The sequence below is a fragment of the Syngnathus acus genome, chromosome 16, assembly GCF_901709675.1.
Source record: "Syngnathus acus chromosome 16, fSynAcu1.2, whole genome shotgun sequence".
In the NCBI taxonomy this organism is placed as follows: Eukaryota; Metazoa; Chordata; class Actinopteri; order Syngnathiformes; family Syngnathidae; genus Syngnathus; species Syngnathus acus.
In genome coordinates, this window is record NC_051101.1 from 427,930 (window position 1) to 681,564 (window position 253,635).

Consider the following 253,635-nt stretch of genomic DNA (forward strand, 5'->3'; position numbering starts at 1 on the left):
GAGACTCAATTTGCTGTCAATCATCTGTCCCACTTCCTTCTGACCAATTTGCTTCTCCCGAAACTGAAGAGCTCCGCCCCCAGCCGTGTGGTCACCGTGTCGTCCGTCGCCCACCGGGGAGGTACGATCTTTGAGCGCTTAGCTTCCCGAGTGGCTTTGCTGCCGTTTGAGCCCATGTTTGTTCCGCATGTTTGTGTTCAGGTCACATCGACTTTTCCGATCTGTTCTTCAGCTCTCGCCCGTACAGTCCGCTGCAGAGCTACCGGCAGAGCAAGCTTGCCAATGTGCTATTTAGCAGAGAGCTAGCACGCCGCCTCAGAGGTCACGCACGTGCACTTTCTCATGGCTTTCCACACCTGCCGAATAGTATCAGTGTTTGGCAACTCAAAGAAGGCCAAAGCCGTCAGCTCCGCGCAACCAGCAGAAGCTAATGGGTGCTGAGCAATGGTTTCAGAAGCTAGCAGCCAGCAAATGTCACGGCTGAACTGGGAAAAGTCAAGCCAACAGGTGTGCGCCACTTTGGCTTTGCCACCTCAGCATTTGTCCAATGCAGTTTGGATGCCCTTTCCGACAACATTTCTGTTGGAGCAACTCCTGGACAAATGCTTCAAGATTTTGGAGCCTCATTTTATCTCGTCAGAGATTTGTTTCTTAATACATTCAAATTTGGTGCAATTATTGACAAGGCACCTCTCTGTGCTGTCCAAATTTAAATGGCATTTTTATTTTCACTTCAACTTGAACAGAAGCTAACAGGCAATTGGCGTTAAGAGGCTAAAAAATAGCACACATGACATCATCAAAATGTTTCAAGCACGCCTACTGGACTTGACGGCTTAGCGCCACGTTAGCTGGCACGCTGTGACTTGGGGTGACGCTATGCGTTTGCTGCTCAGGTTCAGGAGTGAGTTCGTTTTGCGTGCACCCCGGTGTCATTTGGACCGAGCTGGGCCGTCACGTGGAGGGTCGGTTTCCCCTGATGGGGGCGCTGCTGAGGCTGCCGGCGATGCTGCTCATGAAGACGCCATGGCAAGGAAGCCAGACCAGTTTGTACTGTGCCGTCACCCCGAGGCTCGAGGATCAGTCAGGGAGCTACTTCAGGTACGGGGTGAGGGGCTTGTGACTGTACGTCATCAGCAATGTCAAAAAGCTTTGGCTGTAGTTCGGAATAGCAATAGTCATCGTAAGGGGATTTTGAGATTGTGGATCTGGGGTCATATTAGAGAAACGTCCTAACTTGAGAATCTTATTTTAGCTGTCTAGTTGCCGTGGCAACGGCACTTTAGGACTGTATTTAGGAAAAGCATATTACAGAACAGCACTTCCTAAATTGGTTTGCGCATCCTATCTCAAGATAAAGCATGCGTATTACACAAGCATCCTAACTTCGAAAAATCTGAAATAAATTGTCCTAACTTTCGGATAACCCCCTTTGCTGTCCTAAGTGGTGCTTTTGTCGGTTACTGTAACTTAGGCTACTTCGAAAATTATGGCACGGATTTTGTTAGTTCAACATCTCAGGGATAACAGAAATTTCTTCACAGAGAGGGCAATGATGGACTCCAGCAACGTTTGAAGGTGTAACGACCGAACATTAATTAGTCGGTACCGCTTGCCCCATCACGTTATACAGTCAAACCTCGGTTTTCGACCACAATCCGTTCCAGAAGGCGGTTCGAAACGTGAATCGGTCGAATTCCGAATCAATTTTTCCCATTACAAATAATGGAAAAAAATTTAATACGTACCAAGACCAAAAAAACCCGGCTTTTTTAAGTATTTTTTCATTTGCGCATTTTTGTACGATCGCGCAACTGCAGCGCATCGCCGAACGTGCAACCATAGCGTGCCGCCGACCGCGCAACTGCACCGCGCTGGTCGCATTATGGTGACAGAGCCGTCGCTGAAATTTAGAAAATATTTTTTAAAGTCCTGATGTACTTTCCAAAATTTAAGTGGACCTCAGTGCGCAGTGAGCTTAATTTGGTCCGATCGCGCAACCGCAGCGCGCTGGGCGCTCACTGTCGCATTGCTTTAAGAGCAACTTTGTGTTTTCGGATGGCTTTACTGCTCCCACTTGCTTTCTTTGGAGGCATGATTAGGGGTTTATACAATCCTCAATGTAACGAAAATACAATAACAACGGAGTCAGTCGGCATCTGGGCCGCGCGGTCAGGTTTTCTTGGGTCCTCTTGGCTCATCTCGCGAGGTTCGACCTCCGAAATTTGTTCGACAACCGAAGCGAAAAAATCTCGAATTTTTCGTTCGCATTCCGATTTGTTCGAGAACTGGGACGTTCGAAAACCGAGGTTTGACTGTACTATTAACCGAACAACTTTGGTCAGGTTTACAAAGGCTGACGCGGCGACATGGAGTCCTCCCGGCAATTTTACAAGTTACTAATGCGCCTTCGTCCCTTTCTCACCACTCCCAGCTGAAGTTTACTCAAAGAGAATTACAGTACATGCTTTTCAAACAAGCACACAGCTGTTTGCTAGCTTCATGCTAAAAGCTGATGGGGAAACACCATAGACACACATAGGCACAAATGGTGAGGAAAACACAATGAAGCCTTTTTTTTTTTTAAAGAATCACTGCCACCTGTAGCAAACCGAGTTGAGTCCCTGCCACCATACTGCACTCATTTCATGCGTCAAAGCAACAAAGTAGGCTGAATGACGGCTCGTGTCTTACAAAAAAAATGCTAAAAAAAAACTCCTCGTATCTCAAATATGAGTATAAAGTCAAGGTTACCTGCTCCCAATCTTCGAAATGCATTCTGTCCACCATATCGGAGCCAAGCCAAACCCACGAGTGCCATTTTGTTTTGATTGCTTTGTGTTCAGCGACTGTGCCGTGAAGGAGGCGGCGCCAGAGGGACAGGACGATGTGGCGGCCGGCAGGTTGTGGAGGGAGAGCGCGCGATTGGTTGGAATCAAAGAGACGTGCTGAGCTGACCCTCGTCGGAATGGTGTCACCTCGAGCGAGCAAGCTCATGCATTAGCCATGTCGCTAATGCAGTTGTCGATTGCAAGATCATAAATGAAGGTTAGAACTCAAGTTAAGTTTACAAGCTAAGATCCAAAATGAAGTTAAAACCTGCAGAGGTAATAAAAAAACATTTGAAGAACAATTGTGTCATGTGGCATCTGTTGCGGTTAAAAACTAATTGGTCAAACTCAGCTGTCAGCCATAGACGTCTATTAGACGTCTGGTCTCATAAAGACCTAATTTAGACGTCTAAAATTGGTTACGGTATAGACCTAAATTAGACGTCTAAATTAAAAACATTGAATATGATCATATTTCGAAATTTTAATGTCTGAACCAGCTGTAAGTTGTATAAATAATGAACAAAAGTTGTTTGGATTTGTGTTTAACAAGCATATTGATCCGTACATGTGAATTGGTTATTTCTGTAACCTGATATAGACGTCTATTTTAGGTTATTTTATAGACGTCTAAATTACGTCTGTATATAGACCTGAAATAGATGTCTATATTAGGTTATTTTAGGTTATTTTATAGACGTCTAAATTACGTCTATATATAGACCTAAACTAGACGTCTATATTAGGTTATTTTAGGGTATTTTATAGACGTCTAAATTACGTCTATATATGACCTAAAATAGACGTTTATATTAAGTCTATCTGTAGACCTAATTTAGATGTCTATAATAGGTCTACACATAGACTTAATTTAGACGTCTATATTAGGTCTATAGAATAACCTAAAATAGACGTCTATTTTAGGTCTACACATAGACTTAAAATAGGCGACAAAATTAAATGCATCAAATATGAAATATTAAACCCAAAACTAATCTGAAATTTGAATTGAATTGGATTGAATTCATTCGTTTCAAACAGGCAAACCACACGTAACCAATCAAATCAAGACAAATACACTCAAAAGCACAAGCAAGGTGAAAGTCATTCAAACTATGACTGTACACACAACAGATACAAACAGAAAAAAATCCACTGCACAAAATAGGCAGAGCCTACCTGTTTGAAAAGGAATGGGAAGTTGTATAAATTTATAAATTTATAAATTTAATATTCAATATTAATATTGTACAGAAGTTGTGATGCTCTGTTTTAAACAACCATTGATCCGTGTTAACTGTGGTTATTCCGGTAACCTGATATTAGGGCTATGGAATAACCTAAAATAAACGTCAAAATTAAATCCATCTAATAAGATCATATTAATAATAAGATCTCTCCTGGACCACCAACACTGCATCACTGGCGAAGAAAGCTCAGTGCCGCCTATACTTCCTGCGGAAACTCAGGCGGGCAAGTGCTCCGCCAGCCATCATGACCACATTCTACCGTGGCACCATTGAGAGCGTCCTCTCCAGTTGTATCACTGTGTGGGGTGGAAGCTGCACTGAATACAACATTAAGGCCCTGCAGCGCAAAGTGAACACAGCTGGTAGGATTATTGGTGCTTCACTCCCCTCCCTGAAGGACATTTACACCTCCCATCTCACACGCAAGGCGACCACGATTGTGAGTGATGTGAGTCACCCCGCTCACACTTCGTTTGATCTACTGCCCTCTGGGAAGAGGTACAGAAGCCTGCGGTCCCGCACCACCAGACTCACCAACAGCTTCATACTCCAGGCTGTTAGGATCCTGACCTCTCTCCCCCTCCACCCTCGGCTGCATAACGTCCTGGCCTTTTGGGCCACGTTGGCTGCCTTGCACTACTCCTCCTGTACTTTTGCGCTATATTCTGACTGTCTGCTGTATGCACAATTGCTCCATTTCAACCATCCATCCATCCATCCATCCATCTTCTTCCGCTTATCCGGGGTCGGGTCGCGGGGGCAGCAGCTTCAGGAGGGACTCCCAGACTTCCCTCTCCCCAGCCACTTCATCTAGCTCATCCCGGGGGATCCCAAGGCGTTCCCAGGCCAGCCGAGAGACATAGTCTCTCCAGCGCGTCCTGGGTCGTCCCCGGGGTCTCCTACCGGTGGGACATGCCCGGAACACCTCCCCAGGGAGGCGTCCAGGAGGCATCCTGATGAGATGCCCGAGCCACCTCATCTGGCTCCTCTCAACGTGGAGGAGTAGCGACTCTACTCCGAGTCTCTCCCGGATGACCGAACTCCTCACCCTATCTCTAAGGGAGAGCCCGGACATCCTGCGGAGAAAACTCATTTCGGCCGCTTGTATCCGGGATCTCGTTCTTTCGGTCACGACCCATAGCTCGTGACCATAGGTGAGGGTAGGAGCGTAAATCGACCGGTAAATTGAGAGCTTTGCCTTTTGGCTCAGCTCTCTCTTTACCACGACGGACCGGTACAGAGTCCGCATTACTGCCGACGCTGCACCGATCCGCCTGTCGATCTCGCGCTCCATCCTCCCCTCACTCGTGAACAAGACCCCAAGATACTTAAACTCCTCCACTTGGGGCAGGATCTCATCCCCGATCCGGAGAGGGCATTCCACCCTTTTCCGATCGAGGACCATGGACTCGGATTTGGAGGTGCTGACCCTCATCCCGACCGCTTCACACTCGGCTGCGAACCGCTCCAGTGAGAGCTGGAGATCACGGCCTGAAGAAGCCAACAGCACAACGTCGTCTGCAAAAAGCAGAGACGCGATGCTGAGGTCCCCAAACCGGACACCCTCAACGCCTCGGCTGCACCTAGAAATTCTGTCCATAAAAATTATGAACAGAATCGGTGACAAAGGGCAGCCTTGGCGGAGTCCAACCCTCACTGGGAACGAATCCGACTTACTGCCGGAAATGCGGACCACACTCTGGCATCGGTGATACAGGGACCGAACCGCCCTTATCAGTTGGCTCGGTACCCCGTACTCCCGAAGCACCCCCCACAGAACCTCCCGAGGGACACGGTCGAACGCCTTCTCCAAGTCCACAAAACACATGTGGACTGGTTGGGCGAACTCCCATGCACCCTCGAGGATCCTGTTGAGGGTGAAGAGCTGGTCCACTGTTCCACGGCCAGGACGAAAGCCACACTGTTCCTCCTGAATCCGAGGTTCGACCTCCCGACGGACCCTCCTCTCCAGCACCCCTGAATAGACCTTACCAGGGAGGCTGAGGAGTGTAATTCCCCTGTAATTGGAACACACCCTCCGGTCCCCCTTCTTAAAGAGGGGAACCACCACCCCAGTCTGCCAATCCAGAGGCACTGTCCCCGATGTCCACGCGATGCTGTAGAGACGTGTCAGCCATGACAGCCCCACAACATCCAGAGCCCTTAAGAAATCCGGGCGGATCTCATTGAGCATTGAAGTCACCCAGTAGAACGACGGAGTCCCCAGAAGGAGCGCTCTCCAGCACTTCCTCCAGGGACTCCAAGAAGGGTGGGTACTCTGAGCTGCCGTTTGGTGCATAGACACAAACAACAGTCAGGACCCGTCCCCCCACCCGAAGGCGGAGGGAGGCTACCCTCTCGTTCACCGGGGTGAACCCCAATGTGCAGGCGCCCAGCCGGGGGGCAATAAGTATACCCACACCTGCCCGACGCCTCTCACCGTGGGCAACTCCAGAGTGGAAGAGAGTCCAGCCCCTCTCGAGAGGGCTTGTACCGGAACCCAAACTGTGTGTGGAGGCAAGTCCGACTATATCTAGTCGGAACTTTTCTGCCTCGCACACCAGCTCGGGCTCCTTTCCAGCCAGAGAGGTGACATTCCATGTCCCAAGAGCCAGCTTCTGCAGCCGGGGATCAGACCGCCAAGGTCCCTGCCTTTGGCCGCCGCCCAGCTTGCAATGCACCCGACCCCTTTGGCCCCTCCCACAGGTGGTGAGCCCATGGGAAGGGGGACCCATGTTTCCTTTTCGGGCTGAGCCCGGCCGGGCCCCATGGGCGAAGGCCCGGCCACCAGACGCTCGCCTTCGAGCCCCGCCTCCAGGCCTGCCTCCAGAGGGGGGCCCCGGTGACCCGCGTCCGGGCGAGGGAAAACGTGATCCATTAATTGTTAGGATCCTGACCTCTCTCCCCCTCCACCCTCGGCTGCATAACGTCCTGGCCTTTTGGGCCACGTTGGCTGCCTTGCACTACTCCTCCTGTACTTTTGCGCTATATTCTGACTGTCTGCTGTATGCACAATTGCTCCATTTCAACCATGTTGCTCTTATTTATTTATCGCCCATATTCTAATAATCGCCCAGTGTGTGTTAGCGATGACATAAATAAAAAACATAGATACCTCTAATAATCGCCCATGCTGCTAAAAATTCCCCCCAAAACTTACGTTTTCCTCCGCGACCGCATGTCGACGTCATTGCGCAAGTTTAAATATGACTGATTTGACAGCACGTCGAATGTCCCTTTTAAATTGTTTTTCTTCATAAACTCAGATCAAAACAGCCGCTGTTCTAGTGTTAAGAACACCAGTGAGATGCAGGTATTGCATACTACATAAGGAAAATATACATATTATCGCCCATTTCAGTGCCCCTTGGGCGATAATTAGAATAAATACGGTATTTATTATTTATTCATTGCTCTTATTTATCCATTGTATGTGTCTTTGTCAGGTTTAATTCGCTGACTGAATAACTATTAAGAGAAGAGCATCAGCAAACAAACCACAAGTGAGACGGAATATTAGTTCTTTTCTCGCGAGGAGTGCAGTACAGATCGCTTACAACAATCTCACTACACTAAATATCTGTACGCACTCCTGCGCTTTTTATTTGGATTGGCCCTACCCACAAAATGAGATAAAGCCCCTAAAGGGGAGGGGAATAGCACGTGGGCTTTGTCTCGTAAGCAGAAAAATCACAAGGTGTTACATATTAAAAAAGGAACAGTGTGATGAGGAGTATGAGTGATCAGCAACCATTCTTTGTGTCTGTGATGAAATCAGGAAACATGAGTGATCACTTGCAGGTTCATTGGGGGGTGCAAGATAGCGATGAGGCATGTTGTTGATCAGATCAAAAGGGTCTTTGTTAAAAAGGAACTGTCTTGGTAGATGTCTTCATTTTGCTGAGTTGTCCGCTGCGGCCTGTCGGACCCAGCTGTAACCTCTCTCTTCTGTGGTACAGCAAGGCCAAACAGCAAGCATATATTGCAGTAATATTGCGGTAAAGCATCGATTAGAGAACGCATGATTACATATATATACATTTTTCTAACAATTCCCTCCTGTTTATCATAAGTTCTCAGAGACCATCTTATCACCTAAAAGCGGCCACTTCAAAAAGATTTTCGGCCGTAGGATCACAATTCATAAGAACAAATTTACACTCGGGAGGAGATTGAGCCTTAATATTCAATGTCAGAGTCGGGAAACAATTGGGACAAGTTTACCACAGACGCTTCAAAAATGGAGCCATTGCTAGAGAGACAACCCTCGTCAGTCACAAAGTCGTCCCCTTGGAGCAACGGAAAAGTCTCAGCTGCTGGAGAGATAGCAGTTGTAATTAATCTGTTAATTAGAGACCGGAGACACGGAATACAACAACATCCACACAAGGTCAAAACAGCAGAAAAAACGGCAAGGGAGACTAGGACCGAGGAAACCAGGGTACGGTATTTTCCGAACACATTTAGCCAGTTGTTCCAAACCTCTGTGTTCACTCCACTGTGTTCCTTCATTTTCCCATTCAAGGTCCTCAGGCCCTCAAGAGCCTGGGACAGGCTTCCATCAGCGGCAGTATTATTTGGAATAAACGTGCAGCATTGCTCCCCAAACATGGCGCAGACGCCGCCCTCTTTTGAGAGTAGCATGTCAAGGGCCATTCGGTTTTGGAAAGCCATGAGGGAAGTAGCGGCCAGTTGGGAGTGGACCGCCTTAAAACCCGCCTCGGTCCAATTTCCAAGCCTCTGCACGTTGTAATGGATGTAATTGATCCTGTCGACATTTTTGTTAAGAGTGCACCACCAACACAGGGCGGATTCAAAACCAGCTGCTATCTGATTCACCAGCTTATACTCATCCGGTACTCCTCTAGGAACACCAATGGCATCTATGTACGTTGGATCTGTCGCGCCCTGCCATTCAGCGCTTCGCTTCGTTCTTAACCAGAATTTGGGTACCATAGACTTAACAAAAGATCCCAGATCATAAGGAGTCATGGGTATCAATTGAACAGGAAGCAAAAGGGTCACCAAAGCGCAAACTCCAGAGCTATTCAAAGGCAACCCATCATAAAGTTTGTTACTATTACACCAAAACCAAATATCACTACGAGCAATGGGCAAAAAAGGGGCGGTAACATCTATCAGGGAAGCACACATCGGTGCAGCTAGAGCACCCAGCTTCACACCGGTACCAGGCAGCTTGATGCACGTGTAAGTACCCTTAGCTACAGTGGAAGAAAAAAGGGGTTTATTTCTCGTCATGGGAGTAACTGGATAAATCCTATCCCATATAAAACAATCATGAGTAGGTGGTATGGATGAGTTCAACATTAAAACAACAGCACACTTTGGAACAACGTTTGCAGGTATAATTTTTAAAAGGGGTCTTGGTCCCATACACACGACGCAACTGGTGTTAGCCATCTTTGCGGCTTGTTCAGTCATAAGAAGCCAGTTGTTCGTCTGACCACTTATTCCTGTGGAGGCCATGAAATAGCTATCTATATCAGTGAGGAGCACACTCGTGATCCTCACTCCAGCTGTTTTAGTATAATTATTCATACCGGGACGGTCGGCCACCCTAGCGGGCAATTGGACAGCGTCCAAAAGTTGAGGCAGCAACGTAGAATGGGTGACGGGCTTGCCCGTAGAAGTTATCATACCGCGGTTGCTCCATTGTTGAGCAAAAACGTGCACCGTAGCAAAAGCATACTGGCTATCAGTCCAAATAGTGACAGATTCGTTAGCAAACATTTTGCAAGCCTCAGTGAGAGCAATGAGTTCAGCGGCCTGTGCCGACATATGGGACGGCAGTTTGACAGCTTGTAAAACCTTAGTAGCAGAAACAATGGCATACCCAGAGAGGGTCACGCCTAGTTCACTTTTCTTTGACGACCCATCAACGAAAACCACATGACTGTCAGGTAAAGGTGTATCTTCCAGATCGGGTCGAGCCTTCGCAACTTGTTGAGCAGCATCGACACAATCATGGAACTCGCCATCGTCAGGAAGAGGAATAAGAGTAGCAGGATTGAGTGTCGTGCACCTCTCAACGGTCAAATGCGGCTGAGAAAGCAACGTAGCCATGCATGACAGATGACGTGCAGGTGACAAAAAGGTCATATTTGTTTGCAGCAAAAGAGCCGAGACCGCATGGGGAACCTTCAGCGTCAAAGGATGAAATAGCACAACACTAGCACTGCTTTCCACAGCCATGGAGGCTGCCACCACGGCCCTCACGCATGGCGGGAGAGCACAAGCAACACTATCCAATTTAGAAGAATAAAAGGCAATAGGTCGAAACTTTGAGCCATGCGATTGTAGCAAAACGGAGGTCAGACCTTTGCAATCAACAGTTTGGACAAACGCTTTGTCATAGTTAGGTAGGGCCAGAGTGGAACTGGAGACCAGAGCCTGCTTGATTAGCACAAAAGCATCCTCAGCTTCGGGAGTCCATTTTAATCGAGTGGACATTGAGATGTTCTCATCATACATCAATTTGGACAGAGGAGCAACAATTTGTGCATAGTCAGGTATCCAGCTTCTACAATAACCCGTGAGCCCCAGAAAAGACATCATTTGTTTCTTTGTGAGTGGTTTGGGAGCTTGCAAAATAGAGGTCTTTCTACTGTCTACTATAGTTCGACCGTGGGAACTCAGATTGTGGCCTAAATATTTAATTTCAGTGGACCACAATTGGAGTTTATTTTTGCTGACTTTGTGGCCTTCTTTTGCTAAGTGATGCAGCACCGCAAGTGTGTCTGACTGACAAGAGGCATAATCAGGGGACGCAATCAAAATGTCATCAACATAGAGCAAAATCTGACTCCCCATCGGCGGGACAAATTTTGCCATGCTGGCTGCCATCGCCTGTGAGTAAATTGTTGGGCTTTCACAGTACCCCTGGGGCAACCGGGTAAAGGTGTACCTCAAACCAGCATATGTAAGATCCAAGATGGCGGCGCCCCTGTTGGCCGCGGCCGCTACGGGTCTCAGCATACGACGAGGATATTCACAAAATATGTCGCCTAGGACACTACAAACAACTCAAAGTTTAGTTTATCCATCCAGTAGATTAGCGTATGATCGCCAGCGCCTGCTGGAGGTACGGTCATCGAGTGTTTTCGGACACGTAGCCACAACTACCCTAGTCTGTTTGCGTAGCCTCGGAGTGCTCAGGGCGCTAGCCCCAGGAGCTCACGACGCAGCGGGCTCGCCGGGCAGCACACGCCGGAGGAGGAGTAAGCGTAGGCGGTGTGACCGGCGGCGAAAGCGCGGCTGTCGAGGTGGGCTAACGGCTAAGCTGAGAGCTAACCCCTACAAACCGCCGCTTCCATCCATCTTCCTCTCCAACGTCCGCTCGCTGGATAATAAAATGGACCATCTAAAACTGGAACTCTCTTCAAAGAGGGAAGTTAGAAACTGCTGCGCTCTCATCCTGACGGAGACATGGCTGAACTCATCAATGCCGGACAACGCCGTTAGCCTGGAGGGGCTCGCTACATTCCGCGCCGACAGAAACAGCGAGCTAAGCGGTAAATCCCGAGGAGGTGGGCTGTGTGTCTACATCAACAACAACTGGTGCAAAAATGCTAGATCTGTCGCCAGCTTCTGCTCTTCGGACATCGAGCTTTTGACTGTGAACTGCAGACCCTTCTACCTGCCCAGGGAGTTTACTGTTGTTAGCATCACGGCTGTGTACGTGCCTCCTAGCGCTAACACTAAAGAGGCCATGAGGGTTCTCTACCGGACAATTAGTGAGCTGCAATCCACGCACACAGAGGGGGTTTTCATCATTGCTGGGGACTTCAACCAGGCTAGCATGAAGACTATTCTCCCTCATTTTTACCAACACGTGGATTTTCCAACTCGGGGAGAGAACACTCTGGACTTGGTTTACACCAATATAAAGGATGCATTCAGAGCAGCCCCCCGCCCCCACCTCGGCTCTTCAGACCACCTATCTGTTATGCTAACCCCTGCATACAGGCCCCTGCTGATCAGAGCAAAACCCACAGTGAAGCAGGTGAGGGTGTGGTCTGAGGGGGCCATGGAGGCACTCCAGGACTGCTTTGAGTGCTCTGACTGGGACATGTTCAAATCAGCAGCAACATATGACAATCAGATCAACATTGATGAGTACGCCATGACTGTGTCAGCCTACATCAACAAATGCTCCGAGGACGTCAGCACCACTAAGAACATCATCACCCGAGCCAACCAACGACCCTGGATGACTGAGGATGTACGTCATACGCTGCGAGCACGGAACTCAGCCTTCAAGTCTGGCGACAAGGAGGCACTGAGGACAGCGAGAGCCAACTTGAACCGTGCCATCAGGCTAGCGAAGCGAAGCCACAGTCGGAAAATTCAGGATTTTTTCCACGACGCCAATAACACCAGGAGTATGTGGCAAGGCATACGGGCGATCACGGACTACAACTCACCCTCCCCCCCGGTGGGTGAGGTTGATGCTGACTTCCTAAATGGTCTAAATAACTTCTTTGGGCGTTTTGAGGCACTAAACAGCACTCCGGCAGTTAAAACTGTTCCCCACCAGGAAGAGGAGGTCCTCTGCCTTGACTCAGCCGACGTGTGGAAGACTCTGAGAAGAGTCAACCCACGTAAGGCCCCAGGCCCCGACAACATACCTGGGCGGGTGTTCAAGGAATGTGCAGGCCAGCTGGCTGGTGTCATCACAGACATTTTTAACATCTCGCTGGACCAAGCCAAAGTGCCAGTGTGCTTCAAGGCTGCCTCCATCATTCCGGTGCCGAAGAAACCTCAAATCACCTCATGGAATGACTACAGACCTGTGGCACTGACTCCCATCATGATGAAGTGCTTCGAAAGGCTGCTCAAAGATCACATCGTCTCCAGACTCCCCCCAACATTCGATCCGTTCCAGTTTGCCTACCGGCAGAACCGCTCCACTGAGGATGCCATCTCCTCCGTTCTTCACCTGAGCCTGGCTCACCTGGAGGAGAGGAACACCCACGTGCGGTTGCTGTTCCTGGACTTCAGCTCAGCGTTTAATACCATCATTCCACAACATCTGGTGGAAAAACTGGAACACCTGGGCTTCAGCACCCCCCTTCGGAACTGGCTGCTAGACTTCCTCACCAACAGACCTCAGTCAGTCCGGGTCGGACAGAACACCTCCGATGTCATCACCCTCAGCACAGGCTCCCCTCAGGGCTGCGTCCTGAGCCCCCTGCTGTTCACCCTGATGACACACGACTGCGCCCCCAGGTTCACCACCAATCACATCGTGAAGTTTGCAGACGACACAACGGTGGTGGGCCTCATCAGGGACAACAACGACCTGGACTACAGAGAGGAGGTGGAGCAGTTGGTGGGCTGGTGCAGAGAAAATAGCCTGATCCTGAATGTGGAGAAGACGAAGGAGATCATCGTCGACTTCAGGAAGAACCAGCCTCACCACGCTCCACTGATCATCAACAGCTCAGCTGTGGAGGTGGTCAGCAGCACTAAATTCCTGGGAGTCCACATCACAGACGACCTCACCTGGACTGTGAACACCACAACACTGGTCAAGAGGGCACAGAAGCGCTTGTACTTCCTGCGGAGGATGAGGAGAGCCCACCTGCCCCCACCCATCATGAGGACGTTCTACCGAAGCACCATAGAGAGCATTCTGACAAGCTGTCTCTCGGTGTGGTGTGGAGGTTGCAGCGCCTCCGATTGGAAGAACCTGAGGAGAGTGGTGAGGACAGCAGAGAGGATCATCGGGGCTCCTCTTCCCTCCATTCAGGTCTTGTCATCCCAGCGCTGCGTGTCCCGAGCCCGAAATATTATCAGTGACCCATCACACCCCCACCATGGACTGTTCTCCCTGCTGCCCTCTGGGAAGAGGTTTCGCAGCATCCGCTGCAGGTCCACCAGGTTCTGCAATAGTTTTTTCCCTGCTGTCGTCAGACTGCTGAACATTCAAACGTAGCATTCCTCTGCACACTTGTAAATACTGTTTTTGTCTCCTGCACTGTTCACATACTTTATCACTGCTGCACTTTGTACTTTATAATTATCTTATCTCATATTTTTATATAGAATGTCACTTTTTTTTTAACCAGCCGAAATACCTCTACATTGCTGAAAGCCGTATGCAACGAAATTTCGTTTTGTACACACCTAGTGTTGACAAAATGACAATAAAGTTCTGTCTAAGTCTAAGTCTAAGTCTAATGTAAAAGCAAACCAAAACTGACTTTCTTCAGCAATAGGGACAGAGAAAAAGGCATTGCTAATGTCAATCACTGAAAATATCTTCGCATCAGGTGTTAACGAATTCAACAGAGTATGCGGGTCAGGGACACAAGGTGCTCTTTGAATGACAGCATTGTTCACGGCTTGCAAATCTTGCACCAACCTCCAACCGACAGAAGGTAGTGCCTTTTTTACAGGGAAAATTGGAGTATTGCAAGGAGAATCAGGGCAAGGAATGATGACACCTGCCCTTAATAAATCCGAAATAACAGGTGCAATACCCTGCAAGGCATCGGGTTTCAATGGGTACTGTCTCACACAAGGACGGTATTCAGTTTTAGGTCTAATAACAACAGGAAGTGCTCCTTTCACCAAACCCACGTCAGAAGGACCTGTCGACCAAAGTTCACTTGGAATCTCAGCAAGGATTTGCTCGTCATCCGACGACAGCACAAGATTTCAAAATGAGGATGCTTTCTCAGAATAGGAGTCAACGTGAACTCCACTAATAAATGACAGGACCTGGTTCATGTTTTGTTTAAAAAGCTTAGTAGAAGGACTATAAAAGGAGTCAGGCCCAACTTGAGTCCAATCAGAAGCCGCCAGTGCATCTCTAGCCATAAATCCCAAACTTTGCCATGTGGCCGTGAAAGGCCGAAACAATGAGATGTGGAGCGGAGTGGGAGACATGTGTAAGTTCTGTATCTCAGAGGGAGCCGGCCCTATGACAACACAGGCCCGGCTTTCTCCATCATGCAGGAGGAAAGATGCCATCAAGGAGGCAGGCGTAACAGCCTCAAGCATGTTTTCGTAGTTGTGATCAGGACCAGGCGTGTCTTTATGCCACATGGTTACGTGCAGGCTGGTTGGGTCCACCGCCTGTTCAGGGCAGCGCAAAAGGGTGCTAGCTTGGGCTAGAAGAGGGGTTCCAAAATGCACAACTTCTGCATCAGTCAAATCCAATGAATAGAAATAATAGCAATGAAACTGGCCAAAAATCTGTAATTGGTGTCGCCTTTTGACAATGATTTTGTCATTAAGGGGCACAAGGGAAAGACTAAGCGCAGTGAGAGCATCTCTTCCTAGCAAATTAACAGGGCAATTGGGCATCAGCAAAATGGGAATGCAACAACTTCCCCCTTCTGGGTCCCGTATCCAGACTGGACGGGACTGGGGTACCGGAGTTGTCAAACCATTTGCTGCTCTCACCCAGAAAGTCTTCCCTCCTTCTCGCACATCAGCAGGTATGTCGCGACACGAGTCTGTTAAGCTAAAGTTAACTAGCGCTAGGCTAGACTTCCAGCATGCACATAGCTCCTTGTGTAGACTAGAGCGTGACAGTTTGAATAGTGCCACAGTACACATAAACACACTTTCTACTGGGGTAGTAGACAAATCCAATCACTCCACCCCAACCGGTTTTGCTGATGAAACGGTGCCTGTTTCAGATAATTTTACATGTGTAACAAATATTTACTATCAGATTCCCACGGTCGTATCGTCCCGCCGCGCTAACAAACATTCGAGAGGTGATGTCAGGCCTAGAGAACACAATCTTACTCGCATCTCGTTTAAATATCCTTCGATAGATACGCACCCTGACCGACCGATTACGCTTAAACTCGGTTTTATGAATATTAGATCGCTTCATACAAAAGCAGTTCTCGTTAATGACCTCATCACGGAACATAATCTAAACGTTTTTGGTCTCTGCGAGACCTGGTTAAAACCTAATGAACTGCTGCCGCTTAATGAGGCCTCGCCTCCAAATTTTGTGAGCTCGCATGTGGCGCGTCCTCGAAAAAAGGGTGGGGGTGTCGCCCTCATCTCGAATGCTGAGCTGAGACTTAGGCCTCGTTCGACCAATGTATTTAAAACATTTGAAGTTCTCACTGTCCGATCCACCGCTTTACCGTCATTTTATCTTGCTGTTATTTACCGTCCACCCGGGGCTTACTCTGGCTTCCTGGATGAATTTTCAGAATTCGTGGCTGATCTCGTAACCAATGCCGATAATATAATTATCATGGGTGATTTCAACATCCACATGAATTTACCGTCAGAGCCACTTACTTCGGCGTTTCAGACTTTAACTGATATGTTTGGTTTTTCGCAAGCCGTACAGGCAGCAACGCATAAGAATGGAAATACCATAGATCTGGTATTATCCCGAGGACTTGCAACCTCAAATATAGCAGTGCTGCCATACACTACTGTTTTGTCTGATCATTACTTAATAAAATTTGAAATTTTAGTTTCTTGTCAAAGACAAGAGAGCAATCGGAATTATAGGAGCCGTAATTTTAACTCCATGACTGCAACTGCGCTATCTGAGTTACTGTCGCCGGCAACTGCCATATTTCCCGCGTACACCGGCTCTGTTGATAACCTTACAAATGAATTCAATGCGACATTGTTAAATGCCATTGACTCTGTGGCGCCGTTATGTCTGAAAACTCGCCGTAGATTGCCTACTCCGTGGTTCACGGATGAAACGCGTACGCTTAAGCAATTATGTAGAAAGCATGAGCGCAGATGGCGTCTAACCAAACTTGAGGTTTTCCATCAGGCATGGCAGGACAGCCTCCTGAAATATAAAGATGCGCTTATCTTAGCAAAAACTCGGTATTTCTCGCAAGTTATTAATCTCAATAAAAACAATCCGAAACACCTATTTGATACAGTGGCAAAGCTGACTCTACGCCAGCCGACCCCCGATAATTCCTTCCACTCAGCTGACGAGTTCATTAAATTTTTTGCTCAAAAGGTTGAGTCCATTAGGGACGAGATCAAGAATACCATTCCAGTCGTGCGGTCGAGCCCGCCGTGTACCAACGCTGATGATCATGCAACAACCCTCTCAACTTTTAATAGCGTGTCCCTTGAAAGGCTTACACAAATGGTTAGTGCGGCTAAACAAACAACATGTTTGCTCGACCCTCTTCCAGCCAAACTACTTAAAGAATTATTTCATATTTTAGGACCGTCTGTCTTAAATATAATCAAGCTGTCTGTCTCCTCTGGGATAGTGCCAACAGCCTTCAAAACCGCTATCATTAAACCGTTGCTTAAGCGACCAAATCTTGACCCGGACTGTCTCAGTAATTATAGGCCAGTTTCAAACCTCCCATTTATAGCAAAACTTCTTGAAAAAGTAGTAGCACAGCAGCTTAATGATTACATGGTCGCCAATAATCGATATGACTCTTTTCAGTCTGGTTTTAGAGCTAATCATTCCACTGAGACAGCACTTGCTAAAGTGACTAACGATCTCCTCATAGCTATGGATTCAAACACTTCATCTGTACTGTTACTACTCGATCTTAGTGCTGCCTTCGACACTGTAGACTTTGATATTTTATTAGGGCGTCTTAAAAGTTGTGTTGGTATTTCAGGGTCAGCACTAGGCTGGTTCCATTCCTATCTATCAAATAGGACGCACCGAGTGGTCCATGGCAATGCGTCCTCTGAGCTCTATAATGTTATGTGTGGTGTCCCACAGGGATCGGTTCTCGGACCAATTTTATTTAATATTTATATGATCCCGCTTGGGGACATAATACGTAAATATAATATTAGTTTTCAATGCTACGCGGATGACACCCAATTATATATGCCATTATCGATGACAGATCCGCGTGATTGTTGTAATCTTGAGGCATGCCTTGCGGAGATCAAGCAATGGATGTCTCTCAACTTCCTTCGTCTTAACCCAGATAAAACTGAGATGTTGATAATTGGTCCAACTCGTTTTCAACACTTGTTCAAGGAAACCGCTATAACTATAGATAACCGTACTATCACTCAGAGCGATACTGTAACTAATCTCGGGGTAATGTTTGACCAAACTCTCTCCTTTCAAAAGCACATTAAGAATATAACCAGAATTGCGTTCTTTCACCTTCGTAATATTGCAAAGATTCGTCCGATCCTCTCGACCGGTGATGCGGAAACTATTATACATGCGTTCGTCACGTCGCGCCTGGACTACTGTAATGTACTATTCTCTGGTCTTCCTAAGTCCCGCATCAAAAGTCTACAGTTAGTACAAAATGCTGCTGCAAGGCTGCTCTCACGGACAAGAAAATTTGATCACATTACCCCAATATTAGCCAACTTACATTGGCTCCCGGTCCATTTAAGATGTGACTTCAAGGTTCTTCTATTAACCTATAAATCATTGCATGGCTTAGCGCCTTCGTATCTCGTCGACCTAGTTGTTCCTTATGCTCCGTCTCGTAACCTTCGTTCGCAAAACGCTACCCTTTTAGCGACACCGAGGGCCAAGAAAGTGTCTGCAGGGTCTAGAGCATTTTCTATCCGGGCTCCAGAGCTTTGGAATGCCCTCCCAATGGATATTAGGACTCCTACCTCAGTAGAAACATTTAAGACACGTTTAAAGACACATTTCTATGACATGGCCTTTAACTAACTTGGAGTGGCCGATTCGGCCGGAGTTTGTTTTGTTTTCTCTCCCCCCCCTCTCCCCGGCCGGGGAGGTGGTTAGGTGGCACCCAAGCTGACAGCGGCTATCTGGATTCTTGTGGGCTAATTCAGGTTGGGGGAACTGCAGCTCAACCTCCACAGCCAGGATAGCAGAGGGCTCCTCTGGCAGCCCTTCGCTCTGACTTGGACATCTACTTTTGATTTTCATATTATGTATTATTTGTGCCCTCTCTGCATCCATTACAACCTGGTGATCCTGAAAGGGGGATCCTTCCATCTGAGGTCCCTTCTCAAGGTTTCTCATTTTCCCCGGGCAGGGGTTTTGAGTTTTTCCTTGCCCTTTTGGGAGCTTAAGATCAGGGGATGCTTTGAGAATAATTGTCAATTTTTGTCTATGTGAAGCCCTTTGAGACTGCTTGTGATTTAGGGCTATACAAATAAACTTGACTTGACTTGACTTGACACACGCGCCTGAGTCACACAAAAACGTTATGGGAGTCCCATTTACCATCAAAGTTATCACAGGTTTCTCTACATTGTTCATCAACAAGTCCTGAATATTCAAATCTACATCAGCAGGGGGAGTTGTCACCAGGACAGTCTTTTCAATTTTCTGTTGACCATCGGTTAGTCATAAGGGAGGATTAGCCTGACCCTTATGGGGATTCGGACAGTCCTTTGCTATATGGCCCTCTCTGCCACATGACCAACAAATAGGAAGTCGGGAGCCATATCGCTTTGACTGACCCTGGCCGTTTGGGTCATAATCGAGCGCACCACGATTATACCCTCCTCTGCCTCTGCCACGGAAATTCTCACGACCGCGCCCTCTCTGGCGTGGTTCGAAAGTTCTATTTTGGTAAAACACGTCAGATGAATCATCATTTGCAAAAAAGATGGTGGCCACTTTCCCTTTTTCTTTTCCCTTCTTTAAATTGACAACTTTTTCAGCGTGTATAGCATGATCAATAAATTGTGGCAATGTAGAGGTTGGGAAAGTAATCATTTGTTTAGCAACCCAGCTCTGGACTGCTGGCCGTGAATTTGCATGTAGAGCATTTTTGAGCTGTTGGTTATAGACATCAGTTCCAGGCACCAAACCGCTATTGGCTTTGAACACCTTCTCCAATCTGTGTCTATAATCTTCAAACAACTCATCCTCTTTTTGTTTGATTCGGCTAATATCCGTATAATTTGCTCTACGTTGAAATCTTATTTTGATCCTACCCAATAGTTGGTCAATTTGAGTTCTCAATGGCACCCCATTATATTCTAATGGACGGCCATGGTCATCAAAAGGATTCCACCCGCCCTTGACACTGGCCCAATCTTTGGTCAAGGTAGCCATAAAAACCTGCTGCACCTCATCACCTCTCAAGTTATAGGAAGCAATGAGGTGTATTATGTCGGTGCAGTATTGTTCAACGTCTTCAGAAGGCAATGCTATTCCCTCTGTAGCTGATTTTACATCAGCTTGTGTCCATGTTCTGTATACTAAAATTGTGGGTCCCCCGTCATCATGAGGATTTGCTACTTGAATCATTGGGTAAGCGTCAGCTACTTCCGCTCCCATGTAGCTTGGGCCGCAGCTTGCCGCGGGAGCCGAGGGAGAGGAAGCTTCTGACTTCACGCGGCTCCGCGTCACCATGGCATGACCAGAATCGCTATATTTTGGAGGATCATCTGCGCTTGGCAATTTGGGGTACAAAGTCGGAAGGGATGGTTCGCTTTGGCGTCCCACAACACCTTTCTTTGTAATTTGATCATCCTTCTCATCTTCATTTATCACACCCTCAGCTACGGCCCTCAAACGAGGCCGCGCTGATGTCGTTTCATCATCTTCCTGCCTATGCAACAACAAGCTCTCTTTGGACTTTTCTTCACCTCCCTTATTCTTCAATTTTTCTTTCATTTGTCCACATTTTCTTTTCTCAGCTTCCAATTCCCATCGTACTATTAAATGATACCCGTCTTTATTCTTTTTATTCGCGCCACACTTGGCTTTAATTGATTGCTTGAGGTCGTTTAATGATTTTGAGCTCAGCTGACCATCAAAGCTGTAATTGGTTATCCATTTGTCAAGATATCTTACATTTTCTGGGTCGACCCATTCCATTAATTTCCAATCCTTGCATTTTAATTCATGTCGGGGTAGAGACTTTCGCTTACTACATAAGTTTCCCATGGTTTATTTTTCTAAATTTTGGAGTTGGTAGTTTGAATGGCACCTACAGTGTCCTAAAACCAACTTTATTCACAGGACAGTGGTTAAAAATTCGATGTGTGGTAAGTCTCCTTTCACCTCCCCGAAGGGAGCGGAGAGTCCTTGCCTCTGCATCCACACAAAGCCACTGTTTACAATCCTGTGCGTTTATATAGAGGAGCGCTCTAATGAGATCACTCTCAGTCAAACCATACACAATCACACCACGCGCGTTTTTTAATAACAGAGGAGTCCGCACTCCTGCTGCGGAATTTAACTAACGTAAAAAGTTAGGGGGCGCCACACCGCCCCTGCGGAATTTAACTGTTAATAACAGAGGAGTCCGCACTCCTGCTGCGGAATTTAACTAACGTAAAAAATTAGGGGGCTTCGGTTGTCGAACAAAATTTGGAGGTCGAACCTCGCGAGATGAGTTGGGAGGACTCGAGAAAACCCGACCGCGCGGCCCGGATGCCGACTGACTCCGTTGTTATTGTATTTTCGTTACTTTGAGGATTGTATTAACCCCTAATCATGCCTCCAAATAAAGCAAGTGGGAGCAGTAAAGCCAACCTAAAAAACAAAGACGCTCTTAAAGCAATGCGACAGTGAGTGCCTGGCGCGCTGCCGTTGCGCGATCGGACCAAATTAAGCTCCCTGCGCACTGAGGTCCACATACATTTCGGAAAGTACATCAGGACTTTGAAAATATTTTCTACATTTTAGCGACGGCTCTGTCACAATAATGCAACCAGCGCGGTGCAGTTGCGCGGTCGGCAACGCGCTACTGTTGCGCGTTTGGCGATGCGCTGCGGTTGCGCGATCGGAACAAATTAAGCTCCCCGCGCACTGAGGTCCACATACATTTTGGATTCTAAATTTTAGTGACGGCTCTGTCACAATAATGCGACCAGAGCAGTGCAGTTGCAAGGTCGGCGGTGCGCTGCAGTTGCGCGATCGGACAAAATTAAGCTCCCTTCGCACTTAGGTCCACTTAAATTATTTGTAATGGGAAAAATAGATAAGGAATTTGACCGATTTGTTCGAACTGTTCATCTTTTGCCTACCTATTCCACAGCTTCCCACTTACCAAAAATTCCAAATTTGAAATTCAACCAAATTCTCCAAAATGTTGTTTTTCTATTCTAATTTCTACATTTTTCAACCGATTCAACCCATTCCAACTTTCAGGTGTTCATCTTTTGCCTACCTATTCCACAACTTCCCACTTACCAAAAATTCCAAATTTGAAATTCAACCAAATTCTCCAAAATTTCGTTTTTCTACTCTAATTTCTACATTTTTCAACTGATTCAACCCATTCCAACTTTCAACTGTTCGTCTTTTGCCTACTTATTCCACAACTTCCCACTTACCAAAAATTCCAAACTTTCAAATTTGAAATTCAACCAAATTCTCCAAAATTTCGTTTTTCTACTCTAATTTCTACATTTTTCAACCGATTCAACCCATTCCAACTTTATTCACTTTGTTCACCTTATGCTTACCATATTCACCCCCATTCACCCCCACTTCCACGATGCTTACACAATTCAACCCTTGATCCCCACTTCCAGTGTGGCGGCCATCTTGGATTGACCCTGAAGTGCCCCAATGAACCCAGAATGAACCGGAAGTGCCCCAAATCAACCCGGAAGTGACCCCAAAAAAACTGGAAGTGACCTCAGGTAAACCGGAAGTGACCCCAAATCAAACCGGAAGTGACCTCACGTAAACCGGAAGTGCACCAAATCAAACTGGAAGTGACCCAAATAAACCGGAAGTGACCTCAGCTATACCGGAAGTGACCTGAATTAAACCGGAAGTGACCTAAATGAACCCTGAATGAACCGGAAGTGCTCCACACCAAACCGGAAGGGACCCCAAATAAACCGGAAGTGACCTCAGGTAAACCAGAAGTGAGCCCAAATAAACCGGAAGTGCCCTAAATTACACCGGAAGTGCTCCAAATAAACTGGAAGTGACCTTATTTCAACAAGAAGTGCCCTAAATAGCTACATTTGCTCTAACTTTTGCAATTTTTGTCCGATTCCACCTGTTTCAACATTTTGGTTGTTGACAGTCACCTCGATAGGTCGATAGGGAATTGGGAAAGTCTGAGTGAGATAATTCTATCTTCGCCACCTTCTTCCAATGCAGCATAAGACTCGTGAAGTCGATGTTTATCTACCGTTAGCATTTCAATGGGATTCAGCTTTGACATTAGCTTCAGCGCTAGCTATCGTTTAAAAACGAAGCATGTTTTGTATTCAATTACACAGTGCATGTAATTGTTCTTGCTGCGTATTTAGTTATACATTAAAGCCCAACCAGAATGTTGTTGGATTTTGTCCACAATTTAGGGAGCGCTATCTGCGCCTCACGGCAAAAGCCATTGCCAATCACCTGTTATCCAATTCACTCACTGCGTGCTCGTTTAATTTCTTCAGATTTAGGAAAATGCAAAGACACTGAAGCAGAAATTAGACTTACACAGGTTGGTTGAGTTCAATCATAATTCTTGTTAAGAAAGCTCTGTTTTCAGGAAAGTACAATACAGCGCTGGGCCCTTCAAGAGCAGAAAGTCTCCATTCAGAAAAGGCAACGTTCAAGGTTCTTTGGTCTGCTTATATTCAGTTGCTCATGCCGGTGTGGGGCGAGTTTGATGGGTGATGAGTCGTTGGGGTGGGGCGAGTTCGCAGTAGAGTTTGATTCCATGGGAGTGGGTGCTGGTATGGACGATTCGGTGTGTGTGTGGGGGCTGCCGTCTTCCATCCTGTCTTTCGGCCTTGGGGATCATCTTTGGCCGAGTCCTTAGCTGTCTCCTTCTGGCACCAGCTGGTTTTATCTCCAAGTGACCTTCCTGTAAACATTCTGCTCCATTCCTACACTGTCGCACCTCATCCATTCGTCATTCTTTCAATTTTGTCATTTTGTACGGAATTATGTGAGCTTTTGGCTGTGACATCATCAATTTATTAATGTTCCCTGACGATGCAAAGTTTGTTCTTTTGATACTCCATGTCTTTGCTTACATCATTACATTCTTAGTTTAATCATGCTTCCGCACGTATCTCTTCTTTGTTAAGCAAAATATTTCCCTCTGTGCAGAGCGTTCAGTAGTAATCGAAAAGCTGGCGTCTCACATTTAGGCGACATATGACGTTTAGTCAAAACACAAGATATAATCAAGTACTGAACGGTCAAGACGACTCTGGCCGTGTCCATGATTTAGAGAACAAACATCAGGCATGCATTACACAGTTCCTTAAGGGTCATTAAGCTATTTAAGCAACACATCAAAAGACATTTATATTGCAGTGCACAGAAATACATATTGAATCGTGAAGTTGTAGCAACCTCTGTTATTATCTTATATCAAAGAATGTCTAGTTATGTCTGCTTTATTGGTTGACTCCATGAATATACTTGTCTGCTTATATACTTTATCCAAAGAGATGTGAGCGTATCTGTTATTGTGGCTAGGCGGGTTTTGTGTCTTTTGACCCTATTCCTTCAATGTCACTAAACAACTCAAAGCACGCTCAGGGACAAAAGGCAGAATCACGTATGTTAGCTTGCGAGCAACCAGCAAGACGCATTAAAGTTTACTCGAAGAAGTAGTAATCGCTTCATTTGCATTCATCTTTGAATGCAGACAGCAAACATGCAACGTATCCACAATGTCCCCAATTGAAGCGCATATTTGTCTACCGGTAAGGGTAAATATCTGATAACAGCGCCTCCGATTGGAAGAACCTGAGGAGAGTGGTGAGGACAGCAGAGAGGATCATCGGTGCTCCTCTTCCCTCCATTCAGGACTTGTCATCCCAGCGCTGCGTGTCCCGAGCCCGAAATATTATCAGTGACCCATCACACCCCCACCATGGACTGTTCTCCCTGCTGCCCTCTGGGAAGAGGTTTCGCAGCATCCGCTGCAGGTCCACCAGGTTCTGCAATAGTTTTTTCCCTGCTGTCGTCAGACTATTGAACATTCAAACGTAGCATTCCTCTGCACACTTGTAAATACTGCTTTTGTCTCCTGCACTGTTCACATACTTTATCACTGCTGCACTTTGTACTTTATAATTATCTCATTTCATATTTTTTATATAGAATGTCACTTTTTTTTTTAACCAGCCGAAATACCTCTACATTGCTGAAAGCCGTATGCAACGAAATTTCGTTTTTGTACACACCTAGTGTTGACAAAATGACAATAAAGTTCTGTCTAAGTCTGTCTCTAAGTCTAAGATTATTATTACAAAAGTAGTGTACAAAAAAAACACCCTCCCCAAGATACCGTAATTTTCGGACTATAAGTCGCACCGGAGTATAAGTCGCACCAGCCATAAAATGCCCAAAAAAGTGAAAAAAAACATATATGTATATAAGTCGCTCCTGAGTATAAGTCGCCCCCCCACCCAAACTATGAAAAAAACCGCGACTTATAGTCCGAAAATTACGGTAGACACAGCAGCACTTCATACAGACAACACTCCCTAGCCACATTGTAAAATTATCACAGAATTGTCCAAACTGTACTTCTGATATTCAACTAGCAGCATATCGTCTTTTTTGTGACCAGGTACGTGGCTCAAAACACGATAATTGAATAAGCTACTTACCCCAGGGACTTGAAATTTAGATTTTCCCATAGTCATGAATGCCTCACGAGAGCATGTACGCGTCACGACGTGAACGTTACGTTCATTCCGGTGCTGCCGCTACTGCGTGATGACGGTAAGTAAGCCACACGACGCCCTCTTAAGAATTCAAATGGCCAAATTTGATCTATAATGGTCTAATCCAGGGCTGTGGATTTTTGCACCGAGTCCGAGTCCGGCCTCTTGACCACCGAGTCCGAGTCCGGCTGTCCATTTTTTCTGTTAATTCATGTGACTGCTTAGTCTTTATTCAAGGCTAATTTAGATCAAAATCTAAATAATTACAACAGTTTTGTGATGGCTTTGTCTTTATTAAACATATAAACGAATACAATAAACAGATACTTTCAAGTTTCAATTCAACGACTTGAGTTTGTTCTTAGGAACAAAATCGCCTCAACCAAGTCAGCCTTCATCGCGCCGCGCTGATCAGACATGATAAACCTGAGCCCGGAAAACAGGCGCTCTACGCTGACTTGGCTGATTGGCATTGCTGTTAGTGTCCGAGTCGCTGCCTTGAGGCCGGACGGATAACGATCAGCTGTAACAAATGGGCTCTCTTTCATTCGACCAAGTGCCAACATTGCCCCAATTTCTTCATCTATGTCGGTTGGCGAGGTGGCGGCCGACAAACGCCGGCGGCGCTCAATGCTGTCAAGTTCTTTTTCAAACTCATCCTCCTCCGTCGATGTGTGTAAAGTGAAAAAGGGGGGGTTCCTTTTTCTTAACCAAATAAATGGTGTGCAGCAGTGACTTTTCCGCTGTCTGCGTGGTGGAGAAAAGTAGGACGATGCGTGGTTCCCTTTTCAGATGAAAACACAGCGTATTTATTTAACAAACATACTGGCGCTAAACGCAACAACTTCTCCGTCAGTCAATCCCATACAACAATCCGCATGTCCGTTGTGGCAGGACTTTCTTCCCCGGTAGCTTCAATGTAGTGACGTCATTACCGTATATAACAACAAAAGGGTAAACAGAATTGGTACCTTAATACACACAGTGAGTCCAAGGGCGGACATAAACAATAATACTTAACAATGTGGGTGACATAATCGTCCTTGACATTGGTACATAATGTAAACATTAGCCTAAGCAACTCAACGTGGCCGCATTGATCGTAAGCAGGGCTGTGGACAGTATTCCTACGCGCATTCTCAGCAGCATGATGAAAATAAAATTGAACGTATTTTTTTTATTGTCGGACTCGGTGGACTCGGTCAAAATCAGCACCGAGTCCGAGTCCGGCAAAAATGACCGAGTCCGACCGAGTCCGAGTCCCCGAGTCCGAGTCCACAGCCCTAGTCTAATCTACTATAAACTATCATGTTTATGTCCATTTGGTGTTTGTCTGCCCGTGCGTGCAGGCAACCTAGCCTCAAACGGTCCTTGCGTCTTCTTGCTATTGTTAGCACGCTAGCATCTGCGTTTGCTACTGTTAGCTCGTTTGCGCGTAGAAACAACATATGTTCAAAGTTTGAACTTCAAACGTTGACGCTCTGACGTTGGCGGTGATTTAGATACAACAAAATTAGGACGATAGGTCGCATGTTTGAACAGTGTAAATAAGATTGTTTGAATGTCCATTTGCTGTTTAAGTTGCCTTGTGTTTCGTTTAAGTTAAGTGTATAAAATATGTAAACATACGGCCGCAATTTTCATTTCTTGTCGGCGAAAATGTATGTTGTTTTTCACACTGGAGTTCTTCAATAACAACAGGGAACTTACGTTTTGTTGAACTACGTCTGACAACCTCCTGGTGTTTGTATTAGTTTCACAGTAATTTTGTTCAGAAAATGAGGCTTTGAGGCGTGATAACTCAGTTACGTATTGATATTTCTTAATATCAACCCCTCAAAAATTTCCAGTGGCTTTAGACTTATCCATACATATAAATAACCACATAGTATTTGGGTCATAACAAAAGATTTATTTTTACATGCACGTTTTTGGTTGACCGATTTTCTGAAATTACGAGACTCGGGGGATTGTGAAGTCTGTGTAATGTTTAATATATTTATTTTTGTGTGGCTGACTAAGGCATTGCATTCTGTATGATTGGTTTGTATGTGTGCGGTGAGATTCTCACCGTGAGAACCCTGAGGGCGATGATGAACCGTGATGATTTGCCATGGAGTAGTTTGAACATGTATTTGAATCGCGCAATTTTTCATGAAAGTTGGCTGATCATGATAGGAGCATCCCTGGTTCTTACAACTTTGCGGATGTGTTAAAAGTGTGTTTGTTCTATGGAAGTTTGAACATGTTTTCCAAACATAAATAAATTCACATTTTTATGCTCTAGTGCAGGGGTGGCCAACCAGTCAGAGACTAAGAGCCACATTTTTTACTGTGTCATCGCAAAGAGCCACATCATACACATGAGCACACATGAACATTGCCCCCACACACACTCACACACACGCACACTCACAGGCACAAACGCGCGCACACACACACACCTCTGCTCAGCCAAATTTATTGTGTGACATTATCATGTCACGCACCAACATGATAATGACAAATTGACTCCTACAGTACTAAAACCACAGACCAAAGACCACATTTTCAACAATGAACATTGTGTGCATTGTCTCACACAGACAAACTCTCAGTTCAACAAATTCCACAAACAAAAACACAAGTTTTTTCACTTACTATGTGTGGCGGGACAGACCATTCGTTTTAGTTTGTTGTTTTCAGGAGACAAGATTTCAATAACGTCACTGAGGCATTTTTTAACAAACTCCACTTCATTGTATGGCTTTTTAGCCCGTGCAATGTTCCAAGCCAGTTGAAACAATGCAAGCGTGACAGTCTCTGAGTGCTTCGTAATTTTTTTGAAAAACTGTACCTATTTTTCTGCCTGACTTTTCAAAGTGTCCAAACATGTGCTTGCGAAATTCAGTCCCTTTTGGAAAGTCCTTATCGATATTGGCATGAAGTGAGCTGAAGTGGCGCTGAACATTTGAAGCTTTTAAATGCGCTAATGACGTCCGACATATCAGGCAGAATGGCTTGCCATTGTGTTCAACAAAAAACAACTTTAACTCTGTTAAAAACATCCTGTGTTCATCCTCATATATTCGTTTAGCTGTGCATTTTTTCCTTGCCATTTTTAGAGCGAAATTGACACTCCTCAAATGGGTTTGTCCCTCCTCCTTTGCGGGATTTCACCTCACGCGCATGCGCGTTTGACCAAAATACCATATTGAATTCAAGCGAAGCAAATACGCACAAAAAATAAACACAAATGTTGATATGAACGTAAAAGAGCCGCATGGAACCAGCCAAAGAGCCGCATGCGGCTCGCGAACCGCGGGTTGGCCACCCCTGCTCTAGTGTATCTTTTTGATTGGGTAGCTTGTATGCAAGAACTATTAGAAATACCCAAACCTAAGTATTTGCAACATTTTTTACTTTTGATGCAAATGTACGTATGTTCAAGTGCAGTAACTGATTTCTCTCTTTCTCTGTGTCGGCAGTTGAATTGCTTTGATCAGAGGTGAGGTTTGGTTTATGATTTTTTTATTTTTGTATAATTTCACCAATGGCATCAGTTTTTCAGACAGATTTATAGTTTTTTGTGTCAACCAAAGAATTCTTTCTTCATGCTTTTTTTTACTGAATTTTAAAAACATAAGACTGAAGGGGATTCCGAAGTCGGTTTGGTGTTACATACATAAGACGCTGAAAAAATACTGTCACAAATCAAAATTTGAGGTTGTTTTTTTTTTTGTGGGGAAGATTTGGCATACATGCATTGAATCGTTTGTGGTGGTGGTGCTTGGCAAATTGTCCAAACTGTTACTTCCCAATTTGAACACTAGGTGTCACCCAAGTGACATTAAAAAACTGATGTAATGCCATGTCGCTCCGTTGCAGTGTAAACCATAAATGAGAAAAGAAATATTAGATTGATTATCATAAATTACTGCAAGAGTCAAACTTGTTTGTCAACATTATAATTTCAGATATCAACCCCTCACATTTTTAAACATTTTATAGCCATTGAATACCTGACGACCCAGACTGCAATGAAGGAGGGGGGGTTCATCGCCACTGCATGCCCTTTGAAAAGAAGTGGTAGCTTGTTCAATATTCAACGACTTTAATGAGGCAGCCTTGGTTTTTTACTTCTACTATTATTACAGAGCATATATGGATACGTTCTTGGGTTTTTTTACTATGAGAAGCTGATGAAAGCCCGAAGCATAGCCACACTGCATAGCGTGTTTGTATGCAATCACCACCAATAATGCATCACATGGTGCAATATATTTAATGTATTACAATGTAAGGATGTTAATACATGTTATATATGTGTATTTGTGTTACAATTGGTTGAATGTGTCATATTCAAACGCTAATATTAAGATCACCCTTTGGATTTTCTCACAAATTGTGACTCTTCAGTCGTGTTGCGTGTGTAATAGTGACCATTCCTCTCATTTTTTGTACGATTGATTTGTATGGTGATAGGAGCATCCCCAGTTGTGACCACCTTGTGGATGTGTTAGAAGTGAATAATATTCACATTTTTATGTTCTATTCTTGCTTAAATTTGGTTGAGTAGATTGTGTGCTCAAGTTATTTAAAAAAAAAAAATCAAAATGCGTATACCGTTTTTTTCCGTGTATAATACGCAAAATTTAACGAATTTATTGTCCTAAAATCTGGGGTGCGCATTATACATGGGTACAAATTAAAAAATTTTTATTTTTTTTTAAATTTTTTTTTTTTTTTTTTTTTTTTTTTAAAGAAAATCATGGTACAACAAAACCAACAACAGGACTGACCGACAAAGACGTGGAACAAAAAGACAGGGTGACATTACCAAAGACAGGAACAGAAACCAAACAGACATCATGACAGTAACACATGCAATGATCCGACGGTGAGCGAGGGGCAGACAGGACTTAAATACAAAACACGTTACATTGATTGAGGTGACGCGAACAGAAACTATGGCAACCTAGACACATAGCAAAACTGGGGACGAGACATGACAAATCTCCCTCGAAATAAAACTTGAAATCACCTTTCTTCTTGTTTGTTGTCAATCGCGCATCGCATTCAGCCATCCTGCCCAACACACTTAGTCAGTAAAATTCATAATTGACGACACATCCTTTGATGCGATGGTGCAATCCTTGATGGTGTGTTATTGTCAAATATTGTTTGTTTTTTAATCTCCATCGCGGAACGGACGTCATACCGAGGCAGTATAACTGCGCATGCGCACTATGGGTCAGCTGCGCAGAACGGATGCGCAAGACACGTCAGCTATTTACTAATGAGCGAGAGTTCGGTTTAATTAGCAGTTTCATCAAAATGGCTAAGAGAGCAAGTTATACTACAGCATTTCGAAAGAAAGTCATTGAAGTGGCAGACGAATTAGGCAATAGGGCAGCTGCGCGCCAATTTGATGTCAATGAGTCAAACATAAGACTCTGGAGGAAGAAAAAAAATCAATTTGATAAGGCGAAGGCTTCAGCAAGAGCACCTGGAAGAGGAAAGAAAGCACAGTATCCAGATGTTGAGGAACAATTAGTGGAGTTCATTAGGCAGAGAAGAGCTGGTGGAATAGCCATCAGCACTCTTGAGATTAGAATTTTGGCAATGAAATGGATAAAGAGAGACCACCCGGATTCAAACTTCAGAGCCTCTCCAAAGTGGTGCTACTTATTCATGAGGCGCAATGACATTTCAATCAAGAGGAGGACTTCAGTGGCGCAAAAATTACCACAGGACTATGAGGATAAGCTGTTGAAGTTTCAGAAATACGTGATTGGATTAAGAAAGGACTATGACTACGAGGTAAAGGATATTGGTAATGCTGATCAGACTCCACTCACGTTTGATTTACCGGCAAATCGCACCATGGCCTTCAAAGGAACAGGCACTGTAACAATTAAATCGTCTGGGAACGAAAAGAACAGGTTCACGGTTATGCTAGGGGCATATGGGGATGGGAAGAAAATGCGGCCCTATATAATATTCAAAAGAAAAACCCTCCCTAAGAACATAGTGTGGCCTTCTGGTGTGATTGTCAGGTGCCAGAGCAAAGGATGGATACGAGGCACTGACTAAAGACTGGGTGAAGACTGTCTGGTGCGCAAATCCCTCCATCAAAAGAAGAATGCTTGTGTTGGATGCCTTCCGCTGCCACAGGATGCCAGTCATCAAGGACATCTTGAAAGAAAACAGAACGGATCTCGTGATAATTTCCGGTGGTATGACATCGCAGTTGCAGGTGATGGACGTCTCCTGCAACAAACCTTTCAAGACATCCATGCGGCGGCGATGGACTGAGTGGATGGCGAGTGGGCATCACCAGTTCACAACAGGAGGTAATTTAAAGAAGGTGGACCTCCTGGCCATAGCCACTTGGATTAAGGAAGCATGGGAAGAGCTTGATACCAACATCATCATCAAGGGATTCAAAAAGTGCTGCCTCACAAACAAAATGGATGGCACCGAAGATGACATTCTGTGGGAGGATCTGGTTGCACCGCGTGCTATGGAAGTAGAGGAGGAGGAGGAAGATGAGGATTGCGTACTGGATGAGGAGATGTACGCTGATGATCAGAATCAGCTGCAAGCTTTGCAAAACCTCTTCAAAGAGTCAAATTCAGACTCTGACGAGTATTGATTTATGTATTGTTCTCTTCTTGTCATGTTGTGAAAGAATGTGGGTTGAATAAATACCGAAAGAACAATAGTGTGTTTGTACTGTGCTCTGGTCATTTCGTCAAAGAAGGGATAATAGTCCTCTTCTCTTCTTGACTGACAATGAATGTGATAGTTTAATACAATCAGCAAATAACAAAATGCGTATTACAGGTAATATTTTATTTCACAACACTTTGCCTTGTTCCTTTCGTCTCTGCTGTTCACTTCAAACACGCTCCATACGAACGCAATGCTCTCGTATCAGACGCTTGCTCGATCACCTGCTCGTTTGCTGTCACAATGTACCCTACACAAATCCGAAACATTTGTTGCGGCTCCGAGTCACGACGAGGGGCAAGTTTTGGTTTCCAAGGGTGTTTTTATTCCTCTTCAACGTCTCTCCCATACAGAGCCGCCTTTTTCACATGTCCGCACGTCACTTTCCTCTCTTTTCATCTGATCGCGGTGGTGCCTTTATGGGCAGTCGGAGAAATCAACGCCAACAAAAAGAATACATCCAGCCTAGTTAAGACCATACCAAAGACTATAAAAATGGGACCCATTGCCTCCCTGCGTGTGTGACGATCATTGGGACTTAAAAAAATAAATAAAAAAATTAAAAAAATAAATAAAAAAATTGGGTGCGTATTATAAATGGGTACAGGCTTTTTTCCAGCATCAACATGCCATTGTTAGGGTGCGTATTATACATGGGGGCGCATTATACACGGAAAAAAACGGTATTTCTACCATTACATGTTTGATTCAGCTAAAAAAAACATTGTATTTAGTCCCAAAAAGCACCAATTCTTTTCTTTTGTTGTGTTTGCTTTATTATGTTTATTGTTTCCAATATTTAAACATGACTTTGAACACATTCAAGTCTTTGTTCGTTGTCGTTTATCATTTTTATGTTTATTATTTATTATTTTTGTTATTTCTTGAGAGTTTCTAAAAGTTATTTATATTATTTCTAGCATTACATGTTTGATTCAGCTAAAAAACCCCATTGTATTTAGTCCCAAAAAGCACCAATTTTTTTCTTTTGTTGTTTGCTTTATTATGTTTAGTTTCCAATGTTTAGCATGACTTTGAACACATTCAAGTCTTTGTTCGTTGTCGTTTATCATTTTTATGTTTATTATTTATTGAATCAGTAAAACACTTGATATGTTTTTATTTGTATGTCTTCAGCGTTTCTGAAAGTTATTTATATTATTTCTTGCATTACTTCTTTGATTCAATTAAAAAAAACTGTATTTTGTCCCAAAAAGCACCAATTTTTTTTCTTCTCTTGTGTTTGATTTATTATATTTTGTTTCCAATATTTAAACATGAATTTGAACACTTTCGAGTCAAGCCCAATTTATTCATACTTTTTCAGCAAAGTCATCCGCGTATTTAAGTGACCCAGTTTATTATATTTCTATTGCAAATACGATCCCTATCTTGATTCAGTCGCTCAACACTGACACCTAGTGGCTGTATGAAATCATTACCAGCAAAGTCTTCCGTGGATTTAGGTTACCCGTTTTATTAATTTACCGTATTTATTCTAATTATCACCCATTATTGTCCGATCGCCAAGGGGCACTGAAATGGGCGATATGTATATTTTCCTTATGTAGTATCTCGCTGGTGTTCTTAACACGAGAACAGCGGCTGTTTTGATCTACCTCTAACAGCGGGATGCGTCAATTGACGCACCATTGATGCGACACATTACCATCGCACATCACGTGTTGTACACGTCATATTATCGCGATCGTCTTGTTCGAGCGCATGCCCCGATAACGTAATTGTGTGAGGATATTGTAGCGGAGTGACGAGTGTAATTGTATCATAGTTTATGGAGAAAAACAATTTAAAAGGGACATTCAACGTGCAGTCAAATCAGTCATATTTAAACTTGCGCAATGACGTCGGCTTGCGGTCGCGGAGGAAAACGTAAGTTTTGGGGGGAATTTTTAGCAGCATGGGCGATAATTAAAGGTATCAATGTTTTTTATTTATGCCATCGCTAACACACACTGGGCGGTTATTAAAATATGGGCGATAATTAGAATAATTACGGTATTGCAAATACATTCCCAACCTGTTGATTGTGTCGCTCAACACTGACACCTCGTGGATGTTGAAAATCATTACCGGCAACGTCATCCGCCGATTTAGGTGACCCAGTTTATTTATTTGTTTATAGCAAATACAGTCGCTAAAGTATTGTTTTAATGTGTAGTTAATGGTATTAATGTATAGTATATGATTTTAATGTATAGTATATGGTATTTTACCTTTGTCTTATTTTAGGATATTTGTAACTTCTGCTGTCTTTAGTTCATTATTCTGGAATACTATGCTTTATTTTGCAAATGTTGCCCAGATGTCGCATGTATTCCCATTCTAGATTGAAATGTTCAACCGGAGGTCACGCGTTACAACTTACTGGTAGCTTTACACTGGTAGCTTTCTTTAAAATGCCCTTTATGGTACAATTTACGGTAGCGTTCTTTGGCCCGCTGTCCAAAGAACATAGAAAACGATACGGAATGCGATCATCTCCTTGGTCGAGGTGCGGTGGCACCACAAAGTAGAATTCTAAATTTTCAAATTTGAAATTCAACCAAAATTCTCTAAAATTTCGTTTTTCTACTCTAATTTCTACATTTTTCAACCGATTCAACCCATTCCAACTTTCAACTGTTCATCTTTTGCCTACCTATTCCACAACTTCCCACTTACCAAAAATTCCAAATTTGAAATTCAACCAAATTCTCCATAATGTCGTTATTCTACTCTAATTTCTACATTTTTCAACCGATTCAACCCATTCCAACTTTCAACTGTTCATCTTTTGCCTACCTATTCCACAACTTCCCACTTACCAAAAATTCCAAATTTGAAATTCAACCAAATTCTCCAAAATTTCGTTATTTTACTCTAATTTCTACATTTTTCTACCATTTCAACCCATTCCAACTTTCAACCGTTCATCTTTTGCCTACCTATTCCGCAACTTCTCACTTACCAAAAATTCCAAACTTTCAAATTTGAAATTCAACCAAATATTCCAAAATTTGGTTTTTCTACTCTAACTTCTACATTTATCAACCGATTTAACCCATTCCAACTTTCAATTGTTCATCTCTTGCCTACCTATTCTACAACTTCCCACTTACGAAAAATTCCAATTTTGAAATTCAACCAAATTCTCCAAAATTTCGTTTTTCTACTCATTTCTACATTTCTCTACCGATTCAACCCATTCCAACTTTCAACTATTCATCTTTTGCCTACCTATTCCACAACTTTCCACTTACCAAAAATTCCAAATTTTCAAATTTGAAATTCAACCAAATTCTCCAAAATTTCGTTTTTCTACTCTAATTTCTGCGTTTTTCAACCGATTCAACCCATTCTAACTTTATTCACTTTGTTCACCTTTTGCTTACCACCCCCACTTCCGCTATGCTTACACAATTCAACCCTTGACTCCCACTTCCAGTGTGGCGGCCATCTTGGATTGACCCTTCTTGAATGTCTCACGATACAGATTTGTGTTGAAAAGAAAAAATACATTATTATAAGCTGTGTCTATAGAGCTCCTGGTTCTAGCATTGAGACACACAGAATGGATAGAAAGTGTGATTATACAAAAAGGCAACAAAACTATTTTTATTTGCGGGGATTATCACATTGATCTATCGGCCCTCACCCACCTGGAGAGTAGGGACTCGTATGTGAGATTGCTGTTTGTGGACTTCAGTTCTGCCTTCAACACCATTGTGCCACAACGACTCATCTGCAAACTCGCCAAGCTGGGCCTCAGTACCTACCTCTGCAACTGGCTACTAGACTTCCTCAGTCGGAGACCTCAGGTGGTACGTGTTGGCGACAAGATCTCCGCCAGCATCACGCTGAGCACGGGGGCCCCCCAAGGCTGCGTGCTCAGTCCGCTGCTCTTCACCCTGCTGACGCATGACTGCGCTGCAACCTACAGCACCAACCGCATGGTGAAATTTGCTGACGACACGACTCTGGTGGGTCTCATCACCAAGGGCGACGAGACTCAATACAGGTTGGAGGTTGACCTTCTGACCACGTGGTGCAAGGACAACAACCTCCTGCTGAACGTCAACAAGACCAAGGAGATTGTTGTTGACTTCCGGAAGGGTCACACCCAACACCTGCCGCTGACCATCGACGGTGCTGTGGTGGAGAGAGTGAGCAGCACCAGGTTCCTGGGGGTGCACATCAGTGAGGATCTCTCCTGGTCCACCAACACCGCATCACTGGCGAAGAAGGCCCAGCGCCGCCTGTACTTCCTGCGGAAACTCAGGCGAGCGTGTGCTCCTCCGGCCGTCATGACTACATTTTACCGTGGCACCATTGAGAGCGTCCTCTCCAGTTGTATTGCTGTTTGGGGTGGTAGCTGCACTGACTACAACATGAAGGCCCTCCAGCGCATAGTGACCACGGCTGGTAAGATTATTGGTGCTTCACTCCCCTCCTTGAAGGACATTTACACCTCCCATCTCACCCGCAAGGCGACCACGATTGTGAGTGATGTGAGTCACCCCGCTCACACTGTTTGATCTTCTGCCCTCTGGGAAGAGGTACAGGAGCCTGCGCTCCCGCACCACCAGACTCACCAACAGCTTCATACTCCAGGCTGTTAGGATCCTGAACTCTCTCCCCCCTTCTGCGTAGCGTCCTGTACTTTTGCGCTGTATTCTGACTGTCTGCTGTATGCACACTTGCTCCGTTTTGCTCCTCTTATTTATTGTTATTTGTTTATTTATTATTTATTCATCACTCTTATTCATTGTTTGTGCCTTCTTGTTTTTATTTTGTGTTGTTTGCTTGTATGTATGTATGTCGTGTACTATGTATTGTCACCGTGGGATAGTGGAAACGTAATTTCGATTTCTTTGTGTGTCTTGGCATGTGGAGAGATTGACAATAAAGCAGACTTTGACTTTTTTTGACTTTGACTTTAAATCCAAATAAGCAACAAAATATTGATGATTTTTTAAATTTAATGCATAGCCTGAGTCTCTTTCCTACAATCACTAGACCCACGAGAGTAACATCACAGAGTGCTTCTCTGATAGATAACATATTCACCAATATAATAGAAAACAGGACAACAAGCGGGTTATTAATTACTGATATTACTGACCACCTTCCAGTGTTTACAGTTTATGACAATAATTTCAAATCTGAAATTGGGGTGTATAAACAACAAAGAAGAATTAGGACAGATGAGACAATTGCTACTCTAAAACATGAATTAATGGAACAGAACTGGGATGCAATATATAAAGAAAAAGATGTAAATAATGCATACCATAAATTGATGACTACGTATATTCACTTCATTATATAATAAGCATTGTCCAATCAAGGAATATAATAAAAACAACTAAATATAAGAACAGTCCATGGTTGACGAAAGGCTTAAGAAATGCCTGTAAAAAGAAAAATTTACTCTATAGGAACTTCATAAAACAGAGAACAGAAGGCGCTGAAGATAAATATAAGAGATATAAGAATAAATTAACTAATATTATAAGATTAAGTAAGAAAGAATATTATAAGAATAAATTAGAGGATAACAAAAATAATATTAAGGGGATATGGACTCTCCTAAACCACATTATTAGAGAAGGTACCGAACAACACAAATTACCTAAATATTTTGTTATAAATGATACTGAAAATTATAATATGGAAGAAGTGGCAAACAGTTTTAATCAGTTCTTTGTAAATGTTGGGCCTCAAATAGCAAAAAACATACCGATTCCAGCACCAGATGTAGGCAACAGAGATAAATTAATAGAAAGGAATCCTCACTCAATGTTTTTGAAGGCAGTTAACATTGTAAAACAATGCAAAAATAAAACATCTACCGACTGCAATGGGATTGATATGATGTTAGTTAAGCAAATCATTGAGGGGATTTCAAAGCCACTTGTGTACATCTGTAACTTGTCATTTTTAACTGGTACATTCCCAAATACGATGAAAATTGCTAAGGTCACTCCTCTTTATAAAACTGGGAGCAAACACAACTTTACAAACTACAGACCTATCTCAATATTGCCACAACTCTCAAAAATATTGGAAAAGCTTTTTAACAGTAGAATGGATGGATTTTTGGAAAAGCATCAATTCTTTGCAGAGAACCAATATGGTTTTAGAGTAAACAGATCAACAGCACAGGCATTAATGGAATCAATCGAGGAAATCACAGATGCAATAGACAACAAACGACATGCAGTAGGAGTTTTCATTGACCTCAAAAAAGCTTTTGACACAATTAATCATAATATACTATTCAATAAATTAGAAAAATATGGGATAAGGGGATTAGTATTAGACTGGATAAAGGATTATCTGCGAGAACGGCAACAGTATGTAAAGTTGGGTAATCAGTGTTCTGGATATTTGGAAATAGCTTGTGGTGTTCCACAAGGGTCAGTTTTAGGCCCTAAATTATTTGTATATAAATGACATGTGCAAAGTCTCTAAAGAACTAAAACTCGTCAATTTTGCAGACGACACAAATATCTTTTGTTCAGGTGATAACATCCAACAAGTGGAATCAGTGTTGAATGAGGAAATGAAAAAAATAAAAATGTGGTTCGACTGGAACAAATTATCATTAAATGTAAGTAAGACCAAGTTTATGGTATTTGGCAAAGCGAACATAAAGATACGAATAGAAATAGATGGGACTGAAATTGAAAGGGTGCAGAAAAACAAATTTCTTGAGGTTATAATAGATGACAGGCTGAGTTGGAAGCCACACATCAAAAACGTAAAGTCTAAAATTTCAAGAAGCATGGCAGTCATATACAAAGCAAAAGAATTACTGGATTATCATTCACTTCGTACACTTTATTGTTCTCTTGTCTTGCCCTATTTGCATTACTGTGCTGAGGTTTGGGGGAATACTTATAAAACTTCACTACAGCCACTTATCATTCTGCAGAAAAGAGCAATAAGGACTATTCATAAAGTCAACTACTTGGAACACACAAATCCACTTTTCATACAATCCAAACTATTGCAATTCACTGACATAGTATCTTATCAAACAGCAATCATCATGTATAGGGCAAAAGCAAAACAACTACCAGAAAATATCCAAAACTTATTTAGGAATCGGGAGGGAGGTGATAAGTTAAGCGGGAATCACAACTTCAAAATCTTAAACATAAGAACAACTTTAAAAAGTTTCTGTATAACTATAACCGGGGTCAAACTATGGAACAATCTAAGTGAGGAACTCAAGCAAAGTCCGAATATCCACCAGTTTAAAAGAATGTACAAAAATATGTTGTTTAGCGGGTACAAAGGCTAAAAGTGCCAAAGGGCTACACACAAGTAAAAATGAAACAGAAAAATAAGTGTGAAAGTGTGTCTACTTGTGTTCTGTTGTAGAATTACAGTTTATGTTGAATCGTTGGTTTAATGGATGAAGTGAGAAAGGGGTAGGAATCTAAAAAGCTATGCTTCCTCCTACTCCTTTTCGAGCATTCTTTATTGATTTATTTACTTATGTATTATTATTATTATTATTAATTAATTTATTTAATTTATTTATTTCTGTTTGTTGGTTTATTTTTTGTTTGTTTGTTGTATCAAAGTCAAAGTCAAAGTCAGCTTTATTGTCAATCTCTCCACATGTCAAGACACACAAAGAAATCGAAATTACGTTTCCACTATCCCACGGTGACAAGACATAGTACACGACATACATACATACATACAAGCAAACAACACAAAATAAAAACAAGAAGGCACAAACAATGAATAATAAGAGCGATGAATAAATAATAAATAAACAAATAACACAATAAATAAGAGGAGCAAAACGGAGCAAGTGTGCATACAGCAGACAGCCAGAATATAGCGCAAAAGTACAGGACGCTACGCAGAAGGGGGGAGAGAGTTCAGGATCCTAACAGCCTGGAGTATGAAGCTGTTGGTGAGTCTGGTGGTGCGGGAGCGCAGGCTCCTGTACCTCTTCCCAGAGGGCAGAAGTTCGAACAAAGAGTGAGCGGGGTGACTCACATCACTCACAATCGTGGTCGCCTTGCGGGTGAGATGGGAGGTGTAAATGTATGGACTTATATGTGGCACTTTAGAGTGTTATTTTTTGTTTTGGATGTTCAAAATAAAGATATCAATCAATCAATCAATCAATCAAAAACCCTGAAGTGCCCCCAATGAACCCAGAATGAACCGGAGTTGCCCCAAATCAAACCGGAAGTGACCCCAAATAAACCGGAAGTGACCCCAAATAAACCGGAAGTGCCCCAAATCAAACCGGAAGTGACACAAATAAACTGCAAGTGACCTTTTTAAACCTGAAGTGACCCCAAATGAACCGGAAGTGACCTCAGCTAAACCGGAAGTGCCCTAAATTAAACCAGAAGTCCCCCAAATAAACCGGAAGTGACTTTATTTCAACAAGAAGTGCCCTAAATGAAACCAGAAGTGACCTAAATATAACATTTGCTCTAACTTTTACCATTTTTGTCCGATTCAACCCGTTTCAACTTTTGAACTCCAAAGTGAACCTCTTGAACGTGTAGTTTACGTTTTGTTCCAAATTTCAAAAATTTTTGGCGCAATTTTTTTTAAACTTCCGATTTTAAACGATTGAGGCCGACTGTGCTCACTTAATCAAGGAAAACTTACCAGACTTGGCAAGCTGCCACTGCCGGTCCAGAAAGCTTCGCTGCGCTCTTCTGCGCCGGCTCCTCCCGCGGTAACTTGTATCCGTCCGTCAGAGAAATGGGTCCGTGTGAAACCGGCGGTGGTTGGTTCGGCCCAACAAATAGTCTGCGACACCCAAGTGCGTTTGTCAAGGGTGGCCACCACAGGAGCGGCCCGATATCTCCTTAAATCTGGTGGTTGCATTTCAGGTGACAGTGGACGAGGCTCAGCTGTGTCACCTGACACGAGACCGAGGCCGGATCTGTCATGTTCGCCGCCCACCGAGCCGAGGTCACCTACTGGCTGTGGTCGGTCACCACTTTCGACTTGTGAAACTTTATGTTGTGTCGGCCATGTTGGTCCCTCTTAAGTTTGTCCTGGCTCCTTTTTTCAAGGCGTCCTCATCAAACGGGACCGTGAATTTGGGTCTGATTCACAAGGGAGACGTTCCAGCACCATGCGAACCTGACAGCCGCCATCCAGAAGACTCCCCGACCACCTCGGACCGTCCCGGGTCCAGCCCCGATGGTGCGCTCTTCGCCAAGACTGCAGAAGGGTCTCGTAAATCGCAGAGTTTCCCTCGTGAGACGGTAGCTCGGCAACAGACGGGTCCCAGCTGGACTTCCGGATCGGGTAAAAAAAGGCGGGACATCCCAAAAGCACCGCTGCTCCTCTGCGGATGAGATTTCCCGCCATTCGGATAAGAACCGGGCCGCGCGCCAACACTTCAGCGTCCGTCGACCACCTGCGCCACCTCATCAGCCTCAATTGGTGCAGATGGAGCGGCTGCTGGCGGTCGCGCAGGATCCGCCCGCACGGGACCAACCAGAAGGCCGAGACAAAAAAGGGACGCAATCGGTGGAGGAAATAAGAGCGGAAGCCTCCTGCCTCCTAAAGGAGGCGCTGGAGGCACTGGAGCAGGCCCTCCAGGTCCTGCATGAGGTGAAAGAGCTCAGGAACCTCCAATGCCAGCTGGATCAGTCCCAAGACAGTCTCCAAGACCAGCACCATTCCTCAACCTGAACCTCGCGCTCAAATGTCCACCATCGATCAAACCAAACGGGATAAAATCAAATCAATAAAAGGGAAACATCATCTGTGCTTTGCTAACTGGGAGCGACCTAATGTCAGCGCAATACGTTCGCGACGTGACTAATGCAGAGCTGCCAGTAGGTGGCGCTGAGTGGCAGTTAGGGCAGTTTGGCTAAAGGCAGTGAGCGCAAGTGTGCCTTTGTAACAAAATATGACGGAGGATGATGCCAGCGTCAATCTGTGCACCTTCTTGTCTGGACTTAGAGTAGGTGTTGTTTTTGCTGTTTTCACAAAAGACAGACAGCTTTTTGTTTCGTTTGGACGCACAATAATCTTGACAACAACATCCAAATGCTCTGAAAACCGCTCCAGTCAATCAGTGTGACAAGTCATGTTGCTGGTGGCGGTTTTATTGAAAAACAGTGAGTCATGTGATCCATGGTAATGTCAGACCACAACAAAACCAACGTTAAAAGGGGGAGGGGGATAAGGACAAACTGACGGGACTTTCAAAGTTCACTTGTATTTACACACCAGAAGCGGGACCAATACAAGACCAGGACCAGCTGATCACCAACCGTGTTTCCCGTGGCTCCAAGCTCAGCAAACAAGAGGGGCCCAGCCCAGCCCAGCCCCGCTCGACTATTTGTCGTCTTCGTCCGCGTCTTCGTCCTCCTCCTCGTCTCTCTTCCTCTTGTCGCCTCGGAGCACCTCGTCGTCTGAGAAGCCGACGAAGCGTCAGCCTCAGTCGGAATTAGCTTTTGCTCGTGTAAACTAACCTCCGTCTTCGTCCTCCTCCTCTTCCTCCTCTTCCTCCACATATTCACCATCGTCATCCTCGTCCTGAAGACAAGTGGCAATTACTCAAAAGTAGGCTGCACACATTGCACAGATCCTTCCTTCCTGTGTACTGCTCGGGATGGTTTGTTTTTTGGGCAGTGGCTTGTGTGGTGGAAAGCGCATCTCCGCTGATTACAAAGGCAGTCAGAGTTGACAATTTTGCTGCCACAACCCATTTTTTGTCAAGCGTTTCCGAGGGAACGGTTCCCGAAGTGCAAGACGGGCCACTGCCGCATGCCAGCACGCGCTGTGTAATGGCAGTCGACTCGAGCGGCGCTTTGGCAAACCGCCCCAAAGAGAAGCTTCCAGCTGCCAATGTGAGCTCAGGGTGTCTCCAAAAGGCAACAGCCAGCCAATTGGAGCTTGCGTCTGGAGAAGCAACACAAAGCGTCGCCTTACTCGGGAAAAGCCATTTTGCCCAAAAGCCAACATATGATGGTAACAAAGAGCACGGCTGCTGGGAGTGGCTGATGGTGTAGGGGTGCACTTGCTTGTCTTGTGTGCCGACATTGTGAGTTAGATTCCCACATATGACGGTGTGAATCTGTGTGAGTGACGGTGTGAGTGTGTGTGATTGGCAAAAAAAAAAAAAAAAAAAACGGCTGCTGCGCAGCGCCGCAAAGCGCAGTGCACAACGCACTTCAACCTTTATGGGTGGGATAGCTCAGACTGCCCCTAAGTGGCCAAGGTGCGCATGTGACATAGGACAGCTCAACGGTCATCTCGCAAACACTTGTTTATATTCGACTGATTTCGGTCATGACTGAAACATGAGATGTGCTTTTGGATTCATTTTTACTAAATGAAGCTTTTGATTGGATTTTTGAGAGGCTGAAACAGATTCAAAGCATTTTATTTTCTGATTTTTTGGCAAAGGAGGGAACGATAAATTATGCTCACTTTCCTCCTCTCCAGTCACTACAAAAGGATTGTGAGCGAAGGAAGGTACGGACGGGTCCACCATTGAAATAAATGTAATACCTATTCTGAAAAATGCCCTACAAATTAATTGGGAATAAAATAAGTTAAAAAAAAAAAAATTAAGTGGATTATTTTGTTGTGCTATCAATTCAAGTCACCCACCTGGATACCCTCCTTCATCAGGTATGACAGCCCCACCTCCTCCTCGTCCTCATCGTCTTCGCCACTGTGTGGACCGGCGCCGTCGCGCTGGTCTGTAACCCAACGGCCCACAGAGCCTGTCAGAAATCGCCTGGGATGTCCACTCCTTGCGACTCGTCCAGCGTAAATACAGAGTTTTTGTTGATGTCTGAGTTATTTAAGTGGAGGGGTCCCTCATTAGAGCTCAAGCGGCCACTGCAGCCCACCGTCATCGCTGACGACTGCTCCAAAGCGTTTCTCTTGAGTTGTTTGCAGGGACAACTTTGACCCTTTGGCATCAATATCAGGCAAGTGGCAGCCAATTCTGCAGTCACGGAGATGCCGGTCAGTGCGCCCCCCAGTGGAAACAAATTGTAACAACAGCGACTTCCGTCCCAAAATGCAGAGCCCCCCATCCCCCCCATTTGAGCGTTACCGTCGTCAGAGTCCGGAGCCTCGTTGTCGTGGCGATCGTATCCGTCCAGATAGGTGACGTTGGGCAGGAGGCGGAAGACGGCCTCGCGGTAGTCGTCCTGAGCGCTCACCTTACAACTCGATACGTCCAAAGTCTTCAGCTTCTTCAGGGGCTCCTGCGCGCGGAAGGGGGCTGTGTGTTCACGTCAGCGGAACGCCCGTCACACGACATCGACGGCCACTCACCAGAGCCTCCAGGGCGGCCATGTCGCCGATCTTGTTCCCGCTGATGTTGAGGTGCGTCAAGTTGGGACACTTTTGGGCGAGCGCCTCCAAACCGCCGCAGATGGCGTTGCCACTCAAGTCCAGCTGACAAAGGGACGAAATGTGAGGTCGGCGGCGGTGGGACGACAAATGTCACGCGCGAGCGTTGTATGTGCTGCAATCCAGTAACTTCGATTTTCTCAGTTCCCGTTGGGCCGGCATTTTATTTTGAAGGCGTGCCAAAAAGGATGATGGTTGATTTGATGGGAAATGACAACTTCAACATTGGATGGGGCCGCAATTTATCACTGGTGCTACCGTGGGGCCACATGGTGCAAAAATGCTAATTTAGATGGAGACAAAATATGCGCTATGAATAAATTTCATTTTTCACATCACATTTCTCACTATTCATGCTCTACAACAGCAAAGGGTTGCAAGCCAATCAACAAACTAACCCCACACTGGGCTATTTCATTGGCATCATGGTTTTTCCAATTTTTTAAAAAATATTTGGGGAATTTTCAATTGACTTTTTTTGTCTTATTTACCCCGTTTTTTTTTTTGGGTGAAAAACATAATACTTTTAGTACAACTTGAAGAAACATAAAAGTTTTTCTTGAAATGGAAAATGTGGGAACATGAATGGGGGCGACTCAGTGAATGGCCGCGGCCTACACACCGGTCGTACAAGCAACACAGTTTAAGCCGCAGGGGTGTCAAACTCCTTTCCTCGGGGGCCGAATCCCTACATGTTTTCCAAGTTTCCCTTGTTAAACACACCTGATTCAAATGACCAGTTCGTCCTCACTTTCAGCAGGAGCCTGATTAATTGAATCAGGTGTGTTGAACCAGGGAAACTTGGAAAACATGTAGGGATTCGGCCCCCGAGGAAAGGATCTTGACACCCCTGGTTTAAGGTGTTAAGATGAAAGACGTTTGTGTCGGCGTGTCAAAGATTGAAAGGAGGGCTTTCCTGGTTGCACAAGTGAGCTCCATGTTGGCCAACCTTGTGTAGCTTGGGCAGCGAAGGCAGTTTGGAGAGCGACTTAAGGCCCACGTTGGCCATACGCAGAACCTCCAGACCCGAGAACTCCTCCGTCACACCGTCCACCTCGCCATCGCCCGAACGACACGTGTCTAAAGCCAACACGCAGACCTGCACGACAACACAACTCATGCTTGAGCAATGTGTGTGTCTGTGTGTGTGTCCAGCTTAACAATGGCTAATTTTCAAGGGCTGCATGGACAGAGTCCGGGAAACGGTCACCATGGTAACAAAGCCCGAAAACGGAGGCGGCATCCCAACCGGAAGCGGCAGAGCGAGCACGACGTTTTCGCGCCAAAGACTAGCCAAGTTAAGCCTTTCAGTCACGTGACAAATACTGCAAAGCGGGAACGTGAAGCTTGAACAATGGCGGCGAAGCGAAAGACCACAAACGTCGACGTCTCGGTCCACAATCACAACACGGAGTCCATGGTAGCGCTAGCGCACATTCCTAATGATAGTGCAAGGAAGAAGCCCACAGAAGGAGATTTTTGGCGAGTCGTCGCTATAAACGCACCTGAGCCGGACTTCTGTTTTTCAGCTCCAAGTGGACTCTCTTCTTCATGTCCATATTCAATGCCGTAAAGCTACCGAGAGCAAAAGAAAGGAAATTTTACGTAAAAGTGACGCCCGCAGCTCGAAGAAGACCATAGACGTTCAGCTAGATCGCCATGTTGAATACTCGTCGCCAAACCACGCCCCGACCCGTCCCATTGGTTAATCCGCCAACTGATCCCGTCCTTCTCCAACGAGAAGTTGCGCGGAGTAGTTGCATATTGTGACCTGGTTGAAAAACTACAAACGGTTCTCATTTATCCTCACGTTACTTCAACCGAAGTGAAAATACGGAATGACTGAAGACAATAAAACCAGCAAATTGCTAAATCTTCATCTGTCATCTTCCAAACTTCAAATGCCAGCAAAAAACGGAGGAAAACGAAGTGTGGCCTAAGCAGAAATTGGTCATTAGAGTAGCCCAGGTGAACCCATTGCTCAAATAGAGATGGTCAGAATTTCATAGCTGAAATTTCAAAATCAGTGAGTCCATGAGCGCCGACTCGTGAGCGGCACCAAAGACTCCAAATACAACTGACGTCTGACGACATGACAGAACACGTGCTTGGTGGGTCTGGAGCATTGATATCGAGTACCTGGAGCACAGAAACAGAATTACAGTAATCCCTCGTTTATCGCGGATAATTGGTTCCAAAAAACACGCACGATAAGTGAAATCTGCAAAGTACGGTCACCCTCTCATTTGTACATTTTTTGTGTGTCAATAAATGTATATGAAACCATTTAAGTGCACATTTTATTATTAGAACATTAAATAATTGTTTCAAACACATAAATAATGCATTAATAGTATAAATAACATACAGAAATTTTTGTATAAATATTGGAAATATAAATATTATACGTGTGTGCGTGTAACACGTTAACAAGAAGTACTGGGCAGGCTAACGAGTTAGCGGAAAGATGCTAATTCGTGATCGTGCTAACACGCGAAAACGGACCTCTCAAGGAATGTAAACGAACATTTGGCGCAATACTACATTGTCCTAAAGGTTAGACACCTGTGATCGTTCATTTCTCTTGTTAGGAGACCCGCTTACATCGTCAATGACTGCTGTACCACTGTAACCGACATATGTACACGAACGTAAAACAGGAAGTCGTATCGCCTGAAAACGGCCTTCAAAATAAATCACCCTACCTCAAATCAAAGCACGGCTGAATAACATAAATAACATGGAGAATTCTCAACACATACTGCAAATATGTTTTTAGAACAGCTTTTATTATTATAACTTTTTTACAAGGTACAAGTGTACATACTGTAAATATGTTTTTAGAACTCATTTATTATTATAAAAAAAACTTTCTATAACAAGGTACAACACTGAATCTGTTTTTAGAACTCTTATTACTTTAACTTTTTTTATAAAAAGGTACAAGTGTACGCACTGCAATTGTGTGGGCACTCCCTGCCTTCTGCTGGAGTGTGGGCAAGTTTCGTGCCATAATTCCTCAATTTAGACGTTTTATTTTGGAAAAAAAAAAATATTTGGAAAAAAATTTTGCGATGTAGTGAAACCGCGATAAACGAACCGCGATGTAGCGAGGGATCCCTGTATCACCATCCAATCACAATTCTAAACAAACGTAACACGCACGGACGCGCAAGCTCATTTTGAAAATGACGGTGCCACAAACACATACACGCACACACACGCACACACACACACACAAGTGATAAGCACTGCTACCACAGTGAGATTACCGGATGTCTGTGTATGGGAGGCTTCAAATTCATTCAAAACACAACCGATCAAGGTTGTGCTCCATGCTCACTTAATCATGGAAAGCCTACCACAGGGGTGTCCAAACATTTTGCAAGGAGGGCCAGATTTGATAAAGTGAAGGGGCCCGCGGGCCAATAGATTTTTCTGACATTTTATAACTACAAAAATTTCATGCAAATACACACTGTTATAAAACTAATTTCATTCTCCCAATTGTCTTTATTTTTGAAATGACAAAATAACCAAATATAAGCCGCTCCGGCAGATGTGAACAACTAAAAACACAAATTCTGCCTTTCATTCATATCTGAAGAGTCCGATAACATTGAACAAACTGTATGAAATACCTTAAATTTCCATGTGGAAACAGCAGTGGTTGGTTCTGCCCAACAAATATTCTGCAACAACACCCAAAGCACGTTTGTCAAACATCCCCGTCACGGGCAAGGGTGGCCATGGGGGCAGCTGCCACCACTGGCTGCCACGTAGCTGCGCCTATGTGTCCCCAGGTGTGTGACAGACAGGTGTGTGTGTGTCCACTGACAAAGATAAGCATGTTGCCATGTAGAGATTAAAGTTCACTGACAATCAGGAAGTGTGGCTGTACAAGGACGTGCGTGTGTGCGTGTGCGTGTACGTGTGCGCGCGCGTGCGTGTAAGTGAAACGACGATTAAGTCGGAGGTGAAAGCGGACATGCAAGTTCTTGTTGCTTCTTCTGAGCTTCGTCCTTCTGGTTAGTGCGGGATGTTCTTCTGCCGTTGTCGACGCCTGATCTCTGACCTGTGCGCAGGCTCATGGATTGGGCGTGGCCTGTTGTGGCGTTTGGATCTGCTTCGACGTCGGAGGCCTCATCGGCGCCATGACTTCCCGTAAGCAGACAACCTCATGTCAGCGTCTCCTTCTCACCGCTTTGCATGCTCACATGCTGTGTGTGTGTGTGTGTGTGTGTGTGTGTGTGTGTGTGTGTGTGTGTGTGTGTGTGTGTGTGTGTGTGTGTGCCTGTGTGTGTGTGTGTGTCCAGATGAGCTCCGGACTGTAGGAGCGGGGCTAATGTTGATTGGCAGCCTGGTGATGGCGTCCAGCCTGGTAGCTTGTTTCGGGGCACGTTGGAAAAAGTCAATTCTCATGCTAATTATGAGTAAAGATCGTCATCACACGATAACATCGCCCATGTTATGTAGCATCATCGTAAGCTGACACTGTGTTCATGTCTTGGTCGTTATCCGGCGGCGGCCTCAAGATGAGAGTGAACCGATTTCGGTGTTTGGCAATCACTTCACTGGTTCTTTTATCTCAAACAAGATATTTTAGGTTGCATTACCTGACATGCACAGAGTCTTCGGTGTTTGGCCTTGACTTTGCAGTTGGAGGACTGGGTTTCGAGCCTTTCCTGTTGTCTACTCAACTTCAAACAAGTCCACCTAGCCTAATGCTAACATACCATAGACCAGGGGTCACCAACCTTTCTTAAACCGAGAGCTACTTCCTGGGTACTGATTAAGGCAAAGGGCTACCAGTTTGACACACACTTCTGAAATAGCCAATTTGCTCAATTTGGCTTTCACTATGTATTATTATTGTCATTTCCAGTTCACATGTAAGTGTGATTTTAACAAGAATAGCAAAAATACAGTCAAACCTTGGTTTTTGACCACAATTCGTTCCAGAAAGGCGGTTCGAGAAGCGAATCGGTCGAATTCCGAATCTATTTTTCCCATTACAAATACAGTGGAGCTTCAGTTTTCGACCACAATCCGTTCCAGAAGGCTGTTCGAGCAGTGAATCGTTCGAATTCCGAATTATGTTTTCCCATTACAAATAATGGAATAAAAATTAATCCGTTCCAAGCAAAACAAAAACACGCCTTTTTTAAGCATTTGTTCATTTGCGCATTTTTGTCCGATCACGCAACTGCAGCGCACCGCCGAACGCGCAACCGTAGCGCGTCGCCGACCGCACAACTGCACCGCGCTGGTCGCATTATTGTGACAGAGCCGTTGCTGAAATTTAGAAAATATTTTTAAAGTCCTGATGTACTTTCCAAAATTTAAGTGGACCTCAGTGCGCAGGGAGCTTCATTTTGTCCGATCGCGCAACTGCAGCGCACCGCCGAACGCGCAACAGTAGCGCGTCGCCGACCGCGCAACTGCACCGCGCTGGTCGCATTATTGTGACAGAGCCGTCGCTAAAATTTAGAAAATATTTTTAAGGTCCTGATGTACTTTCCAAAATTTAAGTGGACCTTAAGAGAGCTTAATTTAGTCCGATCGCGCAACCGCAGCGCCCCGGGCGCTCACTGTCGCATTGCTTTAAGAGCGTCTTTGTGTTTTAGGATGGCTTTACTGCTCCCACTTGCTTTCTTTGGAGGCATGATTAGGGGTTAATACAATCCTCAAAGTAACGAAAATACAATAACAACGGAGTCAGTCGGCATCCGGGCCGCGCGGTCGGGTTTTCTCGGGTCCTCCCGGCTCATCTCGCGAGGTTCGACCTCCGAATTTTGTTCGACAACCGAAGCAAAGAAATCTCGATTTTTTTTGTTCGAATTCCGATTATTTTGAGAACCGGGATGTTCGAAAACTGAGGTTTGACTGTAAAATAAATAGACGCAGCTCACTGACAAGTGCCGCAATTTGAGCTAATTTTAGAACAGTCCTGTGGGCGACTTGTAACACCTTCTTTGGTTTTGACAGTGCTTACAGTAATTTAGATAATGGACCAGTACTAAGTTCGGCTATATTTGTAGTGGTGATAGAATAAGCAAAATAAATGACCACAGACCAAGGTTTGAATTGAACTGCCGGCTTATTTTAGAAGAGAAAATAGTTGACATACAATTTACAAACAATAGACATACAATTTACATTTAAACTCAACGTTAGTTGAAGAAAATAATTTCCCTTTCCGTTAAACTTTTCAGTTTAAGGAATTTCAATTTCAACCCGGGTTGTTTTATTAATTCTAAGGATCAATCTGTTTAGTTACCTCACTTTGTGTTGTTGAATAACATTAAGTACAGGTAAGTAATTCGAAAGTAATAGTAAATCTAATTTGTTCAGTTAAAGCCACTTTTAAATTCCCACCATATCACTGATTTTGTTCAAACCAATCAATATTTCAATAACACCATTACAGCATCATCACATATATAGTTCACAAAAACAAAAGTGACAAAATGTACAAAACTCAAAACAATTCAGCAAAAGACTGAACGACTTTCGATATCCAATGTCTCTATATCCCTTCAGTTGGTTTCTCCTGCTTTGTTCCTGAATAGTCAATCAATCCTTTCCGAATCCACTTCGGTGTAGCAGTGGGAAAAAATGGATAGATCCTACCAGGTTCGATGAACAACGTCCAGCAAGTGCTCTCCGCTCCTGCGTGAGAGACAATTCAAAGGCCTCTTTGGTGGCTCGCCATCTTGCGACTCGCACAAGAAATCAGCTTCGTTATTGTGGTAGATTGGATCGAGCACTCGGTGCTCGACTGTGTTGGTCTGTCTGTATTGGAGGTCTGTGACGTCATGACTGAGCACGCAGTAAAGATCGGCTCGTACTGCATCCTTGCCTCCGTGTGTTATTGTTGAAACAACCAATAAGCAACCCACGGTTAGTGACAACACTACAACAGTGTATCAGAGCGTAAAGCCACAACATGGTGTCAGAAGACGGAGTTACGGAGTAAGTCGAGGACGGTATTCAACACGTGTTGACCGAAGATTAGCGGCAAGCTAACGGGAGCTAACACAGCCGACATGGAGCAGTTCAGGCCACCATCTCCGCTGATACTCACGGGGAACCTCGCTGAAAACTGGCGCAGGTGGGAGCAGCGTTTTCAGCTCTATATGGTTGCTTCTGGTGCGGTGGATAAAGAAGAGGAGGTTAAAATAGCCATCCTGCTTCACACTGTCGGCGAGGAGGCGCTGGAAGTGTATAATACGCTTACCATTACCCCAGAAGGGGAGGAAGCAACGATGGAGGGAGTTTTGGAAGCGTTCAGAGGCTACTGCAGTCCACAAAAGAACGTTGTTTTTGAACGCCATCAGTTTTGGTCGCACACAATGTCATCAGGAATATTGGTGGACCGATTCATCACAGAACTACGTCAAAAGAGCAAAAACTGTGAGTTTGGAAGACATGAAGATGACATGATAAGGGATAAATTGGTGTTCAGCATTAGTGATACACATCTGAAAGAGAGACTGTTACGTGATAATGCACTTACTTTATGCAGAGCAATGGAAACATGTAGATCAGCAGAACTCGCCAAGTCACAAATACAAGCGATGCAAGCGTCACCTGTTGTCCATGATGCCTCAGTGGATGCATTAAATAGAGCAAGAGTGCAAACACGCAGCTGGGACAAGAACAAACCAAGCTACAAGAAGCAGGTAATACCGGTGTGCCGTAAATGCGGAAACAAGCATGAGCCTCGTCAATGCCCAGCTTACGGCGCTGTGTGTCATAAATGTGGAAAAAATAACCACTTTTCAAAGGTGTGTAGGGGAGGCTCTGAGAGAAATAGCCATTGTAAGACGAAGACTGTAAACAATATAGAAAAAGAAATGGACTGTTTATACATAGGCATGATTGGAAATGGAACCAAGAAATCAGCGCACCAAACAAAAGACACTGTATGGCACGAAACAGCCACAATCAGAGGTGTTGCAATTAACTTCAAGCTGGACACTGGTGCTGATGCTAATGTGCTGCCCAGGCAGCTATACCAGCAGCTACCAGGTCCCATTCAGCTGCGTCCGACAAAGACTGTGTTAATAGCTTTTGGAGGGGCACGCCTAACAGCAGATGGTGTTGCATCTCTAGAATGCAGAACGTCTAAACGCAAGGCTGTGCTGGACTTCCACGTGAGTAGCCAAGCGGACAAGCCAATTCTAGGAGGGGAGGCTTGTGAAGAGCTGCAACTGGTGAAAAGAATGGAGTCACTCACAGCAAAGGCTCCACAACAACGACAACCTCCAGCCACCAAAGAGGAGTTACTGCAAAGATATGCTGATGTATTCACAGGATTGGGGGAATTTCCTGGAGTTCATCACATACACGTCGACCCCAGCGTCACTCCTGTGATTCACGCATGCAGGAATGTACCCCTCTCAATCATGGATGCGCTGAAGGTGACAATCAAAGACTTACAAAACAGAAAAGTGATAACACCGGTAAATGAACCAACAGAATGGGTGAACAGTCTTGTTGCCACTAAGAAAAAGAACGGGTCGCTGAGGGTGTGTTTGGATCCTTGCAACCTGAATGAGGCAGTCAAGCGCCAGAAGATTCCTACTCCAGAAGATGTGCGCAGCAGGCTGGCTGGAAAATCCATCTTCTCCATCTTGGATGAGAAGGATGGATACTGGCAGATCAAGCTAGATGAGCCATCATCTAAGCTATGCACCTTCAACACGCCGTGGGGACGCTTCCGCTTCCTCAGGCTACCATTTGGGATTAAGTCGGCCAGTGAAGTCTTTCAACAGAAGAATTGTGAGACCTTCGGCGACATTCCAGGCGTGTACGTCATAGCAGACGACATGATTATAGCAGCATCATCAGAGCAAGAACATGATGTAATCCTGCAGAAAGTAATGGAGAGAGCAAAGTCTGCCAATGTGAAATTTAACAAAGACAAAATCCAGTTCAAAGTGAACACAGTAAAATATATGGGACACATCATCACGGCAGCAGGACAGAGGGCTGATGACGCCAAGATCAAAGCGATTGTCGACATGCCGACCCCGGACGACAAACAAAGTCTCCAACGCCTGCTGGGAATGACAAAATTCCTGGCGCAGTACATACCAAATGAAGCCTCACTCACGGCACCCCTCAGACAGCTGCTAAAGAAGGACGTAGCATGGCAGTGGTGCCCACACCACAGCGCAGCACTACAGACGCTGAAGTCTACCCTCACACAAGCGCCTGTGCTGAGGTACTACGATCACAAGCAGCCGCTGACTCTGCAAGCAGATTCCTCAAAGGATGGACTGGGAGCCTGTCTGTTGCAGGATGGCCACCCGGTGTGCTATGCATCAAGAGCGCTCACGGACACTGAAAAGAGATATGCGCAAATCGAGAAAGAGTTACTTGAAAGTGTTTGCTGCTAAAAGGTTTCACCAGTATGTCTACGGCAGAACAGTAACAGTGCAGTCTGATCACAAACCTTTGGAGGTCATCGTGCGCAAACCGCTGAGCAAAGCGCCAGCACGGCTGCAAGGGATGCTTCTACAACTGCAGAGGCATGATTTAAATGTGACATACACACCAGGCAAACACATGTACATCGCGGACACGCTCTCACGCGCCACAGCGAGCAATGACAGTGACAATCTCAATGAGAACCCTTGTGACGAGAGAGTTGTGTATGCCTTGGAAGCCACAGATGCGCTGAGTAAGGAAACACTTAGCCAACTGAAATCAGCAACGGCAGCAGATGGCGTGTTACAAGCTGTATGTGAGAAACACTTGAAGGGCTGGCCCATGAAAAAGAAAAGTCTGGACAGTGAACTACACAGTTACTAGCCAATGAGGGACAATATCAGCATCGCGAATGACATTGTGATGGTCGGAGACAAAATCATAATACCCGAGAGCTTCAGGAGAGTAATTTTGGAGAAGCTGCACCTTGCACACCAAGGATTGCAGCGTACTAAAGCTAAAGCAAGAAAAGTCCTTTACTGGCCTGGCATGGCATGAGACATAGAAACAATGGTGGAAAAATGTGTGCAGTGCCAGCAGCTACAGCCCAAACACCAGGCTGAGCCACTCATTCCACACCAGGTTCCTGAACTGCCATGGATGAAAGTTGGAGCTGACATCTTCGAGCTGCATGGTCAGTCGTACCTGTTATTGGTGGATTACCTGACAAAATATCCAGAAGTGCTCAACCTGACTGATAAAACAGCTCGCACGGTGATTCAGAAGATGAAGTCTGTCTTTGCCAGACATGGGATTCCTAAGGAGGTAGTGAGTGATCATGTCCCATTCGCCAGCTATGAGATGCAGTCATTTGCAGCTTCATGGGAGTTCAAGCTCACACACTCCAGCCCAGGTTGTCCCTCTTCAAATGGAATGGCAGAGCGGGCCATAAAGACAGTAAAACACGCGCTGAAGAAAGCAGTGCAGACCGGCACTGACCCACATCTAGTGTTGCTGTCGCTGAGAAACACACCGGTGACAGGACTACACCTGACACCTGCACAAATGTTGATGGGTAGAGTCCTGCGCAGCACACTTCCATGTTCCAGTGCTGTGCTGGAACAGTCAGCCCCACAGCATATTCTCGAAAGAATACAGGACTTGCAGTCCCGGCAAAAGCAACACTACGACCAGCGTGCAAAGCTACTGCCAGTGTTGACCCCAGGAGACACGGTACACATGCAGACGCAACGCGGCTGGGAGCCAGCGGTTGTCATCAGGCAGCGGGATGAACCACGCTCCTACACTGTGCAGACACCGGCAGGGAGGACACGCAGGAGGAACAGGCAACATCTGAGCAAGATACACCCAAGCCTGTTCAAAGACTCTCACCCTGATGAACATTTGGACTCTGGGTTTCAACATTCTCAGACTACTGCAACAGTGGACTCACCACCACTGGGACCGGTACCACGCAACCCTTGTCCTGTGCCTGTGGACAGCACGCCCACATGCTATACCAGGAGTGGCAGAGCAGTTAGGCGCCCTGCCAGGTACACTGATTGACATACAGTGATGTTGTTACACAGTGTTTAAAAAAAAAAGAGATGGAGAAAATAAAGTGTGGATGTTTTGCGTTTATCGTGAAGTGTTACAAAATGTTATAGGTTCGAAGAGAAAGAACAAAAAGATTGTTGAAAGCCATTTGGTTTATTGAAACATGTTTTGTTTGTAATTGATATATGCATGTCGAAATTATTATCAATGTTGATACCAAAGGTAACTGATACTAGATAAGCTACTTCTCAGTTGGAAAAGAGGGATGTGGTAGATTGGATCGAGCACTCGGTGCTCGACTGTGTTGGTCTGTCTGTATTGGAGGTCTGTGACGTCATGACTGAGCACGCAGTAAAGATCGGCTCGTACTGCATCCTTGCCTCCGTATGTTATTGTTGAAACAACCAATAAGCAACCCACGGTTAGTGACAACACTACAACAGTGTATCAGAGCGTAAAGCCACAACAGTTATTAGTTCAGATGTTTCTGAACCAACTCTCGTGAATCAAGTCCCGTTTCGCACTTAGTGCATCACCAAGGTGAAAAGAAGTTTGAAAACAGAAAAATAGTCCATCAAATACAAAAACTTTATATAATCCTGTTTCACGCTCTCTCTTCCCTTTAGTTTAACGTACTTACTCCCGCATTTAGTGTAGCTTCGCCGTCATCCCAAAAAGAACGGCGGGAAAGAGAAAAAAAAGTAGAGTTCGCACTTTTGGTCAGATGGGTCTTTTCTTACGTCATCATGTCTCCTTCAAAATAAAGTTAAAGTCCCAATGATCGTCACACGGGTGTGGTGAAATTTGTCCTCTGCATTTAACCCATCCCCGTGTGATTTTAATCCATCCCCTGGGGGAGAGGGGAGCAGTGAGCAGCAGCGGTGCCGCGCTCGGGAATCAGTTGGTGATCTAACCCCCCAATTCCAACCCTTAATGCTGAGTGCCAAGCAGGGAGGCAATGGGTCCCATTTTTATAGTCTTTGGTATGACCCGGCCGGGGTTTGAACCCACAACCTTCCAGTCTCAGGGCGGACACTCTACCACTAGGCCACTGAGATGGTAAATAAAAGTGAATGTTCACACTTTTGTCATTTTATCAAATACAAAACAATAAAATAATGAATTTGTATTGTTTTAATAATTTACATGCTTTTAATCTGTGTTGGTCTGTTTAGAAGATAATTACAATGTACTTTCTTTATGACTGTTTTTATTAACAGGCTCTTATTTTACAAGGCTATGTTTACCTGGGTTACAGACTCATGCGGTCCTCACGGGCGACCTGGTGCCCGCGGGCACCGTGTTGGTGACGCCTGCTTTACATGCTATCATGTGGATAGGTACTATACTTTTTATGAATGAAATACAATTTATTTGGAAGCATGTTGGTGACCCCTGCCATAGACTAATAAACATCACAAGACGTGAAGTGACACAAACGGTGCACGGGCACATGTAGACAGACAATCTGGCAATAGTCTCGGCAGCCCGCCGAGCAGCTGCGGGTGTTGTTTCGTTCACGTCAGGGGTTGCTCAAGCTAGAAAATGCTCGCAAAATGTTAATCGGGCCAACGGGTTTTTTTTCAGGACGTGCTGCAAAATAAAGTACAGGCGAGTATTTGGCAAACCTTTGAAGGAACCTTGACAAGGAGGCAGTGTTGGCTGGCGGGTGATTGCTGATGGCTGGGGAGGGGGAGGCATTTCAAAACCCATGCGCGGCCGAAGGAGCGGCCCAGTGTCCGTTCACTTGTGTCCGTTTTTACATGCATAGTAGGGTTTGTTTGGACAAGGGTGACGGTCGGAGAGTGCCGTGATGTTTGAGAGCGCACGGCAACTTTGTTGCGTTGGGAATTCACAAAGATGCTTTTAGTTACGAGCGTGCTCGCTCGCAGAGGGCTTCGGCTCGTATTTCATGCCGGAGTCTTCTGGATGCCGGAATGTGACGCATGATGATGTCATCTGCCCGTTAGTGCGCATGCGGGCTGCCGTTCCTGCTCCTGTGCTGCGTGGGCCTCCTCCTGCAACTGCTGCTCAGCAAAGGCCGGGTGAGCCTTCGCCTCCTCCCGCACATGCACAGGCACTTGCACGTCCATCGCTCGTCACATGTGGAGCTTTGCCGACAGCTTGAGGAGGGGGTGGACGCGGCGGTGGCCCGCATGATCCGCCAGTATCGGGGCGACGGGCATCAAGATGGCCTCCTGGACTACCTGCAGCGACACGTCAGTCACTTCCTCCATCCCGCTAAGTTCCTCCTTTTCACTTTGGCTTCAGGTTTGGAAATGTTCACTCAGAGAAAAACTCATTTTCAATCTTTCATTGTGCCCTCTATAACTAGTAGCACTTGATTGAATGACACAATTGTTACAGAATAACGTCTCATTTGTGAAGCAAGTTAAGCAAGAAGGGAGGGGGTCATCATGTGGTTTGCCCATCCCTGCGAGTCAGGGCTGTGGACTCGGGGACTCGGACTCGGTCGGACTCGGTCATTTTTTGCCGGACTCGGACTCTGTGCTGATTTTGACCGAGTCCACAGAGTCCGACAATAAAAAAAATACGTTCAATTTTATTTTCATCATGCTGCTGAGAATGCGCGTAGGAATACTGTCCGCAGCAGGGCTGTGGACTCGGACTCGGGGACTCGGACTCTGTCGGACTCGGGCATTTTTGCCGGACTCGGACTCGGTGCTGATTTTGACCGAGTCCACCGAGTCCGGCAATAAAAAAAATACGTTCATATCAACATTTGTGTTTATTTTTCGTGCGTATTTGCTTCGCTTGAGTTCAATATGGTTTTTGGTCAAACGCGCATGCGCGTGAGGGGAAATCCCGCAAAGGAGGAGGGACAAACAGAGCGATTGGTTTTGCTGGCTTTTTAATGAATGGCGACTGTGACTACGGGGGCCCATTAGGTCCAGAAAAGCTGACGACGCTTGCCAAAATGGCAAGGAAAAAATGCACAGCTAAACGAATACCGTTTTTTTCCGTGTATAATGCGCCCCCATGTATAATACGCACCCTAAAAATGGCATGTTGATGCTGGAAAAAAGCCTGTACCCATGTATAATACGCACCCAATTTTTTCTTTTTTTTTTTTCTTTTTTTTTTTTTTTTTAAGTCCCAATGATCGTCACACACGCAGGGAGGCAATGGGTCCCATTTTTATAGTCTTTGGTATGGTCTTAACTAGGCTGGATGTATTTTTTTTTGTTGCAGCTGATTTCTCCGACTGCCCGTAAAGGCACCACCGCGATCAGATGAAAAGAGAGGAAAGTGACGTGCGGACATGTGAAAAAGGCTCTGTATGGGAGAGACGTTGAAGAGGAATAAAAACACCCTTGGAAACCAAAACGTGCCCCTCGTCGTGACTCGAATGTTTCGGATTTGTGTAGGGTACATTGTGACAGCAAACGAGCAGGTGATCGAGCAAGCGTCTGATACGAGAGCATTGCGTTCGTATGGAGCGTGTTTGAAGTGAACAGCAGAGACGAAAGGAACAAGGCAAAGTGTTGTGAAATAAAATATTACCTGTAATACGCATTTTGTTATTTGCTGATTGTATTAAACTATCACATTCATTGTCAGTCAAGAAGAGAAGAGGACCATTATCCCTTCTTTGACGAAATGACCAGAGCACAGTACAAACACACTATTGTTCTTGTAACGTGTTTTGTATTTAAGTCCTGTCTGCCCCTCGCTCACCGTCGGATCATTGCATATGTTACTGTCATGATGTCTGTTTGGTTTCTGTTCCTGTCTTTGGTAATGTCACCCTGTCTTTTTGTTCCACGTCTTTGTCGGTCAGTCCTGTTGTTGGTTTTGTTGTACCATGATTTTCTTAAAAAATAAATAAATTAATTAATTAATTAAAAAATTAAAAAATAATAAAAAAAATTGTACCCATGTATAATGCGCACCCCAGATTTTAGGACAATAAATTAGTTAAATTTTGCGTATTATACACGGAAAAAAACGGTATATGACGATGAACACAGGACGTTTTTAACAGAGTTAAAGTTGTTTTTTGTTGAACGCTATGGCAAGCCATTCTGCCTGATATGTCGGACGTCATTGGCGCATTTAAAAGCTTCAAATGGTCAGCGCCACTTCAGCTCACTTCATGCCAATATCGATAAGGACTTTGCAAAAGGGACTGAATTTTGCAAGCACAAGTTTGGAGACTTTGAAAAGTCAGGCAGAAAAATAGGTACAGTTTTTCAAAGAAATTACGAAGCACTCAGAGACTGTCACACTTGCATTGTTTCAACTGGCTTGGAACATTGCACGGGCTAAAAAGCCATACAATGAAGTGGAGTTCGTTAAAATATGCCTCAGTGACGTTATTGAATTTTATTTTCATCATGCTGCTGAGAATGCGCGTAGGAATACTGTCCACAGCCCTGCTTGCTTGTTATGAAGACAAATTTAGTTGTTACGTGCGCGCCCGCGCCTGCCTGCCTGCGTGCGTGCACGTACAAGACCCACAATGCCCCGCGCGCAGCCAAGATGGAAGAACCCGGGAGTAGCGAGAGAACAATGTTTTGCCTCTAGATTTGGGGGGGAAACGGAGCGTAAGTTACGATCAATGCGGCCACGTTGAGTTGCACTTAGGCTAATGTTTACATTATGTACCAATGTCAAGGACGATTATGTCACCCAGCTTATATCATTGATGTGTTTCGATAGTTGTGGGGTCGTCACTAATTATTTGTGTTTAGATAAATGTCTGAGCTATAATGGTGTAATTAATGATTAAAACTTGAAAGTATCTGTTTATTGTATTCGTTTATATGTTTAATAAAGACAAAGCCATCACAAAACTGTTGTAATTATTTAGATTTTGATCTAAATTAGCCTTGAATAAAGACTAAGCAGTCACATGAATTAACAGAAAAAATGGACAGCCGGACTCGGACTCGTGGTCAAGAGGCCGGACTCGGACTCGGACTCGGTGCAAAAATCCGACCGAGTCCACAGCACTGCTGCGAGTCCATGAAAATGTCGACAATTAGTGATTGCACTTAATTCCTCTGACTTGGTTCTTGGCTCTATTAGGCCTTCTTTCATCAACCCTTCCCATGGGGAATAATGATGACGAATGATCATCAATCCCTCGCTGGTGGGAGTAATAATGGCCAGACGCCCTCTTTTTCCCGGAGATGTCCTACTTTTGAGACCTAAAAAAATGTCCAGGGGAATTTCAAAATCGTCTGGGATTTTGTTGGACTGCCTCAAACATAATACATGTACAGCACATTGTCAATAGAATTGCCACTCCATTCCATTTCACTCAATTCCAGGTTTTTCTATATCGTTCGCAAATAAGTCACGCCCTTCTCCTCAAATCTAGTCACTTTGCTACGAAGTAGGGTGCGCTGGCTACACTGAGTGTTTAGAAGCAATGCCGAAACGAAAATGCACATTCACGGAGGAGTTGAATAAAAAAAAAATCCCGTGCTTTCGCCAGGGTCGTGATCCTTATGAAGCCGAGAGCAAGGCAGGCACTTATGTGTCTGTGGCAAATAAAGGTGCTAACGCACCCCGCAAGAGGACTGAAGAGGAGCCCTCTTTTTTTTTTTTTTCAAATGCTGCACCGACGACCGTATTTCTTTTGTCTTTTTTTTTTTTTTTACTTAGTGTACCACTATGGAACTATAAAACTATACCACTATAAAAGTAAAAAATGTCAGCGTAGGGCTTCCAAGGGCTTCACGGCGTAACGGCGCCTTCTGCCTGCAGGAGGCGTGCTGCGGCCTGACGGCCCGGTCTGATTGGCAGCAGAATTCCTTCGTGCAGACGCTCAACACGAGCACGCCGAGCACGCTTCCTTGTTCGTATTTCGTCTCGCCTCCGCCCAACTTGGAGATGGCATGGTGCTCATCAGACCGCAACGCAGGTCCGCGCGTGCACACACCCTTGCTCATCAGGCAGCCTTTTTGTGTTCGAACTGATCCTGAGACTAACCAGGGCCGGTTCTAGGAATGCACATAAGAGGGGGCAGTCAGAAATGTGAAGGGGGCATGTTCTTTTTTTTTTTTTTTTTACACATTTTTAACACTGTTAGTGTTTTCTTCACGGCAGTTGTTAGCTGCGTGTCCAGATCTCAACCTGGAGAAGTGGATTGCACTCTGTCAGGCCTCTACACAAAGCTTCTGCTGGTATTGCTCTTAGGGTCACTGAGGCACGCAAACCCCCTGACCACAATAAGGTGGCAATCTCTCAGGGGGGGGGGGGGGGGGAACATATAATATGAATGTTATATTAACTATTATTTGAGTTGTCGTTAATCATTAGTTATATCACGGGTCATTACGACGAGTTTGGTGGAGTTTTTACTGCTTCTTCCAACTCCTACCGCACTGACTGTAACTTGACACTCTCTGGCTGCGTCTTGCCTCATTTGCATACTCACAGTGATTGGATGTTTACGGAGGGGCGCGGAGTCCTGACAGCAGGCTGTGTGAGGACACACACTGCACCGACATGAGAGAAGAGAGGGGGCTGATTAACGTGTGTTTCTATCAGCGGATTTTTCACTTCTAAAAGTTTGATTCGAGGGGGCAGGACATCTGTTTGAGGGGGCGTTGCTCCCTCTTGCCCCTGCGTAGAGACTAACGCTCGCTCGCTTCCAGGGCTGCCGGCGGCGGCTCCACGATTGGCTACACGAGACCGCGGTGACTGGTGGGAATGGATGTCAGCCTGATGGCGGTGGAGGTAAGGCGGCCGGTGGCTGAGCCGTCTTGACCGCCGTGCGCTTGCCGCGAGCCGTCATCAAGAGCGGCCCTACCACTAGGCACACTAGGCCATTGCCTAGGGCACCAGTTGGGGAGGGGGCGCCGCAACCCCCCCCCCAAATAAAAAACATTTTAATAAAAAAATAAAAAATAAAAAAAACGTGGTTGCACCCCCCCCCAAAATATATTTTTTGTGGTCGCCCCCCCCCCCCCCAAAAAACAAAATTGTGGTCGCCCCCCCCCATAACCTGCAACCTTAAGCCACATAGTCAAGCCCTCCGCGAGTCTGCGTGGTGCATACACCGCACACCACGGCCAGGGGTCTCCAGGGAAAATCTTGCCTAGGGCACCAAATTGCTCAGGGCCGTCACTGGCCGTCATTGTACGCTTTCCGTCAGCCATCATCGTTGCTCTTCCCATAAACCGTCATCGTGCGCTTCCCGTCAGGTCCTGCAGCTGGCGCTGGTGCTGCAACTCTGGAGGACTTTTGGCCACGAGGAGTGCGAGGACAGTGAGGCTGACTCCGACAACCAAATCGTCCAGGGCGCCGTGTGATGACGTCAAACAAGTGAGGGGCGGAGCTTCCACCTCACATCACACACGCATCCACTTCCTGCACTTTGTGACTCGATTGCACCTGGGTCCTTCCCTAGTCGGGGAGCCGCAATTATTATTGGCCCATCTTACGTGTTTGTCTGGACCAGATGTCAATCAAATTGGGTGCTTATTTTAACCTCAAAAGTTGTCTCGTGAGCTCTTCACATATGTCCATCAAAGTGCGTGCCATTTCACTCAATTCTTTCATGTCACAAATGATGTTTGTAATAAAAGACTGACAAACATGATCTGTGGCTTTATTCTTTGAAGGGAGTTTTGACACCATTCGCTCCACTTTTTGTCTTCAAGAGTGTCCTTTGATTGACAGCCGATGGCTCAGGTGTGTCTCTGCATCTGGCTTCGCCCCCACCTTTGGCTACGTCACCCATATGCGCTCATACTTGCACGTGCATCACCACTTGTTGGCCGTGCTTGTGGAAGTCTTCAGGAAGCGTGTCTGGAAGCACGACAGCAGAGCTCATGCTAATTAGATGTCCGAACGGGATTGCAGCAGTTGTGGGAATTCGCATTCAACCAATTTTGCTTCCCCAATCAGACTGAACCGGGCGTGGAATATTTGTTAGAGTAACCTGGACTGAGCGAGAGGAGGAAAGCCCTCTTCCATTGCCGCTATTCCTGCCAACGCGAGTCAGGTTTTGGCTTGTGTCATCTTGCTACTGCCACCCCCCTCCCCCCTGCAATGGCTGATGGTAGACTAGGGCATCCTGCTGTGATCGATGGGCAAAGCTTGGAAAACGCTCCGTGGGCACGCCCCCCAGGTCAGACGTTATTTTTGGAGGGTATCAAAATAGGCCGCCGCAGGCTTTGGCTGCTAAGGCTAAGTGCCAGTGCTAGCGATACATTGCACCCGTGTGCGCGAGCATTGTTACCGTTGCAGCGGTAGCGCAGGTTGGACCAGATGATGTTTTCCTGGGAGAAGCAGAGGACCCCCAGTCTGCCCCCCCTCAAAGTGCTGTCAATCACAACGCCCGAGTCAGCCACCATGTCAGAGCCCTCGAACAGACGAACCCTGGAGTGGAGTGCAACACCCGCGCGCCAGCTCAGCATTAGGGTATTTGTTTTGAGTCCAAGCTTAACATCAGTGTATCCCATGACTAATGATGAGTGCGCTAGCTTAGCATGGGTGAATGACAAGATAAACATCTTGATGTTGTTGGACTGACCTGATGTATCCGGCCTGCGGGCGGTGACTGAGCTGCCACCGATATGACGTTTTGTCCTTCCAGCCCACGTTCCTGGGATCTTTCCACAGGAGCGTGGCTTCACCGCTTGTGTCGCCCGTGTGCCACAGCGCGTTCCTCAAATACTCGCCAGGACCCGTGCTCGACTTCATTGCCTGACCGGCACATGCACATACGGATCATGCAATGACACTAACAGCGCAAGGCCGGAGGACACCACCGGGACCGTTTTCGGCAGCAGAGACTAACGAGTTGGGTAGAATAAAGAGTCCGCGCAGAATTGTTTCAAACTCATGTCGAATCCGAACAGAGTAAAGGCGGAGAGAGCAGAGCCGTCAGGGTAGAAAGACCAGCGTCCAAGTTGTGCCAAAGTGGAGTGCGGTGGGAGTACCTTGAGGTGCAAGGCGGGGCTCGCCACGGCACTAAACGGTTGCGTCTGCCAGTAGATTTGCTGCGTTTGCTTCCACATGACGGCGTAGAAACTTGACGAGTCTTGATACGAGAACACGAAGCCGACGTAGTCGTCGTCCGTCACCGTGTTCACGTGGAATGTTCCCTCAAAGTCCACCCCGTTGAACCACGTGTAGCCTGCACGCATGCACGCACGCAGAGGTCATTGGCTTGCAATATGGCAACAATGGAGTTCCATGCTTGTGCGACCAACGCACCGATGGCCAGGCCCGGGTCGCTGTTCATTGTTTGCACAATCTCCATCCCCTAGAGAGTGGGAAGAAGACAGAGGAGGAGGAGCAAGAGGAGGAGGTAGCGATGGCCGAGAATCTCACAGATGAAGCTGACCGCCGTGGGGCGCTGCCGGCTGACCTGATTGAGGACCACCCAGTTGGGGTCGATCTGGGCGTCGCCTTCGGGGTCCAAAACCACCGTCTGATAAGCTCGGAAGTCGGTCAGCGTCACCTCAGCGCTCTCAGGACAGGCGTCCAGGGCGTCCCGGACCGCGTCGTCATCAAAGTCCAGCTCGCACACGTCGCCGATGCCGTTCACTTGACACATTCACATGAAGGCACATCAACACGCGTGAATATGCGCATGCACACACGTTCAGGGGTGGCACTCAATTTTTTTTACAGTCCGAGTCTTGCTGGTGAGGGTTTGCGATGAGTCTGCAGTTGTCCCTGTGATCCGGGATGCCGTCGTTGTCGTCGTCCTGGTCGCAGTCGTCTCCGAGGCCGTCGTTGTCGGAGTCCAACTGAGAACCATTGGCGATGTCGGGACAGTTGTCCCGGTTGTCCTGGTGGCCGTCGCCATCCCTTAATGCAGCGCACCGTGTCATCACCTTCTCTTGGCCGAGGTGTGTGCATGTGTGCGTGTGTCGTACATGTCGTGGTCGTTGTCACAAATATCTCCCACTAAATCGTTGTCCATGTCCGTCTGAAAAACAAAAACCTGCTCAATGAAAACCCCAACAGCGTAGAAAAGCTTGCTGCATGCGTGCGTGTACCTGAGTCGGGTTGCTGAGTTCAGGGCAACTGTCGCAGGCGTCTCCGATGCCATCATGATCTCTATCTGTCTGCATGGGATTAGGAACCTTGGGACAATTGTCAAGCACGTTTGGAATGCCTGCACGCGCACACAAACACGCACGAGCCAAGTAAAATACGAGCCCAACCCCGGCTCGCCGATTGCGCTCGGGTACCATCTCCGTCGATGTCCAGGTCGCAGGCGTCCCCTCTGGCATTTCCGTCCGTGTCTGTCTGCTCGCTGTTAGACACATTGGGACAGTTGTCGCACGCGTCGCCGAAGGAGTCGCTGTCGGAATTCTGCTGGTCCTTGTTGGGAACCAAGCGACAGTTGTCCTGCTCCACACGCGAGGCGACACGCTTGTCATCGGACCGAGCCCAGGTGACCGTGTGGCATGTGGACGCACGTCACATGACCACAAGCCACGTCCAAAGCGCTCACGCACCTCCACATTTTTTATCCCGTCTCCATCGGCGTCATCGTCACATTGGTCTCCGATGCCGTCATTGTCGGCGTCCTCCTGACCCGAGTTTGGAGTTGACACGCAATTGTCCTGACGGACACAACGTTAGTCATCTGATGCCAGGATGATGAAGAGGACGGCGAGGAGGATGCCGACCTGTCTGCAGTGTTTGTTATTATCCAGGCAGGGCAGTGACCGGTCGGGGTAGCCATCCAGGTCGGTGTCCACGCTGCACGTGTTTCCATTGCCCGCCCAACCCACATTGCACTGCACGCACACAAACACGCTAGCACGTTAGCGAGAAGCGGCACATGCAGCACATCTTGGTGGTGGGCGCGTGCAGGCGCATGTCACCGTGCAGGACGGCACGCCGTTCCTCTCCATGTTGCAGCGGGCATGGGCGTCGCAAGGATTGAAGGTCAAGGAGGCGCAAGAACTGCGGGGGAAGCAGCCTATCGTTTGGTTGCCAAGGTATCCAGCTTTACAGCCGCCACAGCGGAAGGAGCCCTGATCCCAAAGACAACAACGATAACAACGCTGGGCAACGGAGGGCGGCAGGGGGCGGGGCTTGCCGGCGACTCACCTCTGTGTTGGTGCAAACCGAGTTTTGCACACAAGCGTCGGGAAGCTCCACGCACTCGTCCATGTCTACACACACCTGAAAAACAACACATACAAACACGTACGCGTGCGTGCATACAAATATGCACAAACAAAAACAGAAACACACGAAAACACCTAAGCACGCATTCAAACACACAATGACATGCACACAGACAAAATACAAACATGAGACACATGTACAAACATACAAAACAAACATACAACAGAAACACACAAGCCTGAAAGTCACACGTGCAGCAGAAGCCTTTGGACATGCGTGCGTGCGTGCGTGTGCGCGCGTGACCTGCTTGTGCGTCTTGGCGTAGTGCAGTCCGGTCCCGGAGAGCGGCGGCCCCCGCAGGCCGGGAGGACACGGGCCGCATCGGAAGCCGCCTTCCGTGTTGATGCAGGCCGACGGTCGGAAGCACGGCTGCGCCTCGCACTGGCGGGGACGGCATCGTCACTCGCTGCCATCGTCCTGCGTGCGTGCGCGCATGCGCTGACCTCATCCACGTCACGACAGCTCGTCCCATTTCCCAGGGTGCCTGGCGGGCACGGTCCGCAGGTGAAGCCAGGGAAGTGTGGGCTTTCGGCACAGGCCACACCCCGGTGGCATGGGTTGGGCCAGCAGTGAGAACGCGCCTCGTGAAAACCTGCGGTCGGGCGCACACACACATGTGGCTTCAGCGGCATCCTGCCACAAAGCGTGCGAGTGGCAACCCCACTCACCGCAAACTTGACACTCCAGGATGGCGTTCCTCAGCAAAGACATCTCCTTTACCTGCACGCACACGCACACGTCTCGCCATTTTGTTGGCGTGTAATTGCACACCCACGACCGTAGGTAGCAGTGGCCTTCTTCGGTTCAACTCTTGGCTGTTCCACAATAAGCAATAATGTGGTCTCTGTTGCAAGTCACCCTGGTGTGAAGGGTACCTCACCTGTTTCTTGACATCCTGTCGGAGTTCCCCCAGCATCTGATTGAAGAGGAGCATCTGACCAATCAGCGCTTTGGCGTGATCAGCTGACAGGAAGCAAAGCTCAGTCACCAGATGACAGCCTCTTCGTTTACGGAGGATCGGACGCACTCACCGAGGATAGCGTGCAGGTCGCCGCTCGCTGCCCGCACAAAGCGTTACGCTTCAAGAATGGGGAAGTCACGTGTACTGCCACAGGTGTGTCACTCACCTAGGTTGTGGACGGAGTCGCCTAGAAAAGGACAGTCCACCAGGGCGCCGGCTTGAACCACACTGCCCCCAAGCGCCACGCGCAGGATTTCCACGGCGCCCTGAGTGGCAAACAACCAGCCGGCGTCACTCAAACGCAACGGTGCAAACCGCGGCCGGGGCTCTCCCCATCCGGCTCCTGCGTGCCCGATTCAAACCATCGTCAAGCTTTGCAGTGGGAGTGTCCCCATCATTTGAATCGGGCGTGTGGGAACGGGGTCCCATCCGAAACGGGACTCACGGGGGCCGTACCCCGGGAAACCGCGCTGTAGGGATTGCTATTCTGTTGCTGAAAATGGGGAATGTGCACCGAGCGAAGGATTCCAAACGCCGCTGTTGTTTCCTTGGCAATCGTTTGCTCATTCCAGTCTCCTCCATTGCGAGACGATTGAGGGCGATTTGTGGCGGCCTAGTGTGGGTACAATTAGCACTAGTATCGGCACTGGTGGCAAACAGAAACTTTCAGCCGACGAGAGTGAGACCACATAAAGCGAATGGTGATATGGTGACCATTATGGACAGGGAGCTTTTTTCACAAATATGCACACGATGTGGTGACCATCACGGAGCTTTCGTCACAAATATGGATATGAATGATGATATGGTGAGCTTTAGTCACAAATATGCAAGAGGGAGCCGCTAAGGGCCGTGGCCAGGTGTACCTGCATGCGCGTGTACGCCTTCTGTCCGTGTCGGATCTCCACGGCATCCGGCTCCCGAGGGAGGGGAGGCAGGTGAGGCGCACCCTCCGCCGCGTCGGCTAATCGGCAGTCTACGTAGAGCTCCGCCCTCATGCTGGCGCGTCGCAGCTCACTCAGACGCACCACCAGCGAATGGCGGTGCCCATCTGACACGTTGGCATTCGCCAGGTTCACCGTGTGAACCTTCCCATCGGACGGACGCAAGAAGCGGAGCGACACTGCGCGCACGCACACAGGCAGCCATCAGGAACAGCTCAAAGACAAACAGCAAGTCAAATTGGAATTGTCCAAAGAGAAAGTCAAAAGTGGACCAAACAAAGAGGAAGAAGGAGCAAGTAGTTGGGCACCTTTGTTGATCTTGGCCATGACGGCAACCTCCAGGTACTTCTTGTTGTCGTGCTTCCCATACACACCAAGGAGGACGCCGCCGCCCACCTTGGGCGGCAGGCGAATGGCTGCCGCCACGTAGACATCGGCTGGCGCACTGGCGCCGCCCCAAAATTCACCCGCCCACTTGGAGTCCTGAGCGCTCAGCACATCCATCACTGGCGGGGAGACAGGACGGTTACCGTAGCAATGCTTGGCGATGCCGTCGGGGGGGGGGGTTTCTTCGGATGGACTTATTGGCGCTCTGGAGTAGAGCCTGATGAGATGAACTTGCAATGCAGCAATTGTCAAAGTGGGCTACCTGTGTGGACTCCCTCTTGTGGTATGAAAAGAATCACCAAATTTGTTCCGCGAAACAAGTCCAAATTTACGTTTGAAACATGAAATGCAATCAAACAGAGTTGAAAAGAAACTTGTACGAATGTTTATTTTGATCAGAGTAGCTTTTTGTAAATGTATACAAGTGCATTCAATTTTTACAATAAATTTTGTTGAATTCCACTTTCAAGAATGCATTTGATCTTGAACCGCTCATTTTTGGGCAAGACTATCTCCAATTTATTTGGCACTCGACAAGAAAAACAGTCGACAGCTTTCCCATCTCCCAACATTGTCACTGACTTAGAGGTGAAGAGGAGACTAAACCAATTTCATGTAACCTGTGGGTGACGTTATAGCTTTGCATCACCCATTTGACACAATTCAGAAAATGTGCAGGAATTTTAGGCCTTTATTTATAATATTATACAGTGCCTTGCGAAAGTATTCGGCCCCCTTGAACCTTTCAACATTTCGCGACATTTCAGGCTTCAAACATAAAGATATAAAAGTTTAATTTTTTGTCAAGAATCAACAACAAGTGGGACACAATCGTGAAGTGGAACAAAATTTATTGGATAATTTAAACTTTTTTAACAAATAAAAAACTGAAAAGTGGGGCGTGCAATATTATTCGGCCCCCTTGCGCTAATACTTTGTAGCGCCACCTTTTGCTGCAATTACAGCTGCAAGTCGCTTGGGGTATGTCTCTATCAGTTTTGCACATCGAGAGACTGGAATTCTTGCCCATTCTTCCTTGCAAAACAGCTCGAGCTCAGTGAGGTTGGATGGAGAGCGTTTGTGAACAGCAGTCTTCAGCTCTTTCCACAGATTCTCGATTGGATTCAGGTCTGGACTTTGACTTGGCCATTCTAACACCTGGATACGTCTATTTGTGAACCATTCCATTGTAGATTTGGCTTTATGTTTTGGATCATTGTCCTGTTGGAAGATAAATCTCCGTCCCAGTCTCAGGTCTTTTGCAGACTCCAACAGGTTTTCTTCCAGAATGGTTCTGTATTTGGCTCCATCCATCTCCCCTGTCCCTGCTGAAGAAAAGCAGGCCCAAACCATGATGCTGCCACCACCATGTTTGAGAGTGGGGATGGTGTGTTCAGGGTGATGAGCTGTGTTGCTTTTACGCCAAACATATCGTTTTGCATTGTGGCCAAAAAGTTCGATTTTGGTTTCATCTGACCAGAGCACCTTCTTCCACATGTTTGGTGTGTCTCCCAGGTGGCTTGTGGCAAACTTTAAACGAGACTTTTTATGGATATCTTTGAGAAATGGCTTTCTTCTTGCCACTCTTCCATAAAGGCCAGATTTGTGCAGTGCACGACTGATTGTTGTCCTATGGACAGACTCTCCCACCTCAGCTGTAGTTATCTGCAGTTCATCCAGAGTGATCATGGGCCTCTTGGCTGCATCTCTGATCAGTCTTCTCCTTGTTTGAGATTAAAGATTAAAGTCCCAATGATCGTCACACACACACCTGGGTGTGGTGAAATTTGTCCTCTGCATTTAACCCATCCCCGTGTGATTTTAATCCATCCCCTGGGGGAGAGGGGAGCAGTGAGCAGCAGCGGTGTCGCGCTCGGGAATCAGTTGGTGATCTAACCCCCCAATTCCAACCCTTAATGCTGAGTGCCAAGCAGGGAGGCAATGGGTCCCATTTTTATAGTCTTTGGTATGACCCGGCCGGGGTTTGAACCCACAACCTTCCAGTCTCAGGGCGGACACTCTACCACTAGGTCACTGAGCTGGGATGAAAGTTTGGAGGGACGGCCGGGTCTTGGTAGATTTGCAGTGGTCTGATACTCCTTCCATTTCAATATAATTGCTTGCACAGTGCTCCTTGAGATGTTTAAAGCTTGGGAAATCTTTTTGTATCCAAATCCGGCTTTAAACTTCTCCACAACAGTATCTCGGACCTGCCTGGTGTGTTCCTTTGTCTTCATGGTTCTCTCTGCGCTTTAAACAGAACCCTGAGACTATCAAAGAGCAGGTGCATTTATACGGAGACTTGATTACACACAGGTGCATTCTATTTATCATCAGTCATTTAGGACAACATTGGATCATTCAAAGATCCTCACTGAACTTCTGGAGTGAGTTTGCTGCACTGAAAGTAAAGGGGCCGAATAATATTGCACGCCCCACTTTTCAGTTTTTTATTTGTTAAAAAAGTTTAAATTATCCAATAAATTTCGTTCCACTTCACGATTGTGTCCCACTTGTTGTTGATTCTTGACAAAAAATTAAAATGTTATATCTTTATGTTTGAAGCCTGAAATGTGGCGAAATGTTGAAAGGTTCAAGGGGGCCGAATACTTTCGCAAGGCACTGTACATAACGTGTGTTTTTGGGAAGATATTGAGGTGTGATTGACTTTAGCCCACTAATAAAATTGCACTACAGTGGATCCCACCTTTTCATCACCACTTATCGTCACAGGTGAATTGTCCCCCGCGCGCCCCCTTCCCTGGTATTTCCCCTTGTCACTCAGTTTCTGTGATCAACTTCTTAGCAAGCACGGCCACCCAATCTGCAGCTGAAGTGGGCCCTAAATAGCTAATTCCCCACACAGTGATAAACAGTGCTAAAACCGCTTTGCGCCACAATTATTTTTTTTTTGGGTTGCTCGTGCCAAAATGCAACACACCGGATTCAAGCTGGTGCGTTGGAGACGCGTCGGCCCTCGAGGTCCCAACTGCCCAGCCAGCCTTGCTAACCGCGCGGTAGTGCACTTGACATGTGTGACGTGATCACATTGTTACGTTTACTTAACGTCAAATTTGACGTCAGCATCTGGCAAACTAAGGCAGCAATTCCTTCGGCTTCAGTGACCGACGGCGGAGGGAGGGTCCGCGCGCGTCGTCGTTTAAAACACTTGGCCTCATTTGTAAGAGAAGCAATAGCCAAAAGCAGCGGAGTTACGCAGCAGCAAATTGACTTTGAAAAGTCGTCCGTCAGAGACCACGATGGTCGGCAAGTCAAATTTTAATGTGAGAATTTTTCACATTCAACGTGAACTTCATGACGTCACGCGATCTCAAACAATCTGCTTCCATCAGCGACTCCCCGTTTAATCATTTCAGTAGTTTCTCTGGTTTTAAGCACAACTTGGATGTTACGAGCCAGAAAGCTTCCTGTTTAACACTTCGGCCTACAGTACAATGTTACTCTATGAATGTTCGTCATTGTTGGGGGCGCTACTTGATGCCAAACGATTGCGAAAGCCCGACCAAATGCCGGCCGGCTTGTTCTCGTTCTCGAACACCCCAAAGTTCATGACGACCGTAAAAGTGTCCACTCCGCTGTCACTCAAGAAATGACGACGAAGAACGAAAGCAGTCTTACCTTGCTGCTCCGGGACTTGTGCCGCCGTTCTGAGCAAGGAGATTGAAAGCATAAAAGTCATCATCTCCATCTTCATCCTCTCAAGCTCACTTGAAGACGAGCCGCGGGCGCACAGACCACGACTGCTAGAACGCGCAGCCGCCGGAAGTGATGGGGTGGGAGAAGGGGGCGGGACCACACGTGACGCGATTGACTGATTGTACATGGGCAGTGAAACCTTGGTTGTAGTCGGAACGAGACGAGTAGAACTGCTTCAACTCGCTTACCTTATCGACAAGTCTTGTCCTTCCCGAAACAAACATAGAAAAAAAAATAGAATAAATACAATTTAAATCAGCCCAGCATAGGGTCGTAGGTGAGGACACTGTAACGCTGGCTGTTCAGCTTTCCAACATTAACACAACGTAGTTGCCATGGATACAGGGCCTTTATTTTGTCTCCGATGATGAAGCTCAACTCAAACTGCTTCCATATAAGCTCGTCAGCACGCACACGCAGACATTCCTGAGCTTTGGCGTCAGGCGTGCAGCTGGAGTACAGACTCAGGGAGCGGGGCTCCCATGAGCGTTACTGACACTATTTCAAAAAGGAAAAAAAAAAAAGATTCTACTTATGACACTTCACATGTCAACATGGAGGAAGCAGGAAGGAAACGTGACAGGAGCTCAGAGGAAACATCAGCGCAACAAAAGAGAGGAAACAAGAAAGGTGGATGATGTCAAACAGGGAAGAAAGACGGCTGAGAAACGTGAAGGAAACGCGGGGGAAATTCCAAAGAAGCGGTTTGCAATGTCAGTCCTTGTTTTTCAACGGAAGCGGTCTGCAATGTCAGTCTTCGTCTTCCAACGAAATCGGTCTACGTCAGTCCTTGTCTTCCAACTTCAGTCGTCGTCTGCCAACGTCAGTCCTCATCTTCCAAAGCCAGTCAGTCCTCATCTTCGTCGTCCTCAGGGCCAGCCGAATGTCGTCGGCCCTCCAGCACCCCCTTGTGGCCGCGCTGGACGGACACCATGCCGGTGAGCAAGGCATAGGACAGCATGGCGCCCACTGCCGCCAGCGCCGACAGGAACTGCTTGACGCGCCGGTTGGGCACGTGCTCCACATCATAGCTCTTGGCCGAACACCCCAATCGGGGACCGCCGTTCTCTGTGGACGCACAAAAAGGAAAACGGGCACGGTGGTCAGCACAGCGCCCGGTTGGTGTGAAACGTACGCAGACGGCGGCATCCTGACGGGGGAAGTAGACCAGCAGAATGTTGGCGCAGAAGGCGTGCAGGTTGTCCAGTGACTTGAGATGTTGCTGCAACTTCCCGCTGGGGAGCTCGCACTTGAGGATGGGGGCCAGCCAGCCAAACACAACCGCGTCGAGAGACGAAGGCCTGACCAGACGTCGATCACTGTGACGACCAAGCCCGAGCGACACGGCGAGCGACAGAGCGCGACACGGAGAGCGACACGGAGAGCGACACGGAGAGCGACACGGAGAGCGACACGGAGAGCGACACGGAGAGCGACACGGAGAGCGACACAGAGAGCGACACAGAGAGCGACGCGCCGAACGGCGAAGGACTCACGAGTCTCCAAAGAAGAACTTTTGCATTCCGAGTCGTTGCGCCAGCAGGTCCATGCAGTTGGTGGCGTCGTCGTACAACTGGAAGGCAAGTAGGGCCGCCTTCGTCATCAGGGTCAGTTTTCAAAAGCGCTTCAACCAGTTTGCTTGGAGAGCCTGGGAACGATTTGCAAACGAGCGCATCGACTCGCAACGCTTCATCCATTAGCAAAGCCTTCAACAAATTGCGCAGGGAGAATGACTCAATACAATTTTTTCGGAACCCCTTTGAGCTTGACTTGAAGTGGCGCTGCGATACATGCTGACAGGCCAGCCCGGGCTCTTGGTGAGGAGGATGTAACGTTTCCCCCAAAAAAGCCAAGAAGCTGAAAAGCGCCGGCCGCTCACCTCCTTCTCCAGCTCGTCGCCGGGCTCCAGGCTGGCGTCTCCTCGCAGCAGGCGCAATTTGTCCAGCTCTTGGCGCCGCATGCGGTCCGGCAAGACCAGGCCGAGTGGGAAGGACACATGCTCGGCGTACCAGCGCCGCGTCACCTCCGCAAAGTTCTTGGGCTCCACCCACAGCGCATACAGCTACAAGTGGAAAATGGCATCAGCGAGCGGGTACACGCATTGACACATGCAGACGGACACAGGCGCACACGTGCATACACACCACGGCCGGCGAGAGTTTCTCTTGGACCAGCGCGACGAAGGCCAGGCTGTCTGCGGCCTCCTTGGGCGACAGGTCAAAGTCGGCGTTGTACTTCTGGAACAGGAAGAAACTGGGTTGTCATGACAACGCCGGCAACAAGGAATACACAAGCAGCTCCTCGGCACTACGACCACCCGCCCACGTGCGCTTCTGCCAGACGAACAAACCCCCGCCTGCACCCCATGGCTATGACCAGCCTCAGGCCGCACAGCATGCGAGCTAATGACTTCCAGCTGCCGGGAAAGGGTCGGGGTTCTGATGCGGAAAATGTGCGTCAGAACCACAGCAAAGCAGAAAGGAGACGACAGGAAAATCTCAGCAATCCTCTTGCAAGACATTCTTGAAAGAAAAAAAATGCTCAAAAGCCATTTTGGACAAAAAGCCTCATTTGCCGTTGCGAGAAATTCTTTCCGATAATAAAATGGCGACAACAAAGTCCTCGCAACTTCTTGCTTTCTATATTTACTGTGTTTGATGATGTGACAAGCGGGGAAAGTTTTTGAAAGTAAAAAAGGTTTGGGAGGTGGCAAATCCTTTTTCAGAGCACACGATGTGGCAAGCCATGGCACTGTCGTGTTTTGAATGCAACGATATGCTTCTCGTTTTGCTTCTGCACATGCGGCGCGTCGTTGGCCACAGCCCTGACCTATTGACAAATGACGGTCAACTTGCTGCTGACCGTCGACGCGGCGCATCTGACCGAGCCTTGTGTTGCTTACCTGTTTTTGGAGGTGGACGATGATGTCAGAGGGTCGCCACAGCGCCTCCTTGTGGGCAGTCCTCAGTGCGGGAATGGTACCTGAATGCAAAGGAGAGGTGAGGAGGCGCCCCCTGCAGGCGGGTGCGGGAGTCGCGAAGGGTTTTTCTCACCTCCTGGACATCTCCACGGGTTGCTTAACTTGTGGACTTTGAGAGGAGCACCGGAAAATTGAGCGTACGCCTGCCACGAACACGTTTGGCAAACATTGAAAGGCGTTTTCGTTTTGTTTGCTGCCTCCAAACACAGACTGCTGGCACTCCTAAGTTGTATCAGCTTCTGTCAGCCTCCGCAAGCAGCGTTTTTTAAAATTTCATTAAAGATAAAAGCAGACACGGTGACGTGACAACAACATTGGAATCAAAAAGAGCAGAGGGAAGACAACGGAGACGAGTAACCACTTTCGGGTACGTTCCAATTTTGGCTCGCTTTGCTGCCGTGTGGGGACCCCACTTTGAAACCACAAACGGGTAGGGCTTATTTTGAAAACCATGCTTTTATTTTGGCGCGAGCAATTCAAAGCGGGAAGTATGGTTGGGGCTCGAGTTATATATGCGCTGCGCGACGAAGAAGTTGAGAACAAGAACTAAAGGTAGCTTTGACTCCGCTCTGCCGAACACTAAAGCCAAACTTTGACATTAAAAGCTCCAAACAAGTGTCAGGACGTCTCAGAAAATTGTGACGTCTTAGCGAGGCCTGACGTCTTATCGAGGACACCACACGGGCGTTTAAACATGAAATCCCAGAAATACATTGTCATCTACGCTTTTGGGGGACACTTGCTTGAACTGACACACGACACGGGAAGTCAATTATGAAATGTTACTACCCCCGCTCAGCAATGCGCTTGCTTACGTGCGCCTGCTTCGGAAACACTGTTGTACAGAAGATTGTTTTGATTTGGTTCACTCTGCTGTTTGCAGCCAGGTCGCCATTGCAAATTTGAATTTGTTGATGCCCTTAATAATAAATAAAGGCTCAATTAAAAAAATTAGCAGCTCTAGTAAACTGTGGATGATTTCAGGTACACCTCTGATGCAAGATCCTGACGTGATCGTCACTTGTTTGTTCCCGATCGCACTGGCGCTTTGATTCTGCCTCTACTCGCAAGCATGCTGAACTCTCATCGTGACCGCCGCTAAACGCAACTGACCTCATACATAAAACGAGACAAAAGGCAACCGACCAAAACTACCAAACAATCGCTGTTGACGGACGGCAGACCCCAGTCTCCTTCCCACACGAACAGCTCTTCGGGCGCCGCCATCTTGCCCACCGCCGGAAGTGACGAGCGAATCGTCACTGTCAACGTCGATTGATCGATCGCGTTTTGTGTCCTGTTTGGCAACGTTTTTTTTGCCCGTTTGTGTTGACTATTTGTTGATGAGACATAAAATATCGAAAACAAAGCTATACGTTGATCAAATAAATATAAAGTAAAGAGGAACACAATCGGGTAAATCTGGTAATGACGAACTTTATGACGAAGGAAGAAAGTCCAAATACTTTGGTCATTCTGAAAGTCCTTTGATTCACAACAGGCTCGGTGAAAAATGAGAGTTGCAGGGCCGGTTTTTGCTATGGGCAATATGGGCGACCGCCCAGGGCGCAATCCACGTGAGCACGAGCGCTCAAGAAAAAAATATCGCCAGCTTTCTTGCTCAGTCAGTTCCATCTCAAATCTGTCCAGTGGGCACTGGGGCGCCCTTATTGTCACGTGATGTCAATTTTCTGCTGAGAGTCGTGTTGTGTCTGGGTTCTTTCGTTCTTCGTGCGTGCGTGCGTGTCAGAAGAGCAGCCCTCTCCTTTCGCCTGCTCTGAGCAGGCAAGAGGGCGGCGGCCAGAGAGGAAAAGCAAAGGGAGGGGGGCGAGGGATTCCAAGGCCACACAACTGCTTCCAAATAGATTGTATTTCATTCATAAAAATAATAATACCTACCCACAAGTAATCAATTGGGTTATGTCAGAATCATCAGTTACGCCCCCTTTCCTTGTCTTCCGGGTTAGAGCAACGCTGGCGTCTGGACTGTTGACTGCCGCTTCTACCCCGAACCGTGTCCGCTATTTGTTTGTCCCCTGTCTGTTTCGTGTTTCCCGTTTTAAGTGTGCCCGTTTTTTTCTTTTCTTTTTCTCGCCTTTTCTCCTGCCCACCGCGTATCTCTGGAGCTCTGCTCGCACCTCTCCGATCCCGCTCCCTGACTACGAGCTACGCTAGCCAGCTAGCCAACCCACCACCGGACCCTCCTACCTCCTGGCTCTGAGCCTGTAGCTGCTTGCTCTTGGCTCGGCAAACGGCTCCAACCCAACTTGCTGGCCACTTGGCCGGCGTCCTCGGGGGGAGCACCCGCTCGCTGCGAGCTCGCCGGTCGTGGCTCGGCTGGGTGCCGCCATGACACACTGGGGCGTGCTGTTTGCACGGGTACAGTCGGGATTGACCAACACCACCACCCACTCCACCAACATCACGACTCGGTCCACTGCTGCTTCCATGCATTTCACTGCCTACCAACTTCTAGTTAACCAGCTACTAGTTATTTCTACCATTTTACCTGGATTATTCCCAGCTGCTGTCACGTCTCATCTCCTGCATGAACTATCACTTCTGCTACTCCGGGCTTCCATTCCACTAACTTCTCGTCCAATTGTCTACACTGCTGCTGATCTTCATCATTTCAACAATAATCACCGTCTCCCTGCTGCTGCTGCCTCAGCTGCCAGCAAGGCTGGGATCCTCCGCCGTCGCCGCTACATCCACCGTAGCTCCGGACTATCTTTTAACCGACATTTCCCTGATGGCTCACCCATCCCCTCTTTCTGAACTAACTCTCGCCCCCCCGTCACCCCCACCTTCCGTACTGTCAACTTCAACAATCTCCGCTCCCCCACCCCCGCTCCTTCATCCATCTCCCTCGCACTGCTGAACTGTCGCTCCCTCTCCAACAAATCACTAGTTATTTTCGAACTACTATTGGACAATAATTTGGATCTGCTCCTTCTCTGTGAAACATGGCAACAGCCCCTGGACTATTTTACTCTCAACCAAGCCACTCCGTCTAACTACAGCTACATCGCCAAACCCCGCCTCTCTGGGCGAGGAGGTGGTATTGCTGTCCTCCATAAGCGGTCCCTATCCATCACTGAATTGGACCTCAACCTCCCATCTATTTCATCCTTTGAATATCTCGCTTTTTCCCTCCCCAACTCTACTACTGCTGTTCTTATCTACCGCCCCCCCAAGTCACATCCGTCTTTTCTTTCTGAACTTTCTGAACTTCTCACCATCGTATCCTCAGTCTCCTATCGCCTCCTACTAATCGGTGACTTCAACATCCACATCGACCAGCCAACTGCTCCACTGACGTCTGACTTCATCTCCCTTCTGGACTGCTTTCATCTCACCCAGCACATCAACTTCCCCACCCACACCAAAGGCCACACCCTGGATATAGTATGCTCCTCCTTTCCACTCACATCCAACCCCCGTCCTCTCACCTTTCCACTGTCAGATCATCTCTGCATCCTCTTCTCCGCCCCTCTACCTTCGCCTCATAAATCCACAAAACGCACCATCTCCTACCGCAACATCAAGACTGTAAACCCAATCACGCTTTGCCAGCTCTTATCCTCTGCTCTTCCCTCCGACCCCACTTCTTCCTCCCCTGATGACCTTGCCACCACGCTCAACAACATCCTTTCTGACTCCCTTGATTCCCTAGCCCCCTGGAAAACTTCCTCTGTTACATTCACTAACTCTGCCCCTTGGTACACACCGGAACTCCGCACCATGAAGCAAACTGGCCGTCAACTCGAACGCCTCTACAAAAGAACCCGCCTCACCGTCCATGCCGAAACCTTTAAACAACACATCTCCTCTTATCGTGATGCTCTTCTTGCTGCCAAATCTGCTTACTTCTCATCTCTCATTAATAACACCAACCGAAACCCCCGCATACTGTTCTCCACCGTCAACAAATTGCTCCAGCCACCGGTCACCAAGTCACCCTCCTCACCCGCCCTCTGTAACTCCTTCCTTGCCAACTTTAACAACAAAATCGCCCAAATCAACAGTTCTCTGACCGACACCATCAATAACTCCTCCTCCCCCACCTCCCCTGTCCTCCTGCCCCCCCTTCCTGACCTCCCGCCCTTCCCCTCTCTCACTGCCTTCTCCCTTGTCGACTCCTCCACTATCCTAGACATCATTACCTCATCCAAGACAACCACCTGCTCTCTCGACCCTCTTCCAACGACCTTAACTAAGGCCTGCCTCCCTGTCCTCCTCCCCCACCTCACCACCCTTTTTAATCAGTCTCTATCCCTTGGCCACTTTCCCACTGTCTATAAACTTGCAGCCATCACCCCCATCCTCAAAAAGCCCACCTTGGACCCACTCAACCTCTCCAACTACCGTCCCATCTCCAACCTTTCATTCCTTTCCAAAACCCTCGAACGCATTGTCTCCGCCCAACTCCACACCCATCTCCAGTCCAACAACCTCTATGAACCCTTCCAGTCCGGATTCCGCCCACTTCACAGCACTGAAACAGCTCTAGTTAAAGTCACCAACGATCTCCTCATTTCTGCAGACTCTGGTGCCCTCAACATCCTACTACTACTTGACCTTAGCGCAGCCTTTGACACTGTGAACCATTCCATCCTCCTCCAAAGGCTGCGCCAACTAGGTGTTGAGGGCACTGCACTCGACTGGCTCACCTCCTACCTCACCAACAGAAACCAGTTCATCTCTCTCTCCGGTCACACATCCATCCTCTCCCCAGTTACACAAGGGGTCCCCCAAGGCTCAGTTCTTGGCCCCCTCCTATTCATCTGTTACCTCTTTCCCCTTGGTACTGTCATCCGCAAACTCAATCTGGACTTCCACTGCTACGCTGATGACACCCAGATCTATATACGTACGACACCAACCCGTAACCCTTCCCTCACCCATTTTGAAACCTGCATCTCTACAATAAAAGCATGGCTGACCCACAACTTTCTCTAACTCAACAGTGACAAAACAGAGCTCCTCCTCATAGGCACTAAATCCTCCCTTAATAAAACTGGATCCATCACACTCACCATTGACTCCTCAAACATCACTCCCTCCCCTCTGGCACGCAACCTTGGCGTTATTTTTGACCCCACACTGCCTTTCGCTCCCTGCCGCTGAATCTCTCATCCACGCCTTCATCTCATCCCGGCTTGACTACTGCAACTCCCTTCTCACTGGAATCACTGCTCACTCACTCCATAGACTTCAACTAGTCCAAAACTCTGCTGCCCGCCTCCTTACCCACACCCGGTCCCGTGAACACATCACTCCTGTTCTCCACTCTCTTCACTGGCTCCCCATTAAGGAGCGTATCATTTTCAAGATACTCCTCCTCACCTTCAAAGCCCTTCACCACCTGGCTCCCACTTACCTATCCGACCTCCTTGTCCCCTACTGCCCCAACCGTCCCCTCCGATCCTCCAATACTTCACGTCTGACAGTCCCAAAATCTAAACTCAAATCCTTCGGTGACAGAGCCTTCTCCTGCACATCACCCCGACTCTGGAACTCTCTCCCTCAGTCTGTCTGTGACTCACCCACACTCCCCATATTTAAGTCCCGTTTAAAAACTTACCTCTTCTCCCAAGCTCATGACCTCCCCTACCCATAACTGGTTTCCTCTTCTTAATTTTATCCGATTGTTTCTTCCCCGTCCCCCTCCCCTCATGTATGTCTTTGCCTTGTTCCCTGTAAGCGTCTTTGGGTTTTTGAAAAGCGCTATACAAATTTAATGAAATATTATTATTATTATTATTATTATGTGTAAAATGTGCACGCAAAAAAACAAAAAAAAATGGGACAGTGCACGCACTACGTTATGGCCGCATTACCTGATGCACGCATACGTGACGCGATCAATGTTAAGTTAAGGTTGTTTAACGGACCGGATGGTGTTTGCCAAAAGTTGTTTTTTTTGGGTGCCCCGATGGATGGTTCGCCTAGGGCGCAAAAGTAGCCAGGACCGCCTCTGGATAGTTGACAGGATGCATGAAAGCACGCCGGGTGGATCAGCGTCTCTCGGTCCAAGTTTGGACGGTCCAAATCGGAAGGCAATTTGTTTGCACAGTCCAAATAGGAAGGCAATTTGTTGGCAGGTGGCAAAACGGTCGCCATGTACTTCTCCATCGCTCTGGACATTTGCGTCCATTAAAAAGTTGTCGTGGCGTAAACAAATCTGACTGACAGGCCATCGCCAGAGTTGCGCTCCGGTATATTCTGCCGCATGGGATTGTGGGTTTTTGAGCAAAGCTCAAAACGCTCCATACTTAGGACATTTTGCACATCCGTCAATGAAAGATAAAGAGCCGTATAAGAGGCAAAGCACGCGCATGTCACAAGAGAACGCAAATCTGTGTGTGCACATCAGATTAGGACCCGCGTTCAAACTTTCCACCGATTGACGAGTGTATATGATGTGCATAAATTTATTCAGTGTGTTTGCGTGCGTTCTTTGAGCAAGCTTGCCGGTCACACAAGCAGCGCCTGGCTTGAAAAACCTCAAAGAGGCCGGTTGACAGTTGCCTATGCTGGTTTATTTCAACAAAAAAGCCGCAGTAGGAATGCAGCAATGTTGCTGGAATGTTGGAACGTCGCTCTGGCTATGGTCTTAAGAAAACCAACGGTGTTGCCATTACGCCTCGTCCACTGGCCTTGGAATCCGATGTTCCAATGGTGTGTGAGGTCGGGTGGCCACGGCGACTTTGGGCAGGAAGCGGCCACTTCATTGCTTCGACTGGGAAGAGTCAAATGCGAGACTTGTCCATCGTCCGCTTTAACTCGGGCAACTCGGCGGGCGAAAGACGATGGGCAACGCCTTACCGTGATGGGCGCGTAGCGGGAGCCTGTCTTGATGGCCTTGGCAGTCAAGACGCAGATTGCCGCGCAGACGGCAGCCTGCAGGAGCAGCAGAAGCAGGAAGAGGCCGCGCAGGCCCTGCACCAGGATCTGGAACAAGGCTCAAGAACTTGAGTCCTCGTGATCTGCCGTCAAGCTGGCGCACACGCCGACAAACTTGCATTCAACAAGCGCAGACTGGCAACGCAGCGGCTCCATGCTTCGTATTGGTTGTCCGGGCGCAAGCCGCAGACGTCTGTTGAGGGCCAGCGGGTTGCCAGCAGCCAGCTCAGGTAGGCCACGCCTCCCAGGCTCAGCAGGATGGCGACGGCATTGGACCACAGACACACCCGCATCTGCGCCACATAGCAAACAGGCTGACCGATGGCGGCAGGCAAGGCGGCGCCGCATCATCAAATGGAGACTCACCAGCGTGGCTGAGGTCCGCCTGCGAGCCCCCATCGTCACCCAACCGCACGCCACAAACTGCAGACGGAGCGAGTCCAACACGTGACATGACGGAAAACATATGACAGGCCGTGGCTTTGTCTCGTCACATGACGCGTGTGGCACAATCACGTTCCATCTCGTTGGTCCGAGACCAATCACGTTCCATCTCACTGGTCAGAGACCAATGATGGCCATTATCAGCGTCTGGCTATTTTCTTAACCCACAGAAACTGGGAGCACATTACCCCGTTTCAACCACTAGCGCACTGTTACGTCCTACCTTTCGAACCGGGAACGCGGATACATCGTTTTTGTTTTCTTTGATTCACGCTCCATCTCATAGCCAATTAAACGCATTGCAATTAATACGAGACCATGCTGTTGGCTCGTAGAATTCCGTCCATCCTTCTTCCGCCGCTTAAACATTTCACATGTTGGGTGACACGTCGACTCACCCAGACGCCGCCGCAGAAGACCACGTGCGCAACCAGGAAGTGCGAGATGGCCGTCAGGCTGAAGAGGACACACAGCAGCCCCACCGCCACTTGGACCACCTGCACGCAGGGATGCACGCAGGGACGCACGCAGGGACGCACGCAGGGACGCACGCAGGCACGCACGCACGCACGCACGCACGCACGCAGGCACGCAGGCACGCCTTAGTTTGGCACAGCATCCCGGCGCTTCGCAGAAGGCGCGCACTCACCCCGAGGCCCTGGAGCTCCCTTCGCTGGTGGTCAGCGTCCCCCGGGTCCTTCTCGGCGGGACCCGCATGAGCAGGCGGAGCCGGCGCCGCGTCCCTCTGTAACGCGTTTCCGCCATCTTGCCGTACGACCCGCGTGATGATCAGTATGCCACCCACACTCGTGACGGACGAAGACGCTGCCATGCTGAAACACAACAACATGGGTGCAATACAAGCGAGTCCCGCAAGAGGGCCCGCTTCGAAACAAGCCCCTTGCGTGAGAAAAGTGGCAACACACGCTTGTCCTTTTGAGCTACGTTGGCACTGCGAGCCCATTGTACATTGTTTCGGGCATACGATTTTTTGGACATGTGGCATGAACAGCGCTCGGCCCCGCTTTCTCTGCTTTTTGCCACAGTCAAGCAACCGTGACAACGACATTGGCTACATGCGCAGACCTCGGCTGTTCTGTGAGACGCGCAAGGCCCTTCAACTTCATGTGAAGAGCTTGGAAAAGGGCGAGCTTGTCAGTAGTGGCACAAGCAAGGGACTTTGTGCTGTTGGGCAGAGACTCACTCATTTGTAGCGACAGCGACCAAGTCAAGTCAAGTCGTTTGTTTATATAGTCCTTAATCCAGGGCCGGTGTTTGCTATGGGCAATATGGGCGACCGCCCAGGGCGCAGTCCACGTGGGGGCGCACGAGCGCTCTCAAGAAGAAAAAAAATTGCCAGTTTTCTAGCTCAGTCAGTTCCATCTCAAATCCTCAAATCTATATTGTCACGTGATTTCAGTTTGCTGCTGAGAATCGTGTCGGGATTCGTTCGTTCGTTCTTCGTGCATACATATCAGAAGAGCAGCCCTCTCCTCTTGCCCCGCCCCTCCCTACCCGCCTCTCTAAGAGGGCGGCGGGCGGCGGGGGACAGGAGAGGCCGGTGTTAGGAATAGCAAAGGGAGGGGGGGGGCGAGGGATTCCAAGGCCGAACAAATGGTTCCAAATAAATTGTATTTCATTCATAAAAATAATAGTACCTATCCACATGATACATGTAAAGCAGGCGTCACCAACACGGTGCCCGCGGGCACCAGGTCGCCCGTGAGGACCGCATGAGTCGCCCGCAGGACTGTTCTAAAATTAGCTCAAATAGCAGCACTTGTTGTCAGTGAGCTGCATCTATTTATTTTACAGTCAAACCTCGGTTTTCGAACGTCCCGGTTCTCGAAATAATCGGAATTCGAGAAAAAAAAAAAAAAAAAAAAAAAAAAAAAAAATCGAGATTCCTTTGCTTCGGTTGCCGAACAAAATTCGGAGGTCGAACCTCGCGAGATGAGCCGGGAGGACCCAAGAAAACCCGCCCGCGCGGCCCGGATGCCGACTGACTCCGTTGTTATTGTATTTTCGTTACTTTGAGGATTGTATTAACCCCTAATCATGCCTCCAAAGAAAGCAAGTGGGAGCAGTAAAGCCATCCTAAAACACAAAGACGCGCTTAAAGCAATGCGACAGTGAGCGCCCGGGGCGCTGCGGTTGCGCGATCGGACTAAATTAAGCTCTCTTAAGGTCCACTTAAATTTTGGAAAGTACATCAGGACTTTAAAAATATTTTCAAAATTTTAGCGACGGCTCTGTCACCAGCGCGGTGCAGTTGCGCGGTCGGCGACGCGCTACTGTTGCGCGTTCGGCGGTGCGCTGCGGTTGCGCGATCGGACCAAATTAAGCTCCCTGCGCATTGAGGTCCACTTGAATTTTTTAAAGTACATCAGGACTTTTAAAATATTTTCTAAATTTTAGCGACGGCTCTGTCACAATAATGCGACCAGCGCGGTGCAGTTGCGCGGTCAGCGACGCGCTTACTGTTGCGCGTTCGGCGGTGCGCTGCGGTTGCGCGATCGGACCAAATTAAGCTCCCTGCGCACTGAGGTCCACTTAAATTTTGGAAAGTACATCAGGACTTTAAAAGTATTTTCTAAATTTCAGCGACGGCTCTGTCACAATAATGCGACCAGCGCGGTGCAGTTGCGCGGTCGTCGACGCGCCACTGTTGCGCGTTCGGCGATGCGCTGCAGTTGCGCGATCGGACAAAATTAAGCTCCCTGCGCACTGAGGTCCACTTAAATTTTGGAAAGTACATCAGGACTTTAAAAATATTTTCTAAATTTCAGCGACGGCTCTGTCACAATAATGCGACCAGCGCGGTGCAGTTGCGCGGTCGGCGACGCGCTACGGTTGCGCGTTCGGCGGTGCGCTACCAGTAATGTGACTGTCTATTACAGCGGTGGCCAACCCGCGGCTCGCGAGCCGCATGCGGCTCTTTGGCTAGTTTCATGCGGCTCTTTTACGTTCATATCAACATTTGTGTTTATTTTTCGTGCGTATTTGCTTCGCTTGAGTTCAATATGGTATTTTGGTCAAACGCGCATGCGCGTGAGGTGAATTGGTTTTGCCCGCTTTTTTTATGAATGGCGACTGTGACTACGGGGGCCCATTAGGTCCAGAAAGGCTGACAAGACGCTTGCCAAAATGGCAAGGAAAAAATGCACAGCTAAACGAATATATGACGATGAACACAGGACGTTTTTAACAGAGTTAAAGTTGTTTTTTGTTGAACGCTATGGCAAGCCATTCTGCCTGATATGTCGGACGTCATTGGCGCATTTAAAAGCTTCAAATGGTCAGCGCCACTTCAGCTCACTTCATGCCAATATCGATAAGGACTTTGCAAAAGGGACTGAATTTCGCAAGCACAAGTTTGGAGACTTTGAAAAGTCAGGCAGAAAAATAGGTACAGTTTTTCAAAAAAATTACGAAGCACTCAGAGACTGTCACACTTGCATTGTTTCAACTGGCTTGGAACATTGCACGGGCTAAAAAGCCATACAATGAAGTGGAGTTCGTTAAAATATGCCTCAGTGACGTTATTGAAATCTTGTCTCCTGAAAACGACGAACTCAAACGAATGGTCTGTCCCGCCACACATAGTAAGTGAAAAAAACTTATGTTTTTGTTTGTGGAATTTGTTGAACTGAGAGTTTGTCTGTGTGAGACAATGCACACAATGCTCATTGTTGAAAATGTGGTCTTTGGTCTGTGGTTTTAGTACTGTAGGAGTCAATTTGTCATTATCATGTTGGTGCGTGACATAATAATGTCATACAATAAATTTGGCTGAGCAGAGGGGTGTGTGTGCGTGTGTGTGTGCGTGTGCGTGTGTGCGTGTGCGTGTGCGCGTGCGTGCGTGTGGGGGGGGTGTTCATGTGTGCTCATTAGGGGTGTAACGATTCATCGATACACATCGATTAATCGATATAATGCTCTACGATTTATTGGCATCGATGCTAAACGTAAACATCGATTTATATCGCCGTGTTTGACCTCGGACATTAGACGCGACTTTATTTTGAAATCCAGTTCATTGTTGCTTGCTTCCTCTTTCCGGGAGCAGTACGCGGCGTGCTGTGTTGTGAGCAGAGCAGGTACGTGAAAGGGGAGCCGACAACTACGCGGCTCCTGGGCTGGTGCTATGGCTAGTGTCCAAGAAGATGAGGAAATTCGCTCCCCTTTGGGCTTCAAGTCATTCGTTTGGAAGCACTTTGGATTCCAAAGAAAAGATGGCTCAACGGACAATTAAAATTATTGTAAATAAATAGTTCAGTAATGCACTTTAAAGTTAATGGTATTACAAAAAAAGAAAGAATATTCATTTTTCTTTACTTATATGAGAAAAAATATAGGAATTCGATAAAGTTCAGTGTTAAAATAAGCACTTTGTATACTACAATACTCTTGTAATTTCCTAAATAAAGAGTTTGCAGTACCTTGTTGATTTTGCGTATGAATTGTTATAAATCAGGATATTGTTCTATATTTTTTATTTAAAAAAAAGAATTAAAATAAAAATATCGATTGTGGAGCACTATATCGTGATGTATCGTGAATGAATCACAGCAGGCTTTAAGATATCGGCAATAATCGTATCGTGGTCCTTTGTATCGATATGATATCGTATCGTGACAAAACCCGCGATTTACACCCCTAGTGCTCATGTGTATGATGTGGCTCTTTGCGATGACACAGTAAAAAATGTGGATCTTAGTCTCTGACTGGTTGGCCACCCCTGGTCTATTAATACAAACCGGATTCGGTTGAAGTTGGGAAATTGTGTAAAATGTAAATAAAAACAAAATACGGTCAAACCTCGGTTTTCGAACGTCCCGGTTCTCGAACAAATCGGAATTCGAACAAAAATTTCGAGATTTTTTGCTTCGGTTGTCGAACAAAATTCGGAGGTCGAACCTCGCGAGATGAGCCGGGAGGACCCAAGAAAACCCGACCGCGCGGCCCGGATACCGACTGACTCCGTTGTTATTGTATTTTCGTTACTTTGAGGATTGTATTAACCCCTAATCATGCCTCCAAAGAAAGCAAGTGGGAGCAGTAAAGCCATCCGAAAACACAAATACGTTCTTAAAGCAATGCGACAGTGAGCGCCCGGCGCGCTGCGGTTGCGCGATCGGACCAAATTAAGCTCCCTGCGCATTGAGGTCCACTTAAATTTTGGAAAGTACATCAGGACTTTAAAAATATTTTCAAAATTTCAGCGACGACTCTGTCACAATAATGCGTCCAGCGCGGTGCAGTTGCGCGGTCAGCGACGCACTACGGTTGCGCGTTCGGCGGTGCGCTGCAGTTGCACGATCGGACAAAATTAAGCTCCCTGCGCACTTAGGTCCACTTCAATTTTGGAAAGTACATCAGGACTTTAAAAATATTTTCTAAATTTCAGCAACGGCTCTGTCACAATAATGCGACCAGAGCGGTGCAGTTGCGCGGTTGGCGACGCGCTACTGTTGCGCGTTCAACGGTGCGCTGCAGGTCGGACAAAAATGCACAAATGAAAATATGCTTAAAAAAGGCGTTTATTTTAGTCTTGGAACGGATTAAGTTTTTTCCCATTATTTGTAATGGGAAATATAGATTCGGAATTCGACCAACTTGCTTCTCGAACCGCCTTCTGGAACGGATTGTGGTCGAAAACCGAGGTTTGACAGTGCAACGATTTGAAAATCCTTCTCAACCCATATTCAATTGAATACACTACAAAGACAACATTTAACGTTCAAACTGATCAACTTAATTGTTTTTTGCCAAATAATAATTAACTTAGAATTTCATGGCTGCAACACGTCCAGTAGAAGTTGGGAAAGGTGGCAAAAAATACTGAGAAAGCTGAGAAAAGCTCATCAAACACCTATTTGGAACATCCCACATGTGATCAGGCTAATTGGGAACAGGTGGGTACCATGATTGGGTATAAAAGGAGCTTCCCCAAACACACAGTCATTCACAAGCAAGGATGGTGCGAGGTTCACCACTTTGTCCACAACTGCGTGAGAAAATAGTTGAACAGTTTAAGAACAACATCTCTTAAAGCAAAATTGCAAGGAATTTAGGGATTTCAACATCTATGGTCCATAATATCATCAAAAGGTTCAGAGAATCTGGTGAAATCACTGCATGTAAGCGCCACGGCCGGAAACCAAGACTGAATGACCGTGAACTTCGATCCCTCAGACGGCACTGCCTTATAAACCGACATGAGTGTGTAAAGGATATCACCAAATGGGCTTAGGAAAACCTCAGAAAACCACTGTCAGTAAATACAGTTCAGAGTCAGAGTCAGCTTTATTGTCAATTCCTTCATGCTAAGACACACAAAGAAACCGAAATTTCGTTTCCCCTATCCCACGGTGACGAGACACAGTACATGATTAACATACAAGTAAACAACGGGGGAGAGAGTTCAGGACGCCAACAGCCTGGAGATCACAAACTTCGCCAGTGGCGAGCAGTGCTAGCATCCCACAACAGAGTCCCGGCACCATTCGTCACGGATGTAGACGCACAGTCCACCTCCTCGCGATGTTCCCCCTCGTACAATGGCCCGGTCCGCCCGATAGCACGCCAGCCGCTCCAGATGCACAGCAGTTACGCACTGTCCGATCCGTAGAACTCAGCAGGCATGTTGATGTCCAGCGATCGAACGTTCGCCAGAAGAATGGAAGGCACGGCCGGGCGAGCTGGGTTGGCCGCCAGCCTGGCCCGGACGCCCAACCGGGGGAGGAATAGCAGGCGAGTCCGGCGACGCCACAGGACGGAGCAGACCGAGCGCCTTTAATGTCCCCGCTTCAAAGTCCAGATCGCCACAAAACGTTCGTCACTACATCAGTAAGTGCGGGTTAAAACTCTACCATGCAAAGCAAAAGCCGTTTATGAACAACATCCAGAAACGCCGCCGGGTTCTCTGGGCCCAAGCTCATGTAAAATGGACTGATGCACAATGGAAAAGTGTTTTGTAGTCTGATGAGTCCACTTTTCAAATTGTTTTTTGAAACACTGGACGTCGTGTCCTCCGGACCAAAGAGGAAGCGGACCATCCGGACTGTTATCAACGCATAGTTCATAAGCCAGCATCTGTGATGGTATGGGGGTGCATTCGTTCCCATGGCATGGGTGACTTACATTTCTGTGAAGGCAACATAAATGCTGAAAAGTACATACAGATTTTGGAGCAACATATGCTGCCATCCAAGTGACGTCTTTTTCATGGACACCGCTGCTTATTCCAGCAAGATAATGCCAAGCCACATTCTGCACGTGTTACAACAGCGTGGCTTCGAAGTAAAAGAGTCCAGGTTCTCCCCTGGCCCGCTTGCAGGCCAGACCTGTCTCCCATTGAAAATGTGTGGCGCGTTATGAAACGTAAAATACAACAGGGAAGACCCCGGACTGTTGAACAACTGAAGCGGTTCATCAAGCAAGAATGGGAAAGAATTCCACATGAGAAGCTAAGACAATTAGTCACCTCTCTTCAAAAACGTTTATTGAGTGTTATTAAAAGGAAAGGTGATGTAACGAAGTGGTAAACATGTCCTTTCCCAACTTCTACTGCACGTGTTGTAGCCATGAAATTCTAAGTTAATTATCCATCCATCCATCCATTTTCTGAACCGCTTAGTCCCCACGGGGGTCGCAGGTGTGCTGGAGCCTATCCCAGCCGTCATCGGGCAGTAGGCGGGGGACACTCTGAACCGGTTGCCAGCCAATCGCAGGGCACACAGAGACAAACAACCATTTGCACTCGCACTCACACCTAGGGACAATTTGGAGTCTTCAATCGGCCTACCAAGCATGTTTTTGGGATGTGGGAGGAAACCGGAGTGCCCGGAGAAAACCCACGCGGGCCCGGGGAGAACATGCAAACTCCACACAGGGAGGGCCGGAGGTGGAATCGAACCCGCACCCTCCTAACTGTGAGGCGGACGTGCTACCCAGTGCCCCACCGAGCCGCCCCCAAGTTAATTATTATTTGAAAAATTAAATAAAGTTTATGAGTTTGAGCATTAAATATGTGGTCTTTGTAGTGTATTCAATTGAATATAGGTTGAAAAGGATTTTCAAATTATTGTATTTTGTTTTTATTTACATTTTACACAATTTCCCAACTTCAACCGAATCCAGTTTGTAACATTTAGTGCATTTAAGTGTCAACTGACATTGCAGAAACAAATAAATAACAGTATAGTAATCGCAATCTGCTGTGAAACATGTATAGTGTGCAAAATTGTAAAAGTACAACTTAAATAGTAGAAGCTATTTGGCCTTAGTTTAGTCTTTTTAAGACTAAATAAAAAGGGTTCTATCTGCTGCAACAACCCATCTGAGAATAAAGAACTAACAAAAAAGTTAGACTAAAAACTAAAAACTAAATTGAAAATAAATGTACATAAAAAGAAATGAATAATAAATAAATAAATCTGGGTTAAGCCTCTGATCTCCTAGAACCCTAAATCCGCCCCTGTGCCTCACCATGTTGTATTTTTGTCATTTTTTAAGTTAAAAATGTGCTGTTGACATGCACATTTACAATAGCCCCAGCCCGCAGAGAGAAAACATAGCAGCGCGATATCATGTAAAGACATCCGGTTTTCAAAATAAATAAATGTAATTTGTTATATGCCTCACCATGTTGTATTTTTTTTGTCATTTTTCAAAATGAAAACGTATTATTGACATGCACGTTTAAAATAGCTTCAGAAATGTGTTCACAAGTTTGTGACGAGTGGAAAGCAGGAAGTAAGACAAGTAACGTGACGAGAACGTCTCCGAAAGACGAAGGAAAGCAAACTCACCCGATGCTCGGTGGCCCTTCACACTACACTTCCTAATACCGCAAATAAGTTCAATAATTGGTGGTTAAGAAGGTAAGTGCGCAGTCTTGTCAAGTGGCCACGCCAGGCGAGTTCGTTGATGCGTTTAAGGCCATCCGTTAAAAGGAGTAACATGAACCACACCGCCTCACGTGCTCGACGAGAACAAACATTGACTGCGTCATTATGTACTGGTAGGACATACATAGTTTGAAGTAATAATCCAGAACTAATACAGAGTGCGGAGCAGTCATTTTGTTGGCCAAAACGTCAAAATATGAGTGCCAATACACGGAAGTCACATTTGAAGACCATTGCAAGAGTTCCCGAAGCCACGTGAAGGCACCCCAAATCATTTCCCGCAATCCACACTAAGGAGTAGCTGATGGTGTAAGGCAGTCCTTCTCAAATAGAGGTGCGATGCCAGGGGGGGGCGCGTGTGACCCCGGGTAACATGCTTTATTTCAGTGGTCCCCAACCACCGGGCCGCGGACCGGTACCGGTCCGTGGGTCACTTTGTACCGGGCCGCCAAGCCACACAGAAAAAATAAATAAATTTGTTTTAATCGACGATCAAATAATTCAGGTCAAGACGCTCGTCCCGGTCACGTGACGTGTTTCCCCAGTCGAGCCCGCAAAGCTAGCAAAAATGAGTAAGTATTTATTTTGAAAAATGTAAAAAAATTGGCGATTCTCTCCCAATTACATCCGTCGGTTCAGGTCAAGACGCTCGTCTCGGTCACGTGACATGTCACCTCAGTTGAGCCCGCGAAGCAAGCAAAAATGAGCAAGAAACAGAGATGTTTGGAAAGCTTCTTCGGAAAGGGAAAAAAGCCCAATGAGGAGACGGAAGAAGAAGAGGCTACGACTTCTAAGAAAAGGAAAGCTGCATTTAAAAGACTATGACGCGCCAAGCCCACTCTGCATAATATGTGGCGACAGGCTAGCTAACGAGGCAATGAAGCCCTCAAAACTGCTTCGGCACATGGAGACCAAGCATCCTGCGTTAAAAGACAAACCTTAACCACTTCGGGTGTCATTGTCTCCGATTACGCCTAGATGGGACCGGCTCGTTTCTGAGAAACAAGCTCAGTGCTCCCACTAATTCAATGTAATGGTGAGTTTTATTTTAATGTCGTTTATACTTGTTTTTATGCCAGTGAAGGAATAGGGTCAAAAGACACAAAACCCGCCTAGCCACAATAACAGATACGCTGATATAAGATAATAACAGAGGTTGCTACAACTTCACGATTCAATATGTATTTCTGTGCACTGCAAAATAAATGTCTTTTGATATGTTGCCTAAATAGCTTAATGACCCTTAAGGAACTGTGTAATGCATGCCTGATGTTTTCTCTCTAAATCATGGACACGGCCAGAGTCGTCTTGACCGTTCAGTACTTGATTATATCTTGTGTTTTGACTAAACGTCATATGTCGCCTAATGCGGGACGCCAGCTTTTCGATTACTACTGAACGCTCTGCACAGAGGGAAATGTTTTGCCTAACAAAGAATAGATATGGTGGGAAGCATGATTAAACTAAGAATATAATGATGTGAGCAAAGACATGGAGTATCAAAAGAACTAACTTTGCATAGTCAGGGAACAGTAATAGATTAATGATGTTACAGCCAAAAAGCTCACATAAATTCGTACAAAATGACAAAAGTGAAAGAATGAGGTACGACAGTATATGTGCAAGGATGGAGGAGAATGTTTACAGGAAGGTCACTCGGAGATAAAAACCAGCTGGTGCCAAAAGGAGACAGCCAAGGACTCGGCCAAAGATGATCACCAAGGCCGAAAGACGGGATGGAAGACAACAGCCCCCACACACACACCGAATCGTCCAGAACCAGCACCCACTCCCATGGAATCAAACTCTACTGCGAACTCGCCCCACCCCAACGACTCATCACCCATCAAACTCGCCCCACACCGGCCTGGGCAACTGAATATAAGCTCACCAAAGAACCTTGAACGTTGCCTTTTCTGAATGGAGACTTTCTGCTCTTGAAGGGCCCAGCGCTGTATTGTACTTTCCTGAAAACAGAGCTTTCTTAACAAGAATTATGATTGAACTCAACCAACCTGTGTAAGTCTAATTTCTGCTTCAGTGTCTTTGCATTTTCCTAAATCTGAAGAAATTAAACGAGCACGCAGTGAGTGAATTGGATAACAGGTGATTGGCAATGGCTTTTGCCGTAAGGCGCAGATAGCGCTCCCTAAATTGTGGACCAAATCCAACACCAGTCGTATCATTTTATTTCATCGTATTCATATATTTGTTATAAATGTATTTATTTATATAAATGTATTATTTAGTTATATAAATCTATTATTTATTTATATAAAGGCCGGTCCGCGAAAATATTTCTGACACGTAACCGGTCCGTGGCGCAAAAAAGGTTGGGGATCACTGTGTTATTGTCAGGCTCAGGCAGGGAGAGGACTCGAATGCAGAGTTTCGACAGTTCAAGGTGTTTTATTTCTTCGGCGGATGACCGCTGCAAAAACAAAGGCGCCTCAAACTGAGGGAAAAAGGGCAAAAACAAAGGTGCCTCAAACTGAGGAAAAAACGAAGGCAAGGTCTCACGCACAACCCACAAAGCGTGGACAAAAAGTCTCTGTGAGCAAGGCAATCAAGGGCTAAATCCGTGGCTATGGAGTCGCTGGTGGTCATGGCTTGCAAGACGCACTGGCAGAGGACAAGGGGAAGACGCAGGCTAAATACACACACAGAAGGGGAAGGACACAGGTGCAGACAATCAGGGCGGACGACACAGGTGTAAGTGGTTAACCAACGGGGAGGTCAAGTGGGCGACCGTGCAGCGGAAGGACCAGTGATCTGGAATGTGATGTACAAAATAAAACAGGAAGTTAGAACATGACGGACAAGACAAAACAAAACAACCTACAAAACCTGACAGCATGACAGTTATATGATTAAGAAACAAAGTTGTTTGATCAAAATAAGGACAACAAAATTGACAAAGTGCAGTAATAAATGTATCACTGCACAAATCATTTACCGTTTTTTCCCATGTATAATGCGCAAAATTTAACTAATTTATTGTCCTAAAATCTGGGGTGCGCATTATACATGGGTACAATTTTTTTTTAATTTTATTTATTTATTTTTTTTTGTGAAGAAAATCATGGTACAACAATTTTTGAAGAAAATCTTGTCACGGATGGTTCTTTACAACGTCACTTTCCTCTCTTCATTTTAACCTAACTGATCGCGGTGGTGCCTTTCTGGGCAGTCGGAGAAATCAACGCCAACAAAAAAAATACATCCAGCCTAGTTAAGAAATCACCAGAAAGATCACCATGACAATTGTGAATAATAAATAAATAATTATTATATATATTATATATATTATTATTATAATAATAAATAATTGTGATAAATAACTGGAACATCACTCAAATATTGGTGATCCCGTTGAGAGTCTCACATATTTCTTTGCTATCGAGTTTGCTACTACATGCGCAGTGATACTGACCGGCAGAATAACATCCGGTTGTTCCCAAAGATGATCTTTTTTCTGAAATAATTTTATGTTTACGGACTTAAGTAACCCGGCCGGGTCATACCAAAGACTATAAAAATGGGACCCATTGCCTCCCTGCTTGGCACTCAGCATTAAGGGTTGGAATTGGGGGGTTAGATCACCAAATGATTCCCCAGCGCGGCGCCACTGCTGCTCACTGCTGCTCACTGCTGCTCACTGCTGCTCACTGCTGCTCACTGCTGCTCACTGCTGCTCACTGCTGCTCACTGCTGCTCACTGCTGCTCACTGCTGCTCACTGCTCCCCCAGGGGATGGATCCAAATCACACGGGGATGGGTCAAATGCAGAGGACAAATTTCACCACACCCAGACGCGTGTGTGACGATCATTGGGACTTTAAAAAAAAAAAGAAGAAAAAAAAAAAGTCAAAATTTGGGTGCGTATTATACATGGGTACAGGCTTTTTTCAGCATCGACATGCCATTTTTAGGGTGCGCATTATACATGGGGGCGCATTATACATGGATTTTTTCTTCTCTGTTATTATTAAGTTAGAACTGCACAATGCATTCAATAATTTCTTCACAATGAGTACTCAGTCATACAACAGTTAAAAGAACATTTGTAACCCTCTCCTAAAATATGTATTGGTTTAGCTTTTCAAACATGTAAATCGAAGTGCACCTCATTAATTAAACACACACACATATACACTGTTTTGAATGGGGGGGAACATATCCTCACGGGGCTGCCGTGAGGATATGTTCCCCCCCTGTAATTTGGCCTAGGAATGAGGGAACCTGTTCAAATTTGCCACACTACCTGAACAGACCCCCAGGAAGACAGAAAAAAAAAAACAGCTGGAGTCCAGCACTCACCGTTCTGAAAATAAGGGGGGGGGGGGACATATCCTCACGGGGCAGCCGTGAGGATGTGTTCCCCCCTGTAATTTGGCCTAGGAATGAGGGAACCTGTTCAAATTTGCCACACTACCTGAACAGACCCCCAGGAAGACAGAAAAAAGCCAGTCAATGTCCAGGACTCACCGTTCTCAAAATGGGAGGGGGGCACAAATTCTCACGGGTTGACATTTTTTATAGAGTTCCTGTTACAATTTTTATCCCCCCTCCCCACCACCTGTCACTTTGTTTGGGACAAAAGGAGCCTTCCGAAGTGAAATTTCTTCTCAATTATTCATTCAAATCAATTCACTCAAATCATTCTCGTTATGAAAGATTTGATCACAAAACGTGTGTGGCTTTTTCTTAAATGAACACCTTTGACATTGCTATAGTGTCAGCTTTTAATTATATTGCATGACATTTTTAAGCAAATTGATAAATGCAACAATATTCATTTGCTTTGAAAATACCTGAATAATAAAATGGATGGATGAATGATGATCACAATTACCGTTTTTTTCCGTGTATAATGCGCCCCCATGTATAATACGCACCCTAAAAATGGCATGTTGATGCTGGAAAAAAGCCTGTACCCATGTATAATACGCACCCAATTTTTTTTGTTTGTTTAATTTTTTTTTTTAAATCTTTTTTTTTTTTTAAGTCCCAATGATCGTCACACACGCAGGGAGGCAATGGGTCCCATTTTTATAGTCTTTGGTATGGTCTTAACTAGGCTGGATGTATTTTTTTTTGTTGGCGTTGATTTCTCCGACTGCCCGTAAAGGCACCACCGCGATCAGATGAAAAGAGAGGAAAGTGACGTGCGGACATGTGAAAAAGGCGGCTCTGTATGGGAGAGACGTTGAAGAGGAATAAAAACACCCTTGGAAACCAAAACTTGCCCCTCGTCGTGACTCGGAGCCGCAACAAATGTTTCGGATTTGTGTAGGGTACATTGTGACAGCAAACGAGCAGGTGATCGAGCAAGCGTCTGATACGAGAGCATTGCGTTCGTATGGAGCGTGTTTGAAGTGAACAGCAGAGACGAAAGGAACAAGGCAAAGTGTTGTGAAATAAAATATTACCTGTAATACGCATTTTGTTATTTGCTGATTGTATTAAACTATCACATTCATTGTCAGTCAAGAAGAGAAGAGGACTATTATCCCTTCTTTGACGAAATGACCAGAGCACAGTACAAACACACTATTGTTCTTGTAACGTGTTTTGTATTTAAGTCCTGTCTGCCCCTCGCTCACCGTCGGATCATTGCATGTGTTACTGTCATGATGTCTGTTTGGTTTCTGTTCCTGTCTTTGGTAATGTCACCCTGTCTTTTTGTTCCACGTCTTTGTCGGTCAGTCCTGTTGTTGGTTTTGTTGTACCATGATTTTCTTAAAAAAAAAGGAGAAAAAAAAAAAAAAATTTTAAAAATTTGTACTCATGTATAATGCGCACCCCAGATTTTAGGACAATAAATTAGTTACATTTTGCGTATTATACACGGAAAAAAACGGTAAGTATAAAGTATCCTTTGTAATATATACTCCTTGTAGCATGTAATAGTACCCAAAAAAAGGAGTGTCTTTGCATCGAGGTTTATGCAAAGAGCTCACGTAATTATCGTTGCTTTTGAAGTGAAGTGATTGAGTGTTCCGTCTGTACGACTGGTCTTTGAATGCACCCCGCTTCAACGGCAGAACGCCAATGAACTTAAAGACATCAAATGAGAATAATCCTTTCCAGGGCCGGTTCTAGTAATGCACATAAGAGGGGGCAGTCAGAAATGTGAAGGGGGCATGTTCTTCTTTTTTTTTTACACATTTTTAACACTTAGTGTTTTCTTCACGGCAGTTGTTAGCTGTGTGTCCAGATCTCAACCTGGAGAAGTGGATTGCACTCTGTCAGGCCTCTACACTAAGACCTGTCCAGCTTGGGTGTCCCACCTGAAGATTAAAGCTTCTGCTGGTATTGCTCTTAGGGTCACTGAGGCACGCAAACCCCCTGACCACAATAAGGTGGCAATCTCTCAGGGGGGGGAACATATAATATGAATGTTATATTAACTATTATTTGAGTTGTCGTTAATCATTAGTTATATCACGGGTCATTACGACGAGTTTGGTGGCGTTTTTACTGCTTCTTCCAACTCCTACCGCACTGACTGTAACTTGACACTCTCTGGCTGCGTCTTGCCTCATTTGCATACTCACAGTGATTGGATGTTTACGGAGGGGCGCGGAGTCCTGACAGCAGGCTGTGTGAGGACACACACTGCACCGACATGAGAGAAGAGAGGGGGCTGATTAACGTGTGTTTCTATCAGCGGATTTTTCACTTCTAAAAGTTTGATTCGAGGGGGCAGGACATCTGTTTGAGGCTCTTGCCCCTGCGTAGAGCCGGCACTGATCCTTTCTAAAAATTAAAATTGACTGACGCAAACGTGAGTTCTTCATGTTTTTATTGAAAACAACATAGTGCTGACGCCGTACGGCATCGGTTTTTCGCTTTCCAAACAAGGCGCGCGCGCTCCCGCGGCAGGGGGAACAAAATCTCACGGGGGAACCAAATCGAGCACAACACCGGCACCGATCAGCAGGAGCAAAAGTGGCGCCACAAGTGCTTTCATTTCGTCACCACGGCTGACTTCCGGTTGTCGAGCGGGCGAGCCGACATGTTTATGGGGCGCAGCTTCCGTGTCGGAAACCAGCTGAGCTTGCTGTGTCCACAGTCGCGCGTCGTCCAGCCGCACCTGCGCGTCACAAGCACACGTTGAAGGTCGCCCTACCCGCACAAGACACGACTCTGTCACGTCCGTGGACGATCACGTCGCTAGCCGAACCGCCTGCTTGCGTTTATAACGGACCCTAGTGGTGACGTCTCTCGCCCAGGCAAATCACTCCAGCTTAATGCCACAGATTCGCCCTTCAAAATAAAAACGTGCGGAGTCTTTCTACTGCTGGAGGTGATGTGAGGCCCGTGCGCACTTTCGACCTGTTCCGCCCCCCACGCCCCCCTTTTCAGTGACAAGTCTCGTTGGATGAACTGACCTGTTTTGACCCTATATGGCACAGGTGTCAAACTACAGCCCGCCACATCATTTTATGTGGCCCGCGAAGACAAATTGTGCATCAAATTCATGTGTCATTACTAGAATTGCAAATTGTCTTCACTTTTAATAATATATATATATTTTTAAATATTTGACCAGTTTTTACTCATCTGATTTGAAAACGAGTTATTTGTCAGTTTGTTTTGTAGCTTTTACTGTATATAATATGAGGTGCTCATACATTTATTTGGGTTGACAGGTAAAGGTAAAGACCCAATGATTGTCACACACACATCTGGGTGTGGCGAAATTTGTCTCTGCATTTAACCCATCCCCGAAGGGAGCAGTGAGCAGCAGCGGTGCCGCGCCCGGGAATCATTTGGTGATCTAACCCCCCAATTCCAACCCTTAATGCTGAGTGCCAAGCAGGGCCGGTTCTAGGAATGCACATAAGAGGGGGCAGTCAGAAATGTGAAGGGGGCATGTTCTTTTTTTTTTTTTTACACATTTTTAACACTTAGTGTTTTCTTCACGGCAGTTGTTAGCTGTGTGTCCAGATCTCAACCTGGAGAAGTGGATTGCACTCTGTCAGGCCTCTACACTAAGACCTGTCCAGCTTGGGTGTCCCACCTGAAGATTAAAGCTTCTGCTGGTATTGCTCTTAGGGTCACTGAGGCACGCAAACCCCCTGACCACAATAAGGTGGCAATCTCTCAGGGGGGGAACATATAATATGAATGTTATATTAACTATTATTTGAGTTGTCGTTAATCATTAGTTATATCACGGGTCATTACGACGAGTTTGGTGGAGTTTTTACTGCTTCTTCCAACTCCTACCGCGCTGACTGTAACTTGACACTCTGGCTGCGTCTTGCCTCATTTGCATACTCACAGTGATTGGATGTTTACGGAGGGGCGCGGAGTCCTGACAGCAGGCTGTGTGAGGACACACTGCACCGACATGAGAGAAGAGAGGGGGCTGATTAAAGTGTGTTTCTATCAGCGGATTTTTCACTTCAAAAAGTTTGATTCGAGGGGGCAGGACATCTGTTTGAGGGGGCGTTGCCCCCTCTTGCCCCTGCGTAGAGCCGGCACTGGTTGACAGTCATAATGGCCCTCCGAAAGAAGCTACGGCGACAATGCGGCCCGCCAAAAAAAACGAGTCCCCCTGCTTTATGGCAGTGGTCCCCAACCTTTTTTGCGCCATGGACCGGTTACCTGTCAGAAATGTTTTCGCGGACCGGCCTTTATAAAAATAATACATTTATAATAAATATATAAATACGATGAAATAAAATGATAGACTGGCATAAAAAGGAGTATAAACGACATAAAAATAAAACTCACCATTACGTTGAATTAGTGGGAGCACTGAGCTTGTTTCTCAGAAACGAGCCGGTCCCATCTAGGCGTAATCGGAGACAATGACACCCAAAGTGGTTAAGGTTTGTCTTTTAATGCAGGATGCTTGGTCTCCATGTGCCGAAGCAGTTTTGAAGGCTTCATTGCCTCGTTAGCTAGCCTGTCGCCACATATTATGCAGAGTGGGCTTGGCGTGTCAGAGTCACCTGTGGCGATAAATCCATATTTTAAGTAGGACTCCAGAAATTTGCTTTTAAATGCAGCTTTCCTTTTCTTAGAAGTCGTAGCCTCTTCGTCTTCCGTCTCCTCATTGGGCTTTTTTCCCTTTCCGAAGAAGCTTTTCAAACATCTCTGTTTCTTGCTTATATTTGCTTGCTTTACGGGCTCAACTGAGGTAACATGTCACGTGACCGAGATGAGCGTCTTGACCTGAACCAATGGATGAAATTGGGAGAGAATAGCCAATTTTTTTTATATTTTTCAAAAGAAATTTTTACTCATTTTTTGCTAGCTTTGCGGGTTCGACTGGGGAAACATGTCACGTGACCGGGACGAGCGTCTTGACCTGAATTAATTGATCGTCGTTAAAAGATTTCATTTTTTTTTTTCTGTGCGGCTTGGCGGCCCGGTACCAAGTGACCCACGGACCGGTACCGGTCCGCGGACCTAGGGTTGGGGACCCCTGCTTTATGGCACACATGAGCCGACGTCATCAGCGTGCACAAAATCCCCACACACGTTTTTTGTGTTGCCAGCATGACATCTGACCTTTGACATTTGAAATGAGTTTAATGTGATGTTTGGCTTTTCACACACTTTGAAGCTCATTCTTCGAGGCTTCCTGCCTTTCCCGCCGTCTTCGACACAGCCGAGACAAACACTCCAACATCTGTGGACGAAAGCACACATGCGCACGCACGCACACATGCGTGCACGCGCGCACACGCGCACGGGTGAGAAGACGGGGGCGTTCTCCTGGCGCAGTGCAGACGTTCGAATGCGTTTGCGTACATTGGTGCGGGTGTGTTGGGTGCACGACGGCCTGTGCAGGATTCTCCTGTACAGGGTGCAGTTGTACAAGAACAAGATTCGTGTTTTCTCCCTCTGGAAGACAAAAAGAAACGCGGAGTGCATTTGGCTTATCTTCACGCAGGCACGCGCTCCCTCAGGCGGTGTCTCGCCAAAGGGCACTCGGCTGTCGTAAAAGCCGTATCACGACGCGCTAAGAAATGTATTACTCGAGCGGGCGGGCCTCCGTTTCTTTAGTAGTTAGGCGCCATACTTTGGCGCCATGTTGTGGGCAGCGCTCAAACTTTTGGGGCGACGGGGATTTTTGCTGTTCACGGCAGAGGTCTATATCCCCAGCAAGGAGGAGCGCCACTGTTCAAAAAGATTTTCCTGTTCAATATTATTACAGAAGGCCAAGCGGCTGACGTTGATCCGGCATGTCACGAGTCGGCAAGTGACAAACGGATATTCAAATGATTTGGAAGGCTCGTTCGTACAACCGAGCGGTCAACAATCTGGTCCGGCATTTTGGAGCAGGTCGGCAGCTGTGTACGAGAGACGAGCCGCCGCTAGTTGGCGCTCGTGTCTGCGGCTCCAGCAGTACCGTAATTTTCGGACTATAAGTCGCGTTTTTTTCCATAGTTTGGGTGGGGGGGGCGACTTATAATAAGGAGCGACTTATATGTGTTTTTTTTCAAAATTTTCCAAAAAAAAAAAAAAAGTGAAACCACGATAAACGAACCGCGTTGTAGCAAGGGATTACTGTAATTTGAATTTCAAGTGACGTCAGCAGCGCGGCGTGGCGCGGCGGTTGTTTACATAAAGGACAAAGATTGATCACGGGACGACGAAGATGACGAAGGGCCCCACGTACTACCGGCATCATTAGCGGCTTTGTTTCTAAGTAACACGGCGGACGAAGAGTTTGAAGGATTTAAGGATTTGGAGTGACACAGAAGGTTTGAAAAACTATTATGGCTTTTACCCACGCCCGGTCCTACTCTGCGGAGCTCTCTTTCACCTCTGTGGATTGAAGTCGGGGGCCGACGCTCGGCCGGGTGGCTGTCCAGGGACGGTGGATGGGGCTCGGACATGGCTTTTACGCACGCCTGGTCCTACTCTACTGAGCTCTCTTTCACCTCCGTGGATGGAAGTCGAGGGCCGGCGCTCGGCCGGGTGGCTGTCTGGGGACGGTGGATGGGGCTCGGTCATGGCTTTTACGCACGCCCGGTCCTATTCTATGGATCTCTCTTCCACCTCCGTGGCTGGAAGTCCACGCCGCCACACGCCTGGAAGTTTGTTTTGTTAAATAAAGAGCCGTTTACCAAACCCACGTCTTTCCTTGTACTTTGTTAACGCTACAATCTATTTATATACTAGATCTGTGGAATAACGACGAGGCTGACGTCAGGGCTCACGCGCGGCGTTGTTGACAAAGGACGAGGAATTTGATCGATGGATTTAATGATTTAGAGTGCACAGATGGTTTGATAATATTATTGCTTATATAATAGTTATTTGATTTCTAATTTATATATCGTTATATGGGCCTGTGGAATATTTTGAAGTGCAAGCGCCGTCAGCGGCGCGCACCCATTGTTGACAAAGGACGATCGATGGATTTAATGAAATAGAGTGACACAGATGGTTTTATAAATGTGTTATTTATGTAATAGTTTTTTTAAATAACTCTGAATGTTACGTCAGGGCCGTTCTCGGCTCTTCGTTTGTGTTTATGTCACGTTAGCATACCTATCGTTTAGCCTGTTGTTGCTCGTTCATGACTGTTCTTGGTGTTGGATTTTGTCGAATAAATTGCCCCCCAAAATGCGATTTATACTCCGGAGCGACGTATATGTTTTTTTTCACTTTTTTGGGCATTTTATGGCTGATGCGACTTGTACTCCGGAGCGACTTATAGTCCGAAAATTACGGTACTCAAGCCCTGAAAGTCGCAGCACAGCAACCAAGAGCGCAAGAAAAAACGTCCGGGAAATATACTCCTGAAAAGCCTCCAACATTTGGCGTTGCCAGATTGTGCTTCAAAGTACAAAGTCAATCCAGCGCCACCGGGTCGGTCGGTTGGTTGGCAGCTGCACAGCGGACACCTTGACGCCAAGGTCGGTGGACGGTGCAATCGCCCGCAACATCTGCTGCATCGTTTCAAAAATGATTTTCTTGTGGAAAAAATTCTCTGCCTGCTTAATGGAGATCAGCAGAATGAGAGAACCTCTACAACTCCCAAAACAAATTGAAAGAAGTCCCTCGGATTCTCCAAATCGTTGATTCATTTGAACAGTTGCGAGCTCACTCACAACACAAAAAGGCTAAAGGAAGTCCAAACAAAAGTCAACCCGATTGAAACAGCACGCTAAATGTGAAAGGGGGCGTTACCTGCGGGTGGTAGAAGGCGGCGATGACCCTGCGCAGGCGGTTGGTATAGACCTGAAGGCAGCTGGATAGCGCCGCCAGCAGGAGGCAGCAGGCAATGCTGACGTACGCCGAGATGGCCAGTGAGGAGGGCGGAGTGACGCAGCCTGCGGAGAGGGGGAGCGGGATGGGGGCGCAAGCTCACCCAGGTATCAATCATCAGCCAGCGGCGAGAGACCCCCGCCCCCCAACAAGTGACTCACGCTGGTTGTTGGATACCACATGAACGCTGGAGGATGTGTTGAATGCAGCAAAGGATTTCCGCAGGAGGCGGGCCAAAATCGAGTTTCCACTCACTTGGATGTCCACCTGCTGGGTGCCTGAAGAGGCCACGCCCGCCAACAATCAACCGCCTGCGTGTTTATGTTGGAAGCCGGCAAGCCGCATTTGCATCTTACTGCTGACGTTAAAGGTGGTGTGCGTGTGCTTGCTGACCACGTCCAGAACACGAAAGATGGATGCGTCCACCATCAGCAGGACCGCCGCCAGGAGGAGCACAGACAACACCTGAACCACACTCGCCAGCTGCGCACACACACACAAGGGTGACGTGGGCGCTCCAGCGCGAGTGGGCGGGAGCGTGCACGCCGAGTGAGCCCACCACTTGTTTGACTTCTTCGGGGTGAATTCTCGGGCTCCAGGGGTCCACAAAGTTGCGTCTCTCAGACGGCGTAAGGGGCAACAAATGCTGTTTGCCCTGAACACAGACAGGTGAGGACAAGGGGTGACAAAGGCAACAAGGATGCCGACGGCCTCACCAGCGACTTCCTGCGGCGGTCGATGATGCCCAAGTACTTGGTGAGGTACACATTATCGAAGAAGACGTCTCCTTGGAAGCGCAAGACGTAAGCCAGAGACCTGAAGACACGCAGGGAGTGAGGATGGCCGAGGCGGTGCCGGTGAGGGTTAGGCGAGGGCCGTCCGCTGGCTTACTGCGCAAACACGGACAGGAAGGTCAGGGACGCGAGGAGGCGCAGCACATCCAGCAGCCGGCGTGTGCGAGCGGCCAGCTGGCGGAAAGACTCGTGGATGCTCCGCATCAAGTCGCCGTCCGCCAGTTCCCCGTGCAGTGCCGTCCGCTGCCGATGTTCCTGTCACGACACAGCGACGCTGAGCGCCAATGCAGATATATGACTGGCAGACGCAGGGCTCTCACCACCTTGTAGACAACCCTGCTGGTGAACTCGGTGCTGAGGAGATCCATCGAAGCGTTGAGATGATCGAACAGCTGACCAAAGTTTTTCTCCACCGGGATGTGCTGCTTGCACCAACCCGTCATCACTGAGGCACACAGGAACAAAAGATGGTCGTGGATGTCCACGCGAGGATGGCCACGTGCTGGCTGACCTTTCATGATGTCACACAGGAAGCTAAACTTCATGGGCACGCACAGGATGTTCTTGATGACGGGCACTTGGACGACCTGGACACACTCTTCCCACCTGCGGGAGAACCAATCGGCGCACTTCCGGATGCCCGCCTTGACCATGCCTACGCGTAATAGGAGACAAGCTTGGCGACGACCGTGACAAAGACGAGGTGGACGAGGAAGGCTCACCATCACACTTTGTGAGGGTGCTGAAGGCAAAGCGTTTCTGCGTGCCAGTCCGGTCGGCTGAGCGCCCGGCGGCGGCAGTGCCACCACCGGCGAGCACTTCCTGCCGGACGGCCGCAAAGGCCTCGCGGGCGCTGCTAGCCTTCGTCTTCAATTCCGCTTCATTCTGCTGGATGCGCACAACAACATTTCCAAGCGAGTGACGTGGGCGGCAAGTGGCATGCCGCCTTCACGCAAATTGAGCAGTTGTCATGCAACAAACCCGTTACGAGCCAAATTACAACCAAAGCCCTCCTGATTTGCCATGGAGCAATAGAGGGAGGCTGATCACATTTGGGCCTTACTGTGACTTCTTCCGCCACCTTGTGGAAGGGCGTGACGGCGTCTCTCCACAGCAACTTGGTGTTGCGCACTTGAAGTTCCAGATTGCAAGTCAGGGACGCAGTGGCCTTCTCCATGTTGTGCTGGATATTGGACACCGGACCTGTCAATCATCAGGCGCCTGCCTGTCAAGAATTCTTTGTTTTGATAGACACACCCTTGTTCATGGCACCCCGTTGCCCCCCCCGGTCTGGATCTTGGCTCTTAACCCGGACCACGATTTGAAAGGGCGCTGTTGTCAAGTTGTTGTCTTTCCATCTCGGGCACAGGCTCTCCTTTCTCAACAGCCTGCAATGCACTTGTCAGCCGCTCGTCCCTCAGCTGGTCCAAATGGCTCCCGCTTGCCTCCCAAGTGGAGCTTGTGAGAGGGAGCACGTCGGCCCGATTACAGCCCCCAAAACAGTTTGGAGTGTTTTTGTAAACCACTCGGCCCACCCAGTTTCACAGCCCTTCCTCTTTCACAACCGGGCTGGAGGACACTTGGTCACCATGACTGGGGACCTCTGTGACGGGAGACTGAGTGGAGTTGTGATGACATTATTGTCTGTTTATTGCCAATCATTTGTTGTTCAACTTTCAACCATCGCGCTGTCAAAGGGGAGCTTGCTGCGTGTGTGTGTGTGTGTGTGTGTGTGTGTGTGTGTGTGTGTGTGTGTGTGTGTGCGTGCGTCAACCTGAGTAGAGCATGGAGAGGACGAGCAGCATGAGGAAGGCACGTCCACGGGCGCCAAGGATGGTGGGAAACATCAGCAGGACGGCGCACCTGAAGACCGATGACGTGGCCCCGCCCAACGCGCAGGCCCCTGGAAATGGCCACAACTAGGGTCACACGTGCATCCTGTCGTCCATGCGACATCATCTTCATCTTCCTCACTCCTCCTCCTCACCCGTAAAGACACATCCTGTGGCCAGCTTGTGATAAAAAGTCAGCGGCAGGCCCGGTGCAATGGCGGCAAACATGGCTGCTCACATAAACACAACACACGACATCCTTTGTTATGCAGTGGGCAGCTGGCGCTAGTGTGACTTAGCGCCTGTAGACCTTGTGTGGCGCGTTTGACTGGAGACAAAGAGTCGCCGTAGTGAGTTGAGACTTCTCTGCAGTCAACACAAGGACTTACATGAAAAAGCAAAGAAAGAAAATAAAAAGCACAAAATAGAATAAAAGATGCAGCCGCGGCCATCTGCTCTGGTTCGTTCCACTTTCCACTTGGGCTCAGCTCTGAGAATCACGTCTTGGTGTCCATGGAGAATTACTGCCGCCAGAAAAGAGCGTCGGGAGCATACATGCAGTACTGGCGTGCCCAATATGCGCACTATGCTGTTAGCGTTAGGCCTCACGCGACGTCATCATTCTGTTACGTGTTATATCTTGTCTAGACGTGTAGCGCTGCATGGCTTGCAGCAGCGTGTCGTCGTAGAGTAGACTCCTACCCGCAAAGACGTCGCGGCATTTTAAATCAGGTAATGACATAAGAAAGAGTAGTCTTCATGACAATGAGCCAAGACAACAGCAGTCAGGTGAGCAAGGCAACGTAACCCCTCTCTTTTTGTGGTGAGGCTACCCATTGCCATTAATTAATTTTACATATTGAATATGTAGCAGTGGCGTAGCCAAGCCGGGGCGAGCCGGTTGAAAAAAATCTAGCTTTTTCGATTCTTCATTTTCATGCCGTTTTTTTCTTTCGGTCTTGCGCGAATGTGCTTGCGCTATTCTATGTGCGCGATGTTATCCATTCACCGTTTGCCTCCCGGACCCGGATGTTGTTTTAGCGATCAGCGAACGGCGTGGGTGATGTTCGATTTCTTTTCTCCTACATGAAGATGAATAAAAAGCGAATTACCGATTTCTTTGGTGTACCTAAAGCAAAAAATCGTCAGGAAGAGGATGATGCTTCTCGCGCTAGCTGTAGCATTGGTAGAGTTCCTGAAAGTCGACTCGGGAGCGACTCAGAGTCAGAGTCGAGCAGTGCCAGTGTCACAATCACTATCGAGAATGGTTCTGCATGCACGAGTGGCAGTGCAACGCCAACTGGTACAACTAGTGCTACTGCTGCTGATGAGACCAATTCAGAAACTGATCATTCTAATCAGCACTCCTTCCCTCATAGTAGTGACTGTGTTTTCTTAGAATGTATATTACTAAATCAACCCAAGGTGGACTATATTTTTGGCTCATATATTTTTCATATTCATTATAGCAGTGTATTTGTTATTCATTGTAGTTATTGAAGTAAAATACTGAATCTCAGTTATGAATCTCTCTTATGTTGCCTGGATTTCATTATGCTATACCACTCCAATATGAATGGATGTTGTAACTGCTGATCTATGTTCAATAAACAAGGTTGTACTTCTAAGAAATTCCAAGTTATTACTGATTACTGAGTTGATTTATTACCCTGGAACTATATGTTAAAAATATAAGGTTTTTTTACATTGAAACATCTGGTTGTGGGGCCTGTGGGCGCGCGCCCCTACTGGAAAAATTCCTGGCTACGCCACTGATATGTAGTGTATTTTTATTTAGGTCTCATGCAATGTATATTTCATTTCTAAGCTTAGAGGTGACTAGGTCACGCACGCATAGGATTTTATGGGGCCTGGGCCACGAAGGCAGACTTCCTGGCACCAGGATACAGGAATCGGCCATTTAGTTAGAATCAACAAGGCAGGCTGGGAGGTCAGAGGACATCCAGCAGCCCTCGTGTGCGTGCGCGTAAGTAGTAAGAGTAAGGGGGGGCGCGGGGTATAAGACCCAAGGCGGGAGAAGACAAGGGGACTTCTTTTTTTGGCTAGAGAGAGACACTTCAATTCTGACATCGGTTGAATAAAATCTTTCCCCAATCAGCCGTGTGTCACTGAAGTTTTCCTGCCCTGAGCCAGCCACCTATCCACCGTTTGATCTTAGAGACCAGCAGAACATCGAAGATAATTCACCACAACTTCTTAACGTATTAATTGATATAAAAAACGTTTTAGACCAGGTTACTAAAAGGCAAGCTACTATTATGGGGCAGTCTATTAACTGAGGAAATGCTGTGAATTTAAGTGCAGCCAATTTGTTACCTCTATTTACCTATCTACTAACCTGTTGTATTTTTACACTTCTGTAGATGCTGTTACTGAGTAGGGGGTAGAGCAACTGTTTATATAAAACTGAGTAATTGTTAATCTTATTCATATTAAACTTAATTTGAGTCAATCAAATTTTGTCTCTCTGGTCTCTCTTTGTGGACGTGACATATTTTTGCGTAGGGCCCCCTGGAGGTCTGAACCGGCTCTGCATACATGGCCAAACATTCGCAAATATGAGTGTCTAGTAATTTGAGTGGTCGACGTCGCCGAGTTAGCCGACTTGTTTTCAGAGCTCAAAAGACAAAATGTTGCTCTCGCACTTTTCTGCTCACACCGCTTTTTGGGTAATAAGCTAAGTCAGGGGTCGGCAACCCGCAGCTCTTTAGCCCCACCTTAGCGGCTCCCTGGAGCCTTTGCAAAAATGCGTGAAAATGGAAAAATATGTTTTTTGTTGTTGGTGGTATTTTCAAAATATGTTTTTTAGATGTTAATCATGACACAAACATTCTTATGCTGTAAAAATTTATGTAGTTTTAAATATATTAAAATGCCGAATTTCAGAATGGCGTCAAACAGCCAAATTGCGTCTAACAGCCAAATTGCGTCATAGCCTGCGGCACAACAATATAATTACGTGAGCTCTTTGCATAAACCTCGATGCAAAGAAACTCCTCTTTTTGGGTACCTTTACATGCTACAAGGAGTATATACAGAGGCGTAGCCAGGAATTTTCCCAGTAGGGGCGCACGCCCACAGGAAAAAAAATCGAACATCACCCACGCCGTTCGCTGATCGCTAAAACAACATCCGGGTCCGGGAGGCAAACGGTGAATGGATAACATCGCGCACATAGAATAGCGCAAGCACATTCGCGCAAGACCGAAAGAAAAAAACGGCATGAAAATGAAGAATCGAAAAAGCTCGATTTTTTTCAACCGGGGCGCAGGGAGTCCTAACCGGGGCGCCGCCCCGGCTCGCCCCGGCTTGGCTACGCCTCTGAGTATATATTACAAAGGAGACTTTCTACTTAATTGTGATCATCATTCATCCATCCATTTTATTACTCAGGTATTTTCAAAGCAAATCAATATTGTTGCATTTATTAATTTGCTTTAAAATGACAGCGCAATATAATTAAAAGCTGACACTATAGCAATGTCAAACGTGTTCATGTAAGAAAAAGCCACACACGTTTTGTGATCAAATCTTTCATAACGAGAATGATTTGAGTGAATTGATTTGAATGAATAATTGAGAAGTAATTTCAGTTCCGAAGGCTCCTTTTGTCCCAAGCAAAGTGACAGGTGGTGGGGAGGGGGGATAAAAATTGTAACAGGAACTCTATAAAAAATGTCAAGCCGTGAAAATTTGTGCACCCCTCCCATTTTGAGAACGGTGAGTCCTGGACATCGACTGGCTTTTTTTCTATCTTCCTGGGGGTCTGTTCAGGTTGTGTGGCAAATTTGAACAGGTTCCCTCATTCCTACGCCAAATTACAGGGGGGGAACAAATCCTCACGGCTGCCCCGTGAGGATATGTTCCCCCTCCTTATTTTGAGAACGGTGAGTGCTGGACTCCAGCTGTTTTTTTTCTGTCTTCCTGGGGGTCAGTTCAGGGAGTGTGGCAAATTTGAACAGGTTCCCTTATTCCTCTGCCAAATTACAGGGGGGCAACACATCCTCACGGGGCAGCCGTGAGGATGTGTTCCCCCCCCCTTATTTTGAGAACGGTGAGTGCTGGACTCCAGCTGTTTTTTTTCTGTCTTCCTGGGGTCAGTTCAGGTAGTGTGGCAAATTTGAACAGGTTCCCTCATTCCTCTGCCAAATTACAGGGGGGGAACACATCCTCACAGGGCAGCCGTGAGGATGTGTTCCCCCCCCCTTATTTTGAGAACGGTGAGTGCTGGACTCCAACTGGTTTTTTTCTGTCTTCCTGAGGGAACCTGTTCAAATTTGCCACACTACCTGAACAGACCCCCAAGAAGACAGAAAAAAAACAGTTGGAGTCCAGCACTCACCGTTCTCAAAAAAAGAGGGGGGGGGGGACATATCCTCACGGGGTAGCCGTGAGGATGTGTTCCCCCCCTGTAATTTGGCCTAGGAATGAGGGAACCTGTTCAAATTTGCCACACTACCTGAACTGACCCCCAGGAAGACAGAAAAAAAAACAGCTGGAGTCCAGCACTCACCGTTTTCAAAATAAGGGGGGGAACATATCCTCACGGGGCCGGCGTCAGGATGTGTTCCCCCCTGTAATTTGGCCTAGGAATGAGGGATTCTGTTCAAATTTGCCACACAACCTGAACAGATAGAAAAAAAGCCAGTCGATGTCCAGGACTTACCGTTCTCAAAATGGGAGGGGGGCACAAATTTTCACGGCTTGACATTTTTTATAGAGTTCCTGTTACAATTCTTATTCCCCCTCCCCACCACCTGTCACTTTGCTTGGGACAAAAGGAGCCTTCGGAACTGAAATTTCTTCTCAATTATTCATTCAAATCAATTCACTCAAATCATTCTCGTTATGAAAGATTTGATCACAAAACGTGTGTGGCTTTTTCTTAAATGAACACGTTTGACATTGCTATAGTGTCCGCTTTTAATTATATTGCGCTGTCATTTTAAAGCAAATTAATAAATGCAACAATATTGATTTGCTTTGAAAATACCTGAGTAATAAAATGGATGGATGAATGATGATCACAATTAAGTAGAAAGTCTCCTTTGTCATATATACTCCTTGTAGCATGTAACGGTACCCAAAAAGAGGAGTTTCTTTGCATCGAGGTTTATGCAAAGAGCTCACGTAATTATATTGTTGCTTTTTGGTGAAGTGAATGAGTGTTCCGTCTGTACGACTGGTCTTTGAATGCACCCCGCTTCAATGGCAGAACGCAGATGAACTTAAAGACGTCAAATGAGAATAATCCTTTATAAAAATTAAAATTGACTGACGCAAACGTGAGTTCTTCATGTTTTTATTGAAAACAACATAGTGCTGATGCCGTACGACGCCGTACGACATCGGTTTTTCTCTTTCCAAATAAGGCGTGCGCGCTCCCGCGGCAGGGGGAACAAAATCTCACGGGGGAACCAAATCTAGCACAACACCTGTTTGAACCATTTGCTTTCATTGCCAATGCCGAAGGATTGCCTGCATGTTTGATTTGCAATGAGAAGTTGTCAAATCACAAGAAGAGCAATTTGGAGCGACATTTTCAGCTAAAGCATGCTAAATTTGCTGCCGATCACCCAGTTGGAGCTGAAAGGAAAGGTGCAATTGCAGTGCTGTTGGAGAAATTGGAGGACCGAGAAAACGGTTTCAAGAAGAGGATTGCATCTCCAAACTCTACTACTGCTGCAAGTTTTCTTGCAGCCCGGGAGATAATAAAGTTCGGAAAACCATTCGCCGATGGTGAGTACATGAAGGATTCATTCATTAAACTACCAGAGTGCCTATTTTCGGACTTAAATAAAAAAAAAAAACGGGATCATTCAGAAATTTGAAGACATGCCTCTCGCCGCAAAAACAGTGAAGGAAAGGGTAGTTAAAACGGCAAACAAAATCAGCAAATCAAGGGCATCAATTCAGCTCGTTTTCTCAATGGCCTGTGACGAGTCGTGTGACGTGACCGATGTCGAACAGACAGCTCTGCTATGCAACGATGCAGGTACGTGAACTCTAATGGGCCGCAACAAAACACAAGACATTAATATTGTAATGGAAGTTCGGCTAAACTTGAAGTAGCAATAGGCTTATCGTACATCAGTTGTCATGTGGTGCGTAATTCTCTCCAGGATGCGCTGCAGGGAAAATAAACATTTAATCGTGAATGTTCATTTTGTATTTGTAGCCTCCTTAATTATTTTAATAGTTGGCATGCATACAGCTTATGTATTGACAGTCTATGTTGCCTTATAAAAGGCTTTTAGATTTTTGCGGCTCCAGACAGGTATGTTTTTTTTTGTTTGAACATTTTGGGTCGCCGACCCCTGGGCTAAGCGACCGATTTTAAGTTGTGCAGCGGCCAATCAATTTTTGCCCATGGGCATGGCTGACACGTTAGGCGAAGCAAGTCAGACGGGACGGAGACAACTCGATGGAGACAATGTCACTCCCAACTCCCATCTGGGCTGGCCACAAAGTAAAAAAAAACCACAACAGCGAGTCCAGCAGCAGTCCAACTAGTCCGTCCCCCATAGTCTTGTCTTCTCGCGAATTTCGCTTTGATTACCTGCGCCGCTCAGCGCGCCGAAGAGAGCTCGGAGGATGACGTAAGCGTGCCGCAGCTCTTCCGATTGGCCGAGGAGGAAGCGTTGGCAGCCACGTGGGAGAAAGCGCCTGATCAGCTGCTCCACAGCTGCGAGTACGTCACCCCCACAAGTGGGCGTCACACCAGTAATACTCCAACAGCAAAGAAGAAAATAAAAACACCTACTGCTGCGAGGCTGCTCGTCACGAATCATGATGACGCCACGAGCGTCTTCTGCCTCTCCTGCTTGCCGTTCCCAATAATAACATAATCGTGATAAAAGCATATCAAAGCATCATCATGATCATCATATGTTAATCATCCTGACCCGTCCCTTTTGACTGCAACACGACGTACGTGCGATGTGTGACGTCATATGCGTGCGGCTCGTCATGGCACGTGACGTCTTGTGAATGCGCCTCCTCGTGCGTGACGTGCGTGTTCAACTTTAAGTTTCAAACCTGAAAATAGAACAGGGAGACGAGCCAAAGCCATGTCAAAATAAGTTTTTATTATTTAATTCTTTTTAGAGACAATCTCCAGTCAGTCGCGCGATGACCGGAAGTGGAGTCAATTGGTTACCATGGCGACACCGGAGCAGGTAAAGCAGATATTCGGACACGCACGCACACACACACACACACATACGCACGCACACACACACACACACATACGCACGCATACACACACGCACGTACACGCGCACACAAACACACACACACAGACCACTGACGTGCGGTGAGGTTCATGACTGGGGAGGCACTGACATAAAATGTTCTGAGTCTCTCTCACACAAGTTCAGCTTGTTTGGTCTCACCACCGCTCTCCCAGACCTGGTTCTAGGAGTAGGTGGTGGTTCAAGTGCGGTGTGCTGCGGTGGCTCTGAGGAACTCTGTCCAGGAACACCCTAAAGGGATTGCGGTGTATCGTCATGCCGCTCTGGTGATGACCTCATAGGGATGAGATGACGGCGGTTTCGCCTGACAATCCCGTCGGGTCCCTCCACGATATATGAACGTGGAGTAGGGTGACTGTCTACCACAACGCCTGTGGCTCATTGATCTGTGATCCATACTTCCTTCCCAGGATCAAGCTTGTCAAGATTCCGCGCCCGGTGTCGCAGGTTGTAGCGTTGCGCATCACTGATGAGTGACTTCTCCCTCTCCTTGTGAATGACTGCCTCACTGTCCGGCAACATCGGAGTCAGCAGCACTGGGAACGCCGGAACCGTTGTACGGAGCCTCCTGCCCATGAGCAGTTGTGCCGGACTGTAACCATTCCACAGTGGGGTCGCCCTGTACGCTAGCAGCGTGAGGTAGGGGTCAGCTGCTTTCTTCAAAAGAACCTTAACAGTCTTGACCGCACGCTCGGCTTCCCCGTTGCTCTGGGGATATCTCGGGATAACTCGTGATAGGCCCGAAGCCATATGACCCTGCGAATGCTGCAAAGGCCGCACCTGAGAACTGAGGCCCGTTATCTGTCACCACCACCACTGGGGTGCCATGGCGTGCAAAGATTGATTTCAGGTGAGTGATGACATCTGTTGATCTTGTCCCTTCCCAGTGTGAACAAGTCTGCTCCTACCTTCTGCCATGGTCGCTCTGGGTATTCTGACGGCATCATTGGCTCCATGCTGTTCTGTCTCTCCTTGCAGCATGTTCGGCAATTGAGAACCAACTCATTCAGCTGTTGACTCAGCCCAGGCCACCATACTGATTGCCGTGCACGCTCACGGCACTTAACCACTCCCAAGTGGCCTTCGTGTAGTCTGACGAGAACCTGGTTTCTCATCGCTGCAGGAATAACAAGCCTGCTTCCTTTGAGCAAGAGTCCATCTTGTACTGTGAGGAACGCTCTTTCTGCCCAATACAGTTTGAGTCCTGGTTCAGTCTAGCTGTGTGCAGGCCATCCTTCTCCACACAATGCCATCACCCGCCTGCAGACACTGTGCCCCTTCAGCTGCTCCCTCAGCTCATCCAAGTACGCAGTGCTCGCTGGCAAATTATCCATCGGTGTCCACGTATAGTTTAGCATCCTCAAAGCGCTGTCTCTCATCCAGAGTTACTCCACCTGCGACAACAGCCCTACAACAAGTCTATCTCTAATTAACTCGTCATGTAGCTGCCCGTAATTGCAATGTTCAGCCAGCGCATAAAGAGAAGTTAGAAAAGAGTCCACCGTTTCATCCTCCCCCTGCTTGCGCAGGTTGAATTTAGCCCGCTCGTACACTACCGTTCAAAAGTTTGGGGTCACAAAATTGTTTGGGTGACCCCAAACTTTTGAACGGTAGTGTAAATATTATTATAATAAAATATTATGAATTAAATATTATAAATTATATTTTATATTTGTATAAGATTATATATAATCTATGAATATAAGTATACATATATATTATAAGATTTTTTACACAGAAGATTATATATATAATCTATAAATAATTATCTAAATAAATATATACACTACCGTTCAAAAGTTTGGGGTCACCCAAACAATTTTGTGACCCCAAACTTTTGAACGGTAGTGTAGATCACATTCCTTTTCACCACAAAGAAGCTCTCCAGCCCATCCCGCACTGCCGCATATTCCAGCCTTTCATCCTCCGTCAGAGCCAGTCCACGCAAAATATCATCAGCTTCATCGCCCAATACACTAGCGTGTTTACCTGATTTTCCTCCGGATTAGCATGTAGGCTACTTGCCACTCGAAATCTCTCGAACGTCCTTATCCATCTGGGCCACTCCTGTGGCTTGGAAAAATCGAAGGGTTCAGGCGGCTGGATACTGAAACTGGCACTCGGTCCCGCCATCGCCACAGGCGCTCTTTGTCGCTCACTGCATCCACCTCCAGAAGGAAAGAAACTTGGGTCCCCTAAATCTTCCTTGCTGTCTCTACCAGACATTCCACACTACCACGCTACATCTACAGGACTTCTGACACCATGTCGTGTTATCAAAGATACCAGTGAGTTCAACTGTAGTTTGATGTGACGAGAGCCACTTTATTAACTTCCAACCTCATGCTCTGCAATCCATCCACCCCCTGTCCCCAGTCTCTGACGTCATCTTTCCGGGCCCCCTCTGGGGATTTCAACATAAGAGCTGTTATTAACAATAACACCACAGCACCCCCTGCCATAAGGCTGGAGAACCTTTTTTCGTAGCCTCCGTAAAGTATCTTTTCAAAGCCATTTTGTTCATCTAACGAAACACGACGTTACAGACAGATGACAAAAAACACAAGATATTATATACGTCAGCTTAACTACGGAAATTAGTTAATATAGCCACAGTGTTTGAACACTTAAACAGGGACATAAAGTCAGAGAGCAGTTCTGTCTAACTGCATAGCCTGTCAACATAGGCAGCCGTGTGATTACGCAATCCTCAGAGGAGGCTAGTAAGGAAGTTGGCTCCTCCGAGTGAATCGTCTTCGGTTTTAAAATAACTATAAAAATTCAGTGATTTTGGTTCAAAATGATACAAAACTATTGAAATTAAAAGGAAAATTACTATAATAAAAACAATTGAATTTTTTTCCCCCTTTTCATGATGGCAGGGGAGGCGTGTGTGACACACACACACACACACACACACACACACACACAAACACACACACACACACGATGAGTTAGGTGTCATATGCAGAGCTGAATAGGTGGGTCTTGAGATGGCGTTTGAAGAGGGAGTCAGCGTTACAAATGGTAAGAGGGAGAGAGTTCCAGAGAGTGGGGGCAGCAATGGCAAAGGCTCTATCCCCAATGGTCCAGTATTTGGTCGAGGTGGTGGGGGTGAGAAGGTTGACGTCAGTAGTGCGGAGTCGGCGGGTGGGGGTATGGCAGTGCAGGAGACAGACAGGTAGGGGGGGTTAGGTTGTTTAGGGCCTTGTATGTGGTGAAAAGGATCTTGAAATGTATGCGCTGTTTTATGGGAAGCCAGGGAAGTTGACGGAGGACAGGGGTGATGTGCTGTCTGAAGGGTGAGCAGGTGAGCAGTTGGACAGCAGAGTTTTGAACATATTGTAGTTTTTGAAGGACAGTTACATACAGGATGCTATTGCAGTAGTCCAGTCTGGAGGTGATAAATGCATGAAAATATGTCTCTGCCGCAGTGGTGGAACGAGATGGTCGAAGGCGTGCAATGTTTCGTAAGTGAAAGAAGGATGTTTTGGTAACGTGGTTGATGTGTGGTTTGAAGGAGAGTGTGGGGTCCATATAAATTCCAAGGTTTCTGACTAGGGGGGAGGGAGTGACAGAGTGACCGTCAATACAGAGTGAAGTTCTGGTAGGTGGAGAGGCTGGATTTAGGACCAAAGATGATGATCTCTGTTTTGTTACTGTTTAGATTGAGAAGGTTTTGAGTCATCCAGTCTTTGATGTCTGTGAGGCAGCAAGTGAGGGTGGAGAGGATGGCAGGGAAGATGGTTTTAGTGGTGATGTAGAGTTGTGTATCGTTGGCGTAACAGTGGGATTTGAGACCATGGCGGCGGATGATGTGTCCAATGGGAAGCATGTACAGAATGAAAAGAATGGGGCCCAGAACTGATCCTTGAGGGACTCCATGTGCAACAGGGGTGGTGTGGGATTTATGTTGGTTGATGGTGATGTAGTGACATCTGGCAGACATGTAGGATTTGAACCAGGAGAGGGCGGTGTTGGTGATGCCGATGGATTCTAGGCGGTTGAGAAGAATGGAGTGGTTTACTGTGTCAAAGGCAGCACTGAGGTCAAGGAGGAGGAGGATGGTGAGAGAGCCAGAGTCAGAGGAAAGCAAGAGATCATTTGTGACTTTGAGTAGGGCCGTTTCAGTGCTGTGGTGTGTACGGAAACCAGACTGGAATGTTTCATACAGGTTATTTGAGAGGAGGTAGGTCTTGAGTTGAGTTGCGACAGCTCTTTCCAGTAGTTATGACAGAAATGTGAGATTAGAGATGGGTCTGTAGTTCAAAGTCAAAGTCAAAGTCTGCTTTATTGTCAACCTCTTCACATGCCAAGACACACAAAGAAATCGAAATTACGTTTCCACTATCCCACGGTGACAAGACATAGTACACGACATACATACAAGCAAACAACACAAAATAAAAACAAGAAGGCACAAACAATGAATAATAAGAGTGATGAATAAATAATAAATAAACAAATAACACAATAAATAAATAAATAAATAAGAGGAGCAAAACGGAGCAAGTGTGCATACAGCAGACAGTCAGAATATAGCGCAAAAGTACAGAACGCTACGCAGAAGGGGGGAGAGAGTTCAGGATCCTAACAGCCTGGAGTACGAAGCTGTTGGTGAGTCTGGTGGTGCGGGAGCGCAGGCTCCTGTACCTCTTCCCAGAGGGCAGAAGATCGAACAAAGAGTGAGCGGGGTGACTCACATCACTCACAATCGTGGTCGCCTTGCGGGTGAGATGGGAGGTGTAAATGTCCTTCAAGGAGGGGAGTGAAGCACCAATAATCTTACCAGCCGTGTTCACTATGCGCTGGAGGGCCTTCATGTTGTAGTCAGTGCAGCTACCACCCCAAACAGCAATACAGCTGGAGAGGACGCTCTCAATGGTGCCACGGTAAAATGTAGTCATGACGGCCGGAGGAGCACACGCTCGCCTGAGTTTCCGCAGGAAGTACAGGCGGCGCTGGGCCTTCTTCGCCAGTGATGCGGTGTTGGTGGACCAGGAGAGATCCTCACTGATGTGCACCCCCAGGAACCTGGTGCTGCTCACTCTCTCCACCACAGCACCGTCGATGGTCAGTGGCAGGTGTCGGGTGCGACCCTTCCGGAAGTCAACAACAATCTCCTTGGTCTTGTTGACGTTCAGCAGGAGGTTGTTGGCCTTGCACCACGTGGTCAGAAGGTCAACCTCCAACCTGTATTGAGTCTCGTCGCCCTTGGTGATGAGACCCACCAGAGTCGTGTCGTCAGCAAATTTCACCATGCGGTTGGCGCTGTAGGTTGCAGCGCAGTCATGCGTCAGCAGGGTGAAGAGCAGCGGACTGAGCACACAGCCTTGGGGGGCCCCCGTGCTCAGCGTGATGCTGGCGGAGATCTTGTCGCCAACACGTACCACCTGAGGTCTCTGACTGAGGAAGTCTAGTAGCCAGTTGCAGAGGTAGGTACTGAGGCCCAGCTTGGCGAGTTTGCAGATGAGTCGTTGTGGCACAATGGTGTTGAAGGCAGAACCTAAGTCCACAAACAGCAATCTCACATACGAGTCCCTACTCTCCAGGTGGGTGAGGGCCGAGTGGAGGGCCGAGCAGATGGCATCCTCAGAGGACCGTTTGGCTCGGTACGCAAACTGGAAGGGGTCTATGGTGGGGGGTAGAATGGATCTGATGTGCTCCATGACAAGCCGCTCAAAGCACTTCATGATGATGGGCGTCAGTGCCACGGGGCGGTAGTCATTGAAGCAGGACAGGGCAGGTTTCTTCGGCACAGGTACGATGGTGGCAGCCTTGAAACACGAAGGGACGACGGCTTGCTGCAGGGAAATGTTGAAGATGTCCGTGAAGACACCCTTCAGCTCCCCAGCGCAGTCCTTCAGCGCTCAACCCGGGATGTTGTCAGGGCCCGCCGCCTTACGAGTGTTGATAACGGCAAGCGCCCTCCTCACGCTATCAGCAGAGAGGCACAGGGGCTGCTCTTGTGGAGGAGGAGGGGCCTTCAGCGGGCAAGTGCTGTTCTGAGCGTCGAAGCGAGCAAAGAAGCGACTGAGATCGTTGAGCAGACGGATGTCGCCCTCACAGCTCTGCGGCGCGGGCTTGTAGTCCGTGATGGTCTGAATGCCCTGCCAAAGGCTCCGTGCGTCCTTGCTGTCCTTGAAGTGGGCGGTAATCCTGCAAGAGAACGCCCTTTTCGCCTCCTTGTTGGGGTCCTCAGGGTCAAGGCCGTTTTTTTTGAGGAGAGGAGTGATGGCTGCAAGCTTAAGAGGTGAGGGGACTGTGCCAGAGGTGAGGGAGGAATCGATGATGTCTGTGATGAGTGGGGCAATGGGGGTGAGGCAGTCTCTGACGAGTAGAGATGGCATGAGGTCCAGGGGGGAGGTAGACGATTTTATGGTGGAGAGGTCAGCAAAGGTTATAGGGGAAAAGGTTGATAGCCGTGGGACAGAAGATGAAAAGAATGTGGGTTCAGGTTGTGGGGTAGTGGAGGGGGAGTATGCGAGCTGGTGGTAGATGTTTTCTATTTTAGAATTGAAAAATGACAAAAGCGTGTCACATTTCTCTGGGGTGAATGATGATGAAGTGTTGTCATGGGGTTTGAGGAGTTTGTTTATGGTTGAAAACAGGGAACGTGGGTTTGAAGAACCAGAGTGGATGATACCAGAGTAGTAAGATGAGCGGGCTTTGTTAAGGGCTGATTTATAATGATGCATGAGGTCTTTGTAAGCGAGGGCATGGACCGTGAGGCCGGTTTTCTTGCATAATCGTTCTAGCTGTTAGAGTTGTTTCTTAAGTTTATGGAGTTCCGGGTTGAACCAGGGTGCTGAGTGAGTAAAAGTGACTGTTTTTGGTTTTCAGAGGATCCACTGTGTTGAGGGAGGTAGACAGAACGTTGCTGTAAGTGTTGACGAGGTCCGTGGGGGTTGGGTTTCAGGGGGGGTGAGGCCGGAAAGTGTGTGCAGGTGGAGAAAGTGTCTGGGCAGATGGACTTGAGGTTGCGAAAGATGATTGTGCAGTTTTGTTTTGGTTCGGGGATGAGGGTGTCAATGTCAAATAAGATGGCTAGCTGGTCAGATATGGTGAGGTCGGAACTAGAAATGTTGTGGATGTGGAGGCCAGTGGAGCAGACCAGGTCTAGGGTGTGTCCGTGCTTGTGGGTAGTGAAGGTGATGTGTTGAGTGAAGCCAGAGCAGTTGAGGAAACCCCGGAAGTCCATAGAATGTTTAAAGTCAGTGGAATCGATGTGCAGGTTGAAATCACCAAGAAGATGATGAAACTGAGAAAAGTGCAGTGATGAATTCTGAGAGGTCAGATAAGAAAGATGGGTTTGGTTTGGGGGGGGCGGTAAATAATAACAGTGATGAGGAGTTTAGGTCCTGGAAGTTTAAAACTCAGATGTTCGAATGATGGGGCAGAGGGGAGGGACAGTGCACGGGGTTTGAGGTTTTGATTGAAAATAGCAGCGATGCCACCCCCTCTGCCCTCAGTGCGTGGGTTGTCCAGATAAGAGTATCCTGTAGGGGTGGTTTGATTGAGTGAGAAATAGTCCAGGGGTTCTTGCCATGTTTCGTTTAGGCAGAGCATTTACATCCATTTGATGGACGATGAGATTGTTTTGAACAGCTATCTGCATCAAAGCCCGTATTGATGTGATGTTTGCTGTTGGAGCAAACGTCTCGGGATAGTCTTCTGTTTGATTGTAACCTTTGGCGACATATCTAGCTTTATATACTTTTCCTCTATCAGTATTATACTGTAAGGCAGGGGTCACCAACTCCGGTCCTCAAGGGCGCCAATCCAGCCTGTTTTAGGTGCAGCCCTACAACAACACACCTGATTCAAATAATCAGGATCGCTATCAGCCTTAATAGAGCTTGCTGATGAGCTGATTATTTGAATCAGGTGTGTTGTTGTAGGGCTGCACCTAAAACAGGCTGGATTGGCGCCCTTGAGGACCGGAGTTGGTGACCCCTGCTGTAAGGCATACATACCTATTTCACCCCTATTGTGCTTCTACCTTTGGGTAAAGAGACCAGTTCAAATGTTTCATTTTCTTGGAGTGATTGGATCTCTTCTTTTATTGCTTGCATACATTTGGTTGCCTCATCAGACTCAGGGCTTCACTGTAGATTTGGGGAATTCCACATGTGGCTCTGCAACAATAATCAATGTTAGTATTGAGTATATTGTTATCTCTGCTGTGTGTTACATAATCGTATTTTGGAGTCTGCTTTTCCCTTCTTGGATAGCGGTGCTGCTCAGTGCCTAAATCAGTCTTGTTCTGGCGTTGCACTTCTGCCTCATTATGCTGTGATGCTTCTGTGTTAATCCATCTCTTGTTCTCAATTAAGTCTCTGTTATCTTCACTGTGTGATGTATCCTCACAAACCCTAGTTTCAGTGGTTGTAGTCCTGATGTTCATGGTTTCTGAATCACAGTCGTCTGTTGTTTGACTGTCAACGCTGATGTTTTTGATAAATTTCACTAGCCTGTGTTTTGATACTTTTTCTGTCTGTGAGTTGTAGACCAGATATGCTGGGCTATTCCTACTATACCCAACAAATATCCCTTTCTCACCTATAGCATCTAGTTCAGGGGTGTCAAACTCTTTTTTTTCACGGGCCGCATTGTAGTCATAGCTTCATTTGGAGGGCCATTCTGACTGTCAACCCAAATAAATGTATGAGCACCTCATTATATACAGTAAAAGCTACAAAACAAACTGACAAATAACTCGTTTTCAAATCAGACAAGTAAAAACTGGTCAAATATTAAAAAAAGATATTATTAAAAGTGAAGACAATTTGCAATTCTAGTAATGACATGAATTTGATGCACAATTTGTCTTCGCGGGCCACATAAAATGATGTGGCGGGCCGTATCTGGCCCCCGGGCCTTGAGTTTGACACCTGTGATCTAGTTTCTTATGATCATGCTTGAACGTATAGCGTCTGTGCTTGTCTTGTTTGGTGGCCGATCCAAACCAGACAGTGATGGAGGTGCAGAGGATAGACTGAATGATGTCAGTGTAGAAGGTTTTCAGCAGCTCCTGTGGCAGGTTGAACTTCCTGAGCTGTCTCAGAAAGTACAACCTCTGCTGGGCCTTCTTCCGGACAGAGTCTATGTGGCCGGTCCATTTCAGGTCCCAGGGGGATTGTGGATCCCAGGAACTTGAATGTGTCTGTGGTGGGAATAGCAATACTGAGGATGGTGAGGGGTGGAAGTGGCGAAGGGTCTCTCCTGAAGTCCACTGTCATCTTCACAGTCCTGAGTGGGTTCAGCTCCAGGTGGTTTTGGGTGCACCAGTGGACCAACCGCTTCGCCTCCTGTCTGTATGCAGTCTCGTCACCGTCCCGGATCAGTCCGATGAGAGCGGTGTTGTCCGCATACTTCAGGAGCTTCACAGATGAGTCGCTTGAGGAGCAATCGTTGGTATAGAGAGGGAAGAGCAACGGGGAGAGTATACACCTCTGGGGGACGCCGGTGCTGGTGGTCCAGGTGTCGGATGTGATGGTCCCCAGCTTCACATGCTGTCTCCTGTTGGTCAGGAAGCTGGTGATCCACTGAGAGGTGGAGGCAGGCACCGCGAAATGGGTGAGCTTCTGGTGGAGGATATCGGGAGCGATGGTGTTGAACGCCGAGCTGAAGTCCACAAACAGGAACCTGGTGTACGACCCTGGTGTGTCTACGTGGCGCAGGATGTAGTGCAGTCCCATGTTGACTGCATCATCCACTGATAATAATAATAATAATAAATTATATTTATCCGCGACCCCCGTGGGGACTAAGCGGTTCAGAAAATGGATGGATGGAATTATATTTATAACGCACTTTACATTCGGAGGAATCTCAAAGTACTACATGGCAAGTAAAAACAAGAAAACAAAGCAAGGACAAGTATAAAACAACTGGACGACAACCAGGATATGAGAACAGGAATTACGGAAATGCTAGAGTAAAGAGGTGAGTTTTAAGTCCGGTTTTGAAAGAGTCAGTGGATTGGGGTGCTCTTAGGTGGTCGGGGAGGGAGTTCCACAGTGTGGGGGCTGCATGGCATCTTGCTAGGGATCCCGATGAGGAGTGCGTTACAATAGTCGAGCCACTGACCTGTTTGTCTGGTAGGCAAACTGCAGGGGGTCGAGCAGGGGGCCTGTGATGTCCTTCAGGTGGCTCAACACGAGCCTCTCAAAGGATTTCATGACCAAAGATGTCAGGGCAACGGGTCCGTAATCATTCAATAATGTGATGGCGGGCTTCTTAGCCACCGGTACGATGATGGAGCTTTTGAAGCACAAGGGCACCTCACACAGCTCCAGGGAACAGTTGAAGATCCGTGTAAAGGTGGGTGCCAGCTGTTCAGCACAGACTTTCAGGCAGGAGGGGGACACGCCATCTGGGCCTGGTGCCTTCCTGACCTTCTGCCGCCGGAACATCTGACACACCTCCTCCTCGCGGATCTGAAGTGCTACTACGAAGCTTTGAGGAGACAGTAATGGGAAACACCATAGACGGAATAACGAAAGGCAACCAAGTTGAGGCGTAATTTTACACTTGGAGCAAAGTATACACTACCGTTCAAAAGTTTGGGGTCACAAAATTGTTTGGGTGACCCCAAACTTTTGAACGGTAGTGTATATATTTATTTAGATAATTATTTATAGATTATATATATAATCTTCTGTGTAAAAAATCTTATGATATATATGTATACTTATATTCATAGATTATATATAATCTTATACAAATATAAAATATAATTTATAATATTTAATTCATAATATTTTATTATAATAATATTTACACTACCGTTCAAAAGTTTGGGGTCACCCAAACAATTTTGTGACCCCAAACTTTTGAACGGTAGTGTACGTGAACACAAACGGTGCAGAATCACATGTAGACAAAAGCTTCTGTCGGCCAAGCGCATCATTGACTTGCCACATCCAAGTGCGCCGAGTGAGCTCGTATCCATCTGCGGATGCCACCACCACCACAAATAGCCTGATCATTTTTTCCCGCCAAAGGCCTCCATCCTCGTCGTCGATGTCTTCGCCCGGGTTGCGGCGGCGCAGGAAATTGCGAGGCGAGCTGCATGCGGCGGGGCGGAGCCTGCTGGCCTTCGGAGTGGGGCTGGCGCTGGCCTCCTGCTACGGCGCCACGGCGCTCTTCCTGGAAGGTGCGCCGCTGTGGACGTGTGTGTACGGCACACTGGGCGTGGCCGGCGCCGCCGCCTTTGGAATGGGGATGTCCGTGCGCGTGCGCGCCGCTGTCGGCCTCATGCTGCCGTTGCTCTGCTCAGGTTCGTCGCCTGACCGCCGTGTGTGTGTGTGTGTATGTGTGTGTGCGCGCGTGTGTGCGCGTGTGTGCACGTGTGTGTTTGTACTTGCGGCATTGTGAGGACCGGCATGAGTAAATACACCAACACTGTGAGGACATTTTAGCGACGTGAGGACATTTTGGTCCTCACTCTGTCATGCTCTAAATCAACTCCGAAAGGTATAGAAAAGCCACCCTATGATTTTCCTGAAAAGTCCTCAGAATGACCTAAAGTTGAGAAATTTTTGCCAGAATTTCACACTCTCTACTGCTGTCATGGTCGAAATCCAGTACTGCCTCTATTTCTTTTTACTTTTCGCTCTCTTGCGCTACCTCTGGTCAAAATCGGTACTGCACCAGATTATTCCATAATGGTTAGGCATAGGGCTAATCCCCTCTTGCTGTACTGAAAGCCATTATTGAAAAATACTATTTATATTAATTTGCGTACACATTTAATTTTTTTTATAAAATAATAATAATAATAAATTCAAATATTATTGATATATCATTGATTTGGTTCTAAATACAAGGTTTCCCCACCCTTACTACTATGTCTTAGGCTACAAAGTATTTACTGTTCTAAATGAACTATTCATTAATTCTCTCAACCGCCTGTCATCACTGGTGTGCTGGAGCCTATCACAGCAGTCAGTAGGAGGGGATGTCTATTGTTATGCAAATGTATATGCTAATGAGTTTGGTGCCAGTCTAGCCGGCGCCAAGATGGCGCCAGTTGAGACAGCGCCATCTTGGCTGACGCCATCTTAGATGGGGTATTGTTATGCTAATGTATATGCTAATGTATATGGTGCCAGCCGAGGTGGCGCCATCTTGGCTGGCTGGCGCCATTTTGGCTTGCTGGCGCCATCTTGGATGGGGGACATGTATGGGGCATGTATTATAGCATGTATTGGTGCACCTAATTTGACATTCAATAGTTAGTGGGGTCCGTTCAATAGTTTGAGTTTTCGGGGTCGTAGTCGTCTCCGAGAGTCGAGTCATTAAAGCGCCGTCACAATCATTAGCTATAGCAGAGTGTTTTCGCGTCACATGACCCCATAGGCGTGGCCTTTTTTCCGCCAAGTTTGAAGTTAGTTTGGGACGGATGACCATCGATCATTTTGAGAAGACAAGCCAGCGCATGAGCTCTGATCGGCGGAGTCGGAGTGCGCCAAATATTGTTTCGAGATGGTTAAAGGTAGGTAATGTTACTATTTTATCAGTATAATAATAATAATAATACATTAGGTTAATTATAATACACTAGGGTTATTTGTAAAACATGATGTAATATTTATGTAATGTCATGCAGATATCATTTTTGCCGATGTTCATGCACCCATTGACGACGACTTTAGTGGAGTTTATCTAACACAATCAGACTACGGTGAGTCAGCCGTTCATCTATCGTAGCTAATATAAATGCATTAGTTCGTGATTTATTTTATGTATGTAACAGATCTCGTAGCCGCAGCCATTAGAAAAAACGAGCCGCCGTCACAAGCTGATTTCGAAACACAGACTCTAGTAGATGTCTCTGGACGACATTTTGAAATACCAGAGCCGGCAGAGCCAACCGCATCAGAGCCAGCGGAACCAATCGCATCAGAGTCACATGCTGACGCATAACTGCACTGCAACCTACAGCAGCACCCGCGTGCTGAAATATGCAGACGACACGACTCTGGTGGGTCTCATCATCGAGGGCGACGAGACTCAATACAGGTCAGAGGTCGACCTTCTGGCCACGTGGTGCAGGGACAACAACCTCCTGCTGAACGTCAACAAGACCAAGGAGATTGTTGTTGACTTCCGGAAGGGTCACACCCAACACCTGCCACTGACCATCGACGGTGCTGTGGTGGAGAGAGTGAGTAGCACCAGTGTAAATGATGTAAGTTTGTGCATGAAGCGTTCGCTGATTCCAGTGGATGGCGCTCTTGCTATCGATGTAGGTTTACACTAATTATTTTGATTTATTTTGTTTGTACATTGTTTAAGTTGTGTACATTGTTTATGGCACTATTATCTCCATATTAGTAAATATATTTTATGTTTGTAGAGAATTAGTCTAAAATTTGGGGTTTTACGTCACGTGAGTTTTGGCTCGAACTTCCGGTTCCCGTCCTGTAGCGATCAGTACAAGTGTATGGCGGACTCCGACGCTGGTGTTTAAATCCATATAAAGACTCATCTTTCAAGAAGATTAACCCCAGCCCTAGCCACAAGCAGGCAAAGTGGTGTGTTCGTTACTCTTTATTCGTGTGTAATGTGTTTACTTGTGTAACATGTATGTATGTACGAATTAATGGTTTTGTTGTTTCTATTTCTGTTAGTTCTACGGTGATACTTTTGGCGAAGATCATTAAAATCATCTGTAAAAGGAACTCAAGTCTTCCCTTTGTGACTGAGGCTGGCATAGTAGAACACTTCACTGCTCCCGGTGAAGACCAGCCTGAAGAGATCGACGCCAGGTGACGGCGCTGCTAGCAAGAAACGGGACTGCAACACGCGGCTGGACATAACGCATTGAGCAAGTAAAGCAGAAAGTGGGCGAGTGACAAGGCTAAAGAAGCAAGCACTCAAGTTCGTGTCTTGAAAGAAGCAAAAGCACTCGTGAACGGTCTGTAAAGCCTCAAGTGTTATTAATAGAGCACGCAAGTAAGCAGTAAAGGATAAATTACACAATAATTATTTAAGAGTCAAAGAAAGTAATGACTACATTAAGTAATTAAGATAATAAGAAATCAAAGTTAAGTGGTATATTTCATTTATTTAATTTGATACAGAGCATTGTGAGGTATTTTCAGTTTGTAAAAGTGCTAGTATTGAAGTTTAAACTTTGTTAATTGTAAATGAAACACCTTTTTGGGCATTTTAGTTCATTTTGCTGACTGCGACATCTTATGTTAATTGCATACAAGCATATCCTCACAGAGCAAAGAGAAAAGACACTGATATGATACTTGAAGCTCTAAATGTCATAGAAAGCCACCAATCAGACATAAGTTATCTGTATGAAGAAGTAAGGGACATTGAAGTTCCAGATGCTGAGCTAAGAAGGAAATGTGATGTATGCTGGGCTATTACTAAGACAGCCAAAGAAAAGGCACAATGTCTTATTGAAGGAAATGGTGATCCAAGCGACATTCCTTGGCCTGACTCAGAATCAGTATTTCAAGACACACTGTCCAATGCTTCATCTGACCTCACATTCATGTCAAAACCCAAGTCCAGACTGTCCAATTGTTCCTGTCCTGATTCACTGCAACAAAGACATCAAGCAGCAGCGGAAGTTGCGGCTACAGAAGAGGTAATAAAATCAATGAGAACACAATATCAATATGAGGTGGAGATAAGAGAACTTGAAATAGAGGATGCAAAGAAAAGGGCACAGTTTTTAACGGAAAGTACCAACATAAAGACAAGGTTAGAAGAAAGGAGAAAGGAAGTTGAGCTATTGAAAGAGTTACAAAAGCATAACGCAGCACAAGCAAGGCTAAAGGTTTATGCTGAAAGTATTGCCAGTGAGAATGAAGACAAACCTGTCATTGAAACTCCAGTAAAGCAAGAGGGCTTAACCAAACCAAGTTTTCCCAATATAGATGCACAACCATTTTCTCCTTTTCAAGCACCAAATCCTACCAGCCCGTCCTTGTATTCCTTTCCAACTCCAAGAACTCAAGCTCCTGTGCCTCAGCCAACCGTTATGGTGAGCCAAATACCTCCTGTCACATCTTCAGTAGCATCTATTGATCTTGTACAAACACTCACAGAAGCTATTACAGCCAATAGAATTCCAATACCAGAACCAGCAGTATTTCTGGGAGATCCTTTGCAGTATAATGATTGGAAGTTATCATTTCAAACATTAGTTGATCGTAAGAACCTGCCAACACAAGAAAAGCTCTTCTTCTTGAGAAAGTATGTTGGAGGTGCAGCCAAAAAAGCGATAGAAGGTCACTTTCTAGTTGGGACAGATACAGCCTATAGTAGTGCTTGGAAAACACTCAAGGACAGATTTGGAGACCCATTTGTCATAGGCAAGGCATATCGTGACAAGATTCAGTCCTGGCCTAAAATCACTAATGACAGTAAAGATCTACGTGAATTTGCAGATTTCCTGAGCAGTGTAGAATCAGCCATTCCTTATGTACAAGGACTACAAATTTTGAATGACTGTGTTGAAAATCAAAGAGTAGCAGCTAAGCTACCCGATTGGCTAAGTTCACGCTGGAATAGGAAAGTGACTGAATACCTGGATGAACATAAAACATTCCCCAGTTTCAGCCATTTTGTCAATTTCCTCAATAAGGAGGCAAGAATTGCCTGTAATCCTATCACATCACTGCAAGCAATAAAGCCAGCTGAATCAGACTACAAGCAAGCCGTTAAACCCAAGCCAAAGGGAAACACTTTACATGCTAAAGCTCTTAGTACAAGTTGCAGTGAGAGGACAAACATGACCTGTACTTTCTGCAAGAAACCTGGCCACACACTCCACAAGTGTCGAAAGATAATGGAAAAGCCAGTCGGAGAAAGAGTAAAGTTTGTGCAATCTGAGAAGTTGTGTTTTGGTTGCCTCAAGACCGGACATAACTCTAGAAATTGTACTTCCAGAAGTGTATGTGAAAAGTGTCAAAATTCTCACCCAGCATGCTTACATCAAGATAGAGAGAAAAAAGACAAAGAACAAAGATCACAAGCAAACCAAGAAGGGATCAAAGAGAATCAAGAACCAGAAAGAAAGTCAGATCTACAAGAGATGAAGTCAAGGCAAGTGACAGCCAATAGAGTCGTGCAACAAAGATCAAAAGGGTGTACCTCTTCAGTCATTCCAGTTTATGTTTCAACTGTGGATGAACCAGACCAAGAGAAACTAGTCTATGCCTTGCTTGATACACAAAGTGACACTACTTTCATTCTGAAGGACACAGCTGAGATGTTAAATGCAAAGATTGAGCCTGTCAAACTCAAGATTTCCACAATAACATCCCAAAGTAAGACTGTACACAGTACTAAGCTAAGTAATTTACAAGTCAGAGGCATTAATTCTGAAGCAAGAATCAAATTGCCCCCAACCTATACTAGAGACTACATACCTGCCAATAGATCTCATATTCCCACAAGCAAGACAGCAGAAAACTGGTCTCACCTCAGACATCTAGCAAATGAGATGGCTCCAGAACTCGATTGTGAAGTCGGCTTACTAATTGGCTATAACTGCCCACAGGCTTTATTGCCCATTGAAGTTGTGACCGGAGAAAGAAATCAGCCATTTGGACAGAAATCTATACTAGGATGGAGCATCATTGGCTACAGTAATTCTGAGTGTGAATTTGAAGACGAGATTGGTGTTAGTCATCACATTACTGTAAAACAAGTCCTGCCAGCTGTTGAGTTTCACAACCTTAAAGATGAAGTACATTTTGTAAGCAGGAACAAAGTTAAGGAAGTAATCTCTCCAGCCGATATAATCAAAGTACTTGAAAGGGACTTTGTTGAAAGGACCACTGAAGAAGATCCTATGTCACAAGAAGACATGCTGTTTCTGACCAAGGTGAAAGAAGGTATAAAACAAAGGTCAAATGGACATTTTGAAATGCCATTACCTTTCAAAGATGAAAGACCTAATCTACCAAACAATAGGCCATGTGCAGATCATAGACTGAAATGTCTGGAGAAGCGTCTGAGAAAAGATGAAAGCTATTGTAAGGACTATGTGGCATTCATGGAAGACATAATAAAGAGAGGAGATGCTGAGAGAGTGCCAGAAATGGAGATAAACAAAGAACCAGCCTGGTATATCCCTCACCATGGCATCTATCATCACCTAAAGCCAGATAAAATCCGTGTAGTCTTTGATTGCTCAGCAAAGTTCCAGAACACATCTCTTAATGAACATCTTCTAAGCGGGCCTGACCTCACAAACACTCTAGTTGGAGTTCTGTGTCGCTTTAGAAAAGGACAAGTGGCAATTATGTGTGATGTGGAGCGCATGTTTCACCAGTTTTATGTTGGTGCTGAAGACCAGGATTACCTCAGATTCCTATGGTGGGAGGAGGGTAATATGGACAAGCCACCAACAGTGTTCCGAATGAGAGTTCACCTATTCGGAGCAGCGTCCTCACCTGGATGTGCAAATTTCGGACTCAAGCATCTAGCATCACAAGGTGAAGGAAAGTTCAGTCAAGCTGCCATTAAGTTCATACAACGTAATTTTTATGTGGATGATGGGTTGGCAAGCGTTGATACTGAAGAGGAAGCTATCCAGCTTGTTACAGAAGCAAGAGGCCTATGTAACTCTGGAAGGTTACACTTACACAAGTTCATCAGTAACAATAAGAAAGTGCTCTCTTCTGTCCCAAAGGAGGAATGTGCAGGAGGAGCTAATGATTTGGACCTAGCTTTTGGAGAACAAAAACTCGAAAGAGTTTTAGGAGTCCAGTGGTGTTTAACATCAGACACATTTCACTTCAGAGTTGTCATGCCAACCAATCTCTGCACTAGAAGAGGAGTTTTATCTACAGTAGCCTCAATTTTCGATCCTCTCGGATTTGTCGCGCCTTTCATTCTAGTTGGAAGGAGAATTCTTCAAAGGATGTGCCAAGACAAGTTAGACTGGGATGAACCGCTTCCAGATGACCTTAAGCCGCACTGGGAAGCCTGGCTACAAGACCTCGTCAACCTATTTTCAATAAAGATACCACGTTGCTATGTACCTGCAACATTCAAAGACATTCAACAGTATCAGTTGCACAGTTTTTCTGATGCTAGTACTTCGGGGTATGGAGTATGCTCATACCTTAGAGCTGTAACCACATCCGGAGAAGTTTTCTGTACTCTTGTGATGGGCAAGGCAAGAGTCGCTCCAACAAAAGTGACAACAATTCCAAGGCTTGAGCTCTCTGCTGCGGTAGTGGCTACAAGAACAGCTTGCTTCCTGAAGAGAGAGTTAGAGATTGAAGACCTCCAAGAATACTTTTGGACTGACTCCAAGGTCGTTCTTGGTTACATTAACAATGACGCAAGACGATTCCATGTATTTGTAGCAAATCGCATTCAAAGAATCAGATCAAGTACTGAACCAAGTCAATGGCGATATGTTCCCTCTGAACAAAATCCCGCTGATCATGCGTCTCGAGGAGTTATGACCAAGGAACTCAAAGAATCAAATTGGTTCACTGGGCCGAATTTTCTATGGCAAAAGGAACTTCCAAAAGACGAGGACAAATTCAAAGATATTGACAGTAAAGACCCAGAACTAAAAATGTCACACGTTTTCAAGGTAGAAGCAAAAGAAGAGAATTCATTTATCAAAAGAATGCAAAACTTTTCAGATTGGAAAAGATTGGTAAGGGCCATAGCAAGACTCAAACGCTTGGCAAAGTGTGTAAAGAGCAAGACAAAAATGTCGCATGAAACGAGTGCTTTGGAAGAGAGAAAGGATGCAGAAGAATTCATAATTCGAACTGTACAAAATGAAGCATTCAGCAAAGAAATCAAGTCACTGAAACGGAAGGGTGAAGTTCAGACAGCACAAACTAACCTTCACAAGTTAAGTCCCTTCATTGACAAGAAAGATGTCTTGAGAGTAGGAGGACGACTAACTGATGCATCACTACATCCAAATGTCAAACATCCTGCTATCCTTCCAAAAGAACACCATGTGTCAAACTTACTCATTAAGCATTTCCATGAAAAGATCCATCATCAAGGCCGTGGAATGACTCTTAATGAAATACGGGCCAATGGAATATGGATTATTGGCTGCAGTAGTAGTGTGTCATCATTCATTCACAAATGTGTGAAATGCAGAAAATTCCGAAGATGTAATCAAGAACAAAGTATGGCAAACCTACCTCCAGAAAGGTTGGAAGCTACACCTCCATTTGTGTACACTGGTATGGATTGTTTCGGACCATTTTACATAAAGGAAGGAAGGAAAGAAATGAAAAGATATGGACTGTTACTCACCTGCATGTGTTCACGAGCTGTTCACATTGAAGTCTTAGATGATCTCAGTACAGATTGTTTCATCAATTCTCTATGCTGCTTCATAGCAATACGTGGCAATGTAAGTCAATTGCACTGTGATCGAGGCACTAATTTTGTGGGTGCGAAAAATGAGTTTCAGAACCTCATGGAAACAAGTAAACAAAAGCTCAAAGACTTAGGTTGCAAATTTGTTCTCAACCCACCTGCTTCAAGTCACATGGGAGGAGTCTGGGAGAGACAAATAAGGACAATAAGAAATGTTTTGAAGTCCATTTTGGATCAAGCTGCTCAAAGGCTTGACACCTCATCCTTGAGAACCTTTATGTATGAAGCCATGGCAATTGTTAATAGCAGACCACTGAGTGCAGAATGCATCAACGACTCTGTGGGACCTGAACCACTGACACCAAACCACATATTGACAATGAAATCTACAATAATTTCACCCCCTCCTGGAGAATTTGTCAAAGAAAATCTCTATCTGCAGAAAAGATGGAAAAGAGTTCAATATTTGGCCAACATTTTCTGGACCAGGTGGAGGAAGGAATACCTGTTGAACCTACAACAGAGAAGAAAGTGGAACAAGACTCGAAGAGACATGAAAATAAATGACATTGTATTACTACAAGATGATTGTCTACCAAGAAACCAATGGAAACTAGCCAAAGTGGTAGAAGTGTTTCCAGGAGCTGACAACAAAGTTAGGAAGGTCAAACTTCTTGTTAGTGACACCACACACGATAATAACAAAACACATACAACTAAATCATTTTTGGAAAGACCAATACACAAGACTATACTTTTACTTGAAGCTAAGGACTGATAAGACACAGCACCTATTTGACATTTCCACATGGTTTAATCAGTTTATTTTGTGTTAATTGTTAAAGAATCACACAGAGTGTGATGGTGGGAGTGTAAATGATGTAAGTTTGTGCATGAAGCGTTCGCTGATTCCAGTGGATGGCGCTCTTGCTATCGATGTAGGTTTACACTAATTATTTTGATTTATTTTGTTTGTACATTGTTTAAGTTGTGTACATTGTTTATGGCACTATTATCTCCATATTAGTAAATATATTTTATGTTTGTAGAGAATTAGTCTAAAATTTGGGGTTTTACGTCACGTGAGTTTTGGTTCGAACTTCCGGTTCCCGTCCTGTAGCGACCAGTACAAGTGTATGGCGGACTCCGACGCTGGTGTTTAAATCCATATAAAGACTCATCTTTCAAGAAGATTAACCCCAGCCCTAGCCACAAGCAGGCAAAGTGGTGTGTTCGTTACTCTTTATTCGTGTGTAATGTGTTTACTTGTGTAACATGTATGTATGTACGAATTAATGGTTTTGTTGTTTCTATTTCTGTTAGTTCTATGGTGATACTTTTGGCGAAGATCATTAAAATCATCTGTAAAAGGAACTCAAGTCTTCCCTTTGTGACTGAGGCTGGCATAACCAGATTCCTGGGGGTGCACATCAGTGAGGACCTCTCCTGGACCACCAACACTGCATCACTGGCGAAGAAAGCTCAGCGCCGCCTGTACTTCCTGCGGAAACTCAGGCGAGCAGGTGCTCCTCCGGCCATCATGACCACATTCTACCGTGGCGCCATTGAGAGCGTCCTCTCCAGTTGTATCGCTGTGTGGGGTGGTAGCTGCACTGAATACAACATGAGGGCCTTGCAGCGCATAGTGAACACAGCTGGTAAGATTATTGGTGTTTCACTCCCCTCCCTGAAGGACATTTACACCTCCCATCTCACCCGCAAGGCGACCACGATTGTGTGTGATGTGAGTCACCCCGCTCACTCTTTGTTTGATCTTCTGCCCTCTGGGAAGAGGTACAGGAGCCTGCGCTCCCGCACCACCAGACTCACCAACAGCTTCATACTCCATACGCTGTTAGGATCCTGAACTCTCTCCCCCCTCCACCCTCGGCTGCATAACGTCCTGTACTTTTGCGCTATATTCTGACTGTCTGCTGTATGCACACTTGCTCCATTTTTGCTCCTCTTATTTATTTATGTTATTTGTTTCTTATCGCTCTTATTTATTCATTGTTTGTGCCTTCTTGTTTTTACTTTTTGTGCTGTTTATGTATATTGTGTACTATGTCTTGTCACTGTGGGATAGTGGGAAACGTAATTTCGATCTCTTTGTGTGTCTTGACGTGAAGAAATTGACAATAAAGCAGACTTTGACTTTTGATGCTACCATTGAGACCAATCAACTCGCGCCCCACGCCGACCGACAGGAAGTTGTCACGAACATAGAGGTGGAGCCAGAAGCATTCACGGAATGCAGAATTGGCGGACGCTTTATCTGCATACGAAGGCGGGAACCACCCTTACGAGTCGACAAACAAAGTTAGAGGTATTCCCTTCTAATTTTTTTTCTCTTTCTATGTTATCATTCGACTAGCTATTTTTGGTATAACGGTTTAGCTGATTTTAAATATCTACTTCCAGTTAAGCGTCGTGACACAGGGCGAGGGGTTCAAAGAGGAAGGAGGAGGAGGGCAGCCGTCTACAACACGAGCCATCCAACCACCAGGGGGCCTGAGCCGGCACGCGAGGGTCATCACCATAAGAATAGGAGGCGTCCAGTAAAGTGCGGTGGTAATTGTATCTACAAAAGTCGATTACAAGAATGTTTTAGGGTTATACGCATCCTGACAAATTTGGCTGAATCAAGATAGGTCTGTTTTTATTTTTTTTTACTATTCCGTGTTGCTTCTGTTGTGTTTTTTAAAAAAAAGAAATATAATGGATCATTGTAACCTCTCGTCAGCGGAGTCAGATTTCCTAACAAACATTTATGAAATAGATTTGCAACCATTTTGTGAAACGGTTACAAACCAAAGAAGTGATACACCTGCTAGATTTGTTGAGCATTAACAACGATATTGATTTGCTATCAACTGATGCGTCTACGAGTCAAATATCAGATCTGCTCACGGCTCTCAACAATGTGAACAATGCTGTATCGGGGGGAGAAAGCCCCCTCAGTCCTGATATTCTTACCCATTTACAAGTTGTCATAGATGATCTGAACCAGGGGTCCCCAAACCTTTTCCTGTGAGGGCCACATAACTTTTCCCTTCTCTGATGGGGGGCCGGTGTCAGTTTGTAACAGAAAAAGTGTGACGATCGTAGGGGAGCTTAAAAAAATTATTGTTTTCCAGAAAGCCACACATAACCAAATAACGGTTATTTAATAACCCTTTCCAGGTTCTTTACAGAAAAAAAAGTCAGGAAACAAATAACACTATTAATGAAATAAATAATAACTAAATAACCCTCTCTGAGTTCTTCACAGAAAAAACAGGAAATAAATAATAACTAAATAACTCTCTCTGGGTTCCTCATAGAAAAAAAAGCCATGGAACATTAACTTTCTGTTGTGCCATGCACAATCTTAACAGATAAAAGTTCAGCTCAGTTGTCAGAGCAGAATCTCTCTGACACATATGAGCAGTCTCTTAAAGTTCTTGTGTTCCTTCCTTATACGCCTTTTGTAGGTTCCAGTAGGCTTGTAGACACCGCTGTCTTTTTTGTTAAAGTTTGCTAGTGCGTCATAGTCTGGAGTAAAATTTGTTGTGGCAATTCTTAGGCGAGATCCGAGGTGTTGGTCCGTTTACCTCGATCTGTGACGGGTTGATGTTGACGTTCATGTGGCTGAACGTCACGTCGCGTACGTCGAGCCAAATTGGCCACTCTCTTTTAAACGCTCGGCACTGTGTCCACCTTGCTTTTCCTTGGGCGACTCATTTTAATGGAAGGATTCCAGGGGAAGGTTTGTGGGTGGCTTTAGCGCAAAACTGCATCTGAAAGCTCAGCGCGCGAATTACAAGAATGCTGTCGTCACAGCCCACGCTCTAAATTCGGGACTGATACAAATAGAGCGCGAGTGCGCCATGTCCGTACTACTGAGTACGTACACGCACTTGTGAGTGTGCACCGAGCTTTCTGACACGGCTTCCGGTAGTAAATGCGCAGGCGAGCGCTTCCCCATCTACTGGGGAAACGCAGTCATTGCAGGCAAAATGACCAAAAAAAAAAGTTTAATAATACAATTTGTTCAGGGTTGGCGGGCCGGATTAAACGGTCCCGTGGGCCGTATCCGGCCCGCGGGCCGTAGTTTGGTGACCACTGATCTGAACAATCAAAGTCTGAATGAAGGTAGACAGAGTCCTACACCGATCCCGTCACAATTGCTAAACATGATAGCGGAATTAAATAACCAAGCTAATGATAACAGCGGACGTATCAGTCCTGATATTCCTGTTCAATTGCTAGCCATGATCAAAAATCTAAATACGCAGCCTTTGGTTGACCAGTTGACCGTTAAGCCTGTCGATTCCACGCCAGATGTTATTGATGACAGCACACCAACATTTCAACACCAGCGTGACAACGGTTCTGTAATAACTGATGACATTCCACCAGCGTTTCAGCACATTCCTCAGCCTAACAACTGCTATGTTATAATTGATCATGAAATAGATGTTGTTGATGACAGCACACCAGCGTTTCAACACATGCCTCACCAACCTAACAGCGGTTCTGTAATAACTGATCAGCAGGGTGGTTCTGTTGTAGTCAATAGACCGCATTTCAATAATGTCGAGGTAAGACGCCAGTTAAATATACCATCGCAAGCGAACATCAATGATTTTGCAACCTTTTGCCTCCAGATTGAAGATAAAATAGATGATGTTATGCAAGAGGTGGATAGGCTAGCACAACCAGGTGATGTGATTCAGGTTGAGTTAGTGGGTGGTAATGATAGGGCTCATATCTACCAGCAAACGAGTGACATAAACTCTATCAGAGATAGTGTAACAGACATGCTTGAGCGTTTGCCCAATCAAATGCAGAGCTTCTGGCCGATGAGAGCTTAGAGCTTATTGTACAAATACCGTGTTTTTCCATGCATACTGCGCCCCCGTGCATAATACGCACCCCAAAAATGGCATGTTGATGCTGGAAAAAAGCCTGTACCCATGTATAATACGCACCCAAATTTTGACTCTTACTTAAGTCCGTAAACGTAAAATTATTTCAGAAAAAAGATCATCTTTGGGAACAACCGGATGTTATTCTGCCGGTCAGTATCACTGCACATGCGGTAGCAAACTCGATAGCGAAGAAATGTTTCAGATTTGTGTAGGGTACATTGTGACAGCAAACGAGCAGGTGATCCAGCAAGCGTCTGATACGAGAGCATTGTGTTCGTATGGAGCGTGTTTGAAGTGAACAGCAGAGAAGAAAGGAACAAGGCAAAGTGTTATGAAATAAAATATTACCTGTAATACGCATTTAGGTAGAGAACTGAACTCTCGCTCTTTATATAGCTGACGTGTCTTGCGCATCCGTTCTGCGCATCTGTAATGGCAGCCTCCGTATGATATCCGGTTTGCGATGGAGATTAAAAAACAAACAATATTTGACAATAACACACCATCAAGGATTGCACCATTGCATCAAACGATGTGTCGTCAATTATGAATTTTACTGACTAAGTGTGTTGGGCAGGATGGCTGAATGCGATGCGCGATTGACAACAAACAAGAAGAAAGGTGTGATTTCAAGTTTTATTTCAAGGGAGATTTTCTTCAAAAATTGTTGTACCCATGCATAATGCGCACCCCAGATTTTAGGACAATAAATTCGTTACATTTTGCGCATTATGCATGGAAAAACACGGTAGTCACTCCATTGCATGGTGGAATGCGTCGCAGGCTGGTGAACCGTACCAACAAAGACATTTTGAGGTTGAAAAAACGACACTTACACATACCTCGTAATGAAGACAACGATCTATGCTTTGCTCTCTCACTAACTTATCTGCTAAATGACACACTAACAATGAAACAGGCCACACGACAGGCACGGCTTTACATGAGAGTGTGGGGTTGAATTGTCAAACACCTGTGAGTCTGGGGGATTCCCATAAATTTGAAAAAGTCCTCAAACGGAAAATAACTATAATGTACCGAAAAGAGGACTGTTGCCCCTTGACTTTTTTCGACACACATTACCCCAAAACAGACAAAGACACTTTATTTGTCTTACACCTCGAGGGTCATTACTACGGCGTGAAAGCTATAGAGGCATTCGTTGGTCACGCGTTCTTTTGCAGACATTGCTACAAGAGGCATGAGAACTGGCAACAACACCATTGTGAAGGACACTGTAACATTTGTCTCGATCCGCGTTGTAAACAACGGCGGTTTAAACATGTTATCTGCCCCGATTGTAACAAAACTTGCCGTAATGAGGAATGCTTTGCCAAACATAGAGTTTCGAGCGACGAATCGTGTGAGCAACTGCACCTCATACAAAAAATGCTTGCAATGTGGTCTGCAATATTATGTGAAAGCTGATGGCACCGGTGCTAAGCATTGTTGCCCTGTTAAAAAATGCGCAGTGTGTGATGAAATCTTAAATCAAGATGATGCCTTGCTGAACCCCCACATGTGCTACATTCAGCCCATCAAGCCTCAACCACCTTGCAAAAATGTAGTCTACTACGATTTTGAAACCTATGTAGATACAGATGGTTTACACAAACCTTTTCTTATCTGCTGTAAATCAAATAGACTGGAGAAACAGTGGTTTGGCACAGATTGTGTTGACGAATTTCTCATATTTTTCGAAACCCACGGTTTAAACAAACGACATTTGTTGCACATAATGCGAGAGGTTTTGATTCATACATCTTGATAAGGAGAATGCTTGAACTAGGTATCAAACTTGACATTCTGATGCAGGGAGTAAAGTTCTGTCATTTGTCGATTTAGACACAAAATCTCGATTCATAGACTCGCTCTCATTCCTGACGATGCCTCTAAGTGCGATGCCTAAGGCCCTGGGGTTTGAAGATGAATCAAAGGGTTATTTTCCACACAAATTAAGCTCTTTAGAACATCTAAACTACGTGGGGTGTTACCCTGACCCTGCGTACTACGATATCGAACGAATGTCACCCTCTCAACGAGCTAAGTTCGATGAATGGTATGCCAAAGAAGCTAGCGATGTGTTCGATTTTGCTAAACAGGCGATAGCCTACTGCGAGAATGACGTTGAGGGGTGTGAGAAATTCAGGAGTGAGTTTTTTGAGGCCACTGAAACAGACCCATTCAATGCTGTGACAATAGCCTCTGCGTGCATGAAAGTTTTTCGCGCTAATTTCCTAACCCCTCAAACATTAGCCATTACACCTTCAGACAACTATATGCATCAGTACAAAGCTTTTTTGCATGACGCTATTCAATACCTGCAATGGATCATGCATAGCCAAAATATTCACATTAGGCATGCATTGAACGGGGGTGAGATCAAGATAGATAACTACACTGTAGACAGATATACTGAAATTGGGGGTGTAAAAATAGTGTTTGAGTATTTTGGTTGTTATCACCATGGCTGCGCAGAATGCTACGGCTGGTGAGACTGTTACTTTTTTCACAAACAGTGATGCTCCTAGTATCTTGAGACACAAATCGCTGTCTGGAGCGCTCATGAGACAAAAATCATCAGGAGCTCTCGTTAACTTCAGGCGCAGATCCACATTATTCAATAGACGGCGTTCAGAAAAGAAAATATCTCCATGAAGCGGACCCGTTAAATGGCATTCACGTGACCCTGCTATCAGCTGCGCGCGTCTGAGTAAACCCTCATTGACCCCGGCCCCTTCGAATGCTATGGAGTCCATACGTCCTCTGGTATCCTTGGCAAACATTCCTGCTGTGAATTGTGAATCCAAAGAATCGTTTGAAAAGTTTAACAATACCTCAAGTATGGACCGATAGGCATGCGTGGCGCTAGATTGTGAGATTAGCCGCCCGCCCAGCGAAACATCTAATTGACTAAAAATTGTGTTTATTGGAAAATTTATAATCCCCACAGGCTCGTTTGGCGGTAGATTACTTCCATCTCTACGTGTTACTTTTAAACGCAGGTGTAGTAATGTGTTGGATAAATCTAAATATTTTGAGCCGTCCCCGGGTATAAAAAATTCAATTGGACCCTGACCAAAATAGCGGATAAAGGGAGAAATTCCACATAAGAACTGTCTTCGATGGAGAGTTGTGTCAAAGGGGGCGAAAACAGGTCCAAGCTCGATAAAACGGACTCTTGTGATTTAAAATGTAGAAGGGCCATTTCAAGAGAATATATCTGTCTTCCGTCTCGCCCGTCTTCTTCTGACGACTGATCTGAGGCCGGCAGAGCGTCTTTTCCTTTTAATGCCCCTTTTTCTCCGCCCACCAGGCTGCAGGCCTCTGCATGATAAAATTACAAGCCCCGAACCTTCTTGAGTGGTTTCCGGTTTCCGCTGAATCCTCTCTATGACCCGCCCTGCTACATCCGTTGCTATGTTTTTAGCAGCGGCTTGAAGGTGTGGCTTCGCCAAGTTAAAGCCGTTTTTGAACATCGGCGCCACGAAGCGGAAGAGTTTTGCGAAAATAGAGCCCAGACCGTGCCCATATTGAACGGGGCTTCCTTGGAATCCCGGAAATGACCCCCCTACTTGTGTTTCGTAATGATTGACAAAACGATACAGGTCGGGATGCGTGGCTAACGTCACCATTATTTTTATTATATCGATCTAAAATGCAGAATGAGAATAACTTTCCCGTATTCAAAATCCCCTGGGGTGTTTTGATCTGTCCGTAGACTGATCGTAATGGTCTCGATATGGCTTCTGCTTACCTTTAAATAGTACACAGGGTTAAAAGTCTTGCAAACAACATCACCGTATTTCCCTTTGATGGGTAGTGTTCTAAGCATAGGCGCGTAGGCATCCCCAACTGTTTGGTGGTGAATTAAATCGGTGTAGATAAAGATATAATACGGTTCGGCTCATCTGTCAGCAGGACGGTGAGCGTTCACGCCTTCCGGTCTGAGCAAGAGCCAATGTTCATGATTCATTCCAACAATGTACGCTAGAGGGCCCTTGAACATAATTCTCAAACCTTCTTTGCCCGAAAACAAGAACCTCTGCTTATGTTGATCAAATTGCACATCAATCTTTTTCTTACTCGCTTTAGTTAATAGAGTTTGAATATCCGAAGCCAATGACTCATGGTCGTTGTAAACGCCTCCTCGAACTTTCAGCATATGTCGAACTTCTGAATCATCTTGGAACACATCCCCTCTGTCAGCAAAAAGCTTCGGCTGTTTGAGATAGAAACTCCGTTTTTTTCTCAGGGACGTCAAGAATCGAGTTGATGTATGAAATTTCGCATAATCCGACCTCCCATGAACCTTTTAAGTCGATATGCAGCGCTAATTCTACCTTAAATTCTGAAAGGGTATTTTCACTGAAAATGTGCATACTAGCATTTGACGCTAATGTTACGTAGAATTCTCTCTGGACTTCACCCATCTTGTAATTTTCACAGAATGACCGTTCTACCAAACTTTAAATGTTTGTAACACTCTTTGCGGATACCCAGCTGTCGAATTTGGCCGGCCAGCCGACCCAGTGGACAAGGAACTCGCGTCTGCCTGACACGGTGCGTGATTTAAGAATTTTCTGTATGCGGAATTATTTTTTTTTTTTTAATTTTTACTTTTTGTAATTCCGCTTTGTAAAAGCTGCCTTCTATAGGCACACCGTCCAAGTCCGATATTTTGTAGACGGGTGGAACACGATGGAGACGTTGTGTTATTCTGAATACTTCGTCCGTATAGCTTGCAAAAAACCCTTCTCAAAAACTCCTCTTAGTTTGGAAATCCGCACAGTTTCACCTGGAGCGAAACGGAACTTGTTCCCCCAGTGGAAAGGATTGTTTGCATACAGGTTGGTGAAAACAATCTTTATTATCCTCGTTTACGGCATTTGGTGTCATTTTTATACTAGTATGAAAACTGTCATTATAGCTGGCAATAAAATCCTGAATTACGTCGACGTATCGATGTGTGTTCTTAGCTGTAAAATACCTCCACATGCGTGACTTCAATGTTTTGTTGAATCGCTCAACAGTCTGTGCCTTTGTATCAGAAGACGTTGAAAAATGCATGATATTGTGCTGTCTCATTAATTTCTGGAAATGTTTGTTAAAAAATTCTTTCCCCTTATCTGTCTGGAGCCGTAATGGAGTACCGCTAACTGATAAGACATCTTCAAATGCCTTGGTAACCTGCACACCTGATTTAGCTTTCAAAACCCGTGCATATGCACGTTTTGTGAAAATATCAATCACGGTCTAAAGATATTTAAAACCGTCATTGTAGCGTGCTAATGATTGCATATCACATAAATCTGCTCGGAATTGTCTCATAGGACCTCGAACAAAAACTTTATTTCTAGGAAATATTATTCTGGCTGGTTTGTGTAAACTATAAGCATCTTGTTCTGACAGAAACTCCTTCACTTTTTTAATATTAGTGTTTTTACAGCTAACAGCCACTGCTCTGTGTAAGCGTGCCTCTCCCCCAAAACTCGCTGGATTTTTAGCATTATAATAGAGCTTTTCAAGACATCTCTCCCCACCCATTGTTAGATGTGGTCTGGTGCATATCGGAGTGTGGCGCGGTTAATGAAGCATAAAGGAATGAGATTTTGTGATTTTTTTAATTGAATGAACATAGAAAAAACAATCACCTCGTTGGTCACAATAGTTTACAAAAAAACATCCATCCATCCATCCATTTTCTGTACCGCTTAGTCCCCACGGGGGTCACGGGTGTGCTGGAGCCTATCCCAGCGTCATCGGGCAGTAGGCGGGGGACACCCTGAACCGGTTGCCAGCCAATCGCAGGGCACACAGAGACAAACAACCATTTGCACTCGCACTCACACCTAGGGACAATTTGGAGTGCTCAATCAGCCTACCAAGCATGTTTTTGGGATGTGGGAGGAAACCGGAGTGCCCGGAGAAAACCCACGCGGGCCCGGGGAGAACATGCAAACTCCACACAGGGAGGGCCGGAGGTGGAATCGAACCCGCACCCTCCTAACTGTGAGGCGGACGTGCTACCCAGTGCCCACCGAACCGCCAGTTCTCAGTAAGCAAACGTGGAAAGACGTGAAATCTTTTGTATACAACAAAATTGTTAAAATCAAGAGAAAACTTGCATTTTAAATCACTAAGGCACACCAGAGGAAACAGTAAGAGGGTAATTTTTTCATTTCATGTTTCATAGGCATTGTTGTTGTTGTTCTGAAGATGCCATCAATATTTTGATATGCAGTAGGAGTGGAATGGCTCAGATGAGAGAATATATCAGGGTCATGGTTTAATTCCTCAACACTTATCTTTTTTTTAATGAATGAGCAAATTTTACCCAACCACTCCTTGGAACAAAATAATTACAAATTTCAACTTAGACATCCATCCATCCATCCATCCATCCATCCATCCATCCATCCATCCATTCTCTGAACCGCTTAGTCCCCACGGGGGTCGCGGGAGTGCTGGAGCCTATCCCAGCCGTCAACGGGCAGTAGGCGGGGGACACCCTGAACCGGTTGCCAGCCGATCGCAGGGCACACAGAGACAAACAACCATTTGCACTCGCACTCACGCCTAGGGACAATTTGGAGTCTTAGACATTTCAAGTAAACTTTACAATTAAAATTTACTCTTGTTTTTTTTTCTAGAGTTAGTGACTGGTGTTGAGTAGGAACTGACAATTTGTTGCCTTTCAGGAAGCTGTCTCAAATATTTAATTTTGTATTGCTCTTGCTGATGTTCTTTCGTAAACTGCTGCGTTCTAAAGAGGTGCAATATATTATCTAATGCACTTTGAATGAGCGTCTTGTATGTGGTTGGCAATAATGAATAATGAAAGAAAAATAATCAAGCATTTATCAGTTTGACCTATCACTGTTCATTGTGGATTGAGTCTGTTTTTTTCCACACAAGAACAGGAATGGCTTTCTGAAAAACAAGCATCAGTGTCAGAAGTTGACACTAAATACAAATTATTGGTTTACAAATTGAAATATTAGATGTTTTTGTTGCCTGTAAAATTTAACTAATATTCTATGCTTTACCTTTTGACAGCTAAACTGCCTATAAAACGAACGTCCTTACGAAACTAACCAATTTGGTTTTTATTGAATATTTTTAATGAATAAAACTGCCTCGTGATGGTTTTGAGAACATGTTTTACTAAGGTAACATTTCTCAAAAAAATTACATTATATAAAAAACATTTAACATTCAAGTTAACCTACTTTAAAACATTAAAAAAAGCTCCACTGTCCGGTCCTCATTCTTCCGGTTAAAAACTTTTTCTTCAATCTTAGTGTTTTGTGTAATCTAAACGGGTGTATTGGACAAGGGCGCCACCCTGAGTCCAGAAATGCTTTTCATTTGTTGCTATGTCAAGCAGAAAGGGTGGTCCTCACAATGTAGCATGTACAGGAATGTGTGTGTGTGCGCGCGCGCGTGTGTGTGTGTGTGTGTGTGTGTGTGTGTGTGTGTGTGTGTGTGTGTGCGTGAGTCTGTATGTGTGAGTGCACTTTGGTGATTGTGTGTGTGTTCGTGTGTGTGTAGCTCATGGGCGAAACTTCTTGCTGCTGGCAAGCACATCAGTACTGGTGTCAGGCCCGGTGGCCAACACAATGGAAAATTCGGAGCGAGCCGCCGCCAGCCTGATTTGCGCCGCCGAGCTGGCGGCTAATCAGACGCGACAGCTAATGAGGAATGCGGCCACGCCCCTTATGGGTAAGACTCCCACTTCCTTCCAACATCACAGCCTAGCATAGCAACAGCTCAGAGAGAAAAAAGCCTTTCCTATGTGCGCGTGGCCTCGCAGGCGCGCTGGAGCATATCCGCCATATCGGCAGGAACGCCGCCACCATGGCCACCAGAGTCAACAAACTGATTCGCTCGCTGAGTGAAGGCGTCCGCCAAATTGGTGAGAGCGCCACCATTTGCCCGTGTCATTGTGTTGCACTTGTGTGTGAGAGAGAGGAAGTGGAGTGTCTTCAGGTTGAGTCTTGGTCCTCCTAGCTCGCACCCTGAAGAATATTCTTCATTTCCTGGTGGACATCGGAGACGTGTGCAACGCCAAACTGGGTTTGCCGTACAGGAAGTGTCGTGCCACCTTTATGCGAGCCCAAACCGACTGCATCCGTCAGCTGGGCGACTTTAAGTTCATGTGCAACATCATCAGCGGCTTCATGCACCTCTGCGATTTGACCAAAGGTGCGTTGTCTCGTTGAGCACCTCCCCAAATCCCTTTTGTGCATTTGTCAAAGGGGAGGAGGCGGTGCACGGGCTAAAGCATGGCTTACCGTGGTGTGGCGTAACGTAATGGAACGTAACATGGCATAACATGGCATGGCATAGCATAGCATAGCATAGCACAGCATAGCATAGCATAGCATAACATAACATAACATAGCATTCCAAAGTCCCCCATAACATTGCTGGATCCGAGCAAAGGTTATCGCGGTACAGAAAGGGAGCTCACTATCCGGACAGAAAAGTGCAGAAGGCGACGGGTGTGAAACAATCCGTTCCGGTCTCATAGTGTGCCCCTGCTTGGATGTCTTTTAGTCACCATGCTGTTCTGCAGTGTCCCAAAGTACGTCTCCAGCCAACTCAAGCAGCACCTTACCGAGCGTAAGTCCAGCAGCCGCCCTTTGAGGGCGCTTCCCAGCCCTGCCACTGACCCCCCCTCATATATTTAGCCGCCATGGCCGCCTTCCACCAAATGCGAAGCCAATTCGACTTTGACTTGTCGGTGTCGGCGGACTTCAAGGCGGACGTCAACGTGAGCCGCTCGCTGCACAAGACGGCTCAGGATATCCTGGACCAGCTGACCCAGGAACTCAAGGTCTTTGCCAAGCTCAGAGGACCGCTGGTGTGGGCGGGGCTTGTGTTCCTCACCTGCTCCCTGATCAGGTGACCCAGCCCTCTGCTGTGCAAGCCACACCCACAGTTTTGTGAAAACTGTTTGTGTAAATGTCTATATTTTTGTGCATGTCTGTGCGTGCATATGCAGACAGTAGCTAGCAGTTGCTATACGTGTGTGCGCAGGGCAGTGTGGTACCAGCACAGGTATTTGACACGCTTGAATTTCGACAACGTTTACATCAGCGCTCAGTTAGTAGAATTGGACCGTCGGGTGAGCTCAGCGGGTGGGGCCTCCATCCTGCCAATAACGCGCAGAGAGGCACAGTTCTACATTAGGCCACGTGAGTAGACATCATTCAAGTCAGCCATGTCACACGACCATCACTTCCGCCGTCACTTCCGCCTGTCGCTTCCGCCTGTCGCTAACGTGCGTCGCTTCCGCCCATCGCTTCTATGTGTCGCTTCCACCCATCGCTTCCGCCCATCAATTCCGCTCTTTTTGTTTCAGTGTCACTGCGGCTGACAAGCAGCGAGTATCGGGCGGTGCTGCTGGGTGTGGCCTGGGTGTTAAGGCACACGCTGATGTCGGCGGTTTTTGTGGCTCTGGACTTCTTAGTGTTCTGGCTACTGGATCAGGTCAACCAGCAAGTCCGGGGAGGCGTGGTGGCCCGAGGTGAGGACGGTAACATGTTACCCTAACAAAACCATTTTTCAGTTGCCATCATGACGCTAACTATGATATTGCTAACTACGGTCTTGGGGTCCCTGCGTGCTCCGATTGTTGCATATAGGAAATGGAGGAACCTGACGTTTGCAGAGGCCCAATGACTTCAAGGTGAATGAGCAGAAAGGCAAACTTGCAATTCACTCATGCACTCGGTCCAAGAGCGGTCTGTTTTTGGGCCATGTTGCTAAGTGAGCATGTCAAACGGAAAGCGAGTCTTTTCTTGAGAAAGCCTGAGCTGACGTGGACTCACATTCTCTGTTCTTGTTGCTCTAATGTGAGATCAAAGAGATTTGGGGGAGGACTTGAAGACTGGCATTCCGAGAGAATCTTGAGGTGCCTGCTCAGACTTCAGAAACTTTTTTATCCTCCTGGGGCAATTTGTTTTGCAACAGCAGAACAACACAAAAAGTCACCATTCATTTAAAAACATCACACAAGATCGGCAGGGGCTGCGTTCAATTACACAATCATAACGTCGTGCAGCAAGATTAAATGAATGAATAAATAAATATATAGATAGATAAATAGATAAATAAATGGATGCATACATACATACATACATACACACACACACACACACACACACACACACACACACACACACACACACATACACACATACATACACACACATACATACATACACACACATACGTACATACACACACATACATACGTACACTCAACTCCAGACACCTATACCTCAGGGGCAGGCTCACAATACCTGATTCAAGAAACCTATAGTGGTATAGTTGGCACAAAAGTGTTTCTATACCTGTTTGTTCTGACCCTAGGTAACAACTACCGGCAGCCAGGCGGCACGAGCCTGTAGTTGCAGGTCAGTGGGTGGGCAGGGTCAGACAGAATGTCCCTAGCTTTCCTAGTGGCCCTGGCTCTATACAGCCCAGAAAGCTCCATCAAACTCGTCCCAGCAATCCTGCCACACATCCTCACTATGCTACCTAAACTATTTTTACTTTTGGCAGTGAGGGATCCAAACCAACAGATAAAAGAGGTTAAATTGACTCAATAAAACAAGAATAAAATAACTTCATGAAAGATGTATCTACATTAAAACTTCTCAGTAAAAGTACACCCGTTGGTGGGCCTTTGTGCAAATAGCATCCGTGTTTGCCTCAAATGAGAGTTTGTTATCAATAATCGTGCCTAGGTACATATACTCTTGTAATTTGTCTACTGCTTGTCCATGAATTAGAACAAGGGGATATGGTGGAGACTTTTTCTTAAAATAAACCGAAAAATCTTTGGTCTTCGACACATTAATTTTTAAAAACAAGCTCTCACACCATTTGCTAAAATCATCCACCACTAGGCCGTGGGTACAATCCTGAGAGTTTAAAAGGGACACAATCACAGAATCGTCAGCAAATTTAAGGATGTGCGTATCAGGATGTTGACTACAGCAATCATTAGTGTATAAAATGAGTAAAAGTGGTGAAAGGAGCCAAAGCCTTGAGGGGAGCCAGTGGAAGATAAATGTACATCAGATAAAACACCATTTACTTTCACCCTCTGAGGTCTTTTGATTAAAACTTCAACCAGCCAAGATACTAGACCTCGGTCTAGGTCAGTGGTTCCCAAAGTGGGCGGTACCGCCCCCCTGGGGGCGGTGGAAAGATCTGGGGGGGCGGTGAGGAAGAAAGGGGCGGTAGGGGGGCGGCAGTCGATTTGTACACAACACGCCGCTCTGGCCCAGTCAGATCCGACAGCATAGACTACAAAAGCAAAAGCTCAGGTTTGTAATTTCAAGCTTGTAATGTTCAGAATTTTATCTTATAATAAAAACCGCATTCTGGCGGTCAACATCATCTTGAGTTCAAGTCAACATGAAATTGGGGACTCGCCAGAACGCGCCGTGTTGTGTTGTGTTGAGCTGGTTAGGGCAGTGGTCCCCAACCACCGGGCCGCGGACCGGTACCGGTCCGTGGGTCACTTGGTACCGGGCCGCCAAGCCGCACAGATTTTTTTTTTTATCGACGATCAATTAATTCAGGTCAAGACACTCGTCCCGGTCACGTGACATGTTTCCCCAGTCGAGCCCGCAAAGCTAATATGTGGCGACAGGCTAACTAACCAGGCAGTGAAGCATTCAAAACTGCTTCAACACATGGAGACCAAGCATCCTGCAATAAAAGACAAACCTTAATCACTTCGGGTGTCATTGTCTCCGATTACGTCTAGATGGGACCGGCTCGTTTCTGAGAAACAAACTCAGTGCTCCCACTAATTCAACGTAATGGTAATGATATTATAAATGTATTATTTATTTATTTATATAAATGTATTATTTATTTATATAAATGCCGGTCCGCGAAAATATTTCTGACATGTAACCGGTCCGTGGCGCAAAAAAGGTTGGGGACCACTGCCTTAGATCACGTCCGCCACCATTTTCTGTGAGTAAATGGAAGAAAATGAATACATGAGAGGGTAAACTTGCTTTTCATACCTTCAATGTTGTCATTTTTGTCTTTAAGTAGGCCTATTTATGAAATGAAGGTTACTGGTGGAATGTTTATTTACGATTCTATGTTGCTGAAACTGGCGGCTCGGTGGCGCAGGCGGCTCGGTGGCGCACTGGGTAGCACGTCCGCCTCACAGTTAGGAGGGTGCGGGTTCGATTCCACCTCCGGCCCTCCCTGTGTGGAGTTTGCATGTTCTCCCCGGGCCCGCGTGGGTTTTCTCCGGGCACTCCGGTTTCCTCCCACATCCCAAAAACATGCTTGATAGGCCGATTGAAGACTCCAAATTGTCCCTAGGTGTGAGTGCGAGTGCGGATGGTTGTTTGTCTCTGTGTGCCCTGCGATTGGCTGGCAACCGGTTCAGGGTGTCCCCCGCCTACTGCCCGATGACCGCTGAGATAGGCTCCAGCACACCCGCGACCCCCGTGGGGACTAAGCGGTTCAGAAAATGGATGGATGGATGGATGTTGCTGAAACAGTTAAAACTGCTAAAAAATAAATTGGTTTACTAAATACTAAATTGGGTTTTATTTGTGAAATACACATTTGTGTTTAACCTTTCTCTTTTCAAATTGCAGCAAACCAAATATCAAGAAAGAGGTGTTTGTTTCCATATGTGCCTTGGGGGGGGGGCGCTAGGAATTCACTGGGGAGCCAAAGGGGGCGCCAGCCTGCAAAAGTTTGGGAACCACTGGTCTAGGTTAAAAGAATTGGTTAAAAGATCTAAAATATGTGGTTGAATACATTCAAAAACAGAGGAGAAATCAGTCAATGGAAGACGTGCAAAGTTTTGTGCCCCGCCCCAAGGTGACCTAAAACTAGGCTAGGGAGAGTGTTCACAGTGCTCCTGCCTGCCCTCTATGCAAACTGCAGGGGGTCCAGCCTACTTTGTTTTGCCTCTAAAATCTCAGCCTAAAAGCTTACATATCACAGTAATAGATTGTACTGTTTTACGTTTTACTCATTCAGTTGTGGTCTAAGTGGAACAGCGATGCTTTTGTCTGAATTCCTCGTTTTTACAGGTCCCTCTTTTCTACTTGTTCTGAGGTGCGGCTCAGAGCAAGGCGTTTTGGTGCGGTCTCTTTAAATTCAAATAAAATACTGCACACTCCACTTCCTCCAGGCCGCAAGATGTGCGCCTCCCTTTCCGGTCAACATATTGAGCCGAGGTAGCGTTTACTTGCGGCGCAAACCTTTTGATTGAGTAAAAGATGTCAACGGCAGAAGACATATATTGTTACGTGTTATATATGTATGGATAAATACATACATAACACGTAACAAAATAAATGCCCTCACAATATTTATGAACATGTCTTTTATAAACAAACACTGCAGTCAAGCTATGAAGTAAGCTAATGCTAGCACTAGCGTTAGCGAGAAGCTAACAAATGCATTTAACACATTATTGGGCTCTTAAGAATAAAACAGCACCTTCGATGCAATTCATCTGATACAAGTACTCAAAATACACCCACAAGAAGTGAAAACGTAGAGCGCACAGCTCTATAATCAGCATAAAAATAGCTAATGCTATGAAAACGCGTGCATAGACACGCAATATTATTAAAGTGAAATACAGTTTATTATTTTGTCATCTCTAGCTTACCGCTTTACTGTGTCCGTCATTTCCATAGATTGAAGGAACTTAACTATCAACGAAACGAAGTCTTTCGGCGAATCCATCTCTATATTGACAAAAGATTTCTGAAAGACTTGTCCTTGAACAAGCAGGACTTTGCCCACAGATGTGGGAACACTACTTGAAAAATTAAATTTGACCATGGGGGGTGACGTCAGTGCCTCCCCAGTCATGAACCTCACCGCACGTCACTGAAATAAACTATATATCAAATAACTATAACATAGATAAGTTTATCAAACCATCTGTGTCACTCCAAATCATTAAATCCATTGAAATCTTCATCCTCTGTTTCAATCTCTGTCCTCTGTGTTATAAACAACTCCGCTGACTCCAGAAGTCAGTGAATGGATTCAGACTCATTGTCAGTTGTGGTTCCAATTATTCCACCGGCCTAGTGCGACCTCATGCGGTTTAAAGTAGAAATAACACGTGAAGTGATCAACTATACTAATAAGTAAGTAATGTGTAAATGATCAAGTAATAATGTGTTAATGATTTCACATATAAGTCGCTCCTGATTATAAGTCCCACCCCCGGCCGAACTACGAAAAAACTGCGACTTATAGTCCGGAAAAAAACGGTAATAGAAAACTGAGAAAACTGAACGGAGAAAAAAATAACCCTCAAACAGATCATAAAAGTATCTCTGCAGCACCTGGAGGGATAGATTACGCTTTTCTACACTCTTGGAGAGTCCAAATACACAAGAAAATGAATATAAAAACAAAAAAAGGGATTTTCCATTATATGCTAAAATGATTTCATGACTAGGGGGAACGTCAGAGCAACTGGCTGAAAGTCATTTAGCGTTTTCTGTGCTCTAGTCTTGGGAACTGGATCTATAATTGAGTCATTCCAAAGACGAGGGACCCTATAGAGCTGGAAATTGTTTCTAAAAAAAAGAAAAAGACACCCGCCACCTCTCCTGCACAACTCCTCAAAGGTTTGCCCCCATTATTGTCTGGCCCCGAGTTTTCTTGTATGCCTGACAATAGAGATGACTGGTGAGACCAAAATCCAATGGAAGCAGGCACCTGCCAAGTGACGCTCGTTGTGCTCGTTGGGGCTGGCGGCCGGTAAACTTGTGTCGAGCTCTGACCTCAGGGTGATTGATTGTTGATGTGGGCCTGCAGCTCCGGTGATGGTGTTGGTCCAGGTGGAGGGCTCGGGCTTCGTGGCCGACGTCATGCGCGACTTGACGGCGTCCTTCAACATGCTGCAGGCGGGTAACGTCACGGTCATCAGCGGCAAGTGCCTGCCGGCGCCGGCGGAACCAGATCGCTCCGCCTGCTTCATCTTAGGTAGGCCGCCGTCGTCGATGGAAGTGGTCTCCGGCAACTCGAGCCGCTCGGATCTGCTCGCAGGCTTCCTGTTGGGCGCAGCCCTCGTGGTGACACTCGCCGGGGGGATAATGCGGCGATCACGACGCCTCATCTGCGCTTACTTCCACCCCGACACAGAGAAGGTAAATGTCCACGTCAAAAGACATGTCATTTGACACCCGACGGACCGGATGTCCGCTGACCTTCCATTGACCACCTGCTCTGCCAGGCGCGCGTCCACTTCTTGCACCAGCATATCCTGGACGAGCGGCGGGCAGCGGCGAGAGCCCTGGTCAGGGCGGCAGCTAGGACGCGAGCGAGAAGGCCTGAGCCGCGCAGCCGTCTCCAGGGCCTCTTGCGACGGTGCGTCTTTGTTCAGACGGGAGGGTTAGGCTGAGCTGCAGTGGGGGAAATTATCTTTCTTATTGTGCATTGAAGGCCCCACCCGAAGCCTTTATAGCAGGGGTGGGCAATTCCGGTTCTCGAGCGGAATTGCCCACCCCTGTTTTATATCATGACCGTCTAACAAAGCCAAAGTGCATTGGCTCTTCCACAAAGGTCCCACGCAGGCGTCCTCTCTCAAAAATTTGGCAGCAGCGCTTTGATGAAGCCAATCCGCACCTGTCTTGCGTGACGATGTCAATCAAGTGTCAATCCGTGTGTCTGCCAGGCTGCCAGGGGGCGTAGCTTACCTGTCTCAAATGTGCGTGGCCTGCGGTGAGAGGGCGGGCTTTGCACCGTTCGTCTGCGACGTCTCGCAATGTCCAGGTAGGACGACCTCCAAAGCTGCTGTCCTGCGGAGCGGCCAACATCCGCAACTAGCCTATGCGCACTATTTGCAAAAGTCTCCGACGTTGGTTGCGAGGGAATTTTGAACGTAGCTTTTATTTTTGCAGGCCTGTTTTGTAAGGCGTGCTTCAAGAGTGTGGGAAGGGTGTGTGACGTGTGCATGCGACCGGCCAGCTTCTGGGAAGACAGCCAGGAGGAGCTGTGAGTGAGCAACAAAACAGCAGAAGAAGAAACCAGGAAAATATAGCCATAAATGCCAAACGCTCATGGATTGCATGAGAAAAACGCTACAAAAAATAAATAAATCAAAAACCCAAAGTGAAAATGCTGAGAAGGCTTTAAACATTCTCCTGTTGTTTGTGTGTGTGTGTGTGTGTGTGTGTGTGTGTGTGTGTGTGTGTGTGTGTGTGTGTGTGTGTGTGTGTTTGTGTGTGTTGGCATGCTCATGGATCAGCGACTCGAGCGAGGACGAGCGGAGGGACGCCCACCGGACGTGAACTCCCATCGCTGAACCGTCAACCTGCACACAAAGCTTTTTCCAAGGGAGCGGAGGGTGATGACGTCTGACCTCGCATCGGCCTGTGCAAACAACAAATGAAAAGAACGTTCCAATGCAAATAAATTATTTGACGCGTGAGCTGCGTGAACGTCAAACAGGCCCAAAAGGCGGTTCAAAGAAACACGGCAGCAACACGACTGTCTAAATGGACCTCAAGAGGGGTAAATCAGCCTTCAAATATGCTTCCAGCACATTTCAGACATTGCTGAAAGCTGACTGGTTGGAGCAGTCCCACGATGAAGGTATGACAAGCTTTATTGGGGGATGTTGCGGACACAGAAACACTACAAATAATCAGCGATAGCGGCTGTCACAGTGATTCCTGGTGGCTTAGCTGTTAGCAAGGCACGTGCGTGCATCAGACTTGAAGGAAGCCTGACGCGGCCAGGCAAACACGCACACACCAACACAACGGGGCTCTTTGAAAGATCCGCAAGTGTGTAGCAGGCGTTAGCGGCACCGACGTCAGGCGCTACGGACGTTCAAGCGAGAGCAGAGGGAAGCAGGGTTGCCACGGTTACTTTGGAGAAGGTGTATGCACTCGGGTGATTGGCCGCAGCGGAGGCAGGGGGGGGCGTGTAGCGACGGGGACAACCCTGTGCCCATCAGTCGCTGGCGCTGTTGATGGCCTCTTCCGCCGAGTTGGGGTTGAGGTACTCAAAGGCCTTTTGGCTCTGCGACACAAACTGCTTGAGCGGCGTGAGGATGAGCTCAGCGGCGGAGGGGCGGCGGGCGGCGCCATCGGAAGGCATGGAGGAACCATCTGCCTCCGGCTCCTGCTTCAGGCTGGAGCGCCGGCCGGAGGCGGCAGGGGGGTCGGGGCCCGGGCTACGGGCGGCCCTGGAATAGAGACTCTTGCGCCGGCGAGGACGGCCGTCCATGGCCTTCAGGAACAGGCTATTGGCCGAGCTGCGGCGAGACGAGCTGTCTGCACGCAAGTCCTCCTGGTTCAGGAAGTCTTCCACCTCCTTGTCGGACGGCCGCTGGAGCTGATGCACCACACATATGGGAAACACGGCCTCGCTTATCAAGAGGAACCCAACAACACGCGACACCTGGGAACATGCCTCCAGCGTGACAACAAAATCAGCCCAGATATTCTGAAAACATGCAGCCATGTGTCTCAAACGTGATGATCCAACTCATCTGAAAGTGTGCTTCTCAAGACGGCACTTGAGAAGATGCCGCCCACATGCCCCTTTGAACATGCACCGTTCAAAGATCGTGCCGAGACACATTTGAAAGGCGTCAGGTCCGATTGGCCAGGACAAAGCGGACTCACCAAGTCATACAGTGGCGTGGCGTTGATGACAAGTTGCAGGAGGATCTTGGAGAGCTCCTGAAGGTCCCCCAGGAGACGGCGCACCTGAAGCGGGAGCTCGCGGACTTGCCGCACCGGGCGCAGCTCCGCCAGCACGACGGCCTGCTCCCGAACGCGACCCAGGCTCATTTCCCGCAGGCTCTCGGCCCGGTATACCAGCGCCACCAGCAAGCTCCGCAGGTTCCGCAGCAGCTCTCCCAACAGGTCCAGGATGGCCGCCAGCCCCACCTGCAGTGAACAAAATGGTGGGATTTCCGTCCATGTCAGAGCGTGTTCACGGAGAAAATTCAAGTCATGAGTTGCGATCAAAGGCCAGCGTTGTCCTCAGCTCGCCACATACGGCTCGGACGGTGTTCCCCAGGGCTCCGGTGGCATCCTCCAGCTGTTCTCGGACCTTGACCATGCGGTGGTAAAGCTGCAGGCTGATACTGAGAAGGAGGCTGCGCACGCGGGTCCACGGGCCGGGCTCATCGCTGTCATCTTCGTCCTCGTACTCCTGAACCCGCATCTCCCACTCACGACCTCAAGACGGCACATGTCACGAAGCGCCGTTACGACCTGCACTCGCCACAAAAGTGGGAGCTTGCTACTCACGCAACGTGGGCGGCAGTGGCATGTAGTAGGCAGCGGCACTCTCCAGGCGGCTGAGCACGTCATCCAAACCTGACGAGGCGGCGCGTCCCATCTGCGAGTCCTGTAGCTGCCTCACCGCCGCCCAGGCGGTGTGAGACAGGCGCTCCATCTGCTCCAGCCCGTCCAGCATCCACAGCTGCATGTCGTCCAGCGTTAGGAAGAAGGCATCCTTCAGGTGACCAACCACCTGGATGGGGACGCGCCACACGTTACATAATCACATGACAAAGCAGACCGTCATAGGGCAACAGCCGTCATGCGACGGCATCGATAATGTTTCCCGCGTCAATTAGCCAAATCGTTTTTCATGTCGTCGATTACTAAATGACATGGCCGCAGGACAAATGTGCGCCTCGTGCAGCCAAACTCCCAAGGGGACGGCTGCCTGAGTCTTTGCTAGGCTCCAATTTCAACAATCACTTGCACAGCATGAGGGCTGAGTTCTTTTTGGAACAGGCATAGAGGGTGCTGGCCGCCACTGTCGTTCAGCCCCAATCCAAGCGACGGCATGCCCCTCCCTTTCGGATGATTCTCTAAGCCCCAATCACAACGGAGGCGCTTCCTCAATCACAAGAAGAGGAAACAAGATGGCAACCTCGTCAGTGGAGCGGTTCAGGACGGGAAATTTCCTCTCCAGCTGATCCAGACCCACCAGAGCAAAGCTGTTGGCCGCCTCGACTGCGGGGCAGAGAAAGACACACATAACATAGCACATGCCACAGTGGCCAAGTATCGGCAGCATGATTAGCGGCGGCATTGTTGGTTGTTGGCGGCGGCGTACGCACTCTGAGGCCAGAGGGTCTGCACCAGGGGTGTGGCGCCGCTCAAGGCCGCCACGGAGGCATTCCGGACACCCGCCTCCGCTGCGTTGCCCACCAATCCCAGTAGAGGGTAGCGACCTTTGACCTCTGAGTATGCAGAGGTCACCGAGCTCAGCGCCGAGCGAACCAGAGGAAGATGCGAGAGCCTCAGCACCGCACTCATCTAGACATGAGATCCACCGAGATTTGAGTGATACATTTGACACATGGCACGTGACATATGGCACGTGACACGTAGTAGGCCCACCTCACCTCGTGATTGTGACGAACAGACATGTCGTCTCTTTCCCCAAATCTGAAGGCACAAAGAGAGAAAGGAAGTCAGTGCATTTGGTTTGGCCAAGACACTCAAGTCCAGCGCTACCGATTTTTGCAGAAGCGTCCATGCTGTGAGCGGGAGGCCCCAAGTTCTGCGGTGGCGGCGGCATGAGGCAGTCAGCTGCTCTCGCGCACAACTCTAATGTTCCGCCGCCAAACTAGCGTGGAAATCGCCCTCTTTGGTGAAGGCACGTACGCTCGGCCGTACACAAACAGGCTTTTCAAGCGCTTTGACAACTTCCATAGGCTTTTGTGTGAGATGGAGGGAGCTCAGTGTGCCCATGGCGGATGACGCCATCCGAGCTGTCTTACTGGTGGCGTCGCCTCCTTAGTGGGATTTTAGCTAAGCTACCTTGGACTACAGAAGAAGGGAACGCCATCCACTCTGATTTGTTTGTCCACAAGCGGCTCGCCAATCTGCTCTCGACTGCTGCACGGGAGCCAATCGGGCTTCAACCATCAGGCTTTTCGAAATAAATCCATCATTCAATCAAACAAAGTTCAGACGACCGCCCGACACTATTTGGGAAATTTAAAAGTATTTGCTTTCCGGTGAGTTGGAGCTGAGCCCTGCTAACTTTGGGCTAGACGCAAGAGGCTGCGTAGACCCTGGACCAATCTCGCAAGGAGGCGGCTGAGCAGAAAAGGAAAAGTCCCATAGCCTCGCTGCTCACAGGGCAAAAAAGCCACGTACTTACCCCATGAGCAAGGCACAGCTGCTGAAGATGAAGAGCAGAGGCGGCTGAGCCAGCGAGCCAGCACTTGTGAGAGCGGCGGTGGGCGTGACGGCGGGTTTTCAGGAGGAGGCGTGACGTGACGGCCTCACGGGCAGGCCGGATGAATGACCACCTTTCTTGACTTTTGCAACTCCACATCAAGTTCAGCCCAGTCCAGCCCAGAAATCAAAAGTCAACCAGATAAATTTGTCAAGTCACTCTGGCGGCATGAAACAAACTGGACAGAATGAGCATAGCAGACGTCTTGAAATATTTCAGACTGTGGACATGGCAACTCCCCAGAAAAATATTCCCCTGAGGGAAATTAAAAAGAAGGGAGAGCATTTGGTTGCACAAGTGCGCACACCCTCTAGAACAGGGGGTGTGGCCATGTTCGCCATCAAGCCATCACATTCAAACGGCGCACCCGTTTGTAAAGCCAAATCCAGTCCACATGTTGCAGTCGGCTCGTCCTGACTTCTTTTAATGCTTTGGTGTTGACGCCGACGGTCATTTTCAAGGCTTCATCACAAAATTAGACGCAAGCCAGAGACTTAAAGAAACCTCAGCGACTGTGCTGTGCCTCAATATGACGGGCTTAAGGTTCTTGTCACACATCCTGACTGGGACCAGGAACGGCCATGCAGTAATCCCCGCAAACACCCTCCGGCCCTTTGGACCTGTTCACTGGTGGGCCATCTTTTCCCGTCCGTCACTCTCCTGGGGATGGGCGGAAAACGCTTGGTGGCAAATTCTTCGCTACTCTTGTGCTGACCGGTGCCGTTGCCCACATTTGTGGGCTTTTGCATTGCACTGAACTTATTTTGTTTTGTTTCCCGTCATATCTTGTTTACCTGCGCTTGTCATTAGGTGGGCTTTTCCTCTCCGCCCCGTCTTCCTTATGTTGGTCCCATTTCAGCCTTTTGTGCGTCATGAGCTCATCAATTTGCTTGCAATTGGTTCCCTGCGCTCGCTCGACCTTCGTCACCCTCTTTTCAAGGAGCCTCGAGTTTGCGTAGTGGCTCTGGAGGGAAAACAAAGAAGTGAAAAAGTGGATGTGGTGCTCCGTTGTGCTGTATCGCCGTAAGCCAACTTGGCGGAGGCTCATGTGAGTGCAGCTTCATAACGCGTTTGGCCACACCAATCATGAGCGAGCCAGCACTTCACTTGCAGCCTCTCAGAGCCTTTCATTTCGTATTCTTTTTGTGCATTGACATAGGCGATTTCTTTTTTTGTTCCTAACACACTGCCGCAAAGCAAATTGTCCCCCGCAGGACAATCAAAATCTTCTCAACTAAATTGATTGTATTTGTATTCACCACTGTATTCATTATTACAAATTAGCATCTGACGGGCAACGGGCTTAAATCTATATTTTCTTTTTTTAGCTTGCCGAAGCAGGAAACGCAAGAGAGGGGAAAAAAAATTTCTTAGTAGCAAAAAAGAGAGCAGCTTTCATCAGGAAGAAGGACCGGACCGACTCAAGCCCAGTCCACCTTAAAAGTGTGTGTACACCAGTGGTGGGCCGTCAGGGCCTGCAAGGCCTTCTCTGCTGGCCTACAAATACCTGAATCACAGACTGATGTTAATTATGTTTTGTCCATGAATACGTATTAAATAATTCCAAATAGTCAGTCCGTTTCCTTTCATTGCTAGCCCTCTGGTTGCACTGCTTCCAGACGTGTATTTTCATATTTAAGTATTTAACTAATCACATTTCAGCCACTATTTGTTGCCAGGGTCAAGAAAATCTGCCTGGACGCCTTCACAATCAGTTCTGCGGGCCCTGTAGCATAAAATAAATGGCAATCAAACTGTTGCTTCAACCAATCAGATTTTGAGTTGGCGACACCAAGGCCCTCTAGCAGGCGTACGGAAACGTCAGCGTATTCACACGCTTTGATTGGATAGTCAGAGAGAGTACTTGCCAGAGCTAGCAAACTGCACCTGTAGCGAGCTGCACAAGCAAAGATATTGTTGTGTTGATTTAATAGCTGTTTTGTCAACCCATAATGGCTGAAGGAGAAGAAGAAATGGATTTGGTTGCAGATTTACTGTCAAAGCCATTTTCAAGATGGACTTTTCAAGAAAAGCTGGACAACTCCGAAGCTAGCAAGCCTGTCACAACCGGGAAACGGATTTGTCCGCCACTTTCATTCCACTAACTACGAGCGGGACTCGAATTAAAATTTATGCCAGAAATACAACAGGGCAGGCTCGGCTTTCAGCATTAGCTTCGATGGCGATAGAAAAGGACTTCTCAATGGACCTGAAACGCACGGATAATCTGCACAACAGACTAATTGAAATCTTCTTGAGGAAAGAATGGAGGATGGATTTTGTGTACAAATAATCAAATAATCCCCAAACCCGCTGGTGGACACCGGCGGTAAGGGATGCCGTCAAGCTGAAGAAGGAGTCCTATCGGGTCGATTTGGCCTGTGGGACTCCGGAGGCAGCCAACAGGTACTGGATGGCCAAGCAGAACGCGGCTTCGGCGGTTGCCGAGGCAAAAACCCGGGTGTGGGAGGAGTTTGGCGATGCCATGGAGAATGACTTCCGTACGGCTTCGAGGAAATTCTGGTCCACCATCCGGCATCTCAGGAGGGGGCAGCAGTGCACCGTCAACACTGTTTACAGTGGAGATGGCGTGCTGCTGACCTCGACTCGGGACGTCATGAGTCGGTGGGGAGAATACTTCAAAGACCTCCTCAATTCAACCGACACGCCTTCCATTGTGGAAGCAGGGCCTGGAGACTCTGAGGTGGACTCTCCAATCTCTGGGGTCGAAGTCACTGAGGCAGTTAAAAAACTCCTCGGGGGGAAAGCCCCGGGGGTGGATGAGATCCGCCCGGAGTTCTTAAAGGCTCTGGATGTTGTGGGGCTGTCCTGGCTGACACGTCTCTACAACATTGCGTGGACATCGGGGACGGTGCCTCTGGATTGGCAGACTGGGTTGGTGGTTCCCCTCTTTAAGAAGGTGTTCCAACTACAGAGGAATCACACTCCTCAGCCTCCCTGGTAAGGTCTATTCAGGGGTACTGGAGAGAAGGGTCCGTCGGGAGGTCGAACCTTGGATTCAGGAGGAGCAGCGTGGTTTTCGTCCTGGCCGTGGAACAGTGGACCAGCTCTATACCCTCGGCAGGATCCTCGAGGGGGCATGGGAGTTCGCTCAACCAGTCCACATGTGTTTTGTGGACTTGGAGAAGGCGTTCGACCGTGTCCCTCGGGATGTTCTGTGGAGGGTGCTTCGGGAGTACGGGGTGCCAAGCCAACTGACAAGGGCGGTTCGGTCCCTGTATCATTGATGCCAGAGTTTGGTCCGCATTTCCGGCAGTAAGTCGGATTCGTTCCCAGTGAGGGTTGGACTCCGCCAAAGGCTGCCCTTTGTCACCGATTCTGTTCATAACTTTTAGGTTAAGTTAAGTTAAGTTAAAGTCCCAATGATCATCACACACACATCTGGGTGTGGTGAAATTTGTCCTCTGCATTTAACCCATCCCCGTGTGATTTTAATCCATCCCCTGGGGGAGAGGGGAGCAGTGAGCAGCAGCGGTGCCGCGCTCGGGAATCATTTGGTGATCTAACCCCTCAATTCCAACCCTTAATGCTGAGTGCCAAGCAGGGAGGCAATGGGTCCCATTTTTATAGTCTTTGGTATGACCCGGTCGGGGTTTGAACCCACAACCTTCCAGTCTCAGGGCAGACACTCTAACCACTAGGCCACTGAGCTCGCTACTTTTATGGACAGAATTTCGCAGCCGAGTGTGAAGCGGTCAAGGATAAGGGTCAGCACCTGCAAATCCGAGTCCATGGTCCTCGGTCGGAAAATGCCCTCTCCGGATCGGGGATGAGATCCTGCTCCAAGTGGAGGAGTTCAAGTATCTTGGGGTCTCGTTCACAAGTGAGGGCAGGATGGAGCGCGAGATCGACAGGCGGATCGGTGCAGCGCCGGCAGTAATGCGGACTCTGTACCGGTCCGTCATGGTGAAGAGAGAGCTGAGCGAAAAGGCAAAGCTCTCAATTTACCAGTCGATTTACCAGAGATAGGGTGAGAAGCTCGGTCATCCGGGAGAGACTCGGAGTAGAGCCGCTGCTCCTCCACGTTGAGAGGAGCCTAATGAGGTGGCTCGGGCATCTCATCAGGATGCCTCCTGGACGCCTCCCTGGGGAGGTGTTCCGGGCATGTCCCACCGGAAGGAGACCCCGTGGACGACCCAGGCCGCGCTGGAGAGACTATGTCTCTCAGCTGGCCTGGGAATGCCTTGGGATCCCCCGGGATGAGCTGTGTGTCTGGGGAGAGGGAAGTCTGGGAGTCCCTCCTAAAGCTGCTGCCCCCGCGACCCAACCCCAGATAAGCGGAAGAAGTTGGATGGATTGAATAATCAGGATTTTTGGTGAGTGAAATGTTGCTGTATTCCTAAATAACACTGCAATTTTATCAGGTTATTTTTTTATGCTTTTTTTTATGTGTGTCGGAGCTGTACCTGCAGTAGAGGTTTTATAGCCATAAAATAGTTATTGAGGGTTGGGTGGATTCAGATTCAGGAGCACTATTGAAGACCTAGGTGTGAAATGCACGGCCCGCCACTGGTGTACACATGCACCTAGATGTGGTGTGTGATATTACTAATACATATACAAATGTGACGGGGGCTTTCTCCAGCTGGCCGGTTTAGGGAAAAAACTGTTGAATTAGAACATTGGATGCACATGCTAACATCGTGTTATATGATATAGATATACTTATATGAATATGGTTTCATTTTCAAGCAGGCACGCAACATCGTGTGCTTTCTTTCTTTCAACTTTGTGCAGCCTTGTCTTCCACAGAAGGCTAATTTTCAGCAGCAATATCTGTCAAAGGACGCTGTCCGACCTCATTCAGTCGTCATTGTTGGTTTTCTGGACTCCTCAATTCCCCGAAGTCTCAATTGAACTCCCACGCTTGCTAATGAAATAGAACGCGTGGAGCAGCCGGAGGCTGATCAGCTGGGAGCGCATTTCCTCCATGCTGAGCGTGAAATGTGCGTGACAGCAGTCGGACAAGCTTTCCCTTTTCCACTTGACAAGTTGAAAACGTCACGACAAGGTCAGGGAGACAAGTTGTCGACGAGCTTAGGCGTGGCCAACGGAAGCCCGAAGCCGCCTCTCGTTGGCCTTGTCCTCCCGACTTCCAGCGGCAATGGACATAATAAACACAATAAACAACCAACAGTCACTTCAACAAGCAACACAAAAATATTTGCATTTTATTTCCCGTGGACATTTTCAACAAAAAACAGCAGTTTTTAAAACAGAAGCCTCCACCAAATAGCCGCCATTTCACTTCATGGGGTTTAAAAATAAAAATATGAGCATAGAGGGAACAAAAATTCTTCAGTGTTATTTTCTCTTTCATCTTTGTCACGAATGGGAAAATTCAGTTGAGAAAAACAAAGTAAAGGAGTCTTTTAAAAACAAAGCTGCTCTGCCATGTGCAGTACTTCCAAGACAATATTGGCTTCCTCTGGTCAAGGAGCTTGGCCCTCAAACGTCCTGTGTTGACAAAGGATCCAAATTTTGCCAACTGGGTACTTTTTAGCATGCGCTGCCGTCAACGGCAGCGTCATGCAAGTGGACCATCATGGATGTCTAAGAACAAGAGTTGGGTTGGCGAGAAGGTCGGCCACCTGGAAGCACTTTGCAGCAATGGGGGAACAACGGACTGACGCTTTCAGGCCCGCCTGCGGTTAATAGTGTCGGGAAGCAGGGAAGGAGCGCACCATTGTAGCAGCGGTCTTTGGTTCTCATACCCACCTGAAGAGGCTTTTCAAAAAGGAGGGCTGAGACATTTTGTGGAATAGCCACCGATAGTCCAACAAAAGCAGCGGCTAATTGTGGCGATGGCCGGATTTCTTCTGAAGAGGGCCCCACCCTAATCACGCACTCACTACCTGCTCCCAAATCTTCACGGGAGGATTGGAAGACTGGGGGCCTAAAAGGATTATTCAAATAACTTCAAGCGGAAGGTCAGCCTACGAGCCTGGTGGTGTTGCCGCCGTCGGGGGCGTGCTTAGTGAGTGACGTCCTCACAACAGATGGGCCTATGGCGACAGCTCACAGAGTCAACCTAAACACACTTCCCGCACGAGGAAAGTGAACAAGAGCGCCCGCCAGCAGGAGGAAGGAAAGAGCAGGAATGTGACCGATGGGGCAGGGCTTAGTCCTTCCCATCTGATTCTGGCAGGTGGGGCGTTGGCTGGCGTCACACCTGATGGAAGCGGTCGCCGGGCGCCCTCCTGGCCGCGCTTCGCCACCGCTCGGCTCGCTTGATGGCCTCCGACACGATGCACACTGATGACGTCAGTGCCACCAGGAACAGCAGGTCTGACAAACGGGACGGTCTTTATTTTCAACGGGACCATGCGCATAGCTCAGCATAGCATAGCTCAGCTAATAAACGTTATAGCGTCATAAATTCTTTGGCTGGCTAAAAATGTATTTGGCTGGTTTGCAAATTGTTATTGCGTCGCTCCAAGAGTGGCCGCCACTGCCACTGTGCTCTGCTTTCTTTCCGACTGACACTTGAAAAGATTTAAGCCCTTGCTTTGGTCCACTTACCGAAGACGCCGAGGCTCTCTGTCTGGAAGACGCGCTGCAGCGGCGGGAAGTAGATGACCAGCAGTTGGCCCATGATGGATGCCAGCACCGCCAGGCAGAACGTGCGGTTGCTGCACAGGCCCATCTCGTGGACCAAGCGTGTCTGTGCGCACGCACGTTAGGATACAGGAATGCGTCCGGGAGGGGCAAAGGCCAGCAAGCCAACTGACCTGTGAGCGCGAGCTGAGTGCATTGAACATGTCAAAGAAGACAAAGCAGGTAAAGGTCATGGTGGTGTCTCGGGGGGTGATCTCGTTGTCCTGGAGCTGCAAGACACGAGTCGTGAGGAGCGGCCAGAAGGAGCAGCAGTGAGGAGCGGCCGGCTCGAGAGCGCCCACCTCTCTCCAGAAGACAAAGAGCGTCCCGCACACGATGATAAAGGCCGACACCAGAACTTTGACGATGAGGCCACGCGTGATGATGCTGTCGGAGACGTTGCGAGGCGGCTTTAGGATCACCGCACGGTCTACTGGCTCCATGCCCAGACTGAGGACACAAACGCACATGCCATCGCTTAGCTTGGAGAGCTAAGGCTCGGAATGAGGCCAGGCCAGGCTAGGCTGGAAAATTGGCCTTTTCCCACCCGGCTCGGGCTTTCAAAGTAGGGCTAAGACTGTGTGAGGAGCCCTTACCTTTGCGCGGGCGGCCCGTCCATGATGATGTTGATCCACAGGATCTGCATGGCGTTGAGCGGGTTGGGGAAATTCAGCAGCGTGGCCAAGGAGATGAGGGTCAGCGCCGCGATGCTCCTGCAGGGGGCGGCGGTGGGGTGAAAAAAACAGGTGAAGCAAACAGCAGGCCGCAAATGGAGGACACCAGCCTTATCCCGCCAAACTGCCAATACGCGTTCGCCATGGCGCCTTGGCTACTCAAAGGCAACGCAGCTTTCCTTCTATAATAATACCGTCTTTGTAGCCTTCAACTCTCATTTCACGTTTGAACAAAAGTCACTTTGGAGTCCAGCACAAGTGGTTCCAAAGCAACCGGCGGCGCCTCGGTGGCATCGACACCTAGCAAGGCGGAACTCTGCAAAGATAATCCCGCTGCCATTTCATCGGCTCAAAAGTAGCATCAAGGTCGCCTTCTCAGATTTTTAACCATATAAACATTGACGCAATCAGACTGATTTTACTTCTACTTGTCTTGACTCTCAGGAGATGCCGGTCTGGCGAGCGAGCGACTCACGTGCTGAGTTGGAAGCGCACAAAGTTCTTGATGTTGTTGTAGATGCTCTTTCCCTCCTCGATGGCTGACCTGAAAGCGGCGCAACAGAGGAGACGCGTGTGAGGACGGGGTGGGCCTGTCGTGTTCCCCGCCACGCGTGAGGACGACATGGGCCAGCCGTGTTCTCGCCGCGCGTCAAGACAATGTGGGCCAGTCATATTCCTCGTTGCCGGCCGCTCACATGATGGTGTTGAAGTCGTCGTCCACCAGGATCATGTCGGCGGCCTCCTTGCAGACGTCAGTTCCGGTGCGGCCCATGGCTATGCCGATGTCGGCCGCCTTCAGTGCCACCGCGTCGTTGACGCCGTCACCCGTCATGGCCACCACAGCGCCGATGTTTTGCAGAGACTACAAGAGGGGCAAGAGTCAGCCAAGGCCCGAGCGCATTTGGATGTGCGTGCGTGCCATGTGTTGGGCTACGTGCCCGCCCATTTCAAATTTGTAAGTGTGTGCTGACCTTTACGATCTTCAGCTTGTGCCTGGGGCTGGCTCGGTAGAAGACAGAGACCTGTGTGCACACACGCACGTCAGGTGATGGAGACAAGTGCCGAGGTGTGTGCGTCTTACTCGACTGACGATTTGCGAGAGCTGCTGCAGGTCCAGACGGTCCACTTCCTCGCCGGACAAGCACTGGCCTCCTTTGGACCACAGGCCCAGACGGCTCGCTGCACACGTGCACACACACACACAACGCGGGCCATTCCGTGCCATCAAGTTCCATCCCGAGCAAAGTGTGCTGCTTTTACAGGGACGTCTTCCTCATCTTTTGCCCACAAGATGGGCCAGGGCTTGTTTCTGAGCCTGTGATGTGACCCGTCGTCACCACTGCCCCAATACGAATGAGGAAAACGTGTCTGCGTTGTGGTTTGTCGTGCACAAAAGTAGAGCAAATGCAACCTGGCACTAGCTTGCTGAAGACGTTTCAAGCACCTGGGGGGCCGAAAAGCCTCCCCCCGAGCGAACCCATCTGACAGGTCAAGAAGACTTTTGCCATTCGAGCTAAACGTCAGCAAACAACAGTCCGGCCGCTTTACTGCAAGCCACCACGGGCGGTGCCTGACCTATGGAGGTGGCCGTCTCCTGGGAGTCTCCGGTGATCATCTTGATGGCGACGCCCGAGCTGATGAGCGTGCCCACCGCCTCCTTCACCCCCGCCCGGGGCGGGTCAATGATGCCCACAAGGCCCAGAAAAGTCAGCGTTCCCATCTCGCAGCCGGAAGCGAAGGCCAGTACTGGAGGGGGAAGACGGAGCGGCTCAGGTCAAGGAAGAGGCGCTGGGCTGGGCTTGGGCACGCTCACCTCGGAGGCCGGTGGTGCCCATGTAGCTGATGTGCTGCTGGTAGAGCTCCACCTGCTGCTGGCTGAGAGGAAAGGCGCTGCCTCGACTGTTGTAGGAGCTGCAGAAGCCAATCACCTGCTCGTAGGCGCCCTTCACAAACAAAACGCCTGGCTCGTCCTGCCAAGTGTAGAAGCAGGCGGGCTTCACACCTTTGCTCTGGCTGCCTCGGCAGCCGGGCCTTACGCACCTGCCGCGTGCTGTGAACGCAGCGCACCGCCATCCATTTCTTGTCGGAGGTGAAGGGAAGCTCCTCAACACGCACATACTCCTGCTGAAGGCCTTCCAGGCCCATCTGTGGAGGAGGGGGAGGAGGCAATGTCACATGCTGGCCAGGACGCCTTCCAGGCCACGGGGTGGCGCACTTTGTGCGTGTTCCAAAGGCACTTTCCACCATCTACTCAAGGAAGGCTTGAGAGTGGGGCATTCGCATCCACTTTGTGTTTCTTACTAAAGTAACAACAGTAGAAATTGGCTTCTCGGGAGACCCCTGAAACACCACACACGTTGGCTTCCCCGCCAAGCTCAACCCTTCCGATGGGCCGCACGCAACATAATGCCAGCGTGTTTTTTCGTGGCGTTCGCTCTGCCTCCTACCTTCATGGCAAGGGCCACCAGTGCTCCCTCAGTGGGTCGGCCCAGCAGAGTCCCGTTCCTGATGACGGAGTCGTTGCACACGCAGCCCACCTAGACGCAGGCACAAGCCAATGACCCATCATTCCTCACTGTGGCTTTTCCCCTTTCGTACCATTTTGTCACAGACCCACCTCCGCGATCTTGCCGAGCGACGGGTGGGAGAAGCCGTGGACAATTTCTCCGTGGGCTAAGACCTGTCCGCTGGCATTGTAGCCCACGCCCGTGACCTGGACCGCAACACAAATCATGGCAGGCAGCAAAGGGAACATCAACAAGTCCGGTTGGTCTTCCGCACATTCGGACCCAAGACCGACTCATACTGACCCATGAGACGGTCGCGTTTGTTTGCATGTTCATTACGTCAGCTAGGGGGACAAGACGAGAACCCCGACATGCACGAGTGGATGAAAAAGCTCAAGGAAAGAATGATGGGTGGAAGGCAAACAAGTAGAACCCCAAACGAAAGAAAAACAAGCAAGGAGAAGTAAAGAGGAAGAAGACGAGGAGAAAGCGGCAAAAGAAGAAAGCAGACAAGGCGCTGCCACAGGTTGGCAGCAAAGGTTGGCAGAGCGCGTCCACCTCAGCATGAATGCCGTCCGACGTGAACATCTGCGCGACGGTCATCTCGTTCTTAGTCAGCGTTCCCGTCTTGTCTGAACAGATGACGTTGCAGCAGCCTGAAAGCACAGCGCAGCTTAGGAGCCCGGGCGGGCGTCGGGCGAGGGCGGGGCGTACTCAGCGTCTCCACGATGGGAAGCTTCTTGACGATGGCTCTCTTCTTGACCATGCGCATGACGCCCAGCGCCAGCGTCACTGTCACCACGATGGGGAGGCCCTCGGGAATGGCCGCCACTGCCAGACTGCGGGCACAGCGCGCTCTTAGCTTACATTTCAAAGGAGGGGAGGCCCATCACGGTCGACAAAGCCACAGACAAAAACACAGGAAAAGAGTTTGCCCTCACTTTCTTGCTCATTTGAAATTCCGGAGCCGCTACCTTTGACGAAAAAACAAGCAGGGCGGCTGAGCAACGTGTGGCCCTTTTCTTAGGCACAATCAAAAGCGCACAGAAACGCAACTTTCGGGCCATGTTGTCCTTTCTGGCTTGAGTCATCGATCCACCTTTTGAGCGCTTCAATCGATAAGCAAACAAAGCTAAGCTAAGCTAAAATAAAATAACATAAACTAAAATAAAATAAGATGAACTAAGATTAGCTAAACTACGATAAACTAAGCTAAGATAGGCTAGGCTAAAATAGGATAAGCTAAAATAAACTAAGTTGGACTCCCTGGAGCATCAAAGGAGCGGCTACCTGACACCGATGGTGAACATGTCCATGATCCTCTTGCCCTGCAACCAGCCCACCAGCATGATCACCCCTACAGGAAGCACAGGCGGCCTGTGTGAAGGGCGCCAACCAGACATCGAGAGATGGGTTGACTGACCGATGATGCCGAATGAGTAGAACGACAGCTGCTTGCCCAGCAGGTCCATGCTCTTCTGCAGCGGCGTCTTGGGAGCCTGCCGTTGCACACAAACAAAAAGTAAGCGGGCCAGTCGCACTCACGGGGGTCCATCTAGGCACACCTCCTCCGCCCGCATCATCTTGAAGACCTCGCCGAACTCAGAGTTCTCTCCTGTTCCGATGACAATGCCCTGCCGCAACAAAGCCCGTGTCAGGAGAGGCCAGCAAGCGATGCAGAGCGGGCGGGTCTGACCACCACGGCCCGGCGGGATGACTTTGCTGCGTCCATCTTGCGTACCTTGGCTTTGCCGCAGCGCACCAGTGTGCCCATGAAGGCGATGTTGGCGCGGGAAGCAATGTCGCCGTTGGTGGCGGCCGGCTGGTGTGCTGTGGACTTGGAGCAGGGCGCCGTCTCCCCCGTCAGACTGGACTCGTCCAGCGAGAGGTCGCTGGCCTGCCACGCGGGAAGTTGGGAGGGGAGCTCAGCGCCCAGAGCGCAAGCAGTGCACAGGCTGGCGTGAGCTCACCTCAAAGAGGCGCAGGTCCGCTGGCACCTGTTCACCTACCCCCAGGCACACCGTGTCGCCTGGGACCAGCTCCCGGGCCAGCAAGTGCTGCAGCCGACCTTCACGGATGCTGAAACCGGCGGACAGCATGAAAAAGGCAGAGCTCCATCTCCTTCTTTCATGTTAGCCTACCAATGACATTGCGGCGGGACCAGCTTTCCCAGCTCTTCCAGAGACTTCTCCGAGCGATACTCCTGCAAGAGCGGCGGTAAGCTTTGCCTGCGTACACCCGCCTGGCGTCGTCACACTCACCTGGACGAAGGCCACAGTGACTACAATGATGATGGCCTGAGAGCGAGAGGCGGACATAGCAGTCAGTGAGAGACACACAGCGGTCTGCGAGGTGCTGCGCAGTGCGCCAGTCGTACCACGGTGATGCTGATGGCGTCGTCAAACTGCCGCATGACGACGCTGATGATGGCGGACGCCAGCAGCAGCAGGATGAGCGGATCTTTGAACTAGAATGGGAGGGCAGTGCATCACCATGCAGTCAGACTTTGGCCCACCGGTGTTAATTGCGGGCCAGCTGCCGCTTCAACTCGGTCAACGCACGACGGCTCGCTTGATTTGGCTCATCGGCTGCAGCCGTGGGCTCGACCCACGTTAATCTTTGCCTTCCTGGTGCCACGTCAGCGTTTCTTCCTCAATGCTCGCCTTGTTTTTGTCGCTCGTTGCAGAGAGACAAAACTAGAGTGTTTTGGCAGATCTCTTAACGACCACGTCATCCTTCAGGTTGGATGACTCGGCAAATAAGCCAATCGGATTTGTCATGCACAAAAGCACCGTTCTCCTTTGATTGATGAGGCGGGGAATCAATTCCCCGTGAATTGGCTCGGGCAGAGGAAATGGACTGGACTCGGATCGGTTGCCAGGTCTGGCGGTTCCGGGTGTGTAGAGGGGGGCAAGCCAGACCCAGATGTCACGAGTGGCGCCTCAAATGACAAATTTTGGGTGGAGCGCTAAATCCCGACCGGGGAGACAGGAATGTCGACGCTATGTATACGAGACGCTCCTGTTAGCGAGGGCGAGGGTCGGCCGACAAGCTTCTCGTGAAGGGACGGCACAGAAAATAATTGGCTTTTAAAGCACTCGCACAGATTACAAAGGGAGCCAAGGTCAAAGGACGGCAATTGACTTGAGCAGACTCGTGGAGACACCCGGGCGAGGCTGAAAGCGTGTGGCGGCGATTTCTCACGTCGCTGTGCAATTTGCTTGCGTGCGGATGTTCACGCTGGTCCAAGTTGGCCGTTTTGTCTTGGAACAGCAGTAACAACCCCCCATTAGCGCTCCAACTATGTAAGGAAGCCGCATCTGCGCCACCCGCACCCAAAGCTGCCTACCTGCAACATGTACTTCCTCCACAACGGCAGCTCCTCTCCGACGTCAAACTCGTTCCAGCCGTGGTAGACCCGCCTTCGGGAAACCTCGTCCTCGGCCAGCCCGTACTGAAGGTCGGCCTGCACGCACGCAAGACACAGGCACGCACGCAGGCACACATGCGCAACGCTCAGAGTGATCCCCGAGCGCGCTTGGCGACGCTCATACCTGCAGGGCGCTCGCCACTTCATGGATGGGCAGCTCGCTGGCTTTTTGGGAACTCAGCACGGGAACCATCATGTCATCTTGGGCGCGCTCTGTGTCTGTGTGGGAAAGCTGCAAAAGAGATAAATGGGAGTGCATTGGGAAGACTGGCTGAATTGGGCCGGCCGACGCGCATCAATGAAGCCGCAGTTTGGATGTTTATACTCAGGAGCGACTTATATGTGAAATTATCAACACATTATTACTTGATAATAATTACGTATTACTTTATTGCTTGTATTATTAATACATTACCGTAATTTTCGGACAACAAGACGCAACTTTTTTCTCACATTTTGAATTCTGTGGCTTATAATCAGGTGCGGCTTATCTATGGATATTTCCCGTGATTTTTGTGATGACTTGATCACTTTTATACACTCATAAAAAGGCTGTGGACCGCTGTTGTGCGGCACCGCTTTGCTGGACGGAGGGATATGTGACACGGTCACTGGGGAGAAAAGTGGCGTGTTGATCGAATGTCCATCCGCCAGGCGAATAGTGCCGTATAATTCACACAAAGAAGAGACAGAACGAGATCAAGATGGACATGACTGAAGAAAGGAAGCTTTTATACAAAAACCGTCATAATGGAGGATAAAAGAAATGCATATGATGCCGCTTTTAAGTTAAAGGCAGTCGATTTGGGCCATTGTTGATGACATCCTGTTGCGTCACCCTTTCCTTTATTTCCCAGTCACATCTACTCTGGAGCTATACGTGCAGCTCACTAGTTTAATGTAACTTAGCGCTTCGTGCATGAATGAAATTAGCATGAAGCAGACCCTCATCATGGAATATGCTAGAAGAAATGCATAAAAGCGACGACGAAAGAGAGACTGAGAAAGTGTGTGGCGAAGGATATCTCACGCTATTCCAATCGGACACTGAGGAGGAAGACTTCGATGGTTTCAGAGTACAGGAAGAAGATGAAGATGGCTCGTTTACTGACTCTTTTTTACTTTTACTGGTATGTTTTTTTAACCAGCCCTGTTAGTGCTGTGCTACCGTGTTGCTGCTGTGTTACCGCCGTTTCTCAGTGACTTTTACCAGTATGTTTTTTTAATCCAACCCTATTAGTGCTGTGTTACTTCCGTGTTGCTGTGGTATTACTGCCGCGTCACAGGCAGTGTTTAGAAAGAAATGTTAAGGTATGTTTTTAAAACTTTAAAATGGCTTTCTGTGTACCGTCTTTCTTTGTAAATACCTCGCGTGCACACTTCCGTGTTGCTGCGGTATTACTGCCGCGTCACAGGTAGCATTTAGAAAGACATGTTAAAGTATGTTATGGAAACTTTAAAAAGGCTTTCTGTGTACCGTCTCTACTTTATATACTTTAAATAACTCGCGTGCACATGCGGCTTATAATACGGTGCGGCTTATTCATGGAAAAAAACAAACTTTTCCGCAATTCTTTGCTGGTGCGGCTTATACCGTATTGGCTCGAATATAAGACGACCCTGCCTATAAGACGACCCCCTCTTTTTCAAGACTTAAGTTTGGAAAAAATAGTTTTTGAACACCAATTTTAATTTTTATACAGAAAATAATTACAGTATATACGAGACAAATGTTTATAATAACATATTCGAGAGAAAAAGCATATTATTTTGCCTCATTCAAATCATGCAAAAACTGTCTATCACATCTTAGTATCTGAACATTTAAATATGCAACCTAAAGTGCAATCACATTTGTAAATGAATGGCTTCTGGTTTTTGAAATGTAAATGTAAATACTGTGATAAAACAACAAAATTGCATTAACCATCAAAGTGAAGTCTAAGTGTAACTGTAGTCTTGAAACAAATCTGAATAAGGAAAAACATTGCAAAATAATAATGCAAACTGGTTTAAACTTGAGAGTAGCTGAGATCTGTCATGTCAGAACATTACTCCTCACAAACATCCTCTGCCTCACTGTCCTCACATTTTCTGTTATCTGTTCTCTTATTTTCTTCTCTTTTCTTTCCGCTATTTGTTTGTCTTCTTCATGCTACCGCTATTTTTATTTTTCTTCTTTGTGACAGGGGTTCGCTTTGGCCTGGGGAGTTAAGTTCAGCATTCGCTATAAAGATATCTGGCGCCATCTAGCGTTGTGAATGGGACTAATGTCTAGACCCCGAATGTAAGACGACCCCCACTTTTTCAGTCTTATTTCAATGCAAAAAACATTATATTCAATTATAAAATGATTGATGCATTTTAAATTTATGTATATGATGCACTTTTTCCACATTTTTTTTTGTCTCACTGAATGTGGCTTTCATGCATTACTCTTGTTTGAAGCACGTGTGCTTTCAGCTCCCACTCATCGGTTATGAAATGCGCAGTTAGAGTAACAAATGACTCGGTGGCTACAGACGTCCACGCATCACATGTAACGGCGACTCGGTCTGCATTCAACAGCGATGATGTTATTTCTGCTTTAGTCTGCTTGTAGAGTGCCGGGGCAGCCGTGTCGGTGAAATAGCGTCGGGATGGGATGACGTACCTCGGCTCCGTTGCCTCCATCATTCTCCGAAATCCCCGGTTCTCTACAACCGAGTACAGTTCCAAACCCATTGCAATGAATTCCGCGATGCCTTTCGTAATTCGCTTGGCCTTTTGCGATGTGTTTGGCAGCTTACTCAGAGCGTCCTCAATTGTTCTCTGGCTGCTAGTAGCAACAGTAGCAGCCGGCTTTCCCACCTCCTCTGTAGGGTGGAATCGTGCTGTGTGACTTCTCATATTCGTTGTGTTGCCAAAGTATTTGATTTTAGCGCGACAAATCTTGCATACGTGTCCAATTCATTTCCTCCGTCAACATTGTAGAATCCAAAATGATTCCACACGTCTGCTTTTAAATTTTTTGCAGCAGGTCGGATCTCTCGGCGAAGTGGGTTGAATATCTCAGGCTCAGCCCTGTTTGTTTTTTTTTGTTTCTGGAGTGTACTGCGGAAGTGTGCTGAGCGTGCCACTGTGCTCTCGGTTCGTTCCGCATAGCGTCTCGGAGAATGCGCTTACTGTATTTTAGTTCCGCTTTACTTGGAATATTTAAATAATCGGAATTTGGATGTTTGCAAATCGTTCTCGATTCTTCCATGGCCGAATCGCGATTAATCTAAGAATCGCAAATTTCCCCCACCTCTAGCGGTGCATGTAGTGCATGGAGTCAACAGCTGTGTTTTTTCCTTTTGTTTTTTTTTTAAGTGACACAGAGGACGAAGATTTAGATGGATTTAATGATTTGGAGTGACACGGATGGTTCGATAAAATTGTTGTTTATAGTTATTTGATATATAGTTTATATATAGCTACATAGGCCTGTGGAATAATTTGAACTGCAACTGACGTCAGCGGCGCGCCGCACACACTTTTTTTAAGTGACACAGAGGATGAAGATTTCGATGGATTTAATGATTCTGAGTGACACGGATGGTTCGATAAAATTCTTGTTTATAGTTCTTTGATATATAGTTTATTTATAGTTATATAGGCCTGTGGAATCATTTGAACTGCAACTGACGTCAGCGGCGGGCCGCACACACTTTCGGGGTCAGAAGCGCCGTTGTTTACACAAAGGACGAAGATTTCGAAGGATTTAATGATTTGGAGTGACACGAATGGTTCGATAAAATTGTTATTTATGTTATAGTTTTTCGATATATAGTTTATATATAGTTATATGGGCCTGTGGAATAATTTGAACTGCAAATGACGACGAGTCCGACATCAGCGGCGCACACAGTTTCGGTGTCAGAAGCGGCGTTGTTTACACAAAGGACGAAGATTTCGATGGATTTAATGATTTGGAGTGACACAGATGGTTTGATAAATGTGTTATTTATGTTATAGTTACTTGAATAACTGTTAATGTTACGTCAGGCCCGTTCTCAGCTCCTTGTTTATGTTTATGTCACGTTAGTATACCATATCGTTTAGCCTGTTGTTGCTGGTTCATGTCTGTTCTTGGTGTTGGATTTTGTGAAATAAATTTCCCCCAAAAATGTGACTTATACTCCGGAGCGACTTATGTTTTTTTTCCCCCTTTATTGTGCATTTTATGGTTCGTGCGACTTACACTCCAGTGCGACTTATTACTCCGGAAAATACGGTAATTAAATCCATCAAATATGATCATATTTCGAAATATTAAACTCTAAACCAGCTGTAAGTTGTATAAATAATGTACGGAAGTTGTATTGCTTCGTTTTAAATCAAACAAAACACATGGATGGGGATCAATTTTACAGTAAAAACAACTCGGTAACACCCCACGAGGAGGCAGCAATGTGCATAAATTGTGTGCCACAGTAAAACAAAAGAAAACACCAAGAAGTGTGCGGAGCAAGTAAAGTTTTCCTGCGTGTTTGTTGGAGTTTAAGTTGACGACTGTTACTTCTTATAGACAAAATCCCTCCTGAAACACACTAAGGAAGGGTGCTAAGAGGTGAGTCCTCGAGGTTTCTCAGTAAGCGCTGTTGTTTTGTTCTGCAAAATTTGCCCATTTCATTATCAATTGATTGCAAGATTGGACTTAAGTTGTAGCTTGCCTGCTAGCTTGAACTCGTTTTCCCATAATTCGTTATATGACTAGTTGTTTTAGTTTTAATAATTTGGAAGAGAAGAGCGCCTGACACAAACATTAAGGGTAGCTAAAGTGAATTTGCTTCAAATTCAAAAAAACTTTGTTAAATGTTGATGCATAGTGTATGTAGTGTTTTTTTCTTTAAGTAAATAAAATCTCAAGTGAATAAAATCTTTAAAATTAAAACACGCTCCAGCGCTGAGTGGCCAGGGGGCTATCAAAAGCCCACAAGAGGGTGATGTTTATTTTGTTTCCCCCTTGTGTTTTGCTGGGCAGGTTGTTTTGTTTATTTTATATGTCCTACAGAAAAAGTATGTACATAATTTATATTGCAACTTAGTAGTTTTGTTCTCTATTAAAACAGCCCCCATTTTTTAATACTGCATGTATTTATTTTTTATTTTAAACGTGATATGATTAAAAACATTGCACATTCATGTTTGTGATGGTTGGATGATGTTTGAAAAATGTTTTCATTTAGATTCAATTGTCATTTTGGTTCATTTTAACATCAAAAGATGTATTTATATCCATAGCTAACATAGGTAAGGATCACATATCAAATGCATTTTCACAACAGCCTAGAACTACACAAAGGTTAAAGGTATTAAAGAGAATCTTATTTAATGTTGAATAGACGTCTAGACGTTCAAATGATCACTAATAGCTATTAGCGCTATAAACATTGGAATGTCTATGCAATGGACGTCTAAGAAACTTTCATATATATAGACGAGTTATAGTTGTGTTTTACACGTCTAAGCATAGCCGTCTATTCGACGGCTAGGTATAGAAGCTTCGACGGCTATGCTTAGACGTCTAAGAAACTTTCATATATAGACGTGTTTGAGACGGATTTTAGCCTAGACGTCTAGGCACCGTATAGAGGCTTTGCAGTCACGTGGTTTTATCACGTGATTTTGTGTTATGCCGCCATCTTGGCGGTCAACTCGTCAGCTCGTTCCTACGTGTTTGTATAGAGTGTTTGATTTCTGCGCTACATTTTCACCGATTTCATCCGAATTATGGCTGATTTGCTATCCAACGAAGTTGGGCATTTGGATGAAGAATCCAAGAAACGTTACAGAGAGAAGTTGAACCTTGTTGGCACAACGGATCCGTACCTTTTACCGAGAAGCATGCTAAAATCCCCCGAGCATTTTGCAACAGCCGACCTGCCTGAACTCTCATATCCAGATATTTATAATTACCTCGTCGATTTGTTTTGTAATGGCATTTCATAACTTGACATATTAAAAAACTGAATAGAGTGAAATCATTCAGATACTGTACCTGTCTGTTCAAGTTGCTACCATTTTTATTTTTTGTTTATTTTTGCATGATGCCACATCTGATTGGCTTGAAAACTTAACCAATAAAAATTTTAACCTTGTGCCAATGGCTTGAAAACTTTACCAATGTAGATTTTACCTTGTGCCAAATGAAGTAACAAAAACCCTCTTGTTAAAAAATGCTACATTAAAAAAAAATTGTTTCACAAGGTTCATAATACTTTTTTGGGAAATTTCCTAATGCATTCACTCGAGAATTAATTGTTCAATTCCAATATGAAGTTCAATATTTACATTGATAACGTTTTCAAGCCAATCAGATGAAGCATCATGAAAAAATAAACAAAATAAAAACGGGGGGGTGAGCTGAAGAAATCATCCCATTCCCTGCCTTGCTGCTCTTGCTGCCTTTCTAAAAATGCACCCAGCATTTTCAACAATCATATTTGTATCATCCCATATTGTATTATTTCACATTTTGTGAAACAAATCAGGGGTGAATAGTTTGTTTACATACCTGATATGAAGTCCTCATTGCATATCCTTGTGTAAATCGTAGGTTTCCATCGTTCACGACGAATATCCGCGATCCATTTATCACGTTTTTTCATGTTCGCCGGAAATCTATAGAAGCTAAGATTTGGTTTATCGCCTCGTCTATTGCTACATCCAACAGCACAGCAGGTATCCGGCATTTTTAAGCTCAAATAGCAGCAGATATAACAAGAAAGCGTGTGTGAGTCGTTGACCGGCACTGAAAAGTTGACCGCCAAGATGGCCGCCAAGCTAATGTGGGTAGCTTGATGACGTCAGCTGCAAAGCCTCTATAGCGGTCTAATTGACGGATTTTAGACCGGAAAATGCTCAGTGGGCAAACGCGGGCTTTGACGGCGGCTAACTTATGGAGAGACGCTCACCTTTACTGTTCTTCTTGGATTTGGGTTGGAATTTTGTTTTCAGTTGAATTCAAGTAGAAAAGGACAATTAGCTAAAAATGAAAACCACTTGGTCTTCCATTATCCAAAAGTGTTTTTTGTGTCTTCCAAGAAAAGATTTTACTTTTATCCAAAAACTCGATTGTTCAGGAACGACTCGATTGCCTCAGCCCTAACGATGAGACGCGTGACATAACTTGAGGTTTTTTTTTTTGTCAAGAGTTCAATTCGCTCGGTTGGAGAATGCAATCACTGTTGGAACGAATCACTAGGCCTCTCGTTCAGAACGTAACAGTCTTAGTCAATAAAGATAATTCGGACTCCAAAGGCAATCGTGCGATCAATCAACCAAGCAACTGGATGGACAACTCTGATCATGTCTGGAGGGTAAGTCGGGTGTGTCAAGTAAACACGTCATCCATCCGACAAGTGCACACACCCAGGGCGTACACGCAACCTGAACATTTCTTGATATGTTCATTCCAGACAGGAATTGCGAGCAAATTGGTAAAATGACGCCGACACGTACAAAACATGCTAAGGACCATCCGACATGGGAGCAGTTGAGCTCGCATCGGCGCCTGCCGGCAAGCTAGTCAGCCTGTCTGCCAGCCAGCCAGGTTGCCAGCCAGCCTGCCACTTTCACGTGCACGTCGTCCGGGAGAGCTCTGAGCGAAGCTTCCGCTTCCCGGCCAACTAATTTCGCTGGCGTCGCCCCTCTCGCGGCCGGGCGTTAAGCAGCATGCTAACAGCGGGAAGCTAACGAATCGTCCTTCCGTCTTCTTCGAGCCACGGCCGGATACGAGCGAAGCCAGCCAGCCAGCCGAGCGAGCCTGGTCTGGTTCAGCATGCCAACGCGCAAGTATAACTCACCAGAAGCTCGCGTTTCTTTACCATCTTCCGTCAAGTCGCACCTCGGCGCTGAGCCTTCGAGCTCGGGTGGCACAAAGCTGCTCCGCCACCACCATGTCACACAAGTACACTCACTCCTCTTCCGGGGACACTTCCAAAACATGAGCAACAACTTCCGCTGCCTTTTGGATTAGTTTATTTCCGTGGACAGTGAGCACAGCGTCAAAAAACAAAACAAAAAAAAACGTGAACAGATTCTTGCGGAATCTGTGGTCTTAAAAGAAAACAATAGCCTGGCAAGAGTTGATACTGTTGCGCAAGCTCCTCAGCCTTGCAGTTGGGAAACGTCTGCTAAATTTCCAAGGCAAGTAAAGCTGTTAAAGTGCGCCATCATTTCCAGTTAGAAACTTTAAATGCAAACAATATGGTTTTATCATCCATCCAAAATTATGACCGTGCGCGTAAAATGTGTTAAGATTTTATTTCAAATAAATAACAAATTTGTTCTTTTGCTCCCTCCATGTATCATTTTTACTTTAAGTAGCTCACGCCACAGTAATATGAAAAATGCGAGCGAACGAGTTGGGGCACATGGATTGATGGACGGAGCGAAGTTACTTTTCACACGCAGATTTAAGTGCCCTGCTGAGAGGCAACTTCCACGTTTACGTTTGAATTCAGTTGCTGTTTGGCTTGTTTTTCATCATCATATTGCCATTTTGTCATCACTTGTTCCTTCGCTATCCCTCTTTTTATTGAACCGTCTGCATGCGTGTCAGATGTGCGCATGCGCCGTTGTGAGCACAACAAGCCTAATGAGCGTGCGTGGTCACGTCTCCAATCTGCAGAAAAAGCTTTGAAAGGGTTCGATCGCTAGCTGCCCGGTGAAAACGCCCGTCCTCCTGTGACCCAGGCCCCCCCGCCAGCTGCGACCACCATGAGCACCTTGATGACGACGGTGATGATGATGAAGACGACGCAAAGCGCGCGCCTCCTCGCTACTGCCTTCGTGAAAGCACCGCGTCAACGCGCCTTTAGCCTGGACGCGAGCGCGCCGCTGGTGTGCACTCGTGGCTACGTACACGGCCGTTGGGTGAGCGCGCCTCAAGACTTCCCGGTTTGGGACCCGGCCACCGGGACCGAGATCGCGCGGGTGGCGGACTGCGGGCCGGAAGAGGCCAAGCGGGCCGTAGACGCGGCCCACGAGGCATTCCAACAGTGGAAGGATGTCACGGCCAAGGTGAGAAGAATGGCTAAGAACGCAAGGAAGGAAGCTTGAAAGGGGGACTAGGAGGACCACTCGTGCAGCGGGATACTGAAAATTTCAGCTGGCTCTCCAATCAAACAGAGCAGAATGTAGCCGAGCTGTCGGTCCCTATGCACTGCATGCGTGTCCTCTAAATCCAATACAATTACTTTTAATTTGCACGTGGTTTCAAAATCGATTTCTTCATTGTCAAATGCCACTAACATTCATACATATACAGTGATCCCTCGCTACTTCGCGTTTCGTTTATCGCGGCTTCACTACATCGCGGATTTTTTCTCAAAATTAAAAAAAACATTTAAATGTCAAAATAAAACTTCTAAATTGAGGAAACGTGTCTAACCTTTAAAACAATCTAGTATTGCTCCAAATGTTCGTTTTCATTCCTTTAGAACAGGGGTGTCAAACTCAATTGCACAGGGGGCCAAAATTCAAAACACACTTCAGGTCGCGGGCCGAACAGAACAAACATTTATTGAACACACTAAAACTAACTTTTAACATAAATATAAATACAAACGGACAGGAATGTTATTCTGGAATAAATAAACTTAAACTTTAAATAACTTAAAATATCTTGATCTCCATAAAGATATATCCAGTTAAAATTATACAAGTTAGAAATTGGAACATGCTGCAAAAAAAACGCCTGAAAAAATAAATTAAAATGGTGACAGTGCTTGTACTTCAAGTAAACATTAAAATAATAAATCAAAATGTTTGATTTTCTTTGCTTTTATGTCATTTTAAATAAAAAACCTAAATTTTAAATATCCCAAATGATTTTACTCTCCATAAAAATATCTCCTGTCAAAATTATACAAGATAGAAATATGAACATGCTGCAAAACAAAACAAAACCTGGAAATATAAAAACACTTTGTGCTTTTCAGCAATAACAACCTGCTTTGGCGATCTCCTCTGCCACGATAAAACTCGCTTTCACAGCAGCTTCACTTTGTGATTTTGCACGGGTGAAAAAACGTCTGCTGGAATGTCAGCTTCTTCTTTAACTCTTCTACCTTCTGTATCTTCTGCTCTGCATTCAGGTCTTTCAGGTTATCCAGATGTTTTGTTTCATAGTGCCGTCTTAGATTAAACTCTTTCAATACAGCCACATTAGCGCCACAAATGAAACAAACGGGCTTACCGGCAATGTCAGTAAACATATACTCAACCTCCCATCGGTTTTTAAAGGCTCTGTGTTCAGAATCAACTTTTCTCTTCGGCATCATGAGGGGCTAGCTTCGCAATAACTTGCAGCAACAAGCACTTGTCCTGATTGCCGCGGAAAAACGCTCGGCAAGGCAGCGAAAGCACTGCATTATGGGATCTGTAGTTTATTGTGTTATCATCGCTTCATATCGTCGGGCCATTAGTAACAATAATATAAAATGATCTCGCGGGCCGGATATAATTGCATGCCGGGCCGGATGTGGCCCGCGGGCCTTGAGTTTGACACCTATGCTTTAGAAGTACGTTTTCGCGTGTTAGCACGATCGCGAATTAGCATCTTTCCGCTAACCCGTTAGCCTGCCCAGTATTTCTTGTTGGTGACCGTACTTCGCGGATTTCACTTATCGCAGGTGGGTTTTTGAACCCATTATCCGCGATAAACGAGGGATTACTGTATATACTCACAAGTGCACAATATAAAAACTCCACCGTGACGGCAAGTAGGATATGCATGACACGAAACTTCGTCACTGAGTTGTGGTTGTCGGCCGCAGGAGCGCAGTAGCCTCCTGAGGAAGTGGGCCAACCTGATGACGGAGCACAAAGAGCACCTGGCCACCATCATCACCTTCGAGAGTGTCAGTGGCACCGCTCCTCAGTTACAGTACCTTTGCAAATTTAGCACAAGTTAATACCATGTTAGCATGACCTGATGTTAGCGTGACGTAAGCCTGACGTGAGTGACTTCATGTGACTTAGTTGGCTGATGTGAGCGTGCTGTCAGCATGGTGTTAGTTAAGTAAGACTGTCCGACTGACATTAGCATGACGTTAGTGTGATGTTAGCGTGACAGAAGACCGTTGTCAATGGTTAGGTTAGTGTGACATCAGCATGACCGTTGTCAATGGTTAGGTTAGTGTGACATCAGCATGACATAAGTCTGACATTGCATGACATGAGCTTGATGTTGTCATGATGTTAGCGTGATGTGTGTAGGGTAAACCCATGAAAGAGGCCCTGGGTGAAATCGCCTACTCAACATCCTTCCTAGACTGGTTTTCAGAGGAAGCGCGGCGGGTGTACGGTGACGTGGTGCCGTCACCATTCAGGGACCGCAAGATGCTCCTCCTCAAGCAGCCGGTGGGCGTGGCCTCCATCATCACGCCGGTGAGCGACTGGCTGGTGGGAGAACTCCAGGCCGGCTGCGACGTCAACGTTGTGTCGCGTCTGTGTCGCGTCTGTGTCGTAGTGGAACTTCCCGAGCGCCATGATCACCAGGAAGGTTGGCGCCGCGCTGGCCGCAGGATGTAGCGTCGTGGTCAAGCCGGCCGAGGACACACCCCTATCGGCACTTGCTCTGGCAGAGGTTAGAAACCCAATTGGGGCTACTCTTCCAGCCAGAATCAGGAGCTGGCCTTAAGGTCAGGCCGGTATCTGGCAACGGTGTCTGCATGGGTGATCTTGATTCGACCTCAATAGCTTACGGGTTCATGGGCAAATCTGGCTTCCATTGGCGCTTATTCCATCAGCCTTTTACAGTTCCTGTCAGTCTGCCAGCAAAAACGGGAGTCGCTCAGACCTTCCGCCGGCGCTGTTGGCTGACGACGGGTGTGAATGAGCTCAAGCTCATCTGCTTTTCATTTTTAGTGTCTGGTCAGTTATCCACTGCTAAACTGGGATTTTTGACTCGTAGTCCTTGCGGTTTTGTGATCCAATCCTGACTGCAGGGATGAGAATTTTCCACGGATCTGCGGATTTTCGTGTTTTTTTTCCGTTTAAAGTATTTTCGTGAATCGTGTAAATTTGTTGAGAAAATTATTTTTTTTTATATACGGGGCTAGCTGGCCGGGCAACGTTAGCCTCGGTGACTCTCGCGGGCATTCCCCCGCGTATACAGCGTATATACCCCCCCCGCTACTTTTCCGTGCTTTTTCACATTTGCCATTCTCATCCCTGTGACTGAGAACTGGCTCAGTTAGTTTCGCTCCAGTTGAGTCTAGTCTAGTCTTTAGGTGTGGTGCAGCATTTGTGTTGGGTGTATCTTTTAGCCTCACGTCGTTTGCGTCTCATCAGCTGTCGTCCCAGGCGGGCCTCCCGGCGGGCGTGTTCAACGTGGTCCCATGCTCCAGGGAGCAGACGCCATCGGTGGGGCGCGTCTTGTGTAGCGACCCCCTGGTGCGCAAGATCTCCTTCACGGGTTCCACCGCCACCGGCAAGGCAAGAGCATAACAGACCTGGGGCGACGTGCCTCTCTCCGTTCTCCTTGTGCAGGCTAACGCTAATGCTAACGATGTCAGGTTTTGCTGAAAATGGCCGCAGAAACCGTCAAGAGGGTCTCCATGGAGCTGGGGGGTCACGCCCCTTTCATTGTCTTTGACAGCGCCGACGTGGACCAGGCGGTGCAAGGAGCCATGGCTTCCAAGTTCAGAAACTCGGGGCAGGTGAGCACAACAGAGTCAAAAGAAAGAAATCCAAAGTCGCTCCCTAAAGGAACGCACAAAAAGAGTCTCAAAGGGCTTGCCATTAGATGCCAGCAGTATGCAACGGTGCAGATGGTGAGTTGCAGCATTTGGTGAGGTGAAGCACTTCAAGGCTGGGAAGGGCAAAAGGCAGCAGCTTGGTGTCAAAATAAGCCCAAGGCGGCGAGTTCAACTTGCCTCCAGAGGTCTCCGTTGGGCGGCTAGGGCATCGGTAGCCCGGGCACGGCCAACAAGACAATCCTGGAAGAGCTGCAGACTTGTTTTTTGCGTGCAGACGTGCGTGTGTTCCAACCGTTTCCTGGTGCAGAGCTCCGTCTACGACAGCTTTCTGGAAAAGCTTGGCGCCGCCATGGACTGCCAGCTCAAGATCGGACACGGCAGCGAGCCGGACACCACGCAGGGCCCGCTCATCAACCGCAGGGCAGCGGACAAGGTCAGAGTTACCTTAGCCCTTTTGTGGAAAGGACCTGCCGAGCGGACCATTGCCTCACCTCAGCGTCTTGTTTTTTTCTTCTGATGCCCAGCAGGTCCTCCATCAGACCGAGGATGCCCTCTCTCGGGGGGCCCGCCTCCTGCGGGGCGGCCGCCGTCTTCACGGCTCTTTTGTGGCGCCCACGCTGCTGGCGGACGTCAGGGCCGACATGTTGTGTATGCAAGAGGAAACCTTTGGGCCTCTGGTGCCCGTAGTCAGGTGAGCCACAACATCCCGGCCACAACACTTCCTCCTCCCATTGGGACGGGCCCAAAACAGGAATGACGACTTGGGAATGGTGCTGTCTTCCTGCGCAGGTTTGACACGGAGCAGGAAGCGCTCGCCATCGCCAATTCGTCCCGAGTGGGCCTGGCAGGTGAGCCCCCGGACTTGATCCAGACAGCTACTGGATTTGCTTACATCTTATCCGCTGGCGCATTCCACTTTTCACTTCAACAGTATTCTTTAGTTTTTCTACTTGAGTACAGCACTCACCACTAGTTTCAATCTGTCCAGTCTTTTTGTGGTTATGTTATTTTTATCTTGAGATGCACCCACTCATCAGTTTTAACCCAATTCCCTTCTAGTCCACCTCCAGTTGAGGTCTAGTCTAGCTCACTCTTAGTCCAGACTTGACTGGCTTTGACTTGGCTGTAGTCCCTTATATTTGGTTATTTCTATTCTAGATCTTTTCAAGTCCAGTCTAGCACTTTTCAAGGTCTTTGACAGTACTACTTGGATCTTTATTTTGTCTCGTTCCAGTTTTTTTTCACTGACTTTGGTGCAGTAGTCGACCAACTCCAGATCATTTTTAATTCAATGTAGTCCAGTGCATCATAATTTTGTGTGTGCCGATAGGTTACTTCTACTCGTCGGACATGTCTCAGATCTGGAGAGTGGCAGAAGCTTTGGAGGTGGGTCTGGTGGGGGTCAACGAGGGTCTGGTGTCCACCCCCGAGGCCACCTTTGGGGGGGTCAAGGAGTCCGGTCTTGGACGCGAGGGCTCCAAGTACGGCGTGGACGAATACCTTGACGTCAAATACGTCTGCTTGGGTGGCCTGTCGCCAACTGGCTAACGGGATCACCAAACGAGAACCCCGTCAACGTGCCATAAATGACGAGAGCTCGCTAACGCTAATTCTTAGTTCTTACTTTGGCTTGCCATTTTTGTAGTGTGCTAGTTAGCTTAGCACAATTGCAATTGGCCAGTGACAGTCAACTTGTATTGTTCATTCATTGAAATATCCAACATTGCTAAGCGGTGACTGGATGATGTGAAGCTTCTGCCAGCCAATCAGGAGAGATTTTTTCTTTGCTGTCACTCAGTGAAATGAATTTCACATTTTGAAAAAAGCACGATATGAGAACAATTTAAAAGATTGACGTCCTCTAGATTTTTGTAATGGTTATACTAATTAGTTTATAATAATTATGTCTATATTGACATGTCATTAGATTAGATTAGATAATCCTTTATTATTCCCTCAATGGGGAAACTCCTGTGTTAGCAGCAGTACACTTAACATATACACACACACACACGCATGCGGGGAAGGGGGTAAAAGATTTAAAAAAGTAGTGGACCACATCTTCATTAATGTTAGCATGATGCTCAGCACACACAGGACGATGTCATCCTTTTTGATTGCTAATCCTAAATGTCAAATAGTTTGTTGTAGTCATTTGGAAAATATTTTTTTATTTGTACGTATTCTTACAAGATTAATAAAAAGTCATCAGCACATCATTACCTCAAAGTCAAGCATACGGGAAGTACGCCCTTTGTTGGGGACATGCCCTCTGCTGTGGACTGCGCCCATCTGACTCATTTCGACGTGGACGGAGGTCGTCTTTTGACCCTAACTTTTGAACGTAATGGCTTAGACCAGTGGTCACCAAACTACGGCCCGCGGGCCGGATACGGCCCACGGGACCGTTTAATCCGGCCCGCCAACCCTGAACAAATTGTATTATTAAACTTTTTGTTTTGGTCATTTTGCCTGCAATGACTGCGTTTCCCCAGTAGATGGGGAAGCGCTCGCCTGCGCATTTACTACCGGAAGCCGTGTCAGAAAGCTCGGTGCACACTCACAAGTGCGTGTACGTACTCAGTAGTACGGACATGGCGCACTCGCGCTCTATTTGTATCAGTCCCGAATTTAGAGCGTGGGCTGTGACGACAGCATTCTTGTAATTCGCGCGCTGAGCTTTCAGATGCAGTTTTGCGCTAAAGCCACCCACAAACCTTCCCCTGGAATCCTTCCATTAAAATGAGTCGCCCAAGGAAAAGCAAGGTGGACACAGTGCCGAGCGTTTAAAAGAGAGTGGCCAATTTGGCTCGACGTACGCGACGTGACGTTCAGCCACATGAACGTCAACATCAACCCGTCACAGATCGAGGTAAACGGACCAACACCTCGGATCTCGCCTAAGAATTGCCACAACAAATTTTACTCCAGACTATGACGCACTAGCAAACTTTAACAAAAAAGACAGCGGTGTCTACAAGCCTACTGGAACCTACAAAAGGCGTATAAGGAAGGAACACAAGAACTTTAAGAGACTGCTCATATGTGTCAGAGAGATTCTGCTCTGACAACTGAGCTGAACTTTTATCTGTTAAGATTGTGCATGGCACAACAGAAAGTTAATGTTCCATGGCTTTTTTTTCTATGAGGAACCCAGAGAGAGTTATTTAGTTATTATTTATTTCCTGTTTTTTCTGTGAAGAACTCAGAGAGGGTTATTTAGTTATTATTTATTTCATTAATAGTGTTATTTGTTTCCTGACTTTTTTTTCTGTAAAGAACCTGGAAAGGGTTATTAAATAACCGTTATTTGGTTATGTGTGGCTTTCTGGAAAACAATAATTTTTTTAAGCTCCCCTACGATCGTCACACTTTTTCTGTTACAAACTGACACCGGCCCCCCATCAGAGAAGGGAAAAGTTATGTGGCCCTCACAGGAAAAGGTTTGGGGACCCCTGGCTTAGACACTCAGAACCAACATCAAATCCCCCATTTCCAATTTGTGTGGCTCTGTTCACCCAGAATGAATGTCAGAATGCCCGTTTCAATCTCTTCCGAGCATCCAACCATATTCTACCGGTTACCCAGGGTCGGGTCGCAAGATGTGTACCTCCCTAACAGGTGTTGTGCTAGATTCGGTTCCCCCGTGAGATTTTGTTCCCCCTGCCGCGGGAGCGCGCACGCCTTATTTGGAAAGCGAAAAACCGATGTCGTACGGCGTCAGCACTATGTTGTTTTCAATAAAAACATGAACTCACGTTTGCGTCAGTCAATTTTAATTTTATAACGGATTATTCTCATTTGATGTCTTTAAATTCATCCGCGTTCTGCCATTGAAGCGGGCTGCATTCAAAGACCAGTCGTACAGACGGAACACTCACTCACTTCACCCAAAAGCAACAATATAATTACGTGAGCTCTTTGCATAAACCTCGATGCAAAGAAACTCCTCTTTTTGGGTACCGTTACATGCTACAAGGAGTATATATTACAAAGGAGTCTTTCTACTTAATTGTGATCATCATTCATCCACCCATCCATTTTATTACTCAGGTATTTTCAAAGCAAATTAATATTGTTGCATTTATTAATTTGCTTTAAAATGACAGCGCAACATAATTAAAAGCTGACACTATAGCAATGTCAAACGTGTTCATTTAAGAAAAAGCCACACGTTTTATGATCAAATCTTTCATAACGAGAATGATTTGAGTGAATTGATTTGAATGAATAATTGAGAAGAAATTTCAGTTCCGAAGGCTCCTTTTGTCCCAAGCAAAGTGACAGGTGGTCGGGAGGGGGGATAAAAATTGTAACAGGAACTCTAAAAATTGTCAAGCCGTGAAAATTTGTGCCCCCCCTCCAATTTTGAGAACGGTGAGTCCTGGACATCGACTGGCTTTTTTTCTATCTTCCCGGGGGTCAGTTCAGGTTGTGTGGCAAATTTGAACAGAATCCCTCATTCCTAGGCCAAATTACAGGGGGGAACACATCCTCACGGCTGCCCCGTGAGGATATGTCCCCCCCCCCCCTTATTTTCAGAACGGTGAGTGCTGGACTCCAGCTGTTTTTTTTTTTCTGTCTTCCTGGGGGTCTGTTCAGGTTGTGTGGCAAGTTTGAACAGGTTCCCTCATTCCTAGGCCAAATTACAGGGGCGGAACACATCCTCACGGCTGCCCCGTGAGGATATGTTCCCCCCCCCCTTATTTTGAAAACGGTGAGTGCTGGACTCCAGCTGTTTTTTTTCTGTCTTCCTGGGGGTCTGTTCAGGTTGTGTGGCAAATTTGAACAGGTTCCCTCATTCCTAGGCCAAATTACAGGGGGGAACACATCCTCACGGCTGCCCCGTGAGGATATGTTCCCCCCCCCCCTTATTTTGAGAACGGTGAGTGCTGGACTCCAGGTGTTTTTTTTCTGATGATTTGTGCAGTGATACCGTTATTACTGCACTTTATCAATTTCTTTGGCCTTATTTTGGTCAAACAACTTTGTTTCTTAATCATATAACATACATCAAAAATTATAACTTTAAACTTTATGAAGAAAAAAAAGTCAAATGTCAAGCATTTCACATACTCTCTTGTTGATCTGCAGTTGCCAGGGGAAAGAATAAGTAATTGAGTTGGGCAATTTTGCAGTGAAATAGTGTTTGAGAATGTGAGCTTAACATCATCACTATACTGGCTTTGCATCACAAATACACAGAAGGAAAATACAACACCCACAACTGCAACAGTCACAAAACACGGACAAAATACAATGAGCAGTAAAAAACTTTTTTTTTTATTTTACTCCAGCTATTTTATGAAGTTCGACATCCTTTCGTTGCTTTCATCGGCCACACAAAATAAAGTTGCAGGCCAGATATGCCCTCAGGGACTTGTATTTGACAGCTATGATGAAGATAATTTCTGCCAAACACTGTTGTACTTACTGCATTGACAAATTCTTTGCCTTGATCTGTCAAGATCCTTTTTGGCGACTCAAATTGGTAGACGAATTTTAGGATACAGGCGGTAACATCAGCAGCAGACTTCGACCTCAATGGATGGGCTTGAGGCCATTTCGTGAAATAATCGACCATCACGCAAATATATTGGTATCCATCTTTTGTCTGAGCCAGTTTGCCAATGAGGTCCATCCCCAAGAGTTCGAATGGCTGAGACACCTAATAAATAAATATTTATAAAAACAAATTGTGTTAAACTGATGTTGCTGAGAAAAATAGTTATATAAAGTATGCCACATACAAAATACTATATAGACCTTGGGTCAAAATAGAGAACATTATTTGGATTAACTGACCTGTATAGGCATGACCTCTGTTGGGCTTTTTATTGATATGCCGGCTGCCTGACATTCGGTGCACTGGGACACCTGACAATGGCAAGTTTTGTGGAAAAGTAGTCATTGTTAATAAATGCATGCAAAAAGGGCAAGATCTTAGATAATGATTTTGAATTGTTTGCAAAAGATACAAAGGAATAGTTTCATTCATTATGTTCGCAGGCTAAAAAAAATGAACAAACAAGTATACTCTTTTTGTATTATTTACATACCCACTCATTAATGTCAACAGACATCGCTGGCCAGTAATATCTCAGAGAGATGCTGTGTCTTGTTTTATTTTGCCCGGTGTGTGCCCCTGCCGGGCTGGCATGAAAACTCTTAAAAATTTCATTTGCCTCTTCAGCACCACAGACAACCTTCACTTGGACTGCCTGGTCTGTGCCTTTTTGGCGGCAATAATACAGCTCCCCTCCTGAGTAGAAGTAAAAATAAAACGTTGAATTAGCACCATACTTGTGGTAATTAAGTGCTCACTCAATACACCTAATTGCAAATTTGCTACTTGGACAAAAAAAAAAACATTAGTTTCATAATGTTAGGTCTAAATACCATCAGACATTAAACCATACGCTGGAAGGAAGAGGAGAAAAGAACCGGCACAGGTTTACTCGCGAGGAGAACGATAGAGAGAGCAAACTCAGTTACAATCTCCATCAATTCTGAGTTCTCACTTCACATGCTCCTCTATTTAATGTTTTGGTTGCCCTGGTTACAAAGGCGTTGCTACACTAAAGGGAGGGGAGATAGTGTCTGTAGCAACGCTTATTAGCTAAGGAATGTAGTGTGGTGTGAATTAGCACTTCATTGTCGGCCCGTGACCCCCGCAGACTTTGTCCTCCTTCCTCACCAGTTGTCCTTCATGGTTGACTGACTCGTCCTCGAGTGGGATCAGATAACTTGAATTGCCGCTTTCCTGTGGTTCCTGTGGAACAATGCAACTAAACCTTTGCTAACTTTATCTACTTGGTAAATTAACACACAATAATAATGAGTGACTTGTCCTAAACCCTTCAACACACATTAAGTAAATGTAAGGTAACTGGTGTGCAGTTCCTTAAACAAACATTGAGTAAATATGGGATAACTTGTATGCAACTACTTCAAACTGTATATAACACTTAACAAAGAAAAACAGTTCTGACCAACAACAATCTATGAACCAAACCTACAGTAAGATAAAAGGAATGAAGTTCTTTGAACCAAATAAGAACACTTCGCCTATGCAAATAAGCTCTAAGCATTATTATCTATTTGTTTATTTATTTATTTAACATCCAATATTGTATAGTTATCAGTGCACAAATCATTTATTTACATATACACCGTTTTAAATGGGGGGGAACATATTCTCACAGGGCACCCGTGAGGATATGTTCCCCCCTGTAACTTGGGCTAGGAATGAGGGAACCTGTTCAAATTTGCCACATTACCTGAACAGACCCCCAGGAAGACGGAGAGAAAAAACGCTGGAGTCCATCACTCACCGTTCTCAAAATAAGGGGGGGAACATATCCTCACGGGGCAGCCGTGAGGATGGCTTCCCCCCCTGTAATTTGGCCTCGGAATGAGGGAACCTGTTCAAATTTGCCACACAACCTGAACAGACCCCCAAGAAGACAGAATAAAAACAGCTGGAGTCCAGCACTCACCGTTCTGAAAATAAGGGGGGGGGGGACATATCCTCACGGGGCAGCCGTGAGGATGTGTTCCCCCCTGTAATTTGGCCTAGGAATGAGGGAACCTGTTCAAATTTGCCACACAATCTGAACAGACCCCCAGGAAGATAGAAAAAAAGCCAGTCGATGTCCAGGACTCACCGTTCTCAAAATGGGAGGGGGGCACAAATTCTCACGGCTTGACATTTTTTATAGAGTTCCTGTTACAATTTGTATCCCCCCTCCCCACCATCTGTCACTTTGCTTGGGACAAAAGGAGCCTTCAGAACTGAAATTTCTTCTCAATTATTCATTCAAATCAATTCACTCAAATCATTCTCGTTATGAAAGATTTGATCACAAAACGTGTGTGGCTTTTTCTTAAATGAACACGTTTGACATTGCTATAGTGTCAGCTTTTAATTATATTGCGCTGTCATTTTAAAGCTAATTAATAAATGCAACAATATTAATTTGCTTTGAAAATACCTGAGTAATAAAATGGAAGGATGGATGAATGATGATCACAATTAAGTAGAAAGTCTCCTTTGTAATATATACTCCTTGTAGCATGTAACGGTACCCAAAAAGAGGAGTTTCTTTGCATCGAGGTTTATGCAAAGAGCTCACGTAATTATATTGTTGCTTTTTGGTGAAGTGAATGAGTGTTCCGTCTGTACGACTGGTCTTTGAATGCACCCCGCTTCAATGGCAGAACGCGGATGAATTTAAAGACATCAAATGAGAATAATCCTTTATAAAAATTAAAATTGACTGACGCAAACGTGAGTTCATGTTTTTATTGAAAACAACATAGTGCTGACTCCGTACGACATCGGTTTTTCGCTTTCCAAATAAGGCGTGCGCGCTCCCGCGGCAGGGGGAACAAAATCTCACGGGGGAACCAAATCTAGCACAACACCTGTTAACATACAGTGCCTTGCGAAAGTATTCGGCCCCCTTGAACCTTTCAACATTTCGCGACATTTCAGGCTTCAAACATAAAGATATAAAAGTTACATTTTTTGTCAAGAATCAACAAGTGAGACACAATCGTGAAGTGGAACGAAATTTATTGGATAATTTAAACTTTTTTAACAAATAAAAAACTGAAAAGTGCGGCGTGCAATATTATTCGGCCCCCTTGCGCTAATACTTTGTAGCGCCACCTTTTGCTGCAATTACAGCTGCAAGTCGCTTGGGGTATGTCTCTCAGTTTTGCACATTGAGAGACTGGAATTCTTGCCCATTCTTCCTTGCAAAACAGCTCGAGCTCAGTGAGGTTGGATGGAGAGCGTTTGTGAACAGCAGTCTTCAGCTCTTTCCACAGATTCTCGATTGGATTCAGGTCTGGACTTTGACTTGGCCATTCTAACACCTGGATACGTCTATTTGTGAACCATTCCATTGTAGATTTGGCTTTATGTTTTGGATCATTGTCCTGTTGGAAGATAAATCTCCGTCCCAGTCTCAGGTCTTTTGCAGACTCCAACAGGTTTTCTTCCAGAATGGTCCTGTATTTGGCTCCATCCATCTTGCCATCAATTTTAGCCATCTTCCCTGTCCCTGCTGAAGAAAAGCAATAAACCATGATGCTGCCACCACCAGCTCAGCTCAGTGGCCTAGTGGTAGAGTGTCCGCCCTGAGACTGGAAGGTTGTGGGTTCAAACCCCGGCCGGGTCATACCAAAGACTATAAAAATGGGACCCATTGCCTCCCTGCTTGGCACTCAGCATTAAGGGTTGGAATTGGAGGGTTAGAACTGATTCCCGAGCGCGGCACCGCTGCTGCTCACTGCTCCCCTCTCCCCCAGGGGATGGATTAAAATCACATGGGGATGGGTTAAATGCAGAGGACAAATTTCACCACACCCAGATGTGTGTGTGACGATCATTGGGACTTTAACTTTTAACTTTAACCATGTTTGACAGTGGGGATGGTGTGTTCAGGGTGATGAGCTGTGTTGCTTTTACGCCAAACATATCGTTTTGCATTGTGGCCAAAAAGTTCGATTTTGGTTTCATCTGACCAGAGCACCTTCTTCCACATGTTTGGTGTGTCTCCCAGGTGGCTTGTGGCAAACTTTAAACGAGACTTTTTATGGATATCTTTGAGAAATGGCTTTCTTCTTGCCACTCTTCCATAAAGGCCAGATTTGTGCAGTGCACGACTGATTGTTGTCCTATGGACAGACTCTCCCACCTCAGCTGTAGATATCTGCAGTTCATCCAGAGTGATCATGGGCCTCTTGGCTGCATCTCTGATCAGTCTTCTCCTTGTTTGAGATGAAAGTTTGGAGGGACGGCCGGGTCTTGGTAGATTTGCAGTGGTCTGATACTCCTTCCATTTCAATATACCGTTGTTTTCCATGTATAATGCACCCCCATGTATAATACGCACCCTAAAAATGGCATGTCGATGCTGGAAAAAAGCCTGTACCCATGTATAATACGCACCCAAATTTTGACTTTTCTTTTTTTTTTTTAAAAGTCCCAATGATCGTCCCACACGCATCTGGGTGTGGTGAAATTTGTCCTCTGCATTTGACCCATCCCCGTGTGATTTTGATCCATCCCCTGGGGGAGAGGGGAGCAGTGAGCAGCAGCGGCGCCGCGCTCTGGAATCATTTGGTGATCTAACCCCCCAATTCCAACCCTTAATGCTGAGTGCCAAGCAGGGAGGCAATGGGTCTCATTTTTATAGTCTTTGGTATGACCCGGCCGGGTTACTTAAGTCCGTAAACGTAAAATTATTTCAGAAAAAAAATCATCTTTGGGAACAACCGGATGTTATTCTGCCGGTCAGTATCACTGCGCATGCAGTAGCAAACTCGATAGCGAAGAAATATGTGAGACTCTCAACGGGATCACCAATATTTGAGTGATGTTCCAGTTATTTTTCACAATTATTTATTATTATAATAATAATATATATAATATATATAATAATTATTTATTTATTATTCACAATTGTCATGGTGATCTTTCTGGTGATTTCTTAACTAGGCTGGATGTACCCCTCCGTGAGTCGTCACCTTATCGTGGTGGAGGGGTTTGCGTGCCCCTATGATCCTAGGAGCCATGTTGTCTGGGGCTTCATGCCCCTGGTAGGGTCACCCATGGCAAACGGGTCCTAGGTGAGGGGCCAGACAAAGCACGGCCCACACGAGCCCCTTATGACGAACAAAATAAATGGATCTCGTTTTCCCTTGCCCGGACGCGGGTCACCGGGGCCCCCCTCTGGAGCCAGGCCTGGAGGCGGGGCTCGAAGGCGAGCGTCTGGTGGCCAGGCCTTCGCCCATGGGGCCCGGCCGGGCACAGCCCGAAAAGGAAACGTGGGTCCCCCTTCCCATGGGCTCACCACCTGTGGGAGGGGCCAAAGGGGTCGGGTGCAGTGCAAGCTGGGCGGCGGCCAAAGGCTGCAGAAGCTGGCTCTTGGGACATGGAATGTCACCTCTCTGGCTGGAAAGGAGCCCGAGCTGGTGTGCGAGGCAGAAAAGTTCCGACTAGATATAGTCGGACTTGCCTCCACGCACAGTTTGGGTTCCGGTACAAGCCCTCTCGAGAGGGGCTGGACTCTCTTCCACTCTGGAGTTGCCCACGGTGAGAGGCGTCGAGCAGGTGTGGGTATACTTATTGCCCCCCGGCTGGGCGCCTGCACATTGGGGTTCACCCCGGTGAACGAGAGGGTAGCCTCCCTCCGCCTTCGGGTGGGGGGACGGGTCCTGACTGTTGTTTGTGTCTATGCACCAAACGGCAGCTCAGAGTACCCACCCTTCTTGGAGTCCCTGGAGGAAATGCTGGAGAGCGCTCCTTCTGGGGACTCCATCGTTCTACTGGGTGACTTCAATGCTCACGTGGGCAATGACAGTGAGACCTGGAAGGGCGTGATTGGGAGGAACGGCCCCCCCGATCTGAACCCGAGCGGTGTTCTATTATTGGACTTCTGTGCTCGACACGGATTTTCTATAATGAACACCATGTTCAAGCATAAGGGTGTCCATGTGTGCACTTGGCACCAGGACACCCTAGGCCGCAGTTCGATGATCGACTTTGTAGTCGTGTCATCGGATTTGCGGCCGCATGTTTTGGACACTCGGGCGAAGAGAGGGGCGGAGCTGTCAACTGATCACCACCTGGTGGTGGGTTGGCTCCGATGGTGGGGGAAGATGCCGGTCCGACCTGGCAGACCCAAACGCTCTGTGAGGGTCTGCTGGGAACGTCTGGCGGAATCCCCTGTCAGGAAGAGCTTCAACTCCCACCTCCGGCAGAGCTTTTCCCACGTCCCGGGGGAGGCGGGGGACATTGAGTCCGAGTGGACCTTGTTCCGCGCCTCCATTGTTGAGGCGGCCGACCGGAGCTGTGGCCGTAAGGTCATTGGTGCCTGTCGTGGCGGCAATCCCCAAACCCGCTGGTGGACACCGGCGGTAAGGGATGCCGTCAAGCTGAAGAAGGAGTCCTATCGGGCCGTTTTGGCCTGCGGGACTCCGGAGGCAGCTGACAGGTACCGGATGGCCAAGCGGAACGCGGCTTCGGCAGTTGCTGAGGCAAAAACCCGGGCGTGGGAGGAGTTTGGCGAGGCCATGGAGAATGACTTCCGGACGGCTTCGAGGAAATTCTGGTCCACCATCCGGCGTCTCAGGAGGGGGAAGCAGTGCAAAGTCAACACTGTTTACAGTGGAGATGGCGTGCTGCTGACCTCGACTCGGGACGTCGTGTGTCGGTGGGGAAAATACTTCGAAGACCTCCTCAATTCCACCTACACGCCTTCCATTGTGGAAGCAGGGCCTGGGGACTCTGAGGCGGACTCTCCAATCTCTGGGGTCGAAGTCACTGAGGTAGTTAAAAAACTCCTCGGAGGCAAGGCCCGGGGGTGGATGAGATCCGCCCGGATTTCTTAAGGGCTCTGGATGTTGTGGGGCTGTCATGGCTGACACGTCTCTACAACATCGCGTGGACATCGGGGACAGTGCCTCTGGATTGGCAGACTGTGGTGGTGGTTCCCCTCTTTAAGAAGGGGGACCGGAGGGTGTGTTCCAATTACAGGGGAATTACACTCCTCAGCCTCCCTGGTAAGGTCTATTCAGGGGTGCTGGAGAGGAGGGTCCGTCGGGAGGTCGAACCTCGGATTCAGGAGGAACAGTGTGGCTTTCGTCCTGGCCGTGGAACAGTGGACCAGCTCTTCACCCTCAGCAGGATCCTCGAGGGTGCATGGGAGTTCGCCCAACCAGTCCACATGTGTTTTGTGGACTTGGAGAAGGCGTTCGACCGTGTCCCTCGGGAGGTTCTGTGGGGGGTGCTTCGGGAGTACGGGGTACCGAGCCAACTGATAAGGGCGGTTCGGTCCCTGTATCACCGATGCCAGAGTTTGGTCCGCATTTCCGGCAGTAAGTCGGATTCGTTCCCAGTGAGGGTTGGACTCCGCCAAGGCTGCCCTTTGTCACCGATTCTGTTCATAATTTTTATGGACAGAATTTCTAGGCGCAGCCGAGGCGTTGAGGGTGTCCGGTTTGGGGACCTCAGCATCGCGTCTCTGCTTTTTGCAGACGACGTGGTGCTGTTGGCTTCTTCAGGCCGTGATCTCCAGCTCTCACTGGAGCGGTTCGCAGCCGAGTGTGAAGCGGTCGGGATGAGGGTCAGCACCTCCAAATCCGAGTCCATGGTCCTCGATCGGAAAAGGGTGGAATGCCCTCTCCGGATCGGGGATGAGATCCTGCCCCAAGTGGAGGAGTTTAAGTATCTTGGGGTCTTGTTCACGAGTGAGGGGAGGATGGAGCGCGAGATCGACAGGCGGATCGGTGCAGCGTCGGCAGTAATGCGGACTCTGTACCGGTCCGTCGTGGTAAAGAGAGAGCTGAGCCAAAAGGCAAAGCTCTCAATTTACCAGTCGATTTACGCTCCTACCCTCACCTATGGTCACGAGCTATGGGTCGTGACCGAAAGAACGAGATCCCGGATACAAGCGGCCGAAATGCGTTTTCTCCGCAGGATGTCCGGGCTCTCCCTTAGAGATAGGGTGAGAAGTTCGGTCATCCGGGAGAGACTCGGAGTAGAGTCGCTACTCCTTCACGTTGAGAGGAGCCAGATGAGGTGGCTCGGGCATCTCATCAGGATGCCTCCTGGACGCCTCCCTGGGGAGGTGTTCCGGGCATGTCCCACCGGTAGGAGACCCCGGGGACGACCCAGGACGCGCTGGAGAGACTATGTCTCTCAGCTGGCCTGGGAACACCCTGGGATCCCCCGGGATGAGCTAGATAAAGTGGCTGGGGAGAGGGAAGTCTGGGAGTCCCTCCTGAAGCTGCTGCCCCCGCGACCCGACCCCGGATAAGCGGAAGAAGATGGATGGATGGATGGATGGATGGATGGATGGATGGATGGATGGATGGATGGATGGATGGATGGATGTATTTTTTTTGAAATAAATAAACTTGACTTTTGTTGGCGTTGATTTCTCCGACTGCCCAGAAAGGCACCACCGCGATCAGTTAAGTTAAAATGTAGAGAGGAAAGTGACGTTGTAAAGAACCATCCGTGACAAGATTTTCTTCAAAAATTGTTGTACCATGATTTTCTTAAAAAAAAAAAAGAAAAAACATTTTTTTTTTTTTTTGTACCCATGTATAATGCGCACCCCAGATTTTAGGACAATAAATTAGTTAAATTTTGCGCATTATACATGGAAAAAAACGGTAATTGCTTGCACAGTGCTCCTTGAGATGTTTAAAGCTTGGGAAATCTTTTTGTATCCAAATCCGGCTTTAAACTTCTCCACAATAGTATCTCGGACCTGCCTGGTGTGTTCCTTTGTCTTCATGGTTCTCTCTGCGCTTTAAACAGAACCCTGAGACTATCAAAGAGCTGGTGCATTTATACGGAGACTTGATTACACACAGGAGCATTCTATTTATCATCATCAGTCATTTAGGACAACATTGGATCATTCAAAGATCCTCACTGAACTTCTGGAGTGACTTTGCTGCACTGAAAGTAAAGGGGCCGAATAATATTGCACGCCCCACTTTTCAGTTTTTTATTTGTTAAAAAAGTTTAAATTATCCAATAAATTTCATTCCACTTCACGATTGTGTCCCACTTGTTGTTGATTCTTGACAAAAAAATAAAATTTTATATCTTTATGTTTGAAGCCTGAAATGTGGCGAAATGTTGAAAGGTTCAAGGGGGCCGAATACTTTCGCAAGGCACTGTATCTACAGGACTGTCTCAGAAAATTAGAATATCGTAATAAAGTTCTTTATTTTCTGTAATACAATTAAAAAATCAAAAATGTCATACATTCTGGATTCATTACAAATCAACTGAAATATTGCAAGCTTTTTATTATTTTAATATTGCTGATTATGGCATACAGCTTAAGAAAACTCAAATATCCTTTCTCAAAATATTAGAATATCATGAAAAGGTATACTAGTAGGGTATTCAACTAATCACTTGAATCGTCTAATTCAGTGGTCCCCAACCACCGGGCCGCGGACCGGTACCGGTCCGTGGGTAACTTGGTACCGGGCCACACAGAAAAAAAAAAAAATCGACGATCAATTAATTCAGGTCAAGACGCTCGTCCCGGTCACGTGACATGTTTCCCCAGTCGAGCCCCCAAAGCTAGCAAAAATGAGTAAGTATTTATTTTGAAAAATATAAAAAAATTGGCGATTCTCTCCCAATTACATCCGTCGGTTCAGGTCAAGACGCTCGTCTCGGTCACGTGACATGTAACCTCAGTTGAGCCCGCGAAGCAAGCAAAAATGAGCAAGAAACAGAGATGTTTGGAAAGCTTCTTCGGAAAGGAAAAAAAGCCCAATGAGGAGACGGAAGAAGAAGAGGCTACGACTTCTAAGAAAAGGAAAGCTGCATTTAAAAGACTATGACGCGCCAAGCCCACTCTGCATAATATGTGGCGACAGGCTAGCTAACGAGGCAATGAAGCCCTCAAAACTGCTTCGGCACATGGAGACCAAGCATCCTGCGTTAAAAGACAAACCTTAACCACTTCGGGTGTCATTGTCTCCGATTACGCCTAGATGGGACCGGCTCGTTTCTGAGAAACAAGCTCAGTGCTCCCACTAATTCAATGTAATGGTGAGTTTTATTTTAATGTCGTTTATACTTGTTTTTATGCCAGTCGTATCATTTTATTTCATCGTATTCATATATTTATTATAAATGTATTATTTAGTTATATAAATGTATTATTTATTTATATAAAGGCCGGTCCGCGAAAATATTTCTGACACGTAACCGGTCCGTGGCGCAAAAAAGGTTGGGGATCACTGGTCTAATTAACTCGAAACACCTGCAAGGGTTTCCTGAGCCTTGAAAAACACTCAGCTTGGTTCAGTAAACTAAATCAGTGACGAGCGTCTTGACCTGAATTAATTGATCGTCGATTTTTTTTTTTTTCTGTGTGGCCCGGTACCAAGTTACCCACGGACCGGTACCGGTCCGCGGCCCGGTGGTTGGGGACCACTGAACTAAATGACAAGTATGGGGAAGACTGCTGATCTGACTGCTGTCCAGAGGACCATCATTGACACCCTCCGTCAGGAGGGTAAGACACAAAAAGAAATTTCTCAAAGAGCAAGCTGTTCACAGAGTGCAGTTTCAAAGCACACCAACAAAAAGTCTGTTGGAAGGGGGAAATGTGGCAGGAAATGCTGCACAACCAAGACCGCAGCCTTAACAGCATTGTGAAGAGTCGCTTCCAGAATTTGGGGGAGCTTCCAAGACAGTGGACTGAAGCTGGAGTCCAGGTATCAAAAGTCACTGTTCACAGACGTGTCCGGGAAATGGGCTACAATAGCCGTATTCCCATGGTCAAGCCACTTCTGAAGCGTCTGACTTGGGCTATGGAAAAGAAGCACTAGACAGTTGCAGAGTGGTCCAAAGTCCTCTTTTCAAATGAAAGCAAGTTTTGTATTTCATTTGGAAGTCAAGGCGCCAGAGTCTGGAGAAAGGCTGGAGAGGAGCAAAATCCAAGTTGCTTGAAATCCAGTGTGAAGTTCCCACAGTCAGCGATGGTTTGGGGAGCCATGTCAACTGCTGGTGTTGGTCCACTGTGTTTCATAAAGTACAAACGCAGCTGTGTACCAAGAGATTTTAGAGCACTACATGCTTCCGTCTGCTGTAAAGCTCTATGGAGATGATGATTTCACTTTCCAGCATGATCTGGCACCTGCCCACAGTGCCAAAACCACCAGTAACCATGGCATTACTGTCCTCGATTGGCCTGCCAATTCCCCTGACCTGAACCTCATAGAGAATTTGTGGGGTATTGTGAAGAAGAAGCTGAAAGACACCAGACCCAACAATGCAAATGAGCTAAAGGCCGCTCCTGAAGCATCCTGGGCATCCATAACACCTCAGCAATGCCACAGGCTGATTGCCTCCATGCCACGCCGCATTGATGCAGTAATCCGTGCAAAAGGATTCCCAACCAAGTACTGAGTGCATTAATGGACATTTTCAAATGTTTGATTTTGTTTTGCTGTTACAAATCTTTTTACTTGGTCTGAGGAAATATTCAAATTTTTTGAGATGGGATTTTCTAGTTTTCTTAAACTGTAAGCCATAATCAGCAATATTAAAATAATAAAAGGCTTGCAATATTTCAGTTGATTTGTAATGAATCCAGAATGTATGGCATTTTTGTTTTTTAATTGCATTACAGAAAATAAAGTACTTTATCGCAATATTCTAATTTTCTGAGACAGTCCTGTAGTTTTTATCCGAGGTAGAGTCCCACAGGCTAACAGGACTCCTTTAGCTTGACGTCACCCTTTACCGCCGGTGTCCACCAGCGGGTTTGGGGGTTGCCACCACGACAGGCACCGACCACTTTACAGCCACAGCTCCGGTCGGCCACCTCAACAATGGAGGCACGGAACATGGTCCACTCAGACTCAATGTCCCCCACCTCCCCCGGGATGTCAGAAAAGCTCTACTGGAGGTGGGAGTTTAAGCTCTTTCTGATAGGGAATTCCCCAGCAGACCCTCACAGTACGCTTGGGTCTGCCAGGTCAAACCGGCATCTTCCCTCACCATCGGAGCCAAACCACCACCGAGTGGTGATCAGTTGACAGTTCTGCCCCTCCCTTCAACCGAGTGTCCAAAACATGTGGCCGCAAATCCAATGTCACAACTACAAAGTTGATCGTCGAACTGCGGCCTAGGGTGTCCTGGTGCCAGGCCACTCTTATGCTTGAACATAGTGTTCATTATGGACAGTCCATGTCGAGCACAGAAGTCCAGTAACAGGACACCGCTTGGGTTCTGATCGGGGGGGGGGCACTCCTCCCAATCACGCCCTTCCAGGTGTCATTGTCATTGCCCAGGTGAGCATTGAAGTCACCCAGCAGAATGATGGAGTCCCCAGAAGGAGCACTCTCCAGCACTTCTTCCAAGGACTCTAAAAAGGGTGGGTACTCTGAGCTGCCGTTTGGTGCATAGACACAAACAACAGTCACTAACCCTCTTTGAGCCGCGTCTCGCTCGAACCACACTCAGCAGCAGCCGGGGCCACTCGGAGTGCTGACTTGCTCACCGAATTTGGTCTGGGGATCCGTCCTCTCCCGCTCGGCCGGGTTGTTCGGGTTTGCTTATCTCACTTTAACCTGCGCACACGGACAAACACACGAAGCTCGACATCAAGCATGCAAGCAGAGCAGCAAAACGTCAGCTTGTGACATCACAGCACCAAATTGCTTCTCGAAAAGAAGGTGAGCTGAAAGCCCAACCTTCTGTGAGCGACATGACGCTCACACGTGCAGTCAGCCCAATCAGCATTCTGCTGTGGTGAAGAAGCGACGCAAAGTCCAACTAAAATGTGAAAGTAAAGTTTAAAAGAACCCGCACTGTCCTCTTCCAAATGCAAACTTGAAACCTTCGATTTGGGGGATGAAGTAAAGCCGAAAAGGAAGTTGACAAGTCAACAATTTCATCTTCAACACAGTGGCACACATTTGATTCGTTCTCAAATATGCGCTCACAGAAAGAAGAGTCAAAACCGTCTGCAGGACAACATCCAAAATATTCACCCAGGAAATGCTCTTCTCTGCGTTTATTTTCTTGCAAAAACAACAGAGGAAACACAGCAGTTTTTTTTTTTTAAACAATCCCGAGAGCAACTTTTCATTTATTCATTTTTTGTGGACACGTGGCTAAGGTTGCATGGTCACAAAGGGACCACTCAACTATCTCCACGCAAACGTCGCCTTAGGACATCGCATGACATTGGCCTGACGTCACGGGCTGCCGCAGATTCATTTGAGACTGCGTCTCTGCTCGCTCATATCACGGCATTTGTATGCTTTTTTTCCCCAACAAACGACGAGCAGCAGAGGCAGCATCCCGCGACGTCTGCTTGCCGGGCAGCGCGTTAGCCGGGGTGCCCATGTTGCGACCGAGGGCAAAGCTGCCTGCTGCGGGATGAGGGGCGAGGCGCCGTGACTGAGGGAAGGGCGTCTCTAGCCTCAGCACTGGAGCGGCGGCTGGAAGCTCCGTCTGCAGTCGAGGGCTCTGGCGCTGGGAGGCTGAGCTCGCCTCTGGCGCAGCTCGTCTTTGCCCAGCTGGCCACTCAGCCGCAAGTACGCCACTTTGTACTTCTTGTCGAAAGCGCCTGCGAGGATGACGCAGCGGCGTTAGCAACACAAAGGCGCCGCCGGCCGCTCTACCACACTTACCCGCGTGATCCTGGCCCATCGCCGCCAGCGTCAGGAACAGCAACTCCCGGTACACGCTCCTGGACAATCAGAAGCACACTTAGATACACAGCCAGAAACACATATGTAGCCACGCATGCACACGCATGCACGCAAGCACACGCAAGCACATGAATCCATCGCGAGGGCGCAGTTCCACATCTGACCTGCGGAGCGGCGGAGCAGCAGAGTGGGCATGGCGGCGTGCCTCGTCGACGGTGTCGAGGAAGAGCGTGACAGCTTTGTGGATTTCATTCATGCCCACACAGCGCAGGACCTCCTCCAGGAAGGCCAGTGTGAAAGGGTGGTTGTGGCGCCGCCAGTGGGAGCCGCGCACAGGCCCGCCGCCTGCGCGGGGGGACGCCAGGTTAGTCTGGAAGGAGGGGAGGGCGGTGAGGGGGCTCACTTACTGTGAAGACGCCACAGCACGTAGAGGGGCGGCCACGCGTCGGGGTCGTGGGTCAGGGTGTCCCACTGGAGCCTCACGCGAACACACGAGCCCTGTCACACGTACGCACACAAGATGACCTCCGGAAGTGATCTCGTCACCAAAGACGATTGTACCTGTGCCGGCTCGCCAAGGAGACGTAGCAGGTGGCTGGGCAGGCCAAGGCGCTGGAAGAACCACAGAAGGTTCCAGAAGATGATGCAGTGGCTCTCCAGGAACTGCGGCTGACCCAGCACCGCCTCGCCCTCGTGGTCCAGGAGGCTTTCCAGCTCCTTGCGCAGCACCAGTGGACTCACGTATGCCACCGCCACCTGGGGGGGGGGCACGGCGCAGAGTGAAACGCCCGCCGCCCATCCCACCGCGCGGCTCCACGCTTACCACGTCACTCTCAGAGGCCGAGTTGTCACCCACGCCGTTACACCACGGGGTTGCCGGATGTTCGTCGGGCGGCCGGGCGGCGATCTTGCCCCTGTCCTCGCTGCTAACACACAGAAGACCGACAGATGAGCGCGAAAAGGCCAGGCAGCAGTGGCGGCAGAACGTACCTGCCGTGGAGTTGGAGGTCGCGGACGCGGGCGTTGAGGAAGGGCACAAAGGAGGCGGCGCAAAAGGGGCAGCGGGAGTTGAGGTTGGAGTCGTCGGGCGTCCATCCCGCCATGATCTCCTCATCGTACACCAGGCAGCCGCACGCCCGGCACCGCGAGCAGCTCGACATCAGAACCTTCCAGATGTTTATTTGAAGCCTTCAAGGAAGGATCAACAGGCAAAAAAAAAGAGGGAGTGTCTCACCTCCATCCCTGCCACATCTTGATTGGCGTCCCAGGAGTGGCGCGGCAGCCAGGGTGTGTCCGCTGGCTCAGCGTCACTGCCCAGCGAGAGCGAGCTCTGAACACGCACAAATCCACCAATCGCATGAAAAAAGAACTCCGCTCGGCAAAGATTCTCATCTGCAAACGTGCGCCGGGCGTGCTGCCTCAAAATGCGAGCGGCTCGAATGACGAGTTAGTGTCGGGCCGTCTACCAGCCACCTGAGCTTCTATTTCGCTGTTTTGCTTTGCCTCACCTCCGAGGTGGCGCCGGCGAGGCGCTCTTTGGCTTTCAGCAGCGTTTCTGCCACCTGCGACTTCCTGGACCGGCGCTGCTCGGAGAGCCGGCGTCCCGAAGTTGAGGCGGGTGCTGGCCCGCTGGGCCGTCGCTCGTCCACGCTGGCAGCGCGGCGGACCGCCGCCCGGTGCCGTGTGGGCGTCAGGAGCCGTTGCAGCCGCCCCGCCAGGCCTCGGCCCGACGGCGACACTTTGTTGTCATTCTCGTCCACCGACGCCGTCTCGCACGCGCTCGCCGCTCTGATGGGGAAAAAGGTCGACTTAGTGGGCACGTCCTCTTCCTGTCCTCACCCCGCTACAGGACAGCAAAGCAAGCAACAGCCTGTTTGGCCAGTGACCATATGCTCTTAAGTACATGTGTGTGTGCGTGTGCGCCACCTTCCCAACCTGGCCCCCGCCTCCCAGTCGCTGTTGTTCTCGGCAGCGGTGTAGAAGCCGGACAAGCAGATGTCGCTGCGACGTACCAGGACCCCAGCGGGGGGCCCCGGGGGGGGCTTGCCGGATACGCTGCCACGGCAGCGGCCCCACTTCCCGTTGCTTGTGGCTGCAGACAGCAAAAGCAGGGTTAAGCCTGGAAAATGGGACGTTGCAAAACCAGCGAGGAAGGAGTGCAAAAGAAGGAGAAAATACTTCCGGATCAATACGAGAAAACCAAAGAGTGCAAGTTTGTTGCGGGAATGGCGGCAAAATGGAGCGACCAAAACGGCGGCATTAAGACTTGTTGGGGGCGCTTATACCATATTTTTGGAAACAAATGTTTGGAATCAGTGTGGCCGTTTTAAAGGACCGACGCGCGCGCATGCGCGCGTGTGTGAAGACGGAAGGTGAAGCTGATGTTTTACAGCTTACTTTGTGCAGGCGTCTTGATGCTGCTCAGGCTGCTGCTCTTGGCGAGGGATCCCGTCAGAGATTCATGACTGGAGCTTTCGCTCAGGCCGCTCCAGCTGGCTTGACGAATCAGAGGCAAGTGAGGGTGGGGCCAGCGCTCTTCCGGAACGGCTGTGGGATGGGAAAGAAGAAGGCGAGGGGGAAGCGGTGTGAGTGGCACAGTGGCGGCGGCTTGAGTGGCACAGCGGCAGCGTTTAGAGGCGAGCATTCTGACCTCGGGCGCGGCGGCGCATTTTGACTGGCTGCCTAAAGAGGGCAATGGCCAGCAGCACGTTCCTCAGCTTGGCCCAAAGCAAGCGCCCGCCCCGATTGGCCGACGGCCATTTGCTCTCCAGGACGGCCTGAGCCCAAAATCGCCAGTTGTGAGCGGGCCGTCGCCAGGTTAAGCCTCTGGCGGGCGTACCTTGTTGTAGTATCCGTACGTGATGGTGTTGGGTGTGACGCCCGCTTTCTTCATCTCCAGGAGGACGCGCACGGCAAGCACAGGCTGACCGTACTGGCCGCACAGCTGCATCAGGATTCTGTAACACACCTGGCACACAGAGAGAGCTAGCTTGCAGCGCTTTGGCCAATGCGGGCGCTGCGGCCAACGTGGGCAATGTGGCGAGTCACCTCGTCAGGCAGCAGCACCTTCCTGCTCTCTGTGTCCTTGAGGACGTCGAAGGCGGCATGGAGGGCAGGCACCTTGGTGCTCTGGGCGCGCACAAAGGTGGGCAGGCAGATGAACCAGAGGGCGTACATGTGACCCAGCAGACACTTGCACCACATGTCGGGCGAGCCGCAGCAGCTCTGCGCACGCCGCTGTGCCACCTTCAACTCCTGCCGGCAGCACAAACACAGTCCGAGACCTTTTCAGTCCGCCCATTTTCCTTCTTTCCTCTCTTCTTGCAAGGTGTTTCTGGCTTATCTTTTAAGTATTTGACCTTCTTCTGTCTCCCTTTCATTTACCATTTTTCTACGTTGTTCGACTCCTAACCCTTCTTTCCATTTCTTTTTCCAGACTCTATCCTTCCATCCCTTGGCTTCATTTTCATCCGTTATTTTATTTGATTATTATTATTATTTTCCATTGGAACCTATTTGTGACTGTGTTTGCCTTGTGTGCTGCGTTAGGACTTTTCCTCGTACCTGTTTGGTGCGTCTCGGGGCGGGGCTACTGGGCGCGCTGCCTTTGGCGGGGACGTACAGTCGGTCCAGCGGGCGGTCAAAGAGCTCTGCCCTCAAGGCTGGGAAGGTGTCGTAACTGTGCATGAAGCAAGGGAAAGCCATATTTTTGTTTGAAAAAAAGGAACCGCAACGTAAAAGGGCGCGGTGCCGGGTGTCACCTGTAGCGGGCCGGGCACTCTGAGCCGTCGTCTTGGGTGGGCTGCTCGGGCGGCATGATGAAGACGGTGCGCTCGCCGCAGTGGCTCTCGTCCACTTCCACCAGGCGGACATCCTCCGGCTTGTCCACGTCCACCTGCCGGAACGGCCACACTCTGCTTAGCACCTTAGGCGCCTTTGCCAGAAACGGCCTACGCAACGAAGCGGCTCCATCTGAGGAGGCGTTTGCGCACGTCTCACTTGTCCCGACCAAAATCATGTCGCCCTTGTGCTTGGGTGCCACTACGCTGAACAAGCATCCTCATATGCAATTGTTGACTTTTTGGGCACAAAAGATCCTGTTTTGAAGCAGGTCAATGCCACGTGGGCCAAATTATTGAGATTCAAATACGCAAATCAGACGGCGGAATCCTTTTGCGCCATCTTGGCGACGACCCATTTGGAAGGATCTGCTGGAGACTCGTTATGGGAGCGGAGGTTTTCATCAACGTCGGTGGCCTAATGCAGGGGTCCCCAACCCCCGGTCCGTGGACCGGTACCGGTCCGTGGGTCACTTGGTACCGGGCCGCCAAGCCGCACAGAATTTTTTTTTTTTATCAATGATCAATTAATTCAGGTCAAGATGCTGGTCCCGGTCAGGTGACATGTTTCCCCAGTCGAGCCCGCAAAGCAAGCAAAAATGAGTAAAAATTTATTTTGAAAAATATTTAAAAATTGGCGATTCTTTCCCAATTACATCCGTCGGTTCAGGTCAAGACGCTCGTCTCGGTCACCTGACATGTCACCTCAGTCGATCCCGCGAAGCAAGCAAATATGAGCAAGAAACAGATTTGTTTGGAAAGCTTCTTCAGAAAGGGAAAAAAGCCCAATGAGGAGACGGAAGAAGAAGAGGCTACGACTTCTAAGAAAAGGAAAGCTGCATTTAAAAGAAAATTTCTGGAGTCCTACTTAAAATTTGGATTTATCGCCACAGGTGACTCTGACGCGCCAAGCCCATTCTGCATAATATGTGGTGACAGGCTAGCTAACGAGGCAATGAAGCCTTCAAAACTGCTTCGGCACATGGAGACCAAGCATCCTGCTTTAAAAGACAAACCTTAACCACTTCGGGTGTCATTGTCTCCGATTACACCTAGATGGGACCGGCTCGTTTCTGAGAAACAAGCTCAGTGCTCCCACTAATACAACAGATGGTGAGTTTTATTTTTATGTCGTTTATCCTTGTTTTTATGCCAGTCGTGTCATTTTATTTCATCGTATTTATATATTGATTATAAATGTATTATTTATTTATATAAATGTGTTATTTATTTATATAAAGGCCGGTCCGCGAAAATATTTCTGACACGTAACCGGTCCGTGGCGCAAAAAAGGTTGGGGACCACTGGCCTAATGCATTTTGTTTTGTGACTTCCAAATCCCTCTCCATGGTGAACGGTCTGAACCAAGCTCATACGGCTCTTGATTGGGAGCCACCGATGCCGTGCCTTCAGTGTCTCGCTCAAGGACGGGAGGTCGGGAGACGACCACTCCGCCGCCACGCTGCGTTTCCTCTGGCCGCTTCTTCTGGCAAACCGACCTTTTGCACGCACTCATCGAAGAACTCGAGGCAGGCGTGGCGGTCGCTGACGAAGGAGCACTCCTCGATGAACTGCGTGAACATCTGCGTGCGCGTCAGCTGGCAGTAGAACTTCTGCTGGGTACGCTCGCGAGACTTCAGGAAGCCTGACGGGAAGAGATGCGTCAACCACAACAAAGGAAGGGCGGTCAAAGCCGCACGCTGTAACGGAGGCGAGATGAACTTCTCCTGCTCACCCTGCAGGTTGAAGAGGGAGCTGCAGTCGGTGGCGGTGGCAGAGGACGGCTGTGTGATGGGCAGCAGGAAGGCGCGGTAACCACGCAGCAGCACGCTCATGAAGCGCAGGAAGGCTTCCTGGATGTCGGCCTCCAGCTGCTTCTGCCGACGGTATGTCTGGTCAAAGTCCGTCAGCAGGAACTCCAGCGTGGCCTCCTCCTGGCCCGGAGAGCAAACTACCGGAAAAGCAAAGCGACGCCGCAAGGTCACGCACGTGCCCGGCCCAGCCTTGTCGGATTTCAGTTTTCTCCATTGCAACAGTGTTGCGAGCGTACGTCCTGTCGAGTTACTTGAAACTGCGCAAGAGTTTGACGCTTTCGCCACGTTGCGACGGGTGCGGCGCGTGCCGACCTACTCTGCTCCAGTGTCTTGTGCAGGTTGCCCAGGGCACCCAACAGCGTCTTGGCCAGCTTTCTGGGTAACGATCGCCATGACAACAGCTTCTTGTCGTCTGACCTGACGGGCGACAGGGCGAAGAGGAAAACTGGTTACGGAAAATGAGCACACACACATCGGCGAGTGGGGAGTGCACTGACTGGAAGAGCGTGTTGGTGTCCAGGTCGACACAGACCACGTCGGCGGGAGGGCAGTGGAGGTCAAAGTAGCTGGAGTGCACGCCCACGATGAAGGGCACGGGCGCTAGTAGCACTTCGGCCATCTGGAGTGGGCACAGCGGGATGTAGGGGCACAGCCAGCGTAGCGGGAAGGTCATCTGCGCGCAAAGACGGGCCGCGTCACCTTGGGTGCGGTGGGCTCGGTGCCGGCGCCGACCGCTTACCGAAACAAGCGCCTCGGCCACGGCCGTCAGGACGTCGGGCCGCAGCGAATGCAGCAGGACTTTGTGCTCCACCAGCACGGCTAGCAGCAGCGTGCAGGCATTGGCCGGGCCCAGGTTCTGCAGGAGCTTCAGGAAGCTTGCGCCGCTAATGCGCACACGAGACAAGCTCACATTTCCAGAGACAAGTGCACCCTGCCGACGCATGCACGCACCTGAGGGGCAGCGGCGAGGAAACAGGTTGGCACAGGAGAAGGTTGTCATTCGGCGAAAGCTGCAACACACACGGACGCACGCACGCGCACACACACACGCATGAACAATTCACGTCCTCACGGCGACTGGGTGCTGCACGTTACCGTGGCGACGGCGGCCTACCTGAACCAGGATGCGAGGCCGCTGAGGGGACGGGAAGGGAACGTTGTGCATGAAGCTGGAGATGTGCCTGCAAGCGGGGTTCCACTGTTAGTAGGCAGCACGGCGCGGTGCCACGTGCCCGACCCGGACGGACTGACTTCTCCAGGGGCAGCACATGCGGTCCGGAGACAGAGTATCGGTAGACAAAGGTGAGGAACTTCTGGAAGACGTCAAAGAAGGGCCAGTGCGAGAGCACGCAGATGCTCTTCTTGGCCTGCAGGCTGCGCTCAGGGACAGGCCGGCGGTCCAGCACACTCAGCAGGCCCAGGCGCACGCTCTGGTGCTCAGACAGCGCCTCCCGAGGGAATGCCTCGTAGAATTGGATGGCCGCGCCGTACACCTGCGCAAGAGGTCGCGCTTTAGTGGTAGTTGAAACGTTCAAGTTGGCTCGGGATGGGACGTATGGCTGGCGCCGCCTTGGTTTGATGCTGTGACACTAGCGAAGGACAACCTGGCCAACTTTGCAAGTTGGACTCACTGGTTGCTCGTGCTCCTTTTCCACACTCCGACATCTGATGGACATTTGTTTTTTTCGCCCACCTTGTCGCCGCTGGCCGAGGTGAGCACGAAGGTGGAGAAGACGGGCAGCCGGTACTTGGCGTCGGCAGGCCAGCTCTCCAGAGCCACACCCATGGGGAGGCAGAAGACAGGCACCGACTCGGGCAGCGGGAAGGCATCCCGGTCACAGGCAGGGTAGCGGCTCAGCAGCGCTGAAAGACAGTGGTTGGTGGGTCACGGGTGCATTTTCAGGAGTGGCCTGCCGCACTCGGTGCTGCCTCACTCACCCGCTTCGTAAAGCAGTGCGTTGGCTTTGGCCACTGCCCGCTTGAAGCACACAAACACGGCCGGACCCCACTGCAAAGACGCACAGTGGTCGGCACCGGGGGTCGGTCCCGGCCCGACCCGTCCATCGCATCTTACCATGCCCGTGTTGAGGCTCTTGTCCACGCGGCTGAAGGTGTGCGGCGCCACCTCACCCTTGCCGGGCAGCAGCACGCTGATGTCGGTTATAGCCAGTGAGTGCGGGCCTCGCTCGTCCGCCGCTCGGCGGTACGTCAAGAAGACGCGGTGCGCCGCCGGGCCCGCAGCGGAGCTCAGGTTGGCCGAGCGGCTGTAGGGCGTGGTCTCGATCACGTTCCAGCCCACCTTGGGCTGTTCCTTTCCCTCGTACAACACCCTGCCCGACACGGCAGACGTGCTCGTCGGCGTTAACAAGTCCATCTCACGCAAAAAACATTTTAGCATTTCAGGATTAAGTGAAAGGCGCGGTGAGGTTTGGTTCCAAAGCCGTTCCTCGTGCGACCCACGCCCCTCACTGCTACCGACAGCTAAAAACATGGATCACATGGTATTTTGGGCATTTTTAAATACCGTATTGGCCCGAAGATAAGACGGTGTTTTTTGCATTGAAATAAGGAAAAAGTGGGGGTCGTCTTACATTCGGGGTCTAGACATTATACCCATTCACAACACTAGATGGCGCCAGATATCTTTAAAGCGAATGCTGAACTTAACTCCCCAGGCCGAAGCGAACTCCTGTCACGAAGAAGAAAAATAATAATAGCGGTAGCACGAAGAAGACAAATAAAAAATAGCGGTAAGAAAGAAAAGAGAAGAAAATAAGAGAAGAGATAACAGAAAATAGAGAAACGTAGCGACAATCTGGAGAAAAGTGGGTCGAAGATCGGCCAGGTGAACCGGCAGCTGAGGAGAAGTTATGATGCACACTTCAAGATGATGGTGATAAATGAGGCAGAGTCTTCAAACAATTGCAAAGCGGCTGTGAAATATGGTGTCACAGAGTGTAATGTACGGAGATGGAGAGCTAAAAAAGATTGCCTAAAAAATGCTCACAATCAGAGAAAACCTTTCTGTGGTCCTCAGAGCGGCCGCTTTCAAGAGTTCGACAGGAGGGTGTGCGCGTAGGTGGACAGTGACACTGAGCACAGCGAGGCAGAGGATGTTTGTGAGGAGTAATGTTCTGACATGACAGATCTCAGCTACTCTCAAGTTTAAACCAGTTTGCATTAGTTTATTGCAATGTTTTTCCTTATTAAGATTTGTTTCAAGACTACAGTTACAGTTCGACTTCACTTTGATGGTTAATGCAGTTATTGCAATTTTGTTGTTTTATCACAGTATTTACATTTACTTTTCAAAAACCAGAAGCCATTCATTTACAAATGTGATTGCACTTTAGGTTACATATTTAAATGTTCAGATACTAAGATGTGATAGACAGTTTTTGCATGATTTGAATGAGGCAAAATAACATGCTTTTTCTCTCGAATATATTGTTATAATCATTTGTTTCACATGTACTGTATAAAAATTAAAATTGGTGTTCAAAAAGTCTTTTTTCAAACTTGAGTCTTGAAAAATAGGGGGTCGTCTTATAATCAGGGTCGTCTTATATTCGGGCCAATACGGTAGTCAAATCAAACTCTCTTGGAAATCTGTCCATCGTTTAGGGACCTTCCCACGTTTGCTACCACCTGTGCTGACAGATTAACTTTTAAAAGTGACGTGCGCCATCAAAATCTGTGGAGCCCCTCCTGCATTTGAGTTGATGTTCTAAAATGAATTTAGAAATTCAGTGAATGGGACCTCGGCTCCACGTGGCCTTGCTGACGGCGGTCTTACCCGAGCTCGAGGAGGGGGGGCTTGTGGAGGCCCCTCCTGTAGCAGAGGTAGAGGCGCGGGTTGTTGATGAGGCCGGCGCTCAGCTCGGCCGAGTGGCCGCCCAGCGACTTGTCAATGCAGGTGAATCCCTGTGGCACATCCTCGCCCAGGCTGCGGGCGATCACCGCCAGATCAGTCACGGGCTCCGCCCCCCGGCGGCCCGCCGCCTGTGCCAGAGGCCGCCAGGGTCCCGCCGGGTCCAGACCCGCTACCACAAAGTAGTCCAGCAGCTGCGGGCATTTGTCCTCCGTCATGGCGCCGGCGCAGCCTCCTCTGCTCGCCACGCGGCATCACACAAACAGCAAGTCAAGCACCGCACGGAAAAGCATTCATTGACAAATCAACGCCAAGCGAATCTGCCTTTTGACAAACTGTCACGAGACCTTGTTGAACCTAAAACCTGACTGATTTCAGTCCCTGGGCACTCAAGGATTTCTCCGGTTTTGGTTACTTTGTACTTTTCACCTCAGCTGCTTTTACGTTGCAAAACGACATTTTGGATCATTTTCTGACGGACGTCAGCGACCAAAGCGATAAGTGAAGCATCGGCAATTTATGTGTATGCAATGTCAACTTGAAATCGTATCCCGTTTCACAATCAAAGCGAGGTTTCTGGGGCTAAAGGCAATAATAATGAACAAACACACGGCAAAAAGAAATCGCTCAAATGTCTCAGAAGGACCCGGGCGGGCGCCGGCTATGACTGCTCACTGCAGTTGCAAATTTGTCCGACAGGAAGCATGCCATTAGGTGTTTCCTGTCCAAAGTGCAAAAACGGCTTTTGGTGCAAGCGCGGCGGCTGCGTTTGACGATGACAACACAGGAAGGAGGAAGCTGGTGGCCCGGCCCAAAGTGTCATCGGCTAGCTTCCTCCTTCCATTCTCTCAACATGCGGGTGGCTGCGCATGCGCGGCTGCGCCCTCAAAAGGGAGGCCACGCTTGCAAGGGGACACTTCCGGACGATTGTCAGTCAATCTGTTTAGAGATGTGCTCGGAGGTGCGAACAGAGACATACTTGAAAAGCCTTTTTGGTGACATGATGGTGTTATTAGAGGTAGTCACCAAATCCCCATTGTGACCGTGTGTGCGCAATAATGCATGTGCCAGGAAGCACGTGCCTTTTTCTATTTGCATAGAAGAAGGCACGTGCGTGCAACTGTGCGTGCGTTGAGGTGTGCGCGCGTCTCTTGCTTGGGTTAGTGCTTGTGGGCGTGAGCGGTCGCCAACATTCATTCATTTTACGGAGTCGTCAACTGGTCGCCAGCCAATCGCAGGGCACACATGAACAACCATCCATCCATCCATTTTCTGAACCGCCTAGTCCCCACGGGGGTCGCGGGTGTGCTGGAGCCTATCCCAGCCTCAACGGGCAATAGGCGGGGGACACCCTGAACCAGTTGCCAGCCAATTGCAGGGCACACAGAGACAAACAACCATTTGCACTCGCACTCACACCTAGGGACAATTTGGCGTGCTCAATCGGCCTACCAAGCACGTTTTTGGGATGTGGGAGGAAACCGGAGTGCCCGGAGAAAACCCACGCGGGCCCGGGGAGATAGACATAAACAACCATCCGCATGTTTTTGGAAGGCCGGAGCCGGAATCGACCCACAAGCTCTGCACTGTGAGGCAGACGGGCTAACCGGTGTCGCCCGACAACATGCGTGTGACTATTTTTAAAATATAGGCGCACACATGTGTCACGTGTCGATCATGTCCTTAGTTACGTAACAAAATACAACGAAAAGTCAAGGACGAAGACAACAAGAACCAACATACAAACACAGCATCGCGTGGACTACTCGTGTCACACACACGATGATGGTGATGATGATGATGGAGAAGTTCGCGCGCATCTGCGGCCGGCCGCGGTGAAGGGACGAGAGCGCATCTCAATCTCTAGTCCGGAAATAAACGCATGACGTCACCAAAGGCCAGCGCATCGCGAGCAAGCGCGAGGGGACAGTCCGAGCGAGCGACTCGGGATGTTGGCAGTCGAGTGTTTCGCAAGTTCCGTTAGCGGACAGCAGCTGCCATCGGCTCGTCACGTCGTCGACATTGAAACGCGGCCGCCATTTAACGGCCGCACACCAGTGCCGGAATCGTCGTGGTTCCGGCGCCCAACGCTGGACGGCGGTTTGGTGGCCCCGCGGCGAGACGGCAAAGGCGTGTCAGATATAAAGCGCCGAGCCGAGCCCCGTTAAAGGCGAGCACCGTTAAGCTTGCTGCGCTCTGCCGCGTTAGCCGAGTGTCCGGCGACTTCGTTTGGGTCAAATGTCGACTTTTTGTGTCGTGAGCGCCTTGCCTGCTCGCGTTTGCTGTTTTATCCGGCGGCAGAAGACGGCGACGCTCATGTTACTCTCATTGGCTCCCATATGACTTCCATGTTTGATCTGGGCCCGGGCGGAGCGGCGACACGTCAAGACGGACGCGCTGCGACCGCCACTTCCGCTCACGCATTTCAGAATAAAAGACAAATGATTTTCTCGCACTTGGCCGGTATCTCCTTCAAGCTCGGGTACTTAAACCGAAGCGTTTGTGATTAAAAAATAATTTATAAATACTTTTTCGTTCATCATAAATATTTTCTCATTATTATACTGTATGAGGATAAACTGTTAAGAAAACTAATGGTTTTCCATTTACACTACTGTAATGACCGCAAAACAGTGACACTGCGAATGGAGGTGTTGTGCTCGATTTGGTTCCCCCGTGAGATTTTGTTCCCCCTGCCGCGGGAGCGCGCACGCCTTGTTTGGAAAGCGAAAAACCGATGCCGTACGGCGTCAGCACTATGTTGTTTTCAATAAAAACATGAACTCACGTTTGCGTCAGTCATTTTTAATTTTTATAAAGGATTATTCTCATTTGATGTCTTTAAGTTCATCCGCGTTCTGCCATTGAAGCGGGGTGCATTCAAAGACCAGTCGTTCAGACGGAACACTCATACACTTCACCAAAAAGCAACAATATAATTACTTGAGCTCTTTGCATAAACCTCGATGCAAAGAAACTCCTCTTTTTGGGTACCGTTACATGCTACAAGGAGTATATATTACAAAGGAGACTTTCTACTTAATTGTGATCATCATTCATCCACAGTGGCGTAGCCAGGAATTTTTCCAGTAGGGGCGCGCGCCCACAGGCCCCACAACCAGATGTTTCAATGTAAAAAAACCTTATATTTTTAACATATAGTTCCAGGGTAATAAATCAACTCAGTAATCAGTAATAACTTGGAATTTCTTAGAAGTACAACCTTGTTTATTGAACATAGATCAGCAGTTACAACATCCATTCATATTGGAGTGGTATAGCATAATGAAATCCAGGCAACATAAGAGAGATTCATAACTGAGATTCAGTATTTTACTTCAATAACTACAATGAATAACAAATACACTGCTATAATGAATATGAAAAATATATGAGCCAAAAATATAGTCCACCTTGGGTTGATTTAGTAATATACATTCTAAGAAAACACAGTCACTACTATGAGGGAAGGAGTGCTGATTAGAATGATCAGTTTCTGAATTGGTCTCATCAGCAGAAGTAGCACTAGTTGTACCAGTTGGCGTTGCACTGCCACTCGTGCATGCAGAACCATTCTCGATAGTGATTGTGACACTGGCACTGCTCGACTCTGACTCTGAGTCGCTCCCGAGTCGACTTTCAGGAACTCTACCAATGCTACAGCTAGCGCGAGAAGCATCATCCTCTTCCTGACAATTTTTTGCTTTAGGTACACCAAAGAAATCGGTAATTCGCTTTTTATTCATCTTCATGTAGGAGAAAAAAAATCAAACATCACCCACGCCGTTCGCTGATCGCTAAAACAACATCCGGGTCCGGGAGGCAAACGGTGAATGGATAACATCGCGCACATAGAATAGCGCAAGCACATTCGCGCAAGACCGAAAGAAAAAAACGGCATGAAAATGAAGAATCGAAAAAGCTCGATTTTTTTCAACCGGGGCGCAGGGAGTCCTAACCGGGGCGCCCCGGCTCGCCCCGGCTTGGCTACGCCACTGTTCGTCCATCCATTTTATTACTCAGGTATTTTCAAAGCAAATTGATATTGTTGCATTCATTAATTTGCTTTAAAATGACAGCGCAATATAATTAAAAGCTGACACTATAGCAAAAATTTGGAATCGCCTTCACACAATAATAAAGTGAATGGTGTAGAATAACATATGCCATCGCCTTCACACAATAATAATAATAGAGAATGGTGTAGAATAACATATGTGTGAAGGCCATCGCCTTCACACAATAATAATAAAGTGAATGGTGTAGAACAGGGGTGGCCAACCAGTCAGAGACTAAGAGCCACATTTTTTACTGTGTCATCGCAAAGAGCCACATCATACACATGAGCACACATGAACACCCCCCCCCCACACACACACACACGCACACACACACACACACACACACACCCCTCTGCTCAGCCAAATTTATTGTGTGACATTATTATGTCACGCACCAAATGATAATGACAAATTGACTCCTACAGTACTAAAACCACAGACCAAAGACCACATTTTCAACAATGAACATTGTGTGCATTGTCTCACACAGACAAACTCTCAGTTCAACAAATTCCACAAACAAAAACATACGTTTTTTCACTTACTATGTGTGGCGGGACAGACCATTCGTTTTAGTTTGTCGTTTTCAGGAGACAAGATTTCAATAACGTCACTGAGGCATTTTTTAACGAACTCCACTTCATTGTATGGCTTTTTAGCCCGTGCAATGTTCCAAGCCAGTTGAAACAATGCAAGTGTGACAGTCTCTGAGTGCTTCGTAATTTTTTTGAAAAACTGTACCTATTTTTCTGCCTGACTTTTCAAAGTCTCCAAACTTGTGCTTGCGAAATTCAGTCCCTTTTGCAAAGTCCTTATCGATATTGGCATGAAGTGAGCTGAAGTGGTGCTGAACATTTGAAGCTTTTAAATGCGCTAATGACGTCCGACATATCAGGCAGAATGGCTTGCCATTGCGTTCAACAAAAAACAACTTTAACTCTGTTAAAAACGTCCTGTGTTCATCTTCATATATTCGTTTAGCTGTGCATTTTTTCCTTGCCATTTTGGCCGGGTTGGCCACCCCTGGCTTAGCGTCTTGTCAGCTTTTCTGGACCTAATGGGCCCCCGTAGTCACAGTCGCCATTCATTAAAAAGCCAGCAAAACCAATCGCTCTGCCCTGTGTTCATCGTCATATATTCGTTTAGCTGTGCATTTTTTCCTTGCCATTTTGAGAGCGAAATGATCACTCCTCAAATGGGTTTGTCCATCCTCCTTTGCGGGATTTCACCTCACGCGCATGCGCGTTTGACCAAAATACCATATTGAACTCAAGCGAAGCAAATACGCACGAAAAATAAACACAAATGTTGATATGAACGTAAAAGAGCCGCATGAAACCAGCCAAAGAGCCGCATGCGGCTCGCGAGCCGCGGGTTGGCCACCGCTGGTGTAGAATAACATATGTGTGAAGGCCATCGCCTTCACACAATAAAGTGAATGGAGTGGAATAACATGTGTGAATGCCATCGCCTTCACACAATAATAATAATAATAGAGAATGGTGTAGAATAACATATGTGTGAAGGCCATCGCCTTCACACAATTAAGTAGAAAGTCTCCTTTGTAATATATACTCCTTATAGCATGTAACGGTACCCAAAAAGAGGAGTTTCTTTGCATCGAGGTTTATGCAAAGAGCTCACGTAATTATATTGTTGCTTTTTGGTGAAGTGAATGAGTGTTCCATCTGTACGACTGGTCTTTGAATGCACCCCGCTTCAACATCAAATGAGAATAATCCTTTATAAAAATTAAAATTGACTGACGCAAACGTGAGTTCATGTTTTTATTGAAAACAACATAGTGTTGACGCCGTACGGCATCGGTTTTTCGCTTTCCAAACAAGGCGTGCGCGCTCCCGCGGCAGGGGGAACAAAATCTCACGGGGGAACCAAATCGAGCACAACAGCTGAACGCCAATATCAGGGTCCGCCATAGCGATTCAGGAGTAGGGAATGAGCGAACGATGACAAATGAGGCGACTGCACCAGGACTCAGGCTTGTCTCTTGTGATGAGGGACGCAGCTGATGATTGTAGGAAAGTGTTGCAGATTCTGAGAGATCACTATATGCTGGCAAGGGGAAGACCCGTGTGATAAATCTGTATACCGGACTGACATCCCTCCAAAAGGCAGTCAGTGCTCTCATTGAGTATATCATACGGGCAGAGATGTGGGAGAGATGTTAAGTGATGATCTGCTGATCGATATTTTAAGGTGCTTACCAGATGCTTTTAAGCCCTTTTCCATTCATGTGTCGCAGAGTGATGAAAAGTTTACTTTTGCTGAGTTCAAGATAAAGCTGCGGAACTATGAGAGCACTGAAAAGTTCAGGACTGTGTCCACAGAGGACAACATCATGAGAGTGAGAGGAAGATCTGGTGGGGACGTCAGACTGACCTGCTACAGTTGGGGCCAGAGGGCTGTAAAGCAATAAAAAAAGGTTGTCCTGAGGTGGGCCAGCACAGTGAACAAAAACAATGGTGCAGTTTTTGCAAGAGCTCCACGCACAAAGATGAGAAATGCAGGCGCAGGAGGAGAGACAAGATCAAGCAGGCGGTGGATGAGGGGGACCACACGTTTGCATTCAAGGTGGGCCAGGTGGATGGAGACCGTCAGCAGACCACAGAGGAGAGGGCTTATGATCGACACGGGGGCCACATCCCATATTGTGACTGACATCAAAGTTCAAGGACTTTGACAAGAAGCCCCAAAAGCACATCCTGGGGTTGGCTGATGAGAGAACCAGTGGCTCACACTGAGGAGGGGTGCAGCCAAGGTTCGTCTGATTGACAGAGGAGGATGCGCAGTGGAAACCATGTTGATGGGGGGCATTATATGTCCCATCATATCCCCAGGACATTATTCCTGTCAAGGCAGGGACTGCCCAAGAAGCGACTCTCATCCTTAAGGAGGGACAGAACAAGCTCATCCATAAAGATGGTATGACATTTGAGATTCAAGTGTGTGATGGGCTATATTATAGAAATTGATGAGCCTACAGATGAGTAATGATGAAGATGGATGTCATGAGTGTTATGATTTACAAACATGGCATGAAATGTAGGGGCAGGCACAGGAAAAACACGCAAACGCAGGAAGACTGGAATCGAACCCGCATGCTCATTGTGCCGCCCCTGTTGCCATTAGTTTTTATTTTATTTTGGAGTAGCAGTAGTTGATTTTATTGTGACGTAGTGGCACCGTAGCACTTTTCTGTTACAGTAGCAATGCGGCAGCCTTTGGCTTGAAGCAGCTGTACCGTTGCCTCCCCCTCAATGTGAAAATGTGACAAGTTCACATAACGTTTATTTTCTGGGGGGAAAAAAAAAAAAAGTGACGTAACAGTTTATAAATCTCTTGTTAGCTGCTTTGCAAACATTCATATATACAAACATCCCTGCTTATTACAAATTATTACAACACACGCGGACGAACGCAGTTCGGCCTAAAAGCGCGAGCCCAAAGGCGTGAAGGTTGGCCCAAACCTTTGTAAAAATGTGACAACTTATGAAATACGGCCTTTAGTTCATGCTGGGGGAGGTGCACGCACAGGCCTGTGGCTGAGCCCTCTACAGTCCCCCAGTGGCAGGCAGAGTTTACAACTGCATTGCGACTGCCTGATCAATTGCATAATCCGCTCCCACGTGCGCAAGCATGCACTTAAGCTTGACTAAAGAAACTTTTCAATGTGACTTGCTTGTCAACGAATGTGGCTTTGACATTTTCCAACGAGCACTTCCTGCGCAAAGGGGAAGCTCTGGCCTGACTGCTGACGCGACCAACGACCTCTCCCTCACCTAGGATTTTTTTCAACAAAAAAGCTGATCAGACGCGTCTGCCTGAGGCTTAGGTTTTTTTTTTTTTTTTTTAAAGTTTTTTTTTTTAAGGTCTGGCTGTCATTAGTTCTCTTCTTGGGTTTGACTTGACGGACCTCCTGCGTGTGCGCACGCCTGCGCGCGCACATTCCGAGGAGCTTCTTGTCAAAGATGAGATGGAATGTGGCACAACCTGGCCAAGCGGCCCCAGAAACCGCGAGGATTTGGGACGAACGCCCAAAGTCCAATTGGTGCCCGTTGACAACACAGACGATCTTCTTGAAACGCTTGTTTTCTCTTTTTGGTCCGAAACCGGTGGTTTTGGTGAGAGTAACCCACATTCTGCTGCCGCTTAACAAAACCCCCCCGGTGAGATGAGTCTCCTTTTTTGATAGGTTACCAACGATGAAATGCTCGAGCGCGACGGGTGGAGGTCACGCGGGAAAAGGGAGCCATCTAATTTGCATGGGTGTCTGCTTCGGACAAAACAAACTTGCACTTAGAGGCTCTCCATGAAATTATGGTAGAAGGAATGTACGCTGGTCACGGAGAACCATGAGGCTGCTATGGGGGTCACCAATCCCAAGAGGGGGGGGAACCATTGCACGGCAGACTGAATGGAGGGCAAAGAAATGGCCTTTGAAATGGTTTCAATTTGACCAAATTCCATAATTCCCCATCTTGAGTTCCGTCGGAGGTTTAGCAGCCACCTTGTGCGCACTTGTGCGCGCCAGCCACTTGGTGAGCTTGCTCCATCCGCCGAGGCTCACTTGAGTCTGTCCGAGCGGAAGGAGTCCTCTACGGCGGGGTCGGCCAGCATCAGGTCTCCCTCCAGCATGTCCAGGGCCAGTGCGTCCATTTGCAGCGGGTCGTCGAGAGAGAAGGGGCTCATCTCGAAACCTGGCACGTGCGACAGGGCGCTGGCGATCTCTTTGGACAGACCCGGTGGAGAAGAGTCACCTGACGGCAAACACATGCGGCAAATGAGAACAGAAATAAAACAAGGGTCCACGCAGTAACAACTGATAAGCAAGCTTCTTTTTCCCATGACTGTCAATGATTGTTGTTCCTGTCCTATTGGTGGATGAGCGCTTCTCCCAAATCGGGTCGCAGCTTCAGCAGGGAAGCCCAAAGTTCCCTCTCCCCGGCCACTTTGTCCAGCTCGTCCCAGGGGATCCCGACGCGTTCCCAGGCCAGCCAAGCGCCCCAGCGTGCCCTGGGTTGTATCCCGGCCTACCTCCCATAACGTTCAAGACTTCACAAGTCGGTTCAACTGATTATTATTGGTTGGCCAAACAGTTCAGTTCCTGCTTTGGTCTGTAACATGCATCAGAAACTTGGCAGACAGCGACGGGAGGGGCGAAGCTGGTCGAGTAGTGCCTTTGGACTAGCGGCCCACACACTACATGTCACGGCAAGCCACAGTTTGTATTCGAGTTCCTCTTGACGCATCAGGTCATGAAGCCACCCACCTGTCAAGATGATGTTGGGGATGTTCTGGCGAGCGCTTCCGCCGTAGTTGAGATTCTGGTTCTGGTTGAGTACAGTTTGATCAAAGGAACGCTGCAGTGCCTGGGTGTCAGCATGGCTGCCGCTCAGCACGCTGTGGGCCAGGATGTCACTTGGACTCTCCGAGGGAAACTGAAGCGCAAAAACACACACGCTCCATCACATCTCGTGTTGATCCCGCGACACACCGATCACGTGTCGCATCGCCATACCTGCGGGCCGGCTTTGCCGCCGAGCTGCAGGTTAACGTACGAGTCATCCAGCAAGGAATTGAGCAAGGCGTCCTGGGAAAACATGGGGTTATCGTGGCAACAGGCGCGCAAGCGCTCAACAAACATGCCGGTTGAGGGCTCACGTTGTACAGGTCGGAGGTCAAGTGCAATTGGGGGAAGTTTGCACTCCGAGTTTGCTCCGCCTCCTGCTTGAGCTGACACTGGGAGGTCAAGGCGCCGTGGAGGTACGCCTCCAAGGCGCTGTTGTTCTTCGCCAGTGGCGAGTTGACATGAGAGCTGCTCGTGTGCTGCTGCTGCTGGACGCGCACATGCACACACATGTGGATGACGTTAGATAAGGATAACATAAGAATGGCTGTTTTTGTACTGGTACCGTTCCAAAGTGCTGAGTGTTGAGCAGGTTCTGCGGCGGCTGCGGTAGATGGACCAACTGTGTCTGCGCTTGATGCTGACTCACTAGGGGTGGCTGCTGGCCCAGAGGGTATGGCGGTAAGCGTTGATCCAGAGGCAGCTTACTCGTGTCCAGCGGCACACCCTGGCGGGAGGGGGGGGGAGGTGGGTGATTATGCGTAGGAAAGCTTGAGGGGGATTTGTGCGCGTGTGCGTGCGTGACTCACCTGCGCGATGGAGGACAGCGTGGGCGAGATGGTGGGCGAGAACTGCTTGGCGTGATGTCGCCGGGCATCCCCACCCAAAACGGGCAGGATGAGCGGCGAGGGCTGCGGCCGTCTGCGCGGTGAGGTGCTGAGCGAGGGAGTGTAGGAGGCGGAGCCTAAGGCGCCACCATAGGCGGGGTTGCCGGAGGCTGACTGCAGGGAGGAGCTACTGAGGGACGAGTGTAGTGATTGGCTGCTGAGGGAGGAGGGAAGGGAGGGAGAGGAGCCCAGGGACGACTGCAGCGAGGGGTTGCTGAGCGACGACTGCAAGGAGGCGGAGCTTAGAGAGTTGCGGAAAGAGTGGCTACTGAGCGAGGCCCGGATGTTGGGGTTGCTCAGTGACGATTGCAGGGACGGGTTGCTCGCCGCGCCCCCGAGCGAGCCCAGCAGACCTGCGGGAAGAAGCGCAAACACAATGGCCATCCTGAGTCAGATGCTCCCGATGGTTCGCCGAGAACTGGCCACATGGCGGGACCGAGCGAGGCGACCCGACTGGCCATTTTGACTCTGTATGTTTGTTGCAAAAGACGGCGGTGTATCACAAGAGCCATTGCGGTCGGTTCAGGCTCTTGCCACAACCTCGCCTTGCGAATCGGTTGCCAAACAAGCGGCGGCCATTCGTCAGGTCTGCTTACTCGGCTGATGGTAACGGTGGGAGGCGCCGTTGCTTCCCTCGGCGCCGCCGACGTTGATGCCCAGCTGGGTGAGGGTGGAGGCCAGATTGCCTGTGCTGCCGCCAGGGTAAGCGGGCTCGTCCTGGTCCAGCGGGGTGGGCAGGGGCGAGGGGAAGTGGAGGCTGGACAGGTCTGGCAGAGAGCCGCTGATGTTGAGGGCCGATGGGACGCCGTGGGCAGGAGCCAACGGCAGCTCGGGCGACATGAAGACGCTTAACACACGCAAACGAGGCAGATATATTGAAATATTGCTTTCCCCAAAACGTGACCGAGGCGCTTATGCTGCGTGGCCGACGACAATATGAGTGAGGTACTGCGAATGAAAAAAAAACAAAAGAACAAAACCAAACAAAAAAAGAAACAAGGAAACATAGTTCTCAAACAACGTGTAGAAAAGCTCAAAGTCCCGAAAATGGCAAGGCTGACTCGGTTGTAACGCGCAAACATATGTTTGGGAAGACGTGCACCTTGGAAGAGAGAAAAGAGTGTTTGTTTGACATCTCGAGCGGAGGTCCGCTTTAAGTCTCAACTATTGAGCGGCTTCCAAACATCGAGGCTGTCTTAGCGCACGTGTGTAAGCGGGGCATATGTCATGTCATGACAGTGTGTGTGCGTACTTGATGCCGGGAACTTCACATGACTTTGGTCGGGAGGTCATCACAGGAAACTGAAGACATGAAGAAAACAAATCAGCCCAATTCATCTGCGTGCGCGTGTGTGCATGCGCGTGTGTGCATGCGCGTGCGACGTCTGACCTTCTTGGCGTCCCAAGCCTTGTTAGCAACCAGCTTGGTGTCGTCCAGCACATTCTCCTCGATGGGCGGGACGGGGTATGGAAAAACTAAGGACAGATAAGGTTGGTGCGGTGACACAGCGGAACAATGCCATTTGATTGGCAGAGGCTCAGAGTGGGCAGGGTTCTCACCGTTGCGTCTTCCGCCATGGGGCGCGAGGGCGTGACCTCCTGCGGCGAAGGGTTCACCCGATGGCGGGTTCATCACGCTGGTGTGGAGGGCCGAGTCAGAGTTGGTCCTGTTGGACCCCGCGCACGCACACACACGCACACATACGCACACGCGGGACGTCAGCAAGCCGATCCACGCAACCTGTCGCAGGCCGCAATTTAGTGAAAGAGATTCTGTCCCCAAGGCGGAACTGATGAGCGCTTGACCCGATCTTACCTCCCCCTGCCGGCCAATCACATGACAACAGGAAAGGCTTGCCGTACAGGGGCACCGCAAAAGGAAAAAAAAGGAGATGCAGAGGAGCGGATGGCGGCGATGAAGAAGAAGAAGAAGACCCACAGGGGCAGATATTGCATCATCACGAGTGGAGAGAAACGACAGGAGGAGGAGATGCACTTAAAGAAAAGGATGAGGAGAAAGAGGAGGATGAAGAAGAGGAGGAGGAGTGGGGTTCACCTGTTGAGCGCAGCGCTTGGAAGACGTAACAAGTGGCTTTTTTCCCCCGGGAAGATTCCAGCGGACCAATTCCTTTTCACGATCGACAAGAACAAAGCGTTACGTTACTGGCCAGTGGGGCAGGTGAAGAGGAGGGGCAAGCGCGGGATGAAGGCAGCCTCTGGAAAAACGTAAGCAGGACGACCGCATGGCGGAAGCCGCTGCCCAAAATCCCGTGAGTAAGCCACCACTGGTCATGGCAGTGTTATGCGTGCATGCGTGCGTGCCTATTGTGGTTAGAAAATCCCGGGCAAGAATGCAGAGGGAAGAATTCTGAGGTAAGAGTGCCTACGTACACTCCCAAGAAGAAGAAGAGAGGAAGAAGGCGGCAGCTAAAGAGCAAGTGGCTTGCTAGCATGTCAGCGCTCCAAAGTGTGGCTGCACACGTTTGGACGTGCGGGGGAATCCCTCTGAACGCTTTGCGGTGTGGTTGCCATCTCGCACGAGTGGGGAGCGCCTCTCCGTCCCCGATCGGCCCGCCTACATCAGGGACTGGGGGAAAACGGCCCAAAAGGGCTTATAAAAATGTAAGCTTGCCAGCCTCCATCTTTGGGAGGATTGGATTCAAATTTTTGTGCCACCGTAGACAGCACTCATCTGGCGGTTTAGGAAATGGGAACAAAGAAAGATGGGGAACGCCGTCGCCGTGTTTGGAATTCAGCCGGTCCAAGCCTACGAAGCTCCTTGCAGAAGGAGAAGGGAAAGAGTTGAAAGATTGGCACAGCCAAAGACTCCGAGTAGCAGCAAGATGGCCGCAGACGCGGAGAGGAGAGCAGAGGGGAAGGGGGCGGAGTCATAACATGTACCTTCTCCAGCCGGGGTCCGGTGGGGGGGACAAGTAGGCTGAGTTGTAAGGAGAGTTGTCCGCCTGCGGAGGCCGCCGTTAAGGAGAGAAACGTTTTCACGCCAAACCAAGGCGAGGCGAGGCGGGCCAGCCGCCTGTCGCCAGGCACCAGCCCTCAAGCACCTGACACCGTATCCATAAATTCAAGTTCCATTCATTCAAATGAACTCCCTGTAGTGCACGAGGCCCATCGTCATTTGCACTTGGCCCCTTTTGGCGCAGAAAGGATACTTGGCGGCTGCGATAGGGCCTGATGGGTGGCACGAAGCGGCGCTCCCTGTGGACACGCTCCACCAGGCCGTGATGGCGCATGGAGCGAGCAGACTCCAGCGACGGCGGGAAGGTGCCCTGCACGACAGCGCACACGCTCAAGCCAACGGGTCCCTGAGCTGAAGCTTTGGGACCATGCTCGCTCACCTGCAGGTCCTGTGGCCCACGGCCGATCTGGTTGACGTTGGGCAGCGAGCCGCCGTAGTAGGGACCCTGGGTGCGGGCCAGCCGGAGCTTCTGTGCCTGCAGCTGGACACCAAAAGGCAGACGCGCTCGTCACAAGCTTCTGAAAACACGCTAACGGAAAAACATGAGATATGCCATGCAATTGTTGAATACGCCAAAAGATCACTGGTTTTTAACGTGTCTGCAAAGAAATGACTGTGTGTGTGTGGTGGTGTGAGTGTGTGCGCATGTGTATGCGCATGTGTGTGCGCATGCGCGGGTGGGGTCGTTCTTACGGCACGATGAGCAAATTCAATGTATTCTCAGCTAATTAAGTATAATTATTTAGTGCGTGTCTTTGCGATACGCTGCGATACGCATATTACACGAGCCAATGTCGCAATATATTGTGCAGCCCTGCAACATGCAGTTACTAGCTAAAGCTCACAACCAAAAACTGCAGTGACTGGGGCATACTCGGTAACAATGCTGAACGTGATCATCATCAGGACATCCCCCAAATGAGCGCACCCTAACCCACGCAGGCATGGGGAGAACACGCAAACTCCACCCGGGAAGGCTGTGCCCACCCATCCTTGCATACGTCATTTGCATCATTATCTCTGATTGCGTTTCTCTAGTTTTGATGTTCACCAATCTTGCGACTTGCCGAGCTGACCTGGGACCCGGTGTGTCGTATTTCATGTGGGAATGAAATATGACGGCAGATTTTCTTGCACTGTTTTTGGTAACCCGGAGCTAGGTGGTAACGAGAGTAACTGTGGTATCTATAGCGACTGCTCCAGCCACAATCGCGAGTCAACCCAGTGACGTGAAATTGCAAGTCAACCGACTACACTTTGACAGCGGATGTTCATCACTCAGACCGCAACGTGCACTTTTCCAGTGACATCGCTCGTTGTACTTGACATAGTTAGTCAATAGCAAATGCCTCTCTCCAACGAAATTAACTAGTACGATTCAACCACCCTGACAAGCTCTTGCGAATTGCACAAGCAAGCAAGTTAGCGAGCGAACGAGCTCGCTCATGCAACTGCCTCCTGTCACACGAGCTGCGTCCAATGTGGACATTGCCGAGGAGAAAACAAATTAGGCGAAACTTCCGCCACAGCCGAACGTTTCGGGGAGCCGCGCAGACTATCAAGCGGTCGCCTCGGTGCCGCACACCAAAGCTGAAACACGCTGAGGCTAGAATCCGCAGCCACTCGGACGTTGTTCATAGGGACTTCCGGCGTGCGATGATAGCTCGCTGAGTTGGTAAACAAGGCGACTAGCCCCCGAAGCTAACGTGCTAAGCAGGCTAACGACGCTCGCAAGCGGAGCACAAGCCGCTCGAGGCCTCGCCGCTGCAGAACATACGCGTCAAGCGGCGGTTTTCGGGTCGGCTTGCCGACGGGCTACGAAAACGTCCGGCCGGCAGGACGGCGCCGGGAGCCCGGCTGAGGCCTGCGCTCGCTTGCTCACTTGGCCACGTCCGCCTCCGACAATCACTGGCGGGCGGGCAGTGGATGGCGGCGTGCTCACCCTGGTCGACGTGATGTCCATCATGACCTCGTGGAAGGCGGCCGTCTCCTCGGCCTGCCGCTGCGTGTGAAGCGCGATCTTCTCGCTAAACTTGCGGGGGTTGCCCACACCTGCTGCTACCGCCGCCGCGGGGCCCCCGGGTCCCGACGCTGGGCCGCCTGAGCCCGCAGACATGTTATCCGTCGCTCGCTCGCTGGCAGGCTCGCCAGCCACAGCAACAGCACGGTGACGTCACTACGTCGCCGGCCCGAGATCGTCTCCACCACGCTCGGCCGGTCAAGAGCGTTCACTCCGCGGTCCCGCTCGGATGTCGCGGTTGCGCGCGATCAGAAGGGGCCAACGATGACCTCTGACCTTCAAAGTGACCTCCAGGGCGACCACTTGCACCGGGGTGACTCGCCACGCGCTGCTTTGTGTCCGATGCGCTCGACCCCGCCCTCTCGGCCCACATCACAACCATCCGGTCATTTGTTACGTGACGTCACATTGACGGCACTCTTCATTCGACGCGTGGACGTGTTGCGGTTGCCTTGGCAATGCCTCCACAAAGACAAGCCCCTGCAAACAAACATACGGCGACAGCTGCCGTCGGGGTGACTCATCTGTCTTACATAAACCATCTCGGCTTGTGCCGGGACAAAACTTCCTGCCGGCGGCGGCCTACTACTGCGGCCAACAGACAACCGGACGTTTACTTCTTCCGCCTTCTCTATCAAGCGGCAATATTTATTCGAACCGAAGCCATTCCTGAAAACAAAACAAAACGATTTCAATGTGGCGTTATAACGCGATGATTTGAACTCGATGACAGGAGAAGTTTGAAGAAATTCCTTCCTTTTTGTGTCATTGAAATCAAAGTCACCCGCATCGTAACGCCGCGGAAGATGAGAAGGCCAAGAACGTTAACCAGAACGTTAAACGCCTGCCGCAGTTCGGCTTTAGACAGCCGGTGTTTTTTCTTGTACTCAGGCAGGTAAACGAGCATGTGCAGCTTGACTGGGTTGGTTAAGTGGAACCACCTGTCGCTAAAGCCAATCTGTGGATATGTTTTCACCTTCTGGACCTGATTTTCCCATCTGTGTTTTTATGCAAGGTTCCCTTGAGGGGGTAATGCAGGGGTCTTCAACCGTGGTCCTTGGTGTCTGGTGTGCCGCATATATTCTATGTCTCCCTGCTGCAACACACCCAAATAAAATGTATGGGATCATTATCCAGCTGCTGCAGACGTGGCTGATGATCTGGACGATCATGTTGCAGCAGGTGTTGCAACATGCAGGACACTGGGAATACCAGAGGGGTATTCCAGAAAGCGAAATGAGGGAAACTCTGAGTTATGTGTTCCAGAAAGAGCGGTAATTTAAACTCTGGGTCAGTTACTGCGGTAACTTACTCTGTGAACATAACCTGCTTGCTGGCAGGTTTACTACAAGAGACCCAGAGTTCCAACCTGTCTCCTACCACACAAAGAAAATGGTTAATCATGGATTGGCCGTTCATTCAAAATCAGATCGACATCGAAGCCGTAATAATTCGAAACGCTTTACGTCGCAAAAGACTCTTTCGACCCAGATTAGACGTTTTATCATTTCTAAAAGAATATTTTTTCGAATGCTACCGCTTTTCTTTGAACAGTATAATTTATCTCAACAACCTTCTCTGGCCGTGGGATGCCTAATGGTGTATTTGGTGCACCCACCTGTCTTGTGTGCAGGCACCATGAGTTCTGACAAGCACTCACATCAGAGCAAACTTTATGCATAGTACTATGTTTTTTTGCAAATGGCATTTTCTTTATATCAGGGATGCAGAGCATTACCTTTTTTCTGTTGGCTGAGCAGAACTCAATGTTTGTTTTAAAATAGTATTTTAATGAGTGTTGCTGTAGGCTACAGTGTCACATTTTAAATGACTACAACATAAATGCGTAAGTAAGTCAACCCAGAGTTCAGGGATATAGACTCAGAGTATGCCCTGCGAGCCATAGACATCTATTAGACGTCTGGTCTATGGATAGACCTAATGTAGACGTCTAAAAGTGGTCTATGTATAGACCGAAAATAGATGTCTAAATTAAAAACATCAAATATGATCATATTTTGAAATTTTAAAGTCTTAACCAGTAAGTTGTATAAATAATGTACAGAAGTTGTTTGGCTTTGTTTTTAACAACCATATTGATCCGTACATGTGAAGTGGTTATTTCTGTAACCTGATGTAGATGTCAATTTTAGGTTATTCTATAGAGCTAAAATAGATGTCTAAATTAGGTCTATGTGTAGACCCAAAATAGACATCTAAATTAGGTCTATATATAGACCTAAAATAGACAACACATTTAAATCCATTAAATATGAAATATTAAACCATAAATCAGCTGTAGGTTGTATAAATAATGAACAGAGGTGTCATTGCTTTGTTTTAAACGACCATTGATGCGGTTGAAGTGTGGTTATTTCTGTAACCCGATCGACGTCTATATTAGCTATACACATAGACCTAAAATAGACGATAAAATTAAATCCATCAAATATGAAATATTAAACCCCAAACCATTCTGTAAGTCAGGGGTGTCCAAACTTTTTGCAAGGAGGGCCAGATTTAATAAAGTGAAGGGGCCCAGGGGCCAATAGTTTTTTCAGACATTTTTTAACTACAAAGTATTAATGCAAATACACACTGTTATAAAACAATTTTCATTGTCACAATTGTCTTTATTTTTCAAATGACCAAATAACCAAATATAAGCCACTCAGGCAGATGTGAACAACTCTAAAAACACACATTCTGCCTTTCATTCATATTGTAGTGCATTTTTAGGTCTCATGCAATGTATATTTCATTTCTAAGCTTAGAGGTGACTAGGTCACACGCGCATGGGATTTTATGGGGCTGGGCCAGGAAGGCAGACTTCCTGGCACCAGGATACAGGAATCGGCCATTTGGTTAGAATCAACAAGGCAGGCTGGGGGGTCAGAGGACATCCAGCAGCCCTCGTGTGCGTGCGCCCGAGTAAGGTAAGGGGCGCGGGGTATAAGATCCAAGGCGGGAGAAGACAGGGGTACTTCTTTTTTGGCTAGAGCAGGGGTCTCAAACTCCAGTCCTCGGGGGCCGCATTCCTACATGTTTTCCAAGTTTCCCTCGTTAAACACACCTGATTCAAATGATCAGTTCATCCTCACGTTCTGCAGGAGCCTGATAATTGAATCAGGTGTGTTTAACGAGGGAAACTTGGAAAACATGTAGGAATGCGGCCCCCGAGGACTGGAGTTTGAGACCCCTGGGCTAGAGAGAGACACTTCAATTCTGACATCGGTTGAATAAAATCTTTCCCCAATCAGCCGTGTGTCACTGAAGGTTTCCTTCCCTGAGCCAGCCACCTATCCACCGTTTGATCTTGGAGACCAGCAGAACATCGAAGAGAATTCACCACAATATCTCAAGAGTCAGATAACATTGAACAAACTGTATGAAATACCTTAAATTTACATGAGTTCAAAATTGTTTTTGCCTCATCAACATTTTAAACAGGAGTTATAAGTAATGTAAAGTCGTCTGTTATTATTAAAACTTAAAACAAGTGAATTTTGCTCATCATTTACAATATCTTTGAGAAAGTAATAGTTTGTGTCACGTCTACAGGTTCATAACAGCAACAGTATTAACATGGCCTCTTCGTAGCTTGCTTTACTTTTGACTCAGCCCTGCGTGAAGAATCGCTGTTGTGATGCCAGTTCAGCTTGGAGCTGCTACACTTTATCAGCACGGTCGCTCCCTGTTGTCTTGTTGTACGTGTTAGCATGTTTAGTCTGGTAGTGTCAGTTTCAAATCCTTAAACAAGGCAACCGTCTCTTTACAAATTAGACAAACACCATTGCCTTGATTTTCAGTGAAGAAGTATTGTAATTCCCATCTCTCTTGAAAGCGACGGCCCTCAATGTCAACTTTCCTCGTTTTCTTTGCAGTCGCCGTGGCAGAAATGAGCGGAGAGGTGTTCGCGGCACGGATGCAGACTGACATTATTAAAGTGGTGCTGCCACCTTTTGGTAAAAGGAGGAATTACAATTTCAAGTTTCATGATTTTTTATTTATTCAGTTTGACAGTGCAGGCGGGCCATAAATAATACATTATAAGACCGAAGCAGCAGGCCGTATCAAATCTGACCAGGAGCCGGATTTGGCCCGCGGGCCGGACTTTGGACAAGCTGCTGTAAGTTGTATACAGAATGTACAGACGTTGTGATGGTTTGTTTTAAACAACCATTAAACCGTGTGCGAAGTGTGGTTATTTCTGTAACTTGAGGCCAATATTAAATCCATCCATCCATCCATCCATCCATCCATTTTCTATACCACTTGTCCCCACCATCAAATATGAAATATTAAACCCTAAACCAGCTATAAGTTGTATAAATAATGTACAGAAGTTGTATTGTTTTTTTTTTTTTAAACAACCTATGATCCGTGTGAAGTGTGGTTATTTCTGTAACCTGATATAGAAGTCTATATTAGGTTATTCCATAGACCTTAAGATGCCAAAATTAAATCCATCGAATATGAAATATTGAACCCTAAACCAGCTGTAATTTGTACGAACAATGTTGTATTGCTTCGTTCGAAACGCTAGGGGCAGACACGTGCATAAATTGTGCGCCACCGTAAAGAAAAAACAAGAAGAAGTAAAATGCACGCAGTAAGTAAACTGCTCAGTGGACGCATGTTGCTTCTATAAGACAAAATTTAAAAAAAGACTCTAGAAGGCTGCTATGAGGTGAGTCTTCGAGGTTTTTCAGTAAGAGCTGTGTTTTTGTCCTGCAAAGTTTGTCCATTTCATTATCAATGGATTTCAAGCTTGGACTTAAGTTGTAGCTTGCCTGCTAGCTAGTACTTTGTTTTCCCATAATTTGCTACGTGACTAGTTGTTTTAGTTTTAATAATTTGGAAGAGAACTTCTGACACAAACGTTAATGGTCGCTAAATGTTAATGGTCGTGGTTTTCTTAAGTAAATAAAATCGCAAGTGAATAAAATCATTTTGAAAGTTTATAACCGTATGAGTAGCCTACATTTAAAAAGCAAATGTTATTTTTGACAAGAGGTTATGCCGTATGCATTTACAATTCATATGTGAATTCAAAACTAATGTAAATAATGGCATTCCTTTTGCAGATGTCAGCTGGTCACTTTCAAAATTCGCCATTGCTATTATAAAGGAAAAAAACAAGATCAAACAGTAAGTATAGATCACAAATTTGAGATTTTCTGATGGCATGGCAAAGATGTATCTTCCCTTTTTACCCATGTTGTGATTTGTGACTCGAGATTTAGCTCAAGAAGTGGCACGTGAAAAGGTAGGTTTTTATCTTCTGATGTCATTAAAATGTGCACCTAACTTTGTTTTGCGCTCAACAGGGCTCGGAATTCAGAGGCGTAGCCAAGCCGGGCGAGCCGGGGCGGCGCCCCGGTTAGGACTCCCTGCGCCCCGGTTGAAAAAAATCAAGCTTTTTCGATTCTTCATTTTCATGCCGTTTTTTTCTTTCGGTCTTGCGCGAATGTGCTTGCGCTATTCTATGTGCGCGATGTTATCCATTCACCGTTTGCCTCCCGGACCCGGATGTTGTTTTAGCGATCAGCGAACGGCGTGGGTGATGTTCGATTTTTTTTCCTGTGGCCGTGCGCCCCTACTGGAAAAATTCCTGGCTACGCCTCTGTCGGAACTCTAAGGCAAATCACTTCAAAAGTTAAAATTGTGTTGTGTCATGTGATTAACAGCAGTTAATGGGTGAATTGTCAAATCCGAGATGTTCTTTTTCCCTTTCCCTGTTTTTCAGACTCTAAGCCTGGAGAAAAGAGGAGCATCTGCATTTAAAACTGACCGGACTCTACAAGGTACAGATTGATTTTTGACTTATTCTTGATTGTAGAAGTAATCACAACTGCCTTGGAAATTGATCTGTTATTGGTGGTTTGAATATACTTCTGTATGCTGAGCTACTGTCGAGCATATGCAAAAAGCGTATGTCGTAATTGCAATCTAAAATATGGAACTTGTATTTATGACATGTCATTGCCTTGACTTTCACACTCCGGAAACCCGGGTGGATGTCAAAGTGCAAAATAAAACCCAGGTTTACCCTGTACATTTTCATCATTTGGATAACAACTTGTAGAACAAGCAATTTTATCAGTGCTATTTTAAAATAACGTGATTGGATGTGTACAACAGCCAAATTAAATTGCACCACATTCAAAGGAACAGACAATGCTGTCTTTTTTTTTTTTCAAACAGGGCGAAGTTCATCATTGGAGAATGGTTCATTTGAATCTTGCAGCTAACGTTTGCTTCATTCTTCAACAGCTAGGAAGTGAGTGTGAAATGCCCATGACAGGGAAAAGTAAGACTTTTTTTGTAGGCATTAGTCATTTAAAAAGAGGTCATAGCTGCAGTAATTTAAGTGAGTATTTTATTTATATTTCTCTTTATTCTCAGAGTTTCTGAAGGTCATCATGGAGCCCCTTCTGGCAATCCCTGGGCTGAGGAGCCTCAACTCTCGTTCATAATGTGACGCGGAGAGTGGACGGTGACCATGACTGATTTGGAGACCTTTGATATTATGTCAAAGGAAATAAATGACAAAAAGGATGCAAGACTGAATGACAGAATGATTAAGCTTGGAATTGGTTAGTCAAAATTTTGGATGCCCCCCCCCTCACTCTTGAAAGCTTACAAATAGAACCTGTGGGGTTCTGTTTGGTTTAATTGCTGTACTGTCAAAGATACTAACTTTTCCGTTATTTTTTTTGCTTGATTTACAAGAAGAAAAGTCCTGAAGGGCAGTTGGTACCCCAGAAGGTCCGCTCTGTCTGTGACCTGGTGCTTTGGGATGGCCCGCTCGGCAAGACCATCAGAGGCACGCACCCGGACCTCTTCGAAGAAGTCACCTTAATGGCTCATACATCAAAAACACACTTCGCAAGATCCATGAGAACTGCAGCAGTTAAATACACTGAGCTCACCTGGAAGGATCCAGTCTCCTGCCAGCCTCCCAACCATCCCAGCACCCTGTCCAATACAGCCATTAGCAGCAAAGACTTTGTGAAGTGGTGGAAATGGGAAAGCATCGGAGCGGCTTGTGAGCGAGATGCGGAGGATGCCGTTGCGGGAACTGCCAACCCGGGGGGAAAGAGATGACACTGGCTGAAGAAAGAGAGATGGAGATGGTAAGAGATGGCTTGACGTATGTGAAAGGGGACCATCACAGCCCTGAACCGCACTGTCACGCCAAGTACCCATGGACAGGAGATCCAGCATCTCTACCCAACAATAAAAGAGCGGTTGAAGCAACATTCCGCAGAACGGAAAGGCAGCTGGCAAAAGAACCGGAGTGGAAGAGGGCCTATGGCTCACAAGTCCATGAGATGGTTAATCGCAAAGCTGCAGTGAAGCTGTCCAAAGAAGTTCTGCAGAACTGGACTGGGCCGGTGTGGTACATATACATAAGTCACCTGATTGCACCAAATCCCCATTCAGTCTCTACCCCAGTGAGGCTAGTATGGAACAGCAGCCAGAAGTACAGAGGTCTGAGTTTAAACGATATGCTGATCAAAGGTCCGGATGTCCTGAATCCAATCAGAGCTGTCCTGATCAGGTTCCGAACTGGAGTATTTCCTGCGCTTGGTGACATCCGCAGAATGTACAACTCTGTCTGGCTGGAAGAAAGAGAGGTCCACCTGCACAGGTTCCTGTGGCGTGATACTGAGGAATCTGAAATAGAAGATTTTGCCATAACAAGAGTCAACATTAAAGACAAACCTGCAGGTTGCATAGCCTAAGTTGCCATGCGAGAGACCGCCAACCTGCCTCCATTCAGCCATTTCAAAGAGAAGTGTGTACTGGAGGAAGACGCATATGTCGACGACATTCTAACTTCTCACAACGACCTCGACCACCTGAAACTCCTCACTTCCAACATTGAGCTCCTCAAAGCAGGGGGATTCTTCATGAAGCCCTGGGTCTACTCTGATCAAAGTGGGAGGAAAGGGCCGGGAGGTGCGGAGATAAAGTCAGGGACCATGATTCTGCCAAACCAGCTTACTGAAGAGGACAACAAAGCCCTCGGCCTTGGTTATACCGTTGAAGATGACAAGCTACATGTCATGGTTTCAGTTAACTTCTCCAAGAAAAGGAGAAAAATGCGCCTCGGCCAGAACTTACTGAGAGAGGAAGTAAGAGGACAAACCCCAGACCCACTCACCAGGAGAGAGCTGTTAAGCCAAGTCTCTGGTCTCTATGATCCACTTGGCCTCGTGACTCCAGCAAAGCAGAAAGGAGCCATCCTGGTCCGAAGAGCTTTCCAAGAGGCAAAAATAATGTACAGCAAAGAAGACACGTGGGATGCCGCCTTGTCCAAAGAACTCAGAGAAGATGCCATAAAGCTCCTCGAAGAGTATGCTGACCTAAGCCAAATCAGATTCACCAGACCCCTCACACCGCCAGATCCAGATGGAAAACCATGTGGCATTACCTTTTCTGATGGCAGTGAGCAGGCATATGGCGCCGTGCTGTACCTGCGCTGGAGCTGCAGCCATGGTGCCATCGTGAGGCTAGTCGAGTCTAAGGCTAAGCTGACCCCTCTGGACCACAAGGGTGACCCTGTGAAGGCAGAGATGTGCGGAGCAGTCTTTGCAGCCCGGCTAAAGAACTACTTCCAGAAACACTGCCGAATCGATGTGAGGTGGTACCATCTTGGGGGCAATACAGCGTGAAAGTTGTGGCTACTAGACCTTCTTTGCTAACAGAGTTGGCGAGATCCAGAGTAGCACCAACATTCAAGATTGGTGGTGGATACCAGGACCGGCAAACATTGCGGATATCATCACCAGAGGGGCCAATCCTGATGACCTTACTGAGGAATCCGAGTGGCAGTCAGGGCCACAGTTCCTTCAGCTTCCTGAGAGTGAATGGCTGACAAAATCAGCTAAAGATGTTGCTGCACAAGCAAGAGATACTATCTCAAAAATACAAAAGAAGACATTTGCTGCGGTCCTCACCCGAAGTCAACAGAAAGCACAGGAGACAGACTCAAAGTCCAGAGGACCACCGGCAGAAGCAGTCCAAAGGCTATTGGACGAAAGGCGCTTCAGCAGTCTAAGGCGGCTGGTTGGGACAATAGCATGGACTTTGAGAGCAGCTAAACAGTTCCTATGTAAGTTTGGAGATAAAGAAAAGAAGGAGACAGTGCAGTCATCTGGCATCATCACAATTAATGAAAGAGAAGCCGTGTTCCATAACCTATGCTTGGCAGCACAGGAGGGCGTACACTTTCCAAACACTACAACTGATAGACTGGTCGTTTACAAGGATCACTCAAGTGGACTCCTGATGTGTGGAGGCAGGATCCAGACCTTTAAGGAAGACCACAGAGCTGTTCCCCTCTTACCTTTCCAACCTTGGCTCTCCACACTCCTTGCCCGAGAAGCGCACAGTGAGGGTCATGATGGAGTGGCAGGAACTGTGCTGCGGATGAGAAAGAGAGCATGGGTCATCAGAGGGAGAATTAATGCAGATTCCAAAGGCATCGTCCGGGATGTCCACGTGAAGGTTTCTCCGAGAGGATGTGTTCAACTCAAGTCTCCAAATCCGGTTTCCAAGGAGTCTAAGGAAAAGGATCGCAAGGGAACCATATTGCACAGGGACGTGTGGTGCCTCGTCGTCCTCATCCCCGGAGAGGATCAGTGTGATGGACACTAGTTGGCCTGGAAAGTGCGATCTTTCCATGGTACACCACGCAAAGATCGAGTGGCAGATGTTGCGGCAACCTGGGAGGTGTGCACCTGTCTGTGGGTGCATGTGACCACAACAGGACACTGCAGGTGTATGATGTGAACGCGCAGCACGCAGTGGAGCTCTTCAGAGCGCCTCAACAGCTGAGCGCAATCTATCCTGATTGGGAGCGTGCACACACCAGGGTTCATAAGCAGCAAACAGCTCAATCCCCTTGTCCAGTGAGCAGCAGCATGATTGGGAGCGTGCACACACCAGGGTTCATAAGCAGCAAACAGCTCAATCCCCTTGTCCAGCGAGCAGCAGCAGCGAGCAGCAGCAGCGAGCAGCAGCAGCGAGCAGCAGCAGCGAGCAGCAGCAGCGAGCAGCAGCAGCGAGCAGCAGCAGCGAGCAGCAGCAGCGAGCAGCAGCAGCGAGCAGCAGCAGCGAGCAGCAGCAGCGAGCAGCAGCAGCGAGCAGCAGCAGCGAGCAGCAGCAGCGAGCAGCAGCAGCGAGCAGCAGCAGCGAGCAGCAGCAGCGAGCAGCAGCAGCGAGCAGCAGCAGCGAGCGAGCGAGCGAGCAGCAGCATCGAGCAGCAGCATCGAGCGAGGAGCAGCAGCGAGCGAGCAGCGAGCGAGCGAGCAGCGAGCGAGCGAGCAGCGAGCGAGCGAGCAGCGAGCGAGCGAGGAGCAGCAGCGAGCGAGCGAGGAGCAGCAGCGAGCAGCGAGCGAGCGAGGAGCAGCAGCGAGCAGCGAGCGAGGAGCAGCAGCGAGCAGCAGCGAGGAGCAGCAGCGAGGAGCAGCAGCGAGGAGCAGCAGCGAGCAACGCGGCAGCAGCGAGGAGCAGCAGCGAGCAACGCGGCAGCAGCGGGCAGCAGCGGGCAACGCGGCAGCAGCGGGCAGCAGCGGGCAACGCGGCAGCAGCGGGCAGCAGCGAGCAACGCGGCAGCAGCGGGCAGCGGGCGGCAGCAGCGAGCAGCGGGCGGCAGCAGCGGCGGGCGGCAGCGGCGGGCGGCAGCAGCGGTCAACGTGGCAGCAGTGAGCAACGCGGCAGCAGCGGGCGGCAGCAGCAGGCGGCAGCAGCGGGCGGCAGCAGCGGGCGGCAGCAGCGGGCGGCAGCAGCGGGCAGCAGCGAGCAACGCGGCAGGAGCGGGCAGCAGCGAGCAACGCAGCAGCAGCGGGCAGCAGCAGCGGGCAGCAGCGCAGCAGCAGCAGCGCGGCAGCAGCAGCGCGGCAGCAGCAGCGCGGCAGCAGCAGCGCGGCAGCAGCGCGGCAGCAGCGAGCAGCAACGCAGCAGCAGCGCGGCAGCAGCGAGCAGCAACGCAGCAGGAGCGCGCGAGCAGCAACGCAGCAGCAGCGCGGCAGCAGCTAGCAGCAACGCAGCAGCAGCGTGGCAGCAGCAGCGCGGCAGCAGCGCGGCAGCAGCGCGGCAGCAGCGAGCAGCAACGCAGCAGCAGCGAGCAGCAACGCAGCAGCGAGCAGCAACGCAGCAGCGAGCAGCAACGCAGCAACAGCGAGCAACGCAGCAGCGAGCAACGGCAGCAGCAGCGAGCAACGGCAGCAGCAGCGAGCAACGGCAGCAGCAGCGAGCAACGCAGCAGCAGCGAGCAACGCAGCAGCAGCGAGCAACGCAGCAGCAGTGAGCAACGCAGCAGCAGTGAGCTCCACGGAGAAAGGAAAAAAAAACTCATGGGAAGAGGAGACCAAAGGGACTACCGGTGAGCTCAGTTCTCAACTGGACTCATTTAGTTTAGTCTTTATGTTCAAGACCTTTTCTTTTAGTAAAAAGAACAGAACTTTATCTACATTGTTTATTTGGAAGAAAATTGTACCTTTTGTTTAAACTCATCCATTTTTTGTATGTTTTAAAGGGTTTTCACCTTGATTGTTTCGCTCATTAAAAACCCTAACAAAGAGTGGAATCCCAGTCTGGTCAAGTCCTTCCTTTTCAAGTGTGGAAACCCATGATTATAAAATACACTTGCCAGTTCTCAATTCAATTTTGTCTACTCGTAATTCCACTCTTCTGAGACACTGTTCATAATTCCTTGTATACGGATTGCAAAGCAGTCATGTGTTGCGACGAGGGGCTGATTTGAAGACCTGCATGTTTCCAAGACCATGAACAGGTATGATTAGTTTGACATCTGTACTGTAGATTAAAAAAAGACAACAAAGAAGGCTTACGATGTGGTGGCTGCTCTCAATGTTGACAGACCTGAATCCAATCGAGAATCTGTGGAAAGAGCTGAAAACTGCTGTTCACAAACGCTCTCCATCCAACCTCACTGAGCTCGAGCTGTTTTGCAAGGAAGAATGGGCAAGAATTCCAGTCTCTCGATGTGCAAAACTGATAGAGACATACCCCAAGCGACTTGCAGCTGTAATTGCAGCAAAAGGTGGCGCTACAAAGTATTAGCGCAAGGGGGCCGAATAATATTGCACGCCCCACTTTTCAGTTTTTTATTTGTTAAAAAAGTTTAAATTATCCAATAAATTTTGTTCCACTTCATGATTGTGTCCCACTTGTTGATTCTTGACAAAAAATTTAACTTTTATATCTTTATGTTTGAAGCCTGAAATGTTGCGAAATGTTGAAAGGTTCAAGGGGGCCGAATACTTTCGCAAGGCACTGTATCAATATCACTGTCCGGCAGCGAGCAGCAGCATGATTGGGAGCGTGCACACACCAGGGTTCATAAGCAGCAAACAGCTCAATCCCCTTGTCCAGCGAGCAGCAGCAAGCAGCAGCAGCGAGTAGCAGCAGCGAGCGAGGAGCAGCAGCGGGCAGCAGCGGGCAACGCGGCAGCAGCGGGCAGCAGCGGGCAACGCGGCAGCAGCGAGCAACGCGGCAGCAGCGAGCAACAGCGGGCAACGCGGCAGCAGCGGGCAGCATCGGGCAACGCGGCAGCAGCGGGCAATGCGGCAGCAGCGGGCAGCAGCGAGCAACGCGGCAGCAGCGGGCGGCAGCAGCGAGCAACGCGGCAGCAGCGAGCAATGCGGCAGCAGTGAGCAACGCAGCAGCAGCGGGCAGCAGCGAGCAACGCAGCAGCAGTGGGCAGCAGCGGGCAGCGAGCAACGCAGCAGCAGCGGGCAGCAGCGAGCAACGCAGCAGCGGGCAGCAGTGAGCAGCAACGCAGCAGCAGCGAGCAGCAACGCAGCAGCAGCGAGCAACGCAGCAGCAGCGAGCAACGAATCGCACTGAGCTCCACGGAGAAAGGAAAAAAAACTCATGGGAAGAGGAGACCAAAGGGACTACCGGTGAGCTCAGTTCTCAACTGGACTCATTTAGTTTAGTCTTTATGTTCAAGACCTTTTCTTTTAGTAAAAAGAACTGAACTTTATCTACATTGTTTATTTGGAAGAAAATTGTACCTTTTGTTTAAACTCATCCATTTTTTGTATGTTTTAAAGGGTTTTCACCTTGATTGTTTCGCTCATTAAAAACCCTAACAAAGAGTGGAATCCCAGTCTGGTCAAGTCCTTCCTTTTCAAGTGTGGAAACCCATGATTATAAAATACACTTGCCAGTTCTCAATTCAATTTTGTCTACTCGTAATTCCACTCTTCTGAGACACTGTTCATAATTCCTTGTATACAGATTGCAAAGCAGTCATGTGTTGCGACGAGGGGCTGATTTGAAGACCTGCATGTTTCCAAGACCATGAACAGGTATGATTAGTTTGACATCTGTACTGTAGATTAAAAAAAGACAACAAAGAAGGCTTACGATGTGGTGGCTGCTCTCAATGTTGACAGACCTGAATCCAATCGAGAATCTGTGGAAAGAGCTGAAGACTGCTGTTCACAAACGCTCTCCATCCAACCTCACTGAGCTCGAGCTGTTTTGCAAGGAAGAATGGGCAAGAATTCCAGTCTCTCGATGTGCAAAACTGATAGAGACATACCCCAAGCGACTTGCAGCTGTAATTGCAGCAAAAGGTGGCGCTACAAAGTATTAGCGCAAGGGGGCCGAATAATATTGCACGCCCCACTTTTCAGTTTTTTATTTGTTAAAAAAGTTTAAATTATCCAATAAATTTTGTTCCACTTCACGATTGTGTCCCACTTGTTGATTCTTGACAAAAAATTAAACTTTTATATCTTTATGTTTGAAGCCTGAAATGTTGAAAGGTTCAAGGGGGCCGAATACTTTCGCAAGGCACTGTATCAATATCACTGTCAGGCAGCGAGCAGCAGCATGATTGGGAGCGTGCACACACCAGGGTTCATAAGCTGCAAACAGCTCAATCCCCTTGTCCAGCGAGCAGCAGCAGAGCAGCAGCGAGCGAGCAGCAGCGAGCAGCAGCGAGCAGCAACGCAGCAGCAGCAACAGCAGCAACGCAGCAGCAGCAACGCAGCAGCAGCGAGCAACGCAGCAGCAGCGAGCAACGCAGCAGCAACGAGCAACGCAGCAGCAACGAGCAAAGCAGCAGCAGCGAGCAACGCAGCAGCAGCGAGCAACGAATCGCACTGAGCTCCACGGAGAAAGGAAAAAAAACTCATGGGAAGAGGAGACCAAAGGGACTACCGGTGAGCTCAGTTCTCAACTGGACTCATTTAGTTTAGTCTTTATGTTCAAGACCTTTTCTTTTAGTAAAAAGAACTGAACTTTATCTACATTGTTTATTTGGAAGAAAATTGTACCTTTTGTTTAAACTCATCCATTTTTTGTATGTTTTAAAGGGTTTTCACCTTGATTGTTTCGCTCATTAAAAACCCTAACAAAGAGTGGAATCCCAGTCTGGTCAAGTCCTTCCTTTTCAAGTGTGGAAACCCATGATTTTAAAATACACTTGCCAGTTCTCAATTCAATTTTGTCTACTCGTAATTCCACTCTTCTGAGACACTGTTCATAATTCCTTGTATACAGATTGCAAAGCAGTCATGTGTTGCGACGAGGGGCTGATTTGAAGACCTGCATGTTTCCAAGACCATGAACAGGTATGATTAGTTTGACATCTGTACTGTAGATTAAAAAAAGACAACAAAGAAGGCTTACGATGTGGTGGCTGCTCTCAATGTTGACATTTTATTTCTGTTGTAGACTCTACACAGGAACCACAACGTTCAATATGCGTGCTCGTGTGACTTGTGCAGAGGGCCCTCAGGAAGACTGCTCTGATAGCGCTGGTAAATAAAAAAATATATATATACATAGTCTGCTCGTTGCTGTGCGATTGCTTCATGTTCGAAATGTGCGACTGAGATACATCAAGGAAGAACTATTTTACAGATGGTCGTTTTTTTTTTCATGGCTTTAAAATTAAAACGGGCTCCAGCTTTGAGTAGCAAAGGGGGCTATCAAAACCCCACAAGAGAGTGATGTTTATTTTGTTTCCCCCTTGTGTTTCGCCGAGCTGGTTGTTTTGTTTATTTGATACGTATGTCCTACATAAAATTTGTGATGGTTGGATAATGTTTGATTTTTTTTTTTTAATTTGTTATTTTACCGTGAGAATGTGTGCCCCCTTCCCACTTTGAGAACGGTGAGTCCTGGACATCGACTGGCTTCTTTTCTGTATTCCTGGGGGTCTGTGTTGGAATAATTAGATGGTCGGCCTGACCAAAGGCCTCATTATTTACGAGTTGGGAGTCCTTTGCTTCAACAAAGCTCTCTGTCTAGCCCCAGAGAATTCCTTTCCCTCACTTCCTTTCTTATCTCACTAGTTCTCTGTTTAATTCATAAGAACTTCTCTCCCTTTAAGCCAGGGGTCTCAAACTCGCGGCCCGCGGGCCAATTGCGGCCCTCAGGACAATGTTTTGTGGCCCCCTGCCTGAAATAAAATCTTTGTGTTAATGCGGCCCGCGCATTTTTTCTCACATGCATCTGGGGGGTTTATATTTTTTAACACCTGTGGGCTCCCGTAGCACAGGCTCGTGACAACAGCGCGAATTAGCAATTGGTCACTTTAACATGTTTGGATGAACAAGTGGAGGGAAAATATATCTTGTCACCTAGTGCTATACGTTTTTTGTCAGCCCCAGTCATGTCTTTTTCAAAACCTGTCGTGAAGAGAAAAATTGGCGATGAGCACAGACAATTTCAGGAGAAGTGGGAGACGGAATATTTTTTTGTTAAGCACAGGGGCATCCCAACGTGTCTAATATGCAAGGATAAAGTTGCGGTGCACAAGGAGTATAACATCAGACGTCATTACTCAACTAAACATGCTGAGGAGTATGGAAAATACCTGGGGGATGAGCGAGAGGACCGGGTCGCCAAACTTAAAACATGTCTACTGAGGCAACAAGATTTTTTCAAAAAAGCAAGCAAAGAGAGTGAAGCGGCTATCAAAGCTAGCTACGTGGTGAGTGAGATGATTGCTAAAGCAGGGAAGCCATTCAAAGACGACGAGTTCATCAAACAGTGCATGTTACAGGCTGCAAGTATAGTCTGCCCGGAAAAAAAGGCTCAGTTTAGTAACATCAGCATTTCAGCCAACACAGTGGCAGAGCGCATTTCTGACATGTCTGGCAACATTTATGATCAACTGCGTGAGAAAGCTAAACATTTCCATTCATACTCACTTGCTCTTGATGAGAGCACAGACGTCACTGACACGGCGCAGCTCGCAATATATGTGCGTGGCGTTGATAACAATTTTGAAGTTACGGAGGAGTTGCTCTCAGTGATTGCAATGCATGGCCAGACCACTGCCCAGGAGATATTCCGCCAGCTGTTTGATTCCATTGAGGATGCCGGCTTACAATGGAAGCGTTTGGCTGGAATAACTACCGACGGAGCGCCGTCAATGACAGGGAGGAGAAACGGATTTGTGGCGCTTGTTCAAAGGAAACTGGAAGAGGAGGGTGTGGAAGATGCCATTGCTCTGCACTGCATTATCCACCAGCAGGCCCTTTGCAGCAAGATCATGAGGTTTGGCAATGTGATGTCTGACGTTGTGAGAATCATCAACCATATCAGATCCAGGGCTCTAAAGCATCGGCAGTTCCGCGACTTTTTGGCGGAAATAGAGTCCGAATACGAGGACGTGCTCTACTTCACCGAGGTACGTTGGCTCAGCAGGGGGAAGGTCTTGAAGAGGTTTTTTGAGTTAAGAGCAGAAGTGAAAGCCTTCATGGAGAAGGATGGGATGACTGTTCCTGTGCTAAATGATCCTGAATGTCTAAGGCAGTGGTCCCCAACCTTTTTTGCACCACGGACCGGTTACGTGTCAGAAATATTTCCGCGGACCGGCCTTTATATACTGTTTTTTTCCGTGTATAATGCGCCCCCATGTATAATACGCACCCTAAAAATGGCATGTTGATGCTGGAAAAAAGCCTGTACCCATGTATAATACGCACCCAATTTTCTTTTTTTTTCTTTCTTTTTTTTTTTTTTTTTTTTTAAGTCCCAATGATCGTCACACACGCAGGGAGGCAATGGGTCCCATTTTTATAGTCTTTGGTATGGTCTTAACTAGGCTGGATGTATTTTTTTTGTTGGCGTTGATTTCTCCGACTGCCCGTAAAGGCACCACCGCGATCAGATGAAAAGAGAGGAAAGTGACGTGCGGACATGTGAAAAAGGCGGCTCTGTATGGGAGAGACGTTGAAGAGGAATAAAAACACCCTTGGAAACCAAAACTTGCCCCTCGTCGTGACTCGGAGCCGCAACAAATGTTTCGGATTTGTGTAGGGTACATTGTGACAGCAAACGAGCAGGTGATCGAGCAAGCGTCTGATACGAGAGCATTGCGTTCGTATGGAGCGTGTTTGAAGTGAACAGCAGAGACGAAAGGAACAAGGCAAAGTGTTGTGAAATAAAATATTACCTGTAATACGCATTTTGTTATTTGTTGATTGTATTAAACTATCACATTCATTGTCAGTCAAGAAGAGAAGAGGACTATTATCCCTTCTTTGACGAAATGACCAGAGCACAGTACAAACACACTATTGTTCTTTCGGTATTTATTCAACCCACATTGTTTCACAACATGACAAGAAGAGAACAATACATAAATCAATACTCGTACCAGTACCATGATTTTCTTAAAAAAAAAAAAATCTTTTTTAAATAAAAATTAAAAAAAATTTGTACCCATGTATAATGCGCACCCCAGATTTTAGGACAATAAATTAGTTAAATTTTGCGTATTATACACGGAAAAAAACGGTAAATAAATATATTTATATATATATTTATTATTTAAATATTTATATATATAAATAGGATGAAATAAAATGATACGACTGGCATAAAAACAAATATAAACCACATAAAAATAAAACGTTGAATTAGTGGGAGCACCGAGCTCTTTTCTCAGAAATGAGCCGTTCCCATCTAGGCGTAATCGGAGGCAATGACACCCGAAGTGGTTAAGGTTTGTCTTTAAATGCAGGATGCTTGGTCTCCATGTGCCGAAGCAGGTTTGAAGGCTTCATTGCCTCGTTAGCTAGCCTTTCGCCACATATGCGGAGTGCACTTGGCGCGTCAGAGTCACCTGTGGCAATAAATCCATATTTTAAGTAGGACTCCAGAAATGTTCTTTTAAATGCAGCTTTCCTTTTCTTAGAAGTCGTAGCCTCTTCTTCTTCAGTGTCCTCATTGGACGTTTTTCCCTTTCCGAAGAAGCTTTCCAAACTTCTCTGTTTCTTGCTCATTTTTGCTTGCCTCGCGGGCTTGACTGTGGTGACATGTCACGTGACCGAGACGAGCGACCTGTGTCAAGAGTCCTTATTTTTCAGATGCACCGACAGATGTAATTGGGAGAGATTCGCCAAATTTTTTATATTTTTCAAAATAAATTCTTACTCATTTTTGCTAGCTTTGCGGGCTCGACTGGGGAAACATGTCACGTGACCGGGACGAGCGTCTTAACCTGAATGAATTGATCGTCAATGAAAAAAATAAATATATATATATATATATATTTTTTTTCCTGTGCGGCTTGGCGGCCCGGTACCAAGTGACCCACGGACCGGTACCGGTCCGCGGCCCGGTGGTTGGGGACCACTGGTCTAAGGGACTTAGCTTTTCTTGTTGACGTCACACAGGAGCTGAATGTACTGAACAAGAAGTTACAAGGTCAGGACCAGCTTGTCAGTGCTGCATATGACAATGTCAGAGCATTCTCCAAACAACTTGTGTTATGGAAAGCCCAGCTTTTCCAGACAAACCTCTGCCATTTCCCAGCATGCAAGGCACTCATGGATTCAGCCACAACATTCAGTGGTGAGAAGTATGCTGATACCATTGGAAAGCTACAGGAAGAATTTGATCAGAGGTTTGCAGACTTCAAGGCACACAGAGCCACTTTTCAGATTTTTGCTGACCCCTTCTCCTTTGATGTGGAGGATGCCCCCCCTGTCCTGCAGATGGAGCTAATTGACCTGCAGTGCAATACTGACCTCAAAGCCAAGTTCAGGGAGGTGAGTGGAAAAACAGTGGAGCTTGGACAATTTTTGAGAAAACTCCCCCCCACCTTCCCTGAGCTTTCCAGGATGTTCAAGCGGACCATGTGCCTTTTTGGCAGCACCTATCTGTGTGAAAAGCTCTTCTCCACAATGAACTTCAATAAGTCAAAGTTCAGGTCCAGACTTAAAGATGAGCACCTTAAAGCCATACTGAGGGTCTCAGTTGCCTCCTCCCTCAAGCCAAATGTGGCTCAGCTGTGTGAGAGGAAGCGCTGCCAAGTCTCTGGCAGCAAGGATTAGGAGGAAGTAAATGAAGCCTATGTTCTGAAGAACTGTTCATGTTCTGCATGTTCTGACTTGTTAAGATTGAGAAGATTGGTTCAGTTGACCTTTTTTTTTGAATACTTGAAGCCTTTTTTTTGTGGAATACTTAATGCGGCCCAGCCTCACCCAGACGGCCCCTAGGTAAGTTGAGTTTGAGACCCCTGCTTTAAGCCAACTCTGTAGCCTTTACCTATGGATTGTTGTTGATTGAGACTGTTTGTCTTTAAGTGTTACAGAAAAAACATATCTGTTGAAATAGTTGCAGATAAGTTATCCCATATTTACTCAATATTAGTATTGTGTGAAACTTAGCAATAAAGTTGCATTGTTCTACAGGAAAAAGACACTCAACACGCTTAATATCTAATCAAGGACGAGTCAGCCAACTAGCTGCCAACCAGCTGAGGAGTAACAGGACAGACTCTGCATTGCTGGAGTCACGAATCGGCCAAGGCCTCGCACCACGTAACATTCGTTAGCTAATCAGCGTTGCTACAGCCACAATCTCCCCTCCCTTTAGTGTAGCAGCGCCTTTTGTAACCAGGGCAACCCAAAATAAAAACCGGAGATAGCGGAAGAGGAGCTGAGAATTGGTGGAGGACTGTAACTGGGCCTTCTACGTAATTCTCTTCGCGAGTAAAACGAATACTGGTTGTCTTCTCCGCTTTGTTAGTGTGTAAAATAATGTCTGATGGTACTTAAACCTGACAGTCTGTTCAGGTAGTGTGGTAAATTTGAACAGGTTGCCTCATTCCTAGCCCAAATTACAGGGGGGAAAAAATCCTCACAGCGGCCCCGTGAGGATTTGTTCCCCCACCCCATTTTGAGAACGATGAGTCCTGGACATCAACTGGCTTCTTTTCTGTCTTACCGGGGGTCTGTTCAGGTAGTGTGGCGAATTTGAACAGGTTGCCTCATTCCTAGCCCAAATTACAGAGGGGGAACAAATCCTCACAGCGGCCCCGTGAGAATTTGTGCCCCCCCCCCCTCCCACTTTGGGGACAGTGAGTCCTGGACATCGACTGGCTTCTTTTTTGTTTTCCTGGGGATCTGTTCAGGTAGTGTGGCAAATTTGAACAAGTTGCCTCATTCCTAGCCCAAATTACAGAGGGGGAACAAATCCTCACAGCGGCCCCGTGACGATTCGTTCCCCCACCACATTTTGAGAACGGTGAGTCCTGGAAGTCAACTGGCTTCTTTTCTGTCTTCCTGGGAGTCTGTTCAGGTAGTGTGGCAAATTTGAACAGGTTGCCTCATTTCTAGCCCAAATTAGAGGGCTGTTCCCCCCCACATTCTCACGGGGCCGCTGTGAGAATTTGTTCCCCCCTTGTAATTTGGCCTAGCAATGAGGGAACCTGTTCAAATTTGCCACACTACCTGAACAGACCCCCAGAAAGACAGAAAAGTAGCCAGTTGATGTCCAGGACTCACTGTTCTCAAAATGGGAGGGGGGCACAAATTCTCACGGGTAGACATTTTTATAGAGTTCCCGTTGCAATTTTTATCCCCCCTCCCCACCACCTGTCACTTTGCTTGGGACAAAAGGAGCCTTCAGAACTGAAATTTCTTCTCAATCATTCATTCAAATCAGTTCACTCAAATCATACTCGAAATTGCATCGAGGTTTATGCAAAGAGCTCACGTAATTATATCATTGCTTTTTGGTGAAGTGAATGTGTGTTCCGTCTGTTCGATTAGTCTTTGAACGCACCGTGCTTCAACGGCAGAACGCGAATGAATTTAAAGAAATAAAATGAAATAAATCCTTTCTAAAAATTAAAATTGACTAACGCAAACGTGTATTCATGTTTTTATTGAAAACAACATAGTGCTGACGCAGTACGGCCTCGGTTTTTCGCTTTCCAAACAAGGCGTGTGCGCTCCCGCGGCAGGGGAAACAAATCTTCACGGGGGAACCAAATTTGGCACACCTGTTGGCGTTAGGCCTCGCGTGATGTCATCATTCTGTCACGTGTTGTAACTTGTCTAGATTAGTAGCGCTGTATGGCTTCCAGCACCGTGTCGTAGAGTAGACTCGTAGCCGCATAGATGTCGCGGCATATTAAATCAGGTAATGAAAAAAGAAAGAGGCGTCTTCATGACAATGAGCAAAGACAACAGCAGTCAGGTAACCAAGGCAACGTAACCCCTCTCTTTTTGTGATTGGGATATCCATCCATCCATCCATCCATCCATCCATCCATCCATCCATCCATCCATCCATCCATCCATCCATCCATCCATCCATCCATCCTCTTCCGCTAATCTGGGGTCGGGTCGCGGGGGCAGCAGCTTTAGGAGTGAAGAGAGAGCAACAGCAATGTGTACCGTAATTTTCGGACTATAAGTCGCGGTTTTTTTTCATAGTTTGGGTGGGGGGGCGACTTATACTCAGGAGCGATTTATATACATATATATGGGTTTTTTTCACTTTTTTGGGCATTTTATGGCTGGTGCGACTTATACTCCGGTGCGACTTATAGTCCAAAAATTACGGTACATATTCTATTAGGTCAGACAATCTCATGTACGTTTTAATGTTCATATGTATGCAATTCTTTTCCTTAGTTTATATAAACATAACTGCTCAATCAGAACACGAATGAAACACACAGAACTGTATAAACACATACATAGGCACACACACACACACACACACACACACACACACACACACACACACACACACACACACACACACACACACACACACACAGGGGGGTGACGCTCCCCACACTCACAGATACCAAATGGTCATGTGACAAGTTCTCGCCTTTCCGGACAGTTTAAAATAAGCTAACCTGGAGACGGAAGTTGTTGTTGATGTGCCGCCTTGCCATGTGTACTGTCTACCATTGAACAACCCAAGATCTTGCTAATAAAGGACCAACTCTACACTCCACATCTTTGTTTTCCTGCCTCAACTTCGGACATTCCCGCACAACACGCAACAGGAGGGACACCCAAACTTCCCTCTCCCCAGCTACTTCGTCCAGCTCATCCCAGGGGATCCCAAGGCGCTCCCAGGCCAGCTGAGACATAGTCTCTCCAGCGCGTCCTGGGTCGTCCATGGGGTCTCCAGACGGTGGGACATGCCCGGAATACCTCCCCGGGGAGGCGAGGGATATTCCAGAAAGCAGGTTCAACATACTCTGAGTCTATCCCTGAACTCTGAGTGGACTTACTGAGATGGGAGACTCTGAGTATTTGGTTCCAGAAAAGCTGATCTGAGTTAGTTCAACCAACTCCGAGTATGTTAACCTGGAGTTACGCGCGTGGACAACTCCTATAAAAAGCCATTATCAATCGAGATCCGATACCACGAGTCACCATGACAACTGAGGAAAAACAGATCACCTTATTTTACCACAATGGAGTTGGAGGCCCTTATGCAAGCCTACAGCGAGTACGAACGTATTTTTCGCCGCAAATCTAATACAGCTGCAGCAGCGAAGGAGAGAGAGACATCATGGGAGAAAATTGCTGCCCGGGTCAATGCGTCAGTTTGAACGTATTATTCCATTGATGTAACATTTAACCATAAGATCGTAGCGTCGCCTATAGTTATGAATTTAAATGGGAATGAAATCTGATTTTCATTTAGCTACAAGCCAACAGGAGAAAAAAGGACTTGGAAGCAGGCTGTGATTGCACCTCACTTTGATTTTAATTTAATTATTTTAAATGGACTATTAAACAAAGTCAACATTAATTTAAACTAAAATATTAATTCAGTGGCTACTTCAAATAATAAAAACCCCAAACAAAATGTCCTTTCAGTTGATTCTACACTTTGTGGATTAACACTTGACACAAACGCATTTATGTTCTATACCTATTCACAGAGGCGTAGCCAAGCCGGGGCGAGCCGGGGCGGCGCCCCGGTTAGGACTCCCTGCGCCCCGGTTGAAAAAAATCGAGCTTTTTCGATTCTTCATTTTCATGCCGTTTTTTTTCTTTCGGTCTTGCGCGAATGTGCTTGCGCTATTCTATGTGCGTGATGTTATCCATTCACCGTTTGCCTCCCGGACCCGGATGTTGTTTTAGCGATCAGCGAACAGCGTGGGTGATGTTCGATTTTTTTTCCTGTGGGCGTGCGCCCCTACTGGAAGAATTCCTGGCTACGCCTCTGCCTATTCAAGATTCAAGAGTGTTTATTCGCCATGTTTGAGCGTGCCAAACAAGGAAGTTGACTTCGGTAAATCACAGCCTCTGTTCAACATTTAGGTGACTAACAACACTCAGGACATGTGAAAAATGAAGTCATCTAAAATGTGACGCTGTAGCCTAAACCAACACTCAATAAAATACTATTTTAAAACAAACATCGAGTTTTGCTCAGCCAACAGAAAAAAAGTAATGCTCTGCATCCCCGATATTATAAAGAAAACGCCGTTTCCAAAAAACGTAGTGCTATGCATAAAGTTTGCTCTAGTGTGAGTGCTCGTCCGCGGTGTGTGAAGTTGGAGATATATGGCCGGAAAAGGGTTTAAAAAATAAAATAAAATAAAAATAATTTTGGCTGGACTAGATTAAAGGGTAATTAGACATCCAGTGCAGTAGGTGGGAGTGGCGGTATCACTGGAAGAGTGTGCGCAAGGAGTAGTCACTCTACAGCAAGGGTGTCCAAACTACGGCCCACGGCCCGCGGGCCAACTGCGGCCCGCGGTCCAGTTTTTATTGGCCCGCAGCAAAGAAGAAGTACTGGGCAGGCTAACGAGTTAGCGGAAATATGCTAATTCGCGATCGTGCTAACACACGCAAACGGACCTCTAAAGGAAATTAAACGTACATTTGGAGCAATACTACATTGTCCTAAAGGTTAGACACATGTGATCATTCATTTCTCTTGTTAGGAGACACACTTACTTACCAATGACTCCTGTACCACTGTAACCGACATATGTACAAGAACGTGAAAAAGGAAGTGGTATCGCCTGAAAACGGCCTTCAAAATAAATCACCCTACCTCAAATCAAAGCATGGCTGAATAACATAAATAACATGGAGAATTCTTAACACAAACTGTAAATATGTTTTTAGAACAACTTTTATTATTATAAATTCTAATTATAACAAGGTAGAAGTGTACATACTGTAAATATGTTCTTAGAACTCTTTTATTATTATAACAATTTTCTATAACAAGGTACAATACTGTAAATATGTTTTTAGAACACTTATTATAATAACCTTTTTTTTTTTTTTAAAAAAAGATACAAGTGTACGCACTGCAATTGTGTGGGCACTCCTTGCCTTCTGCTGGCGTGTGGGCAAGTTTTGTGCCATAATTCCTCAATTTAGAAGTTTTATTTTGACTTTTAATTCTTTTTTTCAATTTGGGAAAAAAATCCGCGATGTAGTGAAACCCCGATAAACAAACCGTGATGTAGCGAGGGATTACTGTACATCACTGAAAATCAAGGCAATTGTGTTTGTCTAATTTGTAAAGAGACGGTTGCCTTG

The 253,635-nt window shown here is 47.4% G+C and overlaps 14 protein-coding genes and 2 long non-coding RNA genes across 35 annotated transcripts in view; 5 read left to right on the top strand and 11 right to left on the bottom strand.

The window, feature by feature from the left end:
- The window catches only part of LOC119136457 (retinol dehydrogenase 13), a 5,550-nt gene extending 2,396 nt beyond the window's left edge, over positions 1-3,154 (top strand). Inside the window, exons 4-7 of the mRNA XM_037274997.1 lie at positions 1-121; positions 202-321; positions 897-1,101; positions 2,847-3,154. The exon at positions 1-121 is cut by the window's left edge and continues 41 nt beyond it. Coding sequence (XP_037130892.1) covers positions 1-121; positions 202-321; positions 897-1,101; positions 2,847-2,952 — 552 coding nt within the window. The 3' untranslated portion in view covers positions 2,953-3,154. The remainder of the gene's footprint in view (positions 122-201; positions 322-896; positions 1,102-2,846) is intronic.
- A 19,168-nt stretch (positions 3,155-22,322) lies between these two features.
- LOC119136478 lies at positions 22,323-23,015 on the bottom strand. The gene is made up of 2 exons (XR_005100745.1): positions 22,837-23,015; positions 22,323-22,680 (listed from the first exon to the last, which is right to left on the bottom strand). It is a non-coding gene; the product is annotated as an uncharacterized LOC119136478 (long non-coding RNA).
- Positions 23,016-40,789: 17,774 nt separating this feature from the next.
- Positions 40,790-42,046, top strand: LOC119135784 (pleckstrin homology domain-containing family O member 1-like). The gene is made up of 3 exons (XM_037273660.1): positions 40,790-40,801; positions 41,149-41,613; positions 41,801-42,046. Exons 1-3 carry the CDS (start codon positions 40,790-40,792, stop codon positions 42,044-42,046), a joined length of 723 nt encoding a protein of 240 aa, XP_037129555.1.
- Positions 42,047-42,444: 398 nt separating this feature from the next.
- Positions 42,445-46,426, bottom strand: LOC119136465 (acidic leucine-rich nuclear phosphoprotein 32 family member E-like). The gene is made up of 7 exons (XM_037275011.1): positions 46,240-46,426; positions 45,684-45,833; positions 44,657-44,779; positions 44,433-44,586; positions 43,979-44,070; positions 42,835-42,898; positions 42,445-42,774 (listed from the first exon to the last, which is right to left on the bottom strand). The coding sequence occupies exons 1-7, from the start codon at positions 46,291-46,293 to the stop codon at positions 42,698-42,700; spliced, it is 714 nt and encodes a 237-aa protein (XP_037130906.1). The 5' UTR covers positions 46,294-46,426; the 3' UTR covers positions 42,445-42,697.
- Positions 46,427-63,298: 16,872 nt separating this feature from the next.
- Positions 63,299-72,950, bottom strand: thbs3a (thrombospondin 3a). Of its 2 annotated transcripts, XM_037274900.1 has the most exons (23): positions 72,797-72,950; positions 69,079-69,276; positions 68,693-68,949; positions 67,993-68,092; positions 67,897-67,923; positions 67,746-67,828; positions 67,534-67,585; positions 67,309-67,457; positions 67,109-67,246; positions 66,785-66,859; positions 66,556-66,708; positions 66,358-66,468; positions 66,184-66,291; positions 65,914-66,073; positions 65,719-65,837; positions 65,596-65,648; positions 65,346-65,527; positions 65,082-65,260; positions 64,928-64,976; positions 64,651-64,847; positions 64,242-64,414; positions 63,948-64,087; positions 63,299-63,514 (listed from the first exon to the last, which is right to left on the bottom strand). In XM_037274900.1, the coding sequence occupies exons 1-23, from the start codon at positions 72,870-72,872 to the stop codon at positions 63,453-63,455; spliced, it is 2,841 nt and encodes a 946-aa protein (XP_037130795.1). In that variant the 5' UTR covers positions 72,873-72,950; the 3' UTR covers positions 63,299-63,452. The 2 variants fall into 2 exon arrangements, with proteins under 2 accessions (XP_037130795.1, XP_037130796.1); XM_037274901.1 differs by lacking the exon at positions 67,897-67,923.
- A 254-nt stretch (positions 72,951-73,204) lies between these two features.
- LOC119136446 (metaxin-1-like) lies at positions 73,205-77,131 on the bottom strand. 2 transcript variants are annotated; one of them, XM_037274974.1, is made up of 9 exons: positions 77,001-77,131; positions 75,928-75,997; positions 75,777-75,856; positions 75,019-75,111; positions 74,754-74,936; positions 74,371-74,447; positions 74,030-74,175; positions 73,721-73,942; positions 73,205-73,676 (listed from the first exon to the last, which is right to left on the bottom strand). In XM_037274974.1, exons 1-8 carry the CDS (start codon positions 77,079-77,081, stop codon positions 73,722-73,724), a joined length of 951 nt encoding a protein of 316 aa, XP_037130869.1. In that variant the 5' UTR covers positions 77,082-77,131; the 3' UTR covers positions 73,205-73,676; position 73,721. The 2 variants fall into 2 exon arrangements, with proteins under 2 accessions (XP_037130869.1, XP_037130868.1); XM_037274973.1 differs by adding an exon at positions 74,618-74,687 and having other exon boundaries at positions 73,205-73,942; positions 74,371-74,449.
- A 5,257-nt stretch (positions 77,132-82,388) lies between these two features.
- Positions 82,389-92,372, bottom strand: LOC119136467. Its single transcript, XM_037275015.1, has 7 exons — positions 92,024-92,372; positions 83,857-84,040; positions 83,606-83,704; positions 83,130-83,186; positions 82,883-83,056; positions 82,686-82,811; positions 82,389-82,599 (listed from the first exon to the last, which is right to left on the bottom strand). Exons 2-7 carry the CDS (start codon positions 84,037-84,039, stop codon positions 82,588-82,590), a joined length of 651 nt encoding a protein of 216 aa, XP_037130910.1. The 5' UTR covers position 84,040; positions 92,024-92,372; the 3' UTR covers positions 82,389-82,587.
- Positions 92,373-101,654: 9,282 nt separating this feature from the next.
- On the bottom strand, positions 101,655-114,052 carry dcst1 (DC-STAMP domain containing 1). Of its 3 annotated transcripts, XM_037274935.1 has the most exons (17): positions 113,947-114,052; positions 113,776-113,832; positions 113,572-113,697; positions 107,147-107,221; positions 106,934-107,062; positions 106,223-106,362; positions 105,882-106,047; positions 105,671-105,814; positions 105,483-105,604; positions 105,257-105,414; positions 105,082-105,181; positions 104,925-105,020; positions 104,722-104,848; positions 104,527-104,643; positions 104,288-104,430; positions 101,897-101,989; positions 101,655-101,774 (listed from the first exon to the last, which is right to left on the bottom strand). In XM_037274935.1, exons 1-17 carry the CDS (start codon positions 113,981-113,983, stop codon positions 101,694-101,696), a joined length of 1,911 nt encoding a protein of 636 aa, XP_037130830.1. In that variant the 5' UTR covers positions 113,984-114,052; the 3' UTR covers positions 101,655-101,693. The 3 variants fall into 3 exon arrangements, with proteins under 3 accessions (XP_037130830.1, XP_037130832.1, XP_037130831.1); XM_037274937.1 differs by lacking the exons at positions 113,572-113,697; positions 113,776-113,832; positions 113,947-114,052 and adding an exon at positions 107,381-107,537; XM_037274936.1 differs by lacking the exons at positions 113,572-113,697; positions 113,776-113,832; positions 113,947-114,052 and adding an exon at positions 107,302-107,537.
- dcst2 (DC-STAMP domain containing 2) lies at positions 107,631-154,989 on the top strand. Of its 2 annotated transcripts, XM_037274925.1 has the most exons (17): positions 107,631-107,780; positions 110,636-110,641; positions 114,137-114,190; positions 125,275-125,549; positions 146,080-146,250; positions 146,342-146,443; positions 146,539-146,733; positions 147,088-147,153; positions 147,222-147,435; positions 147,571-147,728; positions 147,896-148,060; positions 153,376-153,543; positions 153,607-153,707; positions 153,794-153,927; positions 154,235-154,332; positions 154,461-154,554; positions 154,808-154,989. In XM_037274925.1, exons 3-17 carry the CDS (start codon positions 114,144-114,146, stop codon positions 154,848-154,850), a joined length of 2,031 nt encoding a protein of 676 aa, XP_037130820.1. In that variant the 5' UTR covers positions 107,631-107,780; positions 110,636-110,641; positions 114,137-114,143; the 3' UTR covers positions 154,851-154,989. The 2 variants fall into 2 exon arrangements, with proteins under 2 accessions (XP_037130820.1, XP_037130821.1); XM_037274926.1 differs by lacking the exons at positions 107,631-107,780; positions 110,636-110,641 and adding an exon at positions 112,498-112,751 and having other exon boundaries at positions 114,133-114,190.
- A 160-nt stretch (positions 154,990-155,149) lies between these two features.
- plin6 (perilipin 6) lies at positions 155,150-158,868 on the bottom strand. Of its 3 annotated transcripts, none has more exons than XM_037274971.1 (8): positions 158,704-158,868; positions 157,940-157,982; positions 157,652-157,850; positions 157,462-157,544; positions 156,828-157,053; positions 156,628-156,755; positions 156,195-156,461; positions 155,150-155,967 (listed from the first exon to the last, which is right to left on the bottom strand). In XM_037274971.1, exons 1-8 carry the CDS (start codon positions 158,706-158,708, stop codon positions 155,518-155,520), a joined length of 1,401 nt encoding a protein of 466 aa, XP_037130866.1. In that variant the 5' UTR covers positions 158,709-158,868; the 3' UTR covers positions 155,150-155,517. The 3 variants fall into 3 exon arrangements, with proteins under 3 accessions (XP_037130866.1, XP_037130865.1, XP_037130867.1); XM_037274970.1 differs by having other exon boundaries at positions 156,574-156,755; positions 158,704-158,863; XM_037274972.1 differs by having other exon boundaries at positions 155,150-155,901; positions 156,574-156,755; positions 158,704-158,855.
- Positions 158,869-163,939: 5,071 nt separating this feature from the next.
- atp2c1 (ATPase secretory pathway Ca2+ transporting 1) lies at positions 163,940-179,997 on the bottom strand. Its single transcript, XM_037274903.1, has 27 exons — positions 179,840-179,997; positions 172,135-172,242; positions 171,930-172,046; positions 170,958-171,047; positions 170,842-170,877; positions 170,722-170,783; positions 170,551-170,659; positions 170,322-170,477; positions 170,146-170,214; positions 170,004-170,079; positions 169,871-169,937; positions 169,295-169,419; positions 169,139-169,236; positions 168,691-168,786; positions 168,521-168,610; positions 168,114-168,218; positions 167,887-168,043; positions 167,649-167,819; positions 167,155-167,252; positions 167,045-167,095; positions 166,769-166,935; positions 166,549-166,617; positions 165,996-166,112; positions 165,702-165,849; positions 165,534-165,629; positions 165,325-165,466; positions 163,940-165,090 (listed from the first exon to the last, which is right to left on the bottom strand). The coding sequence occupies exons 1-27, from the start codon at positions 179,861-179,863 to the stop codon at positions 164,969-164,971; spliced, it is 2,766 nt and encodes a 921-aa protein (XP_037130798.1). The 5' UTR covers positions 179,864-179,997; the 3' UTR covers positions 163,940-164,968.
- A 55-nt stretch (positions 179,998-180,052) lies between these two features.
- Positions 180,053-186,662, top strand: aldh5a1 (aldehyde dehydrogenase 5 family, member A1 (succinate-semialdehyde dehydrogenase)). Its single transcript, XM_037274962.1, has 11 exons — positions 180,053-180,182; positions 180,667-181,058; positions 182,816-182,899; positions 183,258-183,428; positions 183,511-183,627; positions 184,335-184,478; positions 184,559-184,702; positions 185,016-185,174; positions 185,269-185,432; positions 185,531-185,589; positions 186,072-186,662. The coding sequence occupies exons 2-11, from the start codon at positions 180,756-180,758 to the stop codon at positions 186,287-186,289; spliced, it is 1,563 nt and encodes a 520-aa protein (XP_037130857.1). The 5' UTR covers positions 180,053-180,182; positions 180,667-180,755; the 3' UTR covers positions 186,290-186,662.
- A 3,135-nt stretch (positions 186,663-189,797) lies between these two features.
- On the bottom strand, positions 189,798-191,047 carry LOC119136476. The gene is made up of 3 exons (XR_005100743.1): positions 190,801-191,047; positions 190,176-190,618; positions 189,798-189,829 (listed from the first exon to the last, which is right to left on the bottom strand). It is a non-coding gene; the product is annotated as an uncharacterized LOC119136476 (long non-coding RNA).
- A 12,257-nt stretch (positions 191,048-203,304) lies between these two features.
- Positions 203,305-215,887, bottom strand: LOC119136420 (DENN domain-containing protein 4B-like). 6 transcript variants are annotated; one of them, XM_037274874.1, is made up of 29 exons: positions 215,810-215,887; positions 213,412-213,723; positions 211,690-211,945; positions 211,554-211,623; positions 211,309-211,478; positions 210,867-211,108; positions 210,730-210,796; positions 210,567-210,625; positions 210,355-210,499; positions 210,113-210,288; positions 209,932-210,032; positions 209,537-209,752; positions 209,301-209,446; positions 207,724-207,857; positions 207,527-207,641; positions 207,011-207,217; positions 206,802-206,930; positions 206,613-206,739; positions 206,360-206,509; positions 205,889-206,054; positions 205,471-205,750; positions 205,197-205,292; positions 204,953-205,128; positions 204,786-204,888; positions 204,524-204,718; positions 204,370-204,460; positions 204,127-204,307; positions 203,942-204,000; positions 203,305-203,877 (listed from the first exon to the last, which is right to left on the bottom strand). In XM_037274874.1, the coding sequence occupies exons 2-29, from the start codon at positions 213,702-213,704 to the stop codon at positions 203,732-203,734; spliced, it is 4,296 nt and encodes a 1,431-aa protein (XP_037130769.1). In that variant the 5' UTR covers positions 213,705-213,723; positions 215,810-215,887; the 3' UTR covers positions 203,305-203,731. The 6 variants fall into 6 exon arrangements, with proteins under 6 accessions (XP_037130769.1, XP_037130767.1, XP_037130765.1 ...); XM_037274872.1 differs by having other exon boundaries at positions 215,756-215,877; XM_037274870.1 differs by lacking the exon at positions 215,810-215,887 and adding an exon at positions 215,230-215,732 and having other exon boundaries at positions 205,898-206,054.
- A 4,949-nt stretch (positions 215,888-220,836) lies between these two features.
- Positions 220,837-228,951, bottom strand: LOC119136429 (CREB-regulated transcription coactivator 2-like). Of its 8 annotated transcripts, XM_037274914.1 has the most exons (16): positions 228,722-228,950; positions 227,159-227,260; positions 226,973-227,089; positions 226,704-226,768; positions 225,859-225,930; positions 225,619-225,624; positions 225,363-225,469; positions 225,193-225,278; positions 225,055-225,104; positions 224,399-224,649; positions 223,725-224,155; positions 223,481-223,642; positions 223,230-223,406; positions 223,087-223,158; positions 222,838-223,006; positions 220,837-222,325 (listed from the first exon to the last, which is right to left on the bottom strand). In XM_037274914.1, the coding sequence occupies exons 1-16, from the start codon at positions 228,893-228,895 to the stop codon at positions 222,132-222,134; spliced, it is 2,235 nt and encodes a 744-aa protein (XP_037130809.1). In that variant the 5' UTR covers positions 228,896-228,950; the 3' UTR covers positions 220,837-222,131. The 8 variants fall into 8 exon arrangements, with proteins under 8 accessions (XP_037130809.1, XP_037130810.1, XP_037130811.1 ...); XM_037274915.1 differs by lacking the exon at positions 225,619-225,624; XM_037274916.1 differs by lacking the exon at positions 225,619-225,624 and having other exon boundaries at positions 226,704-226,765; positions 228,722-228,949.
- A 16,283-nt stretch (positions 228,952-245,234) lies between these two features.
- On the top strand, positions 245,235-248,325 carry LOC119135787 (general transcription factor II-I repeat domain-containing protein 2A-like). The gene is made up of 2 exons (XM_037273664.1): positions 245,235-245,614; positions 247,455-248,325. The coding sequence occupies exons 1-2, from the start codon at positions 245,235-245,237 to the stop codon at positions 248,143-248,145; spliced, it is 1,071 nt and encodes a 356-aa protein (XP_037129559.1). The 3' UTR covers positions 248,146-248,325.
- The last annotated feature ends 5,310 nt before the right edge of the window (positions 248,326-253,635 follow it).

Excerpts from the sequence above, each read along its gene's own strand:
- LOC119135784 (XM_037273660.1), top strand. Across the intron at positions 41,614-41,800 it reads AGAGTTTCCCTCGTGAGACG|ATGGAGCGGCTGCTGGCGGT; the intron begins GTAGCTCGGCAA and ends CAATTGGTGCAG.
- LOC119136465 (XM_037275011.1), bottom strand. The coding sequence starts at position 46,293 with ATGGACATGAAGAAGAGAGTCCACTTGGAGCTGAAAAACAGAAGTCCG. Across the intron at positions 44,071-44,432 it reads GGCTCCGGACTCTGACGACG|ACCAGCGCGACGGCGCCGGT; the intron begins GTAACGCTCAAA and ends GTTGGGTTACAG. Across the intron at positions 42,899-43,978 it reads TGATGAAGGAGGGTATCCAG|GACGAGGATGACGATGGTGA; the intron begins GTGGGTGACTTG and ends ACTTGTCTTCAG.
- thbs3a (XM_037274900.1), bottom strand. The coding sequence starts at position 72,872 with ATGAAGATGGAGATGATGACTTTTATGCTTTCAATCTCCTTGCTCAGA. Across the intron at positions 64,977-65,081 it reads ACTGGGTGGTCCTCAATCAG|GGGATGGAGATTGTGCAAAC; the intron begins GTCAGCCGGCAG and ends CCCACTCTCTAG. Across the intron at positions 64,088-64,241 it reads CCGCAGGCCGGATACATCAG|GGTTCGTCTGTTCGAGGGCT; the intron begins GTCAGTCCAACA and ends ACTCCACTCCAG.
- LOC119136446 (XM_037274973.1), bottom strand. The coding sequence starts at position 77,081 with ATGGCGGCGCCCGAAGAGCTGTTCGTGTGGGAAGGAGACTGGGGTCTG. Across the intron at positions 75,998-77,000 it reads GCGATTGTTTGGTAGTTTTG|GCGTACGCTCAATTTTCCGG; the intron begins GTCGGTTGCCTT and ends TGTTCGTGGCAG. Across the intron at positions 73,943-74,029 it reads TCTGCTGGTCTACTTCCCCC|AGAACGGCGGTCCCCGATTG; the intron begins GTCAGGATGCCG and ends GTGCGTCCACAG.
- LOC119136467 (XM_037275015.1), bottom strand. The coding sequence starts at position 84,039 with ATGGCAGCGTCTTCGTCCGTCACGAGTGTGGGTGGCATACTGATCATC. Across the intron at positions 83,187-83,605 it reads TCTTCTGCGGCGGCGTCTGG|TTTGTGGCGTGCGGTTGGGT; the intron begins GTGAGTCGACGT and ends CTCCGTCTGCAG. Across the intron at positions 82,812-82,882 it reads CCAGTCTGCGCTTGTTGAAT|ATCCTGGTGCAGGGCCTGCG; the intron begins GCAAGTTTGTCG and ends GCCTTGTTCCAG.
- dcst1 (XM_037274935.1), bottom strand. The coding sequence starts at position 113,983 with ATGACGAGCCGCACGCATATGACGTCACACATCGCAC. Across the intron at positions 105,182-105,256 it reads TTCCTGTCCGTGTTTGCGCA|GTCTCTGGCTTACGTCTTGC; the intron begins GTAAGCCAGCGG and ends GCGTGTCTTCAG. Across the intron at positions 104,849-104,924 it reads CCGAAGAAGTCAAACAAGTG|CTGGCGAGTGTGGTTCAGGT; the intron begins GTGGGCTCACTC and ends GTGTGTGCGCAG.
- dcst2 (XM_037274925.1), top strand. The coding sequence starts at position 114,144 with ATGACCGGAAGTGGAGTCAATTGGTTACCATGGCGACACCGGAGCAG. Across the intron at positions 147,436-147,570 it reads CTCACCTGCTCCCTGATCAG|GGCAGTGTGGTACCAGCACA; the intron begins GTGACCCAGCCC and ends GTGTGTGCGCAG. Across the intron at positions 153,708-153,793 it reads TCCACCCCGACACAGAGAAG|GCGCGCGTCCACTTCTTGCA; the intron begins GTAAATGTCCAC and ends CTGCTCTGCCAG.
- plin6 (XM_037274970.1), bottom strand. Across the intron at positions 157,851-157,939 it reads CTGTTCGTCACAATCACGAG|ATGAGTGCGGTGCTGAGGCT; the intron begins GTGAGGTGGGCC and ends TCTCATGTCTAG. Across the intron at positions 157,545-157,651 it reads GCAGACCCTCTGGCCTCAGA|TCGAGGCGGCCAACAGCTTT; the intron begins GTGCGTACGCCG and ends TCTGCCCCGCAG.
- atp2c1 (XM_037274903.1), bottom strand. The coding sequence starts at position 179,863 with ATGGTAAAGAAACGCGAGCTTCTG. Across the intron at positions 172,047-172,134 it reads AAGTGGCGAGCGCCCTGCAG|GCCGACCTTCAGTACGGGCT; the intron begins GTATGAGCGTCG and ends GCGTGCGTGCAG. Across the intron at positions 169,420-169,870 it reads ATGTTCACCATCGGTGTCAG|TCTGGCAGTGGCGGCCATTC; the intron begins GTAGCCGCTCCT and ends CTGTGCCCGCAG.
- aldh5a1 (XM_037274962.1), top strand. The coding sequence starts at position 180,756 with ATGAGCACCTTGATGACGACGGTGATGATGATGAAGACGACGCAAAGC. Across the intron at positions 184,703-185,015 it reads AGTTCAGAAACTCGGGGCAG|ACGTGCGTGTGTTCCAACCG; the intron begins GTGAGCACAACA and ends TTTTGCGTGCAG. Across the intron at positions 185,433-185,530 it reads CCTCTGGTGCCCGTAGTCAG|GTTTGACACGGAGCAGGAAG; the intron begins GTGAGCCACAAC and ends CTTCCTGCGCAG.
- LOC119136420 (XM_037274868.1), bottom strand. The coding sequence starts at position 215,306 with ATGCGCGCGAACTTCTCCATCATCATCATCACCATCATCGTGTGTGTG. Across the intron at positions 207,858-209,300 it reads TCGATGAGTGCGTGCAAAAG|GTGGACGTGGACAAGCCGGA; the intron begins GTCGGTTTGCCA and ends CCGTTCCGGCAG. Across the intron at positions 206,055-206,359 it reads CATCAAGACGCCTGCACAAA|CCACAAGCAACGGGAAGTGG; the intron begins GTAAGCTGTAAA and ends TGCTGTCTGCAG.
- LOC119136429 (XM_037274910.1), bottom strand. The coding sequence starts at position 228,895 with ATGTCTGCGGGCTCAGGCGGCCCAGCGTCGGGACCCGGGGGCCCCGCG. Across the intron at positions 224,650-225,054 it reads TGTGAAGTTCCCGGCATCAA|CGTCTTCATGTCGCCCGAGC; the intron begins GTACGCACACAC and ends GCGTGTGTTAAG. Across the intron at positions 223,407-223,480 it reads ACACTCAGCACTTTGGAACG|CAGCAGCAGCAGCACACGAG; the intron begins GTACCAGTACAA and ends CATGTGCGCGTC.
- LOC119135787 (XM_037273664.1), top strand. The coding sequence starts at position 245,235 with ATGACAGGGAGGAGAAACGGATTTGTGGCGCTTGTTCAAAGGAAACTG. Across the intron at positions 245,615-247,454 it reads AATGATCCTGAATGTCTAAG|GGACTTAGCTTTTCTTGTTG; the intron begins GCAGTGGTCCCC and ends CACTGGTCTAAG.